The 288,358-nt window shown below is 41.0% G+C and overlaps 3 protein-coding genes across 9 annotated transcripts; 1 reads left to right on the forward strand and 2 right to left on the reverse strand.

Moving 5' to 3' along the window:
- Nucleotides 1-317: 317 nt before the first annotated feature.
- On the reverse strand, nucleotides 318-127,799 carry PALD1 (phosphatase domain containing paladin 1). 4 transcript variants are annotated; one of them, XM_026713536.2, is made up of 20 exons: nucleotides 127,684-127,799; nucleotides 78,508-78,702; nucleotides 77,014-77,116; nucleotides 76,454-76,633; nucleotides 75,739-75,903; nucleotides 73,992-74,152; nucleotides 69,820-69,895; nucleotides 65,990-66,141; nucleotides 65,225-65,321; nucleotides 62,037-62,141; nucleotides 54,913-55,008; nucleotides 51,409-51,543; nucleotides 50,784-50,900; nucleotides 49,363-49,542; nucleotides 47,333-47,530; nucleotides 45,018-45,158; nucleotides 42,169-42,240; nucleotides 40,693-40,833; nucleotides 19,105-19,260; nucleotides 318-656 (listed from the first exon to the last, which is right to left on the reverse strand). In XM_026713536.2, the coding sequence occupies exons 1-20, from the start codon at nucleotides 127,698-127,700 to the stop codon at nucleotides 507-509; spliced, it is 2,637 nt and encodes an 878-aa protein (XP_026569321.1). In that variant the 5' UTR covers nucleotides 127,701-127,799; the 3' UTR covers nucleotides 318-506. The 4 variants fall into 4 exon arrangements, with proteins under 4 accessions (XP_026569321.1, XP_087788456.1, XP_026569322.1 ...); XM_087932330.1 differs by having other exon boundaries at nucleotides 127,378-127,687; XM_026713537.2 differs by lacking the exon at nucleotides 127,684-127,799 and adding an exon at nucleotides 112,920-113,453.
- A 28,631-nt stretch (nucleotides 127,800-156,430) lies between these two features.
- EIF4EBP2 (eukaryotic translation initiation factor 4E binding protein 2) lies at nucleotides 156,431-173,964 on the reverse strand. The gene is made up of 3 exons (XM_026713526.2): nucleotides 173,546-173,964; nucleotides 162,208-162,384; nucleotides 156,431-159,278 (listed from the first exon to the last, which is right to left on the reverse strand). The coding sequence occupies exons 1-3, from the start codon at nucleotides 173,682-173,684 to the stop codon at nucleotides 159,247-159,249; spliced, it is 348 nt and encodes a 115-aa protein (XP_026569311.1). The 5' UTR covers nucleotides 173,685-173,964; the 3' UTR covers nucleotides 156,431-159,246.
- Nucleotides 173,965-174,086: 122 nt separating this feature from the next.
- LRRC20 (leucine rich repeat containing 20) lies at nucleotides 174,087-251,644 on the forward strand. Of its 4 annotated transcripts, none has more exons than XM_087932335.1 (5): nucleotides 174,087-174,269; nucleotides 186,745-186,871; nucleotides 200,932-201,081; nucleotides 230,078-230,245; nucleotides 247,645-251,644. In XM_087932335.1, exons 2-5 carry the CDS (start codon nucleotides 186,772-186,774, stop codon nucleotides 247,788-247,790), a joined length of 564 nt encoding a protein of 187 aa, XP_087788461.1. In that variant the 5' UTR covers nucleotides 174,087-174,269; nucleotides 186,745-186,771; the 3' UTR covers nucleotides 247,791-251,644. The 4 variants fall into 4 exon arrangements, with proteins under 4 accessions (XP_087788461.1, XP_087788458.1, XP_087788460.1 ...); XM_087932332.1 differs by lacking the exon at nucleotides 174,087-174,269 and adding an exon at nucleotides 182,790-182,932; XM_087932334.1 differs by lacking the exon at nucleotides 174,087-174,269 and adding an exon at nucleotides 183,152-183,390.
- The last annotated feature ends 36,714 nt before the right edge of the window (nucleotides 251,645-288,358 follow it).

Raw genomic sequence — 288,358 nt, forward strand, 5'->3', positions numbered from 1 at the left:
AATTTCAATATCCTCTTAAGCATGCTGTGAAAGGTCCAGATTGGGCAGTGTAGGTAACCTTCTCCCATCCTTGGCACAGTACAACTGTCCAACACGGGTGATTACCAATTGAAGTGTCATAAATGTACACCGGCATCATCATAACAAAACAACGAGATTCACAAGCAAGAAATACTTAAGCCACATGGAGCTGCCCATTAAATGTTTCCTACTTCTGCATATACATAATATACAAATTACCTTAGGCACCAAGTCCTCAGGAAAAAAAAAGTCTTTTGTGGCACCCTGGGGACCAAGAGACGTTATAGAGCATCAGCTTTGTTTAAATTTATTTTATTCTACCTGGGGGGAAAAAAAATCCTAAAAATGTCTTCAAGGCCGTTTAACCTCTTTTTCTTGGAGACACAATCCTTCTTAAAGGCACATATTTCATAAGCTTCAGAAAAAAAAAAAGAGAGAGGCGGTGATTTAAGCCACATTATCCAGGTCCTAAATAATGTTGGGTCTTAAATGAACTCTCCTCGGAAGGGCAGGGTACTACGGCTTTGCTCCTGCCAGCGATAGCGAAGCTGGGAGAGTGCCTGGCTGTCCAGAGTTTCAAATTCAGAAAAACCCAGCTGGTTCAGGATCTCGTAGACACCTGCCTTGGCTGCCACCTGGAAAAGAGAAAAACGAATCAGGGCATCGGGAGGGAAGTTGGAACACGCAGAGAGAAGGACCTAAAACTTAGTTTAGTTCGATGTTTCTTTTTAAAACAATTAATGAAATTAAATGTATATCTGCAGTTATCCAGCATTAAGAAGGCAAAAACAAATGGAAAAAATGTCATAACACTGGTTTATAAAAGTAAGAAAACGTTTCAGGTCTATTTCCCCTCAGCCCATAGCAAGTAAATACAAAAGTAATCCAAAAACAATTTAGGAGACTTTCATACATACATACATACATACATACATACATACATACATACATATGCTGGAATAAGACAAATATGAATGTGTTTACATTTCCCCCCAAGAAATAATTCAAAAAGCAGTCTTTATTTCCCCTGTTCAATAACTGTTATTGATAGGCTCCTCTTCACCAAATATTTAAAGCTACTTTGCAAAGTATGTCTCTGACCAGCTGAGAATGCATCCCCCAAAATTGTATGTATTGAAGAAGTCCTTTTAAGAAAAAAGACTGTTTAAACTGCTTTAGCTGCCTAGAAGTGTATATATCTATGCATCTTTGAGTGTATTCTGATCATGAATGTGCAATTGGTTGATCAGAATTTGGCTTGGCCTTGCTGACATCATGATTATTGAAAAGACGGCTATCACTGCTGCCATACGACTCTCAGGATCCTAATGATATACAACAATGTCAAACGTTCTAATATCTATGGTAGACAAATAGAAAATAAAAATCCAAACTACCAGCCTCCTTGGAGCAATATAAAGATTTTTACTGCCAATTCACATTATCAAATGCCTTCTGTGTGTCTAGAAATATCAGAGCCATTTGCTTTTCAGGATGTGCCTCGTAGTATTCCAAGGTGTCCAAGATTACTCTCATATTATCTTTAATTTGTCTCTTTGGCAGAAATCCATTTTGATCAGGATGAATAAAATTATTTAGATACTTTTTAAGTCTTTCTGCCAATATTGAAGCAAAGATTTTATAATCTGCATTTAGTAGAGAAATAGGTCTATCGTTCTTAATTTGTAATGGGTTGGCCTCCTCTTTTGGAATAAGTGTAATATAGGCTTCTGACCATGATTTAGGTCTCTTCTTCTTTAACATAGCTTCATTCATAACTTCTAGCAATGGAAGATTTTGTAAAATTCTCCTGTAAGTCCATCTGGGCCTGGTGCCTTTCCATTATTTTGCTTCTTGAGTGCTTCAGTTAACTCCATCGTTATATTGCTTTCTAACATTGTTTCAATCTCTTTGGATATCTGAGGTAAATTAGCATTCTGTAAGTACTGTTTAACTCTTTCCTCATCAATATTCTCTTGCATATATAGTTTCCCATAGAAGTCAAGAAAGATTTCCTTCTTCTCTTTGCTACCATAGCAAACTTGGCCTTAGTCATCTGTTAATTGCAATATTTTCCTTGATTCTTTCTCCTTTCTCAATTTGTATGCTAACCATCTACCTGGTTTGTTTGCGTCTTCAAAGTAGTTCTGTTTAGCACCTCTAATTTTCTGTGCTAATTCTTCTTTTTCTATTTGACCCATTTTATGTTTAACTATATCCATTTTTAGCTTGATGTCCTTTTTCTATGGCATTTTCTATAGCTCCTTTTCAAGTCTTTTATACTCATCCTCTAAGGCCTTAGAGGCTGATCTTTTCATAGTATTTCTTTTCCTTGTATAGTCTATTATCAAGCCTCTAACATATGCCTTCATTGTATCCCATATATTCTGAATTGATGTATCTTCTTTTTTGTTTTCTCTAAAGAAAAAAGCTAATTCTTTCTCCATCCACTGTGTGAAGTCTTTTTCCTTTAAAATAGTATTATTTAGATCTTCTTTTTTGTCCTTTCCATTTAATTGTCATTGGATTGTGATCTGCCCAAGTACTTGTTTCAATATTTATTTCTTGAATATTAGTTATTAATTCTGTTGACATCCATATCATATCTATTCTGGACCATGATAAATGTCTATTTGAATAGAAGGTGTATTGTTTAGTTTTGGCATTTCTTTCTCTCCATGTATCTTTTAAGTTTATTTCATCTACCATTTTAAAAAAAGATTTAGGGAGAGTCTTTCTGTTTTGTTTTATTGTTTTCTGTGCTGTATAGTCCAATTTATTGTCTACAATTCCATTAAAATCTCCCATCTTAACTATATTAGCATAGTCCAGTTCAATTATTTTCATATGTAATTTTTTGTAGAATTCTTCTTGTTTGTCATTCGGGGCATAGATTGAAATACCTGATTGTAAATGTATTAATAGCGGCTAGGACTGTATTTGCTAAAAATTGGAAAAATGAGAAAACACCATCTATCTCTTCCTGGTAATCACCCTCATTATCATCCTGAACAAGGCCTACCATTATTGTATCATCCACATACTTCACAATATAGTTGGCAGCAAACCTTGCACTACAGTCTTGGGTCAGCAGGGTGAACAACAGCTCTGAGGAGAACTTACACTCAGAGGAACATGGTGTTAGAAATATTAGTCCAAATCACATCCACTGGGGCCTATCAGTGAGAAAATGAAGAACTCAGTTGCACTCATTTTAAATGCTCACTTTATCACTAAACTGTTATGTCTAATAAAGTGCTCATTACTGAATCTCTTGCAATTCCACTACTCTATAACCTCACTGTTCCTAACCAGAGGCCTTTGTATGGATTATATTCCATGGAAAGTTAGATCATAATTGGTTACTCTAAAGTGCCGTAAACATCTTGCTGTTTTCCTTTTTATGGAATGAGCCTTTTTTTTCTTGTTAAACAGAGTTAAATTTATTCTTTGTTTACATAACAGATCTCATAACTTGCCCCAATGCCAAGAGCCTCTCGGCTGCATAGATCAAATGAAAGGTCAGCAACAACATCATCATAAATAGCTAGAACCACACTCTCCTAACATCAGAGTACAGGTAATGCTAATTGGGATTGGTAATTGGGACCGGTAACTACATTGTTAAGCAACGTGTAAATTGGAAAATCACGTGACCAAATGCTTACTGTCAGCAATTCCAACAGTCCCGGTTGGTGTCATTAAATGAGGACCATGTGGTTCAATAAATGAGCATCCACATGATGTGATCTGTGACTTCCTAACAGCTTTCACATTGACTCTGCTTGTGGGAAGACAGCTGGGAAAGTGACAAAGTGCAGTCGCATAATCACAGAACACTAAAACGCCCACACATATGAAGTTCGCTTGTAATTTCCATTTGTTCAGGCTGATCGTAAGTTTGAACCATCGTTGCATGAATGATTATTAAATGAAGACCTTTTGTAGCCCCTGTTGATGGGCCAATTATGAATATGACCATTTTGTTGATCTGCTATGAATTTTGGAAACGAGGCCTCAGTTTTATTGTCACAAGCAAAAGCTGGTTATACACATGCAGGTCAGAGAATTGAAAAAAATACTTCAGTTTCGCTAGCATATTAATGAAAGATGCTAATGTGATTACCAACGTAACATGCTTGTGGCTTTTCATTAAGAACCACAACAGCTTGCAGCCTGATTAAATAATGTACAAATTACATGCTTGTTGTTTGTTCTTCAGTGTGTGTTCTACTTAGTTACAGGATCCTCTTATACTACTTTTGCCTACTTTTTATAGTGAAGCTTATGAATGCATAGTGTAACATCCTCATTGGCTTGTCTGCAGAATCTAACACTGATTAGACCTAAAAGAAGTGACTCTCCCAGGGTTATCTAGCTGGCTTCTGGGATTTAATGGGGGTCTTCCCAATCCTAATCCAGCAACCTACACACAGGTTCATGTTGGCTGTCCCTAGAAATTATATTCTTAAATCAGATAAATCTCTTTGGGAGGACATGGCATTACAGGTGTGCAATATCTGCCCCTTGATAAGCAGGTAAGATAAAGAAATTCAACTTTTTGTATTTATTAAAGTGTATGGTGATGCTCTTTAGCCAAGAGTCTACAATGTTAAGACAAAATAGTTATTGGGATGGTGATAGTTAGTCTGTTTGGTTTATGCTTGCATGCTATTCAGAGTGTGCCATAGGGGTTAGGCTTGGCAATCAGATGGATAATGGTATTCTGCAGAGTCAGTTGGGACTTTTCCCACCACCAATGTCACCTCACATTTGGGCATCGCATTTGGGCAGGTCCAGCATCAGTTGAATCCATACTGAGGCGCTCGAAGTGCTGCTTTTCCCACCGAAATGGTACCTATTTATCTACTTGCATGTAACACGCTTTTGAACTGCTAGGTTGGCAGAAGCTGAGACAAGTGATGGGAGCTCACCCCATCATGCGGTGCTAGGACCCAAACCACTGGAGCACAGCCTTCTCCAGCGTCTTTAAGCCACTGAGCCACCATGCCTCACTCAACTTTCTGTATCAGGCTTTGAAGAACCGTAAAAGAGTTTTATAGTTTAGTGCAGGGGTCCCCAACTCCCGGTCCATGAACTGGTACCGGGCCATGGCAGGCCAGAAACTGGGTCACATAAACAAGCAAAGCTCCATCCATGGAATGCAGGCAGTACACCAAACCACGCCTCCTCCAGTCCATGGGAAAACCTCTCTTCAAGGAATCAGTCCCTCATGCCCAAAAGGTTGGAGGCCACTGGTTTCGTAGAAAAGTGTATGTTGCATTTCACATTATATTCCCAGGACTCCAGAAACGGATGGGAAATATAAACACTGGGGAGGTAAACTGGGACCTTCCAGGTGCTTTGGAGTACAATTCCCAATATTCTTGGGCCACTTACAATGCTGCCTTGGACTAACTAGAACTGATGTTTAAAACATCTGAAGAGCACCGTTGTTCCACTGGTTAATTGTTCCAACTGTCAAGAAATTTCTTCTTAGTTCTATGTGGCTTCTCTCCTTGATCAGTTTCCATCACTTCTTGTCTTGCCTTCTGGTGCTTCTGAGAATAGCTTGACTCCTTCTTCTTTGTTTGTTCTTCTGTTCCCTGCTTCTTTTGTTAGACAGACCACCAGATCTCTAGTTCCATACCATCAACCAGATATCTTCATAGTTCTTACAGTTGGATCTTACCAGCAGTCCATACCTATCTGTTAGATGTGGCAAGTGCTTAATGAATCAGGAAATTGGAGGTGTGACAACCAATATGGATTGTGGCTTCCAGAAATTTTTCACAATGGGGGCAAAAAAAGATTTCCATAGCAGTCAGCAAAACAATTGTGCCCTTTACACAATCTGTTCCATGACACAATACGCTTCCCCCCACCCCCCCAAGAGCAAGATAAATGTGTGCAAAGAACTTTCTTCCTCTCTCTGCTCAACCCCTTTCGTGCAGTACATTTCTGACCTGTGCGCATTTCACTCCCATCTCTCTTCCACCCACTGGATTAATGTCATTTTCCAGCAAATCTCTTTAATCGAGAATAGGCAGGCTGTGATTGTAACCCCAGCTGGCAGATTCCTCTTTCATCTCTCACCAAGGAGATCAAACATGCCAAGATGAATTTGCAAAGCTAACTGAGACAAGAGAGGAGACTAAGGTTTCCCATCAAGCATACCAGGCAGGGGCTCTTTGCTTACAGTTTACACAAGCAAGAAAAGTTGAGAGGCTAATCTCAAGGGATCAGATAAAATGTGCTTAAGCAACCCGTTTGCTCCCCGATCACCTTCTCCCACTCCAAGTAATTATTTGCTTGGTACTTCTGCTGGGCGATTCCACTGTAAAGTTAATCACCGGAGCTACATTTCGAGTGCTGTTAAGCCTATTAAGAATCATTTAATCCACTGGAGCATCCAGTGGAGCTAATTAAAAGATGCAAGTGTTTTTGAGGGTAGGGACTCTTTGTGGACTCTTACTTGAATGCCTGAAATCCAACAGAAGTTGATAATGCTAATTTGCAAATTCCATTTAAAATCAAACCACCCTTGGCTGGTCCTTTACCAATCCCCTTTTTAGCTGTTGTTATGTTTTGACTAGAAAGAAATAAACAGAGAGCTTGAGGGAAGAACAGATGTTTTGCAGCTGGGATGACTGGATTATCTTCAGTGAAAATGATCTCAGGTAGAAGGAGAGACAGAACATAGAATAATGGGGTCGGAAGGGACCTTGGAGGTAGAAATAGAATAACAGAGTTGGAAGGGACCTTGGAGGTCTTGTAGTCCAACGCCCTGCCTAGGCAGGAAACCCTACACCGCTTTAGACAAATGGTTATCCAACATAACAGATAACAGATAATCAGAGTTGGAAGGGACCTTACAGGTCATCTAGTCCAACCCCCCCCACCCAAGCGGGAGACCCTACACCATTTCTGACAAATGGCAGTCCAATCTCTTCTTCAAAGTCTCAAGTGATGGCGCTCCCACAACTTCCGAGGGCAACTTCTGTTCCATTGGTCGATTGTTCTCATTGCCAGAAAGTTTCTCCTTATTTCCAGGTTAAATCTCTCCTTGTTCAGTTTCCATCCATTATTCCTTGTCTGGCCTTTAGGTACTTTGGAAAATAGCTTGACTTCTTCCTCTCTGTGGCAGCCCCTCAAATATTGGAAGACCTCTATCATGTCTCCCCTGGTCCTTCTCTTCACTAGACTAGCCAGGCCCAGTTCCTGTAACCGTTCATTGTATGTTTTAGCCTCCAGTCCCCTAATCATCCTGGTTGCTCTTCTCTGTACTTTTTCTAGAGTCTCAACATCTTTTTTTATAATGTGGTGACCAAAACTGGATGCAGTACTCTAGGTGTGGTCTTACTAAGGCTTTATAGAGTGGTATTGGTACCTCCCTTGATCTCGATTAGTTTCCATCCATTGCTTCTTGTCCTGCCTTCAGTTGCTTTGGAGAATAGCTTGACTCCTTCTTCTTTGTGGCAGACCCTGAGATATTGGAACCCTGCTATCATGTCTCTCCTAGGCCTTTTTTTCAGTAGACTAGCCAGGCCCAGTTCCTGCAACCGTTCTTCATATTTTAGCCTCCAGTCCCCTAATCACCTTTGTTGCTCTTCTCTGCAACACAGGTCTTCTAGTTTAACCTCTTGTACAAGCAGGAGATTCTATTGTTCCAGACAAATGGCTATCCAGTCTTTTCCCGAAGACGTCCAACGATGGAATGACTTTGGTGAGCTATAGTCCACTGGAAAATACAGAGCCAGAGGGAGGAGATAAAACTCACATACCAACATTCATTGTAACAAGTCTCACAGCTACATCCTTTCTTAGTTTCTCCACATTAGCCCTTTACCCTTCTGAAGTAGGCAGGAATCCAAATGGTATCCCTTAACACAGAAGTCTCCAAACTTGGCAACTTTAAGTCTTGTGGACTTCAACTCCCAGGATTCCTCAGCCAACCATGGTTGCCAAGGGCCCAAATTTTGATCACATGACTATGGGGGAAAGCTGCAACAGTCATAAGTATGAAAAACAGTTGTAAGTATTTTTTTCCAGTGTCGCGTTGTAACTTCAAGTAGTCACTAAACAAATGGTTGTAAGTCAAGGACTATCTTTATTTGAAATTGTGGGAACATTTTAGTAGATACCACCCTAAAATGACTGTAATGGGTGTATATTAAGAGCCGTGGTGGCGCATGGTTAGAATGCAGGATTGCAGGCTAATAACTCTGCCCATTGCCAGAAGTTTGATCCTGACTGGATCAAGGTTGGTTCAGCCTTCCATCTTTCAGAAGTTGGCAAAATGAGGACCCAGACTGTTGAGGGCAATAGGGTGACTCTGTAAACTCCTTAGAGAGGGCTGCGAAGCACTATGAAGCGGTATATAAGCCTAACTGCTATTGCTAAGTGCTATGTAGAGAGGTGCACAGGGTTCTTATGAAAGTGAAATAGGGTGGATAAACCACAGATGTTGCTTTCAGTTCCTCAGTAGTGTAAAACTCTGACAAGTATTTAATATTGGTTCTACAATGAAGAGTCAACTATTTAACATGACTTCTTTTAACAAACTATTTCATAAAAAATATTTAACAAAGATCTCCTGTACCTTCTGAACAGAACTTCCAGCCCATATACATGAGTATGTACAAATGCAGTGATAATCTCCACATTATATGCATTGTCTTCATGAAGTACTGGTGCAAGGTTGCCCCGTGTAAGATAACTATGCTTCTAACAGAAACATCAGCCCTCTACATCTCTGGTGGATTAGGCTAGAAGTTAATATTGTAAACACTTATTTCTCCCAACTAATAGTTGTCTCTGCAATTCCCTGCACTTACAAAAAAAGTTTCAAATTAGGGGCAGAAAGAGAAAAAGTAGGAGACGAGGACCACCCCTGTTGCTTCCCCATAGTTTTCCAAGTTAAAGGATGGAGCTGACAGCAGCTTGGGAAGATCTGAGTGCTCACGGATAAAAGACAGCAGAAAGCCAAAGATGCAATGAAACAAGGACACCAAAAGGTCTTTTGTGCAGAATAAGGCAGCAAAGAAAGATACTTTAGATGCTTATTAAGGGCTCTGAGGGAGGGATGGGGCTTGATTCTAAAACTCACTGTCAAAACCAGCTATGGTTTGCAGTTGATCTCACTTGTTTCCTTAATATGAGCTCATCCCAGACAGCAGAGTGCAAAGCTTCCTTGGACCACACTATGTTTTCCTTGTGTGCCAAGGACTCTATTCCAAAAATAGGGGCAGTACTTATCCTGGGATGCAGATGAGTCCTCCCCACCCACTCCATCTAGAGGGATCTGGAAAAAAAAGCGGTGTTTTCATTGCCCCAAGAACACAATTATGGCACGCCTGCTCTAGAGTCTGGAATCTAATTTAGCTTTGAAGGGTCGAATCACTTCCTGTCCTATTTGTTCAAAAGGTAACTCGTCTCATCCTGACCAACTCATCTCAGTCTAGGAGAGTGCGCCTTCAGCAGAAGGATAACAACAGAGGGGGAAAAAAATGTAACCATCTTAAGGAGTCACGTTTTGTGATGCTTCTCCTTCAAAACAGAAAAATCCACTTGCAATGATAATTATCTAAATAAATCTTCTTCTTCTTGTGCCACATCTGTCATCGGATGTTGGCGATCATGTTGGCAATCCTATTTTTATCAACAGCCGCACGAAAAAAGTGCTTGTTGAGTTTTGTCCAAACCAGTCCGTTAGATTTTGAAGCCTTTGAAGTTATACTTCTGCCTGGACCTTGTTTGCCTTCGGTCATGGGTCAAATTTTTAAACTTTCCATTTCCAAACATTAGGGCTGCTCCAAAGTTGTAGAAAGCCTTGGGGGTTGTAAAGATATTTTGGCTACTTTAATATAATTTAGATGTGCTTGGTAAGTAACTACATAAATATCATAACTTTTTAACATTTTGTTGGTTTCATTTACATCTACATCTACATACACACACATACACACATATCCTGCCTTTATCATTTTTACAAATAATCCAGGGCAGTAAACATATCCACCCAGGTATGTTTCATGCCTAAGGCAGGATTTGATCTCACAATCTCTTGCTTTCTAGCCTGGTGCCTTAACCACTAGACCAACCTTGCTCAATTTATCCACATTGATTGTCAGTAAATGGAATAAAAATAAGAATATTTTGTGGACAACTTTTATGATTGATCTGTGAAAAACCTACATGTTTATTTAGTTTTCCCATTATAGATAGGATGGCAGTCTAGGCATATTAACAAGAATTGTTTACATGCATACAATCTAGCTGTATAAAATACCAGACAATGCATGTTATTCTAGAAAAGTCATCTGGCCAACTTTACTGTCACTGCACTGTGACAATGCATTCATGTCGACCAAGGTGAGAAAGACCAACGTAAGACATTTAAATGGTAAGAGCTGATCAATTCACTATAATTTGTGAAGAAGGCATCCAAATTTCATTTCTTACTTCCTATGTCAAATGGCATGGATATTTATTTGCTAGGAAACCAACACTATGACAATAAAGATACAATAGAGCAGGGGTCTCCAACCTTGGCAACTTTAAGATTTATGGAGTTCAACTCCCAGAATTCCTCCTAGCTTTGCTGGCTGAGGAATTCTGGGAGTTGAAGTCCACAAGTCTTAAAGTTGCCAAGGTTGGAGACCCCTGCACTAGAGGTCTTTGTACATTCTTATAAGAATTGGGGAATCTTTCCTCTGCTTGCATATCTTAAATAAAATCATGATAATGTTGACTTTTATAGAGAAGAATAGGAAGTTGGAATGGGGAAGAAAAGAGGAAAGCAAATCTCAGATAAGATACGCCAACATAGAGTTGTAACTCCAGTAAAAATAGCCAGTCACAGAGTCCTTCAGAGAAATCTCATGACCCATTATTTTCCTTCTCCTTCTCCCTCTAGTCCAAATTTCCTCAACATGAACTCTGGATTCTGTTGTTAGCTCAAGACTGTATAAAAAAGATTTGTAAAAGATGGATCAAAGAATAACAGAGTTGGAAGGGGCGTTGGAGGTCTTCTAGTCCAACCCCCTGCTCAAGCAGGAGACCTTATACTATTTCAGACAAATGTCTCTCCAACTTCTTTTAAAAATCTCCATTGATGTAGCACCCGTAGCTACTGGAGGCAAGTCATTCCACTGGTTAATTCTTCTCACTGTCAGGAAATTCCTTCTTTGTTTTCGGTTGCTTCTCTCCCTGATAAGTTTCCATCTATTCTTTCCTATCCTGTCTTCAGGTGCTTTGGAGAATAGATTGACACCCCTCTTCTTTGTGGCAGCCCCTCAAATATGGGAACTTTCTAAGATGTGGACTGTTATGCTGTGCTTTAGGACAGGAGTCTCCAACCTTGGCAACTTTAAGACTTGTGGACTTTAACCCCCAGAGTTCCTCAGCCAGCAAAGCTGGGAGTTAAAGCAGTGGTGGGATTCAAAAATTTTTATTACCGGTTCTGTGGGCGTGGCTTGGTGGGCATGGCAGGGGAAGGACACTGCAAAATCCCCATTCCCTCCCCACCCCATTAACCTGCTTTCCAGCTCCATTCTCCTGTGCAGGGCAACAAAAGAAGACCCAGCCGATCAGCTGGGACTCGGGAGGCAGAGAATAGATGGGGCCAGTCAGAGGTGGTATTTGCTGGTTCTCCGAACTACTCAAAATTTCCACTGTCGGTTCTCCAGAACTGGTCAGAACCCACTGAATACCACCTTTGAGTTAAAGTCCACAAGTCTTAAAGTTGCCAAGGTTGGAGACCCCTGTTTTAGGAGATACCCATATGAATCACTACCTTTCTTGCTGGAAAGAAGGAAAAACTGATCTCATGTAAGATCTTTTCTTCCCACACTCTGATGGGACTATATTGACCTCAATATAGGAAAAGTGACAAAAATAATTTGCAGCATGAAATCAGAACACAGAGGATTCAGTTTGTGGTGATTCACCACAGAAATAAGGTTTTTAGCTCTGGATTAAATTATAGATGGATCTAAAAAACTATCCAAAGAAATAAATCTGGTAAATCACACATGGATTATATTCTTGTATATGAAGTGAATTTGAGAAGATGTGCTCCAGGCCTGATTTTTGAGTATGTATGTATGTGTGTGTGTGTGTGTGTGTGTGTGTGTGTGTGTGTGTGTGTGTGTGTGTGTGTACACACACACACACATATATATGTATGATATTCAGCTTTGTTCGGGTATTTTCCCACGTCATTGTAGTTGTGCTTTTAAAGTTGTAGCGACGTTTCAGCAGAATCTCATCTGCCATCATCAGGCTTGTGTAGAGACAAACACAATACAGAAGCCTGATGATGGCAGATGAGATTCTGCTGAAACGTCGCTACAACTTTAAAAGCACAACTACAATGACATGGGAAAATACCCGAACAAAGCTGAATGCCATACATGTAAGTACCCGCGAAAACTTAAGAATGAATATATATATACCTGCTTATTGTTTACTGGACGTTGAAATCATTGCCTGCTTCATTGGATAAATAGAAAACATTGCAAGTATATAGTGGCTAAACATAAACTGTTCATCGTCTTTTAATGACCTCATAAACCCTTGCAGGGTGGAGTCTGGGCAATGGAATGGAGCTAGCAGAGTGTTTAATGGCCGGATGCCCTTCCCGTCACCAATGCGGAGTTCTATTCAGCAGATATATTCTCATTCTGTCCAGGGAGAGAAATATCTGCTTCTACCTAGGATAACTTTAGAGAGAGAGAGAGACTAAACAGAGTATGTTTGCACTTACAATGCTGTGAAGAATATCAGAAGCCATTTTTTCCCTTTCTTTTCTATTTTTCTTCAACTATTTTTTTCTTTTCTGGCACTTTTGACTCTCTTTGCTTTGTTTTATTTTTCTTCTTTGCTTTATATTAGCTTCAGTTAGTTTTTATCTTCTTGTTTAAAAGTTTTAATAAAAATTGCACACAAGAAAAAGACAGAGAGCTAATGAAATATTCTGCCAAATACAAAATGTCATATTATGTCTCTCTTTGGAAAAAAAATTCTTGGGACAGTCTTGGTTAATAATGAAAACCTAGTTTTTCCTTTTAAAGAGTGGGATATAATTGTAACTACAGGAGGATTATATAAGTATGAAGTTGTATAATTTTTCCTTTGTTTCTGCCGATACAAAGTATTGTTATTTTATGTATGCATGCTAGAAAATAGATTATTAGAAACTATTTGGTGACAAAAAAAAGGTTAAACAATTATTCCAGGTACAATTAGAAAATTATTGGGGGATTTCTTTGAAATAATTCCAGAGACTGGTACAAATGGCTCTATATTCAACTAAAATACTTTTGGATTTTTTAGTTTGGCATAGCTGAATTACTATTACTATTAGTATGGGGATGTGCATTAGATAAATTCTATAATTATGCTCTTTTTAAATAAACAATTAAAGGCTATCACTAAGGTAGATCTGAGCAATTTACCCTTTTTACTACACAATTTTACAATTACTATATTACTATTATACAGATTTATTAAGCAAATATTATTGTTCAACCTCTAAAAAAAAGTACTTAGATTCAAGATACATATTTACACTTTACTTAGGAAGTGGCTCTTTCTGACATAATAGAATGCATGCTATTTTGTCATCCAGGTTATTTTTAATTTGTCGCTTCTGTCTGTGCATTTTGTAGAACACAAAAGGAAACGAAAAGAGTAGAATAGCAATAGCAACGGGAATTAGCTTTGAAACAAAAGCTAACAAGTTTTTGTAAGGTATTTTGCATTTTCTAAGCCATACGGTGAAACTACAGGAAAGTAGACACTGAAACACCAAGAAGTTCATTTGCGGACAAACCACTATTATTTCTTTCTGGGACAAAATTAGATTTTGGGTGTGACAGCCAGGGATGCTGTAAAAGGATTGACAGGAGGGAAAGCATATGAAAGCAATTTGGGGGGATTCTGGAGAAAACGGGGGTGGGCCATTGTGTGGGAGACATAGACACCTGAGCATAGGACCAATGGAGGATAAATGGAGAAAATAATCAGAAGAAGACCCCAAAGCCAATGTCTGGTGGGAAGAATAGGACAGAGATAGAGGTGTACGAGACTAGAAATAAATAGCTTCCTTCCAGCACAAAGTGTTTCTATTTAAGCAAGTAAACAGTAGCTCTAAAACATAGCTGAAGTAAATATCATGAGGCCTCTCAGCTTTCTGTCTGAATGATTCATTCTGAGGCAACAATTCTCTGGAACTCCAGTCACAATGTTGGTTAGAGCTTGGGTGCTTCTTCTATATTTCACAGTATATAACTTTCAAGTTTTCTTTCACTTAACCCTTACAGTGTACCACGTCCTTTTTGCTTGCGAGAAGACGGGCTTCTCTCTCTCTCGTTGGGCAACTATCCTGATATTCTTGAACAAATCTGTTACCTTGGTTAGGAAAAGTTAACCGCTTTCTGTGGAATTTCACAATTAAGCCACCTCGCTCTGTGCTGTCTACGTTGATGGGAAATGGCTCTCTACAGATTCAGCCATTTTCTGGAGAAGTACTGGATTGAACCTAAAAACTCTGGCATGTGAAGAACGGTCACCACCACTAGAAAACACTAGCTCAGAATCGAGGCAGTTAAACCTGGGGTAACTAAAGGCCTGAGGTTGAAAGAACAGAGAAAAAAACAGTTTCTTTGCCCTCCACCGCTGGGAGACCAGGCAGAGAGAAAGAGAGCTAAGTCTAAAAATTAACGCAACAGCCTATATCTATAGAAGATCAAATGTGAGAAAGGATGAAAAGAAATAGAATTTCGTAGGAATCTATAGCAGCAAGGCATGACTTAAATACACACATAACAGAGGTGATATTCAGCAGGTTCTGACAGATTCTGGAGAACCGGTAGCGGAAATTTTGAGTCGTTCGGAGAACCAGCAAATACCACCTCTGACTGGCCCCACCCCCATCTCTTCTCTGCCTCCCATCGAGTCCCAGCTGATCGGCTGGGTCTTCTTTTGTTGCCCTGCACAGGAGAACAGAGCTGGAAAGCAGGTTAGTGGGGTGGGGAGGGAATGGAGATCTTGCAGTAACCTTCCTCTGCCATGCCCAAGCCACGCCCACCAAGCCACGCCCACAGAACTGTTAGTAAAAATTTATGAATCCCACCACTGACATAGAAATCTATGAAAATAAGATACACAGAAACTATAGAGATAAAACTTAGAAATATACACACATGAACAAAGAAACAGAAGATAGATTGGTAAGAGTCTGTAGGAGTTATAGGAAAATCCTGGAAATAAGAGATAGCTTTAGTTTTCTTTCTTTCGGGAGGTTTTGGTACAATAAAGGGAGTCAAATGTCACTTATCTGTAGTCTGTACTAGTTCCCCCAAAGAACTGCTACACACATGTTGTTTGTTGTCCTGTGATGCACAGCACTGATCTTTGTCCCAAGAAATAACATTCTAAATGGATATATTTCATCATCATTTATCAAGTAACAACTTGGCATTCTTTAGCTTAGGTGTGTCAGGAATACAATTCCCAAATTTTCCATGCTGGGATTTACATTACCTTAGCGCACACTTGTTAAATCATTTTTCTATGGAGTTTGGCCAAATGGAACAGTGAACTGTTCAAAGTGTTCCTTTCCAATTGGCAAGGTGATACGGAGCACGGCAAACTAATGGGTTAAAGCACATTATAGTAAGATGGCTACTTAATCAGTTATGAACTAATGATTTATAGTTATCACAAAGAAAAACAAAGCCTATTCCCTATTTCCATTCTGGATCTGGCGTACACGAGATGGCCATGTTTAGATGGAGGTTTCCTAGATCCAAAAAAAATAAGATTTATGATGAGATCTAAGATCAGATGTCTTGCTTGCATGCTTTCTTCAGAATCAGGGGTTGTAGCTAAACCCTGGGACAGCATTATTGCAGAAAGTTAGCTGAATCCTTTCAGCTGGATATATCAAGTGTAGCCATTTCCCCAAAGAGAACAAGGGCTGCAAGACATATCAAGCGGTCAGAAATAAGGAAACTGTGACGCACCAATTTCCTCCCATCGCTCTCATTCAAATGGCCATGCTTCAAACATAGTTACCCCCTTGCTTGTCCACAGCTGCTAAAACTTCTGGCTTGTGGTCAGAAGCTCTGGACAGTTCTGGTCGTCTGAAGCCACTTGGCTTAGCCTTTGCTCTTTGCCACAGAGGCTTACTCAATAAAGACACTGTGAGAAATAATGAACTCCATCAACAGTTCACAAGAACAGCTGTTGTTACGGGAATTAATCTGCAAGGAATGCAAGGATAATGCATTCTGCCATAACAATAATGACCAGGGATGAAAAACAGGAGCCTTCTTTGGGCCTGTGAAGGATCTCTTTGAAAGCTACAACCAGCTATGAGCAATGATTCGGATTAAGAGAGAAGACATGTACATTTGGGAACAAAAAAATCATGACTATAAAATGCTGTTCCTATAAAGGTTTGTCACCTCACTCTTCCACACTGTACATATATGTATATTTAAAGAAAGAAAGAGTGGTCCTCTCTGTTATGATAAAGTCCAAAAAGTCTTTATAAGTCTTTAATCTTTTATAATATAATCATCCAATGGACAATAGTAATTATTCAGCAAAGCTATCCCACTGATGGAAAACTATATTGCAGTGATAGCTAATCTTTTTGGCACTGAGTGCCCAAAGCGCATGCACATCCCCAAAATTCAGTGTGTGTGTGTGTGCGGCCCCTGCGCATGCATCCCATATAAATGTGCATAGCCCCTGAATATGCACCCCCTATGCATACGCCCTGCCCTCCATGTGTGTGCAACAGAGACCTGAAGACCAGCTGGCTGGCGGGAGGTGTGCGCACATGCGTGGCAGAGCTGAGCTGGGGCAATAGCTCGTGTGCCCACAGAGAGAACTCTATGTGCCATAGGTTCACCATCATGGCTATATCGCTTCACAACAAGATCATGGAGCCTATTATAGAATGTTATACTCGAGCACCAAGACCCATGTTTTAAATGTCAATTAAAGAGCAAACAAAGAAACAACACCACCTGGCAAGAGCAGGACAGTTGAAGAAAAAGGCAGAAAGGCTAATTCTGGCTGTGCAAGACCAAGTCTTAAAAAACAAATGCATATAACCAGAACTGAGAAGACAACAAGTGCTGTCCCTGCAAAGAAGCTGAAGAAATGGCAGACCACCTAGCCAGCTTTTGCAAGAAGGCTGCATAGCGTGATTACAAACAAAGGCAGGGCGACAGCAGCCAACAATGGCGCATTGGAATATCTGCAAGAAATACTACTTGTCCGTGACAAAAACTGATGGGGCGGCAACACAGATGAAGTCGTTAAAAAATGAAGAAGCTAAAGTGTTCTGGGACTTTAGAATTCAAGAAAACAAGCGTCTGCCACACAATAGCCCAGACTTAACAAATGTCAATAAGACAGACAAAAAAAGTTTAGTGGACATTGCAATATCTGGAGAGAGAGGAAAAGAAAAAGAACTAGACAAAAATCACAAAATAAAAAGAACTGTAAATAGAAATAGAATGACTATGGCAAAAGAAAACAAAGATAGTACTAACAGTAATAGATCCTTTTCAGTGGTGGGATTCAAAATTTTTTACTTCCGGTTCTGTGGACGTGGCTTGGTGGGCGTGGCAGGGGAAGGATACTGTAAAATCTACAGTCAGAGGTGGTATTTGACGGTTCTCCGAACTATTCAAAATTTCCACTACCGGTTCTCCAGAACTGGTCAGAACCTGCTGAATACCACCTCTGCTTTGGGTGCAATTCAAAATCATACGGAGCATCCCTTGAGAAATTTTTTTTAGCATTAATCAATTGTAAATGTCAGCTTTACTTAGACCAGTTTATTGTACATCCTGCAAAAATATCTTTAACTTATTAAACAACAACATCTGCCTATCCCAGGTCCTGGGGAAGGACTTGATAGGGCGGACTAAAATGCCAAATCCGGCGAGACATATTTATAAGCATGTCTATAAGAAAGTCTACTTATAAGAAAGTCTACTTGAGAACCTATAACCCAGAAGCTGTTAAGTTCCTGCGAGATGTTAAGTTCCTGCGAGATGTTAAGTTCCTGCGAGATGTTAAGTTCCTGCGAGATGTTAAGTTCCTGCGAGATGTTAAGTTCCTGCGAGATGTTAAGTTCCTCCGAGATGTCCAAGACATGCTTTGGCCGTCCCATTAAATCCTGCCAATCTGGAGGCACTGATCCACCTAAAGCATGCGTTAACCACTCTCTGTCAACCTGCTTTGTTTCCTTCTCTATTCTGTCTTTCCAGTCCCAACAATCGTGGCATACCCATGACTTTCTTTCAGCCAAGGAACAAACCCAGAGGCTGCTGGCTCTTTCTCCTTCCACTTGTTTATGGACACCCAAGTGCCTTGTAGTAAAGATATACAAACCCACCACTCTGTTTCCTACGAACATTATGAAAAACGAGTACAAAGTAATAAACCAAAGAAACTGAAGGGAGGAGGAATTAGCTTACAGCAGTGCACACCACACCTCCATGTCTTTCTGTCCTTGCAAATCATCCTTGCTTCTATCATATTGATATTTTGATTCATCCGGTAATTGTCTTTTGGCTTTTAAACTTCTCAGTTCATCAATTCCATCCAATCAGTTTATTCAGTCCTTCCTTTCCTCCTGAAACATTCACTCTACCACAATTCCATCACACCACTCTCCCCATTAAACCTAATTATCTTGGTCTTTGAGAGTCTGAAGTTTTAGATCCAGATTCTCACTGCATCCTGTTATCTATTTATCGAAGGATCCTTATACTGCTTCAAAATATGTGTAAACAAATGTATGCATCTCAACAGGTTCTGATCTGAAAAACTACATCCAGAAACTATGTGACTAAGTTCAAGTTTAGACTAACTAAGCTGCGAGAAAGGGAAATAGACCATGAATCCTGCTGAGAGCAAATTCATCTTCAGATATAGATATTTCCTGCCTGCCTTAACTCCCCCACTCACTAAGGTTAGCGTTGCCCATCAAAATCTAAAATCTACAAAGTGTTATCCAAGTGCTATCAGTTGGCATTGAAGACTACTGACCTCCTGCATCCAGATACTGAAAGGTTTCTCCCAGGAGTCTTTCTTGGCCAAGTGAAGGTAGGCGTTGAACAGAATGAGATAAATATAGCGTTCCAAGAATTGCAGGCTCCGTAGCTGTAAGGTCTGTACTTCAGCTTCCTCCTTTGCAGTTTTCCCCTGAAATCAGTAATTTTAAAAGGCTTTAATGCTGGGAATCAGATGCCCTTCAACTCTTAGATGGGCAGATTGATTTTCATTTTAACGAAGAATATGAAAAAAAAAAATCAAAACACAACTCTAACAGCTCAGACACAATTCTGGGGATAACTTCCTGATGAAAAGCTATAGAACAGTTGGGGTAAGCACCTACTCAACTATGGTTGATGTCAAAAGCAAAGTTTGATTAGACCTGGTTAGCTTTTGGATGAGAGAGTACCAGGATGAATTTTTAAAAAAATCCTACCATCAGCAATGGCAGACCATATCCACATTGTTGCCAAAAATGGATTAAGTTCAATTTGGAGATTTCATACATGAATGCATACATACATGCATATATACACATACACACACACTACATATATGGAACATATCTGAAAGATCCACAGTTCAGAAGTAATGCAACACACACGAAATTTGCATGAAATTTCAGACACAATCCTGATCTTTATCAGTGTCAAGTCAAAAATGCAGTTGGAAGAACTGTTCCTAGATTCAACTCGGTGTGACATAACCTCTTATGGGTTTTAAGGATCTATAAAGCTAACAGTTGTACCAACAGTTGAGTGAAATACAAGCATGGCAAATGTGTCATATGATACAGAGGAATGGATTCGTGGAGTGATAGTCCAGAACCATTATGTGAATAGAGAATTGAAAATATCCCTTGTATGAGTGGGGAAAAAAAATCTCCATCACATCAAAGGAAGACAGTTAGAAACACAAAGAAAAGCCTTCCTACTGTATACAGGGATTTATGGGTTCCAGAAAGGAAATAGTTCAATTGCAGAACTGAATCATCTCAATAAATCTTTAGGGAAAAAGACGCTGTGAGAATTGTGCATTTTCAGATGTAGTTTACTGCCAAAAAGCTTGACACATTCCATAAAAGCTAAGAATACATCTGTCATTCGGAATGGCACAAAAGTACCCTTTAAATGTTTTGTATCTGAAACATTAAATCAGAACTACACTCCACTGACAAGAGGCTAAGCTGGGACTGGCGGCACCCCTTTTCTTTCTAATACCATCCCAACTGCTTAGAAGGGTTTCTGCTTAGCAAGGACACACCTCGAGCCAGATGTTGATTTTGGCTCTCTCACACTGATCCACTGAAAGGGTCAAGGAAAGCGCTGGCATTGGGGGCGATGGCACAACATGTTGTTTAGTTTCTTGGGGGGGAGGGGCAGAGAAATGAACCAAGTTGACTGGATGAAAGTTCCCTAGATCAGGTGTGTCTGCCGATCTCTTTTCAATCCTGAATTCTTCCACCCCAAGAAAATTACGTTTCTGCAAACTCAAGGTGAGAGTGACTCTGAAAAAAAAAATTCCTTCAGACTTTGTTCAACCTTGCTATTTGAGATTTGTCCATATTAAATAAATACCCCAATCTGGCAGCAGTTTGCAAGCTTCCCCTTCAGCCTATCGCAGTCTCACAAATGAAAGCTAATATACGTGTCCCAGGATAATGTTGGAGGATCCAATCTTGGTCAGTCCTACCTACTCTTCCAAGCTTTCGGAGCCGTGCTGGAGCCCAGTCTCCTTGTCAGTCAACAGGGGTGATGATTTATCACCAGCTTATCAGGTACTTAGGAGCCAAAGACTTGGCAGCACAAGGAAACAACAGCCAACAACTTAATAGTCAGCCATCAACACCACAACTAGCAACTAAAAACCCACATGCAACCAGGCACCCCATAAATACTATGCATAGCCCAAAGCACACTTTCTGTTGAGAGAGAAGTTCCCTGAGAATGGGCTCCAGCATGAGTCCAAAAGCTTGGAAGACTGACCTCTGGTCCCGGTGACCAACCCAGATTGGATCCTGCTACCCCAGTCAGGACACTCCTTCAGACATGGAGGCCAACTCCCAAAGCCCACTGAGAGAATCGAATCCACAATTCTAAAGTGGAGGAAATGGACAGGATTTTCTGTTGGGCAGCGTCCAGGGCCACATCCCTGAAACCTAAAAAGACACACGGTGTGCATTAACTGCATGGACCTGAAGGCAGGGAAAGACTCTCCTTCAGGCTGGGCTAACATAGTAAGGAGACTTCTAAGGACAATCTGGCTGTGACATCTGTCACTCCATTGATTTCTAGGATTGACTCAGCTGCTCTGGCTAGCGAAGGGGTGTCTCCACTGAAAGAGGACAACCATTCTAGATAGAAGGAGTGCATTGATCTTCTGTGAAGGATATGCAATAACTGCACTCTCCTGCTAGAATCTCCAAAGCAGCATTATAGTCCCATAACCACCCAGGGTTAGCATCCTTTGAGCAATGTTCCTCCCCTAACCTCCCCTTTCCTCAGGAGCTAATAATAAAGCAACTCCCGTTGGCAAAACCAGCGACTTTAGGAAAAGATCTAACCCTGGGTCATATTTAAATATGGTCATCCAAGTTCCCATTAAATTGTGCTCCATGCTAAAACTTTCTTTCTTTAGACACCGAGACCCCTGAAATAGAAAAAAAAAAACATGTTGCAAACATTCACTTTTTTTTTTTTAATAAACGTGGAAAGGGCAGGAAGGGAAGAACCAGGAATAGGCAGTTGAGATTTCGAGCTATAAATTGAACCCTTGTTTTATATAGTGCTGCTTTTCCTGAAAAAAAAAAAAAAAACCCAGCAACCAAGAATTAGCCTTATCCTCTTCTTCTTGTCCCTGCCTTGACCTCAGTTGAGTCATGACCACACAACAGCAATCACTGAGGTAGACAACGGCGGCGACGTAGCTGTATCCATATTCATAGTTTCGGGATGAATGTAAACACCACCCAGCCTCCAGCTCACAGTAACTACTTTGCTATAAGTAGAAATTAGCAATTAAAGCTTCATAGAATGGAACGGAAAGCAAGCAAGCAAGAGGTCGGAAGCTTGGGGGAAATAATGCAATTATCTGGGAAAGGGGGCCTTCAAACAGATGGCATCAACACGGCCAGACAAAAGGTATTCTGTGCAGCCACTCCACCTTTTCTCTCTTTTCATGGGTGCCTCGCAGTAGGAGAAAGGGTGGAAAAAACAAAGGAGATTCACAAATGGGAAAAGGCCATCTGGAGCCTTCATAAAAATCAGCGAATGAGCCAACCCATAACACAATGAGTTCCTTGTCTAGAAAGGGCCAAGCTTAGGCCTATAAAGCTGTGCCTGCTTACCTTGGAGTAAAACTCAACTCAGTTGGGCTTACTCCCACTTGTAAGCCAACAAAAAGGAGGCAGAGTTTTAGAAACAAAAATAGGAAAAGGCCGCTATTCCTTGCTAAGAGCCAGAGCGATGGTGGTCCATTAAAAGCAGCAACACGTGCAGAAAGTGAGAAGTTGCTTCTTGGTTGCTTTTCACTGCAATCTGATGATGGAGGGGCACTTTTTTTTTTTCTAAATTAAGTTTGTGCGCTCATTTAAAGCAGCACTGGGGTTTTTCCAAATGCAGAATTCACAGCACCTTATTCAAAAAGGTTCACTTAGTGTGTGTGTGTGTGTGTGTGTGTGTGTGTGTGTATGAAAACTGACTGCACAGAGAAGAGTCAAAGTCTTGGTGGGAAGGACCAATAACCCCTTCTGTTGAACGTTGCTTCTGCTACAGGAAGTTCAGGTAGTCCCTGGCTTACAACAGTTCATTTACTGACCGTCCAAAGTTATAATGGAAATAAAACAGTGACTTATGACCATTATTATGTGCCTCGGTGGCGCAGTGGTTAGAGTGCAGTACTGCAAGTTACTTCTGCTGCAGCCAGCTGCCTGCAATTTGGCAGTTCGAATTTCACCAGGCTCAGGGTAGTCTCATCCTTCCATCCTTCTGAGGTGGGTAATATGAGGACCCAAATTGTTGGGGGCAATAGGCTGACTCTATAAACTGCTTAGAGAGGGCTATAAAGCGGTATATAAGTCTAAGTGCTATTGCTATTGCTATTATTCAGTTATGACCTTTGCGGCATCCCCATGGCCAGGGGATCAAAATTCAGAGGCTTGGCAACCGGTTCATATTTATGACCGTTGCTGTGTTGCCAAGGTCATAGGATCCCCTTTTGCAACCTTCAGACAAGCCAAGTCAATGGAGAAGCCAGATTTACTTAACCACCGTGTTACTAACTTATCAGTTTAAGAGATTTACTTAACAACTGAAAAGTCATTAAATGGGGGCCAAACTCATTTAACAAAAGTCTCACTTAACAAGAGCAATGTTGGGCTTCGTTGTGGTCGTAAGTCAATAACCAGCTATGATTTGATCAATGGAGAGACAGAGCACAGGTAATCCTCACTTAATGAGGGAAACTGGGACTGGAATTCCCATCGATAAGTGATGGTATTAAAACACCACATCATATGACCAGGAGGCTTAGTGAAGTAATTCTCAACATGTGACTAAGAAAATGATGCAACCTAAGTAAATTATGAGGACTGGTTATAACTACCACTTGTTCAGCACCGTTGTTAAGTTGGAACAGTCACTGAACAAGGATTTAAGCAAGGATCACCTATACAATTGCACAGCTTCAATGAGAACTAAGAGGGGTTGCTTTTCCTTCTTTAAGTCCAAAAGGAGTTCATGGTCTGGGGAATAATCATATCAATGTTTGAAAATGCAATTTTCAAGTCACATTAAGATCAGAATTTTTTCAAAGAGCTATTTTCTTTGGATGAAAAAAATATTAAGTGGAAGGAGGAAATGGAGTCAGATACGATTCAAAAGCCTCGGAAGCCTTCAAGTGGTAAAGAAATGACCTAGTCTAGAATCGGATTTCTCTGCTGGAAAATGGGCCCAACAGCAGCTACCCTAACCAGATAGAAGAGAGACATTTAATTCTATTTTAACACCCGTGCAGTATCTGTAACTTTCAGAAATATCTACGCCCAGCTGCAGCCTTACAAGCCAAGGCGGAAGTGTCCTGTGATCTCTCTTGCTGAAAACTTAATGGACCTGTGGGGTAACTGCCAGAAGATCAGAAAGAATCAGAAGATACCAAATGCATTATTTTGTAGTAAGTTGATCTTACTATACGGTTTCCTATTTGAAGCATCTGCCGTCTCCTACCTCCACTGTCATGTCCATTTGCCAGAATTCTGTCTGGTTTTTAAACCACACATTTCTGCAGGCTTGCAAACAGACATCCACTTGCTTTCAGACAGTCAAGAAGGGCAACATAAAGAGAGCTCTTCGTGTCTCAACCCCACTGAATAGTGGATCCTACAGCTGGATGCCCTGCTTCCATCTGACAGTCGCAGGATGAAAGGATACTTGCGGACATGTAAACAAGCCATATTTCTGCATGTGTGTACTTAATCCAAATAAAATCCTAATTGGATACTTCAACAGTTCACTCCTTTGGCCTAGTATCCAATTATGGTAAAGACTTCTGAAGTTAGGATGTTTTATTACCTATGAAAATCTGCTCTACGAAAATGTCTCAGCAGCCACATATGGACAAACTTACTAGACTCATTTCAAGGCAAATATTAAATGGGCTGTTTGGAAGACCGTTCTTCTTAAACCACGTGTACGTGAGTTTCCCTGGTATCCAAGGCCGCTCTAGTAGAATGCGACTAGATCTCAGAAACAACATCAGGCAGGTGCCTCTAAGAACCACAACATTTAAATTGACTGTCTGAAGTAGCAAATGAGTGCAGGTTGAATTTCAGGAGAACAGACAGACGCGCTGTCACTTTCACCTTGTAAAGTAAAAATAGTGCTTATTGCTAAGAGAACCCTTGGACAGTTTCTTTGAAATTTTACACTCTGTATAAATGCTAACAATTAATCAGTGGAATGGTGTGGGGTAGGAGATGACCAGGCTAGCTCGAGGGAGGGGTCAAATGGATCATAAGTCATGAGTCCCTGCGTGCCCAAGAGATCTAAGTCCAGCCCTCCTTGAATGCCTTATCTTATCTCGCACTCATTTTCTTTGACCATTAGTTAGTCAGATTCTTGTAGAGAGCTTAAGCTTGCAAGACATATTTATACTCATTTGAACGGCATGAATCTCCTGATTTCACCGGCCCTTGACAAATGGGTTGCCTTCAGAAGTTGTGGGTCCACCATAACTGGAGGTTTTTAGGAAGAGATTAGGCAGCCTAAATATATCCAGAATGGTATAGAGTCTTCATCTTTATTTATTTATTTATTGTTTATTTGGTTTGTCAATTGCTTACAAGATAACAGATATAAATAAAAACATAGTTATGAATACATGGATACGTATAAGAAAAATAAAAGAAACAATAGGACAGGGACAGTAGGCACATTGGTGCGCTTATGTATGTACCCTACAGACCTCTTGATCAGGGGTATGGATTATAAGAACTCCCAGATCCCTTTCAACTTCATTATTCTGATAAATGAATTATTAGCCCCATTCTGTTCTTTTCAGGTAGAATATCTGCAAGCTATCAATCACACGAGCAAGTAGGACGCTTTTAGTCTATAATAAGAGAGTTCTCCTCTGACTATATCTATTCAGCAAGTTAAAAATAGTTGTAGAGTGACAATTTGAATGTCCCTTATTTTAATAATGATCACTGACATTTTTCACATTGAATTCTTCTGAGTGTTTTGAAACAGCAAGGTGGTATGCTGTAAAAGAGAAGGCCTGCCTGGACCCAGACACATTTTCTTTTTAAGCTTAATATTGCTTGCCTTTTATGCTTATACGCATTCATTTGCGCACACACGCTTCTACCCAAGGAACCCATCAATCCATGTTTAAGGAATTATCTTGAAGTAGCACACTTCAAGGGAATTATAAGACTACATAACTGCGCTCACAAGAAAGTAAGGAATGACACCCAGAAATAAAATTTGACATGTGAATGCCGAGGGCGGTTGTTTAGACAACTAAACACAGACATAATAAAATATTAACTTTAGTAGCATCTATAGTAACCCAGTGATTATGCCACCTCAGTTGGATTTTGATTAAGTGAAATCTGTATACTCCATATGTTATGAATCACACTTCTTATATTATTTGCTTTCAAGTCATTTTTTTTACTCTTGAGTCTTACACGAGAGAAATGGGATGCGGATTAATTAACAAAACTATGTAGTAATTAAGAAGACAATTTCCCATTATCGTCTGGAAAGCCATATGCCACTGACGGTGTTGACACCTACAAACTTCTTCAAGGATAAGATTTTAAAGGAGTATGTGGCAGTGCAATTTTCTAAAGATGTTTTAACATGTGGGGGGGGGGGAAACTAGTGACTTTGTCTGGCCTTGGAAGCTAAGCAAGGTTAGTACCTGGATGGGAAACTGCCAAGGAATCTGAAACTGAACCCGGGTGCTAATTAAAAAGAAAACAGCATCTCAGCAACAGAGGATAGCAAATCTGTCCTATAATGTTGCCAAGAAGTTCGATATAAATACGAAGTCACCAGAAGTCAAACTTGCTGCAGAAGTGATTTTTGCAAAAGAATGCATTAATGGCTATTGTATTACATAACAAAGGGCCAAATTCGTACTTGTTACTAAGTGGTTTCAAATCTTAAATCTTGATCATTAATACTTATGGTAGAATATGATATTCCCACCAATGAACTAATCCCATTTTAACTTCAGAGTTTCTCTCTCTGGCTTTTCAGAACAAAGTTGCAAGAACAGCTATTGAAAATTCTCCTGTTCTTCTTGCTCTTTTGGGGTACAGTTGAGTTACGTGTGGTGTACTTGGTGATGGTGTTAGATGATGAGAAGATGATGAGACAATGGCTACATGTTTGGAACCAAATCTTAGAATGTTTGCCAGTCCCATTCTATAGTCAAATTCCTAATAGCAATAGCACTTAGACTTATATACCGCTTTACGGTGCTTTACAGCCCTTTCTAAGCGGTTTACAGAGTCACCACATTGCCTCCAACAATCTGGGTCCTCGTTTTACCAACCTCGGAAGGATGGAAGGCTGAGTCAACCTTGAGCCTGGTGAGATTAGAACTGCCAAATTGCAATCGGCTGGCAGTCAGCAGAAGTAGCCTGTAGTACTGCCTTCTAAGCACTGCACCACCACGGCTCATAGATGTATAGATGTGGCTCATAATAGTCCTTCAACGCAGCATATAAAGCTATAGAACATGTTTTCCCTCCATTTTTACTGTGGGCTTACACATAAAAATCTTAAGGAAGAAACAGAGTAGGAAGATGTGGAGACAAAAATATGGGTACCATGTGACCAAAAACTGCCTTGGTTGATTCAAAAATTACAAATCTGAGAGCTGGACTAGCTGCATTTACTACCAAAATCATACGTTTCAATATAAAATTGACTTCAATGTCCATGAGTACAATGCACAGATTATATATCTGTGTTCCAAAACCAGCAGTTAAATGAAGGTATTAAGTATATTCTCCATCTCATAATTGATCATAATGTGGTGGCTAGACCACAGGAGATGGTTTCTGCTTTGAGGAGCTGTGTCAACTATGCCAAGAAGTTGGTGTTGACTCTTAGCAACTACACAGGCAATACTTCCCCAGGAGGATCTGTTCCCAACCTGATCTTTTAGGTTGACTCATCACTGCTGTGTCTGTCCATCTTTCTAATCATCTTTTTTCTCTCTCTTTTCACCTTTCCCTACCATCAGAGTTCTCAAAAGAACTTGCTCTTTGCATACTGTTGTCTGAAATATGATTAATTTAAAGCTGATCATTTGTGCCTTGAGTGAAAACTCTGCATTCATTGGGCCTATAATTTGTATACAGTTCTTAACCCTTTGTGTAACTGGCAGTGGCCAGGCTGGTATCCTCGCTTTCTCATATTCAGCTCATGTTCATCATTGCTGTACGACCCAGTGCAACCCAACATTTTATTTCTATGCTGCATTCATGGCTTTGAGCTATCTGCAATCCTAGGAAAGTGACTCCCCCACCCACCCACACACATTCTCTCTCTTCACCATCCTTGCAGAGGTCATGAGCTTGGTCTTTTACAGGTTCAGAAAGAGATCAAAATGCTTCTTCTTTGATTTTCTTGATCAAAACCAATTGCTAAGGAAACGTTTTAGCAGATTTCTGCTTTGGGGAGCCTGGCCAATTAAAACTGTGATTCTGTGCCAAGAGGTTGGCGTTGACTCTTAGCAATTGTTATTTATTTTATGTCACCAAGTTTATATGGCTGCCCATGTTATCCCAAGTAATTCTGGGCAATCAATATACAAACGGCAACATAAAATGCCATAAATAAATACCAATTAAAAAGAATACAAGTAGTCCTCAACTTATGACCACGACCAAGTCCAACATTTCTATCACAAGGCAAGAAAGTTGTTAAGTGAGTTTTGCCCCATTTTACGACCTTTCTTGCCACAATTGTTATGTGAATTGCTGAAGCTGTTAAGTTAGTAACACAGGTTAAGTGAATCAAAAGGGCACAAAGTGTGATCACAGGGACACTGCAACCCTCAAAAACGTGAGCCAGTTGTCAAGTGTCTGAAATTTGATCACATGACATGGGGATGCTCCAACGGTTGTGTGAAACATGGTCACTTTTTTTCAGCAGCATTGTAACTTCAAATGGTCATTAAACGAATTGTTCTAAGTTGAGAACTACTCATAGTTGACACCAGTGGTGGGATTCAAAAATTTTATTACTACCAGTTCTGTGGGCGTGGCTTGGTGGGGGTGACAAGGAAAGATTCTGTAAAATCTCCATTCCCTCTCCACCCCACTAACCTGCTTTCCAGCTCTGTTCTCCTGTGCAGGGCAACAAAACAAGACCCAGCCAATCAGCTGGGACTTGGGAGGCAGAGAATAGAAGGGGGTGGGGCCAGTCAGAGGGGTATTTGCTGATTCTCCGAACTACTCAAAATTTCCGCTACCGGTTCTCCAGGACTGGTCAGAACCTGCTGAATACCACACCTCTGGTTGACACTCGTCACAAATTATCTAGTGGCAATAAATAGGTGAAACCAGGCAAACCTTGTTCCACTAACATCCTGGCCCCAGCGCCTGTGGGCAAATGCATCCCCACGAGATATGGGGCCAACTAAGTTGCAAGGGAAAGTTGGTCATTATTTCAAAGAGAAAGTGGAGAAAGAGCGAAGCTGCTGGACAAATGGCCCAACGAGTGTCCCATTTCAGTCACTCTTCATTACCCAAGTAATCACCCCACTGAGTTAATGTATGACACTTTCCACTAGGGTGAACTGAATGGCAATTCCACTTTGCGTTGATTGGTAAAACACAAAGGAGGATTCTTTTTTTAAAAAATTAATAAATGCTTAGTAGTTGTTAAAAGAATAAAACTAGAGGATTTAATAAGGGGATGTTTAGGGGATAACATCTGAAATATGATTTCAGCCTGCAAAAACTATTTCTTTTCCTTAGCAGAGAACTCGTCGGCTAGAAACTAAAGTTTTATATGTGTGTATGTCTTTCTACAAAAGGGTTGGAAGCTATTATGGTCTAAGTGAGGGCCTTCCTTCTTCCCTGCTGATAGGCCCCCCTCTCATCTATCATTCTCAAAGTACTTTAGGGCAGGGCTCTCCAACCTTGGCAACTTTAAGCCTGGAAGACTTCAACTCCCAGAATTCCCCAGCCAGCTTTAGGGAATGTGCCCCCTTTTAGTGCTTTTCCCACTAGCTGGACAATGAATGCCAACACAAAGCTCCCTACTGAAACATAAATCTTCTACCTAAACTTCACTTTCCAAAACTGCTGATGGTTTCAATGTGACTTAAGAGCTTATTCTGCCCTTAAAGAAAGATTTATTGAGGCTCCATTCTCTCTCATTCAGGATATTGGGGAAAAGAGAAAGAACAAAGGAATAGTAACATGTAACGATCTCAGCAAAGATATGGTATGTGACAATAATTCGGCTAAAACTAGGCAGACTCCGGAGTTCCCAAAGGTGCTTTTTCAAGAGGCAGATGGACTTTCTTTGTTTTTCCTTGAAGACATTTCACTTCTCCTCCAAGAAGCTTCTTCGGTTCTGACTGAATGGTGGAGATGGGAAGGATTTATATTACTTGCAGTCATCTGGTCGTTAGCACTCTTTCTGAGAGTCGTGTGGAACCTTCTTGGAACAGCTGAAAGGACTGAGTTGTAACTTTTAGCCCTTCCAAGAAGCACTTCCATATCCATTTGCGTTATTTAGGTGACCACGAGGACACAGATGTGGCCTCAACGACTCTCAGAGAGAGAGAGTGCTAATGACCAGATGATTCCAAGGAATATAAATCCTTCCATCTTCCATCATTGGATGTGATAGGGGAAACAACTGAAAACGTCAACACATTTAAGTATATAAAGAATTGGGATTTAGTAGAAATTCAGAGTTGGTGGTTCTTTGATACCAACATCATTCACAGGAATCTGATATAAAGGGGTTTGCCATGCCATGCCATGCTCCGTTTTGGTGTCACCCTGCAGCATCTAAATATCAGCATTTATACCTCCCGTTTTCTGAAAATTCAGGGAACAGGTGGCAGAAGAGGGAAGGGCAGAAAAAAACGTCTTTTTCCAAACATCCTTAAACTAATTTATCTCAGAATGCAGAGCAGAATGTTTAGAGTGGTTGATCTTCAGAAATATAAACAACGGGCACAAAATGGCATTTTCCACGACATTCTGGAATGTTATTGTTTGTTCTCACCAGGCATGAAAATTATGCATTTAAGAAAGCCCCCCTGTTTTTTTTCCAGTTCCCATTTGCAAATGGCTTGTGTGTTTGACAGGAACGCCAGAATATAATTGATGCTGGAATTAAAATTATTAATGCATCCCAGTGGGAAACCTTTGACAAGGAAAATAACAGAAAAATAAATTAAGCATCTACAGCTGTAGAAAGAGCCGTGGGTTGTTGTTTCTTTTGCTTGGGAACTGTTTGGACAAATATTGTGCCTGGTTTGTAAAGCACATATTGATTTCCAATGTTGGGTTTTGTTCCTTGACTTCATATCCCATCTTGTCTTTGGAACCACCGTACGCACAGAAGGACCTTACCTAATTTTATTTCAAGAGATACAACCCCATAAGATAAATTGGATTAAGAGGAAGTAATAGGCCACGCTCATTCAGCAAGCTCCCTTCTGAGTGGAGTCTTCAGCCTCAATTTCCTCATCCAAATCAACCATTGTATTACACCAACTTGCCTATGAAATGAATGCATGGATCTCTCCAGACAATAACAATGCTGCTGCCCACTGTAAGTGACACACTAAGACTGAGCATCATGCACACAGTCAAATGTCAATGATAAGGCTTCAGGTGAGTATTTCTCTCTTCAGATACATTGATGGTACATTGATGTTGGGTGACAGAAGGGGAGCCCTAAATGGAAAGGAACCTGTGGCAAGAAGGGAATCAGAAGCAGATGGCATTGTAAGCTTTAATTTGGAAATAAAATCAACTGCAACTTGGAATCTAACTATGAACAAACATGGTGTGATGACCCGGGGTGTGGCACAAAGGCAACACAGTCAGATAATCAGTAAGAGTCCCTTTATAGCTCCAACTTTTTCCCCAATATCCTGGTTACCTTCTGGCTGGAGAAAAACTCTCCCAGGAACAGCCTTTGGCTGCAGAGAATCAAGTCCAAAACATCATCAACAAAAATTGTAACTCTAAGTCCAATCAAGGCAAGATGCAATTTTGAAAAACCATTCAATGAAAAATTGAGGACTATCTGTACCAAACCTTCCACACTTTGCTTGCTGAACAGACTAAAACCTTTTGGTTCAAAGAAGTTTTTAATCGAATCTTCATTGATGCACATTTGTTGCTATGCTGATCATCCTAGTTTTAACATGTTGGGATTATATGGTTTTAATTCTATTTTGTATCCCACACTGTGATTACTATGGTTGCACGGAAATAAGAAAATGAACAAATATGAGCCGTATGATGCAATTTAGCATCAACTGTAGAGCCTAAAGATGTGGTGGCTAAACTTTTTGGGTTCCTGTGTCAAAAATTATGCCCGTGCTCATGCGCCAGCACACAGAAGGCAATGCACACAGTCTCCCCCGCGCCCTGAGCATGCGAGCCTCCCTGCCTCCCCCTTACCTGTACTTTGTACCTCCCAGCTGATTTTGGGCCCATTTGAGGCCTTTTTTGGCCTCCCAGAGGCTTGAGGGAAGCCTCTGCAGCTTTTGGAAGCCGAAAAACGGGCCCGTTTCATCACTTCTGGTATTTCCGGAAATACAGGAAGTGATGAAACGGACCCATTTTTCGGCCTCCAAAGGCTGCAGAGGCTTCTCTCAAGCCTCTAAGAGGGCGAAAATCAGCTGGGAGGCGCATGCATGTAAGTTTGGCTGGGGCTCGTGTCCCCACACAAATGGCTCTGCATGCCACCTGTGGCACACGTGCCATAGGTTCGCCATCGTGGGCCTAGAGCTCTAGAGGCAAAGTCTGTATTGCTATGAGTTTTGAAAAACAGATTAACAAAGTTGGAAGGGACCTTGTAAGTCATCTAGTCCAACCCTCCACCCAAGCAGGAGACCCTACACCATTTCTGACAGATAGCAGTCCAGTCTCTTCTTGAAAGTCTCCAGTGATGAAGCGCCCACAACTTCTGAAGGCAACTTCTGTTCCACTGGTTGATGGCTCTCACTGTCAGAAAATTTCTCCTTAGTTCTAGGTTGAATCTCTCCTCGATCAGTTTCCATCCATTATGCCCTGTCTGGCCTTCAGGTGCTTTGGAAAATAGCTTGGCCCCTTCTTCTCTGTGGCAGCTCCTCAAATATTGGAACACTGCTAACATGTCTAAATGTTAAGTGTCAGAAACATTTGATCAATAGATCTCAATTCTTGTTAAGAATTCCAAAGCAAAGCACCTGATGAACTGCAAGATCCTTTTCCGATGTTATGATTGTGGATCAGAAATGATCAAACCTAAGATGAGATTCTGCCTTGATGAGACGTGCCCATTTCCCAACCTTATTGTCTGTGAGTATGTGTGATTATTTCATATTAATCCAGACTTGGTTCCATTAAATATAACTGAATTCTACAGAATACACATAGCACCATTGCTTACAAAAACCAAGTGAATTATAAATAGTATAACAAAGGCAACATATTATTCATTTTATTTAACTTGCTCTCTTTTGAATGGAAAGTTAAACAACTGCATACACTCAGATCCAAGTTGACAAGAAGCAGATGACATTAGTTATGAATTATGTTTTAGGGTTTGCTCCCAATGAGTTGCCCACAGTTGGTAATGAGAAACTCTTGTATAATTATGGCTACATTTGTGGGAAGCTAGCAAAAAGGGGAGAGGAAGATCTCCCAAGTTACAACCATAGAACTCCTCTAATCCAAAAGCTGAATTCAAAAAGGAGGGACTCAAACAGCCTTGCAGTCTCTTCCATGGCTATTCATGCTATGAAAAGGCAGTGCTGACTCAGTGGAGATGGATCATCTTTTCAATAAGGTTAGGACTCTGCTATTATACAACCGGTCACAGATGTGGGTAGTTCAGTATTGTCTTTTGAAAAAAAAAACAGCAAGCAGAAACCCTGTATTTTTGGGACATCTTCAAGGAAACACCCTAATTTTTTTTTTGAACATCTTCAAGGAAACATCCTACAGGACCATAAGTTGACTTCCTCCTTTAAACCTATTCCAAATGGTAAACATTTTCTAAGTTGTCTGGTTCTCTTGCATAGTTGCAGACAGAAATATAACTAAAATCATCTGCCTAGTCCAAATAAAAATCCTATGCTGAAAAGTTCCAGGCAGCTGAAGCAACGATTAGTTAGAGCCACCGCTGGAATCCAATAAAGTTTCTTCCAACTTCTCTTCAATGCTCCTGTGATGGCTCAGCCTCTTTATAGCTTCTTGAATCTCAGCACTTAAAGAGAGACTCAACCCAAACTGGAACAACCTTCTTGTTTCCTGCTGCTAGATGCCCTCCAGATGTGTTGAAAATACATCCCTCACAATTCATAGGCATCACTGTCCAGCATTTGGTCAGCATTTGGTTTCAGAAAGCTTTATTAGTGCTAACCGTAGATAAGTATCTGGATTATTAAAGATCTTTCACCCACCCATAAATCCTAGTGGGTCCAGCAGAAGAGGTACAGTCATAGAAGCCATTCTTTGTCTATTTAAAGTAATTTAAGGTCACTCTTTAAGCCAAAATCCCTTTTTCTAATGGACTAAATTAGTGGCAGTACGTGTACTGTTGAAAGATTTAAGAGACTAGGTTAGGGACAGATGTGGGGTGGAATATGTGGTTGTGGAAGAATCAACACTCCCTTAATGACACAAAACAAATAATTAAATAAATACAACTAAAACAAAACAGAAGAGAACATATAGGACATTTATCCACACAGACAAACAAGTGTGCATAAAAATGTGTTCAAAGTATTTCAATTAATGATGGACATACTTCACTGTAATAATCTCCAGCTGATTTATATCAATAAGTATTTTATTTGCTTGATGCTTATAATATTAAGTTTAGGGATCATTCAGCAGATGGAGCCAACTACTTATCTCTCTAATATTGAAGTCTTTTAACTATAAATAGAACACAGAGAATCAGGTTTTTTTTTTTGTCCACATATCAATTTCCATGTGATAGAGGTACAATTCAAGGAAAAATCAAAGAGTTAAAGTCATGTCTCAAAAATGGAATTATTCGTAATTTCCTCCCAAGAAAAACAATTATAGGACAGTACACAAAGGCATGTTTAAATCAAGGTTGAATGTTTAACCTAATTCAAATTAAAATTCCTCAAAGGGGAGGTAGCATTTTTCAAAAACACTTTTAATGTAGGATCTGAAGAACGACCCTTAGAGCAGGGGTTTTCTTTATCCTGTTTTCAAGTCTTTCTTTGTTATTTATTTCAGCTTTAGTATTATAAAATGTTCTGCAATCATCAGGCAAATGTGGTAATGAAGAGAATTAGTGAACAGAACTTGGAGCAGACTATCGGTACCGCTATAAATACTTTTAAAGAAGGTTATTTATTTATTTATTTATTTACCTTTAAAGAAAGCAAAAAAAAACCTCTTAGACTAATAAGAAAAAGAGAGGAGTTCTTTAAAAACATGGCTGAAAAGGAAATAGTTAAATTTTCCTTCATCTTCCAGCGTGGCTCTTTTATGAAGCTAGAATCCCTGTGCTTACAGTTACCTTTTAAAACTTCCATGTAATGACATGTTTAGCACCGGGCTAGCTTGGATGGCAGGGAAATTGTGTTCCTCCACTGATGCTGAATTATTTTAGACCTTGCCCATATGTTTACATTGTCTGTCTGTTGCTATTGTGTACTCTAGGTCTGGTCTGGTTTTAACCCTCCACTCACTACCTAGTCGCCAGTGTGGAATAGGCACACAATTGTTATACAATTGGTAAAACAAATTCAATAAAATAAATGAATTTTCCTGCACTCCCTCACCATGGGCTCAAAATTGCACACAGGCAGCATGACAATTCAAAGCTCCAAGATTAATATATCTAATTGATAAAGACATAGAGGTGGGGAAAGAGAAGATAACTGGCCAGGTGGTGATTATTTATTTACAGCAGCATTTTCTACCCCTCAATCATACCCTAACCCCTTTTCCCCCTCATGCCAGAATCTCAAAGCTTGTTTTCTAGACAGGTAGCCTAGGTTAATGTTAAAAGTAACCACTAAAACTGGTTTATTGTTTCCATTTTTTCCACACAGGGAAAGTCAAGTAACAGGACACACAGCAAAAATATTCCACATGACAAGAAACAGATTAAAAGGCATGGAAACTTTGGTGCAGCTTATTTACTATGTGTTGGGCTGAACTACACATCTGGTTCAAATCCTATTGTTGCCAATAATTCCATGGTCTTCTACCTACTACATTTTGGGCTCCCCTAAATCAGGGATCTGCAATCTTAAACACTCGAAAGAGCCGTCTGGGCCAGTTTCCCATAGAAAAGGAAACACTGGGAACCAATAATTTTAACAACTGGCGTGACTGGGTGGGTGTGGCCATCTTGAAGTCACTTACTCCCAACCCAGCCACCTCCAGCTCTGGAATATGGAGCAAGTCTCCATCCCCCGCCATTACCTTTAACTTCTGAGACCAGGCAAGGAGTGACGGAGAGGGGAGGGGCCAGCCAGTGGTGGGATCAGCAGAGGGCTGAAAGAGCCACATGTGGCTCCAGAGCCGCAGGTTGCAGACCCCTGCCCTAGACCCTTGTAATGCTCCCAGCTCTTTTATATTTTTAGACTTGTGTGTGTGTGTGTGTGTGTGTGTGTGTGCGCGCGCGCGCATATATACAGCATATATCTTTTATACTTTCCAGTTTTTCCCATTTCTTTAGACTGATGTATTTTCTATGCTTTTTAACTGACTATACCTTGCCCTCCTTATACTGACCATCATATGACCATCATACGACCGTTATGACCATCATAACGATAAGATTTGATTGTTGCCATAAATTCAGTAAGAAGCCCTATTCAATGGACCATTCTCTCAGCATTCTCACCTAAACCTGAGGAAAGGGGGAATATTTACAATACTAAGAACTAACAAATACTGTACTTAAGATTTTTAAAAAAGCATAAGGTTATGTAAACGGGAATAGAACATAGAAATAGAATATAAGAATACTTTATAGATGAAATAAGAATAGAAATAGAAAACAGATAATAGACTAAGATTTATACAGTATTTTGTATGATAAAATCGTATTAAGAGAAAAAAATATTGTCTGTATGTCAGTGTTCTATTCCATATTAACAAAAACCCTAAGACACACAACCAAATATACTGTCAAAGTCTGATGTTAATCAACACGTGCTGTAACTATCAGCAACCACAAATTAGAAACAGACAATGTCACAGTTAAAAGAAAATCCAAAACAGGTTCAGTCAACCAACCACTTCTCTGATGTCTGGATGTTAATTGCTTACCCTGACCACTTAAAAAAAAATGACGAAAGTACCGAACTATTTATAGAAGAGGTACTCTTCTAATATTCCTGAACAGAAATGAAAAAGTATTTTTTTTTTCCCAGAGCGGAGGATCAATACTAGTTTTCCTGCAGACATTTCATTACCCAAACTAGGTAACATCATCAGTGCTAGTAAGAAGTGCAGTTTGCTGTCAGATTTGCTGCACTCCTTACTAGCACTGATGATGTTACCTAGTTTGGGTAATGAAATGTCTGCAAGAAAACAAACAAGCTTAGAGAGCACCAAAGACCCATCATGTCAACCCTGAGCTACAAACACTTGCAATATTATTTTTGCTTTAATGACATAATTCCTACATAACAAGCAGAGAATACCTGATAATTTCCCATGAAGGCTTACGAGGAACATGTTTGCTATTTTGGAAAATTTCAGCTTTCTTTTTTTCCAAAACATAATATGGAACAGGGTTCATGCGAGGTCAATGAAAAAAAGATCCACCAATTCATCCACCAATCCAATTTATCTGACAACTTGTAACCAACTGGTCTTACAGAATATGTGCAATAAAGTGGCTTACCATATTATTCTGGCAAAATAAAGCCAGAATACAGAATCAAAATGAAGTTAATTAAAATAGTAGCCAGGAACAAATAATATCATATGTGCCTTCTTGATGAAATGGGGTGTATTAAAAATAATTGCGCCTTTCTGACCAGGATAGGCAAGATTCAGACGCGGTAACAATTGGATTTAAAACAACGTTTTCAATGTCCTGCCCTGACTTTGTATCCACGAGGAAAATATTGGCATTCCAACCTGACATCTAGTGGTATTTCCCACACATTACATACAGCTTATACTACAGATGTAGACAAGGCCACAGAAATATATAAATGGTTGGCCACCTTTTACACTGAAACTACTGTACATTGAAGGAAAAGACAAAGAGTGACGGCGGAAAATGCGTCCAACTGAACACTGATTTCCATTAAAAAACATACAAGAAGAGTCAGATAACAGTCAAAAGGGGAGAAGAAAAGATTTCTTGAATAAAATTAAAGGAATAGGAAACGTATATAAAGTTGAGCATTATAGGGAGTCCTTGAATTACAACCATCGTTGGGACCAGAAGTTCTGTGGCTAAGCAAGGTGGCTGTAAAGTAAACTGCACCTAATTTTACGATTTCCCCCCCATGGATGTTAAGTGGATCATGCCATCATTAAGAAAATCTGGTAACCCCTATTGCAGGGGTTCAAACTCGATTTCATTGAGGGCCACATCCAGTCACTCAGGTGGGGGTTAGGGTGGCCGTGGCCAACATGGGCTTAGCCAGCTGTATGTCACTTGTGTCGGGGTTACCTGTGGTGGCCCGAGTGCTCTGCCAGAGAAAATGGGCTCCCGAGCTCCATTTTCGGCTGTGACATCCTCCTGCAACCCTCTGCTGTGAAACGGAGCTCCATTTTCGCTGGCAGAGGCTCTGGGGGCCGGTCCTTTTCTGTTTCCAGGGTGGTCCCACAGGCCAGATCTAAGCATCCCGCAGCCTTAAGTTTGACACTCCTGCCCTATTGACTTTGCTTGTGGAAAGCTGGCTGGGAAGGTTGCAGTTGGCATTCACACATGCAGGGTCTGCTTTTTTTTTCAGACCAACTGAGTGTTGATCCATTGGTTGCGACAGAAATTAGCCAATCAGCTTGTCGCCCAAACCTGATGTCATGGAGTGAGAGTGTGTGATTGGCCCAAAGATGCCAAATCAGCTTTCATGCCAAAGGTCGGACTAGAATTGAGAGTCCCCTGGTTTCTAGCCTGGTGCCTTAAAGCAAACTGGCTCTCTATATAAAACAGAATAATGGAGAAAATAAATGGTTCAAAACTTGGAAAAGAGAACACTACAATTGTATATTACCCTCATATTCATTTAACATATGTAAAACAGTTCAGAAGAAATAACTGAGGGAAACATTAACAATTTCAGTTATGGATAACAACCTCAAGGGCTGAACCAGGGGTGGGATTCTACCGGTTCGGCCCGGTTCTACAGAACTGGTAGCTCCGAAGAGCAGCTGATACCGAACCAATTGTCTCCGAAGATCTTCTTTCTTTCGGTTAGGACCAACTCTCTTCATACTCTACATAAACGACCTCTGAGATCATATTAAGAGCAACTGCGTTCTCTTCACTGACGATGTAAAGCTATTCAACACCACAGACAATACTGCTACCCTTCAAAAAGACCTCGACTATGTATCAAGATGGTCAAACAAATGGCAACTTCAAATCTCAACAAATAAATTCTCTGTCTTACATATTGGCAAAAAAAAAAACAGAAAATAAAATACAGGCTGAATAGTCAAGACCTTGCTGATGATCCAAATCCTGTCAAAGATCTTGGAGTACTCATCTCTAATGATCTAAGTGCGAGAGCCCACTGTAACTACATAGCCAAAAAGGCGTTAAGAGTTGTTAACCTAATCTTACGTAGCTTTTTCTCTGGTAATATTACACTACTAACTAGAGCATACAAAACATTTGCTAGACCAAGACTCGAATACAGCTCATCAATCTGGAACCCACATTACGTATCTGATATTAACACAGTTGAGAAAGTACAGAAATATTTCACAAGAAGAGTTCTCCACTCCTCTACTCGTTGCAGAATACCTTAGGCCACCAGACTTGAAATTCTAGACCTAGAAAACCAGAACTACACCACCTTCGATCCGATCTAAGTGTAGTATATAAAATCATACATTGCAATGTCCTACCTGTCAATGAATATTTCAGCTTCAACCATAACAATACAAGAGCAAACAATAGATACAAACTCAAGGTTAATCGCACCAAACTTGACTGCAGGAATTACGACTTCAGCAAGAGAGTGGTCAATGTCTGGAATATTCTACCTGACTTTGTGGTTTCTTCCCCAAACCCCAAAAACTTTAACCTTAGACTTTCTATTATTGACCTCACCCCTTTCCTAAGAGGTCTGTAAGGGGAATGCATAAACGCACCAGCGTGATTACTGTCCCTGTCCTATTGTTTCTTTTATTTTTCTTATATGTATCCATGTATTCATAACTATGTTTTACTTATACCTATTATCTTGTAAGCAATTGACAAACCTAATAAAATAAAAAAATAAATTGAGATATGTAAAAGTGAAAAAGCACAATAAAAAGAAAGAAGGAAGGAAGGAAGGAAGGAAAGAAGGAAGGAAGGAAGGAAGGAAGGAAGGAAGGAAGGAAGGAAGGAAGGAAGGAAGGAAGGAAGGAAAGAAAGAAAGAAAGAAAGAAAGAAAGAAAGAAAGAAAGAAAGAAAGAAAGAAAGAAAGAAAGAAAGAAAGAAAGAAACCAACCAGTAGGAAAAAATGTGGAATCCCACCACTAACTCCAAGACATTTCAATTTTACATGGGTGACTAAAACCACATCACACCCACACCTACTTATTGGTCTTAACAGCAGAGTGGACCAGAAATGAGCAGAACTTCATAAAATACATCCAGTAATTTGTTTGTTTGTCTTTGTTCTTCTCTCTGAGGTCAACCTTACCTGTCTGTAAGTACTAATGATGATTTCTCTCAGGTGATAGTGCATAGGTGTCATCGTTTCGCTCACTGTGTCCAATGCCATGTCGACCTCCTTCTTCATCCGGTGTCCCTCTGGCAATATCTGAAGCACTTTCATCACCACCTGGCAGATTAAAAACAAACCATAGAGCTGATTATGAAGCTTTTTCCTTCTGGAGTCTCTTTTCTCACACAGCGACTAAACACTTAGTACAGAAAACATCTCCCTACAGATGTAAGAAACACAGTTTGTCTATGAAGGCAAAGCTTAGATATCTTCCTTGCATCGTTTTTTTTTAAAAAACAACTTAAAGAAGCCCTAAGATGGATATCACAGTGTTTCTTCAACTTTGGCAGCTTTAAGAGACATGGACTTCAACACCCATAATCCCCCAACTAGCAGAGCTGTCCTGTTCGGTGTGCGACCAGCATCTTGTTATTATCTGGTTAGTGGCTGTGTTTGCTTCTTGTCAAAGTTTTTCCAGCCTGATTAGTAGAGTTGCTGGAATCAACTCTGTCCCTGCTGTTACGGATTTACCTTGGGCAGCTCAAATGAAAACGTTAAGCACAAAAGGGAAGATAGTTGGAAGCCACATTTTAGTTATTAGATATTAGGAGTCTTTTTGGCTGAATTGCCATGAGAAGACCAAGTTTGGCTTCTCAAACAAATAATTCAAAGCGTTGCTCTTAATGTGTCAACAGAAAGACTTTTAGCCTGCTATTAGTGTAATTCATCTTCTTGGCTTTGTGCACATTTTGTTCATTATCTCGTTCTGAGCATTAGGATGCACACACAAAAAAATCAAAAAGATATATAGTTTGGCTAACTTGCTAAGCTTTGCTTGAGTACCCTCTCTAACTGCTCTTATCTTTTGCTGTGGTGTTAATGTTATTCATCATTTAAAAGCACTTTCCTTCCCTCTCCTTCCTTCCTACCTTCCTTCCTACCTTCCTACCTTCCTTCCTTCCTTCCTTCCCTCTCCTTCCTTCCTTCCTTCCTTCCTTCCTTCCCTCTCCTTCCCTCTCCTTCCTTCCTTCCTTCCTTGCAACTGGCCACTACATTTAGATGTGAACCACCCATAACTGCCTTAAAAAGGAATTGTACAAATCTACTTATAGGATGTCACTATGAAAGTAGCATAGCAAAACCTATGTAAAAACTGGTTAGAATGCTTAAAATATTTTTAATTTTGGCCGATCAGAACACAGCCAGTTTAGAACTCATGTCAATGTAACATTTCAGGTTGGGCTCTTGTGTTCAAAGCTGTTCAAGGTGGCTTCTGTTCCATGCATATACTCCCACTGCTAAATTAAAATACATTTTATTGAATAAATCACACACAGCAGGGTTGGCATGGAATTCAAACTCAGTCTGTGAATTTATTTATGAACGTGAAGGTTCCCTGCTGGAAAAGCATTACATTAAGAAAATACAAAGCATGCATTAGAAGACACCAACCTCAAATTCTCCTTTTGTGTACTTGGCATCAGGCACACTCACAATCTCATCCTCCATGATCTCAGGGATTCCCTGCAGCAACAAAACAAGCTTAGCCTCAATTTTAAAGCTATGGAAAAGCTAAAAGGGTTTAAAGGGTTGGCATATATCAGGGTTGTCAAGCTCAAGGCCCACAGGCCAGATCCTGGAAATAGCAAAGGACCAGCCGTTGGTGTCTCTGACTGCCAAAGCAAGGTGCAGAGGTGGGGGGAGCGCACACAAAGGCCCCGTGCCCTGTTTTTGGCCTGCGCGGCCTCCTGAAGCACTCTGTTTTGGTCAGCAGAGTGCTGCAGGAGGCTGTCCAGGCCGAAAACGGGGCACAGGAGGGACGCATGCAGCCCCCCACCGGTGCCCCGTTTTGGCCGGCAGGGTGTTGCAGGAGATGTCCATCTCATCCTCGTCGTCCTCCTGGCTGGTCCGCAGAGAACTACCATGCTCATCCAGCCCTTGAATAAATCCAGTTTGATATCCCTGGAATATGCAACCTAAGAAATACACTAAAACAAGGATTGCCAACAATTTTGGGGTGCTTCTTTTCTCTCTGTGCAGATTGGTAACAAGTGTATTATTTTGTAAACCACTACATCTTGCAGCTTTCAAAAAGCTTTTCGATCACCGGCAAACCATTTTCTAGAGATCCGGTCCAGTGTATTGGTTAAAGCACTGAATTAAGAGACCAGGCAATCCTAAAATCTAGCGCTACCTGAGGCACAGAGCCAGCTGGGTGAACATGAGCCAATCATCTTCTCTCTGCCCTTAGGAAGCAGGCAATGGCAAATCACTTCCAAAAAGATTTCCAAAAAAACTACAGGGACACATCTAGGCAGTCATCAGAGTCAAGACTGACTCAAGAACCAAACACAGAGGAAGAAGCAACATTTTACATCCCGCTCTCCACCAAAGAACCCCACAGCACAACACAGGATTCTGGATTGTTTTCTAAAACAATCTTTGCACATGGCAAAGTTTGGAGGAAAGTTTCACCCAGCAAAGAATGCTTCTTCAATCTGTAGCAAACTGTGTTCTTTCTTCTCTCCTTTTCCTTTGGCCTAGTTTTAGAATCCGTCCAATTTTTTGTCCTTGGGCCAACCTGATGATTCAAACCATTGTCAGTAAGGACACCTGTCATTAGGATATGTTGTTTGACACAAGAACAACTTTTAGAATAATGGCATGGCTGAAAGTGTACTATTAATGGTGCACTGAAGGACTGGTGACGTTTTAGTTCAGGGGTCTTCAAACTTGACAGCTTTAAGACTTGTGGACTTCAACTCGCAGAATTCCTCCTCCAGTCATAGTTAGCTCATTCTGAGGGTTGAAGTCCACAAGTTTTAAACTTGCCAAGTTTGAAGAGCCTTGTTTTAGTTTGTAAATGGCAGAAAGAATGGGAATAATTCGGTGTAGAAATATAGCCACTATTTTTTCTGATTATGGGCAATTCAATAGGCTGCCCAACTTCCAAATAAATCAGGCTTATAATCTAGGGATCGAAACTGGCTTACTGCCAAACTGTTAGCAAATTAGCCACAGTTTGCTAAGTTAGGACGAAGCAACAAGACAAGGTTGACCAAATTCCAACTGCCATAATAAAGAAAACTGCCTTCAGCTTGGCTCTGACATTTTGAAAGAAAGAATTGACATGATAATAGACTAAATAGAATAAATACTTTTATCCTACAATAAGCAAGCATTCATTCTGAAAAAAAGAAATAGCTCAAATTGTCTTCTGGTCAGAGCTGAGTGAGCTGTTTTCTATGGACCTCTGTTATTCATTTCTCACTGAAGACCACCCTGGACATTTTTACAGAGCTCAAATTCCTGGGAAAGGTCTGGACAACCCTGCTTTGATTTAGCCCATCTTGGAATATTTATATTAAAATCATGGTCCAAAACATTACAAATGAGCACACATATCCACATTGCTTTTTAAAAAAGAAATAGTTCCCCTGTTCGACCAGAAAAGTGTCAGAGTATATTCATGAACTGGAATACAGCATAGTAACAGGGTCAGCCAATGAACAGCAACTAAGTCAACCAATGAGGACTGTTTGGAAACTGAAACTAGAAGTAGCCTAGGCGTGGCTCTATATTAAGCTCTGCAGCTCTGAAGCTATGTTAAGCTCTGAGTCTGTCTATTGAAGATGAAACTGCTTCTCTCCTCTGATGTTTGTCTTGCTTGCCTGCTGAACTAAAGTGAAACTGATGTCTGTTTCTGAGCTCCTGAGTTGCTGTTTTGCTCTGAACCCGTAACATGTCTGCTTCTGTTTCAGTTTGCTCCATGTTGGAGAAATCTACAAGTGGTATTGTAAAATTTACTTTATCTGTTTATAAAGAAGTTAAAAGAAGCCTCAGCCATCTGTGTTTACTTTTCGGGCGCTGAATTTACGCTGCAATACTCTGAACAAAAAGGAAGCCATCATATTTCAACATGGAGCAATATAATCAGAACTAAGATAAGGTGTCTCTTTTGGAGAATTGTCTTGTGTTGCAAACATGAAAAGCTTTTTTAAATGGATGATGAAGAGGTAAATATGAATTTAGAAAGATTAGGAAGACCTTGCTACAGAGCTCCTCAGAGGGGACTACAAAGACTGCCAACATCTGGAGAAATTAATATCACACTTTATTTTATTTCCTTCCCTTCCAGATATGCAGCTCCCAAAGTAGTGTGAAAGATTAAAACCCGACCCAGCTTTGAAATAAAGTGGGTTTTGATACCCTCTGCAGTAGGATTTCATTCGAGATACGAGGTCCCACTTTCTACATAACTCTAGACTGTTCAGCCCATGCCTCTCCAAAGGAGCACATACATTGAAATGCCAAAGTATGAGGACAGCCATAACCATGGCTGTTGTAGTTCTTCCTCTGCCACTGTGACAGTTGAACACGAAGGCTGTGTGTAAGTCTTCCGCCAGCGCACCTTTCATGGCTTCCAGCATCTGATCAAAATCCTAGGGACAACAAACCAAAGATGTCATGAGAAAATTACTCTTTTTAATTCTCAGGTGGCAAAATAACAAAATGTTAACTTCCAAACCACTTAAATGGAAGAGTTTGATGTTTTTTTTGCCAGTTTCCCTTCAAAAAACACCCATTCAAATGAATATTTTCAACTTAATGACGGAAAAAGTTAGAAAATTACTTCTGGTCATATGAATGCTTGACTTCTGGCTATAATGACTTGTGACCATATTTCTGGTCTCAGTAACGATGATAAATTGACTACCTGTAATTATTGATTGATTGTACATGTTCTTTAAAACTTGACCTAGGGTATAAATGATGTGCATAGATCCCAGTTATTAAGAAATAGTCTGTTCCTATTCTGAAATATTTTAGAATAGTTATTTCTCTCTCTTTCTCTCTCTCTCACACACACACACGTTTCCCTGAAAATAAGACCCTGTCTTATATTTTTTGCCACCCAAAAAAGGCGACAAGGTCTTATTTTTGGAGGGAGGGAATGTCATCCACTGACTCACTTCACTTACACACGTCACCCCCCGGCCTCCTTTTCACTATCAGAGGCCTTCGGGAGCTCTTTTATCAGCTACAAAGGTCTTTAGGAAAGGCCTCTACAGAGCTCCGGATTGATTTGGAGCTCTGTTATTGGCCACAGAGGCCTTCAGAAAAGTCTTGCTGGCTATAGAAGAAATGGACTGAGGTTTGCGAGGCCTGGCTGCAACTATTTAAAGATAGGTAGTAGGGCAGCTCCACCACCCCCATCCTAGCTTAATTTTTATCTGTGCACCCTGGAGTGGGTGGGGTGTTAATTAGGGCTTATTTGGAGAGGGTAGGGCTTATATTGGGCTCACGTATAAAAAAAAAATCAAGCTAGGATTTACTTTCTGAGTAAGTCGTATTTTGGGGGAAACTATGTGTGTATGTGTGTAGATAGGTAGGTAGGTATATGTACATATAATACTATATACTACAATATTTCATATTATATTTCAAATAATATTTCCTATTCTGAAATATTATCATTCGTATCTGTTTGTATAAGATCACACAGATATTGGTGGATATATAATTTCAATTAACGATCATTTGTTAATCATCTCAAAGCAGCCCCTTCAATTTATTTTTATAGGACATAAAATTATCTCAATTGTCAATGACCATTATAATAAATGATGGGTTGCACATATACTAAGCTTCTCTTGACTCTTGATTATTGAATTGCAGGGCATTCAATTTCCTTCAAATTAGGCCACCTTCTTAAAACTTCCTACCTACTTAAGATGGGTTACTTAAACAAGAAGCGGCACCGGCTGAAGTTTCACAATCAAAATTTGGACTGAAGTTACTGAAGTGAGATAAACGTACTCAAGTGTTAAATTAAAAATGGACACACTAGCAATTTTCAAATAAAACACACAGGACCCATCTTTTTGGGGTAACTAAGTAAGCACTAAGCAACAACAGAAGACTGTGAAGTGATTATACTGCTAACTGCAGTAGTCATGTCTGATTCTGTTTGTATAGCACTAGCTTGATGCTTCACTACGAAACAATGTGGTCAGACTTAATTTTGGGGGAGGAAAATAAGGGAAAAAAATTGTGCTCCTGCCTACCAGCATCCATCAGTATTCATCTGGCTAGTGTCCTGTCAGTGTGTGAGAGTTGAGGGCTGTTTGGAAACTGAAAGAGTATTTGCTGTGTGAGCAAGGAGACAGCAAGGAGCCTGGGCTCAACAGTTCTGCACTAAAGCTGCTTGCTGCTGTGAAATTGAAACTCCTCTCCTCTGCTTGTGTTTTGCATTTGGAACAGATTTCTTTTCAGGTGGGGAGGGGGAGTAGAACTCCTTAGCATAAGAGCGTGTTAATAACAATATATGAAATACTAATGCTCTGATGGTTGTTTCAAAAAATCCTTTCTGAGTGAGCACTAGAAGCCAAGAGTAATAATACGTGCCAAATTTCTCAAGTTTGTAGGCTTTACGGTTCTGGAGATTTTGTGATGATGCATGAGGGTTTTTTTTGCTTTTATAGATATAGATTTATGCTTAACGTTGTCTCTCTCTCTTCTCACACACACACACACAGATACTCCCAAACAATGTCAAGAACTGCTAAAATATAGAATGGGAAACAGATGTGGTATTTCTAAGGTGCTTGCTTACCTTCTCCCTCGGTCCACAGAAATCTGGAACTGGGATCCGTTTGTAGGCCAGCCCTTGGCAGTTGCTTTTGTGCTGGTTAAATATCTCCTGCATGGTTAAGCAGGATTTCAACATTTTCGTCTGCTTCTCCTGTTCCAAATAAACCTCAATCCGTTTCTGGGATTTCAACAGATCATTCTTCAAGACAGATTCCAGTTTCTGGAACAGCGTCAAAGAAACAAGGGAGTTTATTCATCTCTTTTCAGTTCTATCTTCAAGAAGTTTAATCTTCTCTCACCCGATGCCCCCCAGGTAGCTTGGAATACAATGCTCATCTTTCCATCAGGAAAGGAATTATAGAAACACATCTCGAGGGAACCAGGTCAGAGAGTACACCGATACACACAAACAGAAAACCAAGTTATTCACACAAGAAACTGGCGGATTGGGTATTTTATGTAATGCAATTTATCTTTACAACTCATACATTAATGGGGAAAAGAATCCAATTGAGGGGAAAAACGCTGCAAAATTTTACAAGGCAAAAAGGCCTCATTCCTGTCCAATATAGAATCTCTGTACATCTACAAAGTTAGTGTTTCTAACAAAAGCTCATATTATGCCTCAAATGTACACAAATCAAAATCTTTTTTTTTTCTTTATCAGTCTCTGCTATGCTAGTGTGATGCAGTGGTTAAAGTGTTGCACTAAGTATTGCCAAAGGTTTATCATCCAGCTAAGTGAGCGTTTTAGTTCGGTGGTTCTCAACCAGGGGGGGCATAATGTCATCCTGGGGGATCCCACGAAAGCTTGAAGAAATGTTATGATTTAAATCTTGAATTAATTCTTGGGGGTTCGTGGCCATGATCTGTGACCACAAAAGGTATTGAAAGCCGTTGGTGGTGAAGGAAAGGTTGAGAACCACTGCTTTAGTCGCTTCTTCTAAGCCTCAAATCAAAATCAGACTCTACAGAAAAATATCTTGAAAACAAAAGCCCTCATCTTATAATGCGTTGATCATTTCAACATTCAAACTGCAATGAGCAGTGAGTACAAAACAACCAGACCTTGCAAATAAGCCAGACAAAGACTAGGAACAAAGTCTGTTACATAGCATCTTGATGTCTCTTTAGTAGAAGGAAGTATTAACAATACCTATTTTTGTCTTTTCTTTCCCTGAACATGTGATGCTATGCACCTTCCACACCTTTACCAGGGTTTATAGACTTTGGAAACATACTTTATATGAAGGTCCTTGTAAAAATAATTGAATTGGACTGTTGTTGTCATATGTAAATGCATAAAAGGGCACACTCCCAGCTATGGCCAAGAAGAATTACATGACATGAAGAAATTACTTTGCCTATTATGTCTACAGGAATCAATGCCTGTCTTGAATCGCTTATTGCCAAAAACATTGCATTTTACAAGACTTTTTTCCCATTGGAGAATAGAAAAGTATCTTCTGCGTCCCATGTCAAGGAACGTTTGACTAACCCTGATTTTCCTGCAAAGTCTGGTTCCAATTGTGGTTGTAAACTGAGGACTAGCCATAAATAAGTAAATTGTATGAGAAGAACATATCCTGCAACCATTCAAAAAATAGAAAAACATTTTCCAGTTCATTTTAGGTTTAAAACATTGTTGATGGTGACAGATACACTCATATGGACATGAGAAAAATGGTTATGTCAACATCACAAGCCCATTTACCTGCTTTAAATAAGGAACTCATCCAATTGATGGATTAAGACTATAAAATGTGGAAGAGGAAAAATCAGTAATTTTGGATTATTTTTCTTCCGCCTTTTGCTTGCAGAAGAGTTAAGTGCAAGGAAGTGCATTTTTTTTCACTTCAGGAGAACACAAAGAAAGATGACTCACTCCTACCTACTAAAGCTCATTCTCCATCACTGCACCATCTCCACAGCACAACACTGAATTCATTCTCACTGGATATGCTATCAAGACCTCTGTGGATAGTAAGAAATTTACTAGTAGCACAAACAGGCAGAGGAATCAACAGAAAGTTCAAGTATCCAAGGTCTCACCTCTAGTTGTTCTGATGATGCTACAGGTACCGTTATCTGCTGTTCCAGATTGCCAGCTTCCCGTAGGGTATACGTTTGTTCATTCTCTTCTAGAACTATATCTTCACGGAGATTAATCCATAAGATGTGAGAATGTTTCCTCTTTGCATCTGTCAGGTAGTTCAAGACATTCCCAATTGCCTAAACAGAAGAAAAGTCACAGTGTCTTAAAAAGGAAAACCAGAAAAATTATCTACAAAGATCTAACAGATGATAAGTCGTGTCTTCCTATCCCTTAGGTTATTACAAATAAATCAAATGGATAAATCAAAGAACTATTGAGACCCCTTCAGCAGCAGCTTCTTTCAGATCAGCTTTGATAAAAGGGTTTCTGAAGTGAAGTTAGTGGAAAAGAAATCTCTGAGCAGACAAGCATGGAGATGTTGAAAAATATATTTGGCCTTGACCATATGAGGTAAAGCGGAGACAGGCAATGGGATGGAGAATTCTGATAATGGCCAAGTCAATGGGGAAGAAAACATTATGACTTTCCAAAAAAAAACCCTCACAATTCTTTTCAAGGAATATCACAGAAAAGTATTTCAATGAAAAAACTTCTATTTTACAATATATTACTGATTCTGCTAGATTCCATTAGGAGTGGAATGGAATTGGAATTGGAATTGGAGTGGAATGGGATGGGATGGGATAGGTTAGGTTAGGGTAGGATAGGATAGGATAGGATAGGATAGGATAGGATAGGATAGGATAGGATAGAATAGAATAGAATAGAATAGAATAGAATAGAATAGAATAGAACAGAATAGAATAGAACAGAACAGAATAGAATAGAATTCTTTATTGGCCAAGTGTGGCTGGACACACAAGGAACTTGTCTCTGGTGCATAAGCTTTCAGTGTACATACAAACAATAAAATGGTAAGTCATAGATCATAAATCATAACACAATCATAAATCATAAAATACAAACAGGAAGTGGCAAATCGTAAGATACCACTAGAAGAAGGTAGTAGGAAAGATGAAAAGGATAATAACAATACAGCCCTACTACATGGTTAGATATCTTTAGACACAAGACAGTGCTGTGGGAATGAGGTGTTTAGCAGAATGATGGCATGGGGGGAAAACTTTGTGTCTCTTTGTGTCTGGTTGTTTTGGCATGCAATGTCCCATAGCAACGTCCTGAGAGAAGGACTTGAAACAAATTTTGTCCAGGATGTGAAGGATCTATAGATCCTTTCTCAGCCCTCTTTCTGGCTTGTGCAGTATACAGGTCCTATGTGGAAGGGAGGCTGGCTGCAGTTAAGTACCACATTGGAAAATCCAGAAGCATTAGTATAGCTTTTGTTTAAATTCCAGTTTGGGAATCAGGTTTGAACTGACTGGTTCCAAAACAATCTCTTTCTGGAAACCACACTTACCTTGGAGTTCGGCTGAGCCATTCCATACACAGGCATTTTAGGAACCCTCCGGAAGTTGGCCACATTCATGTCTTTGATGGTACTAAGAACATCTGGAGAAAACCGTTCATCCACAACCTACAGCAGTGATAAACTTATGAAGCCTTTGTTTATTGTTACGTGTAAACTGAACATTTTTTTTATTTCTATCGTGGAAAAGTTTTCTTTCATCCAATGCAAATTCCAAAGGAAGGACAGCAATAACTATGGTTACATAAAAGAAAGAAAAAACCCTGTTGTTTTGAGATACACAAGCTTACTGTGTTTGCTGCAAATAATAATGGAAGAAATAAGCTATATGTGCAGTTTGCTGAACCTTTACATTAAAAAACAAAACAAAACTGCTTTTCTTATAAATGCAAGGGAGAATCTGAAGAACCTGACTTTAGAGAAGATTACAAATTAATTTCAAGGCAACTGAGAGAAACAAACAGTCCTAGCTCTGAACTAAACTCAACCTCAGCAACAAGAATATTGCTATAATAGTCTATTAACTGAACTATCTGACACAATGACTCTGAGGCTGTGAAAGGAACACTGAGACAGAAATCCAAAGATTTAAGAAGATACAACACAGGGCACTCACCAGGACCCGTACTCCTTTAGTTATGTGTTCCGCTGTGATTGTAAGTTCTGACAGATTCATGTTGGCTTGAAGTCTATACAGCTCAGGGTGCCTGCAGATCCATCGACTGAAATTGAGAGCAAAAGCCAGGGGATACTGCCAGCACAGAAGAAAACAGAAAAGGACAATTTCAGGAACAGGGGGTGATCCCAAGAATTGTACTCGTCATCACTTCAACTCAACAAAAGATCTGGTTTTCAGGCCACAGAGGTGCATTTATTCCTTCCTTCCTTCCTTCCTTCCTTCCTTTGGTTACTATAATTCCCATTTCAGTCACTGATTCTGATTGCAATTCAAATTATATGCTATAGTTAAAACAACAGAAAACAATAAAGACAGCCAAACCAAATATACAAAGCAACTGAGATACTTGGCCAATTACTGGGGTAGAATGCTACTGGTTCTGCCCAGTTCTATAGAACTGGTAGCTCTGAAGAGCAGCAGACACAGAACCAGTTCTGTGTTTGCTGCTGTTTGGCCCACCCACCCTCCTGGGCGCTTACCTGTCCTTTATTTCCTGCTTTTTCAACCTCAGCTGCTTTGGGGAAAAGTGGCTTTTCAAGTGCTGTGCACCTGCATGCTGCGCTTTTCAGCTCTCTGGGCGGCACAGCTTAATGTTTTTTACACACACGCGTGTGTGCGAAGCGCGTATGTGCACGCAAAACGTAGTCACCGAACCGGTAGTAACACCGGTTGAATCTCACCCCTGGCCAGTTAGCAATACATCCAGGAAATGGGGCCCTGCAGCACCTCAGGCTGTTAACATAGCCAGATATTTAGGACCTTATAAATGGCTAACGGGGTTGGGGCCAGGCTGATCTCCAAAGGGAAGATGTTCCATAGAGCAAGGGTCACAGTGGAAAAAGCTCATCTTCTGGTCCGTGCCAGCTGACACTCTTTGGCTGACAAATCTGCAGCTGTCCATTCTGCTAGATCTAATTGGATGGTTAGAGATTCTTGGGAAAAGGTGATAACTCAGGAAATCTGGTCCCAAGCCATGTAAGGGCTTTAAAGGTGAAGACCAACATCACGGATTGCACCTGGAAACATACTGGTAGCATTCCTTCATGTCCATTCATCTAACTTCTATACCAGGAAAGCCTGGCTGAAGAGAAATATTTAACGGGCATCTAGAAGATGTGACAAGAAGCTGCCTGACAAATTTCAGGGGAGAAGATATTCCGTGGAGCAAGCACCAGTGCAAAGAACAAACAAAACAACAACAAAAAGGCAACATGTCAGAGGCCACAAGATGGCACTCTGAAGTTTTCAACACACCCAGTAGGGAAGCACTGAGTTAGATTTAGCCAAGCAAATTTCCATCAAGTAGCCTATTCAGAAGTTGATTCAGTTCTTAGAGATGATAGCTAAGGTGTTATTTACAGCCCACGTAACTCAAGAAACTCAGGGCGTTTACAGTCATTAAATAGATGTTAAAAATAAAAGATATTAAAAGAATAAAATTGTAGTGACCTCAATTTAGTAGTGGAGAGGCACAGATTTTCAGGAACAATAATTAATCATAGAGATAGTTTAATAAAAAGCCAGAATTTCAACTGTCTGCAGAAAGAAAAAAATGTTGACATCAGTCTGGCTGACTACCATAGCAGAGAAAACACTTTGAGATACTTCCATCAAGAAGCCGTGCTAACCTTAACGTTCATGTATATACATAATCATTTAGGATCTTAAACAGAGGACTCCAAAGTTGGCAACTTTAAGACTTGTGGATTTCAACTTCCAGAATTCTCCAGCCAGCTGGCTGGGGAATTCTGGGAATTGAAGTCCACAAATCCCAAAGTTGCCAAGTTTGGAGATCCCTGTTCTTAACTGTCATTATTAAAAACCTGAAGTCTGACACACAATGTATAGGTAGCCATTGCAGCTCCTTTAAACCTGGTGTGACACAAACACACTGTCTCTAAAAAAACTATATCACCTCCAGTTTGTGGGTCAACTTTATGAATAGCCTCCTGTAAAATCTTGTGAGTATAAGAACATGTCCTACTATGACAAGACTATTCCTATCCAAAACAATAAGTCATTTGCATCTGGTCAAATACACATATGGTTATGCAAACATTTGGACCTCAAGCATTAATGCATGTTTAATCTTGATGGAGTGCAATCCCATCTAAAATTGGATTTTTTAAACCAAATTCTTGGAGCTGTAGGCAATCAATCCATAGTAACTCTACCATATCAAGATTCAATCATAGCTTCTTTTTCTTTATCCAGTCCATTGAAGAATCCAGACATGAATCCAACAGCTTCATTGTCTCATTTGATTTTAATGTCCAAGGGAACCATTGATGGGTATTATCCACTTATTGTTGGTACCCAAATTCTTTGTATGACTTCACAGGCAACACTGTCACACTTAAGTGCAGGTGTGTCACTGGTTCTCAAGTTTTCTTTTATTAGGCCTCCAAATATTTAACATTACGTACATTTTAATTTAGTACGATTGAACATTGTTTGAGTGATGATGCTGGCAACAAAAGGCAATAATAATTTGATTTGACAGATCAAGATCCAAGAGATTGCCATCAAAAAGCAGCTATGAAAAATGTTTTGCTATCACTCTATCAAAGAAGATAAGGAATTCTTTATTCACATCAATTCACTGGTAGAGCATGCAGCTTTTATCGCAATATTTGTGTAAAATGCTTTAGGACAGAGCTCAGTTATCTGATATCAAACTTCTAAAGGTCTACCGCATATACTTACAGTAACTGGTGGATGGACTTGAAATTTGATAAGTGAGACACATAAGATTTTTCAGTTGTACTGCCTAGTCCCATGATGGCGAACCTATGGCACATGTGCCACAGGTGACACACAGAGTCCTCTCTCCAGGCACGTGAGTTGTCACCCCAGCTCAACTCTACCACGCATGCATGTGCACCTCCCACCGGCCAGCTGGTCTTCGGGTCTCTGCTGCGCATGTGGGGGGGCGGGGTGCATGTACAGGGCGGGGCATATACATGGGGTGTGCATGCATGTGTGGGGTGAGTGCATGCGTAGGAGATGCATGTGCATGCACAGGGATGTGTGTGCATATGTGTGGTGCATGCACGGGGCAGGGCACATGCGCAGGGATGTGTGCGCATTGCATTTTGGGGATATGCATGCGCACTTTAGGCACTCAGTGCTGAAAAGATTAGCCATCACTGGCCTAGTCTATGGAATAAGACACTGTAACATGGGTCAGCATGATGTGACTCTCTACTGTTGTCAGAAGAAAGTGCCTTTTCCCTCACTATTAACCTTACTGGATATTGAGTTAATGGAAGATGGAATTTAGTTATGTATGAACATATGAACTGTACCCTGATAAGCCATGAAGGAAAAGATGGAGCCTTGAGACATACATGGCCAAACATGATTGTTATGTGTCACTTGTCTGTAGCAGGGATTGGGAAGTGCACACTGCAAGACGATGATTCATAGAAGTGCGCTCACCTGTTCATGAAGGTAATAATTGAAAGCAATCAAGAAGAAATAGCATTCAAGTCTCTGTAACATCTTCTGAAGAAAACGCTCTTTGGTGCTGTTCTTCTGCAACACAAACAGAGGAAACAATCCAGGTAATAGCATAAGGCTTATGGGATTGCTAAGCTGAAAATATACACTTTTCAGCATCTAACTTATTCCAATGAACCAACTATATTTATGCATATATTGAGAGAAAGAGTTGCAAACAAATTTGTAAATTTGCCTCTCAATGTAAATTATTACTTAAAACTATGCTACAACTAACACGCTCTATCTTTGGAAAAAAAATTAAGAATATCAATCAAGCAGTACTCAAATCATGACATTACACACATATATATCTATGATTTAAAAATTAAAAAATAATCAGCAAGCCCCCCAAAAATACAGCTTAAGTTTTATTTCTAGAAAATCTAACTGAGCCTCCATGATCTTAGGAAAAGAAAATACCAAGGGGAGTACAACATATTTTGGTCTAAGGAGTTGCCACCAAATCGGTATATGGTTATGTCACTGCGACAGGCATCTTGTGAATAAATGAATCTTTCAGTGGCCGTTTTTTGAAGATTCCAATCAAGATTGGGGATTCATGTTTAAGACCATGATTTTCTAACGCAGACATCTGCCAAAGACCTCTATTCTTTGGGTAACTCAACTTTGGAAAGCACCATTTTCCTTCCAAGAAACAATGACAGCACAATCATGGTCTCCATTATCCACTGCAAACTGTATCCTCCTGTCAATTTCTGTGACATAAGCTAAGCTCAGCAATTATGTTCTATTAATACCATACCATGAATTTCAAAACTGTGTGACAATTTAGATAAAATAATCCTGATCTACCTCTAGTTTTTTTTAAAAAAAATTACATTGGCTCTGTATGGGTCTTTATGGACAAAACAGACCTTGAACAAACACAGAAAGGCTTCACATGGTTTTGAAAGAGAGAGAATTTGACCAGGATCCATGGGAATCTTAAATTATATAATTGCCTTTAATTAATATTTACTTGTTATCCTCCAAGAAAAATCCACCCTGAAGTCATTTATCAAAAAGATTTAAGAAATGTACTTAGAAATATTTTCCTTCACAGGCTATTTCCACCCACATGTTAAAATAAATGATAGTGATGGCAGAAATCCAAGTATCTCATTGCTCTCAAATGCAGAGATCTGCAACAGAGTTTTATAAATAGTGCTTATGTTTTATGGTTTTCCTTGAAAGGATATTTACTGAGATCTTATCGTACATTTAGATATTACTATTACTTTACTTTATTGTCATTGTACCTCATACAACGAAATTAAATGCCATCTTCAGTGTATATTATACATAAGAAAACTATAAAAATAAAACAAAAACAAACATCCTTCACATTCCATACAACTGAATTGAAAAGATATGAATAAATTATATATTTTATAAAGCCTGCTTTTATTTATTAAAGAAAGACTGCATTGGGTATACATCAAATTTCCATAACCTGTACAACCTATCACATAAAGATAGCATTAACAATAAATTGTGGGGATGTGCCAGGTATTGGATATTTTGCTCCAATTTTTGCAGCCACAGAAAGTAACAAGAACAAGAATTCTGCCGGTCCTCATTTGGCTTAGAGACTTGCCATGTGTCACAGATATATATGTTCTGCTGCTTTCCACAAGGATGACAAAATCCATTGTTTAAGAAGAGCTATTGCTCTGCTTGAGTTTCATATAAACATTAACTGTGTTTATAAGTAAAGTGACTTGCAAAGGGTGATCTTTTAGAGCTGATGAAGATATACACTACATGCTGTGAGGGCAACCTGAAAATCACTTCAAGAGAAAAAGCTAAATTATTCTCACAAAACCACTGCTCAGAACAGAATGGATTTGATTTAAGTCAAGCCGATTTAAATCATGATTGAATCATGACTTGAATTGAATTGGCATCCTTCAGTCTCAAGAGACTATGGTATCGTGCTATGAAACCGGTAACTGCCGCTTCCCGTGTTGTTTCAACGCGGTATGCAAAGCTGGAGTGTCCTTTCCAGAGCACGAGGCCTGGGTAATTTAATAGGGGGGAAACTTCTGCTAACTGCTGGCTGCCTGCAATTTGGCAGTTCAAATCTCACCAGGCTCAAGGTTGACTCAGCCTTCTATCCTTCCGAGATGGGTAAAATGAGGATCCAAATTGTTGGGGGCAATAGGCTGACTCTGTAAACCACTTAGAGAGGGCTGTAAAGCACTGTAAAGTGGAATGTAAGTCTAAGTGCTATTGCTATTAGAGATCCCACTTACAAGGTATCACACTTTTTATAAAAGAATGATGAAATCTTCAAAAGAACTTCTCCCCAAACAACCTTGTGCAATAACAAAGTCTTGAAGAACTTGGCAATCTCATGCTATTTCAGCCATTTTTAAGTATTAAATGAGGAGGGAGCTTTTCTATGCATGTCATAAAGGGATGTCACAGGAACTTGGTGCCTTGTGGAATTGTGTTACTGACTCCTGCAATACCATAAAATTAGACTGAAACACCCAGAGAGAAAAAACAAGACAAAGACCTAACTAAGGCATAGGGGCTATCTGATACAGAAAGTTCTCCTGATGGGCTTAAGAGTCACTCTACAACTTCCTTCTCATGCAAAGAACTAGGTGGTTCACAGGGGCTGAGGCCCAATTCCATTTTAAGCATGATACCTTGGAAGGAGAATAAATCACAACAGTGATAAAAAAAAACAATTAAGAGCAAGGATCTTACATTTTCAACTCTCAAGAGTTCACTTGGAAATTCAAAATAGTTTTGTGATATTCTGGATAAACATTTATCCAGTGGAAAACTTTCTGGCTTTCAGGACAAACAGTTCTTTGTTTATAGTCATCTTTTACACCTCAAGAATTTTATAGCCTATCCTGTTTATATGTCTTTAGGCACGGTGAGCGGGGGAAGATGCTTTTAAAAGAAGAATTAAAGCCACATGTCTCTTTTTTAGCTTCCTTTTTTTCAATTTTACACAGTCTTTTTGTCACTGTTTGATGATGCTACATGTTGTAACAGAAAAGCACTTCTCTCACTCCCAACGAAAGTAGAAAATAAACCAATTGGCAGACTGAAATATTCATGGTATACAATAAAAGTAACAGCTTATCTGGGGTAATCAAGTGCAAGTCACTAAATCACAAAGCAACAGGTAGGCTAAGAAAAGCAAAGTGCACAAAAGGCTTCACAGAATATAGCAAAGCCAATAAATACAATGGCAAGTTGAAATAATTAGCAAATTTATCATTTTTCTTAAGAGAATCTCTGAATTTGAGGGTTAGCATTACATAACCATGAGTCACCATGGCTCTTAGTATACACACATTACAGTAATTTTAAGGTGGTATCTACTAAAATGCTCCTGCAATTTCAAATAAAGGTAGTCCTTGACTTACAACCATTTGTTTAGTGACTATTTGAAGTTCGACAAAGAACTGAAAAAAATATACTTACGACTGTTTTTCATACTTATGACCGTTGAACAGGGGTGGGATTCAAATTTTTTAACAACTGGTTCTATGGGCATGGCTTAGTTGGTGGGTGTGGCTTGGTGGTCATGTGACTGGGTGGATGTGGCTTGGTGGTCATGTTATTGGCTTGAGCGTGGCCAACTCAATATCATCAAGGAACGCATCTCCTCGCCTGGTCTCTCATGACTGTGGGGATGCTGCTATAGTCATAAGTGTGAAAAATGGTCATAAGTCACTTTTTTCAGTTCCATTGTAACTTTCAATGGTCACTTCACACAAGCAAAGTACCAGTAAAGGAGGGGAAAATACTCCAGAGAAGTTCCTGAGAGAGGAAGTCTAGTCCTGCCAAGAATATAATAAGGGTTAATGGAGAGGCAGTTTCTGTAAGCAAAACCAGAATGTTTCCTTGCTGCCTTCCTTACAGGATTAGGCCAGTAATTTTTTCTAACAATTGGTTCTCCAAACTGCTTAGAATGTTTGCTTAGAATGTTAACCACCGGTTCTACCGAAGAGGTGCAAACTGGTAGAATCCCACCCCTGCTGTTGCAGCATTCCCCCATAGTCATGTGATCAAAATTTGGGCCCTTGGCAACCATGGCTGGCTGAGGAATCCTGGGAGTTGAGGTCCACAAGACTTAAAGTTGCCAAGTTTGGAGACTTCTGTGTTAAGGGATACCATTTGGATTCCTGCCTACTTCAGAAGGGTAAAGGGCTAGTGTGGAGAAACTCAGAAAGGATGTAGCTGTGAGACTTGTTACAATGAATGTTGGTATGTGAGTTTTATCTCCTCCTTCTAGGTCTGTATTTTCTAATAGTTCACCAAAGTCATTCCATCGTTGGAGGTCTTCAGGAAAAGACTGGATAGCCACTTGTCTGGAACAATATAATGTCTCCTGCTTGAGCAGGGAGTTGGAATATAAAGCCTCCAAGGTCCCTTCCAACCCCATTATTCTATGTTCTATAAACAAGCAACACACATTCTCTGTGACACAGTAATAAATCTCCAGTTTCAGATACAGGTAGGCCTTGATTTACAACAGTTCATTTAGTGACTGTTCAAAGTTACAACAAAAAGTTACCTAGGACTGTTTTTCCACATTTATGACCATTGCAGCATCCCTAGGGTCAGGTGATCAAAATTTGGATGCTTGGCAACTGACTCACATTTGAGACAACTGCAGTGTCCCAGGTCACATACTCCTTTTTTGCAACCCCCTTGTGATGACCTGGAGTGTAACACAAAGGTAACAAAATCCAAAACGTAAATAAATGTCCTTTGATGTCTCCAACTTGGCCCCACTGTTAAATAATTCTCCACTGGAGATAAAACATACTCAAAAATTGTCTTCAAAAGAAAGCAATACAGTCCGAACTTAATGAGCAGATAGAGGTGAAATAAAAAACCAAACAAACTACAATGATGAAATTTCCACAATGGAACAGGATAAGTAATTACCAACTTCAAGGAGATAACAAGGCACAGTCTGTTAGAAGGACGCCAACCAAGTTAACTTCAGACCAAAATAAAACACACATTGCTTCTGGCAACGCTGTGTTGTAATCATCTCTCTTATATACTATTCTCCCCAGCTGCAACCAATGAGGGGGATCATGGCCGCTTCCTCTCTCATAAGCCAAGTTATTGCCTTCTCCGTTCCTCCCTGCAGGTCCTAGGATGCAGAGGGATGGGCCTGGTTCTTCCTCTTGACTTCCCAGCTGGTCTCTGCCCTTCCCCAGCCGCCTCCACAACCTCCGGAGCCACACCTCCATTCCCTGTCAGCTGTTCCTCCTCTCCCTCAGTGTCCGACTCTACCAAGGGCATGACACTCCTGACCAACGAAGTCAATGGGGATTCACTTAACAACCCTGTTACTGACCTAAATGCAGTGATTCACATAACAACGATGGCAAGGAAGATCACAAAATAAGGCAAAATTGACTTAACAGTTATCTCGCTCAGCAACCTCAATGTTGGGCTCAATTGTAGTTGTAAGTCAAGGATCCTATACTTGCAAAATCTACATTGTTAAACATAGCAAGGATACAAAAACACCTTTCCTGACCAGGGAATCTATCTATCCTTTAATTCACTTGGTTCCAGGTTTGATTTATAATGGCTGGGAATTAGAAGAAGTGAACTTCAAGGCATCTAGATGGCACCAAAGTTTGAGACAGGGTTTTTTCCTTAATCTTAAAACAATACTGCCCAGCATCATCTAGTAAAATTGCCATCAGTCTTCCAGAATCTGAAACAGATTTTTTCCATTGTCTATTACATGAGAATGTTAATTGGAAACGCCTGAGATTAAATCATCAGAAGATTTGCAGCTAAGATCCTTCTGAATGTACCTACCTGGTTCAAACCCGTAAGGAACTCATTACAAGGTGTAATTTCTCAACTTCAACCTCCACATCGCCTGTACGATTGTAGCCCTGTTGACTTTACTTACAAGACAGGTGGACTTGAATTGAACATAAAGGCCAAGAACTATATCTAAATTTTTATCTGATTATTGGGAAACCAAACAACAGTAGCTTTTTGAAAATCTAGAAAATGAGCCTATATAGCCCAGATGGGCTACCAATTCCTTTCCCTGTAGTGGCCTATGATGCAACCACAGCTGTTAGAAACTGGTGTCATAGGTTCCTACCCTTCTGAGGTGGGAAGTGTGTGCACACATGTGTATACTCAGAGAGAAAGGCATTACATCCTAAAACAGAGTCAGTATAACGTATAAATCAGAGATAAAATTCCAAAATCTTCAGACAGATGTTTAAACTTTGAACCCACCATTCTGCATTATGATTGCACTTTAGCCTTGGGCATCCACAAATGCTTAGTCCAGGGGTCTTCACACTTGACAGCTTCAACTCCCAGAATTCCTCCTCCAGTCATGTTAGCTCAGGAATGCTGGGAGTTTAAGTCCACAAGTCTTAAACTTGCCAAGTTTGAAGACCCTTTGCTTAGTCCAACCCTAGATATCAAAGACTGCCGGCCTTAACTTATATGAAGAAGGGCTCCTGTTGCAAGATCTGTAAATTACGTAAGTATCCATCTACCATCTGTGATACTTTTCCAATAAAACCTAAGAATTCTAATTGCATTGTAGCTCGATATCTCCATTTTCCAAAGAAAACAAATTGCAATCACAACAGTCATCCAAAGTATAAATACATAAAGCATTGAGGAGAGAACTTACTACCGGTAGTCCTCAGGTTACAAACTGTAATTTGAGCCCTGCAATTATGGTTATAATTGTGTTGGTCATATCATGAGACCAGATCTCATTATGACCTTTTTTGTGATGGCTGTTAAGTCAACACAATGCTTGTTAGGTGAATGCTATGATCGTTAAGTGAACCTAATTGTTGGCTATGGGGCAGTTTTTGCCCGAAGCAAACACCAGTTTCTGGCAAAAATTGTCGTAAATTGTGGTTGTGTAACTATGGGGGGAAGACATCAGAACTTGGAAACCAGGATGTCAGTCCCTTTTTCAAGGTCCAGTGTAACTTTGAACAGTTGCTAAGCAACCAGTTCTAAGCCGAGGCCTAATGCCATGCACCTTGTCACCATTTCAAAAGAACTACTAATACCTGGTTTTGATAGTCTTCTCCAATTCCTTCTAATTTCCTCTTGTATTCATAGATGGCTTCCTTCACATCATGCATTTCTGAACACAAGGCAATGGCAGCATCCACCTTTGAAGGCCAAAGAGAAAACAACAAAATCTTTATTCCCTTCAATCATATTTTTATTTTACCAGTGTCCTCTGTTAATGGTCACCTGGAATCTATATTATTTTTAACTGAAATGAGACACGGGAAAGCACAGGCACTATGTAGTCCTTCAATCTCTGTACAGCTTCGGAATTTTGAACCAGTGAAGTAGGATGGGCAAACCTCAAGAAATGCAGGACAGTTTCTAATCATTTCAGAGGGAGATGGGTGGTTAAGAAACATGAAATATAAATAAATTAAATAGTTTTGGAGATGAAAAACTTCCAATTTCCTCCCCCTCTCAAAAATGCACCCCTCTTTTTTCCCTATACTGAAAATGCTGACATTAAAGGCACAGCTAAAATGAAAAATGTGTGTTTGTAAATAACCTCAGCATAAAAAGCTTTAATTTATTGAAATATAGACAAAAAAGTAGAGGAAAACTACCAGAAGGAGGAATGAAGTTTTAGCATTGTAATGCCTCACAGGGCCAAATTAACTATTATGCTATACATGCTAAAAAATACTTCCACCCAAAATGTGATCTCTATCCCAGTTTACTTTTTACATATAATAACCACCCACTCCCATGTCCTCAGATAGCTTCTTCAATAAAACATATCACTATTTTGTACAGCTTTCCCATGGCCTCTCTCGACTCTGAACACTGGGAATTCTGGGAACTTCAGTCCTAAAACCTCTGGATGAGCATCCAGGTTGAGGCAGGCTTATTGTCTTTCTAGTCATAATGGGGTGAACTCAATATTTCTTTTTGTATAATCAGGCTGTTTTCATCATTAATGGCTACATTAATGTCAAGCACCAGGGAAATTAAGAGATTCAGGCAGTTCAAATGAGTATAAAGATTTATTACAAGCTTAAATTCTCTACAAGAATCTGAGCTACTAATGGTCAGTGGGAAGGGGAAGTGAGCAGGAATTAAGGAGGCATTCAAGATGGGCTGGACTTAGATCTCTTTTGGGTGCACAGGGACTTATGACTGATGACGCATTTGACCCCTCCCTCGGACTCTGCCTGATCATCTCCTAAAATTAATGTAATCAAGCACAGAGAATTGCAAGCCCCCCACTCTCTCTCACACACATACACAGACTATATACCGTATTTGTTGCTCCATAAGACGCACTTATTTTGTCTCCCAAAAGTAGCTGGAAGTGTCTGTGCATCTTATGGAGTGAATATTTCCGAAACCCCATCCACCCGCTGGCTCCCACACTTCAGTCTCCACACGCCCTGCTTTTGGCCTACACACAGGGGTGAGATTCTACCGGTTTTGTCCAGTTCTATAGAACCCCTTGTTAACTTTCTAAGCAGTTCAGAGACCAGGTAGTTAGAAGCAATCTCCTTTTGTTTTTTTCCACCCTTATTACATTCTTGGCAGAAAGCCTAGACTTCCTATCTCGGGAGCTTCTGAGGTTTAGCTTTCTTAAAGAGGAAGGTTGTTTTAAGATTTTTACACTGCTGTTGGAGGATATACTTCCCTGGACAATCAGCACTTTAAAGAAATAATTGAATAATGAAGCAAAGCTTTCAGTGACAGGGAACCAAGATGAATGACATTCAACAAGGCTTCTTGGCTAGTTAGAAAGATTGACATTCAAACGTGAGTTTATATACCCTTTCTAAGTTTTGGTCTAAAACTGGTTTTTGGTGAAGGTTTAATCCTGTGTTTATTGATGGGATAATTTTCCCTATTCAGCTTCAACAAGCAAAAGCTACTGTTGTGATTTAATTATTTGTATTGTGTTTGAATTTTTTCCTGCCTCAAGGTTTCTTTTTCTGTCTGAGGAGGGGGTCTTCCTTACTGCTTTAGTACTATCTGGCACTGTCCTTTGGGGGTATACTTCCAAGAGGCAGGATGCAAGTTTGGCACTGATTTTTTTTACTGCCTTTCTGGGGGACATGGGACCTTTCCTTAAATCTGGATGATTTTCTTAGGATATCTTGTGAGGTGAGTGAGACCAGCTGGTCTCTTTAAGTAGTTCAAATGGATCTAAGGATTGCTTTTCCTGAGGGTGCTTTTTCTGGAGAGCTTAAATGACCTCTCTGCTGAAGGGTTTCACTTTATGAGCAAGAGTTGGCTGCTTGATAGTTATCACTGCATTTTAACTATTTTTATTCCTCAAGGTGCTCTGGCACCCTGCCTGATTTGTAACTCTGGCTTGCAGGTATTTTTAATCTAATGATTGGTATTTAGGGCAGCTTTTTGCAAGCAAAGAAGCTTTTTGTATTTTTGTACAGGTAATCCTTGACTTACAACAGTTCATTTAGTGACCATTCAAAGTTACAATGGCACTGAAAAAAGTGACTTATGACCATTTTTCACACATATGACTGTTGCAGCATCCACACTGTCATGCCAGGCGAGGAGAAGCGCCCCTTGACATGAGTGATGTCGAGTTGGCCATGCCCACCCAGTCACATGACCACCTAGCCACACCCACCAACTAAGCCATGCCCACAGAACCGGTTGTTAAAAAAAACTGAATCCCACCCCTGCCTACATATGCCCTATTTTTGGCTTCTGTGCATCCCGTTTTCGGCGATAGGTGGCAGTGGCGAACAGTCATGAACAGTGGCAGCAATCAGCAGTGAACAGTGGCAGCAAATGGTGGCAAACCCCGCTGCCTGGAACGGGCTGAAAATGGAACGCGTGGAGGCCAAAAATGGGGCGTGCAGGGGCAACAATCGGTGGTATTTCGGGAGCTGCTTGCTGTAAGGATGCTAGCCAGATGAATACTGATGGATGCTGGGAAGCAGAGGCAGATTTTTTTTTTCTTGTTTTCCTCCTCTAAAGTTAATGTGCATCTTATGGAGCAAATAAAATACAGTAATACTTCACTTAAAGAAGGCTCCATGAATTTGTCTGTGTAACTTGTATGTCCTTCTACACAATTTGTAGAGCATCTCGATCTTTATCAGAGGCTGTCACAGATTGAGACAAGTAACTCTGTCAGACATATTAATTAGCCTCAATGAGAATAAGGGGCAATGAAGCACAAGAAGATCACTGACAGGAAAAACATACAATTAGTTTCACTCACCTCTTCCACTATCTGTTGCCCTTTGGGTACTATGCCAATGAAGTTCTGAATAATCCGAAATTGTTCCCTGGGTGAAGATTTGGGAGACTGTGGAAGGCTGTGATTGGATAATATTAAAGATATTCCTTAATGCATGGAATGGCACGAAAGTTTAACAAACTTTCTAATTTTGCTTTTATTAAAATTATGTGATGCACTGCAAGCTGCTCTCATCAACACTACATAAAGAAAAAAAAATACAAATTCCTACTGAAGCAAAGAATTGGTTTATATACAATCTATTACATTTGATGTACTATTAATATAATGGTTGGTACTATTACACTTAAATAAAATTAAATTTAAAAAGAAGCTATAGCAGACAGCTTGATCAAACTTGAAATCTTGATGCCCATACTGAAAATACATTGTTCTATATTTTGTTCTCTTAATGTTGCATATAAAATACTGCTCAACAAAGTTTCCCAAGCCAGCTATTTAACACCCTTACAGATATTCAAAAATCTTGCATTTTGGATGATACCTAAAATAGTAAATTGACAATCGTTATATAAATAATGTAGTTCAATCCATATTTCACTAATATCCTAATCATATGTAAGGGGAAAATGTTTCTAATTCCTCTCAGTTTGTGATACAACAAGTCCCTGAGATAGGAACAAAACCATTCCTTTTTGATGTAAGCAGATTTTCAGTGCCTATAAATAATCATGACTTCCTCCCCATTTCATTTCATCTTAGTAGGAGATACTATACAGCTCTTACTCTTGTTTTAGTAGACCACCTTTACGGTGAAAGAGGACCAGAGTTCCTAAGACCATGGCGAAATTGGTCGTTCCAACACCAGTTTGGCAACTAAACACCAGAGCAGGAGGTGGCTTGCTGCGATCTTGGAGAAGGAGCAGATTTGGACTTTCCTGTAAGACAGAATTATACACATTCGTTGGGCTGCCATTTGGTCAAAAGCAGTGGTGATATGCTCCCGATTCGGACCGGTTCACTCAAACTGGTAGTAAAAAAAAAAAAACCCCTTCAATGATCAGCTGAGGAGGAATAAAAGCCAATCAGCTGAGAGGATAAAGAAGAGAAAAGCACAAGATCGGCCCTCCCACCTGCCCCTGCACTTTTCTCTTCTTTACCCTCTCAGCTGATTGGCACTGCAGGCCTCAACTGATGTGGGAAAAGCTGTGAGGGCATTAGATGCGCGGGCATGTGCGCGCAGTCACCAAACCAGTAGTTGAACAGGGAGGATCCCACTGCTGGTCAAAAGACTGGCTATCAAACAACTATGTGAGAGGAAAAATAACTTCCTTTTTAGCTTCCTAAAATGTATTTATTTATTTAGAAAAGTTATACAGCCGCCTATTCGCTCATAGCGAGTCCAGGTGGCCTACAAGCAATAAAACACAGGATAGAAAATTTTTACAAAATTAAAATTAAAAAAGAACCAATTAACCCCTCCACATCCACCCTCCAGCAACAACACACAGTCAAATGAGCCATCTGATGGGTTTCCTATCTCACTCTGCGTTCCCCTGTACCACTGGCAAAACCAAATCTTCTAAAGTTCACACACATTGTGTGTTGTTGCTCTAGAATAGAATAGAATAGAATAGAATAGAATAGAATAGAATAGAATAGAATAGAATAGAACAGAACAGAATAGGTTTATTGGCCAAGTGTGGTGGACACACAAGGAATGTGTGTACTCTCAGTGTACATAAAAGGAAAGATACATTTGTCAAGAATCATCAGGTACAACACTTAATAATTGTCATATGGTACAATACGCAATCAACTCATACTAGGAAACAGTCAATAAAAATCATAAGGATACAAGCAACAAAGTTACAGTCATACAGTCATAGGTGGGAGGACATGGATGAAAGGAAGGATGGGAAGATTAATAGTTATAGTAATACTAATGCAGACTCAGTAAATAATTTGACAGTGTTGAGGGAATTATTTGTTTAACAGAGTGATGGCATTTGGGAAAAATTGTCCTTGGATTTATTTGTTCTGGTTTTTAGTGCTCTATAGCATCGTTTAGAGGGTAGGAGTTGAAACAGTTTATGTCCAGGATATGAGGGGTCTGTAAATATTTTCACAGCCCTCTTTTTGACTCGTGCAATATACAGGTCCTCGATGGAAGGCAAGTTGGTAGCAATTGTTTTTTCTGCAGTCCTAATTATCCTCTGAAGTCTCTGTTTGTCTTGTTGGGTAGCAGAACTAAACCAGACAGTTACAGAGGTGCAGATGACAGACTCAATAGTAATAGACCAAGAGAAAGAAACACTCTTGGGTGATCAAAAAGAGGGCAATGGCTTTTCTTGTGAACACTTCTTCCTTCTGAATAAGCAGGAGATGGGATTTGATGGCCTATCAGCCTCTTCTAAGCTTGGTTAGTATTGATGTTATCTAGTTGGGTATTGAAATAGTTGCAAGAAAACAATCAAACTCAGATATCACAAAGGACCCCACAGCTCAACCCTGAGTCACACATATTCTTTTTTACTGGAGCCTCTTCTAGTTCCCTTCCTACCTATTCACTCTCAAAACGTGAATTAAGATTAGCCTCAATCCTATTGGCCATTCAGAGGGAGCTCTCAAGGCCTGATCAGGTCTCAGGATCCCTTGGAAATAGGCAGCCCCCACAAAATGGCTTTATTATATATGTTTTAAACACTCTTCCTTAGTTCTGTTATATACATGTTTCTTATTTTCTATGTTTATTTTAAGATGAGTCTTTATTGTTTGGTTATTATTGTTCCCTGATCAAAATCATATCTGTAATGGGTGGCTATATAACATAGATCAGTGGTGGTTAAACTTTTGGCGCTCCTGTGCCAAAAATTGTGCGTGTGCTTGCATGCTTGCACTCGGGTGTCAGCACCCAGAAGGCAATGCGTGTGCCCCCCTACACTTCCTACGCATGTGTGCGCAATCCCTGCCTACCCACCCCCACTGCCCCCTTACCTGCACTGAGCCTCAGAGCTGATTTTCAGCCGGTTTGAGGCCTTTTTCACCCTCCCAAAGGCTTGAGGAAGGCTTCTACAGGCTTCAGCAAGCTTTGCAGGCTGAAAACTAGCCCCGTTTCATCACTTCCTGTTTTTCCGGAAATACCAGAAGTGACAAAACGGGGCTAGTTTTCAGCCTACAAAGCTTGCTGAAGCCTGCAGAAGCCTTCCTCAAGCCTTTGGGAGGCCGAAAAAGGCCTCAAAGCAACCAGGGGGAAAAAATCAGCTGTGAGGTGCAGGTATGTACAGTGAGGAGTTTGCCTGCAGCTCGCATGCCAGCACAAATGGCCATCACGGAGATAGATAGATAGATAGATAGATAGATAGATAGATAGATAGATAGATAGATAGATAGATAGATGATAGATAGATAGATAGATAATAGACAGACAGAAATAGATTAGACAGATGTAGTAACTGTAAGTTTAACTCTTTTAACTCTTAATACCCTATTTATGTATCTTAATACACAGAATAGCAGCTACTAACAAACAAAAATTCTGTTCTCTCTCTCTCTCTCTCTCTCTCTCTCTCTCTGTGTGTGTGTGTGTCTTTGAGTTAGTCTTGACTCTAGAAATTGCCTAGATAATAAGACCCTGCAGCTTTCTTGCCAAGCTTTTGGAAGTGGGTTGCCATTGTCTTTTTCTTAGAGTTGACTATGTATGACTGGTCCCAGGCCACCTAGTTGGCTTAGTGCCTGAGGGAGGACTAGAATTCCCTATTTTCTAGCCTGATGCCTTAACCGTTACCCCAAGCTGACTTACCTTTTAATCTTATGTAATTTAAAAAAAATCTTACGTGAAGTCTCATGTTATTTTAAAAGTCAATCTTTTTTTTAGAAAAACAAAACATTCTCCCAATATAATTGGGATATAATTGCAATTGAATGGCTTATTACTTCCCAAAACAAGGAAAGCCTCTCTCATTCTCTTAATCAAATTAACTCCACATTTTAAACACAGCTTAGAATATATACTGTAATTACTTTAACCTTGAATTGTTCCCATGACACTTTGCATATTTTTAATATCTCCCAAAACGGTCTCCAGCCTTAGCAAAACAATGAAACGTCCAAAGTAAACACTGGCACTGCATCTAGCAATTGGATGCCCATTAATTAAATTCAGTATTATAGAATTCATCCACCCCACACCCCGCACCCCAAAAAAAAGCATTTATTTTAATGGGTTTCTAATAAACAGGCCTTTCAAGGTTTAATTTCTTGCTGGCTTGTGCAGTATTTCTTTTTACCGTGTGTGTTTGGGGAAGGGGCTATTAGCCTTTTTTCATTTGGCACAACAAAACTATACAGTAAGTCATGATCCAAAAGCAAATACAGGCGCCTAGCAAATGCGTGTGTTCAAACACCAGCTAGAGGGATCCAGAAATAGACGCATGAATCTACACTCGGCAGATGTAAATACAGAGGGGAGGGAAAGCAAATGTTTGTAGTATCTCCACCCAACAGGAAGAATTTCCAGCTTCTGCTAACAAGCATCTTGCATGGACTTCCTTTTCCAAGTCAGCTTATTCAATAAAAGAAAGCTTGTAAGATTAACATCTGGGATCAAGTCTTACCCGGAGGAAACCGATGAAAGCATCAAACTGTGTTTCTAAAGGTGCTCCGTCCACAGGCAAAGGCAGACGATGGTACCTACCGAGAAAAATGAATTATTTCCAGCTTTTGAAAACACCCTCGATCAACATGCAGGCAAGCTTTCAAAGTGTTCTTGGATAGAGACATTTAGAAAACATCTAATTCAGCACATTGGCATGATGAAAAGGAGGAATTCGGGTACAATATTGCTTTCTCGTGCGACAGTTATACATTTCGGAGTAAAAAGCCAGGACTTTATTTTTACCCATGACAAAAAGCCATGGTTTATTCAACCATGCCTGTTGAAAAAGGGTACCGTTTGGCTAAATTTACAGAATACATTAAGTCAAAATGGAACAAATGAAAGGTAGTCTTCAACTCACAACTGTAAAGGAGCCTCCCTATTACAGGCATAATTTGTGACGGTTAGAAAATGGGTCATCCTGTAAGCCAAGGGTCTTCAAACTTGGCAGCTTTAAGACTTGTGGACTTCAACTCCCAGAATTCCTGAGCTAACATGACTGGAGGAGGAATTCTGGGTGTTGAAATCCACAAGTCTTAAAGCTGTCAAGTTTGAAGACCCTTCCGATGTAAGCCAACCTGATTTTACAACCTTTTTTTGGAGCCATCATTAGAATAACAGAATAAGAGAGTTGGAAGGGACCTTGGAGGTCTTCTAGTCCAACCCCATTCAAGCAGAAGACCCTCTTGCCACTGAGGTACACAAGCAGACAGATCCCCCTAGGATAGGTTTGCATGTGGTTTAATTTGCCCTCTGTGTTCTATTTCCACTGTCATTTCTCAAACGTTTATAGTGCCCTGCCTCTTTTGATGGGGAAACAGAAGGAGCTTCACTGACTAAATAAGACAAGGTGAAAGAGAGACATATGACAAGTAGGCAGCTTTACTAATTGGTTTGGCAGCTTCCTGGAGACCTTTGTGTGGCGTGGGTGTAGGTCACAAAGGTGGAGGAGAAGGTGAGCTTTGATAGGTGGATAAGGTGAGACAGGTCATCTTCTTGGGAATTCTCATGGCTTTATGACTTCATCCCTGCAGGCTAAAGTGACAGTTACTGTCAGTTAACAGTTCATCAAAGCTAAGATGCCTTCCCAGGGGTAAGTTGCTCTTCAGTGGGGCTCCTGGGGAAGCTTCCCCCTCTTAAGAGAAAAGGCTGAGAGGCTGCCGGAGGTTGAGAGCCAGGGCCAGGATCAGGGTGAGGGGAAAGGGAGAGGAACTGGCATGGAGAACAGGAGGAAGAGGATAAAAAGGGGAAGGAGAGGGTCAGGGAAAGGAAGGTGGGGAAGGGGAGGAAGGGCAAAAGAGGTGGAGAGGGATGCGGAGGAGAGGTGATGGGGAGAGGGAAGGGGGACAGGACAAAGAGGGAGGAGGATGAAGAAAGAAAAGAGAAGGGGGACGAAGAAGTGGAGAGGGCCCAGTTGGGGAGGGGAGCGGAGGCGGAACGGGGAGAGGAAGATAGGCACAAATAGGGAGGGGGCAATTCTAATGTTTGTATGGCTTCATACAGGCAGGTTTATTACAAGAGCTGAAGGGGAGGGAGGGGAGGGAGAGAGGGAGAGGATGAGGGGAGGGGAGGGAGAGGAGGGGAGGGGGAAGTGGCCAGGGAAGAGGAAGGGTTGGATGATGCGGAGTAGCAAGAGGGGAGGGGGAGAAGGGGAGGGGAATGGGACAGGGAGGTGAAGGGCAGGTCAGAACAAGTGGGCTGGTGGTGAACTCTAATGTTTTCATGACCTCCTCCCTGCAGGTTGCAGAGGTGAGCAAGTGCAAAGGTGAGGGAGGGGCGTGGATAGGAGAGGGGGAGGAGTACCAGGGGAAGGGAATAGGTAGGAGGGAGACAAATAGGGAGGGGAAGACAAGGGTAAGGGAAAACAGAAGGACCGAGGGAGGACAAGGGCAATGAGGATCTGGAAGTGGTCACAGAAGGGTGAGGGAGGGGAATAGGGATGAGCATGGGAACTTGGGGGGAATTGGATATAGGGAAGGAAAGAGTGGTTAGGAGCAAGGGCAGGGGAATAGATTAGAATTAACACAGAATTAAGGCATGGAATGGAATAAGAGCTAGGATGGAATGTGGGGGACCTATGGTTAAAATAATCTCTTTTAATTTTGGTGGCCCCGCGCTCAAGTCTAAGGAAGAGTTAGAATCAGAAGATTGTGTCTGCCGTTGGCTTATATACTTGCAATTGGAAGAAAGATTTAAATTGGATCAAAAGAGTTGCCGGTTTGACTTTGTTAAAAGTCAATTGGAAATCCTACTGTGAGGTAGAGAGGAACGTATTATTGCTAAGGTTTGTAAAATGTTATTGAGATTGAATTGGAAAAGTGAACATGTCAAGACTTGTACGATTCAGTGGGCAAGGAATTGTATTATGTGATGCTTGAACAATGGGAGAATATGTGGACGAAAGGGTTAAAATTTACATTAAATTACAACTGAAAAGAAAATGTCTATAAGATGATGTGTCGCTGGCATTTAACACCAGACAAGATATTCAGAATGTATGAAGGTATTTCAAATGAACGCTGGAAATGTAAATAGAAAGAAGGGACCTGACATTTATGGTGGACATGTGATCAAGAAAAGAAAAATTGGAGTAGGATTCAAACTCTAATAAAGACAATTATTAAAGTGAACATAAAGATAAAACCAGAAACTTTTTATTTTGGGCTTAATGGAAAAAGATTTGGGAACCTTGATGTTATTATATATGTTGATTGCAGCAATGTTACTTTATGCACAAAAATGGAAAGGATATTTCAATTCCTACGATGGACGAATGGCTGCAAAAGCTGACTGGATTTAGCAGAGACGGCTAAACTGACTGTTTTGATCAAAGAAAAGACTGTAAGTAAGTACTTTTGTTTCTACTTGGAAACAGTTTCTGGATTGTGTGCTTAGGTGGAAAAAAAATGAAACTTTGATTTTGGGTTTTACCAATTAGATAGATGTGTGGTTATAGAAATGGTTAGTTTATACTATTATGTGAAAGTAAAAAGCGGAAGTTTGATCTTAATGGCTTATTCTACTACACCAGAGGGAGTAGTACGCCTCCCCCACCTTTTTTCCCCTTCTTTTCTACATTTCTCTCTTCCCTTTATCTTCCTTTTGTTTCCCGCTATTTGCTTTGTTAGTCTATCCATCTCTGCACAGTCTAAAAAATTTTTTGTAACAACATCCTCTGATGGTACATTTTCCTGCTTCCAAAATTGTGCATAGGAAATCCTAGCAGCTGTTAAGACATGCAGCATAATGTATTTATCTTTTTTATTATATTTTTATGTTGTTATGCCTAATAAAAATAGTTCTTCAACTTTAATTTTGATGCTCTTAATTAGAAATAAGGATAGTTGAGTGGGAAGTGTGGTACCAGCTGGAGCGCCTGAAACCACAAATTTTCTTAAACTTGGGGGAAGAGGACAGATACATTTAACCCTAAAATAAGCCCATGGAAGCCAGGATGCTAGTAATTGTCCTGGAGATTGAACAGGTTAGTTTCAAGTTGAGGAAATATTTCCTGTCCGTGTGACAGTCACACTTACTGTGGCGGTCATTTTGGATCCTGACTCTAAGTAAGAGCAGCCTGGATTTCCCTCTAAATTTTAATAAACCTGTCAGCTCAAAAAGATGACCTACATTCTTGGAATACAGATAGACCTTGAATTTACGACTAGAATTGAGCCCAAACTTTCTGTTGCTAAGCGAGGCAGATTTTATGACCTTTCTTGTCACAGCTGCTAAGGGAAACACTGCAGTTGTTAAATGAAACACGGGATCGTGAGGTAAATCTGGCTTCCAACATTGACTTTGCTTGCTGGAAACTGTCTGGGAAGGGTTCATATAGCTATCACATGACCCCGGGATACTGCAACTGTCATAAATACATGCCAGTTGCCAAGTGCCCAAATTTTGATCATGTAACCATGGGGATGCTGCAATAGTCGTAAGTGTGAAACAAAAGTAATAAATCACTTTTTTTTTAGTGCTGTTGTAACTTCGAACAGTCATTAAATGAATAGTTGTACATTGAGGACTACCTGTAATGTTTTGCAATGCTACCACTTAGGTAAAACAGAGAATGGCGAAAAGAAATAAGATTTATTAATAAGGGCAAGATTCTCTTCCACCGAAATTTACCTATAAGACGGCAGCAAGAAGACAGGCCTCTTGTACACTTCCTCTGTCACTTGGATGTCTTCTTCACAGAAGATTTTGACTGAATGCGGCTCATCTTTGAAACGTTCAATGTCATTGTAGACGTAATATATATTCTCACTCAGCTGGGCAAAGTCATGTATCTTCAACAGATAAATCCAAGAAACCAACCTGAGAAGAAGCTTGCTTTATAAAACATTATCTATACAACCTGCCGACATGCAGTTTCCTTCCTTAGACCTACTTGCTGACTTTGCTAAATGGTTCGTCGTAAAGATACAAAGGAAAAAGCTCTGGTCCTACTCATCTCAAGTTGTCCATGCAGAGCTTACAGGACCAACATTAAGATTGGATCATAAGACTACTATGACACCAAGATAATGCCAGATAGGCTTCTACTGTATTGTGCAGATATCTAAATACTCCACCGGATGCTTTCCCAGATACCTTTCCAGATGTCAACTCAGAGGGGGATGAACCAGTTCTGGGCACATCTGGAGGGGAGTTGGTCAGTGGCTCTTAGCCGCCATCTAAGAGGGATTTGGCTGCAGCAGAACAGCCCTGAGGCTTCAGGTGGAGAAAACCACACATCTGCAGCCAGTCAGTGATTAGGAAGGAGAACTGCCTTCTTCACCTGATCCCAGAACACGTAGGGCAGAGAAAAGGCAGGAGCAGATGAGGTCAGCCAGATTACTCACAAGGAGGCAGCCTCACCCTTCTTGATGGGCTGCCCCAATTCAGCACAGCTGGCAGAGGGAGGTGATGTTGAGAACAACGGTGTTCATTTCCTAGCTGTGTGTTTCCTGCCTTGTTTTAGATTTGATTCTGTGCTTGGATTGTGCCTTGTGTACTCTGGACTTTTCTTGCCTCATGAACTTATGGATTTAACTTTGCCTGGTGGGTTTATCTTGTTGGGAAACTTTCACGTGCCTTGTGCTCTGTGGACTAGCATTGGTCTGCTTTTGGCCTGACTTAAATTGCGACAGTTCTGGGTTTCTGGTGAAGGGATATTGCTGGAAAATATTAATAAATCCACTAAACTACCATTACGTGGGAGTGAATGGGACAGCGTGACTATACAGTAATGTAATTAAAGCTGTGCTTCTCTTTTAAAAGGAATGGTGTCTTGGAAAAGAAATAAGTTAGAATACTCAAGACACATTATGAAGAAAGTGGAAGTTAGAGAATAAATGATATTAGAGGTAGTTCTTGACTGATGACCACAATACAGCCCAGAATTTCAGTCATAAGTCATTGTGGTTGTTAAGTCAAGACATCACACAATCGGATTTGAGTTTACGACCATATTTACAATGGTTGTAAGTCTCCAAAGTTGTTAAATGACTCACGTGATCATCAGACAAGCCAATACAGTTGTTGAGTGAATCCAGCCTATCCAAAGGTTAGAGTTTTTTGTCATTTTCTAGCAGAAAATGGCAAAAAAACCCACCTCCACAAATCATGGACACGTGACTGCAGAATGCTGCAATTGATTGTAAATGTGAGCCGACTGCCATGCACTTGAAATACAATCACATGACCACTAGGAGGAATGGGCAGTCATAATTCTGATGATGGGTTATCAGTAGCTTTTGTAAAGTCCATTGTGACTTTGAATGGTCATTAAACGATAGTTCATAAGTCGAGGATTACCCATAATAAAAGTGGGAAAATGTATCTCCAGAAAATCTCAAATGCAGTGCACCTTCAAGTAGCCCTCAAAAATCACCTCTTTTCGAATAGAGACTTCCAGGTCTTCTACTTTGACACCTCTGTGCAGATTGTGTAGGTTCTCCTTCAAGTTCTCCTTTGCTCTTGGAGTGTAGGGGATGAAATCATTGTCCATACGCAGAAAAAGTATAGGTTCTTCACGAATGCAGAACACAATACATTCCTGCCATGACAAAGAGAACAGTGTTGGCTACCTTCTCAAGAGAGAGTAGAGAAATGCTGATTTACATAGAAAGCTTTTCTGGTCTGCAGTAATTATCTAAAAGTTTGGACTTTAGTGAGACATTGTCCTTCTGCACATTGTCCTTCAGGGCATTTGTTCAAGGGCAAACTTCTAGGTGTGCAAGAGAATAAAAAATATGCTGCAAGAAACAGATTTCTGTTGTTGTTAGGAAAAAAAGTCAAAGATACATCAGAATGCCTATGGAGAGAAAATGGAAGTTCCACTGTTTTCTCCCATCTAGTGACATGTGCATAAAAGTAAATGTAGATATCTACAATGCAGGTGGCATTTGAACCCTGTTTGTCAGAAAAATATGTGGGGTCTACAAGAGTCCTTCAGCGTAACTTTGTCCTAACACAAATAGGCATGCTGAACTTTCATCCACTGTTTCAGCAAAGGGCGTCCAACCTTGGCAACTTCAAGACTTGAGGACTTCAACTCCCAACATTCCCCAGCCAGCCGTGTATCTCAGTTTGGCTTTCTTGCATACCTTATGACCATCATTCTGGAGCTTCTGCAGGACTTGCTTGAATCCACCAAAGCTGGGCTGCCCCATCCCGAACACGGCATATCCTCCTTTGGCCTGCCGAAAGTTGGGAGCCCCACAAGTGCTGGAAGTATTCAGGACATCTAATTTGCCGTATACATCACGGACCATAAAATATTTCCCCTAAATAGAACAATAACCAAAAAAACGAAGAGATGTTAATGTGCAGAAGGCGGCAGTGTAGGTAATTGGTTAATTAACATCTTCACAAAAATGACATGATTTGAGAATCTGCAGAGGAAATCTGCAGACAAATTCATGGAAGACAGTCCTATTATGGTCATTGTCTATTAATGCTCAATAATAAATATTTAGCAGTATCATGCTGCAATGCACCACTCGTTGGGCAGGGAACCAGAATAGGAAGGCTACATCATGTTTCTTGCCCTCTGTCGGCCATTATGAAAAATAAAATGCTGATCTTTTGGCCCAGAAAAGATCTTTTTTAACGTTTTAAATCATCACCTCTTTCTGAATATCCATGCACAATCTGCAACATTCACCTGGACAAGATAGTGTTCTGGAGTAGATTCTGTAATCCGCCCCACAGAATAGCTGGCTTTCAATAAGTCATCATGTATTTGAAATTCTTCTTTGCAATTGTAGCTGTAAGAAACACATGACACAAATTGCGTGGTTTTTCTGCAACTAGAATATTTTCTGCGATTAAATAAGCATCGTAAGATTCTGTTGCTTAATTTCCTATTCACAGAAAGTTGATACAACTTACCCAGATGGTAAAGTCTGCCACTAAATAAACAAGCTCACAGCCATAAGTCAAATTAGTTGTAACTGTACTATTTTACACTGAACATATACATACTGTTATATAGCCCATACAAAATTACAATCCAATTAATAACATTAATTGAATCTCCAAGTTGTTATCTTGCAAAACTAAGACCTAGATTCTTATATCATCCTATACATATGTGTGTGTGTGTATGGCTTTTGTGTGTGTATATCATTGTAATTAAAAATACAATGATATACACACACAAAAGCCATACACACACACACACACACACACACACACACACACTGTCTTATTTGATTTGATTATCTATGAACTGGATAGCAGACAATTGTCATTTTGTGCTTCACATGGCCAATAACTTTAAATCATTGTTTCATTACAGCCATTTTCTAACATATTTGCCATCATATGAAAATTCTCAAATCCATTTTTGCTTTCCAGGATCCTGCTACTAACTGTCTGGCTTAACCAATAACAAAACCATCAAGTCTTTGTTTCAAAACGTATCAACTTAGTAAGGTTTGGTTTTAACTTGCAAGTTTTATATGCCAACAAAAACTTGTTAATTATATTTTATGCTGTGGCTAATTTTTTAATATTGGGGAATAGGAATAAGAAAGAGACTGCATTCAAACTGTCATACCTAGGGCAGGTTTCTGTGTCTGTATTACACCAACGAAGACCACTAACTACTGACATTCTGCAGCTTCAAGATTTTTCTACAGCCCATTCCCATCTGAGATAACAAAACCAGGTGAGGAAACAGAATCCCTAACCGTAATCCATGGCAAATGGACTATAATCAATTTAGTAGGCCACACGAAGAAATGGCTCGCTTTTAGAGAAGCCTTTCTTAATTTGGTATTCCTCAGATGTTTCCAGCTGTGCTGTTCAGCTATTGTTATCCCCAGGTATGAGTACCAAGTTCATACACTCAATACAAACTATGAAAGGAAAAAAATGTTGGGCCTCTTTTCTTAGCCTAACTCAGGGATTCCCCAAACTTGGCAACTTTTAAGACTTGTGGACTTCAACTCCCAGAACTCTCCAGCCAGCATAGTTCACTGGAGAATTCTGGGAGTTGAAGTCTACAAGTCTTAAAGTTGCCAAGTTTGGAGACCTCTGGCCTAACCCTTTATATAGACAACATCACAGCCCTTAGAAGACAACGAAGCTCCAGAGGGCTGAAACAAAAAGATTAAAGGATCTGCAGAGAATACAGCTGGTGGTTGCAACTCACGTAATGACAACAGGAGCCACCTTATTAGTAATGATAGACTTGGCTTTGTTATTGTGGAGGCCAATGGTCTGGAAGGAGTGTATGCTGAGGGAATGGTGATCCTCCATGGCTCCACTGCCGTGAATATTCTCAAATGTTGCTGTTGCTACTGTCTGCTGAGCTGTGCTGGCAGTTGTACCCATAATCCACAGGCAACTGTATCAATAAAAATAATCAGGTGAATAAGGATAAGGGGAAGATTAAGACTTCAGTATTCTGCAAAAAGAAAGGAAGAGAGAGAGAGAGAGAGAGAGAGAGAGAGAAAGAAAAAAGAAAGAAAAAAATATATTTAGGAAAAGGCAATCAGGATTTGTTTGCATATGTTTATTTATTTACAGGACTTACATGGCTGAAGAGCCATCTGAGGGCAATATTTAAGGGATAACAATATGCTCGCCCTATCTAGCCTAGTAGGACAGGTAGATACCTTCAATAAGAGGTGCTCCTACAAGTAACTTGCTCCTCTGCCATGTAAGGCTTTAAAGGAGATAACTAGCCCCCTGAATTGGACCTAGAAAGCAACTGGAAGCCAGCATAGCTCATGTAGCAGTGGTGTTACTATTTGGCCATTGTTGTTACCTTCCTCGTTTCAGAACTGGAGCTTTCAGACTCTGTTCAAGAAAAACCTGGGGTTTCCTCAGGCATTCTTCACAAAACTGGAGATAAAAGCCATAGCTGATGTTGCACAGGAATAAGGAACCCACAAGTACGTTTCAGGCATCAATCTAGGGCAGGGGTAGGGAAACTTGGCTCTTCTATCACTTATGGACTTCAACTCCCAGAATTCCTGAGTGAGCCATAAAAGGTTCCCCATCTCTGGCCTACTGGTTTTTCAGTTGTGGGGGAAATCAATTTTTGACTTGAATGGGACTGTTTAATATACAAATGTAGGACATATTTTAATATACAAATGTAGGACATATTCTTTATATGTCCTACATTTGTATATTAAACAGTCCCATTCAAGTCAAAAAGTGATTTCCCCCACAACTGAAAAACCAGTAGGCCAGGGATGGGGAACCTTTTATGGCTCACTCAGGAATTCTGGGAGTTGAAGTCCATAAGTGATAGAAGAGCCAAGTTTCCCTACCCCTGATCTAGGGATTAAAACCCTGGCATTCTGTGGCAGATAATGAAGTCGTTCTTGGCAAATGAATCATTGCAGAAAGTATTGCCCAAAACCAGGGGAAAAAATCACAAGCCAGTGATCTATTGCTGTCCTTTCTGGCAAGTCTGATGACTTCTAAAGTAGTCGTTTGTTTAATAAAACAAGGTAAACACTGGGTAAATAGTCTGGAAAGAAAGTACTGTATTTAGAACCATTCATAATCCTGCAGTGTTGTGACTTGCACTGTGATTAGTGTTTCAACTAAATCCTATTAAAGAGGTGCTAGTTAAACCAGTAGCACACCAAACAGTGGATTGGGCCATAGCTTTATTTGAACAAGTTGAGTCAGCATGTTTTTTATAGGTAGCGACTGCTAGGCCCAAATATTAAAAACATGGCTGAAATCTTGCAAGACGGCCAAGTACTCTAAGATATTAACCATAAGCTTATTTTGGTATAAACACCTACAGTGTCAGGACACATGAACTGTCAGCAGTCTCCAGATCTTATCAACCACCCAAGGAAGCAAATATTAGGTAGTATAGGAAGCATGTGCTTTTCATCCTGTTCCATGAATTTTTTTTCTCAGATAGAGAGAATTATTGCTTCCATGTATTATAATATGCATGCAACTTTGACCAAAAAGTTCTGCAGAAGGCTAAAGATTTTACAACCAAGACCCTCTTCTACTATTGCTTCTGCACTCGGCAGAATGCAGTCACCTATAAATCCAAGTAGTATATAACTTCAGTCATCATAAATACAATAGTGCCATGATGGTGAAGCTATGGCACGTGTGCCACAGATGGCACACAGAGCCATTTGTGCTGGCACGTGAGTTGCCGGCAAATTTACCTCATTGGGCATATGCGTGCATCACAGCTGATTTTTGGCCAGTTTGAGGCCTTTTTTTTTTTTTTGGCCTCCCAAAGGCTTGGGGAGGGCTTCTGCAGGCTGAAAATTAGGCCCATTTCATCACTTCCTGTTTTTCTGGAAATACAGGAAGCAACAAAACGGGCCTAGTTTACGGTCTGCAAAGCCTGCACAAGCCTTCCTCAAGCCTTTGGGAGGCCGAAAATCAGCTGTGAGGCGCAGTGCAGGTAAGGGGGCGGTGGGGCGTAGGTGGGTGGGGATTATGTGTAGGGAGCATGAGGGGGGCGCGCATTGCCTTCTGGGTGCTGGCACGTGAGTGCGCGCGTGCAAGCGCAGGCACAATTTTTGGCACAGGAGCCCAAAAAGGTTAGCCACCACTGCAATAGTGTATAAGCCATTAATAACTGTGATAAGCAGCATAGGGAAAAAAATGAACCAAAGTACTGAAAAATGACTTGCTATATTGCCGCAGAAACAACAAATTGGAATTTAATAGTGCTTTATAGAAAGATCTGAACTCAAAGGATCTTATGAAGTAGACCACTGTCTGTAAAACAGTATCAGTGCTTATGAATTTTTAAAATACCATAACCATGCGATTATAAATACTCATTTAATAAGGAAGCTTGTGAGCACGTGAAACAAATTAAAATCGATCGTTTTAAAGTTTATCATCATGAAAATTCTGCCCATCCACAGAGTAGAAATTAGAGTAGCAACCAGAATTCCAGGAACAGCCAATCAAAACATCTTGTCTCATGTTAACACAGATGTGATATATCCGTGATGGCGAACCTATGGCACGCAGAGCCACTTCTGCTGGCACACGAGGTCATCTGGAAGTGCCCCACTATGCACGCATGCCAGCTGATTGTCAGATATCTGGTGCGCATGTGCGAGGGCCGGGGATCCCCACATGCATGCACAGGGGGTGTGGGGTCCTGCGCGCATTGCCTTCTGGGTTCTGGCACGTGCAATTTTCGGCACAGGAACCCCAAAAGGTTAGCCACCACTGTGATATACCATGACACAGATTCTTTCGAAGAAGGTTGGAAACCCAATCAGTTTTCAGTTGTTTATTTTTACATTTAATCTCTTATTTCAAGGGTCCCCAATCTCCAGTCCATGGACTGGCACCAGGCTACAGCATGCCAAAAACCAGGCCACGCAAAGCCCCATCTGCAGGATACAGGCAGCACACAAATCACATCCCCTCCGGTCCACAAAAAACCCACTCTCCATGGAAACTGTTCCTGGGTCCACTGTTTTAGTTGATCAGTTATGTGTTTGCTTTGTTTTAAAAAAATGAGTGGCTATCTGTAGATGCAATAAGGGCAGGGAAACAGTAATGTTTTGCTGTCCTTATCACAGTGAGGTAGGCCTCATCGTGATAAGGACATGTTCAATCAGGTTTGCTTCTTGTCTGTGATGAACCAGGACGTGACACAAAGGCAACACAGTCAGATAATCAATAAGAGTCCCTTTATTATCTCCAACTTTGCCACCAATGCCCAGGTTACCTTCTGGCTGGAGAAAAACTCCCAGGAACAACCAAAAGTCCAAAACATGGTCAACCCAAACTGTAACTTAAAGTCCAAACAAGCCAAACTGAACTAATTAGTTTGACAGGGCAGGAGCAAGAATTTCAGACTTGAAGGCATGGCAAAACTTACATGGTTGGGAACACAAATAAGCCATGACAACACAGGATAAAGTCACATTTATCCTGCCGCACACAGCCTGCCTTTCTTATCAACTGTCTTCCCAGCTGTGGCTAATAAAGGAAATCAGGGCCCTTTCCTTCCCTGTTAGGCACTCAACCCGTATTGCTCTCTTCTCCATTCCTCCCTGTGTGCCCTAGGATGAAGAGGGGGTGGGCCTGGTTCTTCCTCTGAACTCCCTCTCCCTTGTTCTACCTCTGTCCTGCTCTGCCCAGTCGGAGTTTGCTCTTCCCCAGCCAACGAAGCCATACTTCCATTCCCTGTCAGCTGTCCAGCTTCTTTCTCGGATTCAGACTCTGATGGGGCATGACTTTGTCCTTCACCAGTGCTGTTCTAGGTATCTCTTCTCATCTCCTTTAGATTCTCGGAGGGAGTTTCAGGGCCCCGGGACAGGAGAAGTTGCTCAGATGCAATCCCGTTTCTGAACTCCAGCCACCCTCTCATTCCAAATGGCTGATGAGGATTTTGATTAGCTGACCCACCAGAACAATCCCAATTGGTCCCTTAGTTTTCTGGGCTGTACCATAAGGGGAAGCTTTTCTGTGTGGCTCTCACCCTTGGGAACATCATCCTTCCAGAGAGCAGGCTGACTCCAACCCTGCTGACTTTTCGTAAGATCTTACACACCAATTTTTATGCTAGAGCCTGGGGCACCAGATGTGCAAAGGAACCCATCTTCTAGTTATGGTAATCTATGTTTGTGATTTTTCTCAGTTGCTGCCTTCTAATTTTTGTATGTGTGTTTGGTTTTATTCACTTTTACTATTGTTAGCTGCCCAAGGACATTTGTTTGAGATTGGCAGCCGTATAAATTGATTAAATAAATATTTTTTTCCTTCTAGTTCACTCTCAATTCCCCAGAACAAGAAGTTTATAAGACAAGTTCAAGCTGTTCAGAACAGCTGGCTCCCTTCTAAGGGAGGGAGACAGAGCTGCTGTTGCAAATCTTGAAACTTGAAACAGGACTGCCGAGAGCAGGATATCATCCTTTCCTGGTACTGTAGTTGCTGTTCTCACCTTTGATTCATCCAATTACCTGGAAAAATCAATTAAACCTTCAAATCTAAGCACAAATTACAATGAGTTTAAGGGAATGGTACATCAGATTTTGTACAAAATATGGGTTGCATCTCTAGAAAACAGACCCCAAATGAATGAAAACCACCCATTATTTTGTGACTTCCCTGTACCTCAAACCCACTTAGAACACAGAACATAGAATTCTAAGGATGGAAGATGTTATTGCAGAGTAAATTCAGGGCCAAAAAAGTAAACCAGATGGCTGATGCTTCATTTAACTTCTTTATAAACACATAAAGTAAATTTTACAATACCACTTGTAGATTTCTCCCAACGTGGAGCAAACTCAAACAGAAGCAGACATGTTACAGGTTCAAAGCAGAGCAGCAGCTCAGGAGTTCAGAAACAGATATCAGTTTCACTTTAGTTCAGCAGGCAAGCAAGATAAACATCAGAAGAGACAATAGCTCAGCTTAACATAGCTTCAGAGCTGCAGAGCTTAATACAGAGCGATGCCTAGGCTTCTGCTAGTTGCAGTTTCCAAACAGTCCTCACTGGCTGACTTAGTTGCTATGCCTATTCACTGACCTTGTTACCATGCTCTATTCCAGTTCATGAATATTCTCTGACAGAAGGGACCTTGTAATATAGGTAGTCCTCTACTTACAGCAGCTCATTTAATGAATGTTCAAAGTTACAATGGCACTGAAAAAAAGACTTATGACCATTGTTGTGGCATTTTGACAACCACAAGTCAATGAGGAAGCCTGATTCCCTTAACAACCTTGTTAGGAACTTAACAACTGCAATGATTCACTTAACAACTGTAGCAAAAAGGTCATAAAATGGGACAAAATTCACTTAAATGTTTCGCTTAGTGACAGAAATTTTAGGCTCAATGATGATTGTAAGTCAAGGACTACCTGTGTTATATATTATTACCAGCTTGGGATTGTTTTGTTTTGTCTTGTTTTTTCCTTTTGGCAATTTCAGAATGAAAATTTGAAATACAATACTTAGACAGCCAAAACAGGACAACAACTTCCTAGACAGAATTGAACTAATTTTACTTTGTCTTAAAATGCTGTCATTTCTGGTTAATGTTTATTTCATATACTTTGCCACTGTAACTTAGAGCAAATACTATATCACTTTTCTGAATAATTTTGAAAAAATATCTTTTGAAAGTCAAGGCAAATTCTCTTCTAAAAACAGGTAAACAGAAGAACGAATAGCAGTTTAAAATAGTTTTTAATTTATTGAATTGTACTCTATCTTTGTGAAGGACAAAGTCCTTTACATTTCGTCTTAACCAGGCAAAAGGGATTGCCACTTATTTCCAAAATAGGAAAAAACACTGTAGCCTTAAAAAGCAAAGAGAATAAACCAAGAAGTTTTTTTTACTTCTTTGGAAAAAGTTCCACATTCTTCAAAACCGGCCTTTTTCCTTTCCTACTTTCTTTCTCGGTAAACCTAGATACCCTTGCTGCACCTCCATTCGCCTGAAATGTTATAAATCATCATTACATCCTAAAATCATAATGTCCGTTCTCTACTGATCCTGTAATTCATGCAGCGCTTACAAGCATACTGATCGTTGGAGAATCTACAGCACTCAGGTATGCTGGTTGGGAACTTATAAGAAACCAGCTTAAGGAAAGCTGAGTTAGACTATTGTTTAATTTTATTGGACACGTACCTCGGGGAGGGATATTGTGTAGCGTTTTCCCCAATCTGAGCAACACCTCCTGTGGGGAAGACTACCAAGTTGGGAATGTTTGCAGTTAGAAATTTGGACTGGATTTACACAGGCTAACCTGGCCAACAGTACCCTCAGAAATATAATTACTGATAGTATCATCCACTCTTTGTGGCCTCTTCTTGGTTTTTGTTTTGTTGTTGTTGTTTTTGTCCCTGCCTTGATTCCTATTCAGCAGGCTGGGCCGTTCATTCTACCCACACATCATCACAAGATTTGTATTGTCAAGAGGGATGGTTGACCTTCCAGGCATGCTCAAAAGCACCGCTGTGAACATTCTTCCTCTTGCTTAAAATTGAATGTAAACTTTTTAGGGAAATTTAAAGGAAACCAAAAAACAATAACCAATAAATCTGCACAACTTTTTGGTGGGGGGAGAGGATGAATAGAGGCCACATGAATGACAAACCAGCCAGCACTCTTTTATTGTCCGATGAACGTTTTTAAAAATGTTTTATCAAAGGGATCTTTCTTTTCTGTCCTATTCACAGTCCCTGCTCCTATTAATGGAGATGGTTTTTGTGAGTGCTGCTGCAAGTCCATTCATGGAAGCACTTTTTATGCCAAAGTGGGGAGGGGGGGAATCCTTGACGCCCTCAACTGTATCTATTACTACTGACTTTATGCTCCCCAATGATTGAGGGTGTTCCATCTTTTTCGCACGTCCCCAAGCCAACCCTCCTAACCACCCAACCTACAAAATTTCGGACTAAAAAGGCCAAGCAAATACATTCGCTTTGCCATCCCACGCGCCCTAAAGCAAACCTAAAGAAGTCACGTGTCAAGAACAACTCCGCTGTTGGGGAAGTCTGTGTGAAAGGGGCAGGCAGGAACTTGTACTGACATTGTATGAAAGAAGACTTCAAAGAGAACACAAGCTTTTCATTTATTCCATTAATATCCGTATTTCGTTTGAAGAGCACACCGTGCCATGCCTTTAGACCCATTAAGGAGACAGAACAGTTACGTTGGATCAAACCATTCTGGTTCTATATGGGTTATTCCAAGATAGGCATTTGGATGTTAATGAAAAACTAGCACAGATTAGCGGATGATGCTGTTAATATGGCACTGCAGTATATATTTTACAACATCTTGAATCGCCAGGGACTTACGTAAAGGTCTACAGTTTGGCACTCAATACCATCATTCCAGAAATTCTTCTCTCTGAACTGACTCAGTTAGACCACATGTGGTGGATTATAAGCTTTCTAACAGACAGGAAGCAGCAGGTGAAGCGAGGCAAGACCACATCAAATACCTGTACAATTAACACAGGTGTCTGCTAGGGCTGTTGTGCTCTCTCCATCACTCTTTTCTCTCTATACCTGGGGTGTCAAACTCACAGTGTCAGGTCATCATGTGATGTACCACGACTTTTCCCTCCTTCACTAAACCAGGGATGGGCGTGGCCAGCGCAAGACGCATCCGGTCCCTGGGCAGTGAGTTTGACACCCCTGCTCTATGCCAATGCCTGCATCTCAAAGGATCCCCCTGTTAAAATACTGAAGTTTGCAGATGATACAACAGTCACTGATCTCGTTCAAAAGTTTGATGAATCTGCATACAAAGGGGAAGCTGGCCCACAACTGGCCCTGTGGTGCAGCCAGAACTATCTAGAACTGAACACACTTAAAACTGTAAAAGATAATAGTACATTTTAGGAGCTGCCCTCCTATTCTACCACCTTTTCCACTATTAGGCAATGGAGTATCAGTAGTAGAGACCTTCAAGTTTCTGGATTCTATAATCTCCCAGGACTTGAAATGGACACCGTCATGAAAAAGTTACAATGAAAAGTGTTCTCCCTGCGCCAACTCAGAAAGCTCAGACTGCCCAACAAGCTGCTGATACAGTTCTACAGAGGAATTAATGAGTCCGTCATTTGTACTTCTATAACTATATAATTTGGTACAACAACGGAACAGGACAGGCACAGACTTCAATGGATAGTTAGGGTTGCAGAAAAAATAATTGCAACCAGCTTGCCTTCCACTGAGGACCTGTATATTGCACAGGTCAGAAGGAGGGCTGAGGCAATATCTACAGACCTCTCATATCCTAAAGATAAACTGTTTCAACTTCTCCCATCAAGATGTCACTACAGGGCAATGCATGCCAAAAATACTAGATACAGAAACATTTTTTTTCTTCATGCCATCACTCTGCTAAACACATAATTCCCACAGCATTGTCTTATGCCCAAGTACATATAACCATATAGTAGGATTGTATTACTATTATCCTTCTCATCTTTCCTATTACTTACTTCTATTGGTATCTTATGACTATCACTTTCTTGGTTGTATATTATGATTTATCACTGTAACTTAAAACAATTTATCATTTATCACTTCGTTGCTTGTATGTACACTGAGAGCTTCTGCACTGGAGACAAATTCCTTGTGCGTCCAATCACACTTGGCCAATAAAGAATTCTATTCTATTCTATTCTATTCTATTCTATTCTATTCTATTCTATTCTATTCTACTCTACTCTACTCTACTCTACTCTAATTGCACTGATATCTACAATGTAATCTCAGTTCAGATACAGAAAGCATACCGTGAGTGTGGAAGGAAGTATCTGCAAGCTGAGAGAGCACAATGACCCTAAATTACTACACACCGCAAAGTTTGAAGCTGATAAATCGTTAGCTCAGTTTTTCCTTCATTCATCTTTATCTTAAGACAGTAGGGACATTTAAGGATAAGTTCAAAATTAATGGTACTGAAAGATGATAATTGGCAAAAGAGCAACCAGAAACGTTTATAATTAAGTGGGAAATTGAATCTGGGCTTGCTAGTCCCAATATTGATTGGATTCACATTTCATGCTAAGCCATGTTTGCTTAATAAGCTCATAAAAGCACAGGGAGTGGATTTGCAAACTATGCTAAACCAAAACAAACTCACATTACTGTAGAGCTAAGCCAAAACAAGGAGGAGAAGATGAGTTAGTCAATACAACATATTGATATTAAGCAATTAGTTTAGCCGCCTCAGCTGAAAGATGAACAAATCACATTTCTTTCAATTTATATGAGTGACAGAGCCCAAACAGCTCATCTTTTTATGCTGGCTGTCAAGGCATTTCTTCATACAGATGTTACTGCATCTGACCATGAACAAATGCCACATTTTACAGATCCCAGGAGATGGGAGGAGGGGATACAACTCGCTCCCATTTCTTGCTTCGGCATTTTCACGCTATCTGTCAGAAGGTGGCTTTGTATGCAAAGGCACAACAAACAGTCCAGGGTCCCAAAAGACTACAGCAAAACGCAACAACTCTGCCTCCAAAGACACAATAGCAGTGTTGTTTCCATGCCAGTCCCTTGTTGGGGGGGGGGGGGACTTCATCCCTCCTCCTGAACTGTCCTGTGCCACAGTTATTCACACATCTTGAATTTACATTCGACTTGGCAGGAATCAGAGACAAGCCTAACAATGGGCTAAATTTAGATAGCGTGGCTAACAGGGGAGAGATTAGAGGCCCACAGTGGCAGGATGCATCTGTCTAGGTCTCCGCTTCTTCTTAGCAGGAGGGATCCTTTTGCCCTGGTTTTTTTTTTTTTTTTTAGCTAAGAGAATCAATGCAAAGAAGAAAAAGCACTTATACATACACACAAACACAAGCACACACACACACACCCCTTTAGCTCCCTTCCCCCCAAAACCCTTTCATCTGAGCCAGAATCATGCATGACTTAGTAATTTAAGTAGGACGTCTTGAAAAATCGTTTCTGGCTTTCACATCAGCTCAGTGTATATTGCCATATTTTGCAAGTCAGATTAGGGTGAATTCCGCTTCCTTTCTAGGTAAGGAAAAGGCTATACATGACAGCCAAGCTGAGAGAGTTTTTGCCATGGCAAATATTGGCAAGGCGAAGTCATTTTCTGAAAATCCTAAATTGCCGTTTGGAACCCCAGGCTGGGGTTTCGTTTCATCGTCAACGTTTTTGGCAAGCTGAGACACCCTTCAGTAGGCTTGGCAAGCGAAAGATCTTTTCACCTCCATTGCTTTGGTTGAGTTCATTTCTTTTCAAGACTGCTCTTCTTTTCAACCATGAGAACGAAAAAAAAGGACAGTAAAAACTCACAAAAGGGAACTAGCTGGTGTACACGATCAGCGTTAAGACACGGTTCAGGCGACGTCTTCAGGCTTTTCAGAGAAACAATCCCATTTGTAACGTCCCACATCTGGCCCGTGGGATTTCACTGAAGAGCTGGGTGTGGAAGAACGTATTTCACAAAACTAACCCCCCAACTTCACCTCCTAGGATTCAATTCTTGATTTATTTATTTTTTAAAAAAATGATCCATAAAGTTAACAATAAATACTCAGAGGGACTAACTCAACAGGAAAGAGTAAAGTCATGCAAAAGCATTTCCATCCTGGAGCAGCGTGTGTAAAAGAAGGCACATCTGTGTATGACCTGAGCCTCCGGAGCAAAATGGAATTACAGCAAAGGGCAGCGAACAGGGGAAATGTTATTGTAGCAGCCAGCAGCAGCATGTACTTGAAATTATCAAGAGGGAAATGATTTCACCAAACAGGTTGTCTTTTGGCATTTCCCAGGGAACATCCGGTATATGCATTTGTTCCTTTTCCAGCCCTGGGTCAAAAGACAACTTTTTTTTTTGTTGTCTTTCCAAAAGAGAACGCCTTGATGGAACCATAACAATATCCTTAATAGATCCTAGTCTGAGCTCTTCGTTTTGAAGGATTTTAATTTATTAGGATGAAATTGACAGTGGCACAGTCCTGAGTAGAGACAAAATAAAAGCCATCATTCTTTCAGCCTATGACAAATGGCATGTTATGTCCTGAGGACTCAAGGAGTTCTCACTCAGGTCCACTCACTTTATGTGGGCGTTATTCCCCCATTCCCATTGGTTGGTTCTACCCAGCAGCCAGCTATAAAAGCAGGCTGCGGGGTCCAACCGGTTGCTGATTGCTGCGAGCCAGTTCCAGGCTTGGCAAGCACGGTCAGCCCTTTATTTGTAAAATAAAGTACTGTTGCACTCATGCTCTGGTTCAGCCTCTCATTGCTCAAACTTAACACTGGCGACGAGGGTGGGATGGCTACCAGAAGCACCTTGCAACCGCTGAGTCACTAGCCACCGATCCGCAGCCCAGAGAGAGCGATCGGCTGGCGATAAGGGAAACGCTGATCCGCAGCCAGAGAGAGCGGTCAGCCAACAAAACGAGCGATCAAAAAGAGCAAAACGCTGATCCGCAGCCAGAGAAAGCGGTCTAATTCAAAAGTTAGAAGCGTCTGTGGCGCTTGTTAGCCCCGCTACGGGAAAGTGAAGCGCTGCGAGCCGCAGCCGCTCTGCATTTGGCGCGAAATTCAAACAGGTGTCATTTGAATTTCGAGCCAGTAGGAAACACAGCACAGCGCTGTAGGTAGTCACTAACGCCCACTTTTTGGCGCGAATCAAGACACCTCCAACGGCTAGCAGCCAACGTGGTAACCCAGAGAGAGAAAGAGAGGGTAGCAAAAAACCTCTCCAGAGCTGATATCACTAGTACGCACGAGCGCTCGTAGTCCCAGAGAGATTTTTTCCGCAGGTAGCCCAGCCGTTCCAGCACCATGAGTTCCAACCCAGTATTCCCGGCGTTTAAACCAGACGAAGAGAAGTGGGAATCGTATAAGAACCGCTTCAATCATTACATCGATGTGGTCGGCCTGGCGGACGCGGGAGAACATCGGAAAAAATCCTATTTCCTAATCTACTGCGGAGCCACCGTTTACGATACAGCCGCAGCACTCGTGGCGCCGAGAGAATTGAAAAACGTTCCGTGGTCCGAGTTGCTTGAGATCCTCACTAACCACTACGCTCCCAGGCCTTCACAAATAGCCAGGAGGTTCACGTTCCGTATGAGGAAGCAGTCAAGTAAGGAGACCATCAATCAATATATGGCCGCCCTCAGAACAGCAGCCCTGCACTGCGGGTTTGGAACATACCTGGAGGACATGCTCCTCGATCAATTAGTTTGTGGGGTCAAGGATCTCAACCTACAGAGGCGCCTGCTAGCTAAAAAAGACCTCAACCTCGCGCAAGCGGTCGAGGAGGCCCTAGCAGCCGAACTAGCAACGAACTCAGCCACCAAAATTCAGGGCCCAAGTGCCAAGCTAGCATCGTTCCCAGTCCATTCCGAAGAGGTGGAAGCGGAGGAAACCCACAACGATGAAAACGACGTCCACCGCCTCGCAAACGACAGACGGTCGCAGGTAGGGGCCAAACAAGAATACACCGGTCCACCCAAGCACATCACATTGTGCCTAGCCTGTGGGGGATCGCATCAAAGGGCCACCTGCAAGTTTAAAGGAGCCACGTGCAACAACTGCCATAAGAGGGGGCACATCGCGAGAGTCTGCCAAGCCCCCCAAAGCGCTGCACACAGACCCCCATCCTCGCACTCGGGACCACAGAGGCAAGTATTAAACTGTCGCACGCACCGCCTTGCCAGGCGTACTTGCCACACTGTTAGTAAAATTTCTCTCTCTGTTTCCCTAGAAGGTAAACCGTGCCAAATGGAGGTTGACACAGGGTCAGCGCTCTCAATAATCTCGTGGAACACCCTCAAGAGACTCCACCCCAACCTATCTACTACCCGGCTTCAGAGATGCCAGTTCGGTCTGAAGGACTACCAGGGGAAGGCCATTCCCGTGATCGGCAGAGGCAAGTTCTTTGTCAGTTTTAGAGCTTTTAAAGGCCACCTACCTCTAGTGGTAGTTAACGGCAATCTACCCACCTTATTGGGGCTCAATTGGTTTCCCCACCTCGGCCTAGGGTTAACAGGAGTCCATGCTGTCTCAACCTCAGACACTGACTCCTTATTCGCTGACTACGCAGATGTGTTCAGCGAGGAGCTGGGGTGTTATAATGGAACCCCCATCTCGTTCACAGTTGACCCCCAGGCAGTCCCAATCAGATTAAAACCACGTAGAGTTCCATTTGCTATTCGACCAAAACTAGACGCTGAATTGGATAAACTACTAAAACAAGGGGTCATTGAGCCAACAGATTTCGCCAAGTGGGAGACGCCCATTGTCACACCCTTAAAAAGATGGTAGCCTGAGAATTTGCTCGGACTACAAGACAACAATCAATAAATATTTACAAGTTAGCGCCTACCCTGTGCCCGTCATTCAGCACTTATTGCACACATTCGAGCCGGGCAGTATTTTTGCTAAATTGGACATGTCTCAAGCATATCAGCAGTTCCCTGTTGATAACCAAACAGCGGAACTTCAGACCATCGTCACTCACAGGGGTGCTTTCCGATGCAAGCGTCTCCAATTTGGCGTAAGTGTTGCCCGGGTATTTTCAATCCCTCATGGAGCGGATTTTACAGGGCCTCCCTGGTGTAGTACCCTACTTCGACGACATCTTGGTCTCGGCCAGGGACAGACCCCAACTCTTCCAGAGGGTGCGAGCAGTGTTAGAGAGGTTCAGACAGCATGGCCTCAAGTTAAAAAAAGAAAAATGCGCCATTGCCACTAGACAGGTGGACTTTCTGGGTTATAAAATTGACGCCTCTGGCATTCACCCCCTGGAGTCCAAGGTTAGGGCAATCCACGAAGCTCCCACACCAACCTCCAAAACGGAGCTACAAGCTTTCTTAGGGCTGCTGAACTTTTATGCATCCTTCTTGCCCCATAAAGCCTCAGTAGCCGAGCCCCTACACAGATTACTAGACAAGAAGTCACCGTGGCACTGGGGGCACAAAGAAGACCAGGCGTTTAACGCCGTCAAATCACTACTTACGTCAGAGGCAGTGCTCATCCAATTCGACCCCAACCTTCCTTTAGTGCTGGCAGCAGACGCATCCCCTTTTGGAATTGGGGCGGTCCTTAGTCACAGACTCCCCAATGGCGCCGAGGCCCCATCGCCTTTTTCTCCAGGACGCTCTCGGCCACGGAGCGAAATTACAGCCAAATAGACAAGGAAGCCCTAGCAGCTGTTGCAGCCGTGAAAAAGTTTCACGAATTCCTTTTTGGCCACTTCTTGAACTGGTCACCGACCATAAGCCCCCCTCCTGGGCCTACTGGCCGGCGACAAACAGACACCTCAAGTCCTTTCCCCTAGGATGACAAGGTGGACACTTTTCTTAGCGGCCTACTCATACAAACTTATTCACCGCCCGGGCAAAACTCTATCCCACGCCGACGCTCTCAGTCGCTGCCCCTTACCCGCTCCGGCTGAAGACCCAGCTCCTGTCAACGCCATTTTCGAAATCACCCAGTTGGACCTGCCCATCACCGCCCTTGACATCGCCGCTAAAACCAAGGCAGACCAAACGCTCGCCCAGGTGCTTGACTGGGTGAGGAGGGGGTGGCCGGGAGGCAACGTTGATAACAAATTCGCATCCTTTAAGACTCGCATGCAGGAGCTGTCCAGTTTGCAGGGTTGTCTACTGTGGGGCACTCAAGTGGTCATTCCGACCTCGCTGCGAACCCGAGTCCTGGAGGCATTGCACGAGGGACACCCCGGCATTGTGAGAATGAAGGCATTAGCACGCAGCTACGTGTGGTGGCCGGGTCTAGACGAGGACATTGTCAATTGGGTAAGTTCCTGCAGCATTTGCCAGGAATCCCGTCCTGCTCCCCCATCGCCACCCCTACCAGATGGGAGAGCGCCAGCGCCCTTGGTCTAGAATCCATATCGATCTGGCCGGCCCGTGCATGGAAAGATGTTCCTAGTGGTCGTGGACGCTTATTCCAAATGGATAGACGTGGCACAGCTATCCACGACCACCACACTAGCAATCACCAGCGTGTTAACGCGCCTGTTCGTTACACATGGACTACCCGACTCCATTGTCTCCGATAATGGCCCACAATTCGCATCAGTAGAATTCAGCCGCTTTGCTGCCAACCTGGGCATTCGCCACATTTTCACAGCCCCATTTCACCCTGCCAGTAATGGGTTGGCTGAAAGGGCCGTCAGGACCACCAAAGAGGCCCTCGCTAGGTTTGGCAGGGATGACTGGCACCACAAACTCACACGGTTCCTGATGAGCCAGCACTCAACCCCCTGTGCAGTCACCAATAAGTCCCCAGCGGAACTTCTGATGGGCCGGCGCCTGAGGACTGTACTGGACAGATTGCACCCACAATACTGCCCTGACTCACCCCTCGCTTCTACTTGGGGTTAGACATTTTATGTTACAGGAGCCGATATTCGCAAGGAATTTCGCTGGGGACCCACTTTGGATTCCAGGCGAGGTCATCGCCATCACCGGGCCGAGATCGTATAGAGTCAGGCTGGAGGATGGTCGCGTCTGGAGGAGACACATAGACCAGCTTAGGAGGCGCCTCAGCACCCTTGCCAACAAGAATCCAGAGTCTCCAGTCGAAGGGGAACCGCCTCATCCGCCGCCCAGCCACATCGTACCCAGCAACCAGTCTGCACCAGCGGTCGTTCCGGTCAGCCCAAACTCGGACAACAGCGCCCAGAGAGTTGACCAGCCTGATCCAACCCACGAGAGCTCGACCCCAGTAACCAACCCGGTGGTTTCCGAGGATGCCCAGTCCAGAGAGAGTGTTAGCGACACTATGCCGGCTCGACCATCACAGACTGATACCGAACAGACAGACAATGTCCCCGAGTTGCGCCGTTCCGGGCGCCAACACAAACCCCCCGTCTACCTCAAGGACTATGCATGTTCGCATCTGGGGGGAAGGGGTGTTATGTCCTGAGGACTCAAGGAGTTCTCACTCAGGTCCACTCACTTTATGTGGGCGTTATTCCCCCATTCCCATTGGTTGGTTCTCCCCAGCAGCCAGCTATAAAAGCAGGCTGCGGGGTCCAACCGGTTGCTGATTGCTGCGAGCCAGTTCCAGGCTTGGCAAGCACGGTCAGCCCTTTATTTGTAAAATAAAGTACTGTTGCACTCATGCTCTGGTTCAGCCTCTCATTGCTCAAACTTAACATGGCAGATATTAGGATCAAATTTTGTCAGCTGAAGCAAACAAACAAAACTGCGCTGGAATAAACTGCAGTTAAAAAGACAACAATGGGAAACTGTAATTAAAAGTGCTGGGTGACAGACTCTTTAAAAACATACTTATCTGCATATCCAGGACAACTTCAATTCTACTCGTTCTTCTGCAGAAATTTATTTATTTATTCAAGAAGTACATTTTAATATGACAAGGGGACAATTTGTGCATTTTGCTCTTTTCTCCAAGTTTTAGTTTTGCTAAATTATAGTTCATTTTCTCAGCATTTCCAGTATTTTTTTTAAGAAATGCTTGTTTTATTAAATATAGGAAGTAGCAAGAAATAAAGCTGGGTGTTAGAGTTCTATTTATCCTATAAACTGCCCAGACTCTCTTAGTTGAGATGGACCATTTATAAATTTGATAAATACATGAAGACAGTACTCTACATGATCCAAATGTCTATATATTACCTTAAAGAAATTCATGCTCTGTGAAGAAAAGGGATTTATAATGAATTCATTTAAATTCTGCTTTTGCTGTTCAATGGCAATGCCTTCGAACGTCTAAACATATCTTGAGAGAAAGCTAAAAACATTGTGCGGGCAGGAAGGGGTCTGTTTTATGAGAACCATGATATTAAAAGAAAATTTTGTATCTGTTACTAGTTTATGCATTTACATTTCTGGCTGTTGAATATATACATACAATATATATAGCTGGATTGCCTGTAGCAAACCAAGGCTGCAATCTATGCCAGGTCGTGTATATGAAAGCAGTGGACATGGGAAGAATATTTTTACACACATCTACTGATTTTGTGAAATGCCTATATGATTCCTTGTTGATGCTAGAACAGCATCATATCAAAATCCTAGCCCGGAAACTGGAGACCAGTTAAGGGTTAGAGAAAAGATGCAATAGATGAGACTCAGTATATATTTGAGTTCATAATCATGCAGACATCCCAATAATTTGCCTAGAAACATGAAATCAATAAAAAGCGCCATGATTTACAGGTATCTGTCTTCTTTACACTTAATAATTGGATGAATCAACACACCAGGATCAGCATAATAGCAGAAAAGTTTATAAATGAGTGGCCATCCCCTTACAAAGTGGCCAAGATCGTCGAGGTAAGCACGCAAAATTGATTGGCGAGTCAGCTGCAACTTTGAGAAACGCTTTTAAGGAAGAGAAGAAAGTCACTTCCAATCTCCCCCTCATATAGACAGGAAAGAACATCAGGCATGAGATTCTTGGGGAAGGGGAAGAAAAGGTTCCTGTTTTTCCTCCTCAAGCTGTAGTAACAACTTGTGCTGGCTGTTCCGTTAAATGAGAAACATGCCAAGAAATACATCCTGTGCAGCAGGAGACGCATCTGTAATCTGTAACACCTCTCTCCTTCGGTTTGCACTGCACTCCCTAAATATATAGCAACATCATGCTTCGTACTGAATTAATTATATCCTGGAATGGGGAATGTCCAAAACAGATGATATTTTAACTCACGTGTCAGGATTGAAGTCTTCCTAGCATTTGTTTTCAGCGCCGCGTTAATAATTTCAGGCGGGGGGGGAGTAGTTTTAACCATGAAAATATATATTCAATCTAGACAGACATATTACCCAATTGCTAGCTGTTGAATGCATGAACCAGAGGAGATTATCCTAGGAGAAGAACAAGGGTGTCAAACTCAAGGCCCACAGGCCAGGATCCGGCCTGCGAGGTGCTTAGATCTAGCCCGCAGAGCCACCCTGGAAACAGTGAAAAAATGAAGCTTGGGAGGGTGATGCATTTTCACTGGCAGGGGGTTGCCGGAGGCTGTCGCAGGTGAAACACCGAGGATTGCAGGAGAGGATTGCAAAGGCCCTGAGAGAGACAGCGAAGTTCCTCTGGAGGACAAGGGTTTGGTGCTCTCCCTGGTCTCGCCTTCCTCCGATGGAGACAGTGCATCCCCCACAGCCCCACCCAGGCCACCACAGGTGCCCCTGACACGAGTGATGTCGAGCTGGCCACCCCCACCAGCTCCACTGAGGCCAAACACAAGCCTGATGCGGCCCTCAATGAAATCGAGGTTGACACCCCACCCCACCCCGGTCTAGGACATTATTAAAGAAAGCCTCTTTTATAGAGAATTGATTAAGGCATAGATTCTTTGAATGATATGAAATGTTTCTCCCTAGGTTTCTTGCCACCTGGGCTCAGCTTCCATTTATAAAAGTAAGTTCGCCAATGGGCTCCCCTTCTATCTCTTGACTCATTGTCCCTGACCTCTCTTCCATTACTTTCTCAGATCCTGCACAATCTCTCGCCTAAGCTCAGCGCTGGCTTCCCCATCCTTTTTGCAGAACGCTAAACACCCTGCAGGAAACAACTCACCCCTCTGAAACCAGCAATTCTTACAGAGCAGAACCGCAAGCCCATTCAGCATGGAATCTCGAAGTACCAATTTCCCTGCTTCTTCATCTCTTCTCTCCTTTCACCCAAAGTGTCCAGGTACCAAATAAATGACAATTCTGCTCAAAGACAAATAAACCACAATTCTGCAACATGGCTCTCGATTGAATAGCAAAACTCTTCCCAATTCACATTACTTCAGTTTTTGTGGAGGTTTTTTTTTTTCTAAGAGTGAATGAATGCTTCTTCCGCTGCAAAGAATAGAACTGTTATTATAAAGGCGTATACCAAAAAGTTATAATCCATCTTCCTGATACATGATATGCCATATGTCAGAAGTTACAAACCTCGTACTGTGGTAGTGGCTTTCAAAGGCTGCTCTCTGCATCTCATAGTATTTATATAATTTAGAAGTTTGAAAAGTTGCCTATTTCCAGTCAGCATCATCTTCCCATCTTGCAAACTAGCATTCTGTTCCTTTCTATTTCTACGTTAAACTGCCCATTTAAAAAACAAATCATCTGCAAATATTATTTAAACCCGCACCAACACACACTTCAATAATCAAAATCACTGAGTTGCAGTACAAAATCCAGTAGCCAGCTAGGTTCCAGAACAACATCATTAGAGTAACTACACTCAGGACTACTGAATTGTGTTCAAGCTGGTTAATGAGGTCATTCTTACAACTGAAGAAGAGGAAAGCAGGCTTTGTGATGAAGAAAGAAGACTAATAATCCCTACATTACGCACAAAGACTAGAACAAAACAGAAAGAAAGAACTGTAGAAAAGATGTTCAACTAGCAACAAAACAGAGCTTTGGAGTATTTTTGACCTCACCATATCAATAAATTGAACTTTTTGTTAATAACCCAAAGGCCCATGGCACAACTTTCTCATATGTGGAAAGGAGGATCATTTTATTTAGCCACAAACCGGCCAAGGTTTACCTTGATCTACTCACACAAGCAACCTACACACACACGCACGAATAGAATAACAGTGTTGGAAGGGACCTTGGAGATCTTCTAGTCCAACTCCTGCCTAGGCAGGAAACCCTACACCACTCCAGACAAACAGTTATCCTCCAACATCTTTTTAAAAACTTCCGGTATTGGAGCATTCACAACTTCTGGAGGCACACACAGAGGAAATGGGGTGCAGCTGCTTCCTAGCAAGTGCCAGTTCTGGTGTTCTATTATCAAGTCATGATGTTATAACTTCAACTTAAAAGTCTATATAATTATTCTAAATTGGATCATCTCTCCCGTAAATTGGATTAGGTACTAAACTGAAACTGTTGCTGGAGTGTGGGTGGGTGTGGACTCTTTGTTTTACAACTGTAGAACAATAAAGTCAGGCAAGCCTTACAAGTCACATCTGTTCTCAATATAAAGACAAAATTACATAAAGTTTTATGTGTGTGTGCGTGCGTGTGCCTTGAGTCAGGGTTGACTCCTGGTGGCCGCCTGGACAAGCCTTTACGGTTTTCTTGACAAGATTTCTTTGGAAGTACTTTGCCATTGCTTCTTTCCTAGGGTTGAGAGAGAATGACTGGCCCAAGGTCACCCAGGTGGTTTTTGTGCTTTTAGACTGGAGTACAGCTAACAATCTCTCAGTTTCTAACCTGGTGCCTTACCTGCATCAACGTGGCTCTCAAGAAACTTCGGAGACAATTCTACCCAGAAGAAGAGTTATATGCCAAAGGGAAAGGGGGAAACATGGTTTAACAGAATCCTCAACATGTAACCATTTATTTATCAGTGAAATTCATGCTTTGGAAAACTTAATCCTGCACACTACCTCTTGCAGTCAATATGATTGCAATTCAGACGCTTGGAAATTTAGGTGTCCTCTCATAGCTTTTCCCTTGTTTTTAAAATGAATTACAACTACTTAGAGGAGTTTATGGCCTCTACAATCCTGGTTGGGATTGTAATTAAAAACACACACAAACAATAATCAAATACTACATCAAGTGGAACCATATTCAAAAGTCTGCCTCCGCCACACTCGTTTTCTAATTTTGGATTCGTGAATAACTGCAAGTATGCATTCCGGTTCACAGAAGTGCTTAACTGGTAGCCTGTAGAAACTGCTGTCAATTTCTGTTCATTTATGACTTCAGTAAAAGAAACAACTTAGCCCGGGTGCCTACATTTCCCTATTAAAGCTGACAATGCTCTCTAAAAAGAAAGATGGGTATTTATTGTCACTTCCTGCCACACAGAGTTGCCAAAAAATAGAAGTATGCATTGAAATAAGAACAACGACGATCATCCCAAGCCCATAGAAGCAATGTTATCATTCAGCTAACTGGAGTTTCCCATGTGAGGTTTTAGAGTTTCAAGAACTCTTCCGCTAGGCATCTAAAAGTCTGCTGTTATTTTGCAAAATTCCATTTGCTTAGTGAAGGTATTGTTGTCGGTGGTTTTCATTTTCTTCCCTTCTTGTTGCCAGCATTATGACTTTTGCTCTGTAAAAGAATGAGTTTTCTTGACCTAGAATAAGAGGAAACACATGCCAAAAAAGGGGGGTGGGTGGGAGGGAAAGAAGCCCCTCCCTAGTACTTCTGATAATATGAAACCATTCATATATGTAAGCTTTGGCATGGGGACAACACGCTGCATATAAAAGGATTATATTTGGAAGCTCAACATTATGATTTTTGTTCTATTCATAGCAAAACCGCGACTTCTCCTGCCAATTAGAGATCCCGAAGGCAACAAGGATCGTGTTTACAGGGCTCATCATCTTTTCACGTTGCTCCAATTAGGGGGCCTTCAGAATTCTGCAAATGGTTTTCCTGAAAGCAAAACAAAACCAAAACAAACCTGGGGCTATTTAAATGCGCAAAGAACAGTTTTAATCCAAACACGTTTCTTCTTCCCCTTATAGGGAAACTATTCAAGAGTCCAATGCAAACCTGGTGAACGGCACAAGTCGATTCAACACTCCTTGGTTGAGAAGAAGAGGAAGGGATGAATAGACTGTCTTTCATCACAAGGGTTGGAAGGCGAATGTTTTCCACTGAATGAACTGGGGAAAACTTTGTCATACACTTTTAAATTTAAGCCTTTGTTTATTCTTACCCTACTTTCCCTTCCAGGAGCTCAGACAGCCTGAGTTGTATTCTACCTCAATTTTATACCCTTAATAGGCTCGACTGAGAAAGAATGAGTGACCTCAATTCACCCCTTGAGCTTCTATGTCTGAGTGTGATCAATGGATCACCAATCGCCAAACCTTGAATTGATTTACAACACCACAAGTGTTGGGGAGCTAAGCTTGCTTAATTCAGAATTGTCCCCCTCTCCCAAAATCAACAGGGGAGCCAGATTCACTTAACAGCCGGGTGAGTCACTTAAAAACCGTGGCCAAAAAAAAAAGATAGTAAAATCAGCACATCTCACTTAACAAATGTCTTGCTTAGCAAAACAAAATTCTGGTCCAAATTGTGGCCATAACTCAAGGCCTACCTGTATCTGCATTGCCAAAACATCGACTGCTAGAAAACTTGCAATAATTAAAAGTAGAGACAGTTATCTATAGTTTCTTCAGGAATATTACATGTTTTAAAGTAGATGTACCATTCAACCAGGGGTGGGATTCAGCCAGTTTGGGCTGGTTCGGGAGAACTGGATGTTAATCTTACATCCAGTTCGGCGAACCAGTAGTTCCAAAGACCAGCTGGCCCCGCCCCACCCTTCCCAGTGAGTGCCATCTGGTTCTGGCTCCCAGGTAAGTGCAGGGAGGCTTGCTAAGCCCAAAACGGGGCATGAGGGTATGAAGAAAGAAAGAGAAAGAAATAGGGAGGGATGGGAGAAAGAGAGAGAGAGAGAGAGAGAGAGAGAGAGAGAGAGAGAGAGAGAGAGAGAGAGAGAGGAGAGAGAGAGAAGAGAGAAGAAAGAAAGAAAGAAAGAAAGAAAGAAAGAAAGAAAGAAAGAAAGAAAGAAAGAAAGAAAGAAGGAAGGAAGGAAGGAAGGAAGGAAGGAAGGAAGGAAGGAAGGAAGGAAGGAAGAAAGAGGGAGGGAAGGGAGAAAGAGGGAGGGAAGGGAGAAGAGAAAGAAAGAAAGAAAGAAAGAAAGAAAGAAAGAAAGAAAGAAAGAAAGAAAGAAAGAAAGAAAGAAAGAAAGAAAGAAAGAAGAAAGAAAAAAGAAAGAGGGAGGGAGGGAGGGAAGGGAGAAAGAAAGAAAGAGAGGGAAGGGAGAAAGAAGGAAGGGAAAGTGAATGAGATTGGAGGGAGGGAGGGAGGGAAAAAGGAGAGGAAGGAAGGACCACAAACACTGGCACTAGACGCAGCTTCAGAGGATGCTTTGAAACAGCACAGCAATCCAGGGCTGGAAGGGACCTCAGAGGTCATCTACTCTAACCCCCTGCTCCAAGAGCATTGTTAAAGTGAGCTTCTTCTTTTTTTTAATCAACCCAGTCATGTGACCACTTAGCCACGCCCACCCAGCTACGTGACAACCAAGCCATACCCACAGATCTGGTTGTTAAAAAATTTGAATCTCACCCTTGCATTCAACGCTGAATTATTCAGAGAACTTCTAGTTCAGCAAAACATTCTTTGACTGTCTGCACTGAGGGGGACATAAATTCAACTTATTCTGACAAATTTAGCTGAAGGAGTTATGTTCCTTATAACTATTAGCAGGTCTACAAGGCTGATTTAATTAGCACGGGGGGGGGGGGAGAGACACACACAAAGAGATACAATAACTCACAGTGACCCAGATGGCTTTTAACTCTTATAATATTCCTCCGTCAGAGGAATCCAAGCAATGGATTTAGAACTGATGGAATGCTGGTTGAAGAAAAGGAGTAAATTATTTTATTTCCTTACATGACTGCTGTAAAAGAAAAAAGAAAAAGATTCCAAAAATTAGCATCTGCTGATACTGGTGTTGGAAAACGTCTCCCAAGAACCATTCTTTACGAAAGTTATCAGATTCAAACAGCCCATATGCCTCATTTATTAGTAGTTGTTTCTTTAAAAAAAATGAGAATTATGAAAGTTTGAATAGCAAATACAGATAGTCCTCAACTTACGAGCACAACTGAGCACAACATTTCTGTTGCTAAGTAAAACATTTGTTAAGTGAGTGTTGCCTCATTTTATGACCTTTCTTGCAACAGTTTAATGAACCAGTGCCATTAAGTTAGCAACACAACTTGTCAGAAGGTTGAAAAAGATTATCACATCACCCCAGGACACTGCAACCGTCATAAATAGAAGTCAGTTGCCAAATCTCTGAATTTTCATCATATGTCCATGGCGATGTGCAACAGTTATAAGTTGAAAAACGGGCATACGTCACTTTTTTCAGTGATGTTGTAATTTTGAATGGTCCCTGTATGAATCGTTGTAAGTCAAGGACTACCTCTACATGGAACAGGTAAAACCCTGGGCGACCTGATTTAAAGCAAATGGTACACAGTTATTGGATCTAGGGAAGACACACATAAAAACAAGGTTTGTTCTGACGAAAACTATTCTCATCTAAAGGCTGTATTATTCATGTAGAGATGAATTAAATTCTATACATTTTTAAACTATGAGGTTTTTATTTACGTGGGACAATGTTTCATGCTCCTCAAACTTTCGCTCAGTTGAAAATATAGCTTCCACTAAAACAAAATTACAATCAGCAAAATACGATATACAGTTCTGAAGAACAGCATGGTATATTTTTATCAGGTTTGTTTTTCCAAACTTCCTCCGTTCTTTTTGCTTCTGCAGTTGACCACTTAAAATCAGTAAGATGCATTTTTATTTTCCAAATAAAACAATGCAGTAGCTTTTAACAGCAGTCAAGGCTAAAGCAAGGAGACAACAGAACTGACACAATATATACAGAGAGACAGATAAGTTGGAAGCATAACAATTTGTCTAAGACTCCTTACATTCCTGCTAAGGTTTCGGAGAAACGGGCAGACAGTCCAAAGGAGGATTTGCTGCCATCTGTACTTTCACTCTCTTTTTGCTTATTTTAATACTTTATTTTTATTCACCCATTTGGCCATCGCATCACAGAGATTTAATCTTTCTTAAGAAGTACGCTTATGGCACTTGCACCAAAGTAGCTGAGTTTTCATTCCAAGCTTAGAACATAAAAATTCTGCCAAGTTGGTCCATTTTCTTCCTAACAATGGCCAGCCAGGTGTTCCTGGAAAGGAAATACAGGAATTCTTTTGTTGGGTGAATAGAATAACTCTGCTGGATCAGATCAAGGGCTAAGGAGAATACTAAAGAACCTACAGAGAGAGGAAGAACAAAAAATTTGAAAAGTGGAGTCAACTTTTTAAAATAGTAATTCACAAAAGAAAAAGGAGGTATTGGAACATCAAAAACACCAAGAGCAGATCAAAGCCCTGTCTAATCTGGGATCAATCCAGATGTCTATGATCCTACAAGAGGGACACAAATCCAGCAGCAACTTTCCACCTACGCTTCTGAATACAGAGTAATAATAAATGATCACCTCACTCTGTATTATCTGCCACGCTCCTTTTCTGAAGCAGGGCTGGAGCAATCTAAATTCAAGTTTGTTCAGTCTCCGTATGAATCCCACCAGATTACTTTGGATTTTTCAACACGATGCCTTGAAACATAACACAAAAAAAAGTATGTGCAAGTTTTTTCTCTGTCATGATTTGATTCCGTGGTGCATAGCTTCAATACATAGGCATGTTGCAGAAATTGAAACTGAAGAGAAATTGAAATTTATATAATTAATTTTTGTTAAAAGATTGCATAGTTCAAATTATTAGGTATATATTGACTGGTCACTACAGTTAGTACTCTGCTTACAGTATTCATTTAGCAACTATTCGAAGTTATAATGGCACTGAAAAACGGACTTGTAACCAGTCCTCACATTATGACTATTGCAGCATGGTCACATGATCAAAATTTGGTTGCTTGGCAACCAGCGTATATTTTTGATGGCTGGAGCATAATAGGGGTCATGCAATTGCCATTGGTGTCCTTCCCAACTGGCTTCTAACAAGCAAAGTCAGTTGGATGAGCTGGAATCACTTAATGATCACTGGATTCACTTAACAACTGCAGTAATTTACTTAACGACCATGGCAAATAAGGATGGAAAATTGGGCATGACTCCCTTAACAACTGCCCTGCTTAGCAATGGAAATTCTGCTCCCAACTGTAGCTGTAAGTTTAGGAGTAATTAACTGTATAGATCTAAAACATTTATGGACCAAAAATCTTGTGAATATCCTTTGCACTAAGCTTGTATAGGAATACACAGCACTGTATACACTTGTTGTAGAATAGAATAGAATTCCTTATTGGCCAAGTGTGATTGGACACACAAGGAATTTGTCTTGGCACAAATGCTCTCAGTATACATAAAAGAAAAGATACATTCGTCAAGAGTCAAAATCATAAGGTACAACACTTAATAATAAGTCATAGGGTACAATAAGCAATCAAATCATACTTGGAAACAGGATACAAGTGACAAAATTACAGTCATACAGTCACAAGTGGGAGATGATTGGCGATAAGGAATGATGAGAAGATTTAATAGTAATAGTAGTGCACACTTTGTAAATAGTTAAACAGTGTTAAGGGAATTATTTGTTAGCAGAGTGATGGCATTTGGGGAAAAACTGTCCTTGTGTCTAGTTGTTCTGGTGTGCAGTGCTCTATAGCGTCGTTTTGAGGGTAGGAGTTGAAACAGTTTATGTCTGGGATGTGAGAGGTCTGTACATATTTTCACAGCCCTCTTTTTGACTCGTGCAGTATACAGGTCCTCGATGGAAGGCAGGTTGGCAGTAATTGTTTTTTCTGCAGTCCTAATTCTCCTCTGAAGTCTGTGTCTGTCCTGTTGGGTTGCAGAGCCAAACCAGATATAGAGTGTGTCCATGTCTGGTTTGTTCTTATCCAGTGCCGTCCACCGATTTCTTCCTATCTCACAAGATCATTCTGCAGAAAATTGGAGGAGAAAATGCCATGCACGCCTATGTACATGTCCTTGAGTTTGGAAGAAAAAGTGAGATAGGAGAACTGCACCTGAATTTATCCCAAATACGGGAACAGATGTATTGCTTTCCTTAATTTCCCAGGCAAATAAAGGGCAGGACCTTTCCTGATTTGAAAGTGTTGAAGCACACTTCATCTGCAATGCAAAACAACAACAAACTTAGGGCAGCAAAAATCTGGGAGGGAAATGAAACTTGCGCTTCCATCCTCCACCTGATAAGAAATGCAAAGGGAAACAGGACAAGACAGATTTGATAGTCCATGCTGTTGTGCCCCACTTTGCGAGGACTTAAGCTGTGAATGCATGTTTTCAAGGCACCTGTGAGGTTTTGGAGAGGACAACGCAGAACTTCCTGGCAACTTGGGTCTAATGGTTAGACCTCTTCCAATGGATTATGCGCCTCCAGCTCGTTTTCAACTTCTTGCATTTCCTACACAGATTTTCTTTAGGGCAATCCATCTCCAATCTGGTCTCCCAATGGTGCACTCCTTGCCTCCTTGTAACTTAGTCCGTCCACTCTGCTGAAGGTTGTCCTCTTTCTTTCCACTTTCCCAGCACTAGAGACTTCTTAAGAGAGCTGAGTCATCATGTGGGTCTGGAGTAAGTCATTTGTACCCCGAGTGAGAACACTAGGTTGATTTGTCTGATGATCCATTGTTGTTGGTTTTTTTTTTAATTGTGGGTTGTCTATGGCAGGGGTCGCCAACCTTTTGGACCTCAGGGACCACCAAACTCATAATTTTAAATCCTGCGGACCACTAATATGAATTTTGACTGACGGTGGCTTGCTGACGTTGGTGGGAAAGTCGGTCCCATATTCCAGAGCTGCAGTAGTAGTCACAAGACTGGCCCTTTGGTCATCCCGGAGCAGCTGCTCTTCCACCTGGGTGCACCATGGACTGGAGAAGCTGCTCCTGGATGACCAAAGGGCCAGTCTTGAGACTACTACTGCAGCTCTGAAATATGGGACCGACTTTCCCACCAACGTCAGCAAGCCACCCCGGGGAGGATTCCCCTCCCCCGCTGTTGGTTTTACCTTCCAGTTCCAGCTCTCATTGCTCTACTCAAGGTAAGGTTTGCCCTCGGCCGAAGGGTGGGAACCAGCGGGTAGGCGGGCCATGTGGGCAGTGCAGTCTTTTGTCCCCCCGCGCAGTCTGGATTAATTGTTTTTGGGGGGACATTTCTCTGTGGACCACAAAAATCTTCTCGCAGACCACCAGTGGTCCCCGGCCCACAACCACTGGTCTATGGTATTCTCAGCAGCCTTCTCCAACACCAAGGTTTAGTAGCATCAATAATCTTCCTATCCTGCTACTTCAAAGCCCCAACGTTTGATTCCATAGAGTGTCACTGGCTTGCTTGATTCTGACCTTTATAAGCATGGACGCATCACAATGGTTTGGTATCTTGCCAAGGCCTTCATAGTTGCTCTAACAAGTGCTACTCTGAGACGTATTTCTTGGCTGCTTGTTCCTTTACACTTGCTGATCCTAAAAGGAAAAAGCTATCTACCATCTTGACATCTTCATTGAAAGATAAATCTCTCCCATTGCTTCTTAAATGATCCCCAACAATCCAGAATCTGTAAGGGAGCAATTGGCAACAGCTTTGGGGTTAAAACTGCTCCTCTCACTGTGTATTGTGTTGTATTGTGCACATTACATAAAGTAATACAGTTTGTTGAATCAAGGCCCAGTGAATTCACCCCACCTTGCTGGATTCATCACACAACAAGCTAAGCCAAAATCAAACAAACTATACGCAGCTCAGGGCAATGTGTGAATGCAGCTTGTAAACATGCTAAGGAAGAAAATCTACCCCTGAACTGCCCATTCTCACCACAGCAGGAAAAGGAGGATCAGTCAATTTCTCCCCCTTAAAACCAACCCCAGGAATGCACTGAGATCCTTTTCAAAGCCTTTTTGAAAACACATCACGTCCTGTGGCTCAGTGCTAGCACGATCAATTACAGAAGCTCCAGGATACAGGGAGGACTTTGATGTATTCTTATTTTTTTGAAATGGTTTCTCTTCTAGCATACACCAATTACCGTATCCATATACTAAACCCCTGAGGTTTGCATTCAGTGTAAAAAAACACAGCAGAACTAGGAAGGTCTGAAGGCCACCACACCTCCTTCTGTTATTGAGAACATCCTCACCATCGTTTTCTAAAAAGTACAAGTTGCCATAATTGGGAATTTATGAAGGTCAGGGAATGAATTGCTGGGTGTTCTTTCTACAATTTGTGGAGGGGAGAATTGAGCAAGAAAAAATATATATTATCTGGATAGTCAGCAATAGTGTCTACAATAGGTATTTGCATTAATCTCGATACAGAAATATAATGATAGATTGATGTTGAGAGAAGATAGATAACAGAAGATAGATGACAGATGACAGATGGATGGATAGATAGGATAGATAAATAGATAGATAGACAGACAGACAGACAGGCAGACAGATAGATACCAAGGGTCTTCAAACATGGCAAGTTTAAGATTTGTGGACTTCAACACCCAGAATTCCTAAGCTAACATGATTGGAGGAGGAATTCTGGAATTGAAGTCCACAAGTCTTAAAGCTGTCAAATTTGAAGACCCCTGATATAGACAGACAGAGAGACAGATGTTTTATTAGTTCAATCGACCATATCAATTCTATAAAAGTAATACAAAAATAAAAAAATACAAAGAAAACAATTGCTCATGTTTATAATAAAATGTCTTTGTGACCTCTTAAGTAAGATCAAGGGTAGTATAATTATAGGACACCAAAAAACACTCAATGAATAACATAAGCCAGGCCTCAACTTCATCATCTATGGCTAATCTCAAGGCTCAACTTGTCAACTTGTAAATCAACCTTCTCTGCACTGGGCGATACCAGATGGGCTGACTTGAATTCACACAGTGGCCAAACACAAAGAAAGACCTGAAATTCCCATCACCCAGTCTGCCGGGTTGGTCTTCCATGTCCCCAGATGTATCTGTGAGCTGAGGAAGTCTTGAGGTTGATTACAAATGTGCAGTTGTTACCCATTTGTTAAAGGCTTTCCAGATGTCAAACCAGCCCGTGATGATAAAGCCAGATTTAGTCAATGACACGAGGATTGGATATCACACCATGACTGCTGGATTGTCAAGAAGAAGCCAATCGAGAAGAATCCAATCCATTTCACATATTTTTCACATTTGAGTCGGTGCGCTCAAATTAATCTCAGCATTTCAGCAATATACCTTCCCCCAACTCCCCATGGTTTACCCACACTTGCTGCTTAAACAAGAGCTCCTATTGTAATAAAACTTGAGCATTCATGGCCTAATGCCAACTTCATTATACCCATGAAGCAGACATTATCATTCCCTGGGAAGACACATTATAAGCTCATGGATAGAGATAGCAGAAGATGACACTTCTTACACAAGTCCTTCCCCATCATTTTCTCATCTTCCTCTTCACCAAGCGTTTTATCCCTTATTACTCAGATATTATATACAGTACATCATAGTCAGAAATGGGGAGGTTTGAGAGCTGGGGTGGTGGTTTACATTTTAGAGGAAAGAGTGCAGATTCAAGAAGATCTAACGATGATCATAGGATGAAATGAACAGGATGCGATCAAATGGATTGAAATGTAACATTTTATATCTGGGAAGGGAAAATGAAGACCAAAGCATGGGGAGACATGGCTTAGCAGTAGTAGTTGTCAGTGGGATCAGGATGTCCTTGTCAGACACATTTACCATCAGTATGATGCAGGTGAGTTAACAGAAACGCAGAGTCTAGATCAGTATTTCTCACCTTCGTCCATGTTAAGATGGTGGATGTCAAATCCCTGAATTCCCCAGCTGTATTACTGGCTGATGAATTCTGGGAGTTGAAGGCCACTCATCTTAACATTGCCAAAGTTGAGACACATTAATCTAGATCATGAAGAAGGGACTGTCCACTCTATTCTGTCCTGGTAGGCCCGATTTGGAATACGGCATGTCCAGTTCTGGGTATCATCATTCCAAAAGGGTAGTTTCAGGCCTAAGCCCAGAGACGAGATAAATCAAGATCCAATTGCATTCAATTTTTTTATTTGCTTAGATCCAATGGACAGAATCTTGCCAAACTAAAGCCATAACATCAGTGGTGGGATTCAATTTTTTTTATTACCGGTTCTGTGGGCATGGCTTGGTGGGCGTGGCTGGGGAAGGAGACTGTAAAATCTCCATTCCTGCCCTACTCCAGGGGGAAGATTACTGCAAAATCCCCATTCCCTCCCTACCCCACTAACCTGCTTTCCAGCTCTGTTCTCCTGTGCAGGGCAACGAAAGAAGACCCAGCCAATCAGCTGGGACTCGGAAGGCAGAGAATAGATGGGGGCGGGGCCAGTCAGAGGTGGCATTTGCTGGTTCTCTGAACTACTCAAAATTTCCACTGCCGGTTCTCCAGAACTGGTCAGAACCTGCTGAATACCACCTCTGCATAATATTCTAACTCTCTAGATATATCCTGAGATATTCTTGGTTGTAGTTTCCCTGAACCTCTTTCCCCTTCTCACATACAGCTTGGAACTGTACAGTTAGAACAACAGAAGAACAGAGTTGGAAGGGACCTTGTAGGTCATCCAGTCCAACCCCCTGCTCAAGCAGGAGTCCTTGCTTAATCTGGTCCTCTCTCTGGGAAACTGTATTGCCAAAATATTCCCTCTCTACTCCTGCAGGTACACATTCCATCACAGACCCCTGGTAATTGGAGTGATGCAGAGGATTATCAAGACGGAAATGAATCCCTAGGAAACAGTTAAAGCAACTGAGTAAGTTTAGCCTTCAGAAAAGAAAACTGAAGGAAGATGTGATGGCAGTCTTCAGCTATGTGAAGGGCTGCCAAACAGAAGAGAGGAAGTGAACATATTCTCTATTGCCCTAGAAAACCAGGACCAGAACAACACCTTAAAACTCATAATAAGTAGATCCATGCTAGATGTCAGAAAGAATTTCCTAATTACATAAGCTTGCAGGAGCAGCCTTCCCTGGTGACCAGACAGGAAACACAAGTAGATGAACTAATTCTACTTCATTGTACGGTTACTTGAACAGAATCTTGAAGTCTGATAGGACAAATCTTTGCCCGTCTCTTTTGCATCCTGAGAAATTAAGTAGGTTTCTTTTCTGGATCTCTTCCCATTCATCACACCGTTGCAGGCTATGCCTTATCTTACCTGATCATTCTCCAAGAACCGCCTCTTCCTCCCCCACGTATCCCAAGCTCATTAGCCCATACCATTATAGGCGGGCATATAGTATGGAGTGGCAAACTCTTCTTTCCAGAGACATTCTGAGATTGAATGGTTACCTGTCGGAAATGCTCTAGCACAGTGGTAGTCAACCTGGTCCCTACCGCCCACTAGTGGGCGTTCCAGCTTTCATGGTGGGCGGTAGGGGTTTTGTCCCCTACTTTATAAATCACCATTACTGTGGAACCGGCGGGCGGTTAGAGAAAACTTTACTATTAACAGAGATACAAAAGTGGGCGGTAGCTATAAAAAGGTTGACTACCCTGCCTAGCAGAAACTATGCTGAGTAGGGACTTGGACTAGATCAGAGGTCCCCAACCACTGGGCCTCAGCCCAGTACCGGACTGTGGCCCAATCAGAACTGGGCTACACAAGTGGTAGGCAAGCAAGCGCATGTGCAACACTACTGGCATGAGCAACAGGCACCCACACCTGCCACTCGCACAAAACAATCCCCTCTCTGTCAGGCTACTGAGCCGAAAAAGTTGGGGACCGCTGGACTAGATGACTTTTAACGTCATTTCTAATCCCACTATTCTGTGTTCTCCATTCTCAGCATCGTGAAATCCAAGGGTCCATTACTTGGGCCTGTCCTATCTGGGATTCTTCTTGTCTATCAGGGAAATAAAACTGCATGCTGGGTGGGAGTAAGGAGATCAAAGCTACCTATGGCAGGTTGTAGTCAGGCCAGAGGTGGTATTCAGCACAGGTTCTGACCAGTTCTGGAGAACCGGTAGAGGAAATTTTGAGTAGTTCGGAGAACCGACAAATACCTCCTCTGACTGGAGATTTTACAGTATCCTTCCCCTGCCACGGCCACCAAGCCACACCCATAGAACTGGTAGTAAAAAAAGTTTGAATCCCACCACTGAGTCAGGTCATTCAAGCCCACCCACTTAACCACATACCCACTCCTCCAAATATTCCTTTTATCTCCCAAAGAAAGGAGGCAAACCATTTTAAGCGATGCAAGCATTTGGAGAAATACGACCATTTTATTCCACTGACAATATAAGCTCTAGCCTACCAAAAGTTATGGCATAATATGCTGCTTTGCTAAAACAGAGAAACCCACCATTCTCCTTTGCTAAACACAGGTCAATATAAAACCCTGTGGGCATACTCCTTGCGGTCTCTTCCCAAGCCACGCAAGAATAGGCTCCTCACTTCATCCACTGGGGTTTACTCCCAGGGGGAGGAAATTCTCTGGGGATTCCAGCCAAAACAACATTTCTTAAAATATTTCTCAAAATGTCACAGACGGCATTTTTCTCTCCACCCTTATCACCACAAAGGCAACCCAGTTTTCCTTTGTGGCTTTTTTTTTTTAACTTTTATACTTTGCTACCAGACTGTATGATGTTTTGATAACTAGTTTAGAACGCTCTTCAGAAGGCACAAAATGCTTGCCAGAGGAAGCTGGGAATTTTCCTAATCTGGCAAGAGAAGAAAAAAAAAATTTTTTTTTAAAGGCACAAATCAAATCCATTTGGAAATGCATGGTCCTGGGGTCAGGATTCATTTCCAAATCAACATTAAATTCTGGGTGCAAATCTACTGTATTGAGTCAGCATGGATAACCTAAATCGTCTCTTTGGCAATTTTTCTACTACCTTAAATTCTAAGCTGCAATAATCAAAATAAACTACATTCTGACTGAGAAACTCTGTTCTATCTAAAAATACATCATGATCCTTCAGCCACAATAGATATAATGGTCTCTTTAAGACGCGGAGCAAATTCTGTATGTAAACATGCTTTCTTTTAACTTTCCAAACAATACTGATGTTTCAGTGACATCTCATGATCTGCCAGAATGTGAAGAACTATGGCAATAATTACATACTCCTGCAACGTATGCTTGAGACTGCAACTATTTTGCACCCATGTAGCTATCCTATGGCTGTAAAATGCAGAAGGGATTAGCTTCTCAGCATTAAGAGAACAAACAACAACTGATATTGTCAAAGAAATTTTTCAAAATTCTATGAGGGGAAACAAGAATTTACAGTGCTGGACATCTTGATGTTTATAACCTGCTAGAAACATCTCCCAGCCCCAAAACAACTTTCGAAGGCAGCCAGAGAAACCTGCATCAAGAAACCTCTATTTTCCAATCCCACCAGAATCAGTATGTCTTTTTTTTTTAAGATTCCAAGATTAAGGAAGCAGCATTTTATAACGGAAGACAACAGCAGAGGGGGGAAAAGAAAACACAAGTCCACATAATGTACCTGATTTTTAGCTGCCAGGGAGATCATTCAATTTCCTCTCTTCGGAATGAGGGATTTAAAAAAGGAAAACCAACCAGCGGACTCAAAAGTAAAGCCACCCAATCTTTCCAGAGGGACTTCGAAGAGATCCTGCTGTCCTTTCTCCGGATTCTCAAGAGATTCCTTCAAAGTTGGCCATGGCTGATCCTCTCTGGTGCTGCAGCAGTTAAACCCATCCTCAGGGACTGGGGGAGGAATGCAAGCCACTGGTGAAGCAGAGACTGTAGCACTTTGTTTCCAGGAGATCAAATCCTAGCCGATGCCAATTAAAACAGGACTCAAACGAGGAGGAGAGTGGAGAGCGACAGGAGCTGCTCCTCGACCGTCTGTGGGCTGGAGCATGTGAGAGACAGCTCAACTCAGGGACTTTTCTGCCAATGAAAAGCAGGAGGTTCCTGGCAACAAAAGCCACAGGCGCTCAGACGCCAAGTGAGGGGGACTTCGAAGGCAGGATCTTCACGTGTCAGGAAGGAGAAAGAAAGCTGCTCGTGCAGCATCACTCGAGCTTGGCGAGTTGAAAACGGGAGGACTTCAACTCCCAGAATTCCCCAGCCAGGCTGGGATCCGAAGTCCATCTGTCAACCTGCCAGGGTCGAGGAAAACACGACTGTAGAGCAGCGAGAATACCCTACTTGCCAAAAAAATGGAAGGATGCTTTGATTCCCACCACAGACGAATGGCTGTAAAAAATGGACGGGAGTTAGCAGAGTTGGCTCAATTGCCAAGCTCTGATTAATTAAGGAAAAAACACCATAAACTTTGTTTCTGTTGGGAAACCGCTTTTGGACTTTGTGGCTTGAGGTGGGGGGGAAAAAACATGAAACTTTGATTTTGGGTGTTGCTTGATTAGATAGGTTTGTTGTTATAGAAACGGCAAGTATATATTATGATATAAAAGTAAAAAGCCAAAGTTTTGTGTTATTACCTTATTCTGTTGCTCCAGAAGAAATCAGAAGTCAACGCTTTTTGCTTTTCCCCTCTACTCTGCACTTTTTTCTTTCCTGTTTTCCTCCCCGCTTTCCCATTATCTTTATTTTCCTTTGTATTTCTGTATTTTATATTTTGATAAACGAATAAAAAAATGTTTAATTTTAAAAGAGAAACGCGGCTCTCTCAAGCGTCTAGTAAGTATCTGCAAGAACCTTCAAGAAACCAGGTTACCGCAGGAATAGCAAATAGTTCCTAAATAGTTCCTTTCTACCATCATCCACTTCTTACCTTTCTCCCAAAAGAGAGGGAGGGGTATCAGCACTTCCCAAAGTTGGAGGAAAGGAGAGAGAAGCCATTGAAAATGAATCCCCTTGGGACTTCTCAAATAAAATCCTAAAATCCCTGCGCCAAGCAAACGTATTCATAAGCAATATTTAATAGAAGGGTTAATAATTACTGCAGATGGTCTTCAATTTGTATCAGTTTGTTTAGTGACTGCATGAAGTTAAAACAGCACTGAAAAAAGGGACTTGACCATTTTTCACTTTTGACCACTGCAGCATCCCCATCGTCACATGATCAAAATCCAGACGCTTAGCAATTGACTCACATTTATGACGGTTGCGATATCCTGGGGTCAGGTAATCCCCTCTTGCAAACTTCTGATAAGCAGAGTCAACGGGGAAGCCAGATTGTCTTAACAACCGTGTTACTAACTAAGCAGCTGCAGTGGTTCACTTATCAACTAGGGCAAGAAAGTTCGTAGAAAATGCAACAAAACTCATGTAACAACTGTCTCGCTTAGCAACAGAAAATTGGACTTCAATTCTGGTTGCTAAGTCAAGGACCACCTGCATTAACAATATTAATACTTGAAATGAATACTTAATTTCAAATGCAACACTGCATGTTGCCTGTCTGGGTTGTATGTGAATTGCTTTGATGTTTAATTCATGCACACGCGTCAGAAGGAATCAAAGTCTATCCAACTCCACTTGCTTGCGCTCTTTGGGAAACATCCTTCCCAAATCTTCTTCATATTTCCCCACTGCTGAAATTATACTGTTGACTCACAAAGGGGGCTTTCTCCCCACTCCCCCACTCCCCACACACACAGACATAATTGTACTGCAGCACAAACCACTTTGCTTCTTTTAAGTTTTAAGCTCCTCTGCTAGATAATGGCAACTTGTAAACCAACTCCAGACGAAAGGAAGAAAGATAAGCCACTTGGAATCATCGTGACTGAAGGGAGCACAGAAACATAAATAAATCAAAGGCCACACAAAAGAACCAGATTTACTGAGGATGATTCATTGAGGCGATTCCCACAGCAAAACTTTCCTAATCCTGCTGGGATAGCTATTGGAATGTTGACTGAGCTACTTCCCCCCAAAAAAACAAAGACAAAAGTTGGGCAGATGAGTAATTTCCTTCATGTCCTCCTTCCAAGGTGCTGCAACACACATTGCAAAATGTATCTCTCCACATCTCTGACACCTGCATTGGCACCCCAGATACTGGTGACCTTGAGGGTGGAGATAAACCCCCAAGAGGCCTCAAGGGCTCTCAGGGAGAGCGCTAACAAGCAGGCGACTGCAAAGAAATACGATCCTCCTAACTCCCTCTCCATCCTGTCAGAATTAATCCTTCCATCTCTCCTCCCACCATCCCGCCAGAACCGATGATGCTTCCTAGATGAGAAGTGAAACGTCTTCTTCCTCAGGAAAAAAAAAAAAAAAACACAGCCCAGTTGCCTTCTGAAAAAGCACTTTTGAGACATCTCTCCACAGTTACTATAACCCTTTCTCACTATATTCCTGGAACCTGCCACCCATTTTTTCACTCTTTGCCTATCAAATGCCTCTCCATGAAATTCTGGGCTGCCTCCAAGGACTGGAATGACATATCGAAAGAAGAAAAGCAAACAATGACACTCTTGCTTTTTAAAAGCATAATGGCGGATGACTCATAATCCCTCATGAATTTCAGGCCGAGTTTCTTCTACTATATACCATGCTCAGGAGGAGGCGCCAAGCCTAGGTTTTACACACACCCCAGGAAGCCCGATTACCCTGCATTAAAAAGAAATAAAAACGCTGTGTCTTGGTCCAGGAAAAATAGCAGGAACACCCACATTTTAACCAGATTTCTCCTTCCTCTTTGGAAGTTTTCTTGATGGTCAGTACATTCAAGCTGAGGAACCCTCTGGGAAAACGCCAACCGCAGAGACTGAAACACGTTCTTTAAATACGATATTTCTTCCGCAAACACCACTGGCTTGCGCTTCAGCCACCAAGCAGAAGCCAAATATTTACAAGATATCATCAGGCTGAAAGAAAACAGTTGGGAATAGATCCAAGGCAATAAATATCAGGAGGAATACAAATGGAACCCAAACAGTGCCTGAAAATGGTAAGGAGGGAAAGGCGTAAAAAAAAGTCTGCTGTCCTATTCTGCATGAAGGCTGTGCACCTTTCGAAGATTATTCAAAGTTATGCTTTGGATTTCGCAGGAGCATATATTACTCTAAGCTGTTTCTTTTAGGCTTGCTAGAGAGAAGCCACCGCTTTAAATGTATGATTCTTAAATAAACTTTATTTTAAATTAAAAAAAAAATTTTTTTTTTAAAAGTCACTTTCACGCCATAAAGCAATGAATGCTGGGGTGGGGGCCGGGAGAGACATTGCTGCTTTAATTAACAGCAGAAAGATGTGGTGCTTTCAATGGCCTGAAGCATCTCTTGCAAACCATTTTCAAAGCACAGCCAGCCCTATTACAAAGGCTGGATTTTCTTGTAGCCCTTCAAGCTGGTAAGTAAAGTTTTATTTTTGTCAAATCAACAAAGAGGACATCGGAAATGGCCTTGGAGGATAGGAGGAAGAACAAGTCAATGGTCAGATAAGAAAGGATTGAACCCGGATGAAGAAAATAACAGAAAAGTGTTAGACAAGTTTCCTCTCCAGTTCATACAGAAATAAAGAGATGGATATGAGGGTAGGATTAGGGGGAAGCACATTCAGACATGTAAGATTCTGCTACTCCAGAATAATAGTTTTGATGTCCCAATAAAAGTACTCCCAACCTATATGATACCAGATTCTTAGTTTGTTCTATCGCAAGGGTGTCCAACCTTGGCATTGTCCCAGTCATAGAACATAAAGCCACCACATTACTGAATTTACCTATGGCATAATTTGGACGTTCATATCTATAATTAAAGCTGCATTCACATCCTATGCTAACCTACGTTTACTTTTTTATATTCCAAACCACTTTGAGAAATTTTTAATTAAGGAGTGATATATAAATATCATTAAAATTTGTGGACTTCAACTTTCCCAGCCATCCGTGCATGCTAGACATACCTGCTCTACCATATAAAGGTCGACACATTTCTTATTATTCAATTGACCTCTGTAATTCAAGTTACCACCACAAATGTTGAAGTAATCATTCCAATATTTCCTTTCAGGCAAGATTTCTATCTTTGGAATATGAAATGTAACCCACTAATTGCTGAAGGTCAGCATGAAGAGAATAAATAGAGTTTGTAAAATGTTAATTCACCATAGACACTTATTTTAGTAGCAATAAAACATTTTTAAAAACAGTGCCTGAGTTATCTTGATTTCTTTTTTCTTTTCTTCTCCTTTTCTTTCTGTATCAGGCAAGGAATCCACGTGGCAAAAAAAAAAAAATCAAGATGTCAGCCACAACAGTGCAAACCAAGTCCTGGCCACACCCTGCAAAGAAGAACCCTGGGTCGTTTTAATTTAGTTTTTAAAACTAAAGTTGAATGTGGAAGCTGTTTCATTTTTATTATTCTGGGGAGCGTTTTAAATGAAAAAGTTTAATTAACGAAATACACCACAGCAGGAATTTCAGTAATACTGTAGTAAAGTAAGGGAAGGATATGGCCTTAAGGCTCATCAAATATATTACTTATAAGATTTTTACCAAATGTTTTAAGGCACAAACTTAAGCAAAGGCACCATGCTTTGAAAAATACTAGAAGTTTGAGCAGTGTCTGCTGGTTAAAAGGAAAAAAAAAATCATTTTACTTCCTCTGTCCTCCCGACTTTTTGAGCACAGGTTGGTTGCCACGCAGTTTCCAGGCAACCATGATTTCTTCTCACATTTTTGCTATTATACCACAATGCTGTTTGTAAAGCTACAGGGTTAAAGTTAGGAACTAGGAAACAGCTCAGCATTATTTTTGTAATGCAAGGAAACCTGCTGACCTAAGGAGATGGGAAAAACCTGAAGAAATGCAGATGTATTCTGCCAAACTATCTGTCTAATGCAGTGTTTCCCCAACCTTAGCAACTTTAAGATATATGGACTTCAACTCCCATCTTGGCTGGGGGAATTCTGGGAGTTGAAGTTCACCAGTCTTAAAACCTCCCCTTGTCTAGAGGGAAGCCTAAAAGGAAGAGGGAATTACCGAGAGCAAAAAAAAAAAAAAAAGTTTGTCATCTCACAACTTGTAAGAGTAAATAGGCAGAACTAGCCTGTCAAAGCAGCTTCTCTTCTCCAGGCCTCAATTTAAAAGTACAGGGCATTTTTGCTCTTTCAACATCATCACAGAATGATTCACTTCATTTAATGCTTGTTCAGGCAGGTATTTTTTGTCTTTAATACCGATTCTTCCTTTTATTCACTAGTGTATTCAGTTACAGTTCTTACTTTGTTTTCTACAGAATATAAAACCCCTTTTAAAAACTTGTGTAATGGTGACCCCATCAGGCAGAACAAGGGATGCCTCCGCAAATATTGAATACATTTACAAACATGTTACTAAGCAGTGATTAATTCAGAAGCAATCAGCAAACTAAGAACTGAAGTCCTCAGATATATGGGAAGAGTTAGACACAAATACTATTTCCCACAGATTTAACACCTGCTCCCATGATTCAATCACTGGAGTTGTGAGAGTTTTCATACTGTTAAACAGGAAGAGCAACTACCACAGATTATTGCTCTGCCTTCTCAAAAAAGGACAGCTTTTTCCTTTCTAAAAAAGAAAAAAATTAACAAAAACGTTGTTATCACTGATTGTCTCTGATTGTACTAATTTGAAAGTAGCATTCTTGTTTGGATTCTTGTGCTGTAACTTCAAAACTTCCTTCTAACAAATCAGAATACCTGGACTAATTATTTTTGGTGCCAACTACAGGTAGACCGCAACTTACAACAGTTCATTTAGTGACCATTTGAAGACACAACAGCACTAAGAAAAGTGACATGATCATTGTTTTACACTTATGACCAATGCAAGGTAATTAAAATTCACATATTAGGCAACTGACTCATATTTATGACAACTGCAGTGTCCTGGGGTCACATGTTCACCTTTTTTAAAAAATAAGGTTTTATTGAGTTTTAACAAAACAAATAAAACATCTTATTTGAGTACAGCATGGTTCCGGGTTATCACATTTCCATACAGACACAATTTCATATGTATATTCTTCTTATGTATTCATATCTTACCACTGTTTTTCCAATTTCTCACTATTTCTCCCTTTACTTCTCTTAGTTTTATAGTTATCTCATTTTCTTCTTATTCAATTGTATTTCTTTTGTCTAAATTACTATATCTTTTTATTCATTATACTTATATTTTCGTCTGTCTTGTTTACAATTTCATATATTCTAATATTCTTAAAGAGCAAAATTCCCCCTATGTGCCAACACCTTTAGGTCTTATAATTATTATTATGTGAAATCTCATTAAACATTAAATTTGTGCATTCTAAAATTATAACATTCAAATTTCTAATATCTATTTTATATCATGCAAATCTCATCATTCAGAGTCTGGTTGATACTTCCCCTTGAAAATGTAAAAAGAAAAATTCTAAAAAAAAATAGGAAAAACAATATATATTTTTAAACATTAGTAAGCAGAATGGTTATTCAAATTCCTTCTAGTACTGGTATGAACCTTGTAAATCTTTCACATTTCTTTTCAATATTTATCAGTCTTTGAGAACAATTGAAATGTTTCACTCCCTTCTTCATTATTACATTAATTGTTAGTAAGCATACCATTGGATAGTCATACAGTTTTATCTTATAAATTATTTACTATTAATAAGCAAAATAATTTTTCAAATTCATTCTAGTAACTGGTATAAATTTCCTTATAGACCTTTCACATTTCTTTTCAATATTTTATCAATCTTTAGAAACAATTACAGTATTTATCTCCCTTATTATTGCATTAATTATAATTAAACATACCATTACATAACAATACAATTATATCTCATAGGTTATTTACTTATTTCATTTCTAACTCATTACAATATTCTACTGTCACAACACTATCTTTTGTACCTTTGCAGAATCCTCACTTTTAACTTAATTTAGCCATTATCTCTGTGTTCTCTAGCTCAGCAAATACCTTTAATCCTAGAAAGTTTACCTTTTTTCTTTATTTCCTGTTTTTGTCCCTCATAAGTTCTTTCCCTTTCTATCTTCCCTCACTTTTTCTCATCCCCTTTTTATACCCTTCTCTCTCTAACTTTTCCTTCTGTAGTTTCCTTTTCTGCTTCTCCTTGCTATTATACTTCTTTTCCAGACTATTTTTCTTTTTGGCTGTTCCCTTTGATCTCAAACTTTTAACTCCTTTTCCCTTTTTACCACACTTTGTATTATTTGTTCATTGAAAATGGCTTCTTCTTTGTCCCGCCCTTCTTCTTGCTCTTGAAGCTTTTCCTTTTGCTTTTCATAGTTCAGGATCTCCATTTCAAAAAATTCAAATACGAAGCCAAAGGATCTTCCTCCCCTTTCTGCATCTTCTTTCTGTTGTTTAAGACTCATCTTCAATTCCTCCAGGAGTGATGGCATTTTAAACACTTTTGAACAACCACCTGACTGACTTTAAGTAAAAAACAGAAACAGAAAAAAAAAACAATGCCAAAAACTTTTTTTTAAATCACCAAATGATCCCAGACTGTTCCTTCTTGTTTCTTTCCTTTACTCTTCCTTTCCGTGGGTTACTGTATCTTTTAATAAGATTTCAGTTACAATCTATCCCCGGGAGCCTTTTCAAAGTTTCACTGTTAATCCTCTTTATTTTTCCAGGTGGCGCTCCATTTTTCCATTATTCCAACCCTTTTGCCTCCACTGTTCTCCTTTTTAGGGCTTTAAAATGACAAAAAATAAATCTTTATTCTCCTTTTGACACTTAGATTTCAGCTCAAAGTTGCCTATCAGTGTCAAAATGAATTAAAATAAATTTCTTTCCATACCATTTGTAATTGTCAATATAAAGGTAAAGGGATTTTTAACCTACTTTTCTCTCTCCTTCGCCGCTTAAAAATCTTCTTTTGGAAGTATCCCTCTAAGTACTTTTAAATTCGGGGTACCTTGCTTAGATGTTCTCTGATGTTTGGCCCGGTCTGTCCTGCTTTCCTCTTTGTCTTCCTCCTGCACGATCTCATCCAGTCGGGTTCTTCTTTGAGGTGGCCATTTCTGACCACCACTACACCTGCCTTTGGGAAAGGGAGTTTAGACCAGCCAAGGAGGAGAGATGCGGCTCCCCTCCTCTCGGCTAGCGATCTCCCCCCTCTTCACCACCTCTACGGGGTGATTTCAGCCCCGGATCCAAAGGATCAGGGTGCTCCAGCAACGAGCACGGATCGAAACCGCGCACTATCGCGGATTTCGGCCCGTCGCTGAAGAAACCCAAACAGGAAGTCCCACGTGTTCACCTTTTGTGACCTTCAGACAAGCAAAGTCAATGGGGAAGCCAGATCCACTTAACAACTGTGGCAAGAAAGGTCGTAAAATGGCCCAAAACTCACTTAACTGTCTTGCTGAGTAGCAGAAATTTTTGGCTCAATTGTAGCCATAAGTTGAGGATCACCTGTATAAAATCTGACAGTAGATTATTCAAAAAAGTAACTTTAGTCACACACTGGAACAAAAGCCCACTAGCTTTTAGTGTGACTTACCATAGCTGAATATAGGATTAGTTTAATTATAGGGAATACAACAAATTCCAAGCATCCATAATCATATATGATTACAACTTGATTAATACATACGAAAATCCCAAGACTGCAAAAAGTTGAAAGGAATATCAAGCAAAAAATTTCAAGATGGCAATGGCAGATGAAGGAGATATGCTAGAACCGTGGTGGTGAACCTATGGCATGCATGCTGGAAGTTGCACGCAGAGCCACTACTGCCGGCATGCAAGCACTCGCTCAAAAAAGGTCTACTGTGCATGGGCGCGTGCCGCCCGCCTGTTCAGCTATTGTCGGGTATCCGGCACGCATGCACGGGAATATGGCGGCACGTAGGAGACATTCACGCAGAAGCACACGGTGCACTTGGCGGATCATGCACGCATGCACAGTAGCGCACAGCATGACTTGTGCGCGCATGCATAGGAGGCATGGGAGGCGTGCATTGCCTCGTGGGTGATGGCATGTGAGGACGAGCAGGCAAGTGCGCACACAATTATCGGCCTGGGAACCCAAAAAGGTTAGCCACCCCTGTGCTAGAAGTCAGAGCCTTACATGGCAGAAATACCAAATACATCAGTCATCAATTGCTACTTCTTTCTAATAGCACTTAACACTTAAGACTTATATACTACTTTGCAGTGATTTTACAGCCCTCTCTAAGCAGTTTACAGAGTCAGCATATTGCCCCCCAACAATCTGGCTCCTCGTTTTACTGATCTCTAAGTAGGAGAAAATGAAAACAAGGCATCCATGAAGCTGTGGAAGGACGAAGGGCCAGGTTTAAACTACAGAGGATATTTGGAATATGACACCTTCATTCTGGCAACTCATCAAATGGAGTACTGTAGTCTCAGTGTACTATGCAATGCGATTCTTATTCAAGCGACGTGGAGCATCTGGATAGCTTCTACTGAGTTCGGGCCAGCTAAATAAAGGAGAGAGGTTGATAACTGATCGCTTTGATAGTGCTGCCAAGAAAATCTTATGACTCCAGGGAGGCCATAAAGTCCTGAGAAGTCCAACTTAGCTGTACCAGACAGAATGCAAACCTTTTATATAAACCTGCAGCTACCTTAGGAGGGATGATAGGAGTAATCATTTCCCAACAGCTGTATTCCTGTCCTAGATTCTTGCCTACTTAAAAATAAAAATTGTAACCCAGGTTAGCTCTTAAAAAACGATCCATGCAATCAATCAAAGCTAATCAATCTCAATCATGAAAAAGCCTATGCAGTGATAGGAAAAGTAGGCAGCGATTATGAAGGTCTTTTAACTTTTCCCTAAATTCTTAAACTTACACCTTTACAGCTAGTCTGTGATGACCCAGGTTGTGCCACAAAAGCAACAAAGTCACAAAAATAGGTAAAACTCCCTTTTTAATACCTCCAACTTGGCCCCCAATGTCCAGTTAATCATCGGCTGGAGAAAAAACTCTCCCAAGAACAGTTTTAAAGAAGAAATTCACTCTGAACCCAAAGTACATATAAATTATAAATAAAAACCAACATAAACCACACTGCAGCAATTAAGGGATTGAAGATGTCAAAAGATAATGAAACACACACACTTGGGAGGATGCCCAAACTCAGATAAGACTTGACAAACCAGAATAATTTCAGGCTTTGCTTCCAGCAGTTTGTCCTTTTAAACAGTCTTCCCGGCTGCAACCAATAAAGGGGATCAGGACCCTTTCCTCCCCTGTAAACCACGCAACTCACGTTGCTCCCTTCTGTGCCTCCCTGTGTGCCCTAGGATGAAGAGAGGGTGGGCCTAGGCCTTCCTCTGAATGCCCAGTGGGGATGTGCCCTTCCCCAGTTTCCTCCACAGCCACCGGAGCCACACTCCCACTCCCTGTAAGCTGTTCCACCACTCTCTCGGAATCAGATTCCAACAGGGGCATGACATAGTCCTTGATTTATGACCACAATTGAGCCCAAAAATTATGTTGCTAAGCAAGGCACTTGCTAAGTGAGTTTTGCACCATTTTACAACCTATCTTGCCACAGTTTCAAATGAATCGATGCAGCTATTAAGTTGTTTTGAAATAAAATTAACCTAGTACATAATTTGCAGGATGTGAAAGTCCAATTGCACGTGGCACTTACCCCCAAAGTTTTAATTTCTTTTTTAAAAAGATCTTTGAAAATGAGACAAAATGAGAGAGGCCGTGCCAGAAAAGTGGGGAATGGGTGAAAGCCCAGTGTGACTGTGGTGCTCCAGGACAAATGGTAACACACATGGTTCAAGAATGTGTCCTCAGAAAATTCAAGACACCTGGGATGATCTCATGGCAGTCACACCAGAAGCAGTGACGTGATTAGCTTCCTCAGATATTGAATTATAACATTTATCCCACTGCAATTATATGGCTCCATACCATGACGGTTTTATTACATTTTATCTTAATTTAATATTTTATCTCCTATACTGTATTGTCCACATGTCTCTCTCTCTCACCGTCTTTCCCTTGTCTACTTATTTATATATAGTTGTTCTATATATAAGAGAATAAATGGAGGGACACAGTGGCTCAGTGGCTAAGACGCTGAGCTTGTCGATCAGAAAAGTCGGCAGTTCAACAGTTTGAATCCCTAGCGCTTTGTAATGGAGTGAGCTCCTGTTACTTGTCCCAGCTTCTGCCAATGTAGCAGTTCAAAAGCATGTAAAAATGCAAGTAGAAAAATAGGGACCACTTTGGTGGGAAGGTAACAGCCTTCAGAGTTCAGTCATGCCTTCCATATGACCACAGAGACGTCTTCAGACAGCGCTGGCTCTTTGGCTTTGTAACAGAGATGAGCACTGCCCCTGGAGCCAGAAACAACTAGCACGTATGTGCGAGGGGAACCTTTACCTTTACCTATTCCAAATGGTTCATCTTGAACTATTAGTTCTTGGTGAAAAAAATTCTGTATGTAAACAACAGAAATCTTCTCTATCTCCGGTTTTATTTATTTATTTAGCATATGTCCTCTACAGAGGTCAAACAATCACTGATATACAAATGTAGTTTAAATAAAGCATCAGCATATACATAGGTATATATGCTGATGCTTTAAGCTAAATTTGTGTATTTGTGTGTGTGTGTGCTTTATTTAAGCTAAATTTGTGTATCAGTGATTGCATGACCTCTGCAGAGACCATACACTAAATAAATAAAATGAGACAGAACATAATTGGAGATAGAGAAGATATCTTATCTGTTCACATACAGATTCTTTTTCACAAGAACTAGTTTTCCAAGATGAACCATTTGGAATAACTACATATAAATTAAGAAGACAAGGGAGAGACATGGGCTACATCCAGGAAACATCCAGGAAACCAACCTCCATAAGGTTTTGCATCTCTCAGCACAGCCACTGAAATGAAGTAAAAAACATGTCAAAATAGCGGTTGGGCAGGACTCATATTGCAAACACACATTGTGGTTTGATGTGTAGCCAAATCCATCAGGGGAAGCCTTTAAAATGTTAAATATTGTTCCCACACTGGACACTGCTTGTAACTCCCAATGCAGAGCAAACAGAATTCCTTCCTAGTAGAAACTAACAACTGTCCGACACCCTGCCAGTATTTTTAGAAAGAAATATACAGAGGGAGAGGGAGGGAGGGAGGGAGAGGGAGGGAGGGAGGGAGAAAGAGAGAGAGAGAGAGAGGGAAAGAGGGAGGGAGACTGTTAATGGAAAAAGTCAATGGAACAGAAATGAGAAAACATTACGCAAAATATGGATGATAAATTATAACCACCAATGTAGATTATAGTATCCTCACTCCAACCTGCTGCTTTACGTTGGTGTTGAATCCAATTCACATTATTTCCAGCTACCACAGGTAGATCTCAATATAAACCTTTTCTTTAGTGAGTGTTCAAAGTTACAACAGCACTGAAAAATGCGTCTTCTGACCATTTTTCACATTTATGCTCATTGTAGCATCCCCATGGCCACATGATCAAACTCTGGGCACCTGGCAACTGACCATATGCATATGACATTTGCAGTGACCCAGAATTGTGTGATCACCGTTTATAAAATATAGAACACTTATTAAATACACAATAGCCATGTCATGCGATTTGGCCATTTTTGAAGACGCAACAGCTGAATGTACATGGCATACCCCAGAAAATAAATTTCACTGAAATGCTAATATTCCTAGATAATGGCTATACTTCCAAATAATAGTAGGCAGGTGCTGTTTCATGAACGTGAAACACAAGCCTAAGTAACTTCCAGTATTTTAGATTACATCCCTTATCAAATCCTGGCCATAGTGTTTCTCAACTTCAGCCGCTTTAAGAGGTGTGGACTTCAACTCCCAGAATTCCACAAGCCAGCATGCATCTTAAACTGACCTTAGAAACACTGGTTTAGAAGAAGCATCCAGGCATCAGCAAGACAGCCAACAAACTATACTTGCACTAAACCCACTAAATTTAAGAACTAATGATCCAGGCCCCCAATTCAAACTCAGAGGGGAAATTCCACCCATCCATATCAGCTAATATTTAATTACCAAAATGACAGACAGCTTGTTTGGAATTAATATTTCCATCTTATGCCCAGTAACTTTATTCGGGCTGCTAGAAATTAGCAACCTTGCACAAGGGGTTTGTTTATTTATTTAAATTTTATATACTCACCCATCTCAATTTTGAGATTCTGGGAAATGCACCCATTTTCCTGTGTCTCCTAAGAAACTCCTTTTATTTCATGTCCCAGAGCAAAGCTGAATCAAATTAAACTCCATAGTGATAGCTGTGAGTCCCTGGAATTTCTGCAGTGTACATATCCCTCTTTGGGGTCCACCCACATTTTCTGTTCAAATGTTGAATAAAATAAATGTTGACGTAGGGCAGATGAAGTTTACCTCTTCATCTACCCACCCCAAACCGCCCAGGCCTGCATTTTCAAGGCCATTAAAAACCTGTTACATCCTCCTTCTCCCCCCCACCCCACCCCAAAAACACCTCCCCATTTCAAAGAATACACAAAAAGAGGCAACCAAACCTTTTAAACTAAAGCGCCGGGTTGCTACCTACACTTAGAAGAGGCTGCGTTTTTCTCTGGACTCCAGGCAAAACTTCATACAGCTGCAATAGTCTCCCCAACACAATTTTCTGCGGCACGCTGGATTGCAAAACAACCACACAACCGGGTTTTTGCCCAAGCCGGCTTAGGGCTAAAACCGTGACTGAAATGTAATCTGGCTAAGCCTTTGCGTTGTCCCATGTTTAAACCACGATTAAGGTGCCGCCGTTGATCTAACCCAGGAGCCCCGGTTGGCACAAAGCGCCGGGCTCATCAAACTAATCACACTCGCTGGACTCGCGTTGTAAATTCAGACGCACATTTAATGACTAGTTTTCCTCCCTTCGCATCATTATTTTGAGCGAATTGGCGGCCCCGGTCTACCCGCAAGGTTCAATTCTCCTACGTCCCCGGCCCCCGCCACCTTTTTTTTTTGTTCCTGCCGAAAAGCGCCACGAAGCCGTCGGAACTTACCCCGGAGTAAACAGAGGGGGGACGCTGGCATGTAAACCTGAAGCCTCGCTTCGTCCAAATCTGACCGCGGCATCCGTTCGCAGGACAGCCGGGCGCCGGAGGCTCAAGAACGCCCAGCGAAACTGGCTCTTCCCCCCCCGCGTAAAGCGGCGCAAGAGATCGACCCGCCCGGGAACAGCAGCGCTTCCTGCCGGGTGAAAAGAGGACCGGGGGTGGGAAGCACCCGGAGAGGCTGCCCCCTCACCCACCCACCCCCGCAAGCCGCGAAACTCGCCCGCCCTGCCCCCGCCCGGTCCCCCCGCTCACCGGAAAGGCTGCATCATCCCCCGCCGGCCCGGAGAGCGGAGCGGAGCCAAGCGGAGCGGCGGGGCGCAGAGCCAGCCCTTTGTTTCCCTGGCGCATCCACGCGCCGCTGGCTTCTGAAGGGCGCGCGGCTTCCACTTGGGGAGGCCGGAGGAACTTCGCCGGCTCCGCTTTTGGCGGATGGGACGAAAGAGCCGGCGGGCACGGAGGCATTTGCGCAGCGAGAGAGAGAGACAGAGAGAGAGAGACTTCTCCTGAGAGGAGTGTGTGTGTGTGTGAGAGAGAGAGAGAGAGAGAGAGACTTCTCCTGAGAGGAATGTGTGTGTGTGTGTGTGTGTGTGTGAGAGAGAGAGAGAGAGAGAGAAAGAGAGACTTCTGAGAGGAGTGTGTGTGTGTGAGAGAGAGAGAGAGAGACTTCTCCTGAGAGGAGTGTGTGTGTGTGTGTGTGAGAGAGAGAGAGAGAGAGAGAGACTTCTGAGAGGAGTGTGTGTGTGTTGGTTTCAGCCCCCACTCAGCCTTACTGACCCCACCCTCATCTTCCTGTGCTGTCCATCCTAGCAGTTGTGGTCTCTTTTGCCAAAACATCCCCACTAGTCCTCAATTGATGACTTCAGTTGAGCCTAACATTTCTGTTGCTTGGTTAAGTGAATGCAACCCCTGTAGAAGGTTATCAGCACCCGTCCCTCTCCAAGAAGAATGAAAAGTAGACGTAGAACAACAGAGTTGGAAGGGACCTTGGAGGTCATCTAGTCCAACACCCCCACCCCGCTCGAGCAGGAGAATCTATCCTCTACCTAGGATCGAACTCATGGGCCTTCTGATTGTGAGGCGAGAGCTCCACCTCTAGGCCACTAGATCATTTTGAGAAATATTTAAAAAGGAAGAATATTATATTTCCCTGGATGAGAAATGCAGAAACATGCTCTTGGAAAGCAGTCCCCCACCTTCCTTAATTGCCCACAGCATATGTCAGCACTTAAGAGATAAAGAGATAGATAGCTCTATTCATAAGCAAATTCCTTGCAGCAAGGTCTGAACAAAGGGTAGGATTAGTCCTCAGCTACAATAGGAATTGCCCAACAAGCCCCTTGCATGCATCACTAGACCAAGCTTCAACCAAGCTTGTCTCAGACAACCTACAGAGCCAGCTATGACCACTACAATAGTCAATAGAATACATATCCTTGCACAGGAACAGGAGGCTCAAGTTTAAAACCCAAGAGAAGGTATAAATACCCCTCACTCTCAACTCCATGTGGTCAGTTGACCACAATCATGTGCTTGGTGGTTCTGCTTCACCATTATACCCTCTTTCCAATCAGCCTCCAGCCCAAGGGTGGGATTCTACCTGATTGGTCCAGTTCTATAGGCAGCATAGTTCTAGGTTTTCTAGGTCTAGAATTTCGAGTCTGGTGGCATAAGGTATTCTGCAGCATGTAGAGGAGTGGAGAACTCTTCCTGTGAAATATTTCTGGACTTTCTCAATTGTGTTAATATCAGATACGTAATGTGGGTTCCAGACTTAAGAGCTGTATTCGAGTATTGGTCTAGCAAATGTTTTGTATGCTGTAGTTAGTAGTGTAATATTACCAGAGAAAAAGCTACGTAACATTAGGTTAACAACTCTTAATGCCTTTTTGGCTATGTAGTTACAGTGAGCTCTAGCACTTAGGTCATTTGAGATGACTACTCCAAGATCCTTGACAGAGTTTGGATCATCAACAAGGTCTTGACTATTCAGCCTGTATTTTATTTTCTGTTGTTTTTTTTGCCAACATGTAGGACTGAGCATTTATTTGTTGAGATTTGAAGTTGCCATTTGTTTGACCATTCAAGGTCTTTTTGAATTGTCTGTTGTGTTTACAGCATCAGCAAAGAGAACGCAGTTGCTCTTGATATGATCACAGAGGTCATTTATGTTGAGTATGAAGAGAGTTGGTCCTAGAACACTGCCTTGGGGGACACCACTGTTGACAGGTACAGAATTTGATAGGACACTCCCAATTTTGACCATTTGTTGTCTGTTTGACAGGAATGTTTCTATCCAGTTATGCAGGTGTCCAGATATACTGTAAGATTTTAGTTTTAGGAATAGTTTGTCGTGTACCACTGAATCAAAGGCTTTACAGAAGTCTATGTAGATTGCGTCTATTGCTTTGCCCTGTTCGAGTTGTGTAGTCCATATGTTTTTGAAGTGTAAGAGTTGCAGATTACATGATAGTTTTTTCCTAAAACCAAATTGTTTATTAGAGAGTAGGTTGTTTGTTTCTAAGTGGAGGATGATGGATTGGTTAATAATTGATTCCATGACTTTACAGGTAACACAGCATAAGGAGATTGGTCTGTAATTTTCAACTAGGCTGGGGTCTCCCTTTTTGAAGATGGGGGTGACCGTGGCTTGTGACCATAGTTTTGGCAAGGAGCTGGTCCTGAAAGATTTTTCAAAGATTATGCTTAGAGGTTCGGCTATGGCAGTGGGTAGCTTTTTTAAGAAGTAGGCACATATTCCGTCCGGTCCAATAGATAGAGATGGTTTTAGATTGCGTAGTGCTTTTTCAACATTGTCTTCTGTAAAATCGATATGTATTAGATCATTGCAGTTATCTGTGGTTCAACTAGGCAATACTGGGCACGATCCATTGCTGTTTACAAATACTGAGCCAAAGAATGTGTTAAAGAGGTTGGCTTGAATAGTATTGTCATTGCAGTCTTTACTATTAGGTCCTTTCAGGGGTGGGATGGATTTTGAGTCTTTTAGTTTGTTGTTTATAAAATTGTAGAAAGTGTGGGTGGAATTGGTGCGTAGAAGGCAGATTGAGTTGCTCACAGAATCAATACTTACATACATATTTACAATATTTACATACAAGCCAGGCCCACCCAGTCACATGACCACCAAGCCATGCCCAGTCAGCAAGCCAGGCCCACCCAGTCACATGACCAGCAAGTCACACCCACAAATTAGGTCATGTTCACAGAACCGGTTGTTAAGACATTTGAATCCCACCCTGCATCCAGCCCCCATTTTGTCTCCAGTGCCTTTCTCCTGGCTTGGAACTAAACCAGATGGATATTTCCTCCAATATCCCATTTCACAACTTTTCTTGCCACAGTCGTTAAATGAATCACTGCAGTTGTTAACTTAGTGACATGGTTTTTGAAAGTGAATCTGGCTTCCCCAATGACTTTCCTGGTCAAAAAATTGCAAAAGGGGATCTTACGACTCTGGGACATTGCAACTGTCATAAATACGAGTCAGTTGCCAAGTATTTGAATCTTGATCACGTGACCAGGGAGAGGCTGCAACAGTTGTATGAATAAAGGTCCCTTTTTTCAATAGCATTGTAACTTCGGTCGCTAAATTAACTGTTGTAAGTCGAGGACTACCTATACCCCCAAACACTTGAGTTTGCACAACTTGGAGTTTCACTAAACGTCACCCCGGCTGGGTTGGTGCAAGGACTGATGAGTGAGTTTCAGTGATGGGATTCAAAAAATGTTACTACCGGTTCTGTGGGCATGGCTTGGTGGGCGTGACAGGGAAAGGATATTGCAAAATCCCCCTTCCCTCCCCACCCCACTAACCTGCTTTCCAGCTCCCTTCTCCTGTGCAGGGCAACAAAAGAAGAGCCAGCCGATCAGCTGGGACTCGGGAGGCAGAGAATAGATGGAGGCCAGTCAGAAGTGGTATTTGCCAGTTCTCTGGAATACTCAAAATTTCCAATTTCTCCAGAACTAGTCAGAGCCTGCTGAATACCACCTCTGGTGAGTTTATGGTTTAGCAGCTGCATTTACCTTAATTTGTAGAATTCAGTTTAAAACTTTCAAGGTTTTTAAGAAAACAGCAAACCTTTTGCTTGGAATCTTGGATTTATATCTTCCTATTCTCTCTTGAACTTACTGCTTATCTTATATGGGAAGATAAATATTAAGTTTCTTCTGAACCTTGCTTTGATAACAGTTTACAACCTGGGTTTCTTTCCAGGTTAAATATTGATGGGGCCATGCTGAGGAAATAAGAGATCTAAATAAGCAAAACTTTGCAGAGAGCCGAATTAAGGCAACAAACCCAAGCATAAACGGAGGAACTGCAGTTTTATGCTTAGTTACCCTCACATGTATGACAGTGTCACAACATCCGTCAAGCAGCTGTCAATAAAACTGCAAGGAAAACGTGATGTCTTGCTTAATGACCATGTCACTTAGAGATGGAGCTTCCAGTTCCAGTTGTGGTTAAGTGAGGACTACCGATAAGCGATGAGGTATTACTGGGTTTTTACTGGGTATTTGGGGTTTTACTTCTGCAAGCCTCCCAGAGTCACTGTAAGTTGGGCAGCCATAAGAATGTTCTTAATAAATAAAAGTCAAGAAAAGGGAAGGCGTTGAGCGTTGGCAGTGTTAAAAGCACCTGGCCAATATGCCTAGATTGAGAAGCCAAGGAAGGTTGCGCACTCCTGCTTAGAATTCGAATGGAAAACCACTAAGGAATGCAAGGCTTATTAAGCAAGATTGGGAAGTCCGAAAAAAAAAATCATAGACAAAGGCAGTAGAAAGCCACGTCCATCCTGTTCTGCAATATTTTTATCCCATCTTGCAAAACAGAAATTGTAACAAAAAGGCCTGAACATTTCATGTTTAAACTTCAACATTTTGCTTCCCACCCCACCCCACCCCCCCACTCATTTCTTTCAAAGCAGGGAGTTCCTGTTGTTTAGAGTAGCCAAGAACAAAGCAAGTTCCTTTATGCTTGACCCCTTTCTCATCCCATTGAGTCAATTGTTGAAGAGCATCTGTGCCTTTGATTAACGGTATTTGTTTGTGTTCATTGTATGGCGATCCCTGCCTTGCGCTGCCACATGTATCGCACATGGACAGGATATGGCACAATTGCGCCGCGCGGGTCTCATTGCCAGGAATTTCATACAATAGATAAGTTGAAATTTGGACGTAGTCTGATGAAAGTTGGGAAAGAGCTATAAACCTTTAGTAAATTACAGAAAATGCCCCAAGGCAAACGGCATAATGGCAACCTAGAGGAAAAATGTTAAGGCACGTCCAGTAATGAACTGCAGTCAAACTGAGGTAGTTGAAGAAAGTTTGTCCAAGTAAAAAACTAAGGGAAATTTGTTGCTCTAAGATAATCACAACTTAGAGTGTGATAGACTGAAAGAAGATCTGAAACTTCTGGTTGATTTCTGCATCATTTACAAAAAGCCACTAAGGATTTCAGGCTTGTAGCTGCAGACAACCAGCAACTATTTTTCCTAAACAGCACAACTTACTGTCTGTAGAAATGCTCAGTCATCCAGGTCATGGTTGTCGCAGGAGACAACTGGACTTTCTTATTTTTTTCTTTTGAAGACATTTTGCTTCTCATCCAAGAAGCTTCTTCAGCTCTGACAGGATAGTGGGGATTTTTAGCTATACAATTTGGGATGAAGACCCTTTGAATGGCGTGGGAGTAGGAATAGATTTCCAGAGGGGGAAAAAATGCAGACTACAGGAACCAGGAGGACTACTCAGGTGACCCTGAGGATACAGATAAACCCCCAAGTGCTTCAATGACCCTCTGAAAGGATGCAAATGACCTGCAAGGAATATAAATCCTTCCACTCCCCACTATCCTGTCAGAGCTGAAGAAGCTTCTTGGATGAGAAGCAAAACATCTTCAAAAGAAAAAAACAAAAACATCCAGTTACCTCCTGAAAAAGCACCTTTGGTACAGCACAACTTATACTCTATTGTGTGTATCTGGATGTGCCTGAACAGGCATGGATGGGGCTGAACAGGGTTAGACTTCATTGAGTGGCTGTGGATGGGGGGGGGAGGGGGCTGCACATCTGCAATAATCATCCATTGTTACCTCTGGATGGGGTTGTCCTTCTCCGTATTGAACTGGTCCTCAATTTGGGGAACTTCCTAGATTACTGAAAGAGTTGGCACTGTTATGGTTAGGAAGCCCTTGGTACAAATTCATCCTGTGCCCCAATTGCATCTGTTTCTGGGTCAAATGGCCCTAGTCACAATTAGTCATGCCTTACTTACCTCTTACTGGGCCTCGTAAGGGAATGTAGAGCTCACCTTAGGGAAGGTATGAAAGAAACCAGTTAGCGGACAAAGGAGTAACCTATGCGGCATGAGATTGAAGGAGATATGAGAAAGGAACTTGAAATAATCCCTCCTTGATTTTGTTTAAGGGAAAGAAAGAAACTTGGCTAGGCTTTCAAGATTGTTATTCTACTTTACTATAATGTAAAGCAATCCTAGAATCCTTGCTTGGCCTATTTCTTTGCTAGTCTATCTTGAAAGACTGATAGATAGTACTGCAATTAAATGGTAGGGCAAGTAGTTATAGGTTGATATATTTGTTAATATCACTACTCTGTGAATTGCACTTGCCAGTGGATTTCCAGGTACCATTCAAGATAGTGTCAGTCATCTAAAAAGGCATACTTTTTAGTAAAGGCATTTTTGGGTTACCAGTCCTCAGTTACTTCTGCCTGTTCTGATAGATTGACATCTTCTGGTACCCATCAACTAAGCAATGTCACATTATAGGACCTGGGAGAAGGGCCTTCTTTGAGTAGCACCTTCCTCCCCTGGAACAACTTCCTTCCCGAGATTTAGATGACCTGCCTTTAAGAAGGCCCCAAAGACTTGGAAGGCATTGGGCCAGCAAGGCATATGAATGTGTTGTATTATGGTTCGTTGCACAGTCAGCCAGATGTTCAGACCGGATTTGGCATTTTTGTCTGCCTATTGAATCCTTCCAAAAGACCTAGGATAGGCAGATGTTTGATAGTGTTACAGTTATTGTAGCTGGTTGTTAAACTGTTCCAGGTAAAACTGCCTTTTGTAATTGATAATTTGATGGTGTTCAAGTGGTGCTCCAGTTGTTTTGGGATTAGTACTATCTTTGCTTTCTTTTGCCACAATCAGTCAACTTTTATTTGCAGATCTTTGTATTTTGTTATCTTCTTCAGTTCCTTCCCTCCTCTCCTCTCCTCTCCTTTCCTCCTGTCTCCATGTTCTGCCACGTCCACTATCCACATCTTTTGGTCTTTCTTACTGACAATTATTAAGTCTGGGGTGTTATGTGGCAGGCAACTGAAGGAGAGCATTGGAAGAATATCTGAAGGATGGTGAAGAAGATGCACTGAAACTAGTATACCAGGAAGGCTTACTGAATACTGGAGAGACCAAACTGGCCTACAATAAAGACTAAATGTAGATCAGAAAGGAAGCATGGGAAGACTAAGCATTACATGGCCAGTATATTTTAAAAAAACATGGAAAACAGATAATAGCAAGACCTGGCAATGACTGTGGGTAGGAAAGTTGAAGAAAGAAGTGGGGGATAATTCTTGCTGTACACGACTAATCCTTAAGAATTTGTGGTAATTATTTTTGACACTAGCACAGTGTTTTTATACATATATTATTGTCATCTTCTCATATTGTGATGTTTTTTATTTTCTGTTAGCTACACAGAATCATTTGGAAAATAGATGTTTGTTCACATTGAATAAATAAATGTTATTAAAATTAAACAGGAGAGGAAATTTGGGGTTTGAGTCCTTAATTCTTTTCTTTTCAACCACCATTTGATGGATCTTAGGATTCTAGTAAAGGGAAAAACGAAATTAATTTCATAACATGATGTTTGCCTACTTCTAAAAGTATTCCAAGCAAGACCCACTTGAAACTCAGGGAAGAAAACAATTATCTGGTCAGCATGACAGAGAAAACTGAGGACAGTATACATTTTTTTTTACAAGAAAAAATCCAAGTAAAAATCCTAGCAGGCTCAAAACAAAAAAACCAAACCACCCAGAAACAATATCCGATTGCACCAGTGCCTCCCTTTTATTTTAGTGGTAACAGCAGCCTTACGTGTTGTAATGTAGATCTAACTGGGGCTATGTATTTTACAAAGGGTGCGTGTATAACATGGCAATTATCAATGAGCTATTGCAACAGGAAATGTGGTGTACCGTGTTGTAATGAGAGATCACGTAAGGAAAGAGTTGTAAAATGGAAATCACGTGAGGGGACAGCTGGGGAGAGAAGAGAAATCGTGACACTGACGTTTCCCTTTTGGACTAGGAAGTAAGCAGGAAGGGAAGCTAGCTGTTAGAACAGCTTATTTTTCCCAAATGACCAACAATTGTGGCTACGGAAAAAGTAGCCACCATCAGGTTGCTATCCGTGCCACCCAAGACAAGTGTATGAAACTGTATGACTAGTGAATTGGACCATATAATTAGTGAATGGAGAACCAAATAAACTGGGAAGATAGTACTGTAAGATGGAGAGAAATAAATATTAAGATAGGAACCTTCAAAAGCAGCAGAGTAGAAACCAATGGCCTTCAAATGGTACAGTGAATTCAACCCGAGTTAAGGAAAACTCTGGAATTCCTAAAAGCAATTCAGAAAAACAAAGCCATTTCATGAAGGCACTTTTATTCTTTCTGCTATCCAGCGTACACATATAGTGAATAACTCGCGGTGATGGCTAAAGGAAAATCAAACTTCCACAGTGCCAATAAATTTCTACTCTGGCTTAAAAGATTTTCTTTCAAAATCTCAGAGCCAAGGCAATCCACAATGCAAGTCACCAGTAGCTGCTGAAATGAAAGTTCTCTCTGAAGTTAAAGAACCTTGGAAGAGGAAGGAGATCCTAGCAAAACACTATTAACTATTATAGAGATAATTGCTCTGCCTATTTTAAAATACAGGTAGTCTTCAGCTTACAACAGTTCATTTAGTGACTGTCAGAAGTTACAATGGCACTGGAAAAAAGTGACTTGTGACCATTTTCACACTTATATGACCATTATAGCATCCTCAAGATCATGTGATTAAAATTCAGCCGCTTCACAATAGGGGAAACGAGATTTTCTTAACAGTGGTGTTGCTAACTTAACAACTGTGGCGAGAAAGCTGGTAAATTGGAGCAAAACTCACTTAACAACAGTCTTGTTTAGCAACAAACATTTGGGACTCTATGGTAACTTGAGGGCTACCTATATTGGTAATCTTGAAGGTGTCAGTGGAAAGATGGATGATCTATCACGCAAAAGGGACATGTGGCTCTAGGGTCCATGAAATCTTAGCAAAATATGACATGGGAACACAAGGGAATTTAGAACTGGTGACCTAATGCTAAATAGATGTAAATGCGCCTTTCAAGAAACCATAGCCTATTTTAAAAGTGAAAAATAACACGAGCACCTGCAAGAATATACATGCCTGGCCTTCCACTTCACAGCCTATATTGAAAAAAATAGGAAATGGGAAAAAAGAAAAGGTGATAAAAATACACCTTTGTCCAAATGGCACCTGACCTTTCCAGGTGCAAATGCCCAGTTTCCCACCGGCTCCATTCAGTGATGGGCTTTGAATAGAATGGTTCACTTGGTGGAGGGACCCTGGATTTATGCTTGGAAATCACCAATGCATCTCTATTACGGTATCCAGGTTTCCTGGTTGGGTACGTGTTTGTTGATCCTTGATAGCAGAGAGTTTTGAGCGAGGCATAAAAGCAGAAGTGGTATTCAACAGGTTCTGACCTGTTTTGGAGAAACGGTAGTGGAAATTTTGAGTAGTTCATAGAACTGGCGAATACCACTGGCCCCGCCCCCATCTATTCTCTGCCTCCCGAGTCTCAGCTGATCGGCTGGGTCTTCTTTTGTTGCCCTGCACAGGAGAACAGAGCTGGAAAGCAGGTTAGTGGGGTGAGGAGGGAATGGGGATTTTGCAGTATCCTTCCCCTGCCACACCTACCAAGCCACACCACGCCCACCAAGCCATGCCCACAGAACTGGTAGTAAAAAATTTTGAATCCCACCACTGCATAAAACATCTTTAAAGTGCAATGGACCTGCAGCAATTTTACAAGGTCTATCTGGACCTCCTGTTTTTCTCTTTCCAAAAGAGCTGTGAAGATGTCAACATTCCCACTCTCAGACAACAACCCCATAACTGGCTCCAAGAAAAACTAATTAATTAAGGGCTGGGTGGCATTATTTACTGACTCATTCATTCAATTTCTATATCTGCTCGTTTCAATAAACGACAGCTTACAATTCAAAAATAGACACTACATCTACAAGGAATGATGTCAGAAAGCTTGAAAAGATTATCAAGTAGAAAAAGCTGCCACCTTCCCAACCACATCATTGGGATCTATGTCCCTGTGGTTTGAGCTCCCTAGAGGCAAATATATTGCTTTCTTCAGCAACACAGGTATTTTTCAACTTAGGATTGTTTGTTTAACCACCACCCCAAAGCGATGACGGCCTTGGAAAAAGTGACTTAGGACTTGCACTCACCCAACTGTCACACCACTCCCACAGTTATGTGATTGCAATTTGGATGTTTGGCAACTGACTTGCCCTTATGACTGGCTGCGGCATCTTATAGTCATGTCACAATTTATGCTGATTTTCTGGTTTGAATAGCTGGTTGCAATATCCATCAAAAAGCACCCATGAGGGAAGCCAGATTTGCTTAATGACCACTTGATTCATTTAACAACCACCATAAAAATTATTCCAAATTGGCTCCAACTCCATTTATGACCATGATGGCTTACGAAGGAAATTTTGGTCTCGAGGAGTACCTGTATTATGGAAGTAGTTATCTCTGGAGGTTTGTTCTATTTCTGGCCTGGCTTATATTCCTCAGGTCCAACCTAGTTTAACTTTATTCCAAATCAACCAAGGTTTATCTGCATGTTGCTACTGGTTTTCCTGAAGGAGTGTGTTTTGAAGAGATGTGCAAAGCAGTAACAATCAAAGAACTTCGTATAGTATTAGACATTAACAATAGACATTAACAACATCTATAAGACTATGCAAACGAGACAATCAACCATTCCACCTATCCACCAGCAGTCAGCAGCCAGATCAGCATAGATTAACTCCAGGGTTAACACATCAAACCAACAAACAACAGTAAACAGCCCAACCAAAGTATCTCTAAGACCACTCCCACCAACACTGACAGGAAAGCAGGGGTGGGATTCAACAATCCCAGCAACCGGTTCTCTGCCTGGTTGCTGGGTGGGCAAGGCTATGGTGGGCGTGGCCTACCAGAACTTCTGGGAGGGCCGTTTTTCACCTTCCCCAGATTCCGGAGGATCCCTTGGGCTTCTGGGAGGGTGAAAACAGCCTCCCCGGGCTCCAGAGGGCCTCTGGAAGCCAGAAACAGGCCCATTTCCGGACTTCCGGAAGTTCTGGTTCAGCCGTTTTTTGCCTTCCCCAGAGTCTGGAGGCTTCCCTCGGGCCTCTGGGAGGGCGAAAATGGTCTTCCCTGGCCTCCCCTGGTTTGACCCGTTTTTCACTTTCCCAGAGCCTCCGCACGCACCCTGCACTTACCTGCATCCAAAACAGGCAATTTTGGAGACTCCTGGGAGGGGTGGGCCAGGCCAGCTGATCGATTCAACTACCGGTTCGGCAAACCAGATGTAAATTTAACATCCGGTTCTCTTGAACCAGACCAAACCAGCTGAATCCCACCTGTGCAGGCAAGCCACCAGAATATAAGCTGACAGCAAATCCCACTAGCATTGATGATCATTACCTAGTTAGGGTAACGAAACGTCTGCAAGGTAAACAAGCAAGCTCAGAGAGCACCGAGGACTCCCCTTAGTATAAAAGTAAAACATAAAGTTAGATATTAGCTATCTTTATTTTTACAAGATATATCCACATAGCTTGCACTCTGAATTCACGCAGTATAATAAGCATTCTCCAAGCACAGGCCATTTCAATGGGGTTTTTTTTCCCCCTCCTGCAACAGCTAGGAATATACTGCACTTAATATTGCTGCTGATGTTTTTCCAGCAAGCTAGGAAAACAGGAAGAAGCCCTGGTATTATTATTTGATCTATCTTATCTGCAAATATAGTGTCTGGAAATTATAACTGGTGCCAAGTTGCAGCAGTCTGTCTCCAAGGTAGTGTAAGATACAGGGATGATTATGATGCCTATAATGAAAGTTTTGCGTCATTTTTCAGTTGCTGGGTGGGCGTGGCCATGTTGGGCGTGCCCTAGTTGGCTTCCTGGACCATCCTGGGAGTGTAAACAGGCTGTGGAAGGCCTGTTTTCCACTTCCCCGGGATCCGGAGGCCCTCTGGAGTACAGAAATAGACCACTTTTCACCTTCAATGAGCCTCTGGGAGGCCTACTTTCCACCTCCTTGGGCTCCACGCCCCCCCTGCACTTACCTTGGATTCAAAATGGGCCATGTGAGGACTCCCCGGAGGGGAGGGGAGGGGAGGGACAGGGCCAGCCGGTCGTCGAAAATACCAGTTCACCAAACCAGGTGTAAAATTAACATCCGGTTCGCCTGAACCAGCGCGAACCATTTGAAACCCACGCCTGGTTAGAATACCAGGAGATGGAGGGAAACCATCCAACTCTCAACCATGGTGGAGACTTTTTAAGAACACTGGGTCAACTTCACTTTCTAAACACATTTGGAAATTGCACATTTAACTACAGTATCTTAAACCTAATAAGGATTTTCAAAATGAAATGTTTGCAGAGCTACCTGGTGAGTTTACTTTCATTCTGGAATAAAAGACAAAAATATAAGCTTGAGAATTGAAAGAAATAAAAAGAAACAGAAAAAGAGCTAAATACAACTTTAAGAATGTCATAAATGAACTACGGGACCAGATGAATTTGAAATATTAGGACTTTTACTATAACATTTGGGAAATTATGTGATAAACATCACTTTTGTGGATACTAAATTATTTAGCTTTACTGTAAGTCACAGCAGAAATTAGAGACTTTGTTATTTCATAAATTGGACAATAGAGGGAACTAAAGATTCTAGGTTAAAAGGAAAAAGAAAAGGACAGGATTGCCTTTTGTCTTTAGTTGCATTGGAATAAAATGACAGAAAATGGTATGACATTTGAAATACTCCAGGAGATCTTTGAAAAATGGGAATAGAAACTGACAGCTACAATGTCAGCAATTATGTCTGCTACTATGGCTAGATTAGTTCCTAAAGATATTAGAGATGTTCACTGGAACAACTTGCCTCCAGAAGTTGTAAATGTCCAACAATGGAAGTTTTAAAGAAGAGATTGGATAACCATTTGTCTGAAATGGTATAAGATTTCCTGTCTAGGCAGGGGGTTGGACTAGAAGACCTCCAAGGTCCCTTCCAATTCTATTCTATTCTATTTATATTCTATTCTATTCTATCCTTTTCTTCATTTCATTATTCTATTCTATTCTATTCTATTCTATTCTATTCTATTCTATGAAAAACGGATAGATATGAAAGAAAATGCCTTGGAAGATCTATAAGATCAAAAGTTGGAACAAACCTCATCTGATGAAGAAAAACATTAGCATATAAAGTTAAAAAAAATAGTTGAAATGCTGGAAAATTAAAAAAATGTGGATTATAAGAATGAGTTGTATTCTGACTCCTTACTGGATTTGCAAAAGACTTCCCAAAGAAGCCTTTGAGATGGGAAAAAATAAAAAGAGATCAAATCCTATACAATATCAGAATGAATTAAAGATTAAAATGTTTAGAAGCAAAAGGAAGGAGTACAAAGTTAAAATAAGATATGCTTCTAAAAAACTTTGAGAACCCTTTTGGACTTCTAGCTAAGAGCAAGCTTGACATGTTAATGATTTATGGATTTGCATATGTGTAAGGGATAGGCTATGGGAGGAAGAGATATTTGCAAATAACCTTATGGAGGGTGAAGATTCACTAAGTTTATCTATACTTTTTGTAATGAAGATCAGTTGTCACCTCTAACTATTTTCTTTTTTTATTTCTTCCTCTATTATCTTTTTTCTTACACTTTCTATTCTTGTTTCTTTTTTCTTTTTCTTTCTGAATTTAATTTGCCTTGTTATTTTTATAATTAAAAAAACAATTTTATTATTTTTAAAAATCAACAATTATATATATATTTAAACTATGGAGCAAAGCTCATTATTGTGCTTATCATATGATCATAGAAAGTGGGAAAGGTGGAAACAAGGGAAAATTTTAAATACCATTGGTAAGGCACAGAGGTGGTATTCAGCAGGTTCTGACCTGTTCTGGAGAACCAGTAGTAGAAATTTTGAGTAGTTCAGAGAACCAGCAAATACCACCTCTGACTGGATATTTTACAGTATCCTTCCCTTGCCACGCCCACCATGCCATGCCCACAGAACCGCTAGTAAAAAATAAATGAATCCCACCACTGGTCATCCAGTCTATCTACTAAGGATTGGATTACTATCGAGCATAATTTCTTGTAAATCTGTACCTGAAGAAAAAATGAAGAAGCACAAGGGCATTTTCTATGCAGAAGAGATATCTGCCTATACTTACTGTCCATGATTATAGAAGAAACCATGCTCTTGAGAAGACCTAGTCATATGGAGAATAACATGGATAGATATTGTGCAAGTTACACCATCCTGGTTTTGCTTGAAAGTTGCTATAGCCTTGGTACAGCTGAAAAGTTATTTTAGAATTCCATGTCTTCTAATCTTTGTTGGATGGTGTCCCTTGCTTTACCAAATATCATGTTTAGAAGGAAATCAGAAGATATACCCAAATGGAGTAGCTTGGTAGTTATGATTCTGCACTGTTTGGATTGAAAGATCAGCCACCCTAAAACAGACTGGAGTCTTGTAGAAGATAGATCAACAAAGGATAATATTTGTAGCTCAGGGTTGAAATGAAGGGTCATTGATGCTCTCTGAGCTTGGCTGTTTCATTACCCAACTAGGTCACATCATCAGTGCCAGCAGGGGTGGGATTCAATTTTTTTTAACATCCGGTTCTGTGGGCATGGCTTAGTTGGTGGGCGTGGCTTTGTGGTAATGTAGCTGGCTGGGCATGGCCAACTTAACATCACTCACATCGAGGCCCACATCTCACCTGACCTCTCATGACTGTGGGGATGCTGCAACAGTCGTAAGTGTGAAAAAGGGTCATAAGTCACTTTTTTCAGTGCCATTGTAACTTTAAATGGTCACTCCACACAAGCAAAGTACTAACAAAGGAGGGGAAAAAACCTCCAGAGAAGTTCCAGAGACAGGAAGTCTAGGCCTGCCAAGAATGTAATAAGGGTTAGCAGAGGGGCAGTTTCTGTAAGCAACACTAGAATGTTTCCTTCCTGCCTTCCTTACAGGATTAGGCCAGTAATTTCTTCTAACAACCGGTTCTCCAAACTGCTTAGAATGTTAACAACTGGTTCTAGCGAATAGGTGCGAACTGGTAGAATCCCACCCCTGAGTGCCAGTCTAGATGATGATGTTACCTAGTTTGGGTAATGAAATGTCTGCAAAAAAACAACCAAGTTCAGAGAGTACCAAGGGACCCTTCAAGATAGATTATTTTTGAACTAGTAAAATGTATGAACTTCCAAACTCTAATTTCAGTGTAAATAGCCTGGACTCCAATCTGAGCGTAGCATTCTAAAATAAGCAATAATGGGTTAAAGAGGCATATCAGAAAGATGTTATGTGTAACCATTGCCTTATCAAGAAGCTACATAACCCAATGATGGCTTTATAGCTGTCATATTTAGCTGTCATAAATAAATATGGCATCCTGTGAATGTAACTTCAGGAGAGATTAAGAGATTGGAATGAGATTTCATGCAGTAAAAGGTAATATTAATATGATAATATTTAGTGTATTAAATATTGTCTCTGTATATAGTTGCATGTGGTGGAATGGTGCAGTGGCCTAGAGGTGGAGCTCTCGCCTCACAATCCGGAAGCTGTGAATTCAATTGTAGGTAAAGGCAAATATTTCTCTCTCTGGGCACACTGAGAATATGTCTGCCGAACAAAACTCTGCACTGGTGGTAGGAAAGGCATCCGGCCATTAAAACACTCAGCTAGCTCCATTCAGTTGCTCATACTCCACCCTGATTATGGAGTCGTTAAAAGAAGATGATGATATAGTTGCATGTGGTCAGCTTTGACAGTTTTTTTTTTAAAAAGCTGTGATGGAAAACCACTGGAAATCATCAAGGTTGTTACCTAGACTAAGGAGTTCAAAAAGAAAACTTGACTTGAAAGAAACTTTACCCATATTTTCATTAAAATCTTTTAGAGGAACAGTAGGGAGTGGTGAGGAAATAGAACATTCTTATATGTTCTTATCTTACACGTGCTACCAGTAATAGCTACTGTGGCCAAAAACCACAGCTGAACACTCTATAAAAGCCTAACTGAATCCAGCGGAATAATACAAAATTCAACACAATCATGCAAAGTTTCTCACTTTTTGTGGTAAAACAGTTGTAAGCAAAGTAAAACAAGTAGAAAATAGTACTCTTCCTTTACTCCTCATTTTTTGCATCGCTTCATACTACAGGTGTCCAGCCAGCAAGACACAAAAGGAGCATAATTTTCAGTTTTTCTGTTTGCCAACAAGAAAAGGTGTAGTTTTTGAAATTAAGATCGTTGTCTGTTCGGTTCTGGAAGAAAATTTCTCTCCATCTAGTGGCAGCATATGGATGGACTTCTATCAGCAAGAAATGACACACATCTCAGTTGCCAATATATTGCCCACTTAGTAACTCCAACATTTACTTCAAAGTAGGTAATCCTAGAAGTTGTAGGGCAAAACGAACACCTCTTCAGATTGAAAGTAACCTTTCCAGGACTAGAAATAACTTTTTCTCTTGAAATTCCCCATTTGAAAATAATACTTGTTCTTACTCCAAAAGACAAAGGGGGCTTATTAAATTCCAAAAAGATTTGGTACCTCTATAAGGCCATGAGGCCCAGATACCACAAAAACTCAAACGTACATTTTTATTGACTTTGGAACACTTAGAATTAGGATCCTTGTGGTATAGAGGAGACTTCAAAGAAATAAGTTGGAGTTTGTGGATTGTATGCCTCAAGCAATACTGCACCTTTTGACACAGAATAAAGAGAAGAAATCCAGTCTATAGCCAATGCCTCCATGAAACTATGAATATTAAACCCTACCATTCAGCAGTTTTTAGGGAAGCTGAAATATCAGATGGAGAGAAGCCGCCAATTTGTAAACATGTTGTACTGAATCTTCATGACTTTTTCTTTCTTTCTTTCTTTCTTTCTTTCTTTCTTTCTTTCTTTCTTTCTTTCTTTCTTTCTTTTTCTTTCTTTCTTCGTTCTTTCTTTCTTTCTCTTTCCTTCCTTCCTTCCTCTCTTTTCTCTTTCTTTCTTTCTTTCTTTCTTTCTTTCTTTCTTTCTTTCTTTCTTTCTTTCTTTCTTTCTTTCTTTCTTCGTTCTTTCTTTCTCTTTCCTTCCTTCCTTCCTCTCTCTTTCTCTCTCTTTCTTTCTTTCTTTCTTTCTTTCTTTCTTTTCTTTCTTTCTTCGTTCTTTCTTTCTTTCTCTTTCCTTCCTTCCTTCCTCTCTTTTCTTTCTTTCTTTCTTTCTTTCTTTCTTTCTTTCTTTCTTTCTTTCTTTCTTTCTTTTTCTTTCTTTCTCTTTCTTTCTCCTTCCTTCCTTCCTACCTTCCTTCCTTCCTTCCTCTCTCCCTCTTTTCTTTTTTTCTGTCTTACTTTCTTTCTGCAGCATGATAGCCTAGTGGTGAAGATGCTCACCTCCCAGTAGGAAGGTTGAGAGTTCAATCCTAGTTTGCAGCAATTTTTTCTACCCCAGGGCACAAAGAAAAAATATCTGCTGGGAACTCTGCATAGTGTCAGGAAGGGCATCTGGACAGTAAATGCTCAGCTCCATCCAGTCCTCCCAACTCTACCCCGAATTAAGGGACTACACGGCGGTAAAAAAGGGAGATTTTTTATTTATTTATTTATTTAAATCTATTGGCTATTGAACTCTAATGGATTTATAAACTGCAACTATCTTATTTTATGACTGCATTTTGTATACACAATATTACAAACTTCTTTTATACATAAACTGAGAAAGCATCATTTTAATAACTTTGTTGAATGTTAACTCAATAGGATTTTAAATGAGTTTTGGAACCTCGGTTAATCACAATTAAGCCTCAGTTATGGACAAATAGAAGGAAAACAATTCGTCTGCTTGATTTCTGGAACCTTACTGCCCAAGCAATCATTTACAGGGATACGATAGCTTTCCTTCACAGTATACAGGTAGACCATTTTGTATATAGAAATTGTTTTCAGCGTGTTGAACTTTTTAAATAGAAAAATGAAATGTAGCTGCAAGGCCATTGCAGGTATCACAAGCTTTTCTTAAGCTCAATTATAACTTTGTTTTAATTGGGCTGGTATTGATTTGAAGATTGTTACTATCAGTGTTCCAAGTAATTCACCCAATGGAAAACAGAATTCTGAGGCAGGTATATTCCTCAAAGAACCATTTATTGGATACATCATATTGGCACAACTGGTGAAAACTGACTCTGAAAGTTCCCACAGTTTTCACTGAATTAAAAAGTGAAAATTCCCCCTTCCCCCAAGTCATCAGTCACATTATCCAATAGAAGTGCTGGCCAGTTGCTTGGTTATTCCACTCTTCCTCTCCCTAGCACCTGTTGTGATGTCCTTGGTTCCCACAGGAAGGCTTTTTATTGATAGTTTTGCAGCGATAATCCAGAAAAATAAACACAGATGGCTGATGCTTCGTTTAACATCTTTATAAACATAAGTAGATTTTACCAACGAGTTGTAGATTTCTCCAACATGAAGCAAACTCAAACAGAAACATGTTGCAAGTTCAGAGCAGAGCTCCAGCCTTCAGCAAGCATGCAAGTTAGTTTCATCTTCAATAGACAGACTCTGAGCTCAACTTAGCTACAGAGTTGCAGAGCTTCAGATATAGCTATGCCTAGGCTAGTTTTAGTTTCAGTTTCCAGCCTAGGCTACTTCTAGTTTCAGTTTCAAAAAACAGCCCTCATTGGATGACTTAGTTGCTATGCCTATTCATTGGCTGACCTTGTTACCAAGCTCTATTCCAGTTCATGAATATACTATGACACTTTTTTGTTTTGGCTACAAATCCCAACTATCTATTCCCCCCTCCCTGTGCCTTCTTCTGCCTTATGGCAACCTTTGAAGCTTCAAAGATGGCCTCAGCCAGGTTCGGTTCAGGGTTGACAATTACCGTATTTTAACAGCAGCCAGTCAGCTGTTGCCCTATACCTGAAAAAGGTGAAGTGATTTTATCTTGGCACTTCCTTGTCTAACTTGTTCACAAGGCAAAAAGAGTCATGTTGGCATATCAGGCCTACTCACAATCATAAATAAGGCTCTGAGTTATGGCAGTGCAATAAAGTGCAGTTCTGTTTATTGTAAAGCAGAATGTCATTACTAATTGCATTGAGAGTAATCTAAGATTTTTTTAAAAAAAAAATCTGATAGGCATTCACACTTCAGGGTTCTACCGCATTTATTCAAATTGCAGGATTTTTTAAAAAAACTTGATTCAATGTTGTTTCTTCCATCATGTTAACAGATACTTTCTACAACTAAAGACAATAATTTTCCTGCTTTAGAGGTATTTAGCTTCTTTTATAGCAGAGAAATAGTGTTGCATTCAATAAGTTCCTACAGCCTAGTGCATCTTGGTTGGGTTAAGGCTAATTTTTGTGAAAAATCTAGAGCAGCAAGTGAAACTGTCATGAAGCTCTGATATTACAGAGAAATATTACAGGAAGTTACTGTTTTTCTTTCCCACCCCACTCCTAGTAAATGAGTGCTCACATTTTGGCTTAAACTACCATTAAAATAAGATGCTGCGTCCAATAATAGAAATCAATTAACTCTTATCATATACAATTATGGACAACCCAATCTTTTGAATGTGCAGCAGCCAACAATTATCAGTATTAAAAGCGACAATAGCAGCTTAGTATATCCAGGTTGTAAAGGCAGCTGCTGGCAAGAAAAAGAGTATTAGATCTAAAATTCAGGTAGTCCTTGAATTACAACCACAATAGAAGCCCAACATTTATGTTGTTAAGTGAAACATTTGTTAAGTGAGTTCTGCCCCATTTTATGACCTTTCTTGCCCCAGTTGTTAAGTGAATCACTGTAGTTCAGAGCTCTCCAAACTTGGCAACTTTAAATCTTGTGGACTTCAACTCCCAGAATTCTCCAGCCAGAATTCTGGCTGGAGAATTCTGGGAGTTGAAGTCCACAAGATTTAAAGTTGCCAAGTTTGGGGACCCCTGCTGTAGTTGATGAAGGTACTATTGTTATGTGAATCTGGCTTCCCCATTGACCTTGCTTGTCAAAAGCTCACAAAAGCTAATCACATGACCTTGGGCCATAGCAACGGTCATAAATATAAACTAGTTGCCAAGCATCTGAATGTTGATCATGTGACCAGGGAGAGGCTGCAATGGCTGTAAGTGTGAAAAACGGTCATAACAAGTCACTGTTTTCAGTGCCGTTGTAACTTTGAACAGTCACTAAATCAACTGTTATAAGTCAAGGACTATTTCTAGATCCTAAGAAAATATTGAACCCTACATTATAAAGCAACAGTTTCTTTGACCTCCAGATTCTTATGTTAAGGTTATGTTATTCTTTATGTTAAAATGGACCAGCTAAATATGAGCCAGCAGTGTGCAGTGGTAGCCAAAAAAGCTAATGCAATCCTAAGTTGCATTAACAGAGGGATACAATCGAGATCAAGGGAGGTACTAATACCACTCTATAAAGCCTTAGTAAGACCACATCTAGAGGACTGCATCCAGTTTTGGTCACCACACTATAAAAAAGACGTTGAGATTCTAGAAAGTGTGCAGAAAAGAACAAGGATGATTAGGGGACTGGAGACTAAAACATACGATGAACGATTGCAGGAACTGGGCTTGGCTAGTCTAGTGAAGAGAAGGACCAGGGGAGACATGATAGGGGTCTTCCAATATTTGAAGGGCTGCCACAGAGAGGAAGAGGTCAAGCTATTTTTTTAAAGCACCTGAAGGCCAGACAAGGAATAATGGATGGAAACTGAACAAGGAGAGACTTAACCTGGAAATAAGGAGAAACTTTCTGACAGTGAGAACAATCAACCAATGGAACAGCTTGACTTCAGAAGTTGTGGGAGCGCCATCACTTGAGACTTTCAAGAAGAGATTGGACTGCCATTTGTCAGAAATGGTGTAAGGTCTCCCGCTTGGGTGGGGGGCTGGACTAGATGACCTACAAGGTCCCTTCCAACTCTGTTAATCTCATCTAAAATGTGTGAGAAGGAAGCAGAAGGAATAATTTACTTTGAATAAATAACCCTCAATTCATTTGCTTTAGCATGATCTCTTAACAGGCAGCAAACAAAACTAGAGTCTATTTTTACCTTGAAACATCAAAGGGTTAGCAACTTTTTTCAACCTCCTACAACACTATCTAAAGATAAAAAACAGATTTAAGGAAAAGTGTATCTACTCTCCGCTTTTATAGATAATTCGGAGCCAATTTCTGGTGGCTTGTATATTCTATCTGCATTCCTAAAACTACAATTCAATATGGGAAAAACAAACCCTGAAAATAAACATGCAAAATTTAATTCAAACTGTTCCAGAAACAGTGCATAAATAGTAAATCCCATTCATTCCTTTACAGATTAGCATCTGGCCTGCCTGAAACTTATGTGTTCAGGTAGCTCTTTAGAGCGAGATACTGAGATATCCTGGAGGTAACTTTCAAGTAGCCCAAATTTGAAAGAATGAGATTACCAATTGCTATCCTTAAAACAGTGGGGGCGGGGTTGAGAATTGGACCTCAAAACTGAAATGAGCAAGGATCTATTTACGTTAGAAATTCCAACCTGGTTTTTTTTTTTTTTTTGCAGGTCTAATTCAGTGTTAAAGCTGCCTTAAACAATATCTAGATATACATTCCAGGGTTCTGGAATATATAAAAAGGAAGATCAAGGAGAGAAACAACCTAGAATTAAGGAGAAACTTCCTCACAGTGTGGACAATTAACCAGTGGAACAGCTTGCCACCAGAAGTTATGGGTGCTCTATTACTGAATGTTTTTTTTTTAAAAAAAAAGACTGGACAGTCACCAGTCTGAATTGGTCTCCTGCTTTGGGCAGGGTGTTGAATTAGATGACTTCCGATATATCTTCCAGGTCTATCCTGATTGAAGATCTGCGATATTCATGTAGAGAAGCTGCACGTATGTAACTTTTAGAATTATTAAACTTTTAAGGTGCCAGAAAATTCTTGTTCTCATAGTGATATTGTTATTTTTCTGACTTTTCTTTTTTTCTTCTTCTTCTGTGTTTTTTTGTCTTGGTACTGCTTCACATTCTTTCCCATCAGTTAAAAGAGCATATTTACTTTAAATTATGTGGGAATCATATCTTTGCTTATGAAAACATCAGCATGAACTATATACAGATTTGTTCAAATGAATAGCACAAAAGATAATACCAAGGCCACGGCAAATTTGCAAAGACTTTCCAGCTAAGTTCCTTGATGTTTTCCCCTAAAATTACATTCTAAAAGAATGGGTTTACTTTGTCAGAAAACAAGAGTGATATGTGGATAGACCATATTAAACCATTTTTGGACTGGACTTTATTTTGATCCGTGCACTCATGAACTGGGGCAATTATGAACCTGCTCTAAGTTAATTCTGTTATTGGACAAATTTAGATATATTTTAAGGTTCTGAGTCTAGGAATTAGGACCACTGTTTTTCTTTCCTGTTTTAGTGCACGAAGAATGGACAATCTCCATACAAAGCCTGGTGGGAGAATGAAACAAAATATTGGCTCTAAATTTAGCCATTCCTTATATGCCAAGACAGTAGCACAGTCATTTTAAGTTATTGAAAGCAATTAGCCTGACTCCATGGTCTCAGCTTGGTATCAACCAATAAATTTTTTATGGCTGTACCTAAAATTTTATAGAACACCATAAAGTATCTGTTTCCAAACTACTTCTGCGTTTCCAGGGAAAAGGAACCACACAACTTACGTGTTCTTTCCTTAGCAAATTTTACAAGAGGAAAGTAAAGTTAGAAACTGAATGTGTCTGATTCAATTGTGTCCAATTATCTTGTGAATTCCCTAAATAAAGGAGAGAAACTTCCATCTCAAAATAATTTTTGTTTTGTGGTGGGTGTAATTGTTAATACATTCTTATGGACAGACTCATCTACCCATTGTTTTAAGGGAGAGGATTTCTACACCTCCCCACTCCTTCCAGAACTTCCATTAGAAAGAAAAATAAATACAGGTAGCCCTCAATTTACCACCATTCGTTTAGTAACTTGTTGCAATAGCACTGAAAAAAAAAAGTGACTTATGACAATTTCAGGCTTACGACCAATGCCGCAAACCCATGGTCATGTGATCAAAATTCGGGTGCTTGGTAACTGGCATTTATAGATGAAGTTTGCAGCGACCACTTTTTGCAACCTTCTTAAAAGTCAATGGGGGAAGCCAGATTCACTGCATTGTAGAGATTTCCTGAACAACAGTGGAAAGCAGAGGTGGCGTTCAGCCAGTTCTGACCAGTTCTGGAGAACCGGTAGTGGAAATTTTGAGTAGTTTGGAGAACTGGCAAAAATACCACCTCTGACTGGCCCCACCAAATCCATCTATTCTGCCTCCCGAGTCCCAGCTGATTGGCTGGGTTTTCTTTTGTTGCTCTGCACAGGAGAACAGAGCTGAAAAGCAGGTTAGAGGGAAGGGAGTTTGCAGTAACTTTCCCCCAGGAGTGGGGAGGGAATGGAGATTTTACAGTATCCTTCCCCTGCCACGCCCACCAAGCTATGCCTTTCAAGCCACACCATGCCCACCAAACTATGGCCACAAAACTGGTAGTAAAAACATTTTTGAATTCCACCACTGGTGGAAAGATAGCAAAATAGGGCCAAACTCACTTAAAAACAGAAATTTTGGATTCGATTGTGATTGTAAGTCGAGGGCTACCTGTACTGCATGAAAGGAAAGGACGACATGTGAACTCAAAGACAGGAAAAAAAAAAAGAAAATTTCCTTCAGGTCCCACATTTCCATTTTGCCACGATAATGAAAAGCACACACACACTTGGGCATTTTGGTTTGATATAATCAAGGTCTTTATTTATTGATCTCACTGTAACAGCAACCATCGGCGAGAGTGTTTTCCCAAACACCTGTTTCAGTAAAAATCAGATACGTACAGAAGTACCCAAGGATTTTTCAGACAACCTTTCATGGTCAAAACAAGAATCCTGGGGTTTCGTTAAACATGGATGATGCGCCAAAAAAGAAAGAAAAAGAAAGAAAAAAAAAGGAATAGGGGAAGATACAACTGGTTTTAAAATGTATTAAGAACATTCAGTAATCTTTCTGGCAGCAACCTCTACTCTTACTTCAACACCAACAAATAAGATAGGCCTCAAGCTGCCACATATAATGTCTGAAGGAGAACTTTGCCCACTTAAGGCAAAGAAAGGCACGCCGGTTTGCCATCCTCATGCAATGAAATAGGCAATAGATCAAGGGTCTCCAACCTTGGTAACTTTAATCCTTGGGGTTGAAGTCCGCCAGGCTTAAAGTTGCCAAGGTTGGAGATCCCTGCAATAGAGGGAAGATAGAAGAGTATTCCTCAGATAAATGGGGACGAAAGTGCTGATTGATTTTCCCACATCTTGTTTGATTTACAACCATTTTATAAACAGCTGGTCCTTATAACATGGATTTCCACGTTAGATGAATTATTGTCGATGCTTGGAAAGCCAGATGTATGAAACATCATCAGCTAAACCAGATACATCTCATAATCAATCCAAAGCATTTTCCCTGATGTTATTTCTTCTAAAAGTAATTTACACACACACATATTTATTTATATATATATTGGGATGTATATATTCACCCATACACATATATTATTTTTGCATTCACCCTCTCTCCACAGTAGAATTCTCTTTAATGTTCAAGAGTTACCCAGTTTTGCAGATGATCGGCAAACCGCAAATCTTCCAACCTGCCAACATCCCTATGAAATTGCAGGGTGCAAGAGTCAAAATGTTCAAGCAATCTATCACCATGCCACATCTGCATTAGAATTTATCCTTTTCCCTGTTCTTTGAACTCCAATTCCTTAGCCACAAATGGAAACAATAGCCTTCAGAGAGACATGCCTATCAAAACGTCCTTCATGGACTCACCACTGTCAAAATTAACTGAAAGGTCATACAGACAAATCTTACTTTTACATCCATCAGCAAAATCTATTCAGCAAGATAAGATTAATAGAGAAATGAGGAGGGGATGTGGACCAAAATTATGTTTGGTACCAAGTTCCCAACTGCAGAACGAATCCAGAAAGTTTTAACACAGTCCTGAGGATTACTGAAAACTCAATGCAACAAAGCTTAACTGTCCAACTATTGAAATATTAAAGGAGCAATCCATGAATGATGGCGAAGAGTGGAAACCTGAGGGTGACATAATATTAGATACTAGAGGCCTAGGACAAAAGAATTTTGAGATGGGAACCAGCATTCCGGATGCTTTTTCTTGGGTGAAGAACTTGCAGAATATCTATCTATCCAGCCTCTCAGCCACAACTGTCAAGGTCCACCTAGATTAAAGCCAGGCCAATCACTCAGGTAGGCAAGCACAGAGAAAGAATTAAAGATTCCCTCAAACCCCCCCCCCAAAAAAAACAAAAAAAAACAAGTAGCCTCACACAAATATCTACTCAGGGCATGTTTTTCTTAGAGGTAAAGAGTCTTTTTGTTATCGTTCAACACCTGGTTGAAAATCTTTGCCCATCTACTAGTAGATCCCGATTCAAATGTAGCCTCCTGGCCAAAGGACTGGAACACTAGCCAATTTACAATAGAAAGTTTGTTAATCCAATCCTATATGTAGACAAATGCCAGAAACAGTAGCAGAATTGTGAGCTCTTAAGTTAGGCCCTAGAAATCTTCATTGAAGCATTGAGCACACTATCTTTGGTGAGAGCAAGGGCCACTTACCATGGATCTGTTCAAGTGTTCTAAGTGGCATCTCGGAGTCAAAACAGATAGTATTTTAGCCATAACACTGGTTATTTTCCAAGGCCACTATAAACATCCTTTATTGGTTCTCTGTACAAAAGGTTCTTATTCCTATAACAGAAATCCTTCACAGTGATGATGAGCCATAGCAAGTATTTAAAATATTTTAATTCTACTGTTCCTACTATACCTAAAATAAACTTAAGTCCTCCCAATTATAGAAAGCAGTGGCTCACTTACCACAGTTGTTGCAAATAATTACAAGTGTCCACCCTGTCTTCCATTCTTTTTTTGTGAAAATCAGCAAATAAAACCAGATATCAGAAGCACTCTAGACCAGTATTTGACAAGCTCAGCAATTTTTAGATAGGTAGATCTCAACTCCCTGAATTTCTGAGCCAGCATTAAACACTGGTCTAGACAATTGAACTGGAAGAAGTTTTTTTAAATCAACATACCAATTTGGGATGCTGTAGCTAACAGGATGGAAGACCAGAATTTCGATTTTTTTTTTTTTTTGCCACAAGGAACACACTTTGTGGAATTAATTGCATTGTTAAGCACAACAATAAAGAAATAAACACCAATCAAATATTTAACTGTCTCACATAATCTGAGGGGATGGAAAGTAATAGACTCAACTTGCCTTTCTCGGTAAACAAGCCTAAATTGAATTGGCAAACTGCAACCTATTATAGTTAAATCTTGTGTTATTTTCCACCCTAGGCATTTGCTGCGTTTATTTATTCTTCGGCATACGTGAATTGCTACATTTTTGCACAAGCGTTCAACCCAATGCATGAAATCCAGGTACTTCCAGTGAAATGCTTTTAAATATGTACTCTTGGTGCAAGGGTGACTTCTGGTTTCAGTGTCTGTCTTTCATCATTACTAGATGGATTTTGCTATTTTTTAAAAAATAATGTTGTAAATAGCTTCTGGTCATTCAGACTCAAATTGCTATCTGGAAAGTTGAGAGGTTCCAGAACAGCCAAGCTGGTCCAACTTATCATTATTAGTTTTTCATAAAGAAAATATGGCATCTTAGGCTATCTACCTTTTAGTACAAAATGTCCGCCATTGATTGCCGAAATCTTTTTGTGCAAATGTCACATAAAATCCTTCCAAACCTGCAAAAGCTATTTATTTGCAAAGCACAACTTCCTTAAAACTAGGCATCCTTGTTTGACCTGGTAGAATGTCGCCAGTCTCTCCAAAGATCAAGACCAATGTTTTTCAGCCTTGGCAATTTGAAGGTGTGTGGGATTCCCAGAATTCCCCAGCCAGCTAACACCGGTAAAGAGAACTGAAGTCTCGTCCCTTTTTTCCATGTGCTGCATGCACAAGATCTTAAAAAGGAGCTTCCACCACAATCACCTTCACTTTCTCTACTCCCCCATATATATATATATCCCTCACTATGTTTGTCTGCTGGCCTAATCCTAGGTAAATCCAAAGAGAGACTCAATAAATGAACTTTAATTAATCATTTTCAGTCAGTTGATTACATCTATACAGTATTTCAATATGAAGTTTTAAGAAAAGGGCAGAAAATAAAGGAAAGCATGTTCTACACCAGATATAAACCTGTTCCTTTTTGTTAGCAAAAAAAGGGAATGGACTAAAGCCTGCAGCCTTACCTACCTCAAATGTTTGGCGTGGATTCACTTAGCTCACAATAGTGCTTAAAAATTTATCAGCTATTCCAAACTTTCTTTACAAAAAAAAAAAAAAAAGCAGGGGAAATAATCATATATAGCACTGGAGGCCTGTTTAGAAGATACAACGCTAATTTACTGATGAAAGAGATTGTGGTTCTGAACTTGAAACAGGTTAGTAATAAAAATCAGCGGCAAACATTTTTAAATGTTTGCCGCTTATTTTTAAATGCCTAGCATTGTTATATCTTGGTCTTCTCTATCGGTTCTCAGAGGGTGAGAACTATATATACTGTGCTAGGGGGATAAATTCTGCAGAAGAAAGCAATTATCTTTTTTTCTCGGTAGGTTTCCCTTCTTGTATTATAAAATGCAGCTTTATTCGTAGACAAGGATAGGACGTACAATCCTGAAGGCATGAGAGAGAAAATGGCCAAGAGTGAGCCATGTTTTAGGGAAATGGAATATTATTTGTTTCTTAATGACACTCATTATTTTCTCAGAACCATTGGTAAATTACAGTATATACTGGCTCAATTTTATAAACTGGGGAAAACTGCAGCAGAGACAGACCAGGAGAGATTTATCCAAATACATGAGGAATCCTGCAGTAGAAGAGAAATCTGTTCAATCCTTCTCTCTGGAACACTCCTTCCTTCCTTCATGAAATTCTCTGATAAAGTTGTTGTTTTTTAATTATGAAAAAAGTGTCCTATTAATGGTATTTTGCTAGTTAAATCATCGGAAGGAAAAAAGTAACATACCAAAGTTAATTCCCAAGTTCCAAATATCTAAAAAAAAAAAAAATAACTGCAAGGTGAACAAGTTAGCAGCCCCTCAAACGCCATTCTTACCCTCTCCTTCCCTTGCTGGAGTTAGCTAAACTGGGATTGTGATTAAAGCTTCAGTTTTGCCGAAATCTGCCAAGCAAGGCTGTATCTCACCTCTCCCATCATGGCCAGTGAAGTTTCAGACAGAACCGTCTGTGTTTCTGATTTATGACCGAACATGCAGTGCCCAAATCCAGATGCTTACACTGCACTTCAAGGGATTCTTCCCTTGACCAGCTGCATCCTAGTCACAGCATTCTCACCACTTTTGAAGCAGTGATCTTTCCCCAGAGACATTGCAAAGAAGAGATTATTCCTGAGACATCGACAGTTACAAAGCAATTTTGCTTCTGTATTATTCACATTTTTACAGTAGGCAAAACAAAATAAAATCCTGTCTTTCTTATACGCCTCCAAAGCTATCACAAAGGCAGAGGGGAAGCAACAACCGTCCCCGCCAGTGCTCTACATTTTAGATCACAGCCCTCCCCACTTTCTAAATCCAGTCAATTTTGATAAGTTGCCAATTTATTAAGAGAATTAAGTCACTTCCCAGATTTGAAAATATAGGTGAGTCCAAGAACTGAACTAAATTCTATCAAGTCATTTTATAGGCCAAAATCCAGTAGGACGAACATATTCTTCTCAGATATTCTTCTAGAAGTGAAGCCTACATTAAAAACAAGTATAATTGCCACATTCCCTGAGGCTGTGTCACTTCCCACTCCCAATTATGCCTGAACAATAAAATCCATGTGCAAAATTGCCACATCGATGTGGCCTCCCCACTAGGGAAGCTAGCACAATTCAGTCATTCTGTTTTTGAGGTAGCACATGAATCACTGTTGGAAGACTTCCTAAAGGAACCAGAGGCAAATATTTTAGAGAAGCAAGAATTTTAGAACAGTAGAAATCTCCAACCCCCATCAGCTTCAGATAACAAGTCCAATAGGCAGGGATAATGGGAGTTGCAGTCTAATGACATCTGGGTGGGTCATGGTAGCTTATCCTTGCCTTAGAGGCTTCGTTTTCAAAATAAAGTTACAACGGAGGAAAGCATCACTGAAGACGGGACAAACACCCAGAAACTTCAGGGTGTGTGTGTGTGTGTGTCTGCTATCTTTAAAAAAAAATCTAGCGAGGTCACAGCAAGCATGGTCTTAAGCATTATTCCCTCTTCTGGGAGAAGGAAATACATCTTTTCCGCTGTCATCGCTGTAGTTTTTGTTTTAAGTCTGCGTCCTAAAATAATTAACTTTTTTGGGGAAAAAATCTGCTTCCCATCTATTGGTGAGATACCTTTAAATGAAGCAAAGATGTTTTATTTACTGCATTAGCCTAGGCCAGGGGTTTCCAAACTTGGCAACTTTTAAGATTTGCGAACTTCAACTCTCAAGAATTCCATTTTGGCTGAGGAATTCTGGGAGATGAAGTCTTAAAAGTGACCAAGTTTGGAGATCCCTGGCCTAGACAATAAAAAAGTCTAATATTGCAGCATTCTCATGGTGCAAAGTAATCAAGGGGCCATGTAGTCATTGCATGGATTCATCCATTGGCTGTATTAAACTGATCCACCAATTTTCTCTCTCACAGTGACTGTTGTTTTTTTTTTCTCACAAGGATGAATTTCTACAGAGTGATCCTTACTTGCTCTCAGCAACAATTCCAGGCAAACAGCACAAGTTCACTCATGCCAGAATTAATCAACTTGGGAGTTGGGTGGAAAATGGCCAATATATCCAAATAAACAGAATAAAGTGAGATCATCAGCCACTCTTCCTCCATAGTGACACTGGATCTATAATAGGCTCCAATGTGACTGATTTAATAATGTATGAATTCAAGGAACAGAAGATAGTCACCAAGGAACAAATAGGTCTTGCGGTGAAATCTTTCTGATCATTCACCCGTTCAAATTCATTTGAAGTCACACATCATGAAATCAGCACTTAGCATCTTCATAATTAATTGATCCTTAAGGTTCCCTGGTCCACACAAAGACTTTTTCACAAATTCCATTTTTGTTTTGTTGGGTTTCTCCTAATTAAGTATAACCAGATTACTTTATTTAATTATTTTGGCACAAAGATGCACTTGCCAAGAACCCACCAGATGTTACTGAGCAGCAAAAATTAAAGACTGAAGACGAATAGTAGAGAACAGTGTCTCTCAAACTTCACAACTTTAAGCTGTGTTGACCAACTGCCAGATATCTGGAAGCTGAAGTCCATGCAGCTTAAAATCGCTGAGTTTGAGAAACGCTGGTATAGAAGCCCATCAAGTGTGATACACCCCAATTATATTAAGAAAAGATGTGGTTCACTTTTAACACTGGTGGGTTTAAAGGAGGAAATTGGAAAGAAACCTTTTTTGGGGCAGGGGAGGGGGGGGGAAATGATATTGGGACGAAATGCGAAGTGAAATGAATGCATGATGAAGTGGTGATTCTAAATTATTTATCTATTTTTTTTTAAAAAAAAGAAATTTTCAGGGGAAGCAGAAAAAGAACTTCAGTAATACTCTTTTAGGAAAATCTCACGGCAGCGCCCACATGAAGAGTTATACTAACTAAAAAAGACAAGTTGAGCAACAGCGTTTAGAAATATCGAAGAGTGCATTCTGCACATCAAGAGAGATATAACATAGAAACCAATTAATAAATTGACATCAATTTAACAGCAGTTAAGGGAAAGGAGAACAATGGCAGTGTCGTGTCCCTTCAAATATATATCCACCCTTTCCATGCCCCTTGTGTGTTTTGCAATAAATATCCAATTGTTGATAGAAGTTTAATTCTCGCATGTGCATGGTTTTGAACAGTTGTCTCTAAAGTGCGAGAAGCCAAGGGACGCTCCTTAGCCGTATAAATTTATCATGGGCTCCACGTCAGTCACAGGGTGAGTGAGTAAGGCAAGCAGAGGGATGGGGGATGGGTAGGAAGCATGGTATGATTAATGGAAATCAGGGAGAGTCCTCTTATCCTTTGGCACTTCAAAGACTGAAGTGAAAATTCTGTGGAAACAGCAGCAGCAGCAGCGTCGTCTTCTTTTTTCATCCTTCGAGTTATTGAACCTGATGGTCAAAATCAGATGTACACAGGTGATCAGGGATTGCTGTCTCTCCATGGTTACCCTCAGGGAAAATCAGATGTCCATCTCAAACTGAGCATCATCACCTGATTGAAAGACAAAGACACATGCAAATCAACAGAAAAATTGTAGGGGGGAGAAATTTTGTTTTTTTTTTAAGTCTCCTAAGAGGACAGTGAATTCTTACTTTCAATGGCATTTGAGCCAGATCTCACGGACACGTATAGGTGGCCAAGATAGCAGAACAGGCAAAACCATAGAAAATGCAGGTGGGATGTGCCATTTTAACCTAGCGAAAAGGTTATCACAATCATTGGCTTAAAAAATACCAAAGAAAGAATCTGCCCAGCATGTTTGGTGAGATATACCTATGCTTAAGTACTCGAGGATGTATTTTGCTTATGCTTGATCTGTTTAATTTAAATGCTCCTTTATAAGAGGAGTTGACTCTGGCAATCAGTACCTTTGCTTCCTTCTGCTGCATGAGGATGTAACCAAAATGGACAATGTGTTTTGATCTAAAACGGAGGTGTCAAATTCAATTTCATTGAGGGCTGCATCAGGGCTGTGTTTGACCTTGGGGGAGGGGGGATCCCTCCGTGGCTGACTGGGCAGGTGTGGCCAGCTTTACACCACTCCCCAAACTGCTGGCAAGCTTCCTCTTTGCATTGGGTAGACCGGGCCGAAGCCACACTGGCCCAATGCTTCCTCTTCGCATGGGGTAGAGACTGGGCCGAAACGATGCAGGCCGGCCCCTTCCGTTTTCCAGGATGGTCCCGTGGGCTGGATCTGATCACATCGCAGGCCAGATCCAGCCCACGGGCCTTGTTTGATACCTCTGATTTAAAGCAAAAGAAAAGAAAGAAAGAAAAAAAAAAAAGGGGGGGGAGAGAGAGAGAAAGAAACAAACAAAATCCAGCACATTTTAGAAGTTCTGCTGAAATGCTTTCAATCCACAATGGTTAAGGAGAAACAAAACTCAAAACCTTTTGGTTGTTCCAGCTTCTGATTAAAAAAAAAAAGCATCGGTGAGTGATTTAATGAGATTTATGCATCCTGGTGTATAACTTTCCCTCTCTCCGTTCCTCCTCTATGTGATCTGCATGCCCGTTTTTTCCTGCAACGGTTTCACACTCTGCCAACTCTCCTACCCACTGATCTTTCTAGTTCCTTCGCTTCAGCTGATGATGCTCAAGTGGGATCTCTTCATAGCATGTATTTACCCGATGGGAAGATAGGCAGTCAATACATTTAATTGATAAAAAAAAAAAACAATGAAATAATGATTCCTGACACAACTACTGTGCAGAGAGCCAGCGTCCCTTTCCTAGCTTTCCTCATTCCATTAACTTCTTAGACACACTATATTGCCAAGAAAACACACTAACTTTGATTTTTTTTCAAGATCATCTTCTGCTGCGTTATGGAATCACTATTTTGGGTGCATATTCCAAAATAGAACTGCCCCCATTTCATTCTGTATATGGGCCAATATATCCACAAGACATTCCACTTTGGGCCTGGAGCCAAAACCCAACGCCGTATGAACGTTACCTGATCATGGTAAAGTTCAGGCATGGAACGTTGGAGACATTTCTTGCCTCCAACATTTTTTTAGTGTAAATTCAAGTTTTAGCTTGTGTTTTACATCTGGCCTTCCCTTCCTTTACTTCTAAACAGTTTGTTGTTGCTTTGTTATACACTGGTCTTTGACTGGAATAAACTTTGAACTTGAAATACAACAAGGTGGTTCTTTTGGAGACCAGCTACATAAAAGAAAAAAGGTATGTGTAGATTGTTATTAGCCTCACTTATCTAATTTTTTTGTTCCAATTCCTATTTACCAATAAAGGAGAATATTTGTAGCTCAATGTTGAAAAGGAGAGTCCTTGACGCTCTCTGAACTTGCTTGTTTTCTTGTTTCATAACCCAAATTGGTAACACCATCAGTGGTAGATGATGTTACCTAGTTTGGGTAATGAAACACCTGCAAGAATAAAACCAAGCTCAGAGAGCACCAAGGACCCCTCAATTCTTATAGCCTATAGTAAAGTTTCAGCTACTTCCTCAAGTCCATCTCACAAATGATACAGCAAAAATTGTGCACTTTACCTCCACTTGAACTACTTTATACCACTTTGAAAAGGTAAACATCTTTCAATAATTCATAGCTATTGACTTGCTCTGACATAGAAGGCAAAAGGGCAATAATTCACCATTCAGTTCCTACTCCATACAATTGTTGCAACAGTTCACTGTTCTCTACAAGCAAAAGCTCTCTAAACACATTAGAGAGAGAGAGAGAGAGAAAAAAAAATCTGCAGACAGGAAATAAATTACTTGATCCCAAGGTAAAACTCATATTTGAACAACATCACAGGGCAGGAAATAGAATAGCTCTGTATCACTTCCCATTCTGGCTCTAAAGAACAAGGACATCAGTAATAGTGTATGTTTTCCGCCCCCAGTAAAATCTCTTTGTTCTTCGGGGTAAGTGGTAAGTGGCCAACTGACATTACATTACAGCCACACTTGCGACCAGAATTCCCTCTCCAAGGAGGTGAAGTGAGTTGCACCCTATTTCACAACCTTTTTTGCCACCATTGTGAAGAGAATAACTGCAATGGTTAAGTGAATCACATGGTCACTAAGCGAATGCAGTTTTCCCCACTGACTTTGCTGGTTGAAACTCAACTGGAAAAGGAACAAATGATGATCACATAACCCTGGGACATTGCAATACGCTGGTAGCCAAGCACCCAATTCTTTTTTTTTTATTTTTTTAAGTTTTTACCAAGCACCCAATTCTGAACATGTGACTACGGGGCTCCTGCGATGGATGTAAGTGGGAAGACTGGTTATAAGTCACTTTTTTCAGTGCTATGGTAAACAAATGGTCGTGAGTCAAGGACTACCTGTGGCAGAGAGATGGATCGATACCGTCAATTGCAAGAAGGTATTTGGCACGGATGCTGACGCTGTACTTTGCTTCTGCTATAATGCAAAGGTTCTTACCAATTATAGGCTTCCCATCATGATTGTTCAGATTGTTTACTTCCACTTTGGAATCTTCTGTCACAGAACCAGGACTGGTAACTCCAGGGATATTGGGAAGGTGGCAAGGAGGGGTTTGAGCCATGGGAGAATTGCGCCGATCTAACAGAAACTTGCGGTCGTAGATGATTCTGGTACCTAGAAAGGTGGAAAAGGAACAAAAGTAACTGGCATATCAGATCCACTATGCTGAAAAAAAAAGGGGGGGGGGGAGTTTATGGAGACCTTGGTGCTGTCCAAGCTTGGTTGTTTGCTTGCAGATATTGTGTTATCCAACTAGATAATATTATAATCAGTGTCCCAAACACCAAGGACTCCTTAGTTCAACCCTGAGCTATATATGCGTTCTTCTATTAAAACCAGAAGTTCGGCAGCACTGATTCTGATTAACTATTTTTTAAATTAAAATTTTATTTAAGCGTTGTTTTTTTCAGGCACGGGTGTTAATTGTTTTGCTTTCTTTATCTATAAAGAAAGGTTGTAGCTCTAAACAAGTTCCACATTCCACTGAATGCACTTTAGTTTATATCCAAAGTAAGAAAGCAAAAGAGCCAGTTTTGGTCTAGTAATTAATGTGCTAGGCTAGTAGAATGTAAGCAAAGTTTTACTCCTGCCATTGGCACGGAAGCTAGCTGGATGACTTTGGGCCACTCATGCTCTCTCAACCCTAGGAAGAAGGCAAACCATTTTATTTGTCTAGAAGTGGGATTCAATGGCACTAATTAAAGTATGTTTAGCATAAAACCTAAAACTTAAGTGAAGTTTTGCTACAAGGATGACTCTTGACTTCTCAACCCCGTACCCTATATCCTAATCTTTTCCAAGCAGTTGTCTCCCATGTTTGGTTGTACTTCAACAGGTTAGGGAAGGCTACATTACCCTTAAAACAAAATAAAGTATCATCAAGAAAATGAAACCGGTCTTTTCTGTTTATTCCAAAGCTGACAATGCCAGCTATTGATCAAGAGCCAACTCTGAACCATTGATAGTTAATACATGAGGCTTCGCTAATTCACCCACAAGCCCAAACACTGAAGCCTTTTCATACATTGGTACAGAAATCTCGAATGAGTCAAAAAAATGAAGACAATGAATCGTGGTTTGCTATTCAACAGAAAACCTTCACCACTCATGCCCTACTTGGAAAACAGAGGTATAACATGGAGCCATTTCATATTGGCCTCTTAGCTGGCAGCATTATTCACTGACCAGAATGTCAGTACGTGGTTTAATTACTAGCTTGATAGCCAATATTTCTTGAAGATAAGTTTAAAGTGATACATCCTAGGAAACCACCCCAGAGCTGTTCAAATCCCATTTTTATTTGAATTCACTTTCCTTGCTAAGTGGGATAATTGTTCCTTTCTTGGGTCTTCTTAATGCTTGCCTTGTCTTCTGTTGGAGCCTTCCTTTGCTAGCAAAGTCCCCTCACCATTGGCTGAGAGACCCTCAAAACTTGACAATCTTCCTTATGCACGTAAGCAGCCCCACTCTCCAAATTCCTTGGTTGGCTCTCCCCGACCGACCTATGAAGCGTTCAGTGCCATGGCTGCCTTGCCTACAAATTACTGCTGAAGGATGCAGAAAATGATGGGGGAGTAGTTGAGTCTGAGACCCCCACCCCCACCCCACTGGAGATAACAGGGACTTTAATATTACTGGTAATCCCTGATTTAGAGCTTGCCCCATTTATGACCTTTCTTGCTACGGTTGTTAAGCGAATCACTGCATCTGTTAAGTTAGTAACACAGTTAAGTGGGTGTGGCCTCCCCATTGGCTTTCTCATCAAAAGGCCGCCACAGGTGATCACATGACCCCAGGATACCGCAACTGTCATAAATGAGTTGATTACCAAGCATTTGAATTTTGACCACATGACCATGGGAATGCTGTAATGCTCACAAGGGTGAAAAATGGTCGTTAATTCACTTTTTTTCAGTGCTACTGTAATTTTGAACAGCCACTAAATGAACTGTTGTATACTTCGCTGAAGAGTGTCACATGGTTTTTACAGCAAGGAATGATTTTCTTTCACAGATGGAAGCATGCCTCTCGGAAGGCTCCTCTTTCATAAATCTCTGTGCAAGCTTCCAGATGGCATCTAACATACATCTGTGGGTGTGGGTTTAGTCAAACCTTTAATCTCACCCAGCAGGGCATGTTTTCATCCAGTGTCGGTACAATGGTGCCCACCAGATGTTTTAGACAGAATGGCAGAATGGTAAGCAATTACAGGAACTGTAATTGAAAATATCTAGATGTTAGTAAACTGCGTACCCCCTTTCTGAGAGTTGGCGTTCAAATAGAAAATAAGCCGCCTCCTGCATCTTTACCGACTTAATCTTTTGAATCTATGTGGAATCAATTTCTCCAAAATGATTGGCACTAATTGGTCTATACTATTATTTATTATCAAAAGGGCTTAAATGAACTATTCCTTTCTGCTTCACGTTGAAAATAAATCACCATCTCATTTCCTTCCACACTAAAAACTCATCTGAGCAGCATCACCAAATTTTTTAATAAGACAATAGCAACACTACCTAGCTTTAATCAAAGTTAAACTTAATTTAATCAATCTAATTGACGAAGGGAAAAAGTGTGAATGGAAAAAAGGAGAAAGTCTAATTGATTTCTCAAAAGAAACCTGTAAGAAAAGAAAAACTTTACAGTACAAATAAAATAAAGCGGACATGGGATAGGCTGATCCACAATGGATCCCACTGCATATCTGAGAGCTTCCACTTCCCTTTTTCATCACATTGCTCAATTCTGTTTGCCAATTTTTTTTGCAAGTGCACATTTCGGCCTCCATTTTCTTTACATAGGTATCAAAGGAACTTATGTAACATCAGTGCTACAAATAACCAAATGTAGTGGATTTTACCGTAACCTAAATGCCCTTTGTGGGCCAAGGGTAGCTATGAAACGGATTTCTCCCTTGTGTTCCATCATACCCCTATGTCAACTGAGTGTGACATCTATTCAGCACCATCTGTGCATTCCTAGGACGCATAAATAACACAGGAATCGAACCTCCCAAGCTTGTAAACAGCCTTGTCAACAACTCCCCACTAAGATCACTGCTGAAAGAAGGAAGGTCCGTTTGTGTTTGTTCCCCTTTTTTCAAGGAATAAAAATGTGGAATGGTCAGTGTTAAATAATGCAGTCTAGAAAAATAGTAAAACGCCATTTTTTTTCAGTCCCGTTTGCAAGAATAAACTTCATATCAAACTCTACAATGGAGAAAACATTGATACTTCAGCTTAAAAGTGGAGCCACAGAGGTATCTATCTCAGAAGCCATCACCTGAGCCCCCATGGTTATTTTAAAGAAAGAAAGAAAAAAAACAGGAGGCAGAAGAATTATGTACATCCTCAGCTGCAGAAGTTAAAGGATGTAAAATATGTAATTCTATACTTATACGACTTCAAACTTGACAGCTTTAAGACTTGTGGACTTCAACTCCCAGAATTTCTCCGCCAGTCATGATAGCTCAAGAATTCTGGGAGTTGAAGTCCGCAAGTCTTAAACTTGCCAAGTTTGAAGACTCTTGGATAACATACTCAAGTCTTTTTCATTCACATTCCAATTCTACCCCAAAGTGCTGCTACAAGAGGGAATAAAACCACAATTCTACAAATGTGAGCCCACTGTGATGTAGAGGTTAAGGTACTGGACTGGTAATAGAACATGTGAATTCTAGTTCATCTTCCCCTGGGATCTTTCTGGATAATTATGGAGCACTGAGTTAGTGTTGTGGTTTGCCGGCAGCAGGTGCAGACGGCTGAGGTCTCTGAGAGCGAGGACTTGGGAGGAGAGGCCTGCGTGTGATGCAGGGATTGGGCCAGGACTATCGGAGAGTGGGGTGCTGCCTTCGGAGCTTTTGGAGTCTGGCAGCAGTGACGCAGAGGACCCCGAGGAGCCTGTGCCCAGTGCGCGTAGGGCTGCTTGCAGGAAAGAGCAGCTGCAGCTGGGTGACTCAAGAGTAAGGCTGCAAGGTGATGGCCCCTCCCATAAGGGATAAAAGCCAGCCCTCAGGGGTTGGGTTCTTTGCAGGAAGCAATGAAGTTCTTTCAACTCCAAGTTCTTGTGGAATTCTATCCTATTTTGGTTTGTTTTCAGAGACTTTTGGTTTTGGATATTTCCCTGCAATTAATCTTGTGTTCTCTTTCACAACCTTGAAAGGGCTTGCTCTTACCTGGGACAATTAGTTTTAATGACTCTTTGCTGTGAATGAACAGAATTCCCAGAGACACATTAAAAAGGTTTGCTTTTATATATATTTTGTGTTTCTTTAATTTGAATGAGTCTTGGGTCAGAACAGTTCAATTCCCTTTCACCTCAGTGACATATTTGACATACCTATATCTTTCTTAGAAAGTAGTGTATTTTGAAACAGCCTCTAAATTTCCCAGTTTTGTCTGTAGCCCTGGAATTTCCTTGAGGTCTTCTACCCAAGCACAATTCCATTTAGCTTTCTAGGCCCAGGCATAATCAGCCAGATTTTTTTGTTGACATAATAGTAAACATGCTTGAGTAGCATTCCACTTTGCAATGCTTCATTGCAGGATCTTGCAACTATTAATCTATTGATACAAAACATTTGATAAGGCCACTCCTCAGGATTGAAATAGAATAGGCTTTAAGTGAGTTTGTGGTACTGATAGAATTTAATAGCCTGACACTTTTTAACAGTACATCGAATATGATGAGAATTTCTAAGTCAAGACTAGCTATAGAACACATGTGCTTTTCTGTTCAAAGGCACAACCCCTAGGTTTGGATCTCTCATCTGTAGCTCTCAATTTTATATTTGTTCACTTAGTTTCTCTTTACATTTGTATTTTATGTGGCTAGTTACTAGGAAAAGTATTAGGAAATTGACTTGAGGGGGTTCTGAAGGTCCCATGTTCCCCAAAACAAAATGGTCGATTTGTTCCATGCCTTCACCTTGGCTTTCTTATCCCCTCAGCAAACTTTTTTGTCTTTTTTTTGTGGACAACTGGATAAATATCCAAAGAATATACTGGGTTGCTGTCACTCACCCTTTTTTACTTACTAGTTTACTTACTAGGTGAGCATATAGTTATTTAGGTATATTAGATTTATATTGTATTGCTTTGGGTTTGATTACTCAGTTTTGGGGTGTTATTTTTGGAAATCACTCAAAACAATCTTTCTCTCTCTTGCATGAAGTGCCCTTTTGTTCATAAGCACGGTGGTATCTGCAGCAATCAACGGTGACCTCAGAGTCACAGTACAAGCAGCTCCTCAGAGGAGCTCTTCACGTATCACGTAAACTCCACCCTTGCATACTTGCACCGTGACATCTGAGGCAAATAAGCAAAATGCATTTGCCTGATGACATCGTCACACGCATGCCTTGGTTTCCCCCATGAGCTGTCTCTCTCTGTGGATGCCAATGCAACATTAATTGTACTCACAACCTGAATATCAGATATTACAGTTCAAGTGGAACAGCCCAATTCCACCAATCTAAATTCTTAGCATTAGTGACTCAGGGTAAATAGCAATTCTGGAAGAAGTTTGAACAAATGGCTGGTAAAAAGCAAGCAAATCTGTAGTTTGTAAAGCAGGACAGCCTTTTCTCTGATCAAATATATCAGTTTAACATTCCAAACAAATGCTGCCTAGGGGTTAATATAATATAATTCTGTCCAATTTAGGTCACTTGCCATGAAAATGCTTGCTGTGTTAAAAAAAAAACCTCTTAAGTTTGATCATAAAAACAAATACCAGATTTTGAATTCTGGACAAATCTTTATTTTTCCTTTATAAAGGTAAAATCATGATACTTTAATCTACTTCTAACCAATAGCTCTGTAATTGGCATATGCCTACTTACTTCTGGGCCCAAACACTAAATTCTGGGCCCTTAATTTTCACATGTACTTTTAGCCAAAACAACAGCTTCTACTAAGAAATCTCTGACTGCTGACTTCTCTTTTCCAGTGTTATTATGAAGACACAATGAAATAACAAAAAAGCAATTATTATTTCCACTCATTGTGAATTGAAGACCAACAGTCATTAGTGCCCTCATAACGTCTGGATTTAAAACATTAACTCAAGCAATTACATTTGCCTTAATGCAGAACCCAAAAAGTCCATGGAAAACCTATTTATGTAATCCAGGTGTTTTTTTTTTCTTTTTAATATTTATTCAGAATTTCAAAAAAAAAAATTAAAACGAGAAACAAGCTCTCACATTTTACAGCATTTTCATAGCAGTGCACATATCCTTTAGTGACAATTCCGTTCATTTACTTCAAATATATCTATCATTCGTTTGTTGAATCCTTATTGTGTTGCTATTAAATTATCATATTTATTTATTTACATTACTTTACATATATACATATTTACATACACATATATCATGTGTCTTGTTCTTCTTTGGAATTTCTTTGATCATTTTCACTAAACATTTTTACTTCCTTTTTTTAGCCAATTATACCATATATTCCATATTGTAAAAAAACCCTTATTTTTTTAAAACCATAGTTAATCTAATCATTTCTGCACATTGACGAACTTTATTAATTACCACCAGATCTGTGGGAACCAGTCGATTTCCAGTTTGGGGCAAAAGCTATTCTTGCTGCTGTTATAATGTATAATATTTGATGTTGGTGCTTCTTATCCCATGTTGTTCTAACATTCCTCGCAGAAAAATCTCTGGTTTAAATTTAATCTTTTGTTTTGTTAGCTCTTCTATCCATGATCGAATTTTAAGCCAGTACTTTCACGCTTGAGAACATTTCCACCACATGTGAAAATACGTTCCCTGGCTATGGTCGCACTTCCAACACTTAGCTGGGAGATTCGGGAACATTCTAGTTTAATCTCAGTTTTTTTTTTTTTAATGTATCTTAAGTCAGTGGGGATATCTCTCAAGGAGAAAGTTTTTAACTTTTGGCCATGAAAACATATTCAGCCAATGGAACTCATCAAAGCCTGTTGAAATATTGCTCTGCAGAGCAAAAGTGATGGTGCTCAGATGTTCATTACTTTTTCTCTAGGTACTGGTGTAATTTTTGTTTTGCTGACCTGGGCTGGGTTCCAGCATCCATGGCAAGTAAGCGAGGCACACTCAGTGCTTTCAAGCGAAACATCACAAAATTAGAGCGAGAAAGGAATGTGTCTAATAAAAGCACTTTTGTAAAAGTGAGGAAGAAATCCAAACGTCTGTATTTTGCCTTCTGAAGTTTCTTCTGGCTGTTAGTTCTCCTCAACCAATAAGTTGACGTTCTTCCAAAACCCTTCTTTATGTAGATATAGCCACCTTCAATACTCTTCCTTAATGTTTTGATCTAGAATCTGAAATAGGCTATTAACATTTCTTTGGTTGCAACACAGTTTTTCTGTTACGCATGTACACGTATAAATACCCTTCCATGTTTTCAAAATTATTTTCTTTAACTTACACCCCATATTTCATACAAGAGTCTATGGTGGCAATCATAGCATTTCCTCATACTTTTCCTTACAACTCTATGACATAGGCTGGGCTGAAAACTAATGAATGGTCCAGAATAATCCAGGGTGCTTCTTGAGGCAAAGAATTTGATGCTTTTTCATTATAGGAAATATTTAAGATTCTGTAAAGATGGGATAAGCCAGAATTAGATACGTTGCCTTGAAAAATCAACCAATCTTTTACAGTGGTAGCTTTAAAAATTATAAATTACACCGGTAGCTTTTTGGAAATTTAGAATCATTAAATGAACAGAACCATAAAATAATGATACTTATAAAGTGCAGCTTGATTGTTTTCTTTGCAATTACTTCTTTAAATATCTGCATTTCTTCTTTGGCCATATTTATGTTTAATGTTGCAATGCTAGGTTATATCCTAATTCAGCTAAAAAAGACAGTTTTCATACCTTTGGATAACTAAAGATTTCAATGTATTCTAGCTTACACTGAATTACTGTATTTATTTATATAGAGAAATAACAGATTCAGATGCCTGGAAAAAATGCAATAACTAAAATTAAAGTAATGGAATTTCAGCTATGCAACTTCCAATGACCGTTAACAACCTTCCACTTATGAACAAGGACATCCTGCTTCCACTCTAAGCAAAAGTTTGAAATTAGTAAGAGCCTGTCAGCTACTTCATAAAGGAAATGGGATTAATGTCAAGATTATGAAGAGAATATCAATTTGACTGTATCAGCCCTGCGTTCAAATTATACCTGAATTGCATAGCGGGGTATAGTAAAATTAATCTAATTCAAGCATTAGGATTCTTTAAGCCTTGCAATTTCTTGGTGACCTCTTTCACTGTAATCAATGGGAATCTGAATTTTTAAATTCTGGACATGTTTCCACTGTTCTGTACCCGAGGAGCAATAGCAGCCTGAGGGGGAAATTACTGGTTGTCAAGAACCCAAAATATAGGAGGGGTCGCTATTGGAACTTCAGAACTGTGTTGTAAATATGTTTGGAGGTATCAATTGCAACTTCAAACTTTACTAATTTATCAGTTATAAGTCGTGGACTACATGTATAAGATAGAATGCAACAATAAGTGTTCACTGGGTTTGCAGAACGTTTATATTTGACTTGGATGGCACCAAATCTTCCCAGATTCTCAGCTGCTCACAACAAAAAACGTATAATGGAGGGGGGAAAACTTTGTTGTATCATGTGGCAATGATTCCACAACAGGGAAAACAGAGAAGATGGAATATGAATATCAATCCATCAATTTCAAAATGCCTTCTGGATGTTAAACCATGATGCAATTTGCTTGTTTGTGGGTTACCAAGTTACTGGAATTTAAAGATTGTGTTTTCCATATTGTGGTATGTTTACCACCTAATGTGAATCTTATAAAGTATTTAATAAACCACAGTTAATGAATAAATACAACCATATTAAGTTAAAATATGATATCCTGGCAGAAACTGTCAAGTTTCACAGCTACTCCTTATCAATTGTTAATATTTATGCTAGCCACTTATTTTTTTTAAAAAGTCTGTTATGTCCAATTTTCCCAACTTGAGTTCCTTGTAGGTGTGTGGATTTCAGCCTCGAATTCTTAATGCAGAAATCTAACTTTAACTCACATATCTGGAGAGCTAGTTTGTACCAAATCTTGATTACCTTTGTACCTTTTAATAAAAAGCACCTTATCATATCATCATGATTCACAGTGCTGTGCCCTTTCCCATTCAAAGAAAGTTCTGGGCAAAGAAATGACATTCTAGAAATTATGTAAACTTCCAAATTTATACTGCTATCTGGCATGACAGCTGTTAACTTGAAATGTAACCTTAATAGTTTTGGGCAAGCAGAAGGAACGGTGTCATTGACAAATCAGCAAGGCAGCATAGCATATCTTACTTTCTCCTCCTCCCCATTACCAGCAATTTTGAATAATGTGAAATATGAAAGTATAATTCAAAGCAAACAAAAGGCCCAAGAAGGACCTTGGTGCTCATCAAGTTTGCAAAGACGAAAACAGTTTGTTAGCTATCTAAAATCTAAACCATGGCCACAAAAATAAAATTCAGCTGTTACACTTTGAAGTTTACTAAAACTCAGCAGAATAAAAGGATACACAGTTGTACATATGAAAATCATGGCAACGTGCAGAAACAAGCAGGACAAAGGGGAAAAAAGAGACGTGACATCTGAGAACCAAATGATAAGAGGACAAGTCTAATCACAACTCAATCCTTAAGTGGTCTAGTGACTAGTCAACAAAAGCTGGATGTCACAATAATTCTGCCTTTTAAAGTGTCATAAAAATGTTTCTTACAACATACTACTTTCATATATTTTTCCTTTGGAATTAATCTCTCTTAGTTAATCCAGCGTTTTCAGTAGTGGAGGCGAAATTGGACAAAGCTGTTAAAGCTTCTGAACAAATTAATGTGTTTAGAGCCAAGGGGGAAAAAATAGTCAGACTTTTAAAGCAGAGCCAAGTTTCAAAACCAGAGTGGCCTTATGTTACAGCAATAAACAGCTCAAAACCCTGAGCCCGCAGCATTGCCATTTTTGAAAGGAAATTTACTATTTAGCTGCACACGTGCATGTATGACCTCCCTTCACTTCTACTGCCTCCAAACCAGCTCGCTCCACGTCTAGGGAACAGAGGCTAATCATTAGCTGAGGGATCCTGCTTGCTCTCTTGATCTCCTGCTCTGGTTCAATGCACGTTCAAGACATAAAAAAAATTTTTTTTTTTAAAAAAAAGACCACAAATAACCAGGCTGGATTCTGAATTCATCCCGACTTGGGCGACTGAAATGTTGGAGCTCCCCATTGAGGTGCGTTCGCCACCCTGCATCGCAATCCCAAATAACGCAACTGGGAACCGCTTTGGGGGGGAAGCACGACCGAACCACGAAGGCTTATTCCACGCAGCAAAGAGATTTGGAGGAAAAGTACAAAAAAAAAGCGTTTCCTCAGGGAAAAGAGAAGTAGCACGTGGCGACTCTCGGCCTACCTTTTATATATATATATATATATATATAAAGGTAGGCCGAGATCGTCTACCCGCTCCATATATATATATATATGTAGGTCTAGGTGAGAGGGCGGCTGGTAAACACGTGCACGCCAGCCATCCCCCCCAAGGAAAGCGGCCTTCTGTCTCGAGGGAGCCGCCATCCGTCGCCTTCCCTCCCCCGCGGGCACGGTCCCTCCCTCCCGCTCCTCCCTTCCTATTGTGCAACAACCGCGGCGTCTTGAGGCTCTCCGGGGCCTTGTTTACAAATACCTCGCCGCCAGCCCCACACCAGAGGCGAGGCCTAGGCGGCGGTCCGGATCTAGCCCGCTTTCTTCCCCCGCCACCCGAGACTTGGCGGCCGAGGCCTCCCTGGCCTCAGCCCGCCTGTAGAACTAGCGGCTTTTCCACCACCACCACCACACCTTGCAGCGGCTTACCGCCGCAAAGAGTCTTTTTCCCCCCCCGCAATGCTCCGGCTGGAAGGCAAAGCGCTCACGAGGGCGCGTCACGTTTCCGCAGGGCAGCCTCGGACTCTCCCCCCACCGACGAGGATGCTTATGACGGGGGGGAGGAAGAGGATTTAGGGGTTCCCCTTCCACCGCCAAGGCCTCCCAGGCGTGCACACCCCCTTTTAAAGGCGCCTGGAAACCAAGAGCTCCAGCCAGGCCGGCGCACGCCCCCTTCTTCCTTCCCGCTTTGCTGAGCCTGCCCGGCGGCGCGGGGGTCTCTTCCCCCCTCCCGAGCAGGGCAAGGCCCTTCGCGCCTCGCCTTCCCTGGCCTCTTTTTTTCCTCCCCACCCACCCCGCTTACCTCCGGGCGTGGTGGAGAAGAGGGTCCCCCCGGGCGTGGTGCAATAGTCATGAGGTAGCTGCGAGGAGTCGCTGATGGGCACCGTCCTGGTGGGGATGGCGCGGCTCTGGCTTTGCTGGTGGCCGCCGGAGGAGGACATCTCCCGCTCTTATTGTCCTGGGTGGGCGAGTGGCTGGGAGGCAGGGAAGTCCAGGAGCCGCGGAGAGGGAAACTTGGGTGGGTGGGTGCGAAGGGACACAAAAATGGGGGCCGGAGAACAGGGAGGCAGCGGGGCGCAAGGAAGAAGAAGGGGTGGCGGCGGCGGCTTCCTTCGGGGACGAGCGGGGGTGGAGGCGATCGCTTCTCCGGCTCCGGGGCACTTTTCTTTCCGTCACCGCCTCCACCGCCACCTTCTCCCTCGGCCTCCGCCAGCAGCAGGAAACGAGGGGCTCGGGAGGCGGAGAAAGGCGGGCAAGGCCGAGCCAGGAGGCGGGGACGCGGCGGAGACACCCACCGGCCGAGGGGGGCACGTGGCCGCTTCTCTGCTGGGCCGAAGCGGAACAACGTCTTCGGGTCTGAAGAAGCAGGAGACGGAGGCCTGGTCGGCTCCGTCCTGGGTAGTGGTGGCGTTAAGCCCGAGGGGGTCTAGCAGGGAGGCGGGATTGCTTATAAAATTGAGCGGGCATCTTGGATGAAGAATACTTTGAAGTCGTCCCCCCCCTTACTTCAGCCTTAAAGAATACAGGTAATCCTCAACTTACGACCACAGTTTTGAGCCCCAAATTTATGTTGCTAAGTGAGGAATGAGTTAAGTTAGTTTTGCCCCATTTTACGACTTTTCTCATCATGTTTGTTAAGTGAATCACTCAGTTATTATATTAGTAAGACCGTTGTTAAATGAATCAGCTTTCCCCGTGACTGCTTGTCAAAAGGTCGCAAAAGGGGATCAAGTGAGTCCAGAACACTGCAATCGTCGTAAATGTGAGTTACGAATATAAATCCCGTGCCTACAGGGATGCTGCAATGGTCATAAGGATGAAAAATGGTCATAACATTTTTCAGTGCCGTTGTAACTTCAAATGGTCACTAAATGAACTGTTATGAGTTGAGGACTACTATAATATTGGAATCTCCAACTTGATGTTGAGATACGTCCAGAGCAATTTTAATAGATAAGGCTGCATGAACATAGAATATAGGATATTGTGGTATAATTGTAGATAAGATAAAGTTGCAATCCAAAGTCTCTTGCCAAGACAAAGAGGAACAGAACAAAGCTGGTTCTTTGTGAACTTTTGTATAAACAGGATATTATGTGCTGAGTTTGATGGAAATTATTTTCAAGTAGTATAAAAGGCAATCATTGAACTGGCCATAATAAAATAGTGTTTTCATACTGGAGCAATATTTTTATTTAAAGATCTTGAAATAGTAAGCAAAAGTTTAGAGAGGTTTAGTTTTCAGACTTACGTGCAATCTACTTATATCACAGATACACTTCGTTATAAGCATATATGTGTGGAAAGTAATAAAATGAGCACCCAAATCAATGCGTATGACCTGTCATTACTGCATAATCAGTCAGCCTATCCGCCACTGTGCTTATCTGCCATTCAGCATACAATATTCATTTAGGCCAGGGGTGTCAAACTCACGTCATCATGGCAGCGTCCTGTGCCTTACCGGAACTTTTTTCCCCTTTGCTAAACTGGGCGTGGGCATGGCCAGCACATGAAGAATCCGGCTTGCGGACCAGGAGTTTGATAGCCCTGATTTAGGCTGTAGGACCTGAAATCCATTTATAGCTAATTCCATACTTTCTCCAAAAGTTTTCATTAGGCAAGGCTGAGCAAAAAATAGGAAAGCAGTTGATGTTGGAGGCCAAGAGTCTATATTTAAACAATGGTTCATATAAGCTAAAATTTATGAATTATTACATTATGTTAAATTGAGACAATTGCGTGTATTCTATAAAATGTAGAATTGTTATTTTTGTCTGTTATTTATTTCTTATTTGGTTGTAACACTCTGATTCAAAACATGAACCAGTTGTTTATTTCCTTGTATTAATCAGTCTATGGCAATATCATAGTTACAAAGTTGCTAGTGACCAAAACAAATGCCAGAAAATGGAAAACTAAATGCACCTAATTATATATAGGAAATTTTTACTGTATATGAAGCTTATGTTTGAATTCAATTAGTTGCGTCTGCATCTTGTTCGCTGTTTGTGACTCTTGGACAAGTAAGTGCTCACCATTTGAACTATCTTTAAAAATAGCTCATAGGTCTTCTAAAGATATTTTCCTAATATTTAGATTTTAGTTTCTACTGCTTCCTACTTTGGTCTAACTTTCCAAACATAATTTTTTTCTTCAACAATCATGAATGTGCCTCGCATATCCCAAGTTTCTGCTTGCTGATGCATTGTCTCAAGGCACCATCAATCCTCACTTGATTTACCCTGATTGGTTCATGCAGTCTATGATACTGTACTCTAAAGAGTCATTCCCATTCCTATACATTGAAAGTTATATACTTTCTCTTATTATTTTTTAATCCTAAGCCTAACCATATACTAAGGGCATGACCCTTTGCAATCTTATCTTTGTCATTAACATCCCTACCTAGAATTTATTTCTATCTGTGTTATCCATCTTCGACATTGTGGTCAACTGTAGGAATCTTAGCTTCATATTCCTGTTGGCTTCTTAATTGTTTAATAAAGGTTCCTTTCATTCCCCATTTTTACCTTTCATAATAGGTTTGTACCTATACTTATTTTCAGCTGACTAAATGTCAGGTAAACAGGTAAAGACCTGCACTATATCAGCATAATTTTCTGTGCTCATGAGTAGAAAATGTCCTTGATTTAGTCAGTGTGATTCACTTCCAAATAACCATGCTTAAGACCAGACTATAAAATCCCCATTATTTTTTTCTCTTTTTTTTTAAACTTTAAAGTTAGAATGATCATTAGGCTTTTTGGCCTTTTACAAATGTTTTCTTGCAAAATTCTTATCCATCATCAAAATGTATCTGCTGGATTGCAACTGCAACAAGAATCATCCTTCACTATCTCTCACCCCAAACATCCTAGCTTTGCATTCTCTTGAATATCATGGTGCCATGAGGAGCAGTGGCCAGGATATGGGATCTTACTCCAGATACAATTAATGCAGGCTGCCTGTCAGTCTTCCCATCAAGGTTTCAGTCCTGTAGCTCTAACTTCTTGTAGTTGTCTCTTGTAAGTCTCTCCTTGTAATCTGTCTTGAACATAATCCTAATCAAGGGGAGTCATAAGAGTCATCTCCTATTCTTGAATACCTAGAGTCACTTCTGGTAAGCTCAGGGCTTTCTCTTCCAAATAAGCACACAGTTTTTCAATACAAGTATGTCAAAACTGGCACAGACATAGAGGCCCTTAGGCCCTTGTTTCAATGCTGCACACCTCAAAGAATTAGTACATTTCGTAACATCCTTCTTACAGCAAGGGTCATGTTGATAGGTAAAATGAAGACTGATTGTGTTCTTAAGTTAGTGTAAGCATATCCAAGAACTATTTTGTTTCAATAAAATTTTATACAGATTTAACTGAGGTGGGTATCTGTATTTGGTGACCATGTTTTTTTTCCCTCTGTTGTCCTTTTCCACAAGGCCAAAGGTATTGCTTTCTTAGAGCCCCAGTTCATTGATTCTTACAATTTCTAACTTCAGTTTGAGCCATTTGCTCCAACCCTCATTTTCTTGGGAACAGAATATAATCCTTGATTTAATTTAGAAATGTAGGAATAGGCTCATGACTTCCATTGCCCATTACAAACTTCACTTCAGGCAATATATAAAAAGGATCCTTGGCACAGTCAACCCATGTCATAGCCTATTTAGAAACAAAACAGCATTGTATGCTATTATGGAGTATAAGTATATTTTTGTTCCTTAAAGATACAGAATATATTCTGTATTATTCTTAGGCATGAGCATCTAGTTAGATATGAAAGTTTCTAGTGCTTTTCTCCAAGGAAGAAAAATTGTTTTTCAGGTCAGTGAAATGCCAGTAACTTGATGTGGTGTGTGCGTCATGATGAAAATGAATACAAAACTGATGATGACGAGTATTAAAAAATCTCGAGTCAGCAATCAAGCATAACTGAAGACTTCATGATTAATCCTCTGGGTAGAGGGTGTGTGGAGAAAATATTTTGCATTGGTAAAGTCCATCAGGAATCAAAAAAGATCCCTTAGTCCAGGCAGAACTCTTAGGTTAGAATGACACAGATTTTCGCATAAAGCAGCTTCCTATGTAAATTTCTGAGAACCATCTTTACTAACTTCATTTTGCTTATCGAGGCGCTAAATTCACAGTCTTCCTTAAAACAACAGCTTTAGGCTTAGCTACAGAGAGATGAAAGAAGGAAGTATAAAATGCCAAATCTGTTTGTGGGTTTTTATGCTTTTCTCAACTCATTGCTCTTAAACAGAGCACCCACCAAATCGATTACGTAGAAGTGAGGAGCACAGAATAGAAGATGAAAAATAGAATCTTTAGTTGTTTGCAGTTATGCAAATATATGAATATAAGCACCAGCCCCTCTCATTATGGCCAAACATAGGAATGATGTTATATAAACATTTCTACTGGGAGGGATTTTAAGGTGGCTTCCATAACCCTTCTTACATTCTTCCAATATATAAGAGAAGAGCTGTGTGAACCTGGCTAGGAACACTTTTGGAGCAAGAACAGGAAACTTTTGCTGCATTAGCAAGAACTAAGGGAGACTCGAACAGAAGGGTAATCAAGTTCACTTGTATACTATCTACCACACCGCAAGGCGGATATAGACATTTGGACTATGTGTTGTTTTTTTTAGGATTCAAATAGAAACTAACACGCTGATTAATGTTTGGTGTGAAGTTTAAATAGCTAAACTGCCTGGTGGTTGGAGATACCGAAGCGAAGGGGAGGATTTATCACTAAAAAGTAATTTATCCTTTTTTACTCTGGCTTTTTAATAATTCAAATGAGGCAGTCTGTGTTGATTCATTTTTGAAAAACTATTTGCTTTTTTCTTCATATTTCAATATTTTAATAAGCAAGGGAAAGGGGAAGAAATGCAATAAAGCTAGTACCTGATAGCATTATCAAAGTATCAGCAAAATGGACATGATCATCCCATAGAGTATGATTATTTTTGCCCTTCTAATGCAATTGTTCCAGCTTGTTCAATATTGTCTTATGGCAGCAGCTCAAATTAAAGGCTAAGTATGAAGCATCTGGTTGACTTGTCTGGACTCAGAAATCAAGCAGGACTGGATTACTTAAGTGTAACATTTGTTAAGAAATCACAGGGCTTTTGGCTGGGGTGAAAGTCAAAACAGCTTCCTGGGAGGAGCAACTAGCAAATCACTTATGTGTTCCTGCCTAGAAAACTACTGTACATGCATCAATCCATGAAATTTGAGGCCTGAGGAGACTTCATCTTTTATGCAAATATTTGATGCCACAAAATTACTTACAGGTAATCCTCAACGTATGACCACAATTGGGAGAATTTCAGTTGCTAAGCAGTTAATGAGCCGTGTAGCAATTTTATGACCTATTTTGCTCCAGTTAAGCAAATCACTGCAGTTGTTAAGTGAACCATGCATTAAGTGAATCTGGCTTCCCCCAATTACTTCGTCAGAATACTGCAAGTCCTGTCAATGCAGATTGCAAAACGCCTGAATTTTGATCCTGTGATTGTAGGGATCAGTCTTAAGTGTGAGGACAAGCTGCATGCTACTGTAACACTGGTCAATAAACAAATGGTTGTAAGTCGAGGACTACCTATAGTTTTTACTTTTTTACTTTCACTTTCAGCAGCAATTGCTTCCAAAGTCACTCCTGCACTACATGAAAAAAAAAATACTTTTTTACTATCTGAGAATGCAAAGGAAAAAGGAAGAGGGATGGAAGAGGGCAAGACTTCAGCAACCTAAATATATACAGGTGAAATTCAAAAAATCAGAATATCGTGCAAAAGTTCATTTATTTCAGTAATGCAACTTAAAAGGTGAACCTAATATATGAGATAGACTCATTACATGCAAAGCAAGATAGTTCAAGCCGTGATTTGTCATAATTGAGATGATTATGGCTTATAGCTCATGAAAACCCCAAATCCACAATGTCAGAAAATTAGAATATTACATGCAATCAATAAAACAAGGATTGTACCTAGAACAATATCAAACCTCTGAAAAGTATAAGCATGCATATGTACTCAGTACTTGGTTTGGGCCCCTTTTGCAGCAATTACTGCCTCAATGCGGTGTGGCATGGAAGCTATCGGCCTGTGGAACTGCTGAGGTGTTATGGAAGACCAGGATGCTTCAATAGTGGCCTTCAGCTCTTCTGCATTGTTTGGTCTCATGTCTCTCATCTTTCTCTTGGCAATGCCCCATAGATTATGGGGTTCAGGTCAGGTGAGTTTGCTGGCCAGTCAAGCACAGTAATGCCACGGTCATTGAACCAGATTTTGGTGCTTTTGGCAGTGCGGGCAGGTGCCAAGTCCTGCTGGAAAATGAAGTCAGCATCCCCATAAAGCTCGTCTGCAGAAGGAAGCATGAAATGCTCCAAAATCTCCTGGTAGATGGCTGCGTTGACCCTGGACTTAATGAAGCACAGCGGACCAACACCAGCAGATGACATGGCTCCCCAAATCAACACAGACTGTGGAAACTTCACACTGGACTCCAAGCATCTTGCAGTATGTGCCTCTCCATTCTTCCTCCAGACTCTGGGTCCTTGGTTTCCAAATGAGATGCAAAAGTTGCTCTCATCAGAAAAGCGGACTTTGGACCACCGAGCAACAGACCAGTTCTGTTTTTCTTTAGCCCAGGTAAGAAGCTTCTGACGTTGTTTGTTGTTCAGGAGCGGCTTGACAAGAGGAATACGACGTTTGAAGCTCGTGATCAGGATCCGTCTGTGTGTGGTGGCTCTTGATGCACTGACTCCAGCCTCAGTCCATCCTTGTGAAAGTCCCCAACACTTTTGAATGGCCTTTTCCTGACAATCCTCTCCAGGTTGTGTTCATCCCTGCTGCTTGTGCACCTTTTCCTTCCACACTTTTCCCTTCTACATACCTTTCTATTAATGTGCTTTGATACAGCACTTTAGGAACATCCAACTTCTTTTGAAATTACCTTTTGAGGCTTTCCCTCTTTATGGAGGGTGTCAGTGATGGTTTTCTGCACAACTGTCAGGTCAGCAGTCTTTCCCATGATTGTGATTCCTACTGAACCAGACTGAGAGACCATTTAAAGGCTCAGGAACCCTTTGCAGGTGTTATGGCTTAATTAGCTGATTAGAGTGGGACACTTTGAGCCTAGAATATTGACTCTTTTCCCAATATTTTAATTTTCCGAGATTGTGGATTTGGGGTTTTCATGAGCTGTAAGCCATAATCATCTCAGTTATGACAAATCACGGCTTGAACTATCTTGCTTTGCATGTAATGAGTCTATCTCATATATTAGGTTCACCTTTTAAGTTGCATTACTGAAATAAATGAACTTTTGCACGATATTCTAATTTTTTGAGTTTTACCTGTAGTTAAGAAATTTATCTCTGAACTGAAAAGAGATAAGGAAGAAAAGGAAACCAGCAAACTTTTTCCAGCCTAATTGATGGAATTCCCCTTAGTAACAGTCAGCAGAGGACCAAATATTTCAGCAAAGCTAAAGGAGTGGCAGATGTTTGTTCAAGGTGGAATAGGAGCCCGGTCTGGGCTGCTTAGCTAATTTTTATTGTATGTATTTATCCACTTTATATATATCCTCCCGTTTCATGAGATGTGACTGGTTAGTGTATAATAATTTTCCCTAATATTGGCTACAGAGATAAATTTGTGATGATGATGATGATAATGGTGATGATGATGAGAAGGATGTTATCCATTCAGTCATGTCTGACTCTTGGCAATTCTACAGGTCACGTCTCCACATTTTCCAATCTTGCACGGTTTCTTTGAGTTTCTCAAAGAAAGTTGGTGTTAGTTTTGATGGTGTCCAGCCATCGTGTTCTTTGGCGGCCTGTTTTCCTTTTACCATTAACTATTCCAAACATAATTGCTTTCCCGCATGTCATACCCAAAATAAGTGAGGGAAAAAATGGTGATGCATTTGCACCAGCTTGCCAAATTCATCACTGCAACAGCTAATAGTTAACCCGGAAATGGAGCTATTAACTAGGAGGGAATGAAAACTGCATTCTTCAGGAACTCTGCTGGGTTTTGGAGGGGAAAACAAACCCCTTCCCTCCCAAGGAAAGAAGGGCTTGGAGTAACAGGATAGGAATATTCCAATATTTGAGGGGCTGCCACAGGGAAGACGGGTCAACCTATTCTTCAGAGCACCCAAAGGCAGGACAAGAAGCAATGGATGGAAACTAATCAAGGAGAGAACCAACCTAAAACTAAGGAAAAATTTCATGATACTAAGAACAATTGGAAGGGCTTTCCTTCAGAATTTGTGAATGCTCCGTCACTGGAGATTTTAAAGAAGAGGTTGGGCAACCATTTGTATGGAATAGTATAGGATTTCCTGTCTGAGTAGTGAGTTGGATTAGAAGACTTCCAACTCTTTGTTATTCTGTTAACTAAGCATGCTCTATATTTATAGACTATCAGCTGCCCTCTGGAAAGGGGAAGTAAAGACATGGAGACTGTTTGACTGCATCTTTTTTTTCTATTTAATCATGTCCCGGAAGTGAAACCGACCACCTCAGTGCCTAAAATAATGAATTTACTTGCAGGAAGTTTTGTTGTTGTAACTATACTGAAAAAGGCAAAGGAGCTCAGCCCCTTTGGTCACTTCTCAAGGGCATCCTTATTGCCTTGGCAAGAGATTAAAAAAAGGGGTGGCCGTTCCTTTCTCTTGAAAGATGCTTCCCCCACCACCATCGACCATGGTCCCCTCGTGGTCTCCCATCTGAATGCCAAACAGGTCGCTGATGACCTTTCAAGGCAGAAGGGCAATAAAGCGACTCCCCGCTTTGGAGGCCGAGGACGGGCTTGGTCTTTTAAATCCCACGTCCCCCGCGGAACCGCGCAGGAATCTCCGCGGTCGCCCACGAGAGAGGGCGCTCGTTCTGCCTGGCTTCGCTTCGCTTCGCTTTCCCCGGCCGAAACCGTTCGATGATTGGTTCCCCGGGCTTCTTCGGGGGCTGTTCTCCGTGCGGCTCGACGGGAGAAGCTTTTTTCCCCAATTCCCCACCCCCGCCGCCCTCTCGGTGAATTTAAAGCGGACGCCCAGCTGCTCCCGTCCTTCTCCATGGCTGGGGGAAGCGAGCCAAGAGCGCGGGGTTCGCCGGTGCGCCACGCTCCAGCAGCCGCCCAGGACGGAAGGCAACCCCGCTGTGCCTTTGCGGTAAGCGTGAAAAAAAGCAACCGGGCCGGTGGGGAGAGAGCAAAGACTCCCGCAGCCTTTGAGAGCCTTGTCTGGGGACGGGGATCGGAGAAACGGGGCGGGGGGGGGGAGCGCGCAGTGGATGGAGGCTTGCCCCTCTCCCCGCTCGCTGCAACAGGATAAAAGCCTACTGGGAGCGCACAATGGATCTGCCTTCCCGGACATAAGGCAAGAGAGGGTGACGCACGGCTCGAACTTCCGGTAGTGGTGTGAAGCTTCTTGTGAGTTCCAGCACGTACACAACAGAGTGGTTGTGGTCTCTGTGTGGTGCGGAGCTCCGTCTGGTTTTCCCTGCGGATGGCTGGCTGGCCGGCCGCGCCGAGCGAGGATGTTCTGTTTTATTGCGGTTAGCTTGCGGTTTTGCTCAATCCATTTTCTTCCTCTCTCCAAACACGGGACCTCACAACGAATTGCAAAAGGTGGGACTCTTTTTTTTAACTGTAGGCGAAGAGGGTGGATTAGGCTAAGTTTCTTTTCAGTGCACCGTGCAACACACAGGGGGTGCTGAGACGTCTAGTATTCTACTGGATTTATGCAGGATTCTAAAAATAAAAAAAATGGTTGAACTACAAATTCGCATTTGGCCTGAATTGTATAATACAGTGGTGCTATAAAACAGAGCTCTGCAAAACCTGGCAACTTTAAGACTTGTGAAGCTGGATGCTATTTATTTTTGGCAGTGTTTTCCAACCTTCACAACTTCAAAATGTGTGGACTTCAACTCCCAGAATTCCCAAGCCAGTTGGGGGATGCTGGGAGTTGAAATTGACATGTCTTCAAGTTAGGAAGGCTAGGAAAACACTGACTGAAGGCATTCTAAATATTTGGGGAACACACAATTGTGAATGAGTGTTATGCCTCCTTGAAGAAGGTTGATTCAATTTCAGAAGATAAAACAACTGTTGGGACTAGTTGCTTTTTTCCAAACCTAAATGTACACTTGCTCTTTCCAACCACTAGGAGGCAGTAAATATATAACAAAAAAACTTTAACCGATTTGTGTCATCAAGTGTTCTGGGCATAACAGAACACATTATTTGTACCTATATCCATGAATTAATCTGGTCCACTTTTGTCACCTCTAATTCCTGGCTATTAAAACTAATTAAACAATACTGGTCCAAAATACAGATCTTTATGGGATTTCTGAACACACTGGGTGCATTTACTCTCATTGACTGGTTTGAGTTTTTTCATACGTTTTGCAGAGCATGACAGAATCCCTCGGTCAAAATCCCTCGGGCAGTACATTTTCATAGGCATCCTTGGGGATGAACTTTGTCAAACAGGGTTGAAAAATGACATGTATAATGTCTGTAGGATTGCTCCTTGCAGATACAGTATTTTCAAAGAAAATGCTAGAACAGTAGCTTTGAATGGTGATTCTTTTTCCAGAAAACCTACTTATTATTATTCCCTTTCAGCAACATGTTCATTTTAAGTGTTAAAATTGTTCTGGTATGTTCTATGGCATGCTCAGTCCTTTCACACACACACATATGAAGTTAGACTCACCTTTGTATAAATGTTGAAAATATAGATGGCAACCTTAGAAAAAAACTACATAGTTTAGAATTAGATAGAAGATCAGAAGATTAGAAGGATTCTGGTGGATACTGTTGTAGCTAAGGGAAATTGTTTATTTAACCTGGCCATAAAATCTATCATATCTGTGTGTGTGTGAGAGAGAGAGAGGGGGCGGAAGGGGGAGGGAGGGGGGGGCTAAATGATCACTGGAACTATCGGTTCACCCGAACCGGTCCAAACCGGTAGAATCCCACTCCCTGGTACCCCCCCCCCCGCCCACAAAATTAGCAGCATAAGCACTTACCCAGGTCATCAGCTACAACATGGTTGTGGGTCTGAATCTGAAACAACCAACACTGTACCAACAGACCAATTTGTGCGTGTACATATAGAGCATTCAGAAAGTATTTAGACACACCCCCCCTTCATTTTTCTCAATTTTATTTTGCTGCAGCCTGATTCCACAGTGGTTGAAATTCAGTTTTTCTTCGTGAATCTATACTCAGTACCCCATAATGACAAAGTGAAAATAGAATTTTAAATTAAAATTTATTACATTTTAATAAATTTACAGACATTTTTAAAATTCTGTTTTTATTTTGTCATTTTGTGGGATACAGGGTGCAGATTAATGAGGAAAAAAAGTAAATTTAAACCACTGTAGAATCAACCTGCAGTTCGACAAAATTAACAAAAGCGAAGGAGGATCTGAATCCTTTCTGAATGCAATGTATGTATGAGAGAAAGTAGCAAAGTGTATTGTACCACCTCTTGAGATATATTTTAAATGATTATGATAATATGGGGGGGGGGGGAAACCATACAGGTAGTCCTCAACTTATGACCAAAATTTCTGTTGCTAAGCAAGACAGTTGTTTAGTGAGTTTTTGACCCATTTTTACGACTTTTCTGGCCAGCTTTTTTAAGCGAATCACTGCAGTTGTAAAGCTAGTACCATGGTTGTTAAGTGAATCCGGCTTCCCCCATTGACTTTGCTTGTCAGAAGTCGGAAAAGATGATCGCCACACACACACACACACACACCACATACACACACACAGAGGACATTGCAACCGTCATAAATATGAGTCGGTTGACAAATGTCTGAATTTTGATCCTGACTGTGGAGATGCTCTGATGGATGTGTGAAAAATTGTCATATGTCACATTTTTCAGTACCGTTATAAATTCCAAGCAAACTTGTAAATCAAGGACTACCTGTACAGATTACTTGTAATTATTTTATTGTATTAATTTGGAGGCCGCCAATGATTTAGCAGTCGCAGTTAGACTTATATACCACTTCATTTTAGCATGCTTCATTTAACAGAGACCTGGAAAAGATGCAGCAGAGCAGGGGTCTCCAACCTTGGCAACTTTAAGACCTGTGGACTTCAACTCCCAGAATTCCCCAGCCAGCAAAACAAAAAAAAGAATGCATATTCCTGATAAACAATTGTAACCTCTATAAACAGATTATCTAGTATTGTGATGGCGAACCTATGACACGCGTGCCACAAGGGACACGCAGAGCCATTTGTGCTGACACGCGAGCCACAGGCAAACTTACATCACTGCACATGCACACGCCTCACAGCTGGTTTTTTTGGCTGGTTTGAGGCCTTTTTTGGCCTCCCAGAGGCTTGGAAAAAGCCTCTGCAAGGCTTTTCAGGCCGAATTATAGGCCTGTTTTGTCCGTTCCTGTAATAACGGAAGTGATGAAATGGGCCTATAATTCATCCTGGAAAGCCTTGCAGAGGCTTTTTCCAAGTCTCTGGGAGGCCGAAAAAGGCCTCAAACCAGCCCCAAAATCATCTGTGAGGCACATTGCAGGTAAGGGGGGGGGTTGGGACCATGCGCAGGGGGCGTGGGGCGCGCATTGCATTCTGGGTGCTGGCACGCATTTTTGGCACAGGAGCCCAAAAAGGTTAGCTACCACTGCTCTAGTATATAAGCTTTTTCCAAATTTACTTTCTTTTGAACCTTCATGTTCCTGATGGGGAGCTGTATTTCAAGATATACCTGTTTATTGAATTTGTTTCTTTGTCCAGCTCATAACTGGAACAACCTGTTGCTTCTTCAGGTATGTTAATCTGTTAAACATTAGCAGACCTCAGTAAATTTTAGGCACACATTGACATAATTTTTTTTCTTTCTTTCAGAAAAGCTGTTTTCTAACCCTTTGTGAGATATTCGCACTGTGGAGCCTGTTTTGAGTTTTTGTTTTTTTGTTTTGTTTTGCTTAGCTGTAGAAGTTTCCCTAGAGGATTTTCATGGTTGGACATACCTGCATGGAGAAAAAAATGGGTGAAGCTGTTGCCAGAGTAGCTAAGAAGGTGAATGAAACCGTTGAAAATCAAGCAGATTCTCTTGGTAAGTTAACCGCTGTTGCTTCCTCACCCACCTTCCACCCCAGGATTTACGATGCTACTACAGGTAGTCCTTGACTTACAAGCACACTTGAGGCCAAATTTTCTGTTGCTAAGTGAATTTTGCCCCATTTAATGACCTTCCTTGCCACCGTTGTTGAATGAATCACTGTCGTTATATTTATGGTCACTAAATGAACTGTTGCAAATCGGGGACTACTTCTGTATATTAAGCTAAAATCAGTGTTTTTCAAACTTGGAAGCTGGCTGGGGAAGTGTGGGAGTTGAAGATCACACATGTTAAAGTTTGAGAAACACTGAGCTAGATGGCCCAGTATTGACTACAACAAGACTTCATGGTTTTTCAGGAGACATTCTCAAGTCTATTCCTAAAAAGGAGAGACATCCTGTCCATTTTCCTAGAAGTGCCAAGAATTGAGCCTGTAAGTAAGTGCATCATGCTTACACCAGACTCTACCATCAGACTGGTTTTATAGCAATGGAGGAGGGAATGGAATCTCTAGACCAGATGTTCTGGTCCATCACAATCCAGTCAAGTCTCCAACAGTGAAGAGGGTTCTGATTGGGTTTTCAAAAACCTAGATAGTTCATATCAGTGTAACAACTTCAGGTATGCATATATATCTTAGCGTGCATATGACTGCGGTCTCATGAGTCACACCATACTAAATTTTAAACCATGGCTGATTGCAAACCCAGGTTGTACAATAGAGGTGGTATTCAGCAGGTTCTAACCAGTTTTGGAGAACCGGTAGTGGAAATTTTGAGTACTTCAGAGAACTGGCAAATACAGCAACCTTCCCCTGCCATGCCCAAGTCATGCCCACCAAGCCATGCCACGCCCACAGAACCGGTAGCAAAAAAATAGAATCCCACCACTGTTGTACAATATACCAAGTCAAAGGCAATCTGACTACATTATGACTTGGCTGGCTGAAGAATTCTGGGAGCTGAAGTCCACAAGTCATAAAGTTGCCAAGGTTGGACACCCATGGTCTAAGCTAAGGCATGAGTGTTGATGTCATATAGACCTTTCTTGAGTCCTGAGGATAGTGTAATTGGGATGTGCAGAAGTCTACTGACAACTCCATCATTGTGAGTATTGATCTAAGCTTGTTTTATTCAGATCTGCACCGGGTCCTTATTAACTTCAGATACTGGTCCAGGACGTCTACATCAGCAGGGGTGTAGGAATAGGTGGGAATTTAATGCACCAACTAATTAAAAAAGGAGATTGTAAACTAAAAGTCCAGGTACATTAGGTTAAGTGTTGTTTAATCCAGAAAGCCTACTAAGCTATTATGGCTGTTGTTAGATTTTGGCTTTATAAGGACTGTAAATTCATCTGTTATGATTTGCAGACCAGTGCAGAGTGGTATATTATATCGAATAAACAATCTTTAATTCATCTGTGGTTTAACAAACCAGTAATTATAATCATTTTAAATATAGATAGTTCTTGACTGTGACCATTTGAAGTTATGATGGGCCATTGCCTTCCTATCCATGTTTGTGAGTTTTTTGAATGAATGTATTTGGCTAATGCAAAGGTTTCCTTGGTCCAGTTCTGTAGATCCTTCTTATGTAGTTATTTATTTTATATGGTGCTTTCACTGTCACTGCCATGGATGTATCTTTATCCCCTCAATTTATTTTAGAGGTAGGTTGGGCTGTGACAGTGTGTGACTTTTATTTTTTTATTTTTAATGTTTTATTTATTTTATTGTAACTTATTTGATTGAGCTACCCAGAATTGTTGAGAATCAGGCAACGAACAGTTTATTGTATAATAATAATAGTAATGAGGATTCGATAGGTGGATTAAAATGCCAAATCCAATCTAAATAAATATCTGACTGACTGTGCAACCAACCGTCATAATAATATCTTTTAGATTCTGCAGATTATCAAAGATTATGATAAATTACTGAAGGAAATGAACCATTAGGTCGTGAATGTTTTATCAAAGTTATGGCTTCTAAATGATCATGCGATCTGGGGTGGTGGGGGGGGTGAAGCACACCTGTTTTAAAGAATTGTAGGCCAGTACTACATTTGTACCCCCAAATGTTCTAAACCAGGGGTGTCAAACTCAAGGCCTGGGGGCCAGATCTGGCTTGTGGGGTGCTTAGATCTGGCCCATGGGCCTGCCCTGGAAACAGTGAAGGACCAGCCCGTGGTGCCTCTGCCAATGAAAAGGGAGCTTGAAAGAGCCTTGTACGGCCTTCCTGGGCTCCATTTTGGGGCATAATGGCCTCCTGCAACCTTCTGCCAGCAAAACCGGACCTCCGGGAGGCCCTCCCGAGCTCTGTTTTTGCCGGCAAAGGGCTGGAGGAGGCTATCGTGGTTGAAAACTGAGCCCAGGAGGGCTGTCGTGGCCAAAAATGGAGCCTCGATGAGTGACATCAAGCTGGCTACGTCCCCCCTAGCCATGCCCCCCCTGCCCCTACCCCCCATGAAGTCAAAGACAACCCTGATGCAGGCCTCAATGAAATTGAGTTTGACACCCTTGTTTTAAAGCATCTTTTTGGAATTGAATTCAAAGTAATGTACAGTTTGGATAGTATCCTATTTGGCAGTGTATTTCTGACTAGTAATTGCTGGGAATAAAGCCAAGGGAGTGTGCTATTTTTAAGTCGGGTATGACAGTCTACAATTGTCAATTAATATGTCTCATATGTTGACTTTGTTATACAGGTAGTCTTCCATTTATAGCCAATCATTCACAACTGAAATTACGATGCTGTGGAATAAAATGGACTTGGGATCTGTGCCTGAAATGATGGTTGAGGCGGGGCCCACAAAGACACATGATCAAAATTTGGGGGGTTTGGCAGCCTGCCCACACTTATGATTGCAAGGCCGTTGCAACTCTCGTCACCCATCTATCTCCCCACAAGCTATGTCCTTTTGACTACCCTGCATGGGAGCCCTCGGTGGCGGCAGTGGCTCTGGGGTTGAAGTAAAGATGTGGGGGCAGTGCTGTTGGAAACCTCTGTTTCAGCCCCAGGGCCAGCACTGCGACTGAGGAGTGCCGCTGTGTAGGGCAACCCAAAGGGGTTAGTTGGAGTAGGGGAAGAGATAAGACAATGGAGGGAACTGCCCAGGAATCCTCAATGCTTTTTGGTCAGATGGGGGCAGAGGTGGTATTCAGCCAGTTTTGACAGGTTCTGGAGAACCGGTAGCGGAAATTTTGAGTAGTTTGGAGAACCGGCAAATACCACCTCTGACTGGCCCCGCCTCCATCTATTCTCTGCCTCCTGAGTCCCAGCTGATTGGCTGGGTCTTCTTTGGTTGCCCTGTACAGGAGAACGGAGCTGGAAAGCAGGTTAGTGGGGTGGGGAGGGAATGGGGATTTTATAGTATTCTTCCCCTGCCATGCCCACCAAGCCATGACACGCCTACTAAGCCACGCCCACAGAACCGGTAGTAAAAGAAATTGAATACCACCATTGGATGGGGGGGGCAGGGGGGCTGAGGTTTCCTGGGTGCAATAGCTTTGTGTTGTGGTGCTGGGCCAAGCTGGGATAGCTGAGACTTCCAGAGATGGCTGAGGCTTTGTGAAGTACTACAGCAGCCCTCCCTTCAAATTGTGTGCAGCCTACACTGTCCGGTCCTCACCGCCCCACCGGTACCCCTGCATGCCTATCTGGGAATCCCTCTGCTTAACCCATGAGCCTCGTTTAATAAATGGGATTGAGTGTTGGCATTGTGGTCACTAAGCAAGGTAGTCTTAATGCCTTGTTTTATGACTGCATCACATAGTGACCAAAATTCCAGTCCCAATTGTCATAAGTTGAGGACTACCTTATTTCAGATTTTGTGATCGTTCCCAACTTATGACTGTAATGAAGTCATACCAAATACAATATTAAGTCATTGCAGTTATTAAGCCCCATGGTCACCTCGCTCAACGTCCTGGCCTTCTCAGGCGCAGATGCTGAGTGACTAGTAATAGCACTTAAACTTATATACCGCTTCACCATGCTTCACAGACCTCTCTGAGCGGTTTTACAGAGTCAGCCTATTGCCCCCAACAATCCGGGTCATCCTTTTACCCACCTCAGAAGGATGGAAGGCTGAGTCAACCTTGAGCCGGTGAGAATCGAACTGCCGGCAGCCGGTAGGCAGCAGAAGTACTGCACCACTGCAGCTCATAAAGTGAAAGAGCTGCTTGCTGAAAAAGGGCAGGCTGTTCCTCTCTGGGCACAGAACAGGCAGGCTGAGCAGGAGAAAGGAAGCTCAGATCTCAATGATCCAAGCTTCTTTCTCCAGCCCAGCATGCTGGCTCCCCTCCCTAACCTTTCTGTGGGACAGAAGGTAAGGAAGCAGAGGTGGAATTAGCAGGTTCTGACCAGTTCTGGAGAACCGGTAGCAAAAATTTTGAGTAGTTTGGAGAACCTGCAAATCCTACCTCTGACTGGCCCTGCCCCCATCTATTGTCTGCCTCCCGAGTCCCAGCTGATTGGCTGGGTCTTCTTTTGTTGCCCTGCACAGGAGAACGGAGCTGGAAAGCAGGTTAATGGGGTGGGGAGGGAGTGGGGATTTTGCAGTGTCCTTCCCCTGCTGCGCCCACCAAGCCACGCCCACAGAACAGGTAGTATTAAAAAAAACTGAATCCCACCACTGTTAGGAAGTGTATCTAGCCCAGAATGTGGAAGGATGGCAGTGCACTGTGTGGAGAAATCTTCCAATGAGGGCAGGGCACCGGAAAAACAAAATCATTGTGACTTCCTGTTGAGGTAATTCCCCCGTTAGGAGAATGAGCGCATACAGGGAGACGTATAGAGAGTAGTGTTGGAATAATACACACAGAGCACACAGATACACTGTATAGTAAATGTAGGTTTTTACTTCCAGAAAGGTTTAAGCAAAGCCCAAAATAAGCAATCCAAAAATCATTCACAGGTAAAATCAGTCAGTTTTCAATCCAGGGATAATCCAATTGTCAAAGTCCAGTGTCAAAAACAGTTCAGTAACAAACTTACATTAAATCCAATAATATCAGTCAATTAGAAGAAATGGAGCAAGGGCAATACTTTCCAACAGAAGGAAACAGAGATACACTTACACTCTCTTCTGAGACTCAGACTAAACAAACCAGGTTTCTGGCTCCATCTTATGGCCATTTGAGAAACCACACCCAACTACAGTTTTGCATTTTCTTAAAGATACAGTTTTAAAATGTTTATCCTGATTTATATATTTCTAACCCAAATAGCTGTTAGGTGACTCATATTCCTAACACTTCTGCCAGTTTCCCTATTGATTTTCTAAGGAAGCCAACAGGTAAGATTGCAAATGGCAACCACATGATCATGAACAGTCTGTCAACCTGCTGTAGGTTGCCAAGAGCCCTGATCACAATCACATGACTTTGTGAGCAGCTCCATCTTTTGTGAGCTTCTAAAGTGCTGCAGCGTCAATTGCTCTCAGAGTTCATTGAAAAGAAACATATTCTGATTGGAACTCCAGAAGGTGGAGTAGTTTCCCAGTAAATCAGGAAGCACATTGAAAACTTTGGCAAGAAAAATAACAGAATTGAAGAGGCAGTTATATCCTATTCTCTCTGCCTCTGTCTTTTTATGTTTTTCAATTGAACATTTCATTTAGAAATAGTTTTCATTGCAAAATAGATGTTCTCTTTCTCACACACACAAACACACACTAACACACACACACACTGACAGAGTCATAATTCTAAAAATGCTGTTCTGGGCATCCTTAGGTTTGGTTGAGGAGCCAGTCAAAATTATTCTGCTCCAAAATCAAAGCTTCCTTTCACTACTCTTGAGAAACAGCTAATGAGGTCACTACTCAAACCGCAAAGGGAAGCAAAACCCTTGTAGAAGTAACCCTGAAAGGATTCTTAAGTATGGTAGTCCTTGACTCCACGCTCCCTATAGTCAGCAACAACTAGCGGAGTAAAATCCATAGGGACTCCTTCCAGTAACTGATATTAAAATGAGTTGGACAATGGGCTTATTTGCACAATGACATTTTATAACATCTTGATATGATAAAATATATTTTATGGATTTCTTTTTATAGCTAAGGGATAGGATGTTGTGGTGCTTAATCTTATAGGGGTTGAAGAGTTATTCAATCTGTTTATATTTGTGATGAATGTTAGAATTATGATTACCAACAGTGGAGATTTCACAAAGTTCTGATACATAAAATAAGTTCAAGCTGTCAATAGAGTAGAATAGAATTCTTTATTGGCCAAACGTGGTTGGACAGACAAAGAATTTGTCTTCGTGCAAATGCTCTCAGAGTACATAGAAGAAAACATACATTTGTCAAGAATCAAGAATCATAAGGTACAACACTTAATGATAGCCATAGGGTACGAAAGTTATCAAATCATACCGGGAAACAGTCCATATAGATTGTAAGGATACAAGTGACAAAGTTACAGTCATACAGTCACAAGTGGGAGGGGATGGGTGATAAGGAGTGATGATAAGATTAATAGTAATAGTAGTGCAGACTTTGTGAATAGTTGGACAGTGTTGAGGGAATTATTTGTTTAGCAGAGTGATGGCTTTCGAGGAAAAACTGTTCTTGTGTCTAGTTGTTCTGGTGTGCAGTGCTTCATAGCGTCATTTTGAGGGAAGGAGTTGAAACAGTTTATGTCCAGGATGTGAGGGGTCAGTAAATATTTTCACAGCCCTAATTTTGATTCGTGCAGTCAACCTTTATTCCTTCCCAGGAAAGATTGAAAAAGAAAGGAAATTACTTTTTTCAGTAGCTCTGGAATAAAACTGATATGTGGGCAGATAATTGGCTGGGCAATCTCATGACAGGCAGTTCAATTAATGCCTCTGCCCATGAGCTGCTCAGATCAGGTTATGGGAAAACTTCCAATGGCAATGACAAATGCTGGAGCATTTGCAAAATCATGAATAGTGTCTTTGTCTGAACGGCCTCTTTGGAGGGTCATTGCAGTTATGTAACAAGCAAGAAGAGAATGGTCATCAGATGAAGATTCAGATTGGAAGACAGTCCAGAAACATGTTAATAAGAGAGAGTGCTTTATAGGTGACCTAGGCAAGTGCACAAAATTAAATGTGTGCGCACGTGCATGCCAGTTAAAATTGACACTCTACAGAAATGAAAGTTGGACTTGGGAGAAACATGATGGAAAGAGTATTGAGCTCGGAGAAGCTTCCTAGAAAATGCCTCAGGTTGTCAAATGGCTTATAAATTCAGGGAGTTGAGTGACTGATGTTACTGAAGGAGAACAGGAAGTGAAGTTGGAGAAAAGAAGGAGGAGGTTTTATCGATGATCCCAGCAGAGCAATACAGATTGGCTGTTGAAAGATTGAACAGTGGGAGAAAGATGCTGTTGTGGATGGATAAATAATGGAGTAGCAGAGTGCAGTGGATCAATTCAGCTGCTGGCTTTCCAAGGCTTAGAAAAACAGAAATTTTGCCTCTGGCCTTGCTTTGTGTAGATTTTCTAGCCAACCAAAGAATGCACATTGTGGGCAAACTTGCCCAATATATTTAACAGTTTGCATATCAGCATCACATTTGCAACAAGGGGAATCTTTCCATGCCACTGATAGAGGGCAGAGGCACTTCTTCCAGTATCACACCTAATTCAAAGACAAGCAAAAGCAAAAAAGTAAAGCAACGCTTCCCAGAGAATGAATTAACAGAGCCCAGTTATTAAGTTTAGGAACTACATGTATAAGAGCCTTAAAAGAGATTAAAATAGTTAAGGAGCTTCAAGGAAGCTCTGTAAATGAACACGCACTTTTTAAAAAGTTAGGCCTGTAATTAAAAAACACAACCAGAGGGGACATAAACTTACTATATGGTGGAAGTATAAGCACAAATTAATTTCTTGTTTTGCATTGTAACAGTAAAGTTACAATGTAGTAGTATTGGTAGAAGAACACTGGGCTTTTCTGGATTAATTCCTGTCTCTTTCTCAAGTTCCAGCACAAGGCAAGGTATGTATATGCTCCAGAGTTTAAAATCTAGGCCATTCTGAGTTATTGTACCAATCTCTTGCTGCCTATGTAATATTCTCTCTAGCCTGGGACTTTATGGTTTCTAACTTACCATTCTAACCCTTTTATCACCTCCTTGGTTTTCTCAAGAGTGTCAGAGAGGTGACTCTGGAGAAGGCACACAGAAATTGTCAGTAAAGCATCGATTAACCTTGGATACGGAAGAAGAAGAAACTTAAAAGAAACTGAAAGAAAGTGACTCCATCTTGACTCTCTGATATAAGAGAATGAAGGAAGAGAAACTCAGTTAGGCTTTCAAGAGTCTGTTACTGTTGTCTACATCAATAATTTTCCAATATTTACTGTGGAGTCAGTTTCTTGACTTGGTCAGTGGTGGGCGGCTGGGGGTTTGCAGGGGTTTGCAGAGATCCTCTAGCTAAGGTTCTGCACAGTTTGGAGAACCCCCAAATCCCATTCCTGGAAGGCCCCGGCCACCTTGCCCCTCCCAGGAGTTCCCACATGGCCCATTTTGAATGCAGGTAAGTGCAGGGGGCGTGTGGAGGCTTGGGGAGGGTGAAAAATGGGCCTCCCGGAAGTTCGGGAAGACTAGAAATGGGCCCATTTCTGGCTTCCCGAGAGCCTCCAGAGCCCAGGGAGGGCAAAAACACAGGAGGCTGACTAGGCCATGCCCACCATGGCCGTGCCCACCCAGCAACTGGGCAGATAACCCGTTGCTAAAAATTTTGAAGTCCACCCCGGGCCTGGTCTACTTCAAAGGGCTGGTATTCAGCAGGTTCTGACCAGTTCTGGAGAACCGGTAGCGGAAATTTTGAGTAGTTCAGAGAAACCGGCAAATCCCACCTCTGACTGGAGAGTTTACAGTATCCTTCCCCTGCCACGCCCATCAAGCCACAGAACCGGTAGTAAAAAAAAATTTGAATCCCACCATTGGCTGAAACATACATATGAAGGCAAACAGAATCCATTCAGTTTAAAAGAGAAGCACACAATCTGTTCTAATGTACAGTACCTAACTAGCAGGAACAGAAACCGCACAGAAGTTCCCTCATCCTGCCAGGTCACTATAGTATAATGTGGTGGCTCATGACTCCAGCATTAAATAATAGATAATTGTTTTGCAAAGAATTGGGCCTCCGAAAAAGAGAAACACCTGGAAACCGAGCTTTGCAAATTATATTCTTGTCTAAGCCCTTTCTCTCATGACCTTTCTGAATTCTTCCATTGTTCTACTTAAAATTATTAACTGCAGCAATCGGTGAGAATGGATCTGGACAGCTTTACCTGCACTTTGCCATTATATTTTGAAAAGAATTGAATTCAGCTGGCTGATCTCTGGTGCTGCGTGATCAGCAGTCAGTGTTAATTCAGATCAGGTCTCCAGGATTATACTGCATAGATTTCCCAATTTGAGCTGGGAAAGTGTGTCTATTTTAGAGCAAAACTAATCCAAAGTTGCTATGGAATGTGAAATTCTGACAAATTGGCTATCAGCAGACACCAAGAGACACACTCGATCTATGCATCGTTTAAAAGACAACCCAAAGCCACTCTGCATTTCACAATCAGCAAACTTCATTCTCCCCTTCCCTGATGATATTACAGAGCCCACGAATAAAAGAGGAAAACAACTAAGCTCAGAGAAAATGGGATATATAAAACGTAGCTTATTCAGAGAGAAAATGAAGAGATATAAACAGAAGGTTTTATGCAATAATTTATATTATGAGATAGGGTTCCATGTATTAGCAGAGGAGAGCTATACACGGAGGACCAAGATGATCTGGATTAAAGAATGTAGATAAGAATCCCTAAATATTATACAGATATGAGTATAGATGGTTGAATGTTAAAGCTATTGTATAGGAAGTATTTTAGGCAGTTCTGTTTTTCAGGTCTAAATACAGTGCATTTACAGATGACTAAATTAGAAACTAACTGGATTTACTTATCACACTGACAACTTCATCAGTGCACTAAAAGTCACAATGTGTGAATTAAAAATGTGGAAGTGCTAGGCATTATATAGATATAAATATAGATAGTTGAAGATTAAAGCTATTATACAGGAAATTGTATAAATGGGTTTACTTAGCTGAGTGATATTTCATCAGTGTTCGTTTATTATGCTTTACTAGAAGGATTGTCCAACTGTGGATCATGAGCAAACATCATAGGTTTCCAACTGTTTCTACACCTGTTTCTTCAAAAACCCTTCTTGTTTTTTTTATTATTAGATTAGAACTGGTAGCACAAGTGGTGAATATAGAATGGTGGTTTTACTTAAAAATACAAACAAGATACAAGCAGGACGGGAAAACATGGGGCATTAATAAAAGAGTTAAAAATTCTGGATAACCTTCTGTTAGAGTCCGATGATAAATTAATAAAAGTACTTTATAGATATTTATTAGAATACAGACTTGAGGAAGAACATGTAAAAGAAACAGTGGTGGCCTGGGCAAAAAAAATTCAGTTATAATATTGAATTGGCTAAATGGCAAAAGCTTTGCACCATCAATAAGAAAATAACATTGGCCATAGCATGCAAGGAAAACCTTTTTTACAGGTAGCATCTTCCTCCAGCAAGGCTTTCCAAAATGTTCAAAAGTCTATCTCCAAATTGTTGGAAGTGCAAAGATGTATCAGGCTCATTTTTTTCACATGTAGACCTGCAATGTTGCACAAAAAGTATTGGAGGCTGATCCAGACATGGGTGGAACAAATGGTGTGAGAGTGTATTCCATTTAAGCCAGATTTTTTTTTTCTTTTAGGAATAATACCAGAAGGATATGGGAAGGATTTAATTTATCTAATAGTACATGTGTTGATGGCGGCTAGAATAATATATGTACAATACTGGAAGAAGGAAAGCATACCTCCAGAATCAGAGATAATAAGGAAAATTATGGCCTTGGCAGAATCAGACAGATTAACCCTAGAATTAAAAAAAACAAGGGGGAATCGGACTACTGTGAAACATGGAATAAATTCTATCAGTGGTTGCGTAGAAGGCAAGGTCGGAAGGTAAGTAGCTAGGATGATTAGAATAATTAGTAAACAGTGTATCAAACAAGAGGATAGTAAGTGGTGAAGTAAAATGTATCTATGTATAACAATTGTACTGCCAGAATGGATGCTCTGTGTTGTATTCTTATAATTAAAATAAAACACATAGAAAAATAGTGGGGGGGAACCATCTGGGATTCCAGGAATTTTCTTTCTAATCTGTTCTTTGAATTCATTTCTTTGGCTGTACAACCAGCAGTCAGTCCTCTTCAAAGACTTGATTCTTAAGATCAGGAATCCCAAAACTCCATGTGTTGTTTTTTTTTAAATGGTTCAGGAGCAGAACCAAACTCTGACTGAGAGTCAGCCTGATGTCTGCAGAGAGGATAAAAGATAGAACAAAGAGCTCATTGATGCTAAAATGATAGCTGGCACTGGGTAACTGAGCACGAGTTCATTAGTTTGATTCGTAGGGGGGGAAACACAATTTCATTTATCATTCTAGGGTGTCATATACTGCTCAATTTGTTGTATGTGCGGGTGTGTTTTATGTTGTATATTTTGTATTAGTTTTTCTTCATTTTGGCAGGGTGCATGTTCTATTCATAATATAACATTAATTTATTTAAACATTAAATTAAGTTGTGTGTTTATCCCATTACACTGTGGAATTCTCCAACAGTGAGATGAAGGGCATATACATTTAATAAATAAATAAACACCTGTGATCTTATATTGTGATGAATGCAGCTTTCCTATTGTTAGATAGAGAAGCCATTTTTGAGACTATAAAAAGTGTTCCTTACTGCACAATTTGTTAGCTTCCTCAAAAAATTATTATCACAATAAAGGATACTCTTCCAGTAGTTTGTTTAGATTCCTCTAATTCACTCTTAATGAAATAACAATTTCTTGTTTATGTATTTATTTGGCACCTGAACAATTTGGCTTTGAATTAATTTTTCTATGTTTCTGTTATCTTCTGCTAAGCCTATGCAACCAACTTTTTTTCAAGATGTCTCTAAGAAAAAAGCCTAGGTCCAACTTCTTCTTTTTTTTTGAAAGATTACTGTACTAAACATTATACAAACAGGGTATCACTGTGAGGTCCTTGGTGTTCTGTGAACTTGGTGACTTTTTTAATATTTAAAAAACTTTATTTAACAAATTCTACAATTAAAAAACATATCATATTTCCATTAATTGCAGCACATTTGTAGTAGTGTTCACTCACTTTGACGTATTCTTAAGTATGTAGAATATTACTAAATATTACAATTATTTTACATTTGATTTATGTCATTTTTGATATATTTACGCAGTTATTTACTTATTTATACATGTATACATAGTTATGCCTATTCATACCAAATTATTTCATCACACCATAATCTTTCATTTCATCGCTCTGTTTTGTGTCTACCTTGCAGCCAATTATACCATAAATTCCAAATTTTGTAGTACTCTGTTTCTTCTCTCTCCTTCTCTTCTCTCTCCTTCATTTCCATTGAAAGCCTATCCATTTGTGCACACTCCAAAACCCTTTTTATTATTATAATATCGGAGGGAATGCTATCACTTTTCCAAGTCTGGGCAAAGGCTATTCATGCTGCAGTTATTCTATATCATACAATATAATGGAGTTTTTTATTTATGTTATCTCTTAATATACCCAATAGGAATGTCTCTGGTCTCAATTCAATTTTCCGTTTTGTAATTTCCTCAAGCCATTTCCTAATTTTAAACCAATAACGTTTAGCTTGAGGGCATGTCCACCACATATGGAAATAGGTTCCCTATTTATAATTACATTTCCAACAATTTGCTGATCTATTAGGGAACATCTTAGCCAATCTTGCTGGGGGTAAATGCCAATGGTAAAACATTTTGTATACCTTCTCTTTGTATGCTGCTGAGTTAGTTTATAGTTTATTTCCCATAATTTTTCGAGCTTGGTAATTTTCATGCAGGTATTTCATTACCAAACTAGGTAACATCACCAGTGCTAAAAGGACTTGCTCTTATTTTTATATTCTAGTGGCTTGCCTTGTAAGTATCGTGGTGGTTCCTTGATTAGGCTATTGCTTACAATTGGCTTGTTTTGGTACTTCCTTGATTGTGGCATTATTTACTTTTTGATTGTCAGTCTAGTGTTGGTCTTAGTGTTAATTTCTACTCACGTGGATATTGATTGCTGGTGAGGAGGTGCTGTGGTTGTTTGGTTTCCTTTTGGGCATTTTGATTGTCTCTTTTGATTGATGTGTAGATGTTGTTTACCTCTATATACTTGTTGATGGCTGATTTATCTGAGTGCCAGGTGGGTGTGGGCTGTTTACAATGTCAGCGTACAGTAAAGCCCCCAACAATTGGCGTTCTCATTTTACCAACCTTGGAAGGATGGAAGACTGAGGCAATAGCTTTTTCTTCCTATATTTCTTCTACATGCTGGCTAGATTAATGTAAAATATGGAGGAGTTATTTGAGTGTTCTTTTCACGTACAGGTAAAAGAGCAAAAAAAACTTTTATCAAGAGAAGAAGAAAATGCACTCATTATATTCCTTAGTTACAGGAATATTTTTTTCTACATTTACTGAATTTTAGGTATTTTTGAATGGCAGGGCCTTCAGAGAGAAGTTATGAGGTAGAAGAATTCAGAGCAGAAATGGGATGGAGTTCTGAAATGAAATGGAGACAATTGATATCTACATTTATCATCCAGATAATTTATTTTTCATTCCTACCTGCATGCTGTGTTTGTCAGTGAATAGCATTCATAATTAAGTGGTAGGAAAACAGAAAAGTTTTCCCAGCATTGTAACCTCCTGGAGACACTATTACTTTGATATTCTGGTCTGTTGTAACACTCCATCCTATCTTATCAAGATAGACTTCATTTCAAAGTGTATCTGCTCCTGGTTCTTCTACTGCAAGTATCTAATCCTTACAGGCAGTTAATAAAATTTTGATGCCAACAACGCAGCTTATTTTGTTTTCGAAAACTCGGTATTTCTTCTCTCACTCTTCCTTTCCTCCTTTGATGTCTTCCTTTAGATTTGGCAGATTGCAAATTGATTACATTCCCTATCGCTCTTTATAAAGTCATGAGGCATGTCGCTGAAGGCATACATCTCATCACGTTGGCCAATAATGAGCTGAAGTCTGTAACCAGCAAATTCATTATCACTTTTAGCCAGCTGAGAGGTAGGTGTGCATCTCTGGAGGTAACAAGAAGAAGGAAGTGTGTCTGTTGTTGTTATTCCTTTTCCAAATGTTAGGACTTCTTCATTTTAAAAATGTATTTATGCTGTGTGTTACGTATTTTTTCCTCAGTAACCATGAATGTGGACTGTTATAGATTGGTAGTTAAACCCTAATTGTCAAAATGTGGGTAGTCCTCAACATATAGCCATTTGTTTAGTGACCATTTGAAGTTACAATGGCGCAAAAAAGGGTGACCCATTTTCACACTTACTACCATTGAAGCATCCCCATGGTCGTGTGATCAGAGTTCAGATGCTTGACATCTGATTCCTATTTATGATGATTGCAGGTTCCCGAGTTCATGGGATCACCTTTTGCAACCTCCTGACAAACTCAGTGGGGAAGCTTAAAATTCACTTAACAACCGGGTTAATTAATTTAACAACTGCAGTGATTCACTTAACAAACGTGACAGGAAAGGTATCAAAATGGGGCAAAACTCACTTAACAAATGCCTCACTTAGCAACATAAATGTTGGGCTCAATTGTGGACTAGCTATAAAAGAGTCTTTTTAGAGATGGGTGGCAAATAAATTAATAATTAATAAAATTACCCCTCTCTCAAACTTGATAGGCAATGTGATCATCTTAGCTTCTCGCAGCCTCAGAAATGTATAATAAGAGGTAAGATCTGACCACCAGCAAAAATTACACGTGGGGGACTTCTGTAAGATGCTTATTTTTTGAATTTTAGATCGAACCTTCTTGCTGTTGTGGTGATGTTGTTACTCTGCTTTGAAGCAAAGTTGAGGTTTATATCTTCCATTTTCTGTAGAATTTTCTGCAATGTGGAATAATCCTGTGTCCTTCAGTAACCCACCAGTTTTATTGTTTTTATTTAAGCCAGAGGTTTTCAAACTGGGCTCATTCCCATGAGTGTCCGAGCAGCTTAGGGCATTTTTAAAAAATTAAACTTACATGGATAAAATGGAACCACTTTCAAAACTCACTGGCCTTCTCCTTCATTGTACAAGTCAGCTGCAGGCAATTGTGACAATCTTGATAGATAGATTAAAATTTATTTTTTAGAAGCAAGGGGTTTTATTATCTCATGCCAGTTCCATTAGTTTCATTTGGAGGGAGGTCAATCAGAATCTTTTATCACAAAGTGAGCTAGTATCCATCAATGGAAAGTAGAATAGCGGCACAACTCTGTTACCGGTAAAGTAATTTATAGTGCTGGTGTCTGTTGTCAACAGTATAGGGAACTGGAGGAAGGGGTTAAAATACTGATTTCATACACAGAAGATAGGAATGAGAAGAAGAACTATCACGTTATCTTTTAAGGTGAATGAATGATTCCCTGACAGATTTAATTAACTCCCTCAAAGGTTAAAAGGAATTTTGTAAGATTGTTTGAAAAGTACCCTGTTTCTCCAACAATACGGCCTCCCCCAATAGGAAGTCCCAGCATGTTTTATAGGCATGAAATGAAATTAAACCCCTCCCCCCAAATTAAGGCCTATATTAAAATGGGGGGAATGGTGGGGGGGGCTTGCTGTTAGGAAGTACTTTTGTTGCACACCCAGATATGGTGCTGCTTGCGTTGACCCTGATACAAAGTGCCCCACCAACGCCGAGGTCAACATCCAAGCCATCGCCACCCGCCCAAAGATGCAGGGGGGGGGGAATTAAGTCGCCCCCAAAAAGACAGCCTAGTCATTTTTTCGGGGCTCAAAAAAAAATAAGACCCGGCCTTATTATATGAGAAACACGGTAGTAAAAGAGGGCATTTGAGGAATATGTAGAGTGAAACTGTAATCAAATTGTTGTGTATAAATAACATGAGCTTTGATGAAATATATACTGAGGAAGCAACAGTATGTAGTTGTAAAGAAGGATTAATGAGGTTCGACAGGCGCAGAAGAAAATTGCATACTGTATTTTGATAAAACAATTCTAACAGACAAACAATTGAGCGGCTGAGTGAATAATATTTATAGAGGAAAGATACATATGATTGCTTATGTTTATTTTTTAAAGCTTTCTGTACTGTTAGCTATTCAAAGGTGCGGGAGTACTTTGTGTTTCCTTACAAATCATTTAATCATTGATTGAATGTACATTTTAGTAGCTGTGCAAGCTTTGATGCAAAACTACGAAATGATGAAAGGAAAATTTAAGTGTCCCTCCAACTATAATTATCAATTATCTTAGCAGTGTCTATTGTACACTGTTGAAATAAGTCATCTCTAGCATTGTCTTTATCCAACTATTTAGCTGGAAGGCCAAGAATATAAGTTAGGAAACCTTACAGAGTTGGATTCTTCTTTCACATTAAAAATTGTAGTTGGCTTTTGAGTGAAGTGCTGGGGGGGGGGGGCTTACCCCCCAAAAGGAGATTGTACAAGGCAGATTAGTAGGGAAGACAACAACCATGTTTGGTTTGATTTCATTTCCAGATTATTTAAATTTCAATTTAAGATTTTTAACTAGTTGTGGCTATAGAAGACCAACCTAATATCTATTCAGTGGAAGAAAAGAAGACTGTTTACAGGGCCAGTGGAGAACAGAGAACAAACCCTCTTGACTGCTTACCAAAGCACTGGCAATTTCATTATTGAAGAAGTGAATGAATTTTAATCATTCTGTGATCAGGCTAAGTTAGACTAGCCTTCCAGTCCTTATTCACACAGTAGCTGACATTATTTATGCACTGGTTGCTCTTTTCCTAGCTCAGAGCTTGGAAAAATAAGCCTTAAGATTAGGAAATGATGTTTGAGAATTTGTAAAACCAGGCAGAAAATGAAACGGATGATGATTTGCAGGAAGAAATTGGCTTTCTGAATCTTGACGCTAGATGTATGCAATTCTATACTTGTGTTTCAGCAGTGTCAGCCCCACTAAGTAAACCAGACCATAACATTAACTCCACAGGAAGGCAAACATTACTTTTATTAAGATTAGTATAATAACAGAATCTTACAAGTCAGATAACTCCTCTTTCTTGTAGTTCAGTGAATTGAGTAGGAGGCTGGCTGAGGCCCTTACAAATGTTATCTCGCACTTCTGGACTTAAAAATTTTCAGCTCCCTTTGCCTAGGCAACAGGACCTGCATCTCTGTATCAAGGTCATCATCTTCCTTACTTTCTCTATAAGATAGAAAGAGGTTTTTTTTCCAAAGAACAGCTGCATGATCTTTGGAAGAGCAAAACAGAAGGATATTTTGGAGGGCGGTAGCCAGCCATATGGGGAAGAGGATGGAATGACGAGAACAACCCAGGCCGGTTCCAAGCCAGGAGAAAAGTGCTGGAAATAAAATGGAGGCTGACTGGCTTCAAGGAAAGAAGGTTTATTTGGATTCCAGAAACTTCATTGACAGCAGCAATGTTTCTGGGGTGGCTGACCCCTTGACTTAGGAATGGATGTATTTTTATAGCGTTCTGAGATACTCCAGTAGGTTGTGCAAAGTAGTGAGGCCTTGTGTCTTTTGCTATTCTAATGGTGGCAGATTAATCCTAATATGTGCTGAAGGCCATGTCCTGTTCTTAGAATTTGGGTGGGGGGGGGGGTTGTAAATTTTAATCCCATCAGCTCCAACCTTCTGTGCATTTTGTTGATGAATAGATTGGCCCAGTCTTTCTCAATGGGCTTCTGCTATTAAGAAAGACTGGGGCTGCTTTCTTCCTTTAAGAACATGTTTTCTCTATTTCTCCTTTGGGGAAATATTCTATATTCTGCCTTTCTTAATATTAAGAATAAATAATATTTTAATTTGGAGAGAGGGGGCTTCCTACAAGTACAGTGTTATTACCTAAAATACAAAATATGCGTGCTATATAATAAAGGAGAGCCAGTATTTTTGAAGGAAGTAATTGACCTTTCTCCCTGGAGATTAATACTAACCTGCACTGACAAGCAATTGACTGCACTGACATGACATGCTATAGCAGGCATGGGCAATTTAGAAGACACCAATTGTCTTTTTTGTAGCTGTCAGAACATCGTATGACTTTGGCACAGAATGGGCGTTGGTAGAAGTTACCCTGAATGCCCTTTTTATCTATGCTGCGAGAGAGCCCAGGATGGGTTGACTCCTTCCTATGATGTCATTTAGCAGAGTCTGTACTAAGATATAAAAGCCAGACCCCGGAAGTTACCCCAGCTTTGGCGAAGATACTTGACAGACTGAAAGGTGTCTCTGAAAGCACAAATGAATACAGAAATATGACTTACCCTCTCCAGACGAATCAAGGGAGGAGCTGGGCTCTCTCACAGTATAGATAGAAAGGATGTTCAGGGTAACTTCTACCAACGCCCATTCTCCTCCATGCTGCATCAAGAGCCCAGGATGGGACATACCAAAGCTTGCATGTCCACGGGCGGGTCCTCGTCCAGTTCATCACACCGACTGTTGAACCACTTGTTGAAGCACCTGTCTGCCGAAGGCTGAAGTTGCCAAGGCAAAGTCATCCAGACGGTAGTATCTGATGAAAGGAGACAGAGATGTCCACGTGGCTGTATGACAGATCTCCTCCAAGGGTGCTTGGGTCGCCCAGGCAGCCAAAGTGGCCGCGTTTCTGGTAGAGTGCGCCGTCAGAGTTCGAGGAACCGGAAGGCCGTAGCTTTGTAGGCCTGCTCAATGCAAGATCTGACCCACCTGCTAATAGTAGGAGAAGAGGCCTTGTGCCCCAAGTGAGAAGGGCAAAGGAAACAAACATGGCTTCCGACTTCCTGAAGGAGGAAGCGTGCTTAATGTATATTCTAAGAGCCCTTCCTACGTCTAGCGTGTGCCCCTGCTGCTCGAAGTCATGGTGTGGGAGAGGGCAGAAGCCAGGCAACATAATGTCCTGGGACCTGTGGAACAAGTGTTAACCTTTGGAAGAAATGAGGAGTCCAGACTGAGGACAACCCTATCATTGTGAAAGGAACAAAGGTCCTGTCTGATGGAAAGAGCAGCAAGCTCAGATACCCGCCCGGCTGAAGTGATGGAAATGGGGAACACTACCTTCAGAGTCAGGAAACGGAGAGACAATGTTCTAAGCCGAGATCATTTCCACCCAACTTGTATTTGATGTTCTGATTTTTATTGCCAATGTATAAGGCAGAGCATTTATTAGTTGAAATTTGGAGTTGCTAATTATGCGACCATTCTGACACATAGTATGATGAGTACTAAACACATCTTCCCATAAGGAATTACGTTGTGATTCATAAGGCAGTTAACATTGAAAAAAAAAATCTAGCTTGTGCATTGAGCAGCAAATAAATGATGATTACTGGGACAAATTTTTCATGGCAAAATGCATTGATGGTACCAAATTCAAAGCAGTTGAGTGCCAAGATACCACTGTCTATTACTAAAATCAAAGCATATATATTAAAAACACTAAACAAACCAACCCAGAGTTCTCTCTCGAGGGACAAGTGACCAGGCTCTGATTATCCTACTTTGAACATACAAGACTCTTGAGGTAGGCAGTAGCTCTTTTGAATTCTAATGCATGTTGCGGGTTTTCGGTTCAATGTGTGGAGGGTGAAGGATGTGTGTTTGTGTTTATTTTCATGGTCATGATGTGCACTGAAGATGGTGTTTGATTTCGTTGTACGAGGTGCAATGACGATAAAGTAAACTAAACTAAACTAAACTAGGTCTCTAGGCTTTAAAGCTGAGAAAGAAAGAGGAGAAGATGGCCAGAAAAAGAAGAGGACGATCATCAAGAAGGTGGATAGCTTCAGTTACAGCAGCAATGAGTCCATGGTCAGAAGTGCTAAAGGACAGATGAGAGACGGGTCTTTATGGAGAAAATCTATTTATGTAGTTTAGAGATGGGGGAACTATGCCCCCTTTATGACTTGTGGACTTCAACTCCCAGAATTCCTGAGCCAGCCATAGTTGCTCACTCATAATATAGTTGCTAAGAGTTGATAATGACTTGATGGCACTTCATCTTCGACACATTTTCTACTTCATTTTTTTGAAATTATACACGTGTTATACTTTTAATCATTTCACAGTTCGCTCTGAAATAATTGCTTTAGAACAATGTTCTCTTTATAAATTAATTATATTTCATGGTTTAAAGAAATGTCTTACCTACGTCAGTTAAATACTTTATTTCTTCACAACCAGGATTTTGTTGTAAAAAATTTTTTTTCTGATCAAAACTACTTGTCCCTGACTATCAGTTCCCTTCAATAATTTGTGAAGAGTGGGCTACTTCAGACAACCTGTCAAAATCCATTTTTTTCCTGTAGGGATATTCTCACAAACAGATTCCATCTTCTATCAAGTCAATCATGTACAGTTTTAAGTGAATCACGAGATCATTGAGTGAATCCAGCTTTCCCCATTAACTTTTCTTGTTGGAAATCAGTTGGGAAGGTGACCATATGTCCCTGGAATGCTGCAACTATCATAAAAATCATCAAGTCATAAATATATGTCAATTGCCCAGTGCCTGAATTTTGATCATGTGACTGTTGGGATGCTACACTTGTAAGTGCAAGAATCGGCAATCACAGTTTTCAGTGCCATCATCACTTTGAACAGTCGGTAAACAAATGGTCAGCCTGGCCGGCTTGCTGCCAGCTGCCATGGAAATGGAGGGGGTGGAGCAATGGGTATTTGGGAGGGGAAGGCTACAGGAGGTACGAGGCTGGAATTTCTGAGAAGCCTGGAGGTCTGAACTTAGAGAAGCCAGCTTGAGTTGTTTAGCATCTTCAAGGCCAACCGACTTGGGAAAGGGATGCACAAAGGACCGGTGAACCTGGACTGGAGATGTTCCCAAAACATCTTCTCTGCTAACGATTGGACTCTTAACTCCCTGCCTACTGCGGGGTGGGCTTTGAGGTTATTTTAATTTGTCTTTTCATGTCTGTTTCCTTCAGATGTTGCCTGGCTTTTGATGGAGTCAGTTCTTTACTAGTAAAAGTACCTTTTCTCTTAATCTATGGAGCCAAGGGTTTTCTTTCCTATGGATTGATCAGAGGCAGCCCTGACAGGCAAAATCTTAAGCAAACACATGTGAAAAGATCAATTGCAAAGAATCCCAAGGTGCTACCCCACCCCAATAAGTTGAGGATTCTCTGTATTAAAGAGGTTCTGTGGTTTTCCAGTATATCCTGCCTAAAGGCCAATTCTTTTACTTACCGATCATTTTCCAAATTAAGTTTGGAATTCAATGGGAGTTCAGGACATGTAAAAATAATGTTCTCCAGATGTTCTTTTTTTTTCCTCCTGAAACAAGGGACAAGTGGCATCTTACTGTCATCTGCTATGTTGTTTTCCTTTGTTTAAGGTATTTGTGTGTCATTAATTCCTGCTGGGTGAAACATCAAAAACAACTTCATAAAGGTCGATGTGCCAGCCTAAAGGTTGATATGCCACTCTAGAAGCATAATTAGGATCTTTTCTTTCCTACAGGGTTTTAATTATTTATCTGTTTTCTATATCTGCCCTTTGGGGATTGAAACCCTTGTAGATGGTTGGAAGAGTTAACTAAAAACAAAATTGATTTTGTCCCGGAATTATTCCTCTTAAGAATAATAAAAAAAAACTATAACAGAAAGACAAAATATTTTATATTACGTATATTAACAGCAGCAAGAATTTCATATGCTCAGTACTGGAAGAAAAACTCCATACTGCCTGAAAGCCTAATGATCAAAAAAATTTTAGAGTGTGTGGAAATGGATAAATTAACTATGGAATTAAAAGGGAAAACAGACACAGAATACAATGCACTATGGGAAACATGGTTTATTTAGATTGATAATAGATATAAGAATAGAAAATGTAAATAATGTATATAATAAATAAGAGTATGAAAGTATTATGTATTGTAAGTTTTGATAGGACACATAAATGTGTATATAATGTCACAGCGCTGTTTAATAATTATTGGTATTATGTATAAATGGTAAAAACCTCAATGATGCAATATATATATATATATATATATATATATATATATATATATGCATCATTGAGGTTTTTACCATTTATACATAATACCAATAATTATTAAACAGCGCTGTGACATTATATACACATTTATGTGTCCTATCAAAACTTACAATACATAATACTTATATATATAAAAGAAACCCTTGTAGAATAAGTTTCCAGGGAATATCAACAGTTGTGATTAAAATCATCATAAATGATGTCTTTAAAGACGTTTTCAGAATGTTCCCTCAGAGGACTGACCTGATGAAGAGAAGGGAAGAGGACTTTTAGCTGGAGCAGCCTCAAATTCCTTACCTGCCTACTTGGTTCCTTTGAACCTGACCAAGAGCAGTTGGGGAAACCAATATAGAATCCTTGGTCAATGCATCAGTGAAAGTGGTTTTCAACTCAGAGGAGTTGAATAGGAAAAAGAACAGCCTTCTTTTGAAAACACTGCCATTCATTTCACTTCGGCCAATATTTTCCACGTTGAATTTTGCTACGTGAAAATGTGTAAATTTACAAGAACGGTATGTAGGAGGCAAACTTGGAAATAGAGAACCACCTGATAGGCCAGGTTTTAACTCTTCTAGAAGTAGTATAACAATGACGTGGTACAGGATAACAGAAGTACTGAAACTGTGGCATAGTCTAGAAGTGCTATTACAATGGCAAGGATAATAAGTATGACATGGACCCACGCTATCTGAGGAGCTAATGGGATTGTCCTGTCCCACTTGCTGCAGTGGAGTGAACTTACTTTGGGTCCCGTCTGTCAAAGAATTTTGATTGGTGGTGTCTGGCTTCTGGAATGGGAGGTTGGCTCCCACATTCTTGGAAGAGCCTTAACACCTGGTTTCTAGCCCCGAAAGGAGCATTCTATCCTGCGGTGGCTGATGGGGTAGAGCAGGGGTCCCCAAACTTGGCAACTTTAAGACTTACGGACTTCAACTCCCAGTTTTCTGGGAGTTGAAGTTCGCAAGTCTTAAAAGTTGCCAACTTTGGAGACCTCTGGGGTAGAGAGAAGCTCCCTTTCCCCTTGTTGCCTATCTGCTTGGTTATTAGTTGTTATTTAATCTTTTTAAATGTTTAATTGTTTTGTATTGTCTTTTCATTTTTCTGTAAACCACCCAGACAGTGTCATGGGCAGTATGTAACAGTGAGATGGGCAGTATATTAATTTAATAAATAAATCAAATTTAATAAATTGTTATTAAATGTAATAAATTTAATTAATAAATGAGTGATAATGAATGAAACTAAATTGTTCAGAACTAAAAAGTGAATGTCTTAAGACTTCCTTGAATGTGACTGTTCCTCACGGCACATATAGAGATATCTGAGGCATAATCACACATGCTGCAAGTATAATTATGTATATAATAATAATAGCTAATAACATTGCAATTAGTCAAAGCCCCCAAAGTACACAATATATAAATATAGATAACCCTGGAGCTTTCAAGCAAAGGTCAGAAACCAAATTGTGTTTCTAACATACGATAAATACATTTTCCTTTTCCAAACCCTTTTTATGCTGGTCCTGAGGGAAAAAGTCTTTAAAAAATGGAGAATTGAACAAATTGTGCGCTCAATTTCTACCACAGGCAATATTAGTGTCCCTGTCCAACTGATGAAAGAAACAAGAAGCCTATGAAATCTGAAAAACATAATGATATTCCTGGAGAAAAAGTTCTAATCTGTTTTGGCCAGTTCCATGAGATGCTTTGATCCGAAGATGAGAAGAAAGAAAATGGGTTATATAAAAAAGCAAACACTGGTAATTGGCTCAACCTCTTCTCATCAATCTTCTCCATCCATTATCATCCCACTGAAATGAAAGTCCCAGAAGAATCGGTCAATAGTTCCATACTTAGCAAGGAAAGAAAAATGGATGCTCGCAAGAGCTGTATTTTTTTCTGACTTTTCGAATAAGCATCTGACTTACCGGGTTTTCAGAAATTATTGAAAAGAAACCCATTTAGGAGAGCTTTTGAACTATGAATATCATCATCAAAGTATCAACTATATTTTTTGATAGTTTGATTTTTGTGATTTTTCTTCAGATTAGTTTGACGGTAGTTGTGTTACTTTTAAAATTCTTTCTTTGGGGTTGATTATTTTATAGCATAGATGTTTTAGGGAAATTGGAATTCAACAAGTGTATTTTGATTGAGGCAGGAAAAAATTAAACAGCTAACTAAATAAAATAGTTTGTCATTATTATTTTTATTTAAAAACTGCTCGCCGCCATCTTGTTCTTCATCCATAAGTAATGGCAATACTGTTTCTGTCCCCTATTTGGGCCTGAAACCTGACTGAAAAGGGACCAGTTAATCTGTTTTCCTCTGGGATCTTCTAGAGTGGCAACATCACTACCTTGTCAACCATCTTCTCTAAAAAATGAAAGTTGGGAGACTGGGGGAAAATTGTCCAGAATGATGTGATCCAGTGAAGGCGGGAGGAGATGTACCAGAGCCTCTTTAAATCCAGCCAGGAACATCCCCTCTAATAAAGATGAATTCTTTGAGGGACATAGTTTTTTTTTATAATTAATTGCATATTGATTGATTGATCATGTTTATGTAGTATATATTGGAGGTAGTGACCCCTTGAGAGTTGTATGCAATGAAATTTCATTTTAATGTATGCCGATTAGCGTACATTTAAAGTGGCAGTCAAGTTAAAGACGTGTGCCCACCTTGCTGATCCCTCCTGGGTAGCCTTAACCAGCCAGAAGGGGCATGGATCTAGCACACAGGTGGGGCATGTACATTCTGGAGAACCCTGTCCAATTCTTCAGGTCCAAGAGATCCAGAGTCCACTCCCTGGGCATCTCCATAGGACTTGTCTCACACTTGGCATCCAGCTGAGAATAGATTTGGACATCCTTTCCCAAGGAGAGTCCAGGTGACCCTGTAGAGAGCTGCTGGACTTCTGTGGATGCAGGAAGAGTGGAGAAGTATTGACCCTTCACTACTCTTACCACCACAAGGTATATATCTTAATAGCATCTCTAACTCATGATTTGGTCAAATTCATTATTTGTTTTCCTGCAGCGGTGCTGTAGGTATCTCTTGACCCTTTTCAGTTGTCTCCTCTGTGAAGGATGGGGAGTAATGAGAATGATGGGCCAAGACAGGCCACACAGGCATTATCCTTCCAAGGCCCTGGCCATCTTCCTATTCCAGGCAGCCCTTAGGACTTCCACAGGATCGTGGAGCAAATCAGCAGGTATTTCCCCCAGCTGTCTTTGGAACCCAATTGGCTCCATCAGTTCTGAGCGCAGACCAATCAAATGGGTCCAGCCTTGCTGTGGAATGGGTAGAATAAGAGAACTTCAGAAAAGTCATCAGGATGCTATCCGACCAAGACAGAAAATAGCCCCAAATCAGCTCTTGCCTCAGAGCCACTTCTACAAGAAAACCATATCCAGAGTGAGGCCACAGTCCCGAGCTGGGCCATGAGTGGCCTGGGAGAGGCCCATGGCTGTCATGAAGGCCACGAACTCCTGAGCTTCCCGAAAGGTCTGCTCCAGGGATGGCAAATTGAAGTGTCCCTAAGAACTATGAATCTCCAAGCCAATCCTGAGATGGCCTCCTGCAGCTCAGACAGGGAAGTCGGTACCCATCAGGGAGGCTGGTATAGTAGCAACAATCTCAATTGCCCCTGTGAGCCTAACTTCAGGAACAGAATTCCACAACTAGCAATTATGGAAGAGCACCCCTGAGGGGTACCAGAAGTTTCTGGATGATAACCGTTACCCCTTGCTCCCTTGCAGTAGGGCCTTGTCTGGGGCTAAACCCTGAGCTTGGCAGAGCATATTTCAGAGAGGGCAACACCCTCTACACACCACACTCCCGTTCCCGGGCCCAGCCAGGTCTCAATAATACATGTCAGGTAGACATTCTCCTTCTTTTATCTAATTGTCTAAATTACTTCTTCACAGCAAAGGATATTTAGCAGACATACACCCTGGCTTTTAAAGGCATGAGGTAGAGTACAGAACCACCAGACCAATAACTCCCTTGTCCTTTCTTGAATTAATCTCATTAATTAGTTTTGGAACAATTACAGTCATTATATCTCAAGTTAGCTGACCCTTCCCAGAATTGTTTGAAAAAAGCTTTTGCAGTGGAAATAATGTAGCACTTCCAAATTTTTTACATTATAAAAGTGCACTTATCTCCGAGACTTCATTTTGCAGACATAATAGAGATTTTTGGTCAGTGTCTGGAAACATCATAGCAAATGGGGTGAAAAAGCTGTAACGTTATGGAAGCCATTAACCTTAATACTGTAGTAATTCTACCAAAGGAACAAGGATCTATGAGTTCACTGAATATTCTACTTTTAACCAAATCTTCCATTATTCCAAGCCTAAATAACCTTTGGAGGCCCTGCTAAGAATAATAGGAACATATATAAAGGGCATTCGTTTGATAAAATGGATGCAGGAATTACAAAAAGGCTTAGCTTATTATTATTATTACCTTTATTGTCAGAGTACAGCATGTGTACAATGAGATTTGCTGAGCCTCCCTTCATGCACATACATACTCCAACACAACTCACAGTGAGGACAGAAGTCCCTAATCAAATCTGTCATACTATGTTGACATGAAGTTATTTTCCATTCAGAAATCTGACAGCCCATGGGTAGAAACCGTTCTTCAGCCTGTGTCATGCCCCTGGTGGAGACTGACTCTGAGGGAAAGGAGGAACAGCCAACAAGGAGTGGAAGTGTGGCTTCAGAGGTTGTGGAGGAGGCTGGGGAAGGGCAGAGGCCGGCTAAGCAGTCAGAGGAGGACCCAGGCCCATCCCCTATCCATCTTAGGGCACGCAGGGAGGAGAGGATAAGGGAGAGACATGGTCTTCTCGGGAGGAGAGGGCCTTGATCCCCTTCATGGGATGCAGGTGTGAGAACTGAATAAGAGTTTGGACCTGCATATTGGTAAACTCTGGAAACAAAGCATGTTTTATTTTGGTCTGAAGTTATCTTGGTTGTCGTCCTTCCAACAGACCATGCCTTGTTATCTCCTTGAATTTTATTTTGGTCTGAAGTTATCTTGGTTGGTGTCCTTCCAACAGACGGTGCCTTGTTCTCTCCTTGAATTTGGTAAATACTTCTCTTGTTCCGTTGTGGAAATTTCATCATTGTAGTTTGTTTGGTTTTTTTATTTCACCTCTATCTGCTCATTAAATTCAAAGTGTGTTGCTTTCTTTTGAAGATTATTTTTGAGTACGTTTTATCTCCAGTTGAGTATTATTGGGCAGTGAGGCCAAATTGGAGGCATTAAAGGACATTTGTTTACGTTTTGGATTTTGTTACGTTTGCGTTATGCTCTGGGTCATCACAGTCTGTTGTTGCGGCTGGCTTTGCTTCTATATCTCCAAGAGTAGGAGAGTGAAGAGGTGCTGACCAGGGTGTGAGTCGTCCCTGAGGATTTTCCTCACTCTTCTAAGGAAGCGAGCCCTGGCGATGTCATCTAGTGGTATCAGGGAACAGCCCACAATGTTTTGTGCTGTGCTCACCACCCTCTGTAATGGTCTTTCTATCTGCGGCTGTCAAGCCAGCATGCCACACCGTAATGCAATATGAGAGGATGCTTTCTATAGTGGAGGTCATCTGGCCACCTGGGTTGTGTTGATTTTCCAGGAAAGATCTTTGCTGAGATAGATGTCCAGGAATTTAAATGAGGAAACTCTCTCCACACAGCCCCCCTCAATGTAAAGTGGGCGGGTTCCCCTCTCTCTTCTTCCGGAAATCTAATACCATCTTCTTTGTCTTGTTGATGTTCAGGTGCAGGTTGTTTTCTAGGCACCACGAGGATAATTTTTGATAATTTTTAAAAATTAACTTCAAATGTTTCAACTTTTTGGGCTATGCACGTACAGATAATCCTCAACCTATAGTACCAGTTGGGACTGGGATTGTCGTCACTAAGTGATGCGGATGTAAACCACTTTGCTTAGCAACAGCAATCCAGGCGGTCCTGGTTGCCGGTGTTTCAGAGTGCCCCAGTTGTTAGACAACTTCCTGCCACCTTCCCACAATCAAATTGATTTAAATGGAAGTTGCAAGCTCCAGGTCCTACAGGGTGGGGGGTTGGAGCAGGCTTGTGTGTGGAGAAGTGGGGGAGGGTGCAGAAGAGCCTCAGGACCACTTGAATTTTGGAAGCCACCTCCTTCTGGGGCTGAAATCCTCTGGGGCTGAAAATTCTTTGTGTATTTTGGCATGGGGCTTTCTTAGCTGGCTTCCCCATTTCCTTTCTGGGGAAGCCAGCAGGGAAGATTACAAATGATAATCCTATGATCATGGGACAGTTGGCAACCCGGTGGAAATACAGATAGAGAGCCCAGATTACAATCATGTGTTTGTGCATGCTGTAATGGCATGCACAAACGCATGATTGTAATGGCTGTAATTTCAGGGATTAGTCATAAGCCCCTTCGTTCAGCACATCATTTTGGACAGTTGCTGAACAACTGTTGAGAATGAGCATTTGTGCAGGACTACCTGCACAAGTACTCATGGACACAAACATTTGTATTTTTATTTGTATTTTTTACTCTGAAATAGCATATTTTGAGCAAGGCTGATTCTATTCACTAGAACTATGGTGCTGTTGTAAATTTGGTGGGTCTTTGACTTACCACCACAATTGCAACTGCAGCCTCTGTCACTAAGCAAGACATTATAAATTTTAATAGAGAAATCATCTTTATCAAGATAGGGGGTTTTATGTACTTCAGACATCTGAAATATTCAGAGAGAGGAAGTGGCTACGCGAAATTCTTGTTGCATCGCTTCTTTGTCAATGGCACAAAAACTAGAATTTATTGAATTGCAGATTCTAAAATTATAATATGCCTTGACTATGACAATCACTGCTATTTTTTCAGGGTGAGAAGAAAGTATTTTGCCAACACATATGGCCCTTCCTTCTGTTTAATCAGCCTGCCAAGCTGAAGAAGAAATTCTTTTGTGTGTGTCCCGGCAGGCTCCAAAAACCATGAAAGGCAAGCTGAATTACTTGAAAGCAGTTTCCTTTATTGTTCCTCATCCATCAGCAAAAATCTTGCCAAACTAAAGCAAACGATTTGCATCATTACAGATGTCCTGTGAGGACCTCTAGAGAGGATCTATCTTGACCCTCTTCCTCCCAACCAAACTGTCTAAACTTGTCTGTCTCTTGCTCCTCTGGAATGGAGCCCTTTCCTCCTGGGAATCCAGATTACATTCCACCACAATACATCTGAGTCAGTTTATGACTGCCTGAATTAGTCCCTTTAGTATTCTTGACAAGCTTTTTTCAAAGTAATTTGCCATGGGGTCCTTGATGCTCTGTGAGCTTGGTTGTTTTCTTTCAGAGCTGAAGCTTCTTGGATGAGAAGCAAAATGTCTTCATTCAAAGAAAAACCAGAAAGTCCAGTTGCCTCTTGAAAAAGCACCTTTGAGACAACCATGACCCGGATGACTGAGAATCTCCATAGACGTTTTCTTGTAGATATTTCACTACCCAACTGGATAACAACATCAGTGCTATTGAGGTTATCTGGTTGGGTAATAAAATGTCTGCAAGAAAACAACCAAGCTCAGAAAGCACCCAAAGATTCTACAGTTGAACCCTGAACTATAAATATTCTCTTCTACTGGATTTAATATTGCCTGTTTCCTAGGACTGAGAGATAGTGATTAGTCCAAGGTGACCCAGCTGGTTTGTGTCTTAAGTCAGAACTAGAATTCATGGTCTGCTGTTCTCCCTCGAGCTGCTCGGATCATCCAGAGAGTGGGAGGTGCTCCAGTCTGCGTCTGTGTAGGCTGGGCTTAATCATTAGGGAACGCTCCGCCCTCTGTCACATGGTCCCTTGTAGCCTCCCAGTTTATGCCCAGCCTTTGCAGAGTTAGGCTGTGTGTTTTGATTGTGCTTCCCACTCTTTGGCTGATTCAAGCAGGATAATATTTCAGTTCAGGTTTGATTTAAGCTTATTATTCCCTTAGCCTCTGCGCATCTGGGGGTGTCTTGAGACTTAGGGGTGTGCGTTTTTCGCCCCCAGGGGGCTGGGCGGGCAGCTTAGCAGCACTTAGTGCTAACACCCCCCACCCCCACCCCCTGCCGTTTATTTCTTTTTTCCTGCCTTGCTGTCCTGGTGCCTTTCTAAGGTCTGGAGCCTTTTTTATTCTGGTTTTCCCCCCACTAACGCCAATTTCAGTGTCCTCGCCCTCGTGGCTTGCAGGATGCACCCACCCTGAGCCGCCCGCTTTGCCTTTCACTTTCGATTTCAAGGCGGCCGCCATTTTGGGTGCTGCCTCGTGGCCGGGCGACATTTTGCAGGCCTCCTATTGCTGCGACGTTCTGCTGGCCCTAGGCTTAGGCTCCCAGGCCTAGTAGGGTTGATCTCTCTATCTCCCTCTCCCAGAGGGAAAAAGAAAGCTGTTTTTACTCTTTACTCTGTTAATGGTTGGTGTAAGTGTTGGCTTCCGCAGCAGATCTCAGGGTGGGGAATTAGAAAAGCAGCCACTCCCTCCCTGAGGGGGGCAAGCTGCCTGAGGCCTTGTATTGCTGGCGTTGATTTGGCTGATTGGCTTCTCTTCCTTTTACCAACTGCCAGGTTGTTATTCAGTCTAATACAGAATATCTTCATATTTCCTTACATTGGTAATCCAATCTCATTCAATTGGCATTTTTTCTCTCTCAGATTTGCTTAGAGAGACCTAGCTTCCATCACTGCCGCTGCAGTGTGTTTTTCCTGGATCCTTATCCTGGTGGGATAGAATTGTACATTAAAAGTCTATATCTGTGGCAGTTTAAAAAAAAAAAAAAAACTTTTTTGGTCATATTTTCAGATTATTCATTGCAAATTCCAAAAGGGGGCGCGGGCCAGTTTCTGGATACCCGGCCTTACCCAGGTCGTATCCTAGGCGTGCCAACCGCCTGTACACACACACACATATATATATATTTCTATATATTCATTTTGATATTTCTGTTGTTTTACCATGGCAGATGATAACCCTAACTCCCGCCATTCTTTGAAGGCGAAATCTAAGTCCCATCGTGTGCGCAGACAGGCTAAGGAAACCTCTCAGGAGACTTCTAAGGCCTCTCAAAGGGACGCTTTAAGGCGTCATAAGGCACTAGAGAGGGAGTTCGATAGGCGCTCTAGGGTGACTCAACCATCACCCCCAGCCGCCCCTTCTACTTCCAGGCACCCCCCTCCAGTTTGTTCCCCTCTCTCCAGGCACAGCTCATCCCAGGAGTCTCACGACCCTGGACCAGCTACCAGCTGGATGCCTGAAGCAACCTTCACTCCCACGGCCGCTGGCCTTAGACAGGAGGACCCACCCATGATCGAGATGCCTGAGTACATGAGAACTTGGATGGAGCAGGCTATTCAACAGGGGATAGCTCAAGGCATGCAGCAGATGGCCGGATCAAGCCTTCCTCAGACAGTTCCCGTGCAAGAACCGGTGCCAACTAGGTCCATGCCCGCCCTGGACCCTGCTCCTGGTCAGGTACCCTCCCGGGGGGCCAGCCCTCTTCCAGAAAGGGAACCGGAGGAGGGAATGGAAATTTTAGACCAATACAGGGAGGAGGAGGAGCACCTTGAATGGGGATCCACCTTCCATGGGGAACCCTTTTCAGATTTAGACCCGATGGAAGCAGAGTTGTCGGAGGACGAGGGCCTTACCCCCGTCCAGCCTTCCTTTGTGGGGTTATTCAAGCCCCACATGTTTAAATCCATCTTGTTTAAGGCCAAGAACACCTCGGGCCTGGCCACTCAACTTCCCCCTGTCCCCCACTCCTCTGGGGAGGAACCGGAGGACGCAATGTTCAAACAGCCCGTGGTGGCCGAGGATGTGATTCCCGCTCCTCCCATTTTCCACGATCTGGTTTCCAACCAACTGGGTTTTACGGGGGCTCCTCCGGCCCCATCCACACAGGATAAGAGGTTCTTTAACCTCGAACCGGATTTCTGCTCCCTCCTCAATACCCCGGAGGTGGACGAGCCCATTGTTGGTCTCGCCTCTTCCTCCTCCCCGAGTGACCCACTGGAGGCCCTCAAACCCGAGGATAGGAGGTCTGAATTGGCCTTGCGGCGGGCTCATCTAGCCGACGCCTGGGCAATTAGATCGGCCACCGCAGCCTCCTTCTTTACCAGGTCCTCTATCCGGTGGCTCCGTCAACTGAAGGCCCACATCCCTCCATCCAATACACGGGCGCTGCAGGACATTGCCAAAATCACAGCGGCGGCAGAGTTCTCAGCGGACGCCACGTACCATTCGGTTAAATTCGCCTCCCGGGCGTTAGCATCCCAGGTCACTGCCCGCCGCCTGCTCTGGCTCAAACCATGGCAGGCGGACGTGAAGAACAAGGTCAAGCTGGCATCCGCCCCCATTAAAGGGGAGAAGCTCTTTGGGCCGGCCCTGGACCCTCTCTTGGCCGAAACTAGGGGAAAGAAGAAATTCCTTCCTCCTCTTTTTCGGAGGCCTGACTCCCGAGCCCCTCAGACCTTTCGAAGAGGATCCTCCCGGTCCTTCTACCAGTCCCCCTTCCCCCCCAGGTACCCGAGACCTCCCTCGTATAGAGCATCATATTCCCAGGATCGTTCCAACCCGAGCGATCGAAATAGGAGGGGCGGAGGATTTAAGCGTCCCTTCAGGGGTTCCGTGGGGAGACCCTTCCGGCGCTCCAAATGAATCCTGTCTTTTCCCCCCCATTGGTGGTCGGCTGAGGCATTTCGCCGACCTGTGGGATTCTACCACTTCCGACAAATGGGTCAGGGACTCCATCAGGTTTGGACTCGCTCTGGAGTTCAACTCTCAACCTCCCGAGTTCTTCATGTCATCTCCCCCCTCTAGGGACCCCTCCAAACGCAAATTAATGGATGCGGCCATCCATCACTTACTCTCCATCCAGGCCATCCAGCCAGTTCCCCCCTCTCAGCGAGGGCAGGGTTTCTATTCCCACCTCTTCATGGTTCCCAAGTCCTCGGGGGGATGGAGGGCTATCCTGGACCTCAAACGGCTCAACCGCTTCCTAAACCCCCGCAAATTCAAAATGCACACCCTCCAATCCATTTTGCAGGGTACCAGGCAAGGAGATTGGCTATCTTCTATAGACCTCTCTGAGGCATACCTCCACATCCCAATTCGGCCTTCACACTCTAAATTCCTTAGATTCTGTTACAATCACCACCATTTTCAGTATGTGGCCCTTCCCTTTGGGTTAGCCTCCACTCCCAGAGTTTTCACTAAGATCCTCGCAGTCCTGGCAGCTCGCTTAAGGGACTGCCCGGTCCGTCTCCACTGCTATCTGGATGATATCCTCATCCTGTCCCATTCACAATCCCAAGCAGAGCTGGACACCAAGACTACTCTCTCCGCCCTCCACGCCCATGGTTTCCTGGTCAACCAAAAAGAGCCAACTGGTCCCTTCTACCCGAATTGCCCACTTGGGGGCTATCATTGACACGGTGCAGGAAAAAGTGTTCCTTTCCCGGAAAGGCTCCAGAGTATTCAAAATTCAATTCAGGTTATTCGCCGATCAAGGAGGGCTTCTCTGTTAGATTTATCTAAATTACTGGGAAAACTGGTTTCATGCATCTCTATTATTCCTTGGGCCCGTCTTCATACCAGGTCCCTGCAGTGGCTCCTGCTTCCGTTTCAAAGGTCCGGCAGAAGCAACTCAAAATCCTCCATCAAGGTACCTCCAAAGGTCCTCTCGTCTCTCCTCTGGTGGACCAACCCTGCCATCAACAGGGGTCATCTCTTCAAAGATCCCCAGCGTCTCGTCATCACCACAGACGCCAGCCTGAGCGGCTGGGGCGCTCACTTCCAGTCCCTTACAACACAGGGCAAATGGTCCCATGCAGAGCGGGCCTGCAGCATAAACTGGCTGGAGCTCCACGCCATCCACCTGGCCCTCCACCACTTCCTGCCTCAGGTACGTGGGCGGCACGTCCTTATTCTCACGGACAACGTTACCGCCAAGGCCCATGTCAACAGGCAAGGCGGAACCCAGTCTATTCGGTTGATGAGAGAGGCCGAGAGACTCTGCCGTTGGCAGAGACACATTTCGGGGGCCTCAAACACCCGAGCGGACTGGTTAAGCAGGGCCACCGTGGACCAGTCCGAGTGGCGCATTCATCCATCCCTTTTCAGGGAGGTGACCATGATCTTCGGTCTCCCGTTAGTGGACCTCCTTGCATCCCCTGCAACACCCAGCTCCTCGGTTCTTCTCCAGATTCCCTTCCCCCGGGCCGAGAATCACGACGCACTTCGCTGTCCGTGGCCCCCGGACTCCTGTATGCCTTCCCCCGTTAGCTTTGCTTCCCAGGGTCATTCAGAAACTGATCCAGGAGAAGGCAGATCTGATTTTGGTGGCCCCTTACTGGCCCAGGCGACCATGGTTTGCAGACCTCCGCAACCTCTCGGTGTCTCCCCCGTGGAGAATCCCTCCGGACAGGATCTCCCTATCTCAGGGGCCCATTCAACATCCGGAGCCCCAATGGCTCCAACTAACCGTGTGGAGGTTGAGCGGGAAAAGTTGAGGAAGGAGAATTTATCTGACCAGGTCATTAACACGATCCTGGCCGCCAGACAGCCTTCAACCAATCGGATATACGATGCCACCTGGGTCAGCTTCTGCAGGTGGTGCCATTCATCCATGGTCAACCCGCTCTTGCCTTCAGTGGCCCAGATTCTGAATTTTCTCCAGGATGGGCTCAAAAAAGGTCTCTCACCTAATACTCTGAGACGCCAGGTAGCGGCCCTCTCAACTGTTGTCTCCGGCGACAATCTGGGTCCCCTCTCTCACCATCTCCGTATCAGGGCCTTCCTAAGGGAGGCTACTAACCTCCGTCCCCCTGTTGTGCACCGGTACCCCACTTGGGACCTTAACAAGGTCCTGGTGGCCCTCACCAGACCTCCTTTCGAACCCATTAGAGAATCCTCTCTCCAAATTTTGACCTTTAAAGTAGTATTCCTGGTGGCAATTACCTCGGCTCGCCGAATTTCGGAGATTGCTGCCCTTTCGGTGAGAAAGGACCTCTGTATCTTCCATTCCGATCGGGTGGTTCTACGCCCCGACCCGACCTTCTTGCCCAAGGTCAATTCAGCCTTCCACAGGGCTCAGGAGCTTACACTCCCGAACTTTTGTCCCAATCCTTCACGGGAAAGGGAGAAACAATGGCACACCCTAGATGTCAGGCGGGCCCTCCGCATATACATTAACCGCACACAACCCTTTAGAAGGTCAGAGTCTTTATTTCTCTCCTTCCAGCCCAAGTCCTTAGGCCACAAGGTGTCCCCTTCCACCATCGGGCGATGGATCAGAGCCACCATCGCCAAGGCTTATTCGTCTCAGGCCTTGCCAGTTCCCAGTGGGGTTACGGCGCATTCCACCAGGAGTGCGGCCACCTCTGCGGCCTGGGCCACCCAGGCTCCAATCTCAGACATCTGTCGGGCCGCCACTTGGGCTTCCCCCTTCCCTTTCATTAGGCACTATAAGATTGACATCTTTGCGTCAGCTGAGGCCTCGTTTGGTAGACGAGTCCTCCAGCGGGTCATTGAGGACCCAGGGGAGCTTCCACCCCAGACGGATTCCCTCCCGTAGGACAGCCAAGCTTTGGTATGTCCCACTTTCTGGATGATCCGAGCAGCTCGAGGGAGAATGGGCGTTGGTCTTACCCGACACGCCATTTCTAGTCGAGCTGCCAGGATCATCCAGCCCCACCCTTTTTAATTTTTTCCGTCTGGGGGAACCTTGTTTCAGCCAATGATACTTTAGGTCTAGTTAGATGAGAGTTAGACGACTTTCCTCCTCTCTCGACTTGGCATAAACTGGGAGGCTACAAGGGACCATGTGACAGAGGGCGGAGCGTTCCCTAATGATTAAGCCCAGCCTACACAGACGCAGACTGGAGCACCTCCCACTCTCTGGATGATCCTCGCAGCTCGACTAGAAATGGCGTGTCAGGTAAGACCAACGCCCAATTTCTAGCCAGATGCTTTTAAGACATAATAGTCACTTACATTCACTCTCAACTACTACTATTGACTTTACTATTAACAACAAGAAATTTTGCAATAGCAATAGCATTTAGGCTTACATGCTGTCCCACAGTGTCACATGTTTCCACTTTCTGGTTTTGTGATATATACAGATTTTGCATGTTTAAAATGAGTAGGGAAATATGTTGTAAAGCCTGAGAAAACTTTAAATCCTATCAATACCCATCAGCCTCTCAAAATTTAAAAAAAAGAATTTTTTTTCAATCTGGTAAAGTACTACCATGAGCTAGTTTGGTCTCATGATTAAGGTACCAAGCTAGAAACCAGGAGGTCATGAGTTCTAGTCCCACCTTAGACACGAAAGCCAGCTGGGTGACCTTGAGCCAATCATTCTCTCAGCACAACTCAAATGGCTGTTGTGGGGAAAATAGGAGATGATGTGTTGGATTTGTTCACTGCCTTGAGTTATTTGTAAAAAAATAAAAAATAAAGGCGAGATACAAATAAATAAAATAAAAATAACAATGAAATAAGCTTGTCTGATGAAGTAGTTGATGGTTAATACACCCTTTGTCAAAAATAGCTGAGTGTATGGATTTATCATCTCGTCTGTTTAAACCAGGGGTCTCCAACCTTAGCAACTTTAAGACTTGTGGACTTCAACTCCCATAATTCCTCAGTCAGTTTCTGGGAGTTGAAGTTCACAAAGTTACCAAGGTTGGAGACCCCTGGTTTAAAACATGACTTGTGTTGGTAAATGTAGCCCAGGACTCTGTTAGATACTCCTGCTTGTATGCTCTTTAAAAAGCAATTTTTGGAATTTTCCAATTTGCAGTCGTGTCACAGGGAGTTTTTCTTGATTGGAAGAATGAGCAAATCGTTTCCTATCTCTTCCCGCAGTTAGTTTTTATACAGCGGAAAGGAACAGTAGTTGTAGGTTTTCTTAATTTAAGATAACATGGAACTGGAATAAAATGCAAGAAGAAACAACTGAAATAATGAAAGAGCTGGTGCAACTCTCTGGGGAGGATGAGGATGTTTTATCTTAGAAAAAAAGTGACTCAGGGAAATATAATAGGGGTGTATAAAAGTATGTATGGTGAAAGAAGTAGAAATATGTTCAGCCTGGATCAAAGCTGAAGTGTAAAAGTTCCAAGCTAAAGAAAAGGAATTATTTTTGAATACAAGTTAAAGAACTGGTGGAAGCCACCAGTTCAGATGACTTTAGAAGGAGATATTAGATGAAAGGAATGGCTCATAATTAAACGTTAACTCTTGGATTAGAGGCCCTTGCTTTGAATAGCGATCATATAAAGCAACAATAAGAACAGGTGCTCTGATGCTCTGATTATCAGTTTTTCCAAAGGTAACTGCTTGGCTTCTGTAAAATCATTTTGCCTTTCATCTAGCCCAGTGTTCTTATTTAAAGCTAGTTAAAAAGTTATATATGTTATAACAAAGGAGAAAGTTTCCAATTTTCATCCCTTGTGTAAACTTTGCTGCTTTAGTCTGATTCTAAATCAGTATCGGAATCTTATTGTATGGGATTTATCACCCAAAGTGCACCAATCATCCATATTGTTGTCCTTGGTCAATAGCAACAGGCATCCTACATGAAAAACGGAAATGTAGCATCAAGGTTTGGCCACAGGAGGTTTACCTTCTGCCTTAGTAGATGTCTTACTAGTTCTTGCTGCAGACTCCTAAATTATTAGGCAATACTCCATCTAGTGTCCTCTTCTGAACCCGGCTTATGAGAGAAAAAGTTCTGTGCTACTGTCTGGTAAATTGAAAAGTTAAAAAAAAATGAAATAAATTATATAGGAGCTTTCCTGGAACAGCAGTGTTAAGGCATGCGGCTAAGGAAATCAGCCCTTTTTCTTTCTCATCTTTTTAGGAGATAGGCTAATATCCCAAGAGATAAATACATTCAAGCTTTATTTTTTTTTAAAAAAGGAAATGTAAGAATGTAAAGATCCCTTTTTAGTTTTAAGCAGTCACACAAAACCACTCCATAGCAAAGGATATAAAGAACAGAGTTAGTCAAATCCCAGGGAACTACTTCAAAGAATCTTCCCCAGGAAAAATATAGAGAAATTGTAAGATTTAAGGGGAATTCTGCCCTGGAAAAGTGCCAGTTTGTGTAAACCACAGAATTACTGAATTGTATAGATTATTTAAATACCAGAGACAAAATATTCAACATGAAACAAAATAAAAATAATAATCTTACGCAATATTTCTAACTAAAAGATATTCTATTTATCTTTTCAGAAGTTGCCGTTTTCTGAAAGATGTTTATTTCTGCTTCAGTTATTCCTAAACTTTCCTTCCAGATCCTGTCAATTAATTCTGAAGCAATTGAAGAGATGGAACAGTTTTCCTCTCTTTTTTCAGTCTTGGCTCCGAACCATTTTTGACAAATAGCATCCAAAGGGAAAACAGGTCCTTTATGTAATAGCAAAATTTAAAAGTTGGAAAATTGGTATATGTAGACAAAATTAACAAATGAGCTTGATAATCCAGGGACAACAGGCAAAATAAAAAAATGGAAGATGAATTGAAAAAAAATACTTAGGGAGTCTGCAGGCAGTGGTCAAAAAAGTCAAGATGGCATCCATGATGGTGTGATAGAAACTTCGCCCAATCTTTTTGTGTGTGGCACTTGTGCACACATTCCTTGGTCTAAACTCTAAACTATTAAAACCAGAAAATACCTTTAAGCATAAACATGTATTTCATTCCATTTCATTTCATGTAATAATAGGTAGTCCTTTGGCTTCAAAGAAGACACTGTTGTGTAGTTCATCTGTGGACCCCAAGATTCACAGTCTGAAGTGCAGAGACTAGCATAATGGAGACAGTCAAAGTCCATTGTACATAACTTTGGGTATTATTCTGTGACACCACTCATGGGGTTCCATCAGTTTTTGGTGATGCCTGTCTCTGAAGTTGATTCTGGCTTCATGGTATAGGACTTACCAGTGGGTTCTGTTGGCAGCCATCGCTTCTAATTCCCTTGGTTGACTGTCACATTGATGTAGGGTTTCCTTCGCAGCATTTTTGTAGTGCTTGGGCGGATGACCTCAAGGTCTTTCTGATTTCTAGTTCACCACAGAGCAACTAGTGAGGCATATGATGGCCATCCATTCTAATGACATGTCCCACCCACCATATTTGAGCTCTGATGATCAGGGACTCAATAATCGAAGGAGGCATGATTGGAGGAACAATATTCTCAATGAATGCCAAAGATGGAATGGACAGCCTGCATGTGAAATTTCACTAGTTTTTGATGAGTCGCCATCCAGGATTCACCTCCATAAAGGAAAGAAGAAATAACTATAGATCTGTAGACTTTCAGCGTTGTGACATGTGGAGGTTGTGTTGTCTGAATACTGTGGCATGCAGCAGCCCCAAAGTTTGGCTGGCCTTGCTGATGAGTCAATTTCTTTCTCCAAAGAGCCATCACTAAAGATGATGCTTCACAAGTATTTGAAGCTGTTTACATTTGTCAGCTGGGTGACATCAACTGTTATTTTTGGTTCTCTAGGGTTGGTATTTGACGTAGGTTAATAAAATACTTCAGTCTTATTCAGGCTGATAGGCTGAAGAACATAGCAGCAACTGAGAATTTGTTCAGGATCAACTGTGGATTGCGGTCTTTTTGCACCAGGAGTGTGCAGTTGTCAGAAAAAGGTTTTCTTGAAGGACTATATGGATCCAGTGCTTTGACCCAACCCTTTCATGTATTACATTTAATAGAATACATTTACTCCTGTGTTCCACTTTGGTAAAATTGCAACCCTACAGCAATTTTGGAAACAGAGATTTTTGATATGGCTCTTGGGGTCACATTTAAGTAGATGTATAAAATTTCAGAGTATAAATTGGGTCCCATCCTCTGGCACCAAGTCATTGCTATGTGCTACCTCCACTTCACTTTTAGAACAGAGGGTAATGCCATCTCTTTTGAATGGGAGCAGAGAATGATGAGAGAGATGATGTTTAATTTTACCTAAGGACAAGCACTCATAATTCTTGTCCCTTCTATTGCACCACACAAGCACTGAATGTTGATGTGGTCTGCTGTCTAATGGCAGATGAAGATTTTAAAAAGCAAGATTAACTTGCCTAAACAAGTCTTTATATTAGATGATAATGTCAGATCTCTGGTCTGAGTGATGGTATTTCACTTGATAATAAATATATGGAAATACAGTATATAGAAATGATATGATGGCTTTTGATAGAAGCAGTGGTGGGCTTGGAATAACTTAACCGGTTCTCTGGCTGGGTAGGTGTGGCCGGTTGGTCATGTGACTGGGTGGGTGACGTCATTCATCACAACTAGCCCTGGCTTCCGGCCATTCCCCTCAAAGGTAGAGGTAGGATTCAGCCGGTTGGGGCTAATCCCACCACTGGCTGGCCCCGCCCCTGCCTATTTTTCAGCTTGCTTTTTGGCAGTTTTCAGGCCATTTTGGGGGGCTGTTTTTGGCCCAATATGTGATCATGTGATTGTGTATAGCAATCATAATTTCAAAAATTGGATTATTTGGGGGGAGGGTCCATTGTTACAATCACTAAGTGACGGGTTGTAAGTCGAGGACTATCGGAAAAGCATATTTTAATGTTTCTAACTCTAAATATTTTGGTTGTGCTTTAGTGAGAGCTTTCCTTACCACATCCATTTATGCCACTGAGAAGGTTGGCTGTCATTTTTCTATCAGAGCACAAAGAGAAAATATCTGCTGTGAACTTGGCATAGGTGTCAGGAAGAGCATGGGCTAGTAAATGCTCAGCTTCATTCAGTTGCCCTGACTTCACCCTGAATAAAGGGATTAAAGGGTTGTGAACAAATTTTAAAAAGTTCTTATGGTGCCAAATCTGGCTAAGGGACACCGGGACAGTCTTTCATGCCCCTGTTGGAGTCTGATTCCGAGAGGGAGGTCGAACAGCTGACAGGGAGTGGGAGTGTGGCTCCGGTGGTTGTGGAGGAAACTGGGGAAGGGCACAGTCTGGCTAGGTATTCAGAGGAAAACCCAGCCCCCCTCTCTTCATCCTAGGGCACGCAGGGAAGAACAGATAAGGGAGCAACATGGGTTACTGGGGAGAAAAAAGCCCTGATTCCCTTCATTAGCTGCAGCTGGGGAAACAGGATAAAGAGGGTGTTTGCGCACAGAACCTTGCTGGAAGCAAAGTGTGCATTATCTTTGTTTGTCAAGTCCTATCTGGGTTCTGGCGTCCTCCCAACTGTATGTGTTTCATTATCTTTTGAGTTCTGCAATTCCTTATCCTGCCCTGTCTCGTTAATTGCTGCAGCATGGTTTGTGTTCGTTTTTATTCATAATTTATATGTACTTTGGGTTCGAACTGAATTTCCTCCCTTTAAAAACTGTTCTTGGGAGAGTTTTTCCTCCAGCCGATGATAACTGGACTTTGGAGGCCAAGTTGGAGGAATTAAAGGGACTTTACCTACTTTTGTGACTTTGTTGCTTTTGTGCCATGCCCTGGGTCATCACACAGTCATTCTCTCTAAGCTCTAGGAAAAAGATGTTGGCAAGTCATTTTAGAAAAATGTTGAAAATTCCAGGGATCTATTTCCTTAGCCACCATGAGTTCAGGTCATCCTTGAAGGACCATAACAACTAAAACATCTGTGATCCTTCCAGTTTGAATTATTTTTGATTATGCACCCTCAAATTAATGTCAACTCTTGGTGATGATACCTTCACCATGACAAAAGGTCCCTACTTGGTCTTTCTTTGACTTCCAATAATGAATCCATCACTACTGTAATCATAACCATCTACTCTGCAGCTGCTTGTCATCTTCCACTTTCATTCCACCTTTCCCATTTTTAGAGGCTTTTCCAGAGAGTTAGGTTTTCACATAATGTGTCTGAAGGAGAATAATTTGTGCCTCCAGTGAGAACTCTGAGTTGATTTTTTCAATGATATATTGATTTGTTTTCATGGGAGTCCACAATATTCTCAGAAGATTTCCCTAATACCAAAGCTCAAAAACATTTTATTCTGTTTCTACATTGTTTTTTTCAGAATCCCATTCTGACTTCAACAGAGTGTCATAAGGAATTTGCTTGGACTGTTCTGATCTCCGTAGGTGTAGATACATGACGGCATCAGAATACCTTCTCAAGCCCTTTATGGCCATTCTACCAAGGGTGGTCTGCAGCATATTTTATGACTGCTTGATCCTTTAAGGTTGATGGTTGATTCCCCAAAGGCAGAAGCTATCTGTTATCTAAAAATATACAACTTTCCAAATATGCAGACAGAAAGACACTCCCATTAATTTTTTTACATCAATTGCACTTCTAAAATGGTTGACGGGTAATGGGTTTAGAACAGTACATTACATCCTTCAAAGTAATGTCCGATTATGAATGCTTCAAGCACTAATGGTGTTACCTAGTTTGTGTAATGAAACATTTGCAAGAAATCAAGCAAACTCAGAGAGGACCAAAGATCCTTTGTTTTAAGCAATGTATTATAGGCATTGTATTTATTGTGAAAAATTACCTACAGTAATTACATAGATTTCTGATTAGAAAGAATATTCTTTTCTAGAATATTAAAAAGAGAGTGTGTTATCTTCCAAGATTTTATTATTATTACTTTTATTGTCAGAATACAACATGTATACAATGAGATTGGCTGAGCCTCCCTTTGTGCACCCCCACATATATTTTACTATATGAAATTTTTGGAATAGGCAGTCCTTCTAAACATCCATAAATGAAGCCTTCTACAATGTTTTAAAGTTTGTGATACCTTTTGAAATTTCAATATTTCTTCATAAATATACCTAAAATGAGATCTGTTTGCTATACAACTCCTGGGTGAAATGAACCCAAAATCTTTGTAGATACCTATTTTTCTTTATTATCTTTCTCCCATTATAATTAAAAATAGGAATATTGCCTGAAGTAAAAAAAAAATGGGTGAATGATTGTAAGAGTCAGTTTGCATTTTTATTGTTTGTCCATCCTGTCCAACTGCAGAACTTAATCTGGAAGGGAATTATATTCATCACCTGCCAGAAGAGGTCCGAACCCTGTTACACCTGAGAAATATCAACCTGTCCAGGAACAAATTTCATACTTTTCCTGACCAGCTGACTTCTTTGCAGGCTCTTGAAATGATCAACCTTGAAGAGAATGAGATTACAGGTAAAAAAATATGTAGCTGTGCATTCAAGTGTCTCTTTGTTCAAACAAAATACTAGATAGATTTTTGTCCTCGATGTTTAAAATTTATAGTTTTTTTTCTTTGCAGGTAGATATTGTTTGACTTTTCATTTAACCATGCACGTCCCAAAACTTATACTAAGGTTATGGTTTTCATACATAACATGATAGATTTTTTATCTCACGATATTGCTGTTTAAAAGTACAATCTCCCCTGGTGTGTGCCTCACTGTGCTAATCTTGTCAGAGCGTGGAAACTAGCGCTTGGCAGTTGTGGTTAGTACTTTAATTGGGGACTGTTTAGGAAATCCAAGAATATTGGCTACTCTGGGAAGACAAAACAGTGCATTCATTACTGTCATAATGGAGTTCATCCTCCTTGCTGCACACCATCATTTTCTCCTCTTTAACTTTTGCCAACTTTACGGGCTTCTCAAGAATGTTCACCTAATGTTCTTTCATTTCTCAAAGGTGTTCATCTATGTGTCTAGGATACGTCTATTTGACCCTGCTCATTTGGGCCTTGAGTGAAAATTCTCAACTGATACACTCACGACCTGTTTCCATATTTTCATCGGACTTCCCCAACACCATACTTCTGGCACATTTAAGGCTGTAGCTAAAAAAAAACCCAAAGCTCGGTGTTACTCAAGCATGCTACTAGCTAAAGTTTCTGATTTTCTCCAACAGGGAAGAGAAATTGAGGTGGTTATATTAATTGCCGTTCCTTATACTGTATCATAGAGATCACAGACCAAGAAATTCAGGGCCAAATTCAGTGCACACTCCAAAATTGCTCTCTATTATGTCTCTTTATTTCTTTTCCAAACTGGAAATAAAATTGGGAGGACAGCATAAGATGACAGATCAGGGACAGATCCTGCTTTGTCTCCCTCAGTTCCAAAAATGAGTAGGCAGAACTGCCAGAACTTCCTGTTTCCTGCTTCCGGTGGGCCCCCAGAGCCTGGCAGAGGCAGTTTTTGCCCTCCCAAGGGTCCAGAGGCTTCCCCCTGGCCTCTGGGAGGGCGAAAATGGCCTCCCCTGGGCTCTGGAGGCCCACCGGAAGCCGCAAACAGGCCTGTTTCCGGACTTCTGGGACGGCCATTTTTTGCCCACCCAAGGATCTAGAGGCCTTCCCTGGGCCTCTGGGAGGGCAAAAACAGCCTCCCCCGGCCTCTGGAGGCCTACTGGAAGCTGGAAACAGGGCTATTTCTGGACTTCCAGAAGGCCCATTTTTTCCCCTCCCAGAGGCTTCATGTAGAGCCTGCACTTACCTGCGTCGCATGGAGACTCCTGGGGTGGGGTGGGCGGGGCTAGCCGGTTGGTTGAAATACCAGTTCTGCGAACCAGATGTAACGTTAACATACGGTTCACCTGAATCAGTCTGAACCGGTAGAATCCCACCCCTGGTGGAATATGAAATCCTTTATTACAACTCTGATTGATCTATCTGTCCTTGCCTTTTCTTGCAATATGTGCTCTAGGGCTATGTGGTGCTTCAAATTTGGTCTCCCAAGAGTAAGTACTTCAGAGAACACAAAGGTAGCATCTATTTGTACCACCTTAAAGCAGCTGCATCTTTTTCTGCAAGAGTGTAGCAAGGCCCACAGTTGCTTTAAAATGTTGCAGCAATTTCCCCTTCCGCGCCATTTCTTTTTTGTGCGCGCATGTGCGGTCAGTCTCACTTCAGGTCATGACCAAATCGGGTTGCAACCGAAGTCCTGGAACAGATTACAGTCGTGACCGGAGGTTCCACTGTAGATATAGATACAGATTAACAGAATTGGAAGAGACCTTGTAGGTCAGGGGTATCAAACTCATGTTGTTTATGGCAGCGTCTCGTGATATATTGGGACTTTTTTCCCCTTCACTAAATCAGGCATGGCCAGTCCATGATGCATCTGGTCCACAGGCCAGGACAGTCTGTTGTAGGTCACCTAGTCCAACCCCGTATCCAAGCAGACCTTACACCATTTCTGACAAGTGACAGTCCAATGTCTTCTTGAAAGCTTCCAGTAGTGAAGTTCTCACAACTTCTGAAGATGCTACATTTGAATACCTGCTGTGGCCAAAGCATTTTCTGGAGATCTAATCGGAAGCACTGCATAGCCTTAATATGTTAATGACATCTTTTGTATGTCACTATTCACTTGTAATAGTTCTAGTCTGCTTCTGTTTTCATTTATCACAATCTTGGATTCAAAGAAGAAGCATGGTAATTTTGTACTTAGTCTGCAACTGTGCAAAAATCTGTAATGGGTAGCAACAGAAAGCCCAATATATCTGGATAAATCCAAAGATCCCTCATTATCTTACACTTAGGCTTTGCTAATGTGTGGATTTACCTGGATGTACACATTATACTAAATCAAAGCTCACCTGAACACATTTTTTCTTTTAGAGCCCTGAGAGAATTCAGCCTCAATTTCCCATCTGGGGTGTAATTAAAGGCTCAGGAAGAAGAAGAATGTGAATTGTAAAACAATTTAAAGATTGCAATTACTAAAAGATAAAATAAGTCAAGAATTCTGGCTTTTGGAAGAGTAAAATAGCCTCTGAAATTAAAAACAGGTGATGGTTTGAATTCCTCCCAGACAATTCTAAGTCAACTAAAAGACAAATCATTTCATATTCAGAACCGCAGTTATAGACCGAGCTATTATGATGGGTTAGAAACTAACCATGCTTCTTCTAGAGGATTCACCTCTACAAAAACATCTGGTAATATAAGTTATTTTGTTTGTTTTATTTATGCATATAGACAACGTACAAATCTTGGATGATTAATTGCATCAAAGTTTTACGATTCCTTGATTACCTGGTGATTTGCGTCAGTTGTTTCACAATTGTACCATATCACACTTAAGAAACAGTTTTCAGGCAGAAAACGCATCTATATTGCAAATGAGTAATGTATTTACATTTCCAAATAGTGCCTAACCATCTTTCAAAGAAATATAATTTATAATTTATACTGTAGTATGTGGTGACAAGGTTCGGTATTTACATTGGCAGTGCCCTGTTGATTTTAGGCATAGAGATTTTTATTTGGCGTGTTTAATGTCTGCATTTATTCTGATATTCAGCAACAGCTCCAATATTGCATTCAGTACAAACATAGAGGCATCACACAAGCTGAATGGACATCACTGCCTATTATTTTGAAATGAAAACCTAAATTTTAAAATGCATATATTCCAACAAAATTGGCAGGATCATTGAATAGAAAAGCCTTTTTGAACTTGGAAGCAAGTAAAAAACAGGTTCTGAGTTATCTTTCCCATATTTTAATTTTTTTAAATAAATGACAGATTGCTGTTCTTATAAATAGCTCCTTGATAAATTTGCAATCCATTGCCAATATTTTAACAAAATTCCATCTATTTTGGAAATTCTTATCTTGTTGCTATTGTAATGGCACTTAATCAAGCAGTCTTTTCTAAAAAGTAATGTTAGATTTCATTTTAAGTTAATACCAGATGGCAAAGGAGCAGAAACCGAATAAAGGCATATTCTATTAACTATACTATACCAAAAAGAGGATATGATTTCTGTATTTCTGGATTTTTGATAGCTAAATATGCCTACTTAATAGGCACTGATTAACTTACCGAGAACTGGAATGGAGGTTAGTTGCTTTCTACATTTTTAAAAGTTTGTTCATTTATTTGCTTTAACATACAAAGGAAAAATAATTAAAAGAAAAGCTAAAAAGGAAAGAAAAAGAGAAGGAAGGACATATTTTAACCCTACAAAGTCAAGTCATTTTTCTCTCTGGCTTTAAACCTTAATCACAAAAATTACTATGGGTCAGTTTTTGCATTATATGTAAGTAAATCATGTTATTTCTTTAACCCTATTCTTCCGAAATCTATATTGAGGAACTTATGGCTATGAAACAAAAATGAACAATATTTGTACAGGCTTATATGTCAAGTATTCCAGAGGTTGTATTCAGCAGGTTCTGACCACTTCTGGAGAACTGGTAGCGGAAATTTTGAGTAGTTCGGAGAACCGGCAAATCCCACCTTTGACTGGAGATTTTACAGTATCCTTCCCCTGCCACGCCCATCAAGTCACACCCACAGAACCGGTAGTAAAAAAAAATTGAATCCCACCACTGAAGTATTCCAAACATCATTATATATTTCCAGCATAACAAAATTAGTAGCAGACCCTTTAAAATGTTATCTAAGATGTCTAATATATCAGAAAAATATTCTGTTGAATTATTGTAACTTGGAGGCTCAAAAATATGTTTGGCGTGTAAGAGTGAAAAAAATAACAATTATTTGAACAAGTAATTATACTTGTTTTGTATTAAACTCCATGACTGTAGCATTTTTAATGTTTACCTATTAATCAAATTTTTATTGAAAAACATAAACCTTGTCATTAAAATGAGGAAGTAAGGATATTGTGAACTTTTTCCTAACTGGATTAAATACTTTTGTTTTGAGATAAAAAATGAGAGAGATGGGTGAAAGAGGGGAGGGAACTATCTTGCCTCATGAAATATATCTTAATAATACTATTGTGTGAATCAGAAATATTTTCATTTCCGGTAATTCTGTTTCTTTTGATTTTTTATTTGGTATGTTCCTGGTTTATAAAAAACTGGGACAAACATCTCTAACTTTCTCATGTCTATGTCTTCATTTATGTTATTATTCATGACCAGTTTCTTTCACATTTTATGTATCATTTTAAACTTAGAAATGTTGTAGTTTTTCCTCAACTTTCCAAGTGTTTTGAAAATCATAAGACAAATAAGAAACTCTTAGAGCTTTCTTTTTAGCTTCCCTTGAATTTTTATCTGTAGACTGGAGGCAAGAGTAGCGTAGCATAGAGTAGAGTAGAGTAGAGTAGAATAGAATAGAATAGAATAGAATAGAATAGAATAGAATAGAATATTCTTTATCAGCCAAGTATGACTGGACACACAAGGAATCTATATGGTACAGAAGTTCTCATTATACAAGCAAAATAACAAACTAATAATAATCATAATATTAAAGTAATAATAATCATAATAGTGATACCAATAAGAGAAGGCAGTAGAACAGAGAAGGATAAGAGTAATACAGGCTTACTTCATAAGAAAATATCCTTAGGCATAAGATTGTCATGCCCTTGTTAGAGTCCGACTCTGAGGGAAAGGAGGAACAGCTGACAGGGCGTGGAGGTGTGGCTCCGGAGGTTGTGGAGGAGTCTGGGGAAGGGCAGAGGCCGGCTAAGCAGTCAGAGGAGGACCCAGGCCCATCTCCTCTTCATCCTAGGACATGCAGGAAGGAACGGAGAAGGAAACAAGTTGGCTTACAAGAGAGGAAGCGGCCATGATCTTCCTCATTGGTTGCAGCTGGGGAGAATAGTACATAAGAGAGGCTGTTAAAATACAGCGTTGCCAGAAGCAAAGCATGTGTTACTTTGGGCTGAAGTTATCTTGATTGGCGTCCTTCCAACAGACTATGCCTTGTTATCTCCTTGAAGTTGGTAATTACTTAACCTGGTCCATTGTAGAAATCCCTTCATTGTAGTTTGTTTTAGTTTTTTATTTCACCACTGTCTGCTCATTAAGTTCAGACTGTATTGCTTTCTTTTGAAGACTATTTTTGAATAAGTTTTTATCTTCAACTGAGAATTATTGAACAGTTGGCCCAAGTTGGAGGCATTGAAGAACATTTATTTACGTTTTGGATTTTGTTACATTTGTCTTTTCACTCCAGGTCATCACAAATATAGTGCTGTGGGAATTAAGTGTTCAGCTGAATAAAGGCATAAAGAAAAAAAACTCTGTATTTAGTATTTTTGGCATGCAGTGCCCTATAGAGCCATCCTGTGGGGAGGAATTGAAACAGTTTATGTCCAGGATATGAAGGGTCTTTCTGGTTTGTGCAATATACAGATCCTCAATGGAAGACAGGCTGGTTGCAACTGGTTTTTTTCCCACCTACCATCCTAACTATCCACTGAACCTTGTACTGTCCTGTTGGGTTGCTGTCCCAAACCAGACAATTATAGAAGTACAAATGACAGACTGAACAATTCCACTGTAAACTTGCATCAACCAGGATTGATATCATTTGTGTTTTTATGTACGAAGCCCCAAGTGAAAAAGCTTTAAGTATTCTTTTTTTAATTAACTGAAATGCTTATATCAAATTTTGATCAGGTTACAAATTCAGGCTTTGTAAAATGCTAATAAAGTCCACCTGTGTGGAAAAACCAAGTATCTTACAGGCAAGGTTAGATAGAAATCCACTCCAATTTTGTTTACTAGTGGTACAGCAGCATTGTTTTCTACCTCGCTGTTGTGATTTCTGTTGCAATTGCCAGTTCTGTTAAAATGCAGCAACTCAAAATAATTAATGCTCCAGCTTTTTCCAAGAACCCTGTTGTGATTTGAGCCATCCACTGCTTGTCCTTGTTCTCATTACTGCAAGACGAGTTTTGCTCTCCTGCTGTGATGCTGCTTGATTTGCCCCCCAAAACGAGTAATGAATTACACAACGAGCAGATATGAGGAAGCTATTCTGAGTCATTCTGTTGATGTTTAACACTCTCTATGTGGGAGCAAATATTTTATTAGTACCAGAGGTGGCATTCAGCAGGTTCTGACCAGTTCTGGAGAACCAGTAGCGGAAATTTTGAGTGGTTTGGAGAACTGGCAAATCCCACCTCTGACTAGAGGTTTTACAGTATCCTTCCCTGCCACACCCACCAATCCGCACCCACAGAAGAAGTAGTAAAAAAATGTTCAATCCCACCACTGATTAGTACAGCGTATGAAAAAAATACCACGGATCCAGTAATCCAAAAAAACTGTCTTACAGGTATTGAAGCTCAGTTGCAGAGCTGATTCTAAAAGGGCAGGGAAGGATTTTTTTTTTCCTGAATTCTAGAGGATTCCAAGAATTTTCTAGATTTCTAGAGAATGGGACTGACTATGGAACTTTCATATTTCTGGAGCCACTTTGTTTTGGTAAGCCATTATTCAGGCACAGATGGATTAGAGCAGGGCTCTCCAACCTTGGCAACTTTAAGACTTGTGGACTTCAACTCCCAGAATTCCTCAGCCAGCTTTGATTCAAGTCCACAAGTCTTAAAGTTGCTAAGGTTGGAGACCCCTAGATTAGAGGTAGTCCTTGACTTACAACCATTAACTTAGAGACCATTCAAAGTTACAGTGACACTGAAAAGGGTGATTATGACTGGCCCTTGTTATTATAACTGCAATATCCTTGTGGCCACATGATCAAAATTTGGGAACTTGGCAACTTGCATGAATTTATGATGGTTGCAGGGTCACATGATCATCCTTTTCCACCTTCCCAGTCAGCTGATAAACAAGGTCAGTGGGGGGAGCCAGATTTACTTAAAAACCATGTGATTCACTTAACAATTGCAGTGATTCACTTAAGAATTAAAAAAAGGATTGTAAAATTGAGGGGGGGACTCATTTAACAGTCACTTTCCTTAGCAATGGAAATACTGGCCTCAGTTGTGGTTGCAAGTCAAGGACAAGATATCTCCAGTCTACAACACAGTCCTTTCAATAGTTCCAAGAAGTCTCCACACCCATTTGCCACTACTTTGGTGACCCCGAGGACACAGATAAACCTCCGGGGGGCCTCAGAAACTCTCTAAAAGGATGCAAATGACCAGGAGTGTCTACAAGGAGTATAAATCCTTCCATTCTCCACCACCCAGTCAGAGCTGAGGAAGCTTCTTAGATGACAAGTGAAAACGTCTTAAAACAAAAACAAAAAAATCCAGTTGCCTCCTGAAAAGGCACCTTTGGGACATCCATGACCTGGATGACTGAGAATCTCCATAGATAAGTCAAGGACTGCCTTGATTGATATCAGCCCTTCAAAGTTGACCAGTTCAGGAAGCAAACTCCATAAGAAAATGAAAACTATGTAACAGAATCCTCAAACCTAATTGGGTTTCCCTTCATTTCCTCTTATACCCCCAAAGAGTCAGAGAGAAGCCAGCTAGAGCAAATTCCTAATACTCCCCCTATTTCCTGAACTCAGAGCATGTTTTTTGCACACGCTGTGATCATCTCATTTGCTGAATATTTTCTCCAAGGTGTTCTCTCTAGTCCCTACAATTATGTCCCAGTTCTTGAATTTTTTTCCACTATGGGTAGAGTCATGTCAACTGAATGGAGCTGAGAATTTACTGGCCAGATGCCCTTCCTGATGCCTACACAGAGTTCACAGCAGATATTTTTTTCTTTCTGCCCTGATACAGAAACATCTGTTGCTGCCTAGGATAGAACTCTCAACCTTCCAAATAGGTGAGTGTTTTCACTTCCAGGCCACCATGCCACTAGATAGATAGATAGATAGATAGATAGATAGATAGATAGATAGATAGATAGATAGATAGATAGACAGACAGACAGACAGACAGACAGACAGACAGAAAGAAAGAAAGAAAGAAAGAAAGAAAGAAAGAAAGAAAGAAAGAGAGAGAGAGAAAGAAAGAAAGAAAGAAAGAAAGAAAGAAAGAAAGAAAGAAAGAAAGAATTCTTTATTGGCCAGGTGTGATTGGACACACAAGGAATTTGTCTTGGTGCAAATGCTCTCAGTATACATAAAAGAAAAGATATATTCATCAAGAGTCAAGACTCATAAGGTACAACACTTAATGATAGTCATATAGTACAATAAGCAATCAAATCATACTAGGAAACAGTCAATATAAATCATAAGGATACAAGCGACAAAGTTACAGTCCTACAATCACAAGTGAGAGGGGATGGGTCATAAGGAGTGATGAGAAGATTAATAGTAATAGTAGTGCAAACTTTGTAAATAGTTGGACAGTCTTGAGGGAATTATTTGTTTAGCAGAGTGATGGGTTTCGGAAAAATGTCCCAGTTCTTAAATATTTCAATCAAAGATGGAATCAATTGTTTATTCATTTAAGCAATGTTCAAACAGTGCTTAAACTCATTTTTATGAACCTCGGAAAAGAAGTGAGGATGGGCAATGAATCAGTGGTCAAAGTGGTAATTTCCCCCCACAGGACAGTGATGCGACAATCCACTTTGCTGCTTCATTTACCTTGACCAATGACTATTCAACTTTTGGGAGTCTGAACATTTTAAAGGTGGTGATGCATTTTGGAAATTAAAAGGACCTTGAAGCACAAAGATCTGGATATTGTGGAGCAAACAAAGATGCAAGAGACTTCATAAATTTCAACAGGAAATTTAAAAAAGATCTGAGCCCACCTTGATAAAATTCAATGTTTTTCTTAATTTTCTAAGACAATTTAAACTCAGACATAGAATTTCTCCTGTGGTCTGTTTCCCTAACACACTTAATTAAAGCCGTGGTAGTTTTAGCTGAGTAGAATTCAGAAACCAACAATGATCCATAGTTTCTCTAGTAGACAGCACAATACCAGAGACGCTAATAAAAGACTTGAGTTAGCTGCAGAACAAAGTTACAGTAACACGAAGGCATACTCTGGAGGAATGTTGTACAGTAATACCTAATGCATTTTGTTTGGTTTTGGTGTTTTGGGAGCCCAGTTTGTCTGAGTCAAGATAGGAACCTTAAAACTTGGGCTACCAGATATGGGCTGCAATGTCTGGGGTGGCCTCTAGGTGGGAGCACAGAGCAAGACTTTTGTGTATTTTTTCTTTTACCTCCACTTAGTGGCTTTCTAGATTTTAGCATCTACACAGTTAGCCTGGGAATATCACTAGCTTTCAGTGTAATACTCGTTCCCCAGCCAGCTGGGGACTTCTGGGAGTTTAAGTCCACATGTCTTGAATTTGCCAAAGTTGAGAAAAAATCTGCCCATTAAACAAAACACAGCAAAAGAGACATCTTTTATACACCATGGTTGAAAAAGAATCCAAACTAACAATAAAACTATAATGCAGTTGGAGGACCATTTGCTGTGGAAAGTAGACGATTACATTTTGGGTAGAATTGCACTGCTTTCAACTAGGGGTAAGAAAATCAACTTGAGAAAGATTGAGCATTAAGTTGAAGTGGAATTTCTCATGATGGATCTTCAGACTTATCTTTGAGATAAATCATAAGGATACAGGCAACAAAGTTACAATCATACAGTCACAGGTGGGAGGGGATGGATGATAAGGAGTGATGAGAAGAGTACTATTAACAGTAATAATAGTACAGACTTTGTAATAGTTGAACAGTATTGAGGGAATTATTTATTTAGAAGAGTGATGGCTTTCGGGGAAAAAACTGCCCTTGTGTCTAGTTGTTCTGGTGTGCAGTGCTCTATAGCGTCGTTTTGAGGGAAGGAGTTAAAACAGTTTATGTCCAGGATGTGAGGGGTCTGTAAATATTTTCACAACCCTCTTTTTGACTCATGCAGTATACAGGTCCTCAATTAAAGGCAGGTTGGTAGTAATTGTTTTTTCTGCAGTCCTAATTATCCTCTGAAGTCTTTGTCTGTCCTGGTGGGTTGCAGAACCAAACCAGATAGTTATAGAGGTGCAGATGACAGACTCAATAATTCCACTGTAGACAGGGGTGTGAAACTCATTTCCTTGAGGGCTGCATCAGGGTTGTTTTTGATCTGGAGGGGGGGGCGGCTGCAATGGCCTTGTGCAGCCCTCTGCTAGTGAAAATGGAGGTCGGGGGGCCCACACTTTCACTGACAGAGAGCTGCAGGAGGCCGTCACGGCTGAAAACGGGGCCCGGGGGAGGACTTTTGTTTTTGCTGGCAGAGGCACCATGAGCTGGTTCTTCACTGATTCCAGGGCAGCCCTCTGGGTCAGATTTAAACATCCTGCAGGCTAAATCCAGCCCACGGGCCTTGAGTTTGAGATACCTCGTCTAAGACCATATCCAATATGACTGATTTTTTTAAAAAATGTATATACAAAGTGTTTGGTAAACAGAGAGAGAGAGATAAAATCCCTGCAGATTTTACTCTGCTAGTTGTTGCCAACTGTAAGAGGCCTTTCTCATCTCCATTTCAAGGCCAGTACTCTCCGAAGACATTTCCACGGTCATGTGGTTAGCATGACATCACACAGTGCTGTTATCTCCCCACCGAAATGGTACATATTTATCTAGTCCCATTTGCATGCTTTCGAGCTGCTAGGTTGGCAGAAGCTGGGATAAGGAGGGGAACTCACCCCGTCACGTGGTGCTCAGGTCTCGAACCTAGGCTGATGGCTTTCCAGCTGACAAGCCCAGAGACCTAAGCACTGAGCCACTGCACCACCCACAAAGTGTCTGGGGTTAGATAAACGTATTAGGGATTAAGGTAGACAAGCAAGATACAACTTTTTTTTGTTCATGGGCTTGTTCGAAGCATCTGATCTGTTCCCTACATTTCTATAGAATTAATAGATAATCTCAAAATCTTTTTCTTGAAATAATGAATTGGGTGAAGAAATCTGAAGGTTTTTAATATTTTTAATGAGAAATAATCCATTGTGTTTTCTTGTCTTCTCATAGACCCTCACCCCCATAAACTGTAAATCTATCTTTTAGGATTAATATATGGCTGTGTCATAACAAGGAAGAACTCACGCTCCAAGTAGCACAAGAAATTAGTGAATTCTCCAGAGTGATAGTTACATTTATTTCTTTCGGATTGTCTGTCGCATTTTCTAGTATGACAACTCCGGGAGGACCCATTGCTTTCCCAAGCATACTTTTTCTCATTAGTAGACCAAAAGGTTGCCAATTACATATTCAGAGGGAAGCCAGGGGTCTTGGAGAATAGATTCTGCTGTCATCTTTATCCATATACAGGTATTCCTTGACCTACAACCATTCTTTTAATGAGAATTCACAATTACAACAGCACTGAAACATTGACTTATGACCAGTCCTTGTATCTATCACCATCACAGTATCCCTGTGGTCACATTCATCAAATTTAGGGCATTTTGGCAACCAGCATGCATTTACAATGGTTACAGGTCATGTGATCACCATTTGTGACCTTCCTTGAGTCAACCACATTCTTGGCTCCAATATATAAAATTCCAATGGTCATAGGAAATATTTATTGATTACATGTCCATTCAAACTTTTTCCCAAGATCCTAATTTTATTCCCAAATTCTAATCTTACCACAGCCTTGAGAGGAAGGTTGAACCAAGGGAAAATGAATTTTCATAGCCAAGGAGGACTTAAACTTGTTTTCCTCAAACTGTCTTCCATCACCTTAACCATTGTACTATACTGTCTATCTCTATCTAGTGATGTGGAGCCACAGAAACATGTGACATCTGTTCCTCTATGTCAACGAAGGCTCAATCATCCAGGCCAAAACTATCTAAAAAGTGTTAAATCATGGCAACTGGACCAAGGGTTGTTAATCTGAGATGTTTTGTTTGTCATCCAAATAACTTCATCAGTCAAAAAAAAAATAGTTAGCACATGTGAGTTAGTACATTCAAATGGCTTTCTGATTCTCTGCCTAACTAATTTTTTTATTTTGACTGATATTACTTGGATGAGTAACAAAACATCTCAGATTAACAAAGGTCCAGTTGCCATGATTTAACCCTTTTAGATAGTTTCGGCATATTGAAGTACATTTTGGAGAGAAACCCCTGCATTTGGTGAGGAATTCCAGTGACTGGCTCTCTGCCTAATTTTTTATTTTGATGAATTAAGTTACTTGGATGAGTAATGAAATATCTCAGGTTAACAAGCTTTGGTCCAGTTGCCATGATTTAACCTTTTTAGATAGATATGATCTATATCTTTACTATTTATGCCCTACTATGACCTTTCTTAATTTGGGAAACATATATTGTCTCGTGCATAAGTGCACTATTGTGCCTACTGTCCCTGTCCTATTGTCCCCAATTATTAGTTTCTATTTCTTGTATTTAAACTTACGTTTATTCTTGTTTCTGTTATATTGTAAACTTTTGACAAATATATTATTGTTGTTGTTATTATTATTATTATTATTTCTCCCCCGCTAAACAACTCTAACCTGTTTCCAGCTCTGTCTTCCTGATTTCCTATTTCAGCTTTGAAGGATACTTTTCCCCAGAGTCCTCTGTTTTAATGTGTGTTTTTTGAAAAAGAGCAATAAAAGGCCATCCATAACCTGTCACTTCCCTTGACTCCTTTAACTTAAAAAAAAAAAATCTGCAAGAGTCAACAAATCACTTTGAATGACTCCTGCCCTTAAACGATTTTCCAGTTTGAGGGAATAAAGAAAGCTTCTTTCCGAAGTTGTCCTCTGACCTGAGAAAACTGCTAAGTCCAAAGAGGGGGGCCGGCAACATTTACTGCCATTGAAGTAAAAGGAAAGGCCAGTCTTCAAAAGTGAGCAAAAGGCCAGGTATTTTAGCTTTTCATAAAAGCAAGGATGTTTAATTTTAATTCACAACTTGTATTTGTTCACCACCTTTTCTATGGAAGTTTTCTCTAATTGGGTAGAGATGGCTGCCCTAAAAATAAAAGAATTCTCATTCATTCCTCCTCATTTCCTAGCAAAAAGCATTCCTATTTTTGAAAAATGTTGATATTCAGGGGGGGGGGGAAAAGATGCATGCATATCTCACTGCAGGATTCCTACATGATATCCCTGAGGGGAAAAGCTCATAAATGTGCAAGTGCGCATAATGTATGTGCAAGCAATCCCTTAAAAGATGCATAGACCCCTTTGGCTGACCTTGGGTAAGATAGCCATGCCTCAAAACAGTAATGTTGTTAATTTTACTTTTTGATCATTGTTTCCACCCACCCTTTCTTTCATGTTGAAAGAGAAACCCAGCAATAGTTTATAGTTTAAAGCCCCTTTCCGAAATAAACGCAGGTTGTCACAAAAGCAAGCCCCAGATCATTAAATATTTTTTTAAAAAACAGATTTAAACATTATTAACTGTCTTTATCGTAATACAGTCTAAAATAGTAAGATGGCAAAATGTTTCCATAATTATATAATTAGGGACCTGTGTTTTATCTACAAATTGCTCTAGCTCACTAATGAAAAGGCAATAATAGGAAATTGGCACTGATTTTTTTCCCCTTATCCCAAAAAATTATGACTACCAAATGCCATTTGGGGATTAAGCCTGAGATCTATGCTTGTTTATTTCTTTAGCAATATGTATCGTATCTTTATTTCAAATTATGTCTACTGTTTGCAAACTGGTGGGGGAGAATTGTTAATCCTAAAAGATAAATCATTTAAATGTAAGCTTTTCTCCCACGATTATTTCTTTCCTTTAGCCTAGTTTACAATTCTGGGATTATTATCTAGTCACCCATTCATGGAATTTATCAAGTTCCTTTTGTTTAATACATACTACCCTGTTTCTCCAACAATACGGCCTCCCCCAATAGGAAGTCCCAGCATGTTGTAGAGGCATGAAATGAAATTAAGCCCCTCCCCCCAAATTAAGGCCTATATTAAAACATGTGAAATGGGGGGGAATGGTGGGGGGGGGGCTTGCCGTTAGGAAGTACTTTTGTTGCACACCCGGATACGGTGCTGCCTGAGTTGACCCCGATACGAAGTGCCCAACCAACACCGAGGTCAACATCCAAGCTGTCACCGCCCGCCCGCCCACCCAAAGATGCAAGGGGGGGAATTAAGTCACCCTCGAAAAGACGACCTAGCCATTTTTGGGGGGCTCAAAAAAAAAAAAAGACCCGGCCTTATTATATGAGAAACATGGTAGCTTAATTTAGATCATTTCTTTGGTGTAAAAAAATCCTCAGAAAGGATAGTAACAAGTAGGATTTTTAGAACAGATTGTCTATACCACACTGATAAAGCCGGACAAAAGAATTTACATATAGATGTTTATTAAGTGGGAAAAAATTAGCTTTTCCGATAAGCAGGTTTTTCATTGGAGGCAACGTGGGTACACTGGAGACCTTGACATTCTGAAAGGAGATAAATCTATTAGAGTATAAGAATAAAAACTCATCATTAAGAACAAATTTGGTCTCTGCAGATGTGGCATCTATGGTATGGAAGTTTTTCCTTTTTTTTCCCCACTTGGATGTTTGCCATGTTCTAAATAATACTATTTTACTATTTTGTTGCCATGTTTCAGTTAAAATGTATCTTTTAGAAGTCTTGTTGAGATTTTGCTGTAAGTTATTTTTAATTCCAGGCAGTCTCCTCCCTTCCAGATCCTGCCCTTTTATTCTTTTTCTCTCCTTTCCTGCTTTCAAAAGCTTTTAAATATCCAGAAATCTTTATTATGCCTTTGACATTTGATTTTCAGCTTAAATGCCTATTAATGTCAAAGTGGATTTTTTTTTCCAATTTCTTGCTTAAGTCTCTTAGCTGTCAGTATAGGGAAAAGAAGAGGAGAAAAAAAACCAAATCCTTTCCCTTTTCTCTCTCCTTCGCTGCTTGAAAATCTTCTTTGGGAACAGTGTTATTTTATTTTTTTATAGTTTAAATTCCAGTGTACCTTATTTGTTGCTTTTGCTGTTTGACCCGGTCAACCAGAACTTTCTGTTCTTATCTTCCTCCTGCACATTCTTTTCCGGTTGAGTTCTTCTTTGGGGTGGCCATTTCTGACCACCGCTACAACCGCCTTCGGGAAAGGGAGTAATGGCCAGCTGAGGAGGAGAGATGAGGCTCTCCTCAACCCTGCAGGCAGTCTCCCCCTTCTTCACCACCTCTACGGGGTGGCTTACCCCCAAAACAGCCAGCTTGGGGTGCTCCAGTGGTGAGCATGGGTCAAAACCATGCAGAGTCGCGGTTTCATTCTGTCACCGAAGAAGCTCAAACCGGAAGCCACATCAAAACAATTTCAATAACTTATCACTTTTTCTAACATTCCAACCAAAAATATCTAAATGTCTTATGGAGATCCTCAGTTCTCCAGGTCATAGTTGTCGCAAAGGTGCATTTTCAAAAGGCAACTGTACTGAAGAAGCTTCTGGATGAGAAGCGAAATATCTTCAAGGAAAAACAAAGAAAGTCCAGGTGCCTCTTGAAAAGACACTTTTGGTTCAAAGAAAGATCTCTTCATTGCATATCTTATCTCTTATCTATACACAAACTATAAAGCCTTGTCATTCAATCTTAACCAGCAAAACTCCATTAAGAGCTACCAGAAATAACAACATGTATATATTCATTTTAATGAAATAAATCGATTTCATACTGCTTTACTTTTAATACAGTAGCTTATTTTCTTTAAAAACACAACAAAAAATTTCTTTGCCCCGTATTTTATCTCTTATGTATAAACGAATATTTAAAGCCTCATCATTTAAACTTAGTCAATACACATTCGTTTAGAGCTACCAGAAACAAGAACAAATTAAAAACCTTCATCTTTAATCTCTTGAAAGAATGTCCCACAAGTTAATTTTATTGAAGACTCCCAGCTGCAGCTTGAACAAAGTTGACTGCCCTTCAGTTCCCAGTGCTCCAGACCTGTGTTGTTGTTGTTGTTGGAACACAAGTCATGTTCCACTCTTTGTGATTCCCATGGACCATAGCACACCAGGCCCCCTGGTCCTTCACTATCTTCCAGGGTTTGCCCAAATCTCATCTCATCCTCTGTAATTTCCTTTTGCTTTTGCCTTCAATCTTTCCCAACAATCTTTCCCAACATACATAATAATACAAACCCGTAGGAGACTGCTATTTTATGGGGGGTTTTTTCCAAGGGAGCAACTGTTTTGAGCATTTCTGGGTGATCCCAGCTTCCCTCCTTTATCTGGGGAGAAGTTTTGAGGTGTCAATCCATCTGTTGGCACCTTGTTCTGTGACAGTCATCAACTCTGCCAAAAGCAAAGCTGTTTTAATCCACCATTGCTTCCCCAGAAGTCCAGTTTATAACCACCTTATCCATGGATGGGTGCACTTGCCCTAACTCTGTACAGATGCAAATTTAAAACCAGCCCTTTAATATATTTGGGGAGACAAAGGTGAATCCTAGGTCTGAATAACTGACTGGCAGTGATATACCCTGATCAGTAGTAGGATTCAAAAAAATTTTACTACTGGTTCTGTGGCCGCGGCTTGGTGGGCGTAGCTTGGTGGGCATGCAGAGGAAGGTTACTGCAAAATCCCCATTCCCTCCCCACCCCACTAACCTGCTTTCCAGCTCCATTCTCCTGGGCAGGGCAACAAAAGAAGACCTAGCCAATCAGCTGGGACTCGGGAGGCAGAGAATAGATGGGAGCGGGGCCAGTCAGAGGTGGGATTTGCCGGTTCCCCAAACTACTCAGAATTTCCGCTACTATAAAAATATCGCTAGTTTTGTCGCTGTATTACATTCCTCAGATGCATTTCAAATTAATGTTTTGAATATACTGAATATATATATTTTGATTGTTAGTAACATTAACCAATTTTCTTTCTTTTAAAAGAAACATTGATAGATGAATTGCATTTCAACATTCGGTTTCTTCTTCCTATAGATGTTCCTGTTGAGAAACTTGCTTCCATGGAATCTCTGCAGTGTGTGAACTTAAAATCCAACCCACTGAATGAGGAGGTTCGGGTAATTGCCAAGCCACTAATCAAGTTTGACCTTCTGACATCTCCAACTGTTCCACAAATTTGAAGCCACGTCTGACCTGGATTTGCAGTGAAAGAGGAAAAGGAAATGCCACGTTTGCTGAGCTAAACCACTCCTAAGCTGCATCGCTCTGCATGGGTTAGGTTTATGAGCTTCCAGAGTTGCAAAAAGTGTGATTTTTTTTTTTTTGGCAAAGTGATGGCGGTTGCAGCCAGAACTATTATGTGCTAAACCGTGGATCCGTAGAAAATAGGTGACTAGAGAGGACACTTTTCATTGAATGATGAAAAGGAGAGAAGGGAAGACAGTGCCTTTCTAGGCCGTAACCACAGAGAAAGAGGAAGGGCAAAAGTGACCAACCGTGTGCCTAGGAAATGTTTAGATGGCGTGGATGTGTATAGCTGAGAAAAGAGGAAATCAATCTGTGATTGGAAAATTGCTTGCAAGTTCATGAAAAAAGAGCAGTTTTCAACTTGGGTGAATTTAGATTCCATTCTTTCATGTTTTATCTTCTCCGCTTATATGCAAGGAAAACCAGGGAGCATTTGTTTCTTTACTTACAGTGTTTACAGAGGACAATTAAATACATCAAGGATAAATATACATCTAGATCCAGAGACACTCTAAAAGATCAATGTGGTCTCAAGAGTACAAAATATAACCTATTAGCTGTCAGGTGCAAAAGACTAGGATGATACATTAAGTTGCAACATAGAAAATTTATTCAAGCCTACACACAAGAATCTAGTCAACTAAAGTTCAGTACTTAATTGGCGATAAGTGTCAGCAGAATTTAAGAGGAGTTAGACTTGGACTGTTTCTGGGAATATAACAACTCTAAGCTGATGCCAAATTTAACTCCACCCACCAGTTCCATCCGCTCTTCACCTACATAAACTAAGCTATTCGGTAAAGATATGGATGTAAATCTAATTCTAGTTCAAAACTATTATTATCTACCTGGAAGTAAATTCTTCTGATAATTTTTGTGCTGTATGAAACAATATTTAAATTTGTTACAGTTATTTGATTTACATTGGTTTGTGCTTCCAGTAGCCTGTGACATCATTTGTGGATTTTGCGCCCTTTATTTATGAAGCATCTTTAGCTGTGTCTTTCTTGAAATGCTCTGTTGTTCCTTAATCACCCTGAAGAAAGAAGCCTGGGATTGCTTTTGTTGTCCTCAATTATGGAGTTTTCCATTTCATCCCTTGTTACCGCACAACTTGAATTGACAGCTTGTTATAGTGCCGTTTTTGCAGAAGCTTCTTTAGACACACAGTCCTGGAAGACACACTCGCCAAATGCCACTTTCAAGATAAAACTAGTGGAAATTTCTAAACAATAAAGATTCTTGGGAATTGCAGAATATTTCTGCACGCAGATGGATAGGTAAAGCGCTAGGATCAGATCATACACATTCTGCCTTTAGATCAGGGGTGGGCAAACTACGGCCCGGGGGCCACATCCGGCCTGTTGGTCTTTTTAATCCGGCCCGCCGAAGATTGGTACAGAATTAAGGTTTGATGTGAATGATTGAATGATTGCATTCATTTGATTTTGACTTGTAATGACAGGCATTTTGACACCAGGTGGTGGCCCGTCTGTCAAATTTTAAAAGTCAATGAGGCCCCCGAGCCAAAAAGTTTGCCCACCCCTGCTTTAGATGAAGACGGTATGAAATGTATTTTTCTGATCCAAAGAATGGTTGCTGGATATTCCTATGAAGAAAACTAAAGGAGGCACCTCCACAGTTTGACTAGTTAATCCCAGTCTTCAAAAACCAAGTAAACCTATAAAGGAGAATATTTGTAGCTCAGGGTTGAAATGAGGGGTGCTTGGTGGTCTCTGAACCTGGTTGTTATCTTGCAGATGTTTCATTACCCAAACTACTACATGGCATCATCAATGCTAATCACTAGCACTGATCGTGTTACCTAGTTAGGGTAATGAATGAAATGTCTGCAAGAAAACAACCAGGCTCAGAACTGAAGAAGCTTCTTGGGTGAGAAGCGAAGTGTCTTCAAGGAAAAATAAAGGAAGCCCAGTTGCCTCTTGAAAAGCACCTTTGGGACACCCATGACCTGGATCAGAGGTCTCTAAACTTGGGCAAGTTTAAGACTTGTGGACTTCAACTCCCAGAATTCCTTAATGAATTCTGGGAGTTGAAGTCCACAAGTCTTAAACTTGCCAAGTTTGGGGACCCCTGACCTGGAAGACTGAGTGTGATAATAATAATAATAAAAAAAAACAACAACTGAAATCTGGAGACATGTGAACAATATATAACAGCTTTATTAAGCTTTAGCAAAAGGGAATTCTGCTCATTCTGTGGTTCCCAGGAAGGCTGGGGTTTATATACAGATTCGAATATACAGTCTCTGCCCCTTTCCTGGATTCACAATCTATCCAAGCTACATATCTCCCTATGCCACACCCTTATTATTGTAGCATACCACCTGTTTCCTTGTCCTTGGAAACTACTCTCGTTCTCATGGCTTCTTCTTCCTGTTATGGTCCTGTTATGGTCATCTAAGCACAATGGATCATTAACAGATTTCCGTTGGGTCAGAAGGACCCAGCATCTCTCACATTTATCTATAAGCCAAGATTACAAACACCTATTCCAGCCAAGAACCTAACATTTTATTTTTAAAACATAACAAGTTACAAAACAGTACATGTTTATTAGATATAGTTATATAACTGTCCAATAATCATTTCATAGTTCAAATATTGGATAAGTATGGCTTCCCTTCTGTTTTTCATTTTCTCAGGTATAACAATATATAATTTCCACATATAACACTGAGAATCTTCATAGATAACCAGGTTCAGAGAGCACCAAGGACCCCTCACCTCTTTAACTGCCTAGTTGCAACTGGGCTGCTTAATTACTGTAATCCAGGAAGGGATTTTGATCCAAGTTCTGCACTTCCTGGGAAGACTGTTAGATAATACTTATTTTGTGTCTCCCACATAAACACGTTTGCCTAGAGATAGACAGCGGATGAAATGTCATCCCATTTCACTGGTCAGTTACCTTATGTGCTGTCCTGTTCAGGCCTTAGCGTGAATGCATGAATATGTGACATGGGAACAGGCCAACTACCCACTTCCAAACCAGAAGACATTTAAGCAAATGTGATAGAGTAATTGGCTTCCTTTGATAAAGTTCTATATCTCTGTGGCTTCTTCCTTACTCCCATTTTAATCAATTGAGTCTGTTGAAAGACTCCTTGTTCTTTGAGATAGTGGCTACTAATGGGCTCTTCTTTCCTTGACTGTTCCCAGCAGGTTAAACGATTTGCACCCTGAATGGAATCTTGCTAAATTTAGCAGGGAGATTAAAAGGGCACGAAATGACTGGTGAGATATAATTTCAACATTTGAATTTAACAAAATTCAGAAGATGGGTTTTATACGGTAGATATGAACAGTAACGTCAGTTCGCTATTATTCTTCATCAGAAATGAGTTTATTCCCATTTGAGAAAACAAAAGGACTGGAACTTTGCAGGTGATACAATCACTTTTATAATTTGCTGATCCCTTGTAGACCTGTGAATGAAGTGTTACTGTGTTGTGTATTTAAATGGAAACCTATATTTAATCTTTGCCCCTGGAACAACCTGGCACCCATAGGAATATTTAGTAAAAGTAAAACGTGGGTTTATTTGCTGCCTTATTTTTAAAAAACTAAAAAAAACTGCATGAAATTCTCATTTTAAATAGCTACAGCATAGTAAAACTAGTTGTAGTTTATTGGGAGAGACATTCTGGAGAAATGTGCCTTCCCTGCCTGCTCCCCCGACCCCCCCTTCTTCTTTTTTTCTTTTCAGAGTGTAATTGTCAAGATTCTGTATTTTGACAATAAAGAACCTGAGTTTGGGAAATCAAGTGGCTTCTCCGAGTGATTTTGTGCAGATACTGAAATACCAGATTCATAGATGAAAATCCAGGAAGATTTCTCAACCATACTGTCTAACTCTAAAATCTATCCACAAGGAGAAACGTAGAATCCCCACACAATAACCTCCCCAAAAATTTTGCCTCAGTCCAGTAAGATTGTTCAGAAGCATACTATAGTCAATAACAGAAGTGGGCAGCTATGGCTGTTTTAAAACCTGTGGATCTCAACTGGCTCAGGAATTCTGGGAGTTGAAGTCGTCAGGTCATAAAGGGGCCATAGTTGTCCACCCCTGGTCAGTAATACAAGAGCAGTCGAGGTCCAACAGAATCATTCTATAAATCTTACTTCCAGCAAAAACCTTGTAGTGGCTAAGAAGGAGACTGCCATCCCAAAGTTGGAGCCAGAGTAAACCGGATCCAGATGAAATGTTCTACTTAGGCAGTCATGAAGTTGGATCAGCAAGATACACTCTAGGATAGAGGGGTCAAAATCAAGGACCACGGGCCCACAAAGGGTGCCCTGGAAACAAAACTGAGTGGCCCTCCCGAGCTCCGTTTTTGCTGGCAGATGGTTTCAGAAGGCTGTCCCAAGACATGGGAACCATTTTCACTGGCAGAGTGCTTGAGCCGCCATAGGTGTCCCGGACACGAGTGACGTCAAGCTGGCCACACCCACGGTGCCCCCCCCCCCCGAGGACAAACGCAACCAGGGGTGGGATTCTACTGGTTCGGACCAATTTGGGCAAACCGGATGTTAAAGTTACATCTGGTTCGCCGAACCAGTATTTCAATCTAAACTAGATATTCACTTTCTTTAAGAATTTTGGAATAAAAAGTTGGATTAGTACAATTCACTTGTTAAGGGTTTTACAGGTTAAGTATTTCTCCTGTGAATTTAAGATGATTTTAATTCAAGGAAAGATCTACTTCCAAGCTTATTAGACGCCACACAGAATGAATGCTAAAAGGGATTAGTTGTTGACTTCAGTATGCTGGAATTGTAAAAAAATTGAAGCAAACTTACATCCATTAATTTGCTAATATGGTTTAAGCATGTGAGTATGAATTTTGAATGTATCCTTATATTAAAAAATTTGAATTCACTGCACATGAGGTGTAGCCAAAAGAAAAAAAGATTATTATTTTACCACAGAAAGATGCCACTAGTTTAGATTTGCAATCTTATACTGCTGTGTGTTTGCTCTGTTAATGAGCTGACTTGTATCCCTGACATGGAACCATTTACCAATGTTACTCTCTGTGGCTACTGTTCTGTTTAAAATCATTATTAATTACTGAGAGTGCTACAGGATCGACAGTTTCTTTCCTCTACCATCAGTGGTAGGATTCAATTTCTTTTACTACCAGTTCTGCGGGGGTGGCTTGGTGGGCGTAGTAAGGGAAGGATAATTTAAAATCACCAGTCAGTGGTGGTATTTTTCAGTTCTCTGAACTACTCAAAATTTCCACTACCAGTTCTTCAGAACCTGCTGAATACCACCTCTGTCTACCATCTGTGGTCCCTTTATAACTTGTGGACTTGAACTCCCAAAATTCCTGAGTGTTGTGGTTAGCCAGCAGCAGGTGCAGATGGCTGAGGAGAGCGATGACTCTGATGAGGGGCCAGGACCATCAGGGAATGGACTGCTGCCTTCAGAGATTGTGGGGGCTGGCAGCAGTGATGAGGAGGTTCCCAAGGAGCCTGTGCCAAGTGCACGTGCATGAAGGATTACTCAGAGGAAAGTACAATTATAGCAGCACAGGCAACTCGGGAGTAAGGCTACAAGGTAATGGCCCCTCCCTCAAGAAGATAAAAGCCATGTTTGGAAAAGGGTTAGCAAAGAAGCTCTGAAACTCAACTGGTGGACATCTTAGTTCGTGTTTGAAGAATTCTGTAAATTAGTTCTTATCTCTGGGTTTTTGGCAGCCTTGACAAACAACTTGGCAAGGCTCTTTCTTGTCGGAGCTAATTTTTGGAAAGCAGCCTTTTGTCTGAAAAGGAACAGAATTGTGATTAAACCTTAAAAGGTGGGGGCTACTGCCTTTGTCTGTGTTTGCTCTCTGGGAACCCGGTTGAGTCAGAACACTGAGCCAGTATCCAGAATAATGTCAGGTTTCCAAGTGAGGAAATCCATTTAAAAAGAATAAAACAAAGTCATCTTCCAAGACAAATTCTTTTATCTAGGAAAGCATCAAATTGGCAAAGTCCAAAGTAATTCCCGATGTGACATAACCCGGAATTACCCCACAATATTAAAAGTTAGAAACAACCCCCCAAAGTCACATTCTCCAATAGAAGTAATTCAACGTTGCTTGATGTCATAAATCTCCACCTCAAGAGGCCTAAGCACGGACAGCCTGTTTCCCATGGGAAGAAGAATCACCTAGCCAAAACAATTCTCTTTATCTCCACTCCTCACCCCCTTAGAAATGTGGCAAGCCTGAAACCCTTCCCCCCATGACTGCCACAGAGAAAGTAAGAAAAAGAATATATACTAAGCCTAACTAAAATGGCTACACATACGTCCATTTCAGGTTTGACAGGGAGTTGAACCCCACAAATCATAAAAGAGCCATAGTTCCCCACCATTGGCCTATATGCTAAAGCAGGGGTGTCAAACTGAAGGCCTGCAAGCCGGATCTGTCCTGCGGAGTGCTTAGATCTGGCCCACGGGGCCACCCAAGGATTGGCCCAGAGAAAATGGAGCCCAGGGGGCTTCATGCCCATTTTTGCTGCCAGAGAGCTGCAGGAGGCTATCCCAGCCGAGAACAGAGCCTGGAGCACGCCCAGGCCACCACAGGTGCCCCAGACATGAGTGTCATCGAGTTGGCCATGCCCACCCTGGCCACGTCACCCCTGCCCTCCATGGACAAACACAACCCTGATGCGGCCCTGAATGAAATTGAGTTTGCTAAAGCTATACAAATTTTAATCATTTCAAAAAATCTTCACACACAGAAAGGAAGAACATAAAAAATGAAGAACATTTCTAAAAGAAAGCATTTGTGGGTAAAACAGGAGGAAAAAATGGGGGGGGGATCAAAGATTAGTTCTAACAAACATTAAAGCTACAAGTTTTAGTTGTAGCTCAATGGCTATTTTCTGTTGAAGAATGGACGGGATATGACTTTCCTATTGCTAAGCCATTTTTTCCAATTTTGTGAACTACAAATGTATTGCAGCATAATTGGCTAGGAATTGTGGCAATTATAGTCCAATTCATCTGGAAAAATAACAGGTGTCATCTGCTGTCTCCTAAAAAGGATTCAACAGCCTAAAGAACTTTAGCAGACAAATATGTGCATGTAATTATGTTCAGTAAAATATGGATTTTCTGTTTTATGTTCTTGGGTTTAAAAGGGGGGCCAGCAATACACCCCCACATTTATTAATATAACATTGATTAAACATCAAATAATATTTACATTCTACTCAGTTAAAATAAGAGCTTCAAAGGCATCCTGGAAAACTTATGCAACATTTTTTAAAAAGGCATCCAAATTAGACAGCTTTATGACATTCAGAGAGTGAAGACAATAAAGAGGAAAAAAAACCTCCATCTCTGTACATATCAAACTGTTATTATTAAACATTTAACACATATTGTTTTCTCCATGCTATAATGGGAAAAAACTGACACTGCCTCTAGTTTATTTCTTGCATTTCTCAACAGTTTCTTCTCAGAAAAATCTAGCAAAGTCTAAGAATATCTTAGATCGTTGCTCTTCTCAAGATGCACAGCGCTAACCCGAAGAGATAAGAAATCTTGCTTGAATGATTAATTCCTTGGGAACTGCATCGGCTGTGTGTAACACTGCTCCCCAAGAATGAAAATAACCCTGAAAGAAAGATCTGAAAAAGTGATAGCCAAAAGCTGACCTAACTTTTACTTCTGGAGAAGTATTCACAGTCTACTTCTTATTAGTCATACAGATAAAAATGAAGCAATCTGTTTTGGAAAATTACTGTGGGTAGTTTGCACACTCTCAGTCAATTTCTATGTCCAGATCCAAGCAAATATAAACACACCATTTGGTTCAGCTAGCAAAAGGATAGGGTGTTGATATATCAAACACCAGGAAATATTGAAAATTAGGGGCAAATGAGGCACACTGTTATATAGCTGTAGCAAAATATATAAAAGCTTTCAGACCCACCAGAATTAATACTGTAAGTAATTATCATGGATAATCCCCTCCAAAAGATTATTAAAGTGATACATAACAGTAACTGGGGTGGGAACCCCCCCACCCCGAAGAATGAAATATTTTGAGAAATATTAAAAAGGCAGAATATTATATTTCCCCTAAATGAGAAATGGAGAAACATGTTATTTTAGAGGCAGGAAGCTGCCTCCAAGTCTCCCTGCCCACCAGCAGAAACTGAGGAGGCAGCTTTAAGAAATGCAGATTTGGTAATCCATTTAAGACAGGATTAAAAATGCAAGGAAGCCAGAACTTTAGTCTTATTTCCACAGTGGTGGGATTCAATTTTTTTTTACTACCGGTTCTGTGGGGGTGGCTTGGTGCACATGGCAGGGGAAGGATACTGCAAAATCCCCATTTCCTCCCCATCCCACTAGCCCGCTTTCCAGCTCCATTGTCCTGTGCAGGGCAACAAAAGAAGACCCAGCCGATCAGCTGGGAGGCAGAGAATAGATGGAGGTAGAGGTGATATTTACCGGTTCTCCGAACTACCCAAAATTTCTGCTACTGGTTCTCCAGAATTGGTCAGAACCTGCTGAATACCACCTCTGCGTTGCCAGCCTTTGCAAGACAAACTAATTAAAATCAAATAATAAAATACACAAAACAAGCCTCTAAATTACAAAATTCTGTAGAAAAAAACTATATAAAAATCCATGTACCAAACTTGCGAGGCACAAACGACGTCCACGATTTGGCTAAATCAACATTTATTAACTAGTAACTATTAACTGTAACAAGTAACCGTAAGAATAACTGTAACCGTGGTAACCGCAATAGCCGTTACTGTTGCGAGTTGGCTGACAAGCACAAGCAATTAACCAACATGGTCTGCAAGCTCGCTTTTATATGGCTCTCTGTCAGACTGCTCAGCCAAAGGGAATGGATTTCAGTTCCTGCTCAGCTCAGCTGAACGTAACACCCCTTCCCGCCAGTCAAGTGCATTCATAGCCATTCAGATAGGTGGGGCGTTGTCTATTCTGGCTGGACCTGTGCAACTCTGCTTGCCCAGTCATCTGAGAATGATGGCCTGCAGGGTTAACAGACGATGATGGAAACATCGCTGGACTCCTCCCCTCTGCTGACTCGGACTCAGATGGAGGAACTTCTAAAGGTAGGTCTTCTCTCCTTGGCGTGTCGGCCACTTCGAGTTTGCGTTGCTGTGTGTTAGCATACTTGCTGTCAGACGGGTCCTCTGATAACACAGCCCAATGCCCCCTCATCTGGTCTACATGTCGGCGCCAAACTCAGCCATCCAACAGAGTTATTTTATAAGATTTTGGGCCAGTAACTGCCTCTATTTTCCCTGGCAGCCACAATGGATTACCTACAAAATTCTGTGCATAAACCAAATCCCCCACTTGGAAAACTCTAACACCGCTAAAAGAATTTAAGGGAACATTTGGGGCATAACTGGGGTGGAGTCTGTCCATATGGTTCCTTAACTTTTGGCCCATTAATAACTCCGCTGGGGAATGATTGGTTACTGTGCCGGGAGTAACATGTTGCATTAGCAGGTACTTTGCCAACTTAGAGTGCCAGTCCTCACCCTCTAATCGTCCTAGCACTTCCTTGGTGGCCCTCACAGCCCTCTCTGCTTGACCATTAGACGCTGGGTGATAAGGAGCGACAAGGGCATGCCTTATACCCTGGCTTACCAAGAATAACTCAAAGTTCACTGCGGTAAACTGTGGACCGTTATCCAACACTAGGATGTCGGGAAAACCATGGGTTGCAAAAAGGCAATCTAATGCCTTGATGACCATCTCTGATGTGGTAGACTTCATGAGGACCAACTCTACCCACTTCAAATATGAGTCCACAGTGATAAGGAAGGTGCGACCTTGAAACGGTCCAGCCAGGTCAATATGGACCCTGACCCAGAGCGACTTAGCAGACTCCCATTCCCCAGAAGTAGCTGCTGGAGGTGCCGCTCTAGACATTTGGCATGTATGGCATGCCCTAACTCTTGTGGTAATATCAGAGTCTATGCCAGGCCACCAAACATAGCTCCGAGCTAAAGCCTTCACACGGGCTATTCCTGGATGGCCCTCGTGCAAGCTGTTTAAAATCTTAGGTCTGAGGATATTGGGAACTATTACTCTACCTCCCCACAGTAGGCAGCCCTGTTGGGTGAATAATTCATGCTGCTTTGCTTTGAATGGCATAAATGGGGCATCTACAGCCTGCTCTGGCCACCCCCTTATCACCCAGTCTAATACCTGTAAGAGAATAATATCATCAGAGGAGGCTTTCGCGACATCTGCAGCTGTAATAGGTAATTGATGATCTTCAATTAGTAGTATAGATGAGGAAGGCGCAGGGTCTATAATTTTGTCTGGCAAAGGGCAACAACTCAATGCATCCGCATGTCCTAGGTGCTTTCCGGCCCTGTATTGCAAGGTATAGGAGTATGTGGCCAAGAATAATGCCCAGCGGGTCATCTTAGGGGACAAAATAGGGCGACTTTGTCGGTCGCCAGCCAGGATCCCCAGGAGAGGTTTGTGGTCCGTTATTAAATGGAAGTGACGGCCATAGAAGAATTCGTGGAATCGTTTAACAGAGGCAATGGCTGCCAAAGCTTCCTTATCTATTTGCGAGTAATTTCTTTCTGTTGCTGACATAGTCCTTGAAAAATAAGCTATAGAGGCTTCCACTCCGCTAGGCAATATGTGAGCTAAGACAGAACCTATACCGTAAGGAGATGCATCGCAACATAAGATCAAAGGCAATTGGTTATTAAATTGCATCAATACGCTGTCAGACGAAAGCATCGTTTTGATAGCGTCAAAAGAATCCTGTTGTGATTTACCCCAAGACCATTTAGCTTGAGAGTCTAAGAATCTGTGAAGTGCTTCTGCAATAGAAGCCTTGTACGGAATAAATGAGGCATAGAAATTTAGGAGACCTAGAAAGGCCTGCAGCTGCTTTTTGTTGGTAGGAACAGGTGTTTTTTTTTATGGCTGTAACTTTAGAGTCTGTAGGGTGAATCCCTTGGGCATCAATGCGGTATCCTAGGAAGTCCACTTGGGAAACACCAAATTTGCATTGACCTCTTTTTAATTTGAGTCCCGAGTTCTTGAAGCAAGTGAGGACTTGTCTAAGGCATTGCAGGAAGTCTTGCTTGTTTTGTGCCGAAAAGATGATGTCATCAAAGTATGGTATAACGCCAGGGATACCTTGCAGCAATCGTTCCATAAGGCATTGGAATATACCAGGAGCCACAGATACCCCAAACTGCAAACGTTTATACTTAAACGCTCCCCTACGTGTTACAATGGTTTGGGCCAGAGCAGTTTTTTCAGTGACAGACAGCTGTTGATATGCTTGGGCCATGTCAAGCTTAGCAAATATGGTGCCCTTTTCCATTGAATGGAGGAGATATTGAATCACAGGCACAGGCACACCTCTCTGCCAAGGATCGTTAAAGTTGATCGCACCATTGTGACTGCGATTTTGGCTTTTTTTTAAATCTTCCCCTGGAAGATGCCCTAAGAACCAACTTTTCTAAAGCTACATTTCCCACTGAATCGTTGACTCATAAGCCCCTCAGCGGGTCGTGTGAGCCTCCCCACCTGGCTCACCCATGCAAGGATGCAGAAGCAATCAAGTGTGTGCTTTCTTTGAAAGCACCCTGGTGCAGCACACATGGTGAGACACAAGCAAAAAAACACCTGCGCTTTCCTTTACCTTAAATTGCTTCTCCAGAAATTGATTTCTAAGAAATGGGCAATAACAAGGAAAACGACAGGGTGGAAAGCACCGCCTAGATATAGAAGCAAGAATCAGAATGGCCAAACCTGTTCTGATATATTGCAGGTGGCAAGAATGATGGATGAAGTGCTGGGAAAAGAGAGGGAGGGAGGAGGAGAAGAAGAACGGGAAATTGCAGAATGTGGCAGGTTCCCCAAATTTGGCAACTTTCAGACTTGTAGACTTCAACTCCCAGAATTCCCAGCCAGCCTGGGTGAAAATCTTTCTTTTTACGTGCCAATTGCCATCTTAAAGAAAACTAGTCAGGCTGGATTGAAAAGCACTTTATGGCCCAAGGACGCTCAGCAATTTTTCTTGCAAAGTTGGAATTTGAATGTTATTTTTCTTGCTCCCAGTTTCAATTAAGGAGAATATTTGTAGCCCGGGATTGAAATGAGGGTTCCTTGGTGGTCTCTGAGCTTGGTTGTTTTCTTGCAGAAGTTCACACTGACTCTATTAGTACAGCCTTGTGTTGGTATTTTCTATTTGATTCGAATAGATAATGCCCCCCAAGCATTGTTTCAGCACCAGAGGTGAGGGAAAAGTTATGGTGATCAATGTGTTGCTAGAATGAAATTTCATCTGTTCCTGTTTTCGCCTTTAGCTTTCTTATTTTCACCTCCCTTTTCTTCTTTATTATTTGAAGACAGTTTTCTTTGCTATCAGACCTTTTGCTTGGCAAAAGTGACCATAATACTTTCCCATTGGGGTCAAATCTATGTTGAGTCTCTACTGGAAAACTGGCATCTGGCCACTCATGTTTTGTGCATGTGTGTGCGTGTGTATCTCTGTGTGTGTGTGTGCGCACGTGCGTGCGCGCATGTGTGTGTGGTTTAAACATACACATGTATATCAGAGGTGGTATTCAGCAGGTTCTGACCAGTTCTAGAGAACCGGTAGAGGAAATTTTGAGTAGTTCGGAATACCACCTCTGACTGGCCCCATCCCCACCTATTCTCTGCCTCCCGAGTCCCAGCTGATCAGCTGGGTCTCCTTTTATTGCTCTGCACAGGAGAACAGAGCTGGAAAGCAGGTTAGTGGGGTGGGGAGGGAAGGGGGATTTTGCAGAAACTTTCTCCCAGCAGTGGGGAGGGAATGGAGATTTTACAGTATCCTTCCCCTGCCACACCCACCAAACCATGCCAGGACCACCAAGCCACACCCACAAAACCAGTAGTAAAAAATTTTGAATCCCACCACTGATATATATATATCTGCATATGTGTGTGGACAATAGATGAGAGAGAGAGAGAGGGAGGGAGAGAGGGAGGAAGGGGGAGAGAGAGGGGGAGGGAAGGAGGGAGGGAGGGAGGGAGAGAGGGGGGGAGGGAGGGAGGGAGGGAGAGAGAGAGGTCAGGGCTGTCAAACTTGTGGCCTGCAGACCAGATGCGTCATGCGCTGGCCATGCCCACACCTGGTTTAGCGAAGGGGAAAAAAGATCACAATATGTCACGTGATGCTGCCATGGTGATGTTTGACCCCCCTAATATAGATGATAGATAGATATATAGATAAATATGATAGGTAGGTAGGTAGAGATAATAGATAGGAGAGAGGGAGGGAGGGAGGGAGGGAGGGAGAATTTGTTGTTCTAAAGAGTGACTAAATACTAAAGAGTCACTAAATTGTACTCTTTCAGACCCATATTTGCCCAAACTCATGTTTGTTTCATTGATGATACTAATACATATATGTGTGTGTTTGTGTGTCTGTGTGAATACACACACACACACATCCATATACATATACACTGTGGGAATCTCCTCACTCCTAGAAGAATGAAATATTTTTGGGAATATTAAAAGAAGCCGGATGTTTTATTACCCCAAAGGGAGAGAGATGCCTTTAAAGACAGAAAGTAGACTCAGTCTTTTTTAATGGCCTCCAACAGATATTTTGTGCCCATCAAGAAAGATTGGGCCTGTCTTCCTATCTGGGCTTCTTCGGCGACAGACCGAAATCGCGATCATGCACGGTTTTGATCCGTGCTTGCTGCTGGAGCGCCCTGAGCCACCCGGATTTGGGGCTGAAGCCACCACATAGAGGTGGTAAAGAAGGGGGAGCCGTCAGCAGGGTTGAGGAGAGCCACATCTCTCCTCCTCAGCTGGCCATTACTCCCTTTCCCAAAGGCGGTTGCAGCGGTGGTCAGAAATGGCCACCTCAAAGAAGAACCCGACCGGACAAGATTGTGCAGGAGGAAGTTTTAAGGAAAAAGTTTGAGTGACCGGGTTGAATGGAGAACATCTATTTAAGGTACCTGGAACCTGAATTTTAAAGACTAATACTATTCCTAAAAAAGATTTTAAGCAGTGAAGAGAAAGGGAAAGGAAACGGAATTGGCTTTTTCCCCCTCTAACTTCTTCTTCTTCTTCTTTTTCTTCAGCGTTTGTCTCGCGCTCGGGCGAGGTCCGCTAATGTCCTTGAGTACTGCTTCCACACCTCTCTGTCTGCCACGTGTGTCGGGTCTGCCTTCGCGATCTCTAGATCGGCCTTGATCGTGTCCATCCAGCGTTGTTTAGGTCTACCACGCGGTCTCGCTCCTCCGACAGTCACCTTCATTACAGATTTGATGATGGATTCTTCCTTGGCGCGGCTCACGTGGCCGAACCATCGTAGCCGGGACTGCCTCATGACCGTGGGGATGGGCACGACGTTGAACCGTCTACGCACTTCTTCGTTCCTGACGCGATCGAGTAGGGTGAGGCCTACCGACCATCGGAGCATTCGCATCTCCATTATCTGGAGTCTGCTTTCGACTTCTTTGGTCGTCGGCCAGCACTCTGCGCCGTATATGGCCACGGGCGCACCACAGAGTTATAGATTTTCGCCTTCAGGCGCATCGGCATCTTCTTGTCACAGAGGACGCCCGTGACGGACTTCCATTTGCCCCACGCTGCATTGATCCTGGCTGCCACCTCAGTTTGTAGTAGGCCTTCTTCCCCAAGAGTAGTTCCCAGGTACTTGAAGGTGGAGGCGCGCGGTAGCTCCTGCCCGTTCACGTGGATGGAGCCTGTCATTTCATTGTCAGTGGTCAGGTATTCGGACTTCTTTAGGTTCAGCCGGAGCCCGAACTGCTCGAGGCGGTCGTGCCACTGTTGGACTCGGTGCTCTAGTTCAGCCTTGCACAGGTTGGCCAGGAACACATCATCGGCGTAGAGCAGCGTCCATGGGGCAGGCGTGTACAGGTCGTGTGTAATTGTGTCCATCACCAGAATGAACAGCAGTGGTGAGAGAGCGGAGCCCTGATGTACGCCGACGGTAATATTAAACTCCTCTGATATCCCAGCTGCTGCTTTTACACGGCTTTTGTGACATCTGTATAGGAGTTGGACCCATTGTACGAGCAGCTCAGGCACGCCGTGGTCTCGCAGTGCGTACCAGATGAGATCGTGCGGGACTCGGTCGAAGGCCTTTTCCAAGTCTAGGAAGGCGGTGTGGAGCGGGATTTTCTTCTCTCTGTGAGCCTCCATCAGCATCCGCACACCGAAGATGGCGTCGGTGGTGCCGCAGTTCTTGATGAATCCAGCCTGGTTGACGCTGATGTCGACGGTGTCCCGAATGCGCTTATCAAGGACGCGTTCAAAGATCTTCATAGTGTGTGACAGTAACCTGACCGGTCTGTAGTTGGAGCAGTCCGCTGGGCTGCCCTTTCCCTTCCAGATCGGAACAGTGGTGCTGCGGTACCAGTCGTGTGGCACTTTTCCCGTGGAGACGATGTTGTTGAACAGCTCGCACAGCCACAATGCCGAGCCCGGTAGTGCCTTTTTCCAGAAGTCGGCAGGGATGTCGTCTGGTCCTGTTGCCTTACCGTTTTTCATGGCCTTGATGGCGTCGTCCCCCTCTAACATCAACAGTTTTAACTGACTTGGAACGTTAAGAAGAAGAGATTCGAATAAGAAATTGATACTAATCCACTTTGACATTAATAGGCTATTTTTAGCTGAAAATAAAGTGTCAAATGGATAAAGATTCTTGGATAATTTAAAATTTTTCTTTAAAAAAAGAAAGAAAGCAGCAGAGGGAAAAAGGAAAAAAGAGAGTGGAATCTGGAAAATGGAGGAGACCACCTGGAACTTAAAAACACATGTGTTGGAAGAAATGTATATCAGTGGTGGGATGTATATGTGTATCAGTGGTGGGATTCAAAAAAATTTACTGTCGGTTCTGTGGGCATGGCTTGGTAGGTGTGGCATGGCTTAGTGGGCATGGCTTGGTGGGCATGGCAGGGGAAGGATACTGTAAAATCTCCATTCCCTCCCCACCCCACTAACCTGCTTTCCAGTTCCGTTCTCCTGTGCAGGGCAACCAAAGAAGACTCAGCCAATCAGCTGGGACTCCGGAAGCAGAGAATAGATGGGGGTGGGGCCAGTCAGAGGTGGGATTTGCTGTTTCTCTGAACTACTCAATATTTCCGCTACCGGTTCTCCAGAACTGGTCAGAACCTGCTGAATACCACCTCTGATGTATATCTCTGCCGATATCTTTGCATAAAGATTTTAATTTTTCTCTGTGCTGACTGTTGTCTGCCTTTCCGCCACTTTGATCACCAAGTGACAGTTCCCCATTAGATTCCCACATGAAGGTATTACTGTTCATTACAGCTATTCCACTTTGCAGCAGCTGCTTCTAATTTCAAGCAGTATTTTTTTTCCCCTATTCAGCAATTAGGCTTGCCCAAACCATCAAATAACAAAATTGACAGAAACAGATATTTTTTGACCTAAAGAGAACTGGCAAGGCTGAACTTCACATTTTTCCTCTGGGGAAGTAAAAACAAAGCACAAAAGAAATGAGGAGTTGAGGCGTATTTTGTTAGAAATGCTAATTAAGAAGCAGCTATTGCTCTACTCGTACGTAGGAATTTTAATTTGTCAAAATCTGCAGTCACTTTCTACCAGGGTTGAGCATTTGTGTCAGGTAGGGCATGCAGAGAATTCTTTTATTTTCTTTACGTATCAATGCAAAGACCAGGTGAGACAAATAATTTCCAGAGAATGTAAATTACTGGTAATGATTAAATATTGTTTTAATTCGCCTCCCTCCTCCTTCAACTAGATATCCACAAGGTATCCGTCTCCTTTTGTTTAAGACAGGCATCCTCAGATATACTATTAGTTGTAAGTAGATTTTAAGGAAAAGATGTGCTGTGGTCATATAGATATTCCTTTAGTTGGTTCTCCAGCTGATCCTTAAATAAGAACTGAAGTGGAAGGCCAGGGACAAATGGAAAGTGTCAGTGATGATTTCCTGTACAACTGTCAGGTCAGCAGTCTTTTCCATGATTGTGATTCCTACTGAACCAGACTGAGAGACCATTGAAAGGCTCAGGAACCCTTTGCAGGTGTTATGGCTTAATTAGCTAATTAGAGTGAGACACTTTGAGCCTACAATATTGACCCTTTTCACAATATTCTAATTTTCTGAGATTTTGGATTTGGGGTTTTCATGAGCTGTAAACCATAATCATCTCAATTATGACACATCATGGCTTGAACTATCTTGCTTTGCACGTAATGAGTCTATCTCATATATTAGGTTCACCTTTTAAGTTGCATTACTGAAATAAATGAACTTTTGCACGATATTCTAATTCTTTGAGTTTCACCTATATATGTCTGTATTATGTTTGTATCAGTTTATTAAATTTCTATCACAGAATTATCTAGTCTATTACATTACCATGTCTTTTTATCCAACCATTGATAAAACAAATCCCATATCATATAAAATTGTTGTGATTGGAAGGATCGGTCCTGTAAGAAACTTTGAATCTGATGACTGTTAGATCGTGGATTGACGTCAGAACCAGGAAACGTTAATCTGAAGGGCAAGCCAGTTAATTAGCACGTTGCCTTAATGGGTATAAAAGGACACAGCTGAGCTAGTGCCTTTTGCCAGAAACAAAATGACCATTTTGAATGAGGACGTTACTGCAAAGAGATCTCTGTTTGTTTGAATTTTGAAGAGGAGTCCTAACAGTTTCTGGCAGCCGGTTATCTTGTTATTTCCTACAGTTTGATTTGTTTGTGAAACGGCTGCTTTGAGTTTGTTCGTTTGAATTTCCAAGAGGAGACATAACATAAAATTGTTTATCTTCTTGTTCTCTAATTTCAAATGTCCATTTACTCATTTCAGCACAGTCCATAATTTTCTTAATAACTTCCTCCTGCATGGGTTTTTTATTGTTTTTCCAGTTCTTAGCAAATACAATCCTAGCCGCCGTTAAAACATTTACAGTCAAATATTTCAACTCTTTGTTATATATTTGACTATCAGCAGAAGTGGCCTGCACTCTAAATTTGACTATCAATGTCACATCTGATGCCATGGATGTCTTTTTTGATGCACACTTTAAATCTATTTCTTTATTCCTGATCCTAAGAGAAAGAAGTTCAAGGCTTTTTGGGTGCTTTGGAATTTATCTTCTAAGTCACAGCCAGCATAATCAATGATAAGGTATTTTTGAAAATTGTAATCCAAAACATATGGAGGGCTTCAGATTTCTTTCTGCAATCCTTCAGCTCCTTTCCTTCAGAAAGAAAGAAAAGCAAAATTAAGGGCAAATAAAAAAAAATGCATTTTAGAAGAGCATCCATCCATTATTTCCAGTGGCATCCATAAAAGCCTGAGAAGTCTTCCAAATGACAAAATGGGAGTGATAATGTAAGGGTACAAATCATCGTATATTTGGCCCATCTTGCAAATACTCTTAATTATCTCCTAGTTTTTCTCTACCTTATTCTGAAAAGAAGTGAATTACTAGGAATTTATCAGCAAACCATTTTTTGAGCTACCAGAGATGCTGAAATGACACAAATTTACTGCAACAAGTAAAAGACATAATGACAGGCTTTTCTCCTATCTCTTTAAGCCATTCTTTCAGTATTTTACTTTGTGAATTAAGTTCCAATTAAAAAAGAAAACTCATTCTTCTTTCAGCTTCCACGCTGTTTAAAATTGAATCTGCAATTAAATTTAAGAAATGATTGTGCTGCTCCAGGCCCAGCTGTATATAACATTAAATGAAGTAGAATCTTGACTTAGCCTGAATCATAAAATAATTGAACAATCTAGTTTCCATATTAGAATTCAAAGTTTGTGATTACTGTCTCAGTTATTTCCAAATGATGCATGCATAAATACATTCCAAAATTTCTACTGCCACATTTTTACTGCCACATTTTAGCTACAAGTCAATATATTTGCCTTATTGTACAATCTTGGGAGTGGTGGAAAGGTTGGTGGTGCAGTGGTTAGAGTGCAGGCCACTTCTGCTGACTGCCAGGCTGCCTGCAATTTGGCAGTTCAAATCTCACCAGGCTCAAGGTTGACTCACCCTTCCATCCTCCTGAGGTGGGTAAAATGAAGACCCAGATTGTTGGGGGCAATAGGCTAACTCTGTAAACCACTTCGAAAGGGCTGTAAAGCACTGTAAAGCGGTATATAATTAAGTGTTATTGCTATTGATTAAAATCTGCTTCAGAACAATTTCTTGCACAGGTTTGGTTTGTTTTATTATAAAATGTTTGACCACAGGAAGAATAAAACAGAATTCAAAGTATTTTTTACACACACAGTTGATGTATAGAAGCCAACTTAAGTGATAGTTCTATTGACTGCAGTGACCAAAACAAATTAAGGGCTCACATATAAAAGTCCTTGAACCAAGAGGGACCTTTTGTGAGTGGAGATGTGAACTGGCTCTCATCATGAATCATTCTCTCTCTCTGACAGGGTAGGGGTGATCTCAACAGAATATCAGAATAACAGAGTTGGAAGTGACTTTGGAGATCTTCTAGTCTAACCCCTTGTTCATGCTGGAAATCCTAGACCATTTCAGAAAAAAAAATGTTGGTCCTATCTCTTCTTAAAAACCTCCAATGCTGGCAGTTTTTACATTTTCTGAAAGCAAGTCATTGCACTGCTTAATTGTTCTATCAGGAAATTTCTTCTTAGTTCTAGTTTAGTTTAGTTTACTTTATTGTCATTGCACCCCCTACAATGAAATCAAACACCATCTTCAGTGCACATCATGACCATGACCATGAAAATAAACACACATCCTTCACCCTCCACACACTGAATCGAAACCCACCGACACCACACCAACACTGCACTATACAGCAGAATTCAGAAGAGCTACTCCTACCCTGGGATAGAAGCTGTTTTTCAGCCTATTTGCCCTTGTTTTTATTATTCTATATCATCTGCCAGATGGTAAAAATTCAAAAAAAGGGTTCCCAGGATGAGATGGATCTTTGAGAATATTTTGAACTTTCTTAAGGCAGCGGGAGCTATAAAGCTCTTCCAAAGAGGGGAGAAGGCAACCCATGATCTTCTGGGCAATGACGTTAATCCTCTGGAGTGCTTTCCTATCTGCCCCTGTGCAATTGGCAAACCATGCAGAGGTGCAATAAGATACTCTCTATGGTGCAGCAGTAGAAGGTCACCAGCAGTTTTCCATTCAGTTGTTGTTTTCTGAGAAGTCTCGGGTAGTATAATCTCTGCTGAGCACCCCAGGTCAGGTCCTCTTTTATGGTATCACCCAGAAACTTAAAACTGGCCACTTGCTCCACTCGGTCTCCATTGATAAGCAAGGGCTGGATGTCTGATCCGTTCCTTCTATAGTCCACTATAAGCTCCTTGGTCTTATTGGTGTTGAGGACCAAGTTATTGTCTCCACACCACGAAAGCAACCAGTCCACCTCATCTCGGTAGGCAGACTCATCCCATGCCCTGCAGATGAGTCCCACCACTGTTGTATCATCTGCAAATTTAGCAATAGTATTACTAGCATGAGCGGGAATGCAGTCATTCACATAAAGAATATAGAGTAAGGGACTCAACACGTAACCCTGTGATGTACTAGTGTTAAGAATAAGGGCTGAAGAGGTATGATTACCTAATCTGACTCTCTGTGAGCGACCAGACAGGATTCTAGGTTGGTTCCCTCATTGATTAGTTTCCATCCATTGCTTCTTGTCCTCCCTTCAGGTGCTTTGGAGAATAGCTTGACCCTCTCTTCTTTGTGGCAGCCCCTGAGATATCTTGATCAAAAACTCCTCCACACCGAAGCATTCTCTGTGCTGGAAAACCAGAACAGCCAGAGAACAGTCTCAAGCTTAGCCTAAAAAAACAAACTCTTTCTTATGAACAATTGCTAACACTTCCAAGCTAGACTGAACTGGTCTTCTGAAATAAAACCTGATTGATTGTCATTGAGACAGGGCCTGGGACCTGGCTCTCTGTTATAATACAGACATTTAAAATAATAACACTGCTGCCCTTTAAGGATAATTTACTTTAACTTTGAAGTCTTTTTCCTTATAAGTCATTTGAAAAGGCAAGCAGTGTTGCATGAAATCTTTGCTATTTATTGTCGGGCTTTGTAAAGGCTGCCAGTGTAAGAGAAGCCTCTCTGTTCAAGCCTGAAAGCAGCCATGTCTTCTGGAAGATTCGTGAGGCTGCTTCAAAGATGGTCTCTTAATTTCACACCTGTGTGTTATTGCACAACTTTTGCTTCCTGGTAATTACAGCAAGTGTTGTTTCATGCCAGTGAAGTTATGGAACCCATTTATTCAGTTTTATTCAGTATAAGGGAAACACCTCTGTTCAAACATTGAAAGCAGCCATGTCTTCTTAATCTGTAAGGTCGACAAGGCTGCTTCAAAGACTGTCTCCTACTTTCACACGTGTGTTGTGCAATCTAGTAGTTGCAGCAAGCGTTGTCTCATGTCAGTGAAGTTATGGAACCTATTTATTCAGTTTTATAATGGTACTTAATCAAAATACAAGGAGGCATATGCAGTTAAAAGCAACAAAGAAAAGATGATGCATTAAATATATAAAAAAATCTCCATTATTTTCTTTTCAGTCTTCATTCAATTTATTCTTTTGAGCTGGAGACACAAGTGGATTAATGGAGAATTCTCAAGAAGCACAAAGCATTCAGATGCAAATCTGTAGAAGCACTTCTTGTTCTGTCTGTGGTTGTGAAAATCTTAGGAAAAACAGACTGCCAATCAGGGATATCCACAAAGATGGGTGTCGAACAAATCAAGATAGAGATCAAGATAAAACCTATCTTTTGAAATATAAGTTGCAAGTACAACTCATGTAGAAAAGGAATGAAGCTTAATTTATACCATCCTCATCTTGACGTGTGTCTCTCCACGCTGCCAATCATACATAAACTAAACAAACTTCATTACCTGAAGCCAGTATATACGACAGGATCTTGCTGACCCAATAAATCCTTCTAGAAAGTCACAAATCACCTTGTAATTCTATTCTGGAAAAGAAGGCCTGTTTCCCCATTAGCGAAGATGGCAAAATGGACGGCTTTAATTAGCCCCCAGGGTGCAGTGATTAGAAACCAATATGGCAGGCAAACTCTGCCTACAGCCTGGAGTTCGATCTCGATGGGGCTCAAGGTTGATTCAGTCTTCCATCTTTTCAAGATTGTTAAAATGTGGACCCAGATTGTTGGGGACAATATGCAAATAAAGTTGACATTGTAAACCACCCAGAGAGTGCTGCAAAGCGCTAGTGGGGGCGCTATACAAGCCTAAAATGCTATTGCTAATTAAAGAAAATGATATATCTCATTTTATTTCTACTTGGAAACGGCTTCTGAATTTTTTCAATCAAAACTAGAAAAAAATATCATTTTGCTCTTCGGTTTACATGATTAGAATGATTTAGTAATTATAGAAATAACTTAAAATGGTGTGAAATGTAAAGCAAAAGGTTGATGTATTAATTTTGCTATTTGCTGCACTGAAGAGAATTGAAAATTATTACTTTTTTCTCCTTTTTTTATTTTTCTAACGGTTGTTTCTTCTATTTAATTTAATAAAACATTTATTAAGTCATTAAATGTTCAGCATGTTACCCCTGGGTAAATGTGCAAGTCAGTGTAGAATTTAGATCAGGTTTTCTCCTCAATCGTTCCCAGCTCCAATTTGTACATGAAAATTGGACAAAGAACCCTGTTAATTAATTGCATTCCTCCTGTACATATTCATTATAGTTTGCGCATGCAATCTAAGATTAAAATTAAATAATGATAAAAGTTAAGGGGAAATTAGAGTTACTTGAGGGGGGGTAATTTTAGGCACAGCATAAGTCATTTTATTTTGAGTAAGTAAAATCAATTGAAGAAAACCTACTGTATGAAAGATTCAAGAGAACATTTTAAAAACAGGATTTTGGGTTTTTTTAAAAAAAGTTACCAGCAAATTGGGTTAGACTACAATATGAATAATCTCAATCAGCATTATGGGTTTTGTAATCCAGCCTACCAGGAAAGCTGCACTAATATATTTTTTAATTTCCGGACACCCCTGGGTATCATGTCATAAAGATCACAATTTCAAGGGATTGAATTAGATCCCTTAGGGGGTATTCAGCCATTCTGACCAGTTCTGGAGAACCGGTAGCGGAAATTTTGACTAGTTCAGAAAACCGGCAAACACCATCTCTGACTGGCCCCGCCCCCATCTATTCTCTGCCTCCCGAGTCTCAGCTGATTGGCTGGGTCTTCTTTGGTTGCCCTGCACAGGAGAACAGAGCTGGAAAGCAGGTTAGTGGGGTGGAGAGGGAATGGGTTGTTGCAGTAACCTTCCCCCAGGAGTGGAGTAGGAATAAAGATGTTGCAGTAACCTTCCCCTGCCACGCCCACCAGGCCACACCCACCAAGCCACACCTCATCCACCAAGCCACGCCCACCATCTGTGGCAACAAGCGGCTTTCCTCTCATCCACCATGCAAGGAGATGTGTTTTTTTTTCCCCTGTCTGAAACATCACATTGCTTTTTCTTTTTCAAAGCATGAATGATTCCCTGCTACAGATGCCAGGGGAACTGGTACACAGTTAGTGCTTTGACAAGTCCATGGAATAAAAATGAGGCTTTCGAATTTACTGTGGTTTCAGCTTGACACTGAGGGAGGAAAGGAAAAAAAAGGAAAGAAAGGAAAAAGGAAAGAAAAGAAAAGAAAGGAAAGGGAGGGAAGGGAAGGGAAGGGAAGGGAAGGGAAGGGAAGGGAAGGGAAGGGAAGGGAAGGGAAGGGAAGGAAGGAAGGAAGGAAGGAAGGAAGGAAGGAAGGAAGGAAGGAAGGAAGGAAGGAAGGAAGGAAGGATAACAAAGAACGTCTGGTCATTTCTAACTCATCTGTTGATGAGGTTGCCTTTTCATATGAGCAATGGAGAAGGTACCATTTAAAGGGGCAAATGGGGGGATCTGACCAGTTTCCCTATGAGTGGAAATGGTAGCATCCAGGGCTGTTTAACTTAACTTATATATCACTCAGAGTTACCCTGTGGCAAGATGAGCAGATAATAAATTCTACAAACAGGCAAACAAACAAACAGGGCCAGGCATGGCCAGGTATGTAAAATCTTATAAATATCACTTCACTCAACAGTCAATCTCTAAGGGGGGGGGATAATTCTCAGTCCACAAACTCACAAGGAGGTAATGCCAGGGAGGGCTGGACTTTCTCAGGTTGGACAAGACCCCCAGCCCATTTAGATCAGGGACCATCCAAGAGACCCCTCAGGACTCACCTCCTGCCCAGGCTCCAGATCAGCTCTCCTGTCCAGCTGACTTTCAGTGCCAGAATCCAAAAAGGGGTACAGGGCCACTGGCAACCTGGGGTGACCTCTCCCCATTTATAGTCTCTGGTCAGCAGGAGAGATGGGAAGAGAGAATCCGGCTGCCGTTCTTTAGTCTTTCCATCTAAAGGCTGAAAGAAGCGCCTGCCTGATTGAGAAGGTAGTGTCAGGTTGGCGGGCAGACTGGAACTGAGCACCTGGAGTTGTTCCTGACGTGGCTGGTTACGGCAATCAGGCCATCCAGTGGAGAAATGGTCCAGGTTCAATGGTGTGGGTGTATGTGGGAGGGAGAAGGGGAGAGGAGAGGGAGAAGGAGAGGGAGAAGGGGAAAGAGAAGGAGAAAGGGAGAAGGAAAGGGAGAAGGAGAGAGGGAGAGAGAAAGAGGGAGAGGGAGAAGGGGAGATAAAGGGAGAAGAAGAGGGAGAAGGGGAGAAGGCGAGGGAGGGAGAAGAGAGGGAGAGGGAGAAGGAAAAGGGCAGAGGAGAGGAGAGGGAGAAGGGGAGAGAGAAGGGGAGAATGAGAAGGGGAGAGGGGAGGGAATTAGTTAGTTAGTTTACTTTATTGTCATTGCACCTCCTACAACAAAATCAAACACCATCTTCAGTGCACATCATGACCATGAAAATAAACACAAACACACACCGTTCACTCTTCACACATTGAACCGAAAACCTCTGACACCACACCAACACTGCACTATACAGCAGAATTCAAAAGAGCTGCTGCCCTGGGATAGAAGCTGTTTTTCAGCTTCTTTGCTCTTGTTTTTATTATTCTGTATCGTCTGCCAGATGGTAATAGTTCAAAAAAAAGGGTTCCCAGTATGAGATGGATCTTTCTTAAGGCAGCGGGAGCTATAAAACTCTTCCAAAGAGGGAAGAGGGCAACCAATGATCTTCTGGGCAATGATGTTAACCCTCTGGAGTGCTGTCGTATCTGCCCCTGTGCAATTGGCAAACCACACAGGGGTGCAGTAAATTAAGATACTCTCTATGGTGCAGTGGTAGAAGGTCACCAGCAATTTTTCATTCAGTTGTTGTTTTCTGAGAAGTCTCAGGCCATATAATCTCTGCTTTTGACCAGGGCTGCAATGTGGGCACCCCAGGTCAGGTCCTCTTTTAGGGTAACACCCAGAAACTTAAAACTGGCCACTTGCTCCACTCGGTCTCCATTGATAAGTAAGGGCTGGATGTCTGATCTGTTCCTTCTATAGCTCACTATAAGCTCCTTGGTCTTATTGGTGTTGAGGACCAAATTATTGTCTCCACACCACAAAAGCAACTGGTTCACCTCATCTCAATAGGCAGAAGGAGAAAGAGAGAAGGAGAGGGAGAAGGAGAGAGGGAGAAGGGGAGAGGGAGAGGGAGAAGGGAGAGAAAGGGAGAAGGGGAAAGAGAGGGGGAGAAGGGCAGAAGGAGAGGGAGAAGGAAAGAAGGAGAGGGAGAAGGAGAGAGGGAGAGAAAAGGTGTGTGAAAACACTGTGAAACAATTACTAAAAACATACACTATCTCAGAGCTGGGAAACTCAAAAGCATGAGAAAGATGATTTTCTTTATTTTTGGAGGACTAATTAGATGAGACTATACCCATCACCAAAGATTTTATCAAGGCTCATTAGAGCCCAAAAAATAAACCATAGCTTGTCTACCTTTTAAAATATACAGACCACTGCTTATTAGTTTAGCCTTGATGGTTAATTAGAACACAAAAATCTTTTATAAGACAGAGAAACAATGACTATTGCAGTATTTCTTTTATTAGTAAACCTGCAGATTGGCTTTAAAGAATTTTAAAAGGTTTTATGTCTGATTATAGGATTGCTAGAAGCTGATATGATAGAAAGCATTTTAATTACTTATAAATTGTGACTGGTGGACAGCTTCTCCAGCAATTATTGTTTCTGTTTAAAAACTGAGACCATTTCCCAAATAATAAAAAGTATGTCATGCATATAAAAAACATATATCGTATATTACAAATAAATATAGCAATGCATATTATATATCATATATATTATTACTTTAAAAATATAAAGTGAGAAAGTGAATAGAATAATGTAATATCTATGTTATAGATATTATATCTGTACCATATACTGAGGGAAATCGTCAATTGTATTTATCTGTGCAGTTCCAAGAAGGTTCCATATCCATTTGTACTATTCAGATGACCTTGAGGACAGAGATAAACTTCCAAGTGGCCTCAGCGACTCAGAAAGAATGCGAATGACCAGATGACTGCAGAAAATATAAATCTTTCCTTCTTCCACTGTTCAGTCAGAACTGAAGAAGCTTCTTGGATGAGAAGCAAAATTTCATCTTCAATGAAAAATAAAGTCCAGTTGCCTTTTGAGACAACCAAGACCTGGATGACTTAGAATCTAGACATAAAAACAATTAAAACACAATGCAGAAAATAAATAAAATACAAGTAGCAGCCAAGAGATATTGTAATCCGTCAAAATGTCATAATACAATAGGTAAGACATCGTCTGCCCAAAAATAACAACTAGAGAGGGAGAGTGGGAGGGTGAGAAAGCAGAAACAGCCTTTCTTTTAAAAATGTCTTGTTGGAATCCACTGCTTTTGCTGTTCAAAACAGCATGTGATGACCCAGGGCATGGCACAAAGGCAACACAGTCAAATAAGCAAGAAGAGTAAACCTTTATTATCTCCAACTTTGCTTCCAATGTTCAGGTTACCTTCAGCTGGAGGAAAACTCTCCCAGGAACAGCCTTTAAATGGAGGAAATTCAGTCCGAAAACAAAGTACTTGCAAACTGTAATTAAAAATCCAAACAAACCACACTGCAGTAATTAACTTGGCAGGGCAGGAGAAGGAATTGAAAGCACAGCAAAACACACACAGTTGGGAAGATGGCAGGAACACAGATAAGCCTCAACAATATCAGATAATTCATGATTTGCTCCCAACAAGTTGCTATGCTCAGCTTCCCTTTTTAAACACTGTGTTTCCAACTGCAGCTAATGAAGGGAATCAGGGCCCTTTCCTTCCCTGTAAGCTACGCAACCCACATTACTCTCTTCTCTGTTCCTCCTTGCATGCCCTAGGACTGTGATGGCAAACCTATAGGCACACGTGCCACAGGTGACACGCAGAGCCATTTGTGCCAGCACATGAACTGCAGGCAAACTTACCTCACTGGGCATGCACGCGCCTCACAGCTGATTTTTGGCCAGTTGGCCTTTTTCAGCCTCCCAGCTTCTGCAGGCTTCTGCAGGTTTTGCAGGCCGAAAACTAGCCTCATTTCATCACTTCCTGTTTTTCTGAAAATACCAGAAGTGATGAAACAGGCCTAGTTTTCGGCCTGCAAAGCCTGCAGAAGCCTTCCTCAAGCCTTTGGGAGGCCGAAAAAAGCCTCAAATGGGCTAAAAATCAGCTATGAGGTGCAGGTAAGGGGGGAGGGGTGGGGATTACATACACATCTGTAGGAGGCAAGGAGGGACATTGCCTTCTGGGTGCTGGCACATGAGTGCGAGCATGCAAGCATGCGCACAATTTTTGGCACAGGAGCCCAAAAAGGTTAGCCACCACTCCCCTAGGATGAAGAGAGGATGAGCCTGGGTCTTCCTCCAAATTCCCTCTCCCTTGCTCTACCTCTCTCCTGCTCTGCCCAGCTGGACTTTGCCCTTCTCCAATTTCCTCCCCAGCCAATGGAGCCACACTCCCACTCCCTGTCAGTTGCTCGGCCTCCCCCTCCGAATCAGATTCCAACAGGGGCGTAACACAGCAGAAGATCCTCAACCTGTTGGCAGTTTCCTGTTCCTTCTGTGAAATGGCTTCTGTGGAAAGAGGTTTTGCTCCGTGCTTACCTCTTAGCACAGCAAAGCTTAGCAAAACATGACGGGACGTATGTGTGTGTCTATGAATCTTAGTCAATTGATATATCGGAGAGCATGATGCTGGTTAGAGCTGAGGTGGAATAACTACCCAGCTGGTTGCCAGTCCCAAGAGGAGGTTAAAATTTGGGTCTTCCCACTTCTATTATGTTACCATAATCGCGCATCTGCATCTGAAAAAAAAATGGAATTGTTTGGCCTGGGTTTTCGTGAAGTTAGGTGATCCGAACATTGATGTCTTTGGAGAGTTGATTTGCTGTGTGTCAACAGGAAGCACAAAGCACACCTCTCGCATATGATGAATTGGAAAAACTGTCAATTTAGAAGCAGCGCATATGTAGGAAATTGGTTATCCTTTCTGAGGGCATGTGTTGGCACGTGAAAGGAGTGTGAGCTTCTCAGGACTAGTTGTGAATTAAACAGTATATAATTCATGCTTTATAATTACAGACTGCCTTATGGGGGAGAGGAGAAGCATGAAAAGCGGAATGTTTAACAGAATAGCTGAATAACCGAGTTGGAAGGGACCAGGGGTGGGATTCAGTTTCTTTAACAACCGGTTCTGTGGGTGTGGCTTAGTTGGTGGGTGTGGCTTGGTGGTCATGTGACTGGGTGGGCATGGCCAACTCGACATCACTCATGTCAAGGGGCGCTTCTCCTCGCCTGGCATGACAGTGTGGATGCTGCAACGGTCATATGTGTGAAAAATGGTCATGTCACTTTTTTCAGTGCCATTGTAACTTTGAATGGTCACTAAATGAACTGTTGTAAGTCAAGGATTACCTGTACAAAAATACAAAAAGCTTCTTTGCTTGCAAAAAGCTGCCCTAAGTACCAATCATTAGATTAAAAATACCTGCAAGACAGAGTTACAAATCAGGCAGGGTGCCAGAGCATCTTCAGGAATGAAAATAGTTAAAATGCAGTGATAACTATCAAGCAGCCAACTCTTGCTCATAAAGTGAAACCCTTCAGCAGAGAGGTCATTTAAGCTCTCCAGAAAAAGCACTCTCAGGAAAAGCAATCCTTAGATCCATTTGCACCACTTAAAGATACCAGCTGGTCTCACTTACCTCACAAGATATCCTAAGAAAATCATCCAGATTTAAGGAAAGGTCCTATGTCTCCCAGAAAGGCAGTAAAAAAAATCAGTGCCAAACTTGCCTCTTGCCTCTTGGAAGTATACCCCAAAAGGACAGTGCCAGATAGTACTAAAGCAGTAAGGAAGACCCCCTCCCCAGATAGAAAAAGAAACCATCAGGCAGGAAAAAATTCAAACACAATACAAATAATTAAATCACAACAGTAGCTGTTGCTTGTTGAAGCTGAATAGGGAAAATTATCCCATCAATAAACACAGGATTAAACCTTCACCAAGCACAGAATTAACCTTCACCAAAAACCAGTTTTAGACCAAAACTTAGAAAGGGTATGTAAACTCACCTTTGAATGTTAATCTTTTTAGCTAGCCAAGAAGCTTTGATGAATGTCACTCATCTTGGTTCCCTGTCACTAAAAGTTCTGCTTCATTATTCAATTATTTCTTCAAAGTGCTGATTGTCCAGGGAAGTATTTTCTCCCAACAGCAGTGTAAAAATCTTAAAACAACCCTTTCCCTTTAAGAAAGCCAAGCCCCAGAAGCTCTGGAGACAGGAAGTCTAGGCTTTCTGCCAAGAATGTAATAAGGGTAGAAAAAAAACAAAAGGAGATTGCTTCTAAGGTTCTCCGAACTGCTTAGAAAGTTAACAAGGAGTTCTATAGAACCGGACAGAACCAGTAGAATCCCACCCCTGGGAGGGACCCTGGAGGTCTTTTCGTCCAACCTCCTGTACAAGCAGGAGCTCCTATTCCATTTCAGACAAATGACTGTCCAATCTCTTCTTAAAAACCTCCAACGACCCACGATTTCTTGAAAGGCAAGCCGTTCCACTGGTTAATTGTTCTCCCTGCTTAGTTAGAGAAGTTAGAGAAACTTATTTCTCCTTAGTTCTAGGGTCTTCTTAGCTTTTAGTCTGGAGTTGCAGAAGGGAGGGACCCTTTCTCAAAAGGTGAAGAGAAAGTGGAGCTTGGAATGTCAGTGAGCAGGAAGAGGGCAAGGACAATGGACCTTCCCTGGCAGTTCAGTTTATATCTATAATCATGCTGATGATTGCTTTAGCCTGGCAAGATTCTGTCTATAGGCGAACACCAATAAAGAAACTACTCAGAAATATTTTCATGTGGTGTTCTTGGTTCTTTGGGCCTGACCAAAGGAGACATAACTCGGACCCATTTTAAGAGTCTAACACTTGTGGCTTTATTTTATTTATTTACTTATTATTTATTTTATGTATATATTTGATAGATAGATACATACATTGAAAGTTATATTTAGGTCTAGGAGCCTAAAGGTATTAAAATAAACAGAAGTACAATGAGTACATTTGAGTTAACCTTCCTGGACCCTACTCCATTAACCAATAGTGAGTGAAGGCTCTGCTTGTTTGATGTTTCACTGGCAGCAGTGCTATGCGTTAAGCTTCAAAGAATGTCAAGAAATGAGCTCTTGTATCAAAGGACTGGCAACTTCAGAGTAGGTAAGGCAAGGGGGAAAAAAAACCCAGAAAAAAGAGAGTGGAGACTGAAACAGAAAGGTGAAGGAAAAGCCATCATCCACTTGTACCACAAGGGACAAACTTGACTAGAGAACAAGTAATAAATAACAACCTTTCCAGATTAGATTCCTTTAAAATGGAATACAACCCCAACTCTTGAACTTAAATAGCAGGTGGCTACAGAGTTTGTCAGGCAGCGCCCAATTGAATGGGATGTTCCTAAAGCTGAAATAGCAATAGCACTTAGACTTATATATTACTTTATAGTGCTTTACAACCCTCTCTAAGCTGTTTACAGAGTCAGCCTATTGCCCCCAACAATCTGGGTCCTCATTTGACCCACCTCGGAAGGATGGAAGGCTGAGTCAACCTTGACCCTGGTGGGATTTGAACAGCCAAATTGTAGGCAGCTGGCTGCAGAAGTCGCTTGCAATACTGCACTCTAACCACTGCGCCACAGAGAATGATAAATACTGAAATAAGAAATACTGAATAGTGGCCTCTTGTGGACAGTGGACCTTTTTCTGGAGCTCCAGAAAATGCTTGCTGAGGCTGTCCTCCATAGATGCCCATCATCTGGGATTCCAATTTTTCTACTACCGGTTATGTGGGCGTGGCTTGGTGGGCATGGCAGGAGAGGGATACTGTAAAATCTCCAGTCAGAGGTGGGATTTGCCGGTTCTCCAAACTCAGTTTTCAAAATTTCAGAACCTGCTGAATACCACCTCTGGTGCACATCATCTAAGCTAGACAAGCACCTGGAATTCTGAGGAAATCAAAGAATCAGAGGATTCTTTGTCTTTAAAAAGGGAGGTCTTCATAAAGACATTTCCATGTGGCACTGTTGATGCCTCCTTCACGAGAGTTTGAAGGATCTTCTATCTGTATCTTTTATCTGTTTGTATCTTCTATCTGTATCTTTTATCTGCTGAATCCAGAATACTGGGACTACACTAGGAACCTTCTTTTTTGTGTGTGTGTAAATTTTATTTGAGTTTTCACAAAAAAATACAAATAAAACATCTTTTTTGAAAGTTTCTCCTATAGTTACTGATTGGAATATGACGCCTTTATATCTTTTAAGTTTATCCATTTAACTCTTATTTAGGCTTCAATATATACCCTAAAGTTATAACATTCAATATAATACATAACTTCCATTTGGATTCTGCTTGGTACATTCTTAAAATACACACTATATTCTTAAAAAAAGAAAAAATTATAAATATATGTAATTAAAACAACACATTCCATTCCAATTCAATTCTATCATTAATATTAATATTCATTAAAATCTTAACTTCTTTAACATTACTTATTTCAATCATTTCAATTAAATATCATACTTCTATGGGAACAATTATAAGCTTTCCATAATTAATTCCGCTCCCTTCACTTATATTTTATAAAACATTAACTAATTAAAATGTTCCCGTCCCTTCCTAATTCAATTTTCTCATTTATTTTATTTCACTTATTTTATTAACAAACATTTCACTAAATTACACTATTTTATCCCTCATTTTAATCATACATTGTTTTCAATTTTCTAAAGTTATTTCTATTACTAATATAACAATACAATCTTATGTACCTTTACAGAATCCCTTTTTCAGTTAAATTTTCACCCATTATCTCTAAATAGGTCCTGTTTATCTATATTTTTCATCCAGAAGTAGTGCCATTGTATAAATTTTTAAACAACCACCCGATTAATTTTAGTCATTCAAATGCAATAACCAAGAATCCAAAGATCACCAAGTAATCCAAATACATGCAAGCTGTTTCTTTTTGCTCTTTTTTTTCACTTTCTCTTCCTGCGGTTCTACTGTTTAGTTACAAAGTTTCAGTTAAAATGTATCTTTTAGAAGTCTTGTTGAAGTTTTACTGTAGATTCCTTTTAATTCCAGGCAGTCTCCTCCCTCTTTCCAGATCCTACCCTTTTATTCTTTTTCTCTCCTTTCCTGCTTATGAAAAAGAAATTTTAGTGTCCAAAAATCTTTATTATCCCTTTGACATTTTGTTTTATTTTCAGCTTAATTGCCTATTGATGTCAAAGCGGATTTTTCCGATTTCTTATTTAAGTCTCTTAGTTGTCAGTATAGGGAAAAGGAGAGAAGGGAAAAAAAACCCAAACCTTTCCCTTTTCACTTTCCTTCGCTGCTTCCGACTCTTCTTTGGGAGCGATGTTATTTTTTGTAAGTTTACCTAGGAACCTTCTAAGACAGGTAACACTTCCTCTAGCAAACCAACAGATGGGTACAAGTTGTAACATTCCAGAGTCTTTTTGACAGTGAGAACAATCAACCAACAGAACAGAAATTGCCTTCAGAAGTTCTGGGAGTTTTATCACTTGAGACTTTCAAGAAGAGCTTGGACTGCCATTTGTCAGAAATGGTGTAAGGTCTCCTGCTTGGGTGGGGAGATTGGACTAGATGACCTATAAGGTCCCTTCCAACTATCTGTTTTCTGTTGTCCCACTTATAGACATCCCTATCCTCTACAGGTAGCCCTTGACTTACAGCCATTCATTTAGTGATCCTTCAAATTTACAACGGCACTGAAAAAATGTGATTTATGAACCATTTTTTACACTTAGGCCCCTTGCAGCATCTCCATGGCCAAGTGATCAAAATTCAGACCCCGGGACACTTCAATCAGTTGGTCGTGTGATTCCCTTTTGCAAACCTTCTGACAAACAAAGTCAATGGGAAGCCACATTCACTTAACAACTGGGTTACTAACTTAACAACTGCAGTGATTCGCTTAAGAACTGTGGGGAGAAAGGTCATAAAACGGGGCCAAATTTGCTTAACAACTACCTCGCTTAGCAACAGAAATGTTGGGCACAATCGGGGTCATAACTTGAGGACTGTCCTGTACTCGGTATAAAAAGAAAATGAAGGTGACGGTGAGAACCTCTTTCCTTTTCCTTCCTCCCCACATGTTGCCTGGTCGCATGCTGAAAATCCGAACGATGAGAAACTGCCCATCACGCCACTGAATATGAAACTCACTGTGAACTACAATGTGAAATAGCAGCATGTTAGCTCTTTCCAAAGCCAGGTAATTTTCTTAACAACTGGAAACCAGGACTCCAGTCACTACAGTGTGGGGGGGGAAATAGACTACAAACACCCCGAAGGCACTAAACCTCTACCCCAAACACTCTTCATATGATCTGCTGGCATAATCTCTGGCTAATTCCGCTAGATCAGGAAGGGTGCTTGTTGGAGGAGGTCATGGAAAAAGCAATGGGCTGGCAGGATGTTAGAGTTGCCTCAGGATAACAGATTTGGAAGTGACCAGTGGTAGGATTCGTAATTTTTTCACTACCGGTTCTGTGCGTGTGGCTTGGTGGGCACGACAGGGGAAGGATACTGCAAAATCTCCATTCCCTCCCCATCCCGCTAACCTCCTTTCCAGCTCTGTTCTCCTGTGCAGGACAATCAAAGAAGACCCAGCCAATCAGGTGGGACTTGGGAGGCAGAGAATAGATGGGGGCGTGGCCACTCAGAGGTGTCATTTGCCGGTTGTCCGAACTACTCAAAATTTCCACTACTGGTTCTCCAGAACTAGTCAGAACCTGCTGAATACCACTTCTGGAAGTGACCTTGGGAGGAATTCTAGTCCAATCCCTGCTCAAGCAGGAGATTGGCCTATACCATTTCAGACAGATGGTTGTCCAATCTCTTCTTAAAGGCTTCCAGTGATGGAGCACCCACAACTTCTGAAGGCAAGCTATTCCAATGATTGTTCTCACCATTAAGACATTTCTCCTTAGTCCTTGGTTAGTTCTCTTCTTGTTTAGTTTCCATCCATTATTTCTTGTCCTGTCTCCAGGTGGTTTGGAAAATAGGTTGAGTTCCTCTTCTTTGAGGCAGCCCCTTAGATATCGGAACACTGCTATCACGTCAGCCCTTGTCCTTCTTTTCATTAAACATGACATAGCCAATTCCTGCAACCATTCCTCATAGGTTTTAGCTTCCAGTCCCTTCTTTGTTGCTCTTCTCTGCATCCTTTCTACAAACTCCTCATTCTTTTCATGGCTGGTCCTTCTTCTAGCAACAGGACTTCCTGGGTTGACATTGTCCTCTGTCCTAAGTGCAAAAAACACCCCCGAGAATGAATTTTTGTGAAATCTCTAATTCTATGTTAAATGTTTCAACGCTGTTCTAAATCTACGAAGCCCTAGTTGGAGACTCTCAATATTCTACAGTAGTAATCAGATGTGCCTTGGAGCATGGACCATGGATGGAGCTTTAGGGGCCCTATCTGCCTTACTGATGGCAGCACTCAGTTTTTTCTTCCTGAGGTAATACAAACACAGCAGATCGTTCCTCTGATAATTGCCCACATCTGTCCTACACTGTCTCTTGAGAATCACCAAAGTTCAACATTTTGCAACCTTGCCAACTTTAAGATATGTGGACTTCAAGTCCCAGAATTCCCCAGCCAGTCATGCTGAAGAATGCAACCTCCCCAAGGGCTGAGTAGTCAGGGTGGCCGGTGGTGAGGGATGCTGGGAACTGTAGTTCAGTAATATTTAGAATGCTGTTACATACATAAGTAATACATAATTAGAAAGACTAACACGGTATATGAAACAGAGGATAATAAATCACGGTCATCCAAACTTTCAAGAGCACGGGTTAAGATGAGACTTTCTTGGGATACTATACAACAGAGGTCTCCAAACTTGGCAACTTTAAGACTTGTGGACTTCAGCTTCCAGAATTCTGCAGCCATTAAGCTACATCTTAAAGTTGCCAAGTTTGGAGAACCCTGCTATAGACTCTGCTTTGAAAATTCTTCACTTGGTCCATTTGATAAATGAACATTCTCAGCAAAGGGGTGGGTGGATTATTTATCTGTAATTTGCCTGATCAGTCACCCAATGTCGTAACCATGGTAGTGGGGAGAGGTGTACCCCCTCCTCCTTTTCAGACCATCCTGTCTTCCCCTTTTTCTACGTACAAACTGACTCCGACCAACAAGAAAAGCCGCTTGCACCAGTTTGCCTCCTGGCTGAGCGCGAGAAAGCAGAGGAGAGAGAGAATTCAGAAGCTCTGGAGGGGAGAGATAGCAGACACTGAGCTAAAGGTAGTTAGCTGTCTGTGCTTCAAACACCAGGAAGGTGAGATTTCTGCCTGCTGCGTTGCTGTGGATAAACACCAGCGACTTGGAGTTGTTCCTCTGAAGGAGATCAAAGATAGAGAAGAGACCTAACCTTGACCCATTGCCCTGAAGTTGGGGGCTGGCAAGGATTTCAACACAACCCTGGCCAAAAAGCATCCCTGCCTATGCAAGAATGTCTCTCACCTCCCTTTAAATAGGGGAGGAAAATAAATTGAACATCTCTTTCTCTCTTTCCCTTCAGTTCTAACTTAAGGGTTTCCGTTTTCTTTAATCAAGCCTCTTTGCCAGCCACCTGCTCTTTGAAACAGAAAGGAAGAGATGCGTGCTATTTTCATTCATTCTGGAATGTAAAACCCAAAGGTCATTTTAGGGGAAAATAAAAAGTGTAGAAGGAAACGGTATCTCAGCAAGCCCTCAGCAAGCTCTCAGAAGAACTGACTCGGGCTAGTTTTCCTGGAAATAAATAATCTGATTTTCTTCCCTCTGTGTAAATAGAGAGTAAGCCTCTAAAAGGAAACACGGAGCAGATCTCAACTCATTGCTGAACAATCTGTTCAGCCGGTATCATTGGAGAAGAAACTGTGAATTAACAACAACATGGAAAACGAGGAAGGTAGGGTCAGACTCTTCTTCTTTTCTTGGAAAACCTGGTTTGTTTATGGTTTGATTGAAAGCCTGCTAAAATCCTGGCATTTTGTTTTCTCAAGTGATTAATTCAAAATCTGTAAAATCAAGGAGTGACCTGAGATCAGGGAGCAGCAATCCCAAATAACTTCTTTCTTACATATTGTTTTTCCATGTGGAAAACATGCTTAATTGTCGTAGCGAGACAGAGAGAGAGAGTGTGTGTATAAATGAAAAGAATCCACCAGTGTTTGTTTTCTTGCTTTTAGAACCCATACATTCTGAATACTTGAGAAATTTACAGGTATATCCCACCAATTTAAAATTAAAATTAAGTTATGCTATTTTATACAATTTCTAGTTCATACACTTTCCAGGGCTGATTAGGTTGCTCTTAACAATGGGCATTCCAGGATAAATTTGCAGTACTGTTTTCTACCAGTCCATTGAACTTCCAGGAAATAGGATGGGTTATTTGGCGTATATGGCTTGAAACATTCCCTATGAACGTCTGTGAAAATTACTGTAGTCCCCGCTGCCTCCCTCTATCGCCTTTCCAACATCTGTTGCAGGAAATGGCAGAGGGGGGGAAAAAAGTCTATTCCATGTACATTTTATTATTAGAGTATAAGTATAAAATCTGAGAAATTCCAAAATATAAAACTAAGGCAATCCATTCCCATTGTCCATCCATGTAGTTTCGTTACACAGCTGTCCCAGAATTAAACTAGTGCAAGATCTAAGTCATTTTGAAATTAACGGGGGTGATAAGGATCAAACATTTCTCTTTCCCAGATGTTTTATTGTTGAATGGCTAGAGGCAATAAAATTGTTTGCTCCTATTCCAGTCATGTTTTTGGACAACTCCCTAAAACTAAACACTTTTATGTTCTGCTTATAAACAGGATAAAAGGCATCATTTGGGAACAATGAATAACCTGTGGTGTGGTTTTTTTTGCGTGTATGTGTGTGTGCATAGCATTTCCTTTCCTATCTGTCTGATGATCTCTATGTTTCTTGCCATCTACTGGACAATAAATCTTGACTCTTTTAGATTCTTAATTTTGTACTCAGGGACTTGCTAATAGCATAAGCACACGTATACAATTTTTATTACAGAGCACAAAAAAAAAACCAAGTCCTTTTGTGTTGTATCTGCTCCAGACTGTAAATTCAAAGCATTTTCCTCCTGTCTTGTGTCAATTGAATTTTGGCTACTCTCTTCCCAATCTTGAGATTGGGAAACATCTTCTCACTGTTTATATAATGGCTCTGTCAAGCCTGAGAAATGATATTCTTGCATCTGCTTCGCCGCTTAATCTTCCCACCTTCATGAAGAACATGCCTCTTTCATTAGGTTCATTTTTTCTGTTTAAATAAATGTTTGATCTTCCTTCGGATAGCCAAATGGTTCCTACATCCTCTAGTTTTAGGTGTTCCCGTAGCTTTTTTCCCCCAAATTGAGAAAGTTTCAGAGGTGCCAGATCTTCTTGGGATTTCAGTTGTCCAAGAAGGATATAAAAACACTTGTTAAAACAAGAGGTGGCAATCTACATACTATGGCGGTGTTTGAAATTGTACTGCTAGCCTATGGTGGCAAAATCAATTTTTCAGCAACTCCCCCAAATCAGTCTGAAATCATGTAGCCCAGATATGCCCATTTTGCCACCACTGATCCAATTTGTGTGTATTTTAAGAGACGCTTTCATTCTCATCCTTAAAAAAATGGCATATGCCACTCTCTCCTCCCAGTAATTTCTCCATTCTTCTAATGGCATCATCCGTGGGAGCAATTTTCAGCCCAAAGTCCAGAGAAAATTTCCACCTTTACATTTACTCCCCATAGTTCTTATGTCCACAAGAAATAAATAAATCCTTTTTAAGGTTGGAAGTGATGTCCTCCTTAACATAGCGTGTTGACACAATAGTCAAATTCCCACAATAACTATAAATGACCCAAACACCTTGTAGTTCAGTCTAGTATACCGAATCTCCTTTTACTCAATTCTAGTGTGCTAAGCAACCCACAATTTTGTTTTCTGCAATGGTAGGCTATTCATGCAGGCCAAAAATAAGATGAGGGATTTGCAGCAAAGCCCTACAACTAGCTTGGAGTTTCTAAGGACCTCGATGCTTTCATAGGATTTCTTGCAGAGACGTCCACTCCGTTCCTGCTTTTAGCTCAGTACACATTTTCTGTTCTAGGGAGATGCATTTCACACGTCCTGGTTTTGGGGACAAAAAGATGACTCATCTTTCTCTCTGGTAACTCCTCTGCAGAAAGCTGTTGCTTTCTCTGTTCCTACTCCAGGCTCAATTGATATATAGTCGAAGCATCCTATCTGAGAGAAGGGACCAACTGCACTCAAATCTCATTACAGAATCTTCAGATATAGCAACAAAAAAGAGCTGCAGGAAATCCTTAATACTTCTTGATTGATTTATTCTCAACCAAGAGCCAAGACAATACTAGGGGAGGGGGGAATGTCAGAATTGAATTGCTTAAGTTTGACACTAGGTTTAATTTTCCAAGCTGATGGAGCAGAAGTCAAGAGAATCTCAGCATGTTCAAATTCCATGTGGAGTGTGAGGAGCTGGCAGATGAATGGTTACAAACACCTCTGGATATGACAGACCAGGTATCAAGAAATACGGACTGCCTCAGTGTGAGCAACGAAGGATCAAATACCATCTGAAAGACTAGCATATTTATTAGAATACAAACCAGGATTCTCAATCTTCTGCCCTTCAAATATGCTGTAGCATACAAGAGATAGACGAGACCTGATAGGAGAAGGCAGTCATAGAGGTATGTAAACTAAAATCTGTTTTCAGACAGAGCAATCCTACATAGATTTCCATAGAAGTCCCATATCGTATGGTCTTAAGTTCCAAACAGTTACTCCAAGTGGAATAATTACAGCCTTTAGTGTTTTCTTTAGGTTAAATAATTATTCCTTTAGGAAGAAAGTTCTGAAAACAAAGGTTGTGTGTTGGTCCTTCCTAAAACACTGCTTAGTTCAATTAATTTTCAAGCATGTGAAACTGTTCCCATAGAAGAGGATATATGTAGGGTCAAGGTGGAACTGTAGAGTTTTTGGTGGTCTCTGAGCCTGATTGTTTGCTTGCAAATATTGCATTACTCAACTAGGTAACATAGGTGCAAGGGAATATGGTTTGCTGCCTATTTACATGCAGCAGCTTGCCCTGGCAGTTTTGGGGGTGGGGTGGGGGGTTCCTCCTTGGTGGTTCCTTAATAAGATTAATATTGCTTTTTGCTTAATGGTTGTCTGGTCCCTTCTTACATGGGTGTTGCTGCTAGAGAAGATATGTTGTAGTCTTTTTGTTTCCTTGTTAAGTTTTCTTATTGTCTTCTTTGAATGGTGGGAAGATGTGATTTATCTCTACATGTCTATTGATGGCTGATTTGTCTGAATGACAAACTTCCATGAATTCTCTAGTATTTTTGGATTTGGCTTAGTCTAAGCTACTAATAGGTTCCTAGTTGGAACTGTGGCTGAATCTGTCCATGTGTTGTGAAATTAAAGAGTTTTCATCATGTCTTCTCAAAGCAATTGGTGTTTATGGATGTGTTCTGTAGTCTTCTAGCTGTGGCTGTTGCAGAACATCTGCCATATATTGTACATGTACCCTGTTTTTTCTTTCTTGGGCTACTGGATCATTTCGTTTGTTTAAAGTGTTTTGGAGAGCTTTAGTTAGTTTGTGTGCTACAAATGATGCTGTGTTGTTCTGGCAGTCAATTATTATTCTTTGCACACATTGTACTGGTTGTGTTGTGAGGCACTTTTTGATAAAATAGTGTTGGTATCCAAAGTGTTGCATAAGTAGTCACAAATTACAAAAAAACGTCTTTTTTGAAAGTAGCATAATCTTGGGTTACATTTCTTCGT

The sequence above is a fragment of the Pseudonaja textilis genome, chromosome 4, assembly GCF_049901715.1.
Source record: "Pseudonaja textilis isolate UNSWEBS1 chromosome 4, rPseTex1.2, whole genome shotgun sequence".
In the NCBI taxonomy this organism is placed as follows: Eukaryota; Metazoa; Chordata; class Lepidosauria; order Squamata; family Elapidae; genus Pseudonaja; species Pseudonaja textilis.

Excerpts from the sequence above, each read along its gene's own strand:
- EIF4EBP2 (XM_026713526.2), bottom strand. The coding sequence starts at position 173,684 with ATGTCCTCCTCCGGCGGCCACCAGCAAAGCCAGAGCCGCGCCATCCCC. Across the intron at positions 162,385-173,545 it reads CTTCTCCACCACGCCCGGAG|GTACCAGAATCATCTACGAC; the intron begins GTAAGCGGGGTG and ends CCACCTTTCTAG. Across the intron at positions 159,279-162,207 it reads TGATGGGAAGCCTATAATTG|GTGATGATGCTCAGTTTGAG; the intron begins GTAAGAACCTTT and ends TCTTTCAATCAG.
- LRRC20 (XM_087932335.1), top strand. The coding sequence starts at position 186,772 with ATGGTTGGACATACCTGCATGGAGAAAAAAATGGGTGAAGCTGTTGCC. Across the intron at positions 186,872-200,931 it reads AAATCAAGCAGATTCTCTTG|ATTTGGCAGATTGCAAATTG; the intron begins GTAAGTTAACCG and ends GTCTTCCTTTAG. Across the intron at positions 201,082-230,077 it reads CACTTTTAGCCAGCTGAGAG|AACTTAATCTGGAAGGGAAT; the intron begins GTAGGTGTGCAT and ends GTCCAACTGCAG.
- PALD1 (XM_026713536.2), bottom strand. Across the intron at positions 69,896-73,991 it reads TTCTTGCTGCCGTCTTATAG|GTACCATCGTCTGCCTTTGC; the intron begins GTAAATTTCGGT and ends TTTTCTCGGTAG. Across the intron at positions 66,142-69,819 it reads CTTTCATCGGTTTCCTCCGG|GAAAGTCCAAATCTGCTCCT; the intron begins GTAAGACTTGAT and ends TCTGTCTTACAG.